Consider the following 231,258-nt stretch of genomic DNA (forward strand, 5'->3'; position numbering starts at 1 on the left):
TATTAGGTTATATATTAGGTTAATTACCTGCCAAGAATGTCCACATTGTCTTTCCAGTACCTTAATCATTTTATCTTTGCCAACTATTTTAAAAATCTCTCCAACTTCAAAAAAAAAAGTTCAACATTGATCATTTCACTTAAGCCCATTCGTCCATTTCAAAATTATTTATACACACGGAACCCGTTAATATGCGATCCATTAATATGCGATTTCGGATAGCACACGGTCGACCATTGGTACACAAAAATTTTGATAAATTAGGAGGAAAAAATCAAAAAATGACAAGAATCGAGCATGTTGTACATTGTACATGGCAGCCGCCATCTTGATTTTTTTTAAATCACGCGCGTAAAAGTTCGCTCTCAGAACACCAACATAACGATCATAACACCTCTGGTTTACTTAACATTTCACAAGTTATTATTAATATGATATTGACACGAGTGTTTATCTACGTAAGCTGATTTAACCTTTCATCTCCACTGGCCGGGCCCGGGAACTGCACAGTGTCAAGACGCATTGACACCTGTCTCTCTCCCCGACTCATCTCAGGCAGTGTTTCCCGTTTAAATATGGCATCCTTTTCAACTCAAATCATATCACCTTCAGTTTCTACGGCGTTTACATCATTTACATCACTTGAAAACGTTTTTTTCGAGCAATCGAATCCAATCGGCCCAATCCAATCACCATCTTGTTCTTCTCCACGCAAGATAAAAAGAAAAAACTCGAGCTATACGATGCAGGAAAAGCTGGATGCGGCAGGAAAAGCTCAGCACAAAAAAATTGACCTAGTTTCACTCATCGTCACCCGACACAATCCAAGATGGCAGCCACCACGCTCGCGCTGGAAGATAGGTAATACACGGTCTCACTTCGCACACGGTCGATTTTCCTGGCTCCCATGGATCGCATATTAACGGGTTCTGAGTGTATGTTCATTCAATTTTACTTCTCAAAAACAAATAATGAATACCATAAACAGTTCATTGGCATTGCAATGGATACTCAGCCTGACACAGGTCACCAATCATTCTGCATGTGTCCTCAAAGACCATCTCCATGATCGGTCATAGGACTTGTGTGCAAACAGCAAGTAGTTCTCAATGGGTATACTTTCATCTGCCCTCCCAATGAAAGCCAGAGTTTCCCAAAGTAACATCTTATGTCCTTTTTTATTCCTCATCCATATTACAGACGATAAATGGTACACAACCCCAATGACAGAGTGGACCCTCCCATCTACTTCTGTGATAACAAATGAAAATAACCTCAGTCCCTCAAACGTCTTTACCTTCCCATCAGCCATCAGCACTCCTGGGTAGATCACATTTCCAAGATGGCTTCCAAACATTAATAAACTGCATATTTTCCATCAGGCTAAATCCTTCCTTGTGAAATTGAAACTTCTCAGTTTCCAAAAAAGCCATTGTCCACAGCCACATGGAATACTGGTTCCTCCACTTCACACCTGTCTCTAAGAGATGCTGTCGAGTCAAAATCTCTTATCATTGACATCTCCCACCAGAGGCCCATTAAGGGACAATGTGACCATTCCTTTCAGGGACATTCAGGGACAATGTGATTCAGGAAGGCAAACATTGAGTGTATGAAGAGAGAGAGATAGAGATAGAGAGATAGAGAGATAGAGAGATAGAGAGATAGAGATAGAGATAGAGATAGAGAGAGAGATAGAGAGAGAGAGATGCTTGAGATTAGAACAAACGAACAGTATGGCAAATTGGCCTCCTTCAAGGAGCAAATATTGGGCTTCCGGTTCAGGGTTTTTCTGCACGTGTTGGTGAAAATCTGAGCTCTCCGTTTCCACCTCACGAAAGCCGCATTTTCCGAACCGGATATCAATGTCTTCTGCGAACAGTACAGTGTGATACTTTCACCTCTGCGCTCTGGAGGTTATTAATGATGTCACTGGCAGTTGTTTGAGTTTTTCTTCACAGCTTTGATGATTTTTCTGTTATCAACTGCAGTTGTTTTCCTTGCCGACCTGGACGTTGTCTATTGCTAATTACACTCGTGGTTTCTTTCTTCTTCAATATATTCCAAATTGTTGTATTTGCTCTGCACACTTTTTATGCTGTGGTTCTATTTGAATTCTTCTGTTCTTTCAGCTTCCAAATTGCTTGTTTTTCTTTCATCGACAGTTCTCTGGTCTTCATGTTGGTTTATGCCTTCTGACTGCAAAAGCAGACTCCCAAAGCAAAAGCCAAGGCTAAAACCAAGACTAGACATTCGCAGCTCTTTTATGTGTGAACAATCAATGTCCCAAGAAACACCCGTCAGTCATCTGTTCCAATACTTATGCTTACCTAAAATGGGGGGGGACTGAACATAAAATGTGTTATTGTTCTACAATAGTAAAACATACATACATAGGCATACAAAGAAATAAAATCTGACTTTCAGTATTCTTGCCTCATATTCATGTTTTGATCTCAAATCCAAATTTCTCGAGTATATAGCAACAATAACATATTTGACTTCACTGTTCCAATACTTATTGAGGGTACTGCATGTGTGGTGCAATACATTGATCAGACATACACAGTCCTCCCCTCAGCTCTGGTTGTCTATTCGCATTGGCCTTTAACATATGGTGTAAACACACGTGAGACTGAAGCACAAGCCCTGCAGCTCTCTCGATGCAGGCAGACTGTTAGCTTCAATTAACCGCCGACTCACTTACTATTTTTGCTTCCCTCAACTCTTTCAGCACTACAAAACACATGGATTCTTCTCAAAATCTCGCTAACCTTTCCAGCTCCAGGCTTACTGTATCGCCCCACCCCTATGATCCTATTTTTTATGTGAAATCAGCAGCAGTCAAGCCTCATACTTCCCTTGAAGGTATGAGCCCTCAGTTTCAGTGAAGCAAGTCACCACCACTCTGTCATACTCCATTATTCTAAGCTCTCCCTTTACCCATTCCTCCTGTCTGAATAAAGCTTACCCCTCCCTCTTTTCCGATTGATCTACCCAATCGCTTGTTCTGAATCTGCCCATTCCTCAACCCCCCCCCCCCCCCGCCCCCACCCCCAAAGCCAGTATGAAAACCTTCTCTCCCACCATTCTGCTCTTCCATGACCCTTGTAAAAAAAACAAAATAAAAAAAAAACACTCACTCAACACATACTGTCGCTCAATACAATACATATCATACAATACATACTCAATACATAACAGTTCCATGGGATTAAAATCCACCAAGGAAACGGATAGTGGAACGAGCGTCAACTCCAAGGCGTTCAATCCAATGGCAGACCTTTTTACGCGCGATGACCGTAGTGGAGGGTAGCGAGGCTTACCTTCATGGGTCCCACTGGACGTCTTTGAACCTGCGATAATCAACTCAACTGACACGGATTTAAAATGTACAAATAAAAATGTTTAATAAAAATAAAGGCAAGCAAACAAGAAAATGCACGATAAAATATTCCTAAATGAGGGACCCTCCATATGGACTCGAATTCAGACAAGGGGAAAACTAAATGAAAGGAACAAAATGTTGTGTGCGTGTACTTGGCTCTCGTCCCCTTGATCGTCTCGGATTGTCACAGGCCCTCCGTCCTTGCGTGGGAAAAAACAAGCCTCCGTGCACAGTTCGCTCCACTAGCCGCCGAGCGCAAAGCGAGCAGGCCGCGCCCGTCCACTCGCCGTCTGGTCCACACAGCACCCGGACGATGCACCGACGTCTCTCCAGTTCACTCAGCATGGCCCTCAGCCGTCACGAAGCTACGACCAAGCGCACCAGAGTCCACGAACCACGGCCGCCGCTCCTCACGATCGTCGAAACCTCCAATGTCCCTGGCGCAAGAGTGCTATAAAATGTGACTGCTCGTGATGAAATCCCCACGCAAGAGCCAAAATGTCCACATCTGCTCGTAATCAAAGCCAGGACTCAAGAGGAAGAGAAGACAAGTAAATGTCGGAACACAGTCTTTTTGTCTTCAAGGCTCTCGACGTCATCCGACGCCGCCCGTGCATGCTCCACCAATCCAATAGTTCCATCTTAGCAGTCCTTGTTTGAACCAATTCTGGACCAATCACTGCTCTTTGGGGCATGGCATTACGGACCTGCCTGCTTGATGTGGTGATGTGGCGGCTGGCAGCGCCAGCGGTATTGTTCAATGCCTTGTTTCCGGTTGGTTTTTATTTAGTGTCTTAATGCACGATTGCTGGCTTGGCTATGTGTGTGGTGCGGTGTCATAAGGAACAGAGGGGAAATAACAGGAAATTACATACAGGTGATTTACCATTAATTCCTAACTAATTAACATAACCCCACTCCTCGTCATGGTAACAATTATACATTTACACGACATACGGTCTAACGGATCTCTACTTATGGTGCATGGGGTTTCTTCTTCTTCATCACGACATACGAAGCATGGTAATCTATACACTTCCACCTGGCCCTTTGGTATTCCATTGCCTACCCCCCACAAACGTAACAATACTTTCTTTTATAACCTGTTACACAAAAATACAAAAGTTTATGTTCTCCAACACAGCACAGACTTTCTCATGCCAAACACAAACACAATGGGGGCAATGGAAGAGTTCAAATGTTTCAACTGATCAATAATCACCAACAGGAAAATCAATAATTATCTTTTTTATTTCAACACCAACACCCATCTTGTATATTTCTCCCACTTCACTAAAAATAAGTAAACCAATATCCACATCTTCTTACTTCATGCAAATATTTATACTTCCACTCTCATCTACAATTGTTGTCTTTCTTACCTCATCCTCAGAATTTGACGAGACAAGGTCTGGACAACTATCTGTTGACTCCATATCAGATTCAACGCCCATGGTAATTAAAATCTGCAAAATAAAAATTGAAAAATCATCAACTTGAACTGACAACCCTACAACAAAGATGAAAATTCCAACACGAGGCAAGATTAGCTCCAATATGCTTTACATTTAGGACTGGCAAAGCAGCCTCAAGTTAGGGAATACCGCCAGAAGCATTGGTAGTTTTTAACAACTTTAATGGAGGTGAAAATTTATACACGTCAAATGCATCATGTACACAAGCATGTGGACACACATACACCCAACAGGCACCGCAAATCAATCACCCTCTTGGAGTGCCATTGCTTTAGTGTCATTGGACAAAATGCACAATGAGAACCCTGCTGGATAAAAGGCCTGCACTAGTATCTGGAACAATCAAATTATGAGATATGCCTCTCTGTCTTATTAAATAAAAGCACATCTCCCATCCATGATAAGTGAAATACAAGTCACAGTTGCCATCGCGAGGCAATGTAGCAAAACCGAATTCGGACTTTCACCCAAATACAAGGCTTGAAGCTAACATGTTAGAAAAAGAAACTGTCGCATGAAAAGAGCAATTAGACGGTGTCACATTCCGATTGCAGACCTCCCCTGATAACAGAAGTATGGCTTTCATTGAATGAATTTAAAAGAAAGTAAATTTAAATAAAACAAGTACAGATACATTCAAAGTACACCGCCCCCATGCCAAATAAATAAATATCATCCAGCGTGACATTGCCGGGGCGCCTTCGGTCTCTTGCCTTCTGCACCCGGTGATACCGCCATGCAGCACAGAGACGGTATTGAGAGGGAGAGGTGGACAATAATTGGTTGATTAATATTATCATTAAAATCAATCAATAATGATCGTAAAATAATTTCTTAATCAATTGGCTAACAGCATACCTCACCCACCAGTGTTTCATCATTAATCAAAATTGAATTAAGTCATTAATCAAAAAGGAAAATTAATTGATTCCTCAATCAATAAATCGATTCATTGATAATTTAATAAATAAAAAATACCCTTTACAGGCAAATGGTCAAACAAATGGAACATGTCTTTCAATCCTGACAAATCTCACACTCTTACTATGTCTCTCCGAAAAGACCGACTGGACAAACCTCCCATCTACTTTCTCAACAATCATCTCCAAGAAGTTCCGTCACTCAAGCTTTTGGGTCTCACTATCTGCCATGATCTTTCCTGAGAAAACCACATGTCCAAGCTGGCCGCCAAAGCCAGTCGCCGACTGGGCATCCTCCGTCGTGCGGTCATTCCTTAGCACACCTGAGCTCCTCACCACGTACAAGGCTTTCATCCGCAACTCAATGGAATACTGCTCTCCCGTCTCTGCTGATGCTGTTGCTTCACACCTAGCTCGACTTCACGCTGTTGAAAACAAAGCTTTCAGAATCATTGGAATCTCCCGCGATGAAGCTAACTCCGAGGGCCTTTCACTCACTCACCGCAGGCAGGTTGGTGGTCTTTCTGTCTTCCACCGACTCCTATCCGGCCTAGCTCCCCCAGCTCTATCTGTGCTGTCCCCCAAATATTCCTACAGGTTGCACAAGCTCTGCCAGCAACCCTCTTCTGGTGAAATTGCCAAAATCAAGACTCTGCTCACCTTCACTCTTTCATTCCTCTTTTCTCCCACCTCTGGAACAAACTCCCTCACTCTCTTCAATCCCACCCCACTGCCCCCCCAAGGTCTTTAAAACAGCTGTTCACCGCCATCTCTTATATTCCCCCATCCAAAACCTTGATCTTTTCTACCCCCATTAATTCACCCCAGATCCACTTTTTTGAGATACCGACTTCTTTCCTGGAAGTCCTAGCAGTGTCCATGTGTTTTATACCTCTCCAACCCCACCCCCCCCTCACCCCCTTCCCTTGCCTCCTCCCCCCAAGCCCTCTCCCTCCCACAGATCTCCAGATGTCCCTGTTCTCTGCTGTTGTACTTGTGTACTTCCCTCTCTCTCCCCATCTTGTCTCCAGCTCCCTTTTTGGTATGTTTTGTGTGTTTTTTTTTTGTTTTTTTGTATGACTGATGTTAGCTCTTACACGAGCCTCAATCTTGTATACAAATAATAATAATAATCACTTGGTCATTGTCATGTCTAAATATCAGCTTCCGAACTCAAAAAGTGCCAGAGATATCGTCCAGATGAGAAAGGAAATAAATAAGGACTTATTTAATCGATAGTAATCAAGTAAATAATCAATTGATTACATCAAAAAAAAAAAATACTGCTTTTGCCAAAACATGTCCTCAGTATTGTGCCCAAATTTCAGCTTCCGAGTTCAAAGGATGGCTGAGATATCACCCAGACAAACAAACAAACAAACAAGAAGACATCATGCAGATCACGATACTTGCAAAATCCAGCCCCACTACCGCCCCCCCCCCCCCCCCCCCCAATGGGTGCCATTGATCTATCAAATTGTCCATTTCATCAAGATTTAAATTGACGGTCTTGATCAGAGCTCGGATCAATAGGATGAAAAGTGACAATTTTTCAGATAAAAATTGATGATTTTAGAAGTTTGACCTCAAGTTGACCTTCCACTTCCGGTCCGCTCGAGCAAGGAGGCTTGCTTCGATCTCTCCACAGCATCAAAGTCCTTTCCAAGGGTGTGGTGCTGACCGGGCCGCCGTGGTGTTCGCATTACAGCCCGACCGAATATCGTCGCTTCGTGGCTGCTTTCCGCCGCCGAAATCCAGCGCGGCTTGGGCGATTCTGCCCCTGTTTGGAGAACACCCAACGAGGCCTTCATCGGGGCCGAGCGAGCAAGGCTTCCGCTGCCGAAATCCAGCACGGCTTGGGCGATTTTGCCCCTGTTTGGAGAACACCCAGCGAGGCCTTCATCGGGGCCAAGCGAGCAAGGGCGTGTCGGGACCTGGTTCGCGCCATTGACCGAGTGGTTCGCACCAACCGGAGCTGTTTTCGGATGACGTGCTGATGTCCTTGGACTTCGCGCCAGGCTCTGGGCCAACAGGGCCGACGTGCATCGAAGTCCTTTCCAAGTGTGTGGTGTTGATCGGGCCGCCATGGTGCTGACCTGGCAAACGTGGTGTGGTGGTGACCGGGCCGACGTGGTGTGGTGGTGACCGGGCCGCCGTGGTGTGGTGCTGACCGGGCTGACGTGGTGTGGTGCTGACGTGGTGTGGTGCTGACCGGGCTGACGTGGTGTGGTGCTGACCGGGCTGACGTGGTGTGGTGCTGACCAGGCCGACGTAGTGTGGTGCTGACCGGGCCAACGTGGTGTGGTGCTGACCGGGCCGCCGTGGCGTGATGCTGACGGGGCCCCTGCAGCCGTGAGCAGAAACAGCAGAGCTTGAAAGTTATAAGGCAGCCAAGAAGGCTGCAAAGAAAGAGGTTGCAAAGGCGCAGGAGGCATGCAGGAAAATGTTCAGAGAACGCTTGGATTCGGAAGAGGGTCAGAGAGCGGTATTCAGGATTGCAAAGCAGATAGCGAAAGAGAGGTGTGATGTGATGGGGGTGAGTTACTTGAAGGATGAGGTGGGACAAATCGTTGTGGACCCAGATGGAATTAAAGGAAGATGGAAAAGGTGTATGGAAATGTGGTTGAATACAGAGAATGAATGGGATGGCAACATAGAGAGTAACCCACTTTTAGGACCGGCAGAGAAGATAACTGAGAAGGAAGTTGAGGAAGCGATAAAAGCAATGGAGAGTAGAAAAGCGGGAGGGCCGACGGGAGTTATGGGATAAATGTTGATGGCAGCAGGAAGTTGGGGTGTGAAAAGACTGACAGAGATCTGTAATCTGGCGGTGAAAGAAGGCCGCATTCCAGTGATTTGGGAACTGAGTACCCTCGTCCCTCTATACAAGGGAAAAGGTGACCCTCTAGAGAGTGGCTCGTACCGAGCGATAAAGTTATTGGAGCATGGAATGAAGGTATTGGAAAGGGTGTTGGAGAGGAAGGTAAGGAAGAAAGTGAAGATCGACGAAATGCAGTTTGGATATATGCCAGGAAGAGGAACGACAGACGTGCTTTTTATTGTGAGGCAGTTGCAGGAGAAGTACATGGAGAAGAGGAAGAAGTTGTTTCTTGGGTTTGTTGATCTGGAGAAAGCATTCGATAGGGTTCCACGCAAAGTATTGACATGGGCAATGAGGAAGTTAGGAGTGGAGGAATGGTTGATCAGAGTAGTGATGGCAATGTACAAAAGAGTGTGCACAGCTGTAAGGACGAAGGACGGGAACAGTGGTGAGTTTGAGGTGAAGGTGGGAGTGCATCAGGGGTCGGTACTAAGTCCACTACTATTTGTAGCTGTGATGGAGGTGCTGGCTCAGAACGTAAAGGAGGGTTTACCATGGGAGTTGTTGTATGCAGATGATCTGGTGTTGATTGCGGAAAGTATGGATGGACTGAAGGAAAAGATGAACAAGTGGAAGGAATGTATGGAGACAAAAGGTCTGAAGGTGAATATCGGAAAGACGAAGGTGATGGCAAGTAGTAAAGCATGTGGTGAGGTGGAAAGAACTGGGAAGTGGCCCTGTGCTGTGTGCAGGAAGGGTGTCGGAGTGAACTCCATTCAATGTACAATGTGCGCTGAGTGGGTTCATCAAAAATGTAGTGGTCTGAGAGGGTCATTAACCAGTGTGGCAGCTACATTCAAATGTAAGGTGTGCACAGAGGGAGCTGCAGATGGAGGAAATGTTGAGTTGGATCTTGGAGACGGCGTGAAGCTGGAAGGTGTGAAAACATTTTGCTACCTCGGAGACATGCTGAAGAAGGTGGATCAGACTCGGCAACGGTTGCTAGAGTGAGATGTGCATGGAAGAAGTTTTGGGAACTGAGTGGCGTGTTGATGAGGAGGGGAGTGTCGTTGAAGCTGAAGGGAAAGGTGTATGCTGCATGTGTGAGAAGTGTTATGATTTATGGGAGCAAGACATGGGTAATGAACGTAGAGCAGCAACGAATGTTGGAAAGGGTGGAAATGCGAATGGTTCGATGGATGTGCAGAGTATCGTTGAGAGAGGAAGACAAATTATGAATTGCGAAAAATGATGGGAATAGAGCCTGTGATTGATGCTTTTTAGAGGAAAAGGTTGAGATGGTTTGGTCATGTGTTGAGGAAGGATGAAAATGACTGGTTGAGAAGAGTGATGGAAATGAATGTAGAAGGAAGTAGAGGACGGGGAAGACCGAGAAAGACTTGGCTAAAGACGGTGGAAGAAGAAATGCGGGCAAGGGGGTTTAACAAGGAGAGATGCAGAAAATAGGGCAAAATGGAGAAGATTGTCATGGGGACCGCAAGGCTAACCCCCGCTCTAGCAGGGAAAATGGCCTTAAAATGCATGTTGTTGTGTGTTGTTGACCTCGAGTTAACCGTTTGACCTCAAAAATAGTTGGTTTCCCAATTCATTGACTCAACGTGGAAATGCTGTTCAATTCTCAAGTCAATCGGATGAAAAGTGACGATTTTAAAGAAGAAAATGGATTATTTTGGAAGTTTAACCTTGAGTTGACCTTTGACCTTTGGCCTCACCAACCAAGTGACCTCTTAATTATTGTTTAAAAAAAATCTGCAGGTGGAGTTGCACCTATGGTGAAAATTTCCTGTCAATCGGACCAACGGTTGCAGAGAAAATCATATTTATTTTGTGCGGACAAAGACAGACAGACAGATAGACAGACAGACAGACAGACACTGACAGACAAACAGGCAAACAAACGGACTCAAATGCAATACCCTCTCCTCAGGCGAGGGTAAATAGAACGGCACTCAGTGGAGAGCATACCTCCGCCTGGTTGGCCATATCACTCAATGGTGAAGAATCACTTAAAAAATTATACTACCTGGATTCAGATCCGGATCTTCACCAAAATTGAATATCCTTCCTTGTCACACACACAACCTGTCCAACAAGTTTTGTCTATATCCATCCATAACTTTTTGAGATATCCTGTTATGTGTCGTTTTTGGCCCCATCTCCCAATGGTGAAGAACCACTTTTAAAATTATAGTAACCAGATCCGGATCTTCACCAAAATCTAATCATTTCGTCATTGTCACATACGCTACATCTCTGCCAAATTTCGCCTGAATCCGTCCACAAATTTTTGAGACATTCTGTTCACAAACGAACAATCGGACAGACAGACAAACAGACAGACAAACACAGACAAACAGACAGACAAACAGACAGACAAATAGACAAACAGACAGACAAACAGACAGACAGACAGGGGTAAAAACATAACCTCCATCCACCTTTGGTGGCGGAGGTAATTATTCAGCCATCACTGTGCCACTTACAGATTTCCCAAGAATAGTCAATCGTCAACGACAGACGCGCTTTTTATTGAAAGGTAGTTGCAGGAGAAGTACATGGAGAAGAGGAAGAAGTTGTTTCTTGGGCTTGTTGATCTGGAGAAAGCATTCGATAGGGTTCCATGTGAAGTTGTGACATGGGCATTGAGGAAGTTAGGAGTGGAGGAATGGTTGATCAGAGTAGTGATGGCAATGTACAAAAGAGCACGCACAGCTGTAAGGACGAAGGACGGGAACAGTGGTGAGTTTGAGGTGAAGGTGGGAGTGCATCAGGGGTCAGTACTAAGTCCACTACTATTTGTAGCTGTGATGGAGGTGCTGGCTCAGAAAGTAAAGGAGGGTTTACCGTGGGAGTTGTTGTATGCAGATGATCTGGTGTTGATTGCGGAAAGTATGGATGGACTGAAGGAAAAGATGAACAAGTGGAAGGAATGTATGGAGACAAAAGGTCTGAAGGTGAATATCGGAAAGACGAAGGTGATGGCAAGTGTTAAAGCATGTGGTGAGGTGGAAAGAACTGGGAAGTGGCCCTGTGCTGTGTGTAGGAAGGGTGTCGGAGTGAACTCCATTCAATGTACAATGTGCGCTGAGTGGGTTCATCAAAAATGTGGTGGTCTGAGAGGGTCATTAACCAGTGCGGCAGCCACATTCAAGTGTAAGGTGTGCACAGAGGGAGCTGCAGATGGAGGAAATGTTGAGTTGGATCTTGGAGACGGCGTGAAGCTGGAAGGTGTGAAAACATTTTGCTACCTCGGAGACATGCTGAATGGAGAAGGTGGATCAGACTCGGCAACGGTTGCTAGAGTGAGATGTGCATGGAAGAGGTTTCGGGAACTGAGTGGCGTGCTGACGAGGAGGGGAGTGTCGTTGATGCTGAAGGGAAAGGTGTATGCTACATGTGTGAGAAGTGTTATGATTTATGGGAGCGAGACATGGGTAATGAACGTAGAGCAGCAACGAATGTTGGAAAGGGTGGAAATGCGAATGGTTCGATGGATGTGCGGAGTATCGTTGAGAGAGAGGAAGACAAATGATGAATTGCGAAAAATGATGGGAATAGAGCCTGTGATTGATGCTGTGAAGAGGAACAGGTTGAGATGGTTTGGTCATGTGTTGAGGAAGGATGAAAATGACTGGTTGAGAAGAGTGATGGAAATGAATGTAGAAGGAAGTAGAGGACGGCGAAGACCGAGAAAGACTTGGCTAAAGATGGTGGAAGAACAAATGCGGGCAAGGGGGTTAACAAGGAGAGATGCAGAAAATAGGGCAAGATGGAGAAGATTGTCATGGGGACCGCAAGGCTAACCCCCACTCTAGCAGGGAAAATGGCCTTAAAATGCGTGTTGTTGTTGTTGTTGACTGTTATGTCGGCACGGGGAAGGAGAGAGGGGAAGGAGAGAGGAGAGAACGTTCCCAGGACTTCATTATTTAAATTATCACTTCATAAAAATACAGCGACTGAATACTGAAGTTCGGGATCCAATCGAAGTGTAATTATATTTTTCCATATCCCTGGGGTGTACATACAGAGTTTGTTTTAAGCGAGTCAACTCTTTTCCAACCATGGAATTAAACAATACAGTACTTCAAAAATTTACATAATAATGTGAACTAACTATGGAATACAATATTTATTAATAACGTTTGGTTTTAATCTATTTTTACTTCGTAAAGCGAAAACTTATCGATACATTAAAGTTTAAAAATGAAGAGTCATGGGCTCCATAGGCCTACGATCGGCTTCTGTATGCTCTGTATGTCTGTATGATTGGATGTGCATTTTAAGACTCAATCAACACGTCTTCGATCATGAATTACTTTTAGAACAACTCGAGCAAAGGAAACGAGGTAATGCCTGTTTCGTTCGGAGCGATTATACACCACCCAAAGAAAATGCGTTTCATAGCTGCAGGAACTAAAATCGTGAAATCTTTATTTTAATTTCATTAAATTTAAAAAAAAATTGTTTCCACATGAGTTTCCGTGTGTGTGTATCACCCACTCTCCAGTGTGTGTGTGTGTGTGTGTGTGTGTGTCTGTCTGTCTGTCTGTCTGTGTGTCCCACTACCGTGTGTGTGAGAGTGAGGAGCGATTGGAGAGGAGAGTGAGGAGCGATTGGAGAGGAGAGTGAGTGATTGGAGAGGAGTGTGAGGGATTGGAGAGGAGTGTGAGGAGGTATTGGAGAGGAGTGTGAGGAGGTATTGGAGAGGAGTGTGAGGAGGTATTGGAGAGGAGTGTGAGGAGGAGTGGGATTGGAGAGGCGTGAGGATGGAGAGAAGAGAGTGTCAGGTGGAGAGGAGTGAGGGGTCACATATTATGTGAAATAAATAAATTGTGTTCATTACACCATTTCTGGATCTGATGAATTGCCAGTAACCATTTTGTAAAATTTAATGTGCAGCATCTAAATCAAGATGTCGAAATGTCACACACGTCCATGCCCGTGGGATTCCCACGGGTGACCCCACGAGACTGCAGCAAGAAAAAGAACGAGACGGGAGAACGAGACCCTCGACGAACGTGATCACAGACTCGCACAGGATGCTGCTGCAACAACGATGAGGAGGGTTGGAGAGGAGCGAGGGGTTGGAGAGGAGTTAGGGGTTGGAGAGTGAGGAGCTAGGGGTTGGAGAGTGAGGAGCTAGGGGTTGGAGAGTGAGGAGCTAGGGGTTGGAGAGTGAGGAGCTAGGGGTTGGAGAGTGAGGAGCTAAGGGTTGGAGAGGAGTGAGAAATTGGAGACGAGTGAGGAGTTGGAGAGTGAGGAGCGAGGGGTTGGAGAGCGAGGAGCGAGGGGTTGGAGAGTGAGGAGCTAGGGGTTGGAGAGTGAGGAGCTTGGGGTTGGAGAGCGAGAAATTGGAGAGGAGCGGGGGTTGGAGAGTGAGGGGCGAGGTGTTGGAGAGCGAGGAGCGAGGAGCGAGGGGTTGGAGAGCGAGGAGCGAGGGGTTGGAGAGCGAGGAATTGGAGAGCGAGGAGCGAGGGGTTGGAGAGCGAGGAGCGAGGGGTTGGAGAGCGAGGAGCGAGGGGTTGGAGAGCGAGGAGCGAGGGGTTGGAGAGCGAGGAGCGAGGGGTTGGAGAGCGAGGAGCGAGGGGTTGGAGAGCGAGGAGCGAGGGGTTGGAGAGCGAGGAGCGAGGGGTTGGAGAGCGAGGAGCGAGGGGTTGGAGAGCGAGGAGCGAGGGGTTGGAGAGCGAGGAGGGAGGGGTTGGAGAGCGAGGAGCAAGGAGTTGGAGAGTGAGGGCCGATTGGAGCGGAGAGTGAGGACCGATTGGAGCAGAGAGTGAGGGCCGATTGGAGAGGAGCGTGAGGAGCGATTGGAGGGGAGTGTGAGGAATTGGAGAGGAGTGTGAGGGATTGGAGATGAGTGTGAAGAAGTATTGGAGGGGAGTGTAAGGAGGAGTGGGATTGGAGAGGAGTGGGATTGGAGAGGCATGAGGGTGGAGAGAGGAGAGTGTCAGGTGGAGAGGAGTGAGGGGACACATATTATGTGAAATAAATAAATTGTGTTCATTACACCATTTCTGGATCTGATGAATTGCCAGTAACCATTTTGTAAAATTTAATGTTCAGCATGTAGCGGTTACCGCTGGATGCACACAATCGCCTTGCACCGGCCAGAACACGGCCAGACGCGCCTCTCCCGGGCATGCCCGGACTCACTGTTCCCGGGCACGCCCGAACCTCCCGGGCATGCCCGGTCTCGTCTTTCCCGGGCATACCCGCTCTCGCCTTTCCAGGGCTCGCCCAGAGCGTCCGGGCATGCCCGCTATCGCCTTTCCAGGGCTCGCCCAGAGCGTCCGGGCATGCCCGCTATCGCCTTTCCAGGGCTCGCCCAGAGCGCCCGGGCACGCCCAGCCTCGACTTGCCAGGCCGCAGCCAAACACGCCCGGGCAGGTCCAGACTCGCCTTTCCAAGGCTCGCCCTTGACACCCGGGCATGCCCGGTATAGCTTTTGCCGGGCAAACTTCCCGACATAAATGTGTATATATTGTTGCGGATATGAGGATTGTGTTTTTTTTTATTGTGTGCTTTATTATTATTATTGGTTATTCTGCGCCTCCTGCCTCCGGAGCTGTGTAAAGGTCAAAAGGGTGTCCCATAATTAGTCCACAAGCATACACGTCAGCCAATCATAGAATACCCCTGTTCGATAGTTATATCTTATTCTGTGTTTTAGGGTAAGGCTGTGTCTCCCATTAATAGAAGTACTCCATTACACCAAGTGAAAGAGATAGATTCCCTTCATTCCCATTCCCAAAACCTCCATTCCCCCTTTTCGTCGATTGGAAACTACCTCCGCTCCAATTGCCGCCATTGACCACGAGGCAGGGTTGGGGAAGAAAGGCGGGTCCCCACCTCGTCATAGAGGGGAGGAGTGAACCAGCCCTTGCCGACCAACCCAGAACGAGGGGTTGGCTTTAGAGGGCGGAGAGAGAACGTTTGGGGGAGGTTCGAAAAGGTTGAGGGGCGGGGCCTATATAACCCACGGCGGGGCGTTTCCAAAAAGAGATGCGCTTTGAGTAGAGTCGAGGAGGGAGGATATCAGAAGACAGAAAGGCCTTGAGTTGGACTAAGCAAGAGAGGAAGTTGTTGGACTGGGTGGGACTAAGGAAGAGAGAGAAAGAGTCCTGAAGCTTGTGAGGGAAGGAGAGAGAACCCGTCACACCAACCCCCGACCAGCCGCGTTGGCTCCACCAAGCGTTCACCTCCACCAAGGCTCCACCAGCCGCGTTGGCTCCACCAAGCGTTCACCTCCACCAAGCTCCGCGTTGGCTCCACCAAGCGTTCACCTCCACCAAGCTCCGCGTTGGCTCCACCAAGCGTTCACCTCCACCAAGGCTCCACCAAGCTCCGCGTTGGCTCCACCAAGCGTTCACCTCCAGCCATCCAGCTCCTGCCATTCCTGTCATTCCCCGCGTGAGTCTGTCTTTTGTTTGTTCTGTCCTGGGTTAATCAAGACTGTAGGTAAGCTAGTATTTGCACTGTGTCACCTGCGTCTTATGTGTTGTAGATAAACGTGACTGCTTTCTTTTTGCTTTTGTGTGTAAATAGTAAATAAATTTAGTCGTATTTCCAAACCTTTCTTTGCCTTCGTCTTCCTCTTTGCATTCGTCGTTTTAGTCTTTTCCCTCATTGAGCAGCCGCGGTGCGATCCGGCCAACGTTTGGGTGGAATCGGGTTCTAATCGGGAAATAACTGTTCGGTCGCGGTAATACACCACCGCTCGGTCAAAATAACATCTTAACCGCGTCCGCAACAATATATTGCTGCCCGATAAACGGGCTTTTGTCAGAATACCTGAGCTGTTTTGTTTCAATAAAGCAACTCGGACGAATTCCGTCTTTGGTCGCGTCACTTCTTTCGACTCGCGTTGGAGCGCAGCTCCTTCACTGGTGACCTACCGACATGGACACGGCAGTGACTCTTAAACTGCCTACCTTCTGGGAGGCTCACGCGGCTGTTTCGTTCGCCCAGGCGGACTCCCAGTTCGCCCTGCGAGGCATCACCGCGGACGACACCCGCTTCCACCACGTCGTGGCAGCGCTCGGTTCCGCCACCGCGGCCCGTGCCCTGAGCCTCCTCGAGCACCCGCCGGCTGCCGACAAGTATGACGCGCTGAAGACGCTCCTCCTCGACGCTTTCGCCCTCTCACCGGCGGCACGCGCACGGCGCCTGCTCGACCTGCCCGAGCTCGGCGACACGCGCCCGTCCGAGCGCATGGACTATATGCTCTCGTTGCTCGGTGAGCACTCTCCGGATTTTCTGTTCCGCGAGTTGTTCCTTCGCCAGCTGCCTCACCCGGTACGCCTCGCCCTGGCTGGCACCTCGATCACCGATCCCCGCGCCCTCGCCAGGGAAGCCGATAAGATCTCCTCGGCGGGCCAACACATCGGCGCGGCTACCTGGAGCCTGCCGCCGTCCGAGGCGACGCCCACGACGCCCGAGCGCCCTGCGCGGTTGGAGGCCGAACTGCCGGTGAAACTGGCGGCCGCCACGCCGCACCGACCGCTTCCGACACGACGGCCGGGGCCTCCACCTGACCAGGCGTGGTGTTATTACCACGCCAGGTTCGGACACAAGGCTCGGACGTGCCGACCCCCGTGCACTTTCGGCAAGTCGGGAAACGGCCGGGCCGGCGTTCATTCCCAGCCATGAGCGCCGGCCACTCGGGCAACTTGCTTTTTATTCGGGACAAAGCGTCCGGGCGGCGTTTCCTTTGTGACACCGGCGCCCAACTGAGCGTCATACCCGCCTCCGAGCAGGACAGGCGGGACGCCGTTTGCGGCCCCTCTTTGGTCGCTGCTAATGGCTCGGCCATACGCACTTTCGGCCCGCGCAACGTCACCCTCTGCTTCGGCAGCCAGCGCTTTCAGTGGACCTTTGTGACCGCCTGCGTCCCCATGGCTTTGCTGGGCGCCGACTTCCTCTGCGCGCACGGGCTGCTGGTCGACGTCAAACGTCGTCGCCTTGTCAACGCCGAGACCTTCAGCTCCCTGGCGTGCACGATGAGCAGCTCCGCGCCGACCGAACTGGCGTGCGCCCTTCCGACGGCGAACGAGTTCGCTCGCCTGCTCGCGGAATTCCCGGCCCTCACACGGCCGACGTTTTCGGCCGTCGCAGTGCGGCATGGGATCGAGCACCACATACCCACTACGGGCCCGCCGGTCTACGCCAGGGCCCGCCGCCTCGACCCGGCCAAGCTCGCCGTGGCAAAGGCCAAAGCCGGGGGGCGGATGGCGCCCGTGTGGCGACTACCGCCGCCTCAACGACGCTACCACCCCCGACAGGTACCCGATCCCGCACATCCAGGACTTTTCCGCCCGTTTGGCGAGACGGGTCATATTTTCCAAAATTGACCTGATAAGGGGAAACCACCAGGTACCTGTCCGGGCGGCCGACGTCCCGAAGACGGCCGTCTTCACGCCGTTCGGCCTGTTCGAATTTTTGAGGATGCCGTTTGGCCTCAAGAACGCGGCCCAGGCGTTTCAGCGCTTAATGGACGGCGTGCTGCGCAACCTGCCATTTCTTTTCGTCTATCTGGACGACATCCTCGTCGCCAGCACGTCCCGCGCTGAGCACCTCCTCCACCTCCGAACACTGTTCGGTCGCCTCAGCGAGCACGGCTTAATTGTCAACCCGGCCAAATGCCACTTCGGCACGACGACCGTTGACTTTTTGGGCCACCGCATCACCAAGACCGGGGCCGTGCCGCTGCCGACCAAGGTCGAGGCCATCACCACGTTCCCGCGTCCTCGTTCCATCAAGGCCCTACAAGAGTTCCTCGGCATGGTGAATTTTTATCACCGATTCGTGCCCCGCGCTGCTCAGCTCATGCGGCCCCTTTACGAGGCCCTCCGGGGCAAGCCGGCCAAGCATGACATCGTTTGGTCCACGGCCATGGACGCGGCCTTCGCGAGCGCAAAACGGGCCCTCGCCGACGCAACGCTGCTGGCTCACCCGGTGCTCAAAGCGCCCATCGCCCTCACTACGGACGCCTCCAACTACGCGGTGGGCGCCGTCCATGAACAATGGGTGGACGGGGTTTGGCAGCCACTCGCTTTTTTCAGCCGGCAGCTCCGGCCGAACGAGTTAAAATACAGCACGTTCGACCGCGAGCTGCTCGGTCTATTCCTGGCCGTTCGCCATTTCCGACACCTCCTGGAGGGCCGCCCGTTCACGGCTTTCGTCGACCACAAGCCGTTGGTCTACGCAATGGCCAAAGTCACGGAGCCGTGGTCGGCCCGCCAGCAGCGCCACCTCTCCGCCGTGTCGGAATTCACCACGGACATCCGGCACGTCGCCGGCAAAGACAACGCTGTGGCCGACTGTCTTTCTCGGGCCAGCGCGAACGCGGTCCACCTCGGCGTGGACTTCGCGCTCATGGCGGCCGACCAGACCACCGACACCTCGGTGCAGGCCCTCCGGGCGGCGGACACGGGCCTCCGCCTGGCCGACATCCCCTTCGCGGGCACCGTCCTGCTCTGCGACGTCTCCCAGGGCCAGCCTCGCCCCATCGTGCCCGTTTCCTGGCAGCGCCGCATCTTCGCCTCCATCCACGGCCTTTCTCACCCGGGCCGGAAAGCTTCTCAGAAGCTGGTGTCGGCGCGTTTCGTCTGGCACGGCCTTCGACGGAACGTCCGCGACTGGGCCAACGCCTGCACGGCCTGCCAGCGGGCCAAGGTCCACCGCCACACCCAGGCCCCGCTGGCACCTTTCACCGTACCTGCACGGCGTTTCGACCACGTCCACGTGGACCTGGTGGGTCCCCTGCCCCCATCACGGGGGTTCACCCACCTGCTCACCATGGTGGACAGGACCACCAGGTGGCCGGAGGCCGTGCCCCTCACCTCCACCACCACCGCCGACGTGGCGCAGGCGTTCATCGCCACCTGGGTCGCGCGCTTTGGCGCACCGGCGGACATCTCGTCCGACCGCGGCCCACAGTTCACGTCCGAACTTTGGGGCGCAGTCGCCCGCTCGTTGGGGGTCACGCTGCACCGCACCATGGCCTACCACCCCCAAGCCAACGGGTTGTGCGAGCGGTTTCACCGCTCCATGAAGGCCGCACTCATGGCCGGCCTTCAGGACGACGGTTGGACCGACCGGCTGCCGTGGGTCCTTTTGGGCCTCCGCACGGCCCCCAAGGAGGACCTCCGGGCGTCCGCCGCCGAGCTCGTCTACGGCCAGCCGCTCCGCGTCCCGGGCGAGTTCGTGCCCGACGCTACCAGTCCCTGGTCCGCCGCACACCAGCGCTCGGACCTCCAGGAGGCGGCCCGCCGATTTGCCCCCGTGCCAACGTCCCGCCACGGTGGCCCCCAGTCCTACGTCCCCCCCGGCGCTTCGCACAGCGGAGTACGTCTTTGTGCGTCATGACGCGCACCGGGGGCCACTCCGGCCGCCGTACGACGGGCCCTTCTGGGTCCTGCGACGGGGCGACAAGTTCTTTGTCGTCGACGTTGGCGGCCGGTCGGACCGGATCTCTGTGGACCGCCTCAAACCGGCGCACATGGACGTCGACCGACCACCACGGTTGGCCCTTCCTCCACGGCGAGGCCGCCCCCCGTCCACAGTTCCCCCCGCTCGACCACCCACCACCACTACGGACCCCTCCCCACGACCCTCCAGGGGTCGCTTCGGCCGGGTCATCCGGACCCCCCTTAAATTGACCCTGCCGGTGCAGGTCGATTCTGGAGGGGCGTGTGTAGCGGTTACCGCTGGATGCACACAATCGCCTTGCACCGGCCAGAACATGGCCAGACGCGCCTCTCCCGGGCATGCCCGGACTCACTGTTCCCGGGCACGCCCGGTCTCGTCTTTCCCGGGCATGCCCGCTATCGCCTTTCCAGGGCTCGCCCAGAGCGTCCGGGCATGCCCGCTATCGCCTTTCCAGGGCTCGCCCAGAGCGTCCGGGCATGCCCGCTATCACCTTTCCAGGGCTCGCCCAGAGCGTCCGGGCATGCCCGCTATCGCCTTTCCAGGGCTCGCCCAGAGCGTCCGGGCATGCCCGCTCTCGCCTTTCCAGTGCTCATCCAGAGCGCCCGGGCACGCCCAGCCTCGACTTGCCAGGCCGCAGCCAAACACGCCCGGGCAGGTCCAGACTCGCCTTTCCAAGGCTCGCCCTTGACACCCGGGCATGCCCGGTATAGCTTTTGCCGGGCAAACTTCCCGACATAAATGTGTATATCTATTGCTGCCCGATAAACGGGCTTTTGGTCAGAATACCTGAGCTTTGTTTCAATAAAGCAACTCGGACGAATTCCGTCTTTGGTCGCGTCACTTCTTTCGACTCGCGTTGGAGCGCAGCTCCTTCAAGCATCTAAATCAAGATGTCCAAATGTCACACACGTCCATGCCCGTGGGATTCCCACATGTATGTATATATGTATGTATGTATATATGTATATATGTATATATGTATGTATATATGTATATATGTATGTATATATGTATATATGTATGTATATATGTATATATGTATGTATATATGTATGTATATATGTATGTATATATGTATGTATATATGTATGTATATATGTATGTATATATATATATATATATATATATGTATATATGTATGTATGTATATGTGGTGTGTGGTGTGTGGTGTGTGGTGTGTGGTGTGTGTGTATATATATATATATATATATATTGTTGCGGATATGGGATTTGCATCCATCCATATCCGCTTGTAAATATTCCCCTATTTCCTCAATACTTCGCAACTATCCCCAATCCCCCATTCCCTAGTCCCATTTTCTGTAAACAACACTCTGTAGACCCGACCTCCCCCTATTTCCCCCCATTAAATGTCGCATCCAGGTCCACCGCATCTCACGTAGACAACTATAGGACATCTTGCTAGTTATTCTTAGTCTATGTCAGTTAAGGATTCGTTTCCATTAATTCTGACTCTTCGTTGCACCAGAATGTGATTGTATGGCACCGTTAGGAAGTTTAGGACCTCCCAATACCTCCCCGCAGCTCTTCCTCACGGTTCAACAACAACAACAACAACAACAACGGCGGCGGCGCGGGGAGTGCGCGTCCTCACTCCGGCTTGGTTGGTAGGGGGTGTTGGGAGGGCACCAGGCCTTTCCAACGAGCCGCCATCGAACATGTGCTCGACGGGGTTACCACATAGGGGCTCGCTGTCAGCTCCTCGTCAAGGGCGGAGCCCGGTAACCCCCGCACCCAATAGAAGCGGCGGACCGGTCCCATCTGGGGCGGAGCCAACCAGCCGAGGGCGTGTGACTCCCCGCTGAGCATGCGCAGGAAGAGGGAGGTGACGTCAGATGCGCGCTGAGCTTGGAGCAAGCAAGACGTACCCTCCGAGCGCTGTGAGGCCTCCCTGCATCTTTTGGACCGTGCTTGATCCTGTCCCCGAGCCAAGGTGCACCTTGTGCTATCAACCGACCTGTCCTTCCCTGCCATCAATCCCTGTGTAAGTCAGCCTTGTTCCGTTTGTCTGTGGTCTGTCTGGGATAGATAAGATTGTATCTAAGTGCCTATCTCTTCTGTGTCTTTTACCTCACTCTACCTTGTAATCTACCCCTTTTCTCCACCACTAATTATATCCTCCTCCGGAGGTCTTGAGAACTGTACCCCTTGCGTCGTTTCATTTATCCCAGTCGTTGTGTCCTTTTCAATCATTGATTTAGCGTAGCGCGATTTGGCCAACGTTCGAGTGGAATCGGGTGAGTTGGGGGTAATCGGGTAAACTGTACGAACACGGCGGCCATTCCGCTCGGTCAAGCAACATCTTTAGCCGTGTCCGTAACAATTGGTGTCAGGAAGTGAGATTGGACCCGAAGCGCGCTTCACGCGCTCGAAATTATTAACTGTGAAATTTGTTTTGTTTTAAAATAAAAACCCGAATTTTGAAAGTCGCGCTATGGCAGATCAAGACGGCTGGGTTCCGGTAGCGGAGAGTGAGGCAGGGTCGATCCAGGACCAAATTGAGGGACAAGAGGAGAGCGAAGCAGTGAGGGCGGCAGGTTCGCAAAATGGCGTCCTCGCGCACGAGGTTACGGGCGCGCAAAATGGCGCCTCGCAGATGGCTACGGCGACCGCGCCCGCGACCGTAGCAGCGCCGCTGGTGGATTTGAACCTTTTTTAAATACAAATGAAGGCCCTTATGGCCCAGAATAGCGAACGGTTAGAACAAAGGATGGGGTCCAATAACGAGAAATTGAGGGAGGACATGGGGTCCAATAGCGAGAAATTTAGGGAGGACATGGGGGCCAATAGCCAACAGTTAGAACAAAGGATGGGGGCCCAGATCGGAGGGTTAGGGAGTAGAATAGAGGGATTAGACAATAGATTAGGGGAAATACAGGAGGGGTTAACGGGGGTAGAAAACAGAATGGCTGCCCAGGAGAATCAGATAGAGGGAGTGAAAAAGGGGTTAGAGGGGTTAGAAAACAGTATGGAAGGCAAATTGAGGGACATGAGGGACCAAGCGGAAAGGGAAGTTAAAAAAATGGGGCAGCAGATAGAGGGGGTCAGAATGGGGGTAGAAACTAAATTGGATGCTCACAGGGAGGAAATGGAGCAGATGAGGGTGGCATCTGGGCAGGAGATGCAAGTGATGGGAGAGGAGATCAGAAGAGGTGTGAGTGAGGAGGTCGGAGGAGTGCGCGAGGAGGTGAGGCACTGTAAGGAGCGCATGGAGAAGGAGGTGAGAAAGGGGACTGTAAAATTGCAAGGTGGTATAGAGGAGTTGATGCTGGGAGTAGAACAACTGACAGTGGGACAAAAGGAGTTGGGGGACCAGGTAAAGAAGAACACAGCGGTAATAGAGGGTTTAAAATCGACACAGAAGGAGATGAAAAAGGACGTAGGGGTAATTAAAAAAGAGTGTCAGACGGTACATGAGGACCTGACGAGGAAAATGAACAAGGTGGTAGAGGTGATGGAGGTTAAAGAGCGGGAGGTGCGGGAGCACATAGAAAAAAATAAGGTGGAGTTAGAGGAAGAACTTAAGTGGGCGCACGAGGAGATGAAGGAGGTGAAGCAGAAATTAGAAGAAGTGGAAGAAGGGGTGAGCGAAATTAAGAAGCGACGGAGAGAGGATAAGAAAGAGATAAAGGAGGAAGTAAAAGAATTGGTCCAAAGTCTGTGTTCGGATCGTGATGATGTGCTCATTAACCGGATGAGGGATTCGCAGGTGATGGAGGAGAAGCGAAGAGAAAGAGGACCCGGTGTAAGTGGTGACCAATATGGTCGTGCGTATGATGCGCCAGGTGATTTAATAAGCTTGGGGGTCGAGATGGACCCGGTTGTTCGTGAGAGGCCAAGAGTGAGGTGTATGGCTGGTCCGGAGGGTATGGAACGAGGGTGCGAGCGAGAGGGTCCGGTGATGGGAGAGGTGCGAGGTGTGAGTGAGCAAGGTTGTGGTGGTATGGAATGGGTAACGGGTTGCGGAAGTGTGACCCATGCATCGACACCAACAGGGGTAGTTTTTAGAGGGACAGGGGAGGCACGAGAGCCCCTTGGGGGTAATGTACTGTGGGGGCCCGGCCGGTTCGGCCCCGCGCTGACCCCGCAAGGGGCGACGCACGGGGTCCGGCAGGCGGGCAACGACTCACATACGAGGTGGTCCCACAAGGTCCCACTCGCGCCGTATGACGGTGGGTAAGGGTGGCATCCCTGCCACCCTTCCCATAAGATGGGGGCAAATGCGCTATAGATTATGGGGTGTATGGCAGTGAAAACTAGCCCGGGTGGGTTAGGATATTGTGTGTAGGGCCCTAGAAGATGACATTAGGTAACGTTAAAGTTTAGATAGTGACTGATACCTGTAGTGGGGACGTAGTAGCTTAGTGTTTGATAATGACGAGGGAGCGCAATAGTTTAAAGGGACGACTGGGAAGCGCAAGTTTCAGAGGGGAGTAGTTAGATGAGATGATGCTGTGTGAGAACTGGACAGGTGTGTGGAGCAGTGTATGAGTAGTGAGTGTTGTGGATCAGCGCGAATGCGCTTGGGGGAGAGAAGGGTGCAGGCGGCACCAAGTATGAGAACACAGGTGTGCAAGTACAGGTGTGTGGAATATATGGAGCAGAGAATGAGTGGTGTGGAGAGAGTTGGAGTAAGTGGTACGGAGTGGTGTGCATGGTGCGAAGGTGTGGATGGGGGAAGAGTGGACCCCTTTTCACGAGTACCCGGGGAGGGTAGTTGAAAGAATAGTTAGAAGGTATAGGTAAATTGTGGTTGGATATTGGCATTTGTGGTGCGGATGCAGAATGGTATTGTGGATGGGTGCATTGGTGTGGTGAAATTGGCTGGTCGTGTGGCCTGTTAGTATGAGTGTGAATGGTTGGGCACTCCGCCACTGTTAGATGTCGGCCAGGTGAGGCCGCAGGTGGGCTCTGGGAGCCGTTAGTGTCAGTGGGTGCCTGAGGATCCCGGGTGTGGATCGGGCAGCCCGTGCCAGAGAGGGCACTGAGGGGGTGAGAGTGCGAGAGGGCCTTCCCCAGTTAGTTAGGTTAGGGTGAGGAGCAGGTGAGCTCGGTAGGCAACAACAGTGGTGGAGGTGTGCAGGTGGGCGGACCAGCTAGGAGCGTCACACGACCCAGCCACAGAAATTGTGCGGGGGCACCGAGTGATGAATTGGGGGAGTGAGACCCCAACTTGAGAAGCACCACAGTTTGGTCAATGGGAATTGGTTTTTAGAACCCATAGTGTAAGTTGGCCAATGGATTGGCAGGGAAAGACCCCGGGTAATGTAAAGTTGTTAAAGTCATTTAGGAAATAGTTAGGATTGATGAACCTGTCGCACCATACGCAGCCACTTACCGGAGGTGATGATGATGACTCCACACCTGTGTTCCTTTGTTCTGTGTTGCAGGAAAGGAGAATTGCTGTGTGGATTTGTGAGACGCATCACGACGTGGATGAGACATTGGGGTGATTCCATCTCTCCCTCCTTAGGAGGGACTGATGATGAATTGGTGATGGCAAATTTTGATGAGAGTTGGAAATGGCAAATTTGATTGGTTAGGAGGGAGAGAAGACGAATTTGGTTTATGGGAGGAACGGGGAAGACAGTAGGGACGTTTGTTGATGTGTAAAGTAGATGTTTATGGGTAGTGTTGTGTTTTGTGGATACAGTAAGGGGTAAGGGAGGGGCAATGTAGGTTACCTGGTGGGGGGGGGGGGGGGGGCGTACGGTAGGAACGTACCTGTCTCACCTGGTTCCCATGTGCCCCCAGTGTGCATTACCTTATATTGCATGCACTTTTGCGCCCTTACCACCTTACTCACTTGTCTTCTTTTGTCTCCCACCTCCGAGGATCTGGCTTTGGGGCAGAGAGAGAGGAGAGAGAGGTGCTGGCTCCGCAGTTGTGGGCCTGTACCTCCGCTGCTTGCTGCCTGGATCGATACACCATATGGACCGCAATTTTGGTGGACGCCCACAATGGACCGCAGTTCTTTTGCGGTCAAGCACCACCCGGGGATGGACCTCTGGGTCAACGTGGCACCTATGCCATACAGGTGAACCACTTTTAGTTGGCCCCCCTGACGGCCACAATTTAGAAATTGACGCGGTTGGCGCCTTTCTTTATTTCTAAAGAAGCCAGAAGGCCAAGTGCACTCCATGAAGGCAAGACCAGCGGCAGAACATCGGCCGGCTGCGACACCACCGGTGACCATGGACACTTAATTGTGCATTTTTATTGAACACTTTATTGGTGCACCGGATGGTGCTGACTGTACATAATGGGGTGGTGCTTTTGGTGCTCGGATGGGGTGCTCTGCACAGTATTAAAGGCCGTAGGGCCACAGGGCACTCGTGGGTTGGTGTATCGATGCTGGCATGCGTGCTCTCTCTCTATGCATAACATCTGCATGTGTTCCTCAAAGAACAGGTCCTGGATCGTAGTGTAAATATCAGTGTAGTCTTGTGTAAATGATGCTCCCTACCGGCTGTATGTTTAGTTTGAGGATGCTTTCCGCGATTCGGTTATCCTGTGGGTGTGGTTCTGTTAGGAGAAGGGTGCAACGTCGCAGGGGGACATATTTACTCATTTGTGAACATCTGTAAAACTGTCGCACTCAGGGTTGAGTTAATAGTAGAGGGAACTACATCTGAGTGCCACACTAAAGTAGGTAAAAATTTATCGGGTCGGGACGCCCCGAGGTAGAGAAGGGTGCAATGTTGCGGATATGGGATTTGCATCCATCCATATCCGCTTGTAAATATTCCCCTATTTCCTCAATACTTCCCAACTATCCCCAATCCCCCATTCCCTAGTCCCATTTTCTGTAAACAACACTCTGTAGACCCGACCTCCCCCTATTTCCCCCCATTAAATGTCGCATCCAGGTCCACCGCATCTCACGTAGACAACTATAGGACATCTTGCTAGTTATTCTTAGTCTATGTCAGTTAAGGATTCGTTTCCATTAATTCTGACTCTTCGTTGCACCAGAATGTGATTGTATGGCACCGTTAGGAAGTTTAGGACCTCCCAATACCTCCCCGCAGCTCTTCCTCACGGTTCAACAACAACAACAACAACAACAACGGTGGCGGCGCGGGGAGTGCGCGCCCTCACTCCGGCTTGGTTGGTAGGGGGTGTTGGGAGGGCACCAGGCCTTTCCAACGAGCCGCCATCGAACATGTGCTCGACGGGGTTACCACGTAGGGGCTCGCTGTCAGCTCCTCGTCAAGGGCGGAGCCCGGTAACCCCCGCACCCAATAGAAGTGGCGGACCGGTCCCATCTGGGGTGGAGCCAACCAGCCGAGGGCGTGTGACTCCCCGCTGAGCATGCGCAGGAAGAGGGAGGTGACGTCAGATGCGCGCTGAGCTTGGAGCAAGCAAGACGTACCCTCCGAGCGCTGTGAGGCCTCCCTGCATCTTTTGGACCGTGCTTGATCCTGTCCCCGAGCCAAGGTGCACCTTGTGCTATCAACCGACCTGTCCTTCCCTGCCATCAATCCCTGTGTAAGTCAGCCTTGTTCCGTTTGTCTGTGGTCTGTCTGGGATAGATAAGATTGTATCTAAGTGCCTATCTCTTCTGTGTCTTTTACCTCACTCTACCTTGTAATCTACCCCTTTTCTCCACCACTAATTATATCCTCCTCCGGAGGTCTTGAGAACTGTACCCCTTGCGTCGTTTCATTTATCCCAGTCGTTGTGTCCTTTTCAATCATTGATTTAGCGTAGCGCGATTTGGCCAACGTTCGAGTGGAATCGGGTGAGTTGGGGGTAATCGGGTAAACTGTACGAACACGGCGGCCATTCCGCTCGGTCAAGCAACATCTTTAGCCGTGTCCGTAACAATATATATATATCATTGGTGATGTCGGTGAGACTGACCCCTTCCAAATATCCGCCACCTCCATACGAAATTGAGTCGATAAACTGATAAGATTATATATTCATTTTAATGTTGTTGATGCAGTGCGGACAGGATGGGCCAAATGGCCACTTCCCTGCGTTGAAGCACCTTTTATATTCTTGCATAACTCCTGACGGTGTGATCGCCACGTGCAGCAGGGTTATTTATCCACAAGAAATTGTCCCGCTCGTACTTGCTTGGTTGGTGTTACTGTTACTTATCGTACTGTCATTGTTTTTGAGGCTCGTGCGTTGATTTCAAAACCAATGTACAAAATCAAAATTTTCTGTTTTAAATTCCGGGTACGAATACAGCACCGCGCGCACAAAACAATGGCCGACCGCGTCGCAGCGGCATCTCACAATGAACCCAGGCGAGGTCGCCAATCCACGCACTGTAAATCATACGGAGTTGGTACAGTCATGAACCACGCACGGATCACCACAAAAAGACTGTAATCCGATCCGATTGTCCTTATGAATGGACGATTATATAATCAGAGACACCTGGTCCGGTTCAGCAATGAAACTACAACACGAATACCACAGGAATCTAAAATCCCTTTCGAGTGTTTAATTAATGTTAAACGAATCAAACTTCGCACTTACGTCGCGCGTCCTGCTGGAGCTGCTGATTTAAGCTTCAAAAGCCTCCGATTCAAAGCACAGTCAAATAAAACGGCACAAATGAATCGTGAGAGTTAGTGATGATCAAGGCGATAATTATTGCCTCACCTTCTCGGACACGACCAGTGTTGTACAAAAAATCTTGCCGTCTCTTCCGGTCCTCCGGAATAAAACGAAACGAGGTAAAGTTGAGAGAACCGGAAATGACGCACCTTTGGGAGAAAAGAGCAAAGCTGAAAATCCAAGGAATATCAAACAGTTAATACCCAGACAATTTGAAGACCGAAAGCCATGAACAGCTATCTATGAAAGAGCCACAGGAAGAAGAAATAACGTGTGTTCTCATCGATCACGACTTATACACCGCACATATATCATGCGTATGACGTTATCTATCTATAATTCCATTAATCTCTGTGTGTATGTGTGTATGTGTGTTTGTATGTGTGTATGTGTGTATGTTTGTCTGTGACCGCTGTTTCTCGACAACTACCGGTCCGATATACTTGAAACTTGCCAGGTATATTGCTGGGGACCCGAGGATGTGCCTTTTCAAGGTTTGAAATTAATCGGACAAGTAGTTACCGAGCTATGGCGATTTCTTTACCAAACACCGCAAGCCGTTCGCTTTGGACCAAACCATTTCATGTAAATAGAGGGGGGGGTTCTGTGGTCGTTGCGAATGGACCAAACCATTCATGTAAATAGAGGGGGGGGTTCTGTGGTCGTTACTGCCACGTGGTTTCAAAGTTTTTTTTTGTTGTTGTTGTTTGCACGCATGTTTTTTTGCACCCACGTACGGGCACGCCCTAGGATGTTTACACACACACACCCCTACACAAATTTTTTTTTTTTTTTTTTTTTGGCAAGGAACGGGCACCCACGTACGGGCACGTCCTAGCTTATATATAGTACGGGCATGCCCTAGTCTATCTATAATCCCATTAATCTCTGTGTGTATGTGTGTATGTGTGTATGTGTGTATGTGTGTATGTTTGTCTGTGACCGCTGTTTCTCGACAACCACGGGTCCGATATACTTTAAACTTGCCAGGTATATTGCTGGGGACCCGAGGATGTGCCTTTTCAAGGTTTCATATTAATCGGACAAGTACTTACCGAGCTGGCGAGCTATGGCGATTTAGCCGTTCGCCGTTCGCTTTGGCGTTGCGAATGGACCAAACCATTTCATATTTCATGTAAATAGAGGGGGGGGTTCTGTGGTCGTTGCGAATGGACCAAACCATTTCATGTAAATAGAGGGGGGGGATATAATTTTAGATATATATATAGTACGGGCATATATATAGTACGGGCATGCCCTAGTCTATCTATAATTCCAGTAATCTCTGTGTGTTTGTTTGTTTGTCTGTGACCGCTGTTTCTCGACAACCACGGGTCCGATATACTTTAAACTTGCCAGGTATATTGCTGGGGACCCGAGGATGTGCCTTTTCAAGGTTTCATATTAATCGGACAATTACTTACCGAGCTATGTCCAAAAAACGATTCAACCAATCAGAGAGCAGCGAGCTATCGCGTGTGCCGAACGTGGCGAACACACTCTGCCTCGGATGGCACATTTGAGAGCGTATTCATTTATTTCACGTTTGCAAACTATGTTGGCGCTATGTTGGCGTTAAACTATGTTTTAAAACTAATAAAAACCATTTCATGTAAATAGAGGGGGGGGGGGGGGGGGATTGTCACTGTACTCGCAAGCCGTTCGCCGTTCGCTTTGGCGTTGCGAATGAACCAAAACATTTCATGGACCAAACCATTTCATGTAAAGCGTTCGCCGTTCGCTTTGGCGTTGCGAATGGACCAAAACATTTCATGTAAATAGAGGGGGGGGGGGGGGGTTGTCACCGTACTCGCACCCACGTACCCACGTACCGGCATTGCACCCACGTACGGGCATGCCCTAGTATTCTCAATTGTGGGTGCGTTGTTCTTCCTTTGTGTGTTGTTTTATTGTTGTTGGCGGTGGTTCTGTTTTTTTAATGTGTGAAATTACAAAATTCAATTATCATAGAAGTTGGTGGAGGCGAATGTCGAGGCGATCGACTTTGGGGCCTTGCTGCTCACACCTTCTTTCAACATCACCTCCAAGCACAGATGGAAGGGGAGAAACCCATTGGTGACTGTGTACGGGGTGTGTTCCATTACCAATCAGCTTGCTGTCGCTTTCCAAGCCCGCTGTTCCTTATCAGCTGTTTCGCTGGAGTGCTTAAGCTGCTTGGTGATTGAACACCCCTGATGTGAAATTAAGACGCAAAATGGCTCGAGTTTTTGTTATTTTTGCAGGATCTGAGGCTGGTCGTGGAACTGGAACACCTACGCCACTGTTCGATGACCCAAGCAGGACCATGAAGTTTTGCGGAAATGAAGTCACTTCCAGAGGCGCGCTGGATAACAGGGACGTCACAATAATAATAATAATAATAATGCATTTATTTTATATAGCGCTTTTCAGGAAGCCCAAAGACGCAAAGACGCAAATAATGGCCCCGCCTTTCTCACCACACTCGGAGGGGATTTCCGAAGGAGAAATTTTCTCCTCCCATGGATACCAACCAATGGGGATTGTCCGTGCTCTTAACCGTTTAAATACTGAACGTCAAACGAGGACGCAGCACGTACCTTTCAAAGTCTGCGCTGGAGTTTGCCTCAAAGCTGTCGAGCCTGGGTTCGAATCCCGACCGACAGGTTGGGTGAAGCATCAATATGAGTGCAGTCCCTCGGATGGACGTTAAGCCGGCTGTCCCGTGTGCCAGCATTCGTTGGTGGACGTTAAACATCCCACGGTGTCCTTCGCGAAGAGTAGGCAAGCCGGCACCATAGCCAAATTAAAAATTCGTGCAACCTGCTCTCAGCTGCTTGGGGCACTGCACCAGTGGCACAGCCACGCACCCTCAGCTGCATACAAAAAAGAAGAAGAACGCACCATTGAAATTCAGCTTTCCTTGAATAATATTGAAATTGTCTTCAACATCAAACTGTCACATTGTTGACGTCAATATCCAGAAATGTGATGAAATTCAATGTGAATGTCATGGCGAAGGTTATGGTTTCACCCCTGTCTGTTTGTCTGTGAGCAGCATATCTCGAAACGTTTTGGACGGATTCAGACGAAACTTGATGAATTCATAAAGAAACCCGATCAGACTCAGTGGAATACAAAACGTAACGTGCTCAGCTTGGCGGAGGTGTACGTACTGTCGCGTCGCCGGGGATTAAGATCCCCAGTGACGGATGGCCGATCAGTCATAAACTCCGAGGCGTATGAGCCGAATAGATGGCGATTCCTCTGCATGATACGTGAGGGAAACGGAAGTCCCGTAGCCTTGCCTGAACGGACAGACGGACGCGACTGGGGTTTATTCCTCGAACCCACAGACAAATAAACACACAGGACAAGAAAATTCACAATACAAGAATTAAATGCAAAAAACAATGGTTTATTGAAAACTAGAGGTTCCAGGGAACCTGAACTCAACTGGTCAATATCAATATGCTTAGAATATGCATAATACAACCACAAACTATATAGTTTATATGTGCTAAAAATATATGACAAAAATTGATTTTTGAATATGGCCGCATGGGCGCGCAACACCCAAATGCAATCCCAAACTAGAACGCCCCTCAGTAGAGCGCATACTCCCGCCGTGGGTTTATTTGGAATAATACGTTTTGTTTAACATCCCCTCTCCCCAAAACAATAAAAGAAAAAGAAAGTAGGCCCTAACTGTCAGAGAATTTATTTTGATATATCTTGGAATTAGAGGAGAAAAACATCATTTAAGAATAAGAATAAAAGATTTAATGCAATAAAACAGAAAAAATCTTTCCCCAAAAAATTCCTGGATCCGGAATAATATCCTGAGCTTCACCAAAAACTAATCAATTCTTCCTTGTCCCAAGGGCAACCATCCCACCAACTTTCATCCAAATCCGTTCAAAACTTTTCCAGATATCTTGTTCACAAACACACGAACATACGAACACACTCACGGACGGACACGATCGAATGCATTACTCCCTAGCGGGAGTAACTAGTTTATGTCTTAAAGATGCTGCATAACAAGTTTCATCAAATTTGATCAATATTTGTGACTTTTAGAGCGTAGACGTCGAATTGTTTACAGACGACAGACAGACAGACGACGGACACTGGGTATCGACAAAAATTCAGCTGGACATAGTCCAGTTGAGTTAATAAATGCAATACTATAAAAATAATGTTGAGGTAAAATAAATCCTACAGTGAGATGTCTCCACTCAGACACACAACACAGACAAGGGGAAAGATTAAAGAAATAAAATAATGTTCTTTGTATTTGTAAACGGCCGGCACTCAGCTCTGGTCTACGAGGATTTTAGATGTTTGATGGTCGTTGCCCCGGTATGGCCACCCCACGTGGGAATCACACAAGATGGCGTGGATTCGCACCCGTAGCCAGCCGCCGGCGTGAGGCAAGCAGACAGGATGGCCTCCTTTTGTTTGCTTGCTATCTCCTCCATCTCCTAATAGCACCACCGTCAACCAACACCTCCTTCTCCGACGTTGCAAAGGTTTACCGAGCTCCACAAGTTCTCCTCACGAGCGCACCCAAGACAAAGCCAGGACCAGGAGAGTGCCAAACTGTGACCATTTGCCACAAAACCCAGGACAGAGAGAGCGAGAGGGAGGGACACATCCTCCTTTGTCCCTCGCTGACATCACACTTGACCAATCCTGACGTCTCATCACATCATCTCATCTCCACGACCAATCACCCCCTTCGGGGCGGTGCCTCATTAACTTCTTGACGCCCAATGACGAAGCTCGGGGCATGGCCTGTCAATCACGGTCCTTCGAGGCGGAGTCTAGCCGTCCTTCGGCAAAGTTCAGCTGGGCGGGTTGTACTTGCCGGTCGTAATGTCTGGGTACTGTCGGTGATTATGGTTGTTGTTGTGAAATAAAACTTAATTAGAAATTAGAAATAAAGGGGAAATCACAGGAGCAATTACACACTGGGGATTATTCTTAAGCCCTACCTAATTAGCATAGCTCTACCCCTCGTATGGAGACATATACGATCTTACCAGATAGTCGACCTTAGATAGCTGTACATGAAGGTTTCTTCTTCGTGACATTTGGGGCACGCTAATCTATACAATTCTATCTTGACAAAGGTTTCATTACCTACCCCCACACACGCAATAGTACGTTCAGGGTGACCAGGTCCGAGATATGACCATGTTGCTTGATATGTGGTAACCATCAATGTAGACTTGTGCGTGCTTCCTGCTGCTTGATATCGGATAAGCTGCCGTGAGAAATGGAGAAACTCCGCGAGCATACTGTAACTTTACAGTAAGCTCCATGACAATTTTCAGTATCCTTCATCAACCAATCATAACTGGTGAAAAGCAGCCATTCCTCACGAAAGGCACAAGCCCTTTTTGTGGTCGCCTTCCTCTTTTTCAGTGAAATTTGGCCCTTCAAAGTGTCATCACTCCCAGTCCCATGACAGTTTTGTTTCCGGCTGTTGCTTGGCCTTATTGATGGAATATTGTTGCCATGATGGAAGCGTACGCACCAGTGCTGCATGCTGCCTTTACTTTCCCTTTTTCAAATATTGTTCGGAGGACGAAAAATGCGGGGCAAATGGCGTCCCGGTAAAGTTTGAAACGGGATGCGGGACTTTTGAGTGTAAAACAGGACAATCCTGTAAAATACGGGACACCTGGCCAGCTTGCCTGTATTCTACCTCGTGCGGTTCTACTTTGGTTTGACTGGGTTGTTCCTGTTCAGCATCCCTCCAGGGTCAGATGTTCACCATCCAATGTTGTGCACATCTTGGGAAGCTGGAAGAAAACCAAACAATGAATGATATTTGCCCCAGCTGAGTGGATGCAAGAGAAGGAAAGGCTGGAAGTTGGAGAAGTATTGGTGATGGTTCACTCAGGCAACAATCCCAAGACAGCCATCCTAGTTGTGAACACGACAAAACACAGCATCATATTGGCAAATGCTCCATGTTAGGTAGGACACCTGCATCCGGTGAAATTCCATCTACCCAGCAGCTGTGCGGCCAGTTGAATTGACAGCAAGCTACTCGACACCAGCCATGACACCACATAAAAGTGGTGATGACATGTCCTGTGTGCTACCCAATGCACCAAATGGTCAACAGTTCAGTGCAGAAGTGGCATGAGATCCACCAGTCAGTCAGCCTTGATGGTCCAACCACGGAGCGAAAGGCGACGATGAAGACGATGCTGTGAGAGCAGTGTTACGGGTTTTTTTTCCAGAAATAAAGAAATTGTTGGTTTTGTTCCGTCATTGAAAATGCACATCACTCTTAACCTTTTAATTAATCACACTTAACCAGGAATCACTGGAAGATGACGAAAGATCTCCATTAACAGCACGAACCAATGAAAACATCACTTCAGGCCAGCCATGTCGTCCAAGCAAACTGACATTTAACCATTTGAGAACCCGTGGAAGAGACCAGTCCCTCCTGTGATTCTGTTCCAGCCATACTGACAGATCCCATTGAGGGCCCAGACTTGAATCCCATTGAGGGCCCAGACTTGAATCCCATTGAGAATCTGTGTAAAGACTTGAAGATTGCTGTTCACCGACGCTCCCCATCCAACTTGACAGAGCTTGAGCAAATTTGAAAGGAAGAATGGAAGAAACTCCCCAAATCCTGATGTGCAAAGCTGATACAGACATACCCAAGAAGACTCGAAGATGTAATTGCTGCCAAAGGCACTTTTACGAAGTATTGACTCAGGTTGTTGAATACTTGCATAAATTAGATATTTCTGTATTTAATTTTTTTACTATTTTGTAAAAAATTCTGAAAAATAATTCCACTTTGACATGAAAGGGTTCAGGCGGAGCCTGCCCGTCGCTTCACTGACAAATTAGTCGTCCTATTTGCCAAAATTAATTGCCCATGAGAAAAGTACTTTAACCTCAGCGTTGCCCAGGTAAAAAAGGTAATTGTAATACCCTCTGCCACCACAACCAGATGGTGCTTCATGGTACACATTTACAAAGAAAATTTACACCTCTTCATTTACATTGAGAATTTACACTTAATTTACATTGTACACCCACACACTCCATGTGAGGCCACAGCCTCATAGCCGATGTTAGCTCCCACACCAAGTTGTATTTGTACCCCGAGTGTGGCCGTTGTAACCGAGAAGATGTGGCTGTGCATAAGGAACAAAGAAAGCCACACAGAGTGAGAGGGCGAGGGGAGGGGGGGGGGGGAGAGAGAGAGAGTGGCGGGGAATAGGGAGAGGTAGACAGGGGTATGGGGAGAGAGAGGGTAGGGGGATAGAGAGAGGTAGAGAGGGGAGGTGGAGAGAGATGGGAGGGGGATAGAGAGACGTAGAGAGGGGTAGGGGGAGAGAGAGGGAGAGAGAGAGGTGGGAGAGAGAGAGAGAGAGAGAGGGAGAGAGAGAGGGGTGGGAGAGAGAGAGGGGTGGGAGAGAGAGAGGGGTTGGAGAGAGAGAGGGGTGGGAGAGAGAGAGGGGTGGGAGAAAGAGAGGTGTGAGAGAGGTAGAGAGAGAGAGAGAGAGGTAGAGAGAGAGAGAGAGAGAGGTAGAGAGAGGTAGAGAGAGGTAGAGAGAGGTAGAGAGAGAGAGAGAGAGAGAGAGAGAGAATGGCGTTTATAAATTTAGATTACCGGCAACGGTACCCACCCTTTGGGCGGGGCTTCAATTGGGAGGCCCAAATGAAAAGGCAAAATATCAGAAATTGAAGGCTTTTTTTATTTTAAACGATTCATATAACCATCTGTTGAATCACATCACACGCAAATCATCAAAATCTAAACAGAACATGGTGCCCATTTTGAAAAGTGCGCGCCGAATCTGTAACACGGAAGCGGCCGCTACACCTGTTTCTCAGTCGCTTTGCACACGCTGCCATGTTACTTTGGAGCCGCACGTTTATATAGGAAGAGTTCATCAGGAGTCGATCTACTCTCTCCTGGTACGTAGAATAAACAGTATTTGTAGAATTTCAACAAAAGCCACATCACTGTTCATATCGGTAAATATTATTCCATCGTGTTTGGAAAAACTGGAAAAATTGGAAAAACAATATAGCCTATTTTACTCCCAGGGGTCCCAGGAATACCCACCCAAAATATCGTTGCGATTGGTTGAGCCGTTTTTGCAGTACCTTCGAACGGATGGACGGACATTTGGTGAATTATAGTAAGATGTCTAGATCAGTGACAAAAAATCTCAATTTCATTCATTTTAAAGTCAGGCTGTAACACAACACAATGTGAAAAAGGCAAGGGGTGTGAAATACTTTCTGAAGTTGCTGTATAAGCATTATTGAGATGACCTATTGGTTTATGATCAAGAAACAACCTTTTGAAATAGAATGTTACATTTCAAACATGAATCAGGAAAAAACCCACAGTTTTACACTCAGAATTTGCCCCGATCGCACACGTAGTTTTACTTTGTCTGCCTGCCGAGCAGTCAAACAAAATTTTAAATAATTCCAAACAGGAAACTCACTGTTTTAAAGGCCGTTATAAAGGACAAACAAGCACAATTGACTAATGTAACGTGTTAGATATATGGTGGTGAAATAGCCACTGCGTATCATTAATATGCTTTTTCAAAAACTCCATACAAGCTTTTCGATGCATCTTTTTCAGTAATGGCCTCTTCCTTGCCACCTGGCCATCGAGACCAGCCTTGTTAAGGGAACAGGATATTTTTGATTGATGAACACTGACCCCCATCTTCGAGAGAGAGCCTTGCAGATCTTTCAAAGTCATTATTGGATTTACAGTGACACCCCAAACCTGTTTCCGGCTTGTCTGGCTGCTGAATTTGGATGGGCAACCTGATCTGGGTAGAGTCTGGGTGGTATGATATGTCTTCCACTTCTTAATGATGGATTTCATCGTACTCAAAGGGATAATGAGTGATTTTGAAATCTTATTATAACCCTCTCCTGAACGCTGCTTCTCCACCACTTTATGTCTGACTTCTTTGGAAAGTTCCTTGGTCTTCATGTTTGCCTTGTTGGTTGACTGAGTTGCACTTTAAAACTCCTGAGATAAGTGGAGGAGCTTAATTTTTAAGTTAAACCTTAAGTTAATTTTTAAGTCCGAGGCACACCTGAGCTCCTCACCACATACAAGGCTTTCATCCGCAGCTCAATGGAATACTGTTCTCCCCTATGGGCTGGTGCTCCTGCCTCACACCGAGCTCGGCTTCACGCTGTTGAAACCAAAGCTTTCAGAATCATTGGAATCTCCTGCGATGAAGCTATCTCTGAGGGCCTTTCACTCACTCACCGCAGGCAGGTTGGTGGTCTTTCTGTCTTCCACCGACTCCTCTCCGGCCTTGCTCCCCCAGCTCTCTCTGTGCTCTGTCCCCCAAATATTCCTACAGGTCGCACAAGATCTGCCAGCAACCCTCTGATGGTTAAACTGCTGAAATCTCGGCTCTCTGCTCACCTTCACTCTTTCATTCCTCTTTTCTTCCACCTCTGGAACAAACTCCCACACTCCCTTCAATCCCACCCCTCCCTCCAGGTCTTTAAAACAGCTGTTCACCACCATCTCTTATCTTCCCCCATCCAAAACCTTGATCTTTTCTACCCCCACTAATTCACCCCAGATCCACCTTGTTTGAAATTCCAACTTCTTTCCTGGAAGTGTCCATATGTTTTATACCTCTCCCACCCCCCCCCCCCCCTTCCCATGCCTCCCCCCCCCCAAAGCCCTCTCCCTCCCACAGATCTCTCGATGTCTCCATGTCTCTCGGTCCCTGCTCTCAAATATTGTGTGTGTCCTTCCCCCTCTCTCCCCATCTTGTCTACCGCTCCCAATGTTATTTGTTTTATGTGTCGGTTTGTCTTTCTGTGTGATTAATGTTCGCTCTTTCACGAGCCTCGATCTTGTATAAAAAAAACAATAAAAAAACACTGATTTACAGACAGGTGAAACCTACTACACTTATTTTGTAACCTTTCAAACAAATAATTTCCTCCTGAAGTGATGTAAATTTAATTTGGAAAAGGGTTTGAATACCTTTGCAACTTAGAATCATCTGATTTTCTTTGTTAATCTAACTTATTCACATTTTATCGACATTTTTTGGCTTTATCCTATTGGAGTAGTTTGCGAAGAATCTACAGGGTGCACCATAAGTCTGGAACCATAGTAGGCTCCGGGCCAGGTATGGTCCATCTGCACCCCCCCCCCCCCCCCCCACAACTCTCCGACCCTGGGTTTTTCTGAACCATTGGGGTGTCCTGGGGTGGAAATCAACTGGTAACAGTAAATAAACTTGGACTCACTACCCATTTGGTACCTATATTGGATGGTACCCTCAAAACAGCATATTTTTAAATCCGCGTTGCGCCATATTCGACACACGTGTTCTTTTGGTATTTGTGCCTGCTAATATTAACTCAGAATAAAAAGTTATATACCAAAAGAAAGCTGTTCATCTACTGATCATCATAGAATATTGACACATTACTTATAATGGTACCTTAATGGTCATAACTAGTGCTGAATAGCAGTACCCCACTTTAACGTAACATAATTCGGTATCGACCGTACTATTTCATCTTACACACATAATATGAACACATTACACCTGATATGCTTACATATATATTTTATTGGCTTTCTCCTGTATATCAGCTTTAATTTGATACCAGATACATCCCCATAGCTTCAATTCTCTTTTTTATACAGCGTGTCAAAGATACTACCTGTTTCGCGGGAACCATGAATCATATAATCTCGGTAACAGTCTTTGTCTATATTCAAAAGAACTGCCTATTACACTTATAAATGTCATTCATAATCGAATATCATAATCATACTGCCATCTTATTAACATATTAAACAAGAAAAACTTGTTTATTAATCACAGTAGTTTTTAATATCATCATATTAATATTCATACACTGGGTCAAACACCTTCCACAGAACAGTAACAATGTAATGCTTGAATATTTACTGTAAAAGTAAAAATATTTCTTATTTGAAACTAAATTTTAACATCCCATTGAAAAAAATTTTAGTATCGAATATTTTGATGATAAACCAAACATTATTGCTCAACAACAGATATCATAATAATATTAACAGTCAGTTAATACTTTCAGTTAATAATCAGTCAGTCAGTCAGTCAGTTAACAGCACAAACAAGGTGGAAGGTGCCTATTAGAATGATGTGACTTTCGTACTTGTCGGGGGAGTTCCATACTAGGGGGAATGCCTTCATGCATACCCCCAAATCGAATGTGGTAATGACATAAGGCTGGCCAACTTCTCTGGTGGCCTCTTCAGCAGCACGCAAGCATTCCTGGACAGTTTTGTACTCGGTAATTGGTTGATTGATGACGGGATAGTAGTCTATCGTTGTGAGCTTCTTTGGTATTTCACCTGTCTCTGAGATGAAACCGGTCCAACCAGGAACTTGTTGTTGTGTTTCTGCCTTGAGACGGATCATGATCCATAGAGTCTGGAGTTTGGTCGATGTTCCTCTTTCTCCTACAGATCCTGGATATTGAAGCTGTTTTACTTGAAGTTTCGGGCTTTGTCTTTTGGTCACATAGCAGTCAGGTAATATGGTTGCTTCCGTCAACTGCAGAGAACGCCGTTTGGTCCTAACTTGAGTTGGCCTTGCTGGACCAGATGCGGCATGATCATCACTGACTTCTTGCATCATGATCCCGTGTGCTGTATGAACAGAACCTTTTCCTGTCAGATCATTCACCAATGAGTCGAAATTGTCAAACTCCGAGTGGAAGACAGACGGCTCTCGTGGTGACCTGATGATTTGGTTGGAGAGTTGTGTCGATGACTTCATCACTGATTCGGCCAGTGCAGTCTCCAATTCAAGTGAAAATGAATAACTCTCACAGTGTCCCATTCTATTAAGAAGGGTTATGAGCTTTTCACTTCTGTATAGATGTCTCAGGGACGTGCACATGATGATGTGTTTTGGAAGCTTCCAAGAGCCTTTGGTGGCAGCGCGACAGATATCTTGGCCGATTGATTGAACTAATCGCTGGCTTCGTTGTGACCTTGCTGATGTTGTTCCAGTTATGATGTAGCATAGCAGCTTCTTGAGTGAATCTGGTATAACATCGTCCATTTGTTGGAGATCAGAAGGACTTGGTGGCCATTTCAGTTCTGGGGCATTCGAGAAATCATCCAGAATTGACAGTCGTAAATGGCTACCTGCACTCTCAATCATATCTCTTGATCCCAATTTGAAGGCTTGTTTCACTGCTGTCTGGACGTCAATTGCAGTGCTGAATATTATGTAGGACTTTCCCAGATCACAGAATGATAGTCTCTCCCTGAAAGGCTCGTGGTTTTCAAGCTTCAGTTTTAGTTTGCTGGCTCGGTAGTCAGGATTCGCATATTTGCTGGTTTGCAGGTTAATGACATACATTTGCCTCAGGTCGGATAGTTTCATTATCTTCTTGGCCATTAACACATCCCTTTCAATGGCATCACATACCACATCGAATGCCTGTCTGTGGGCTTCTTCTAATTCTCCTTGATGGTGCTGTGCCTCTTCGTCAGTACTGCGCCATTTCTCTGGCTTTTGCATATATTTCATACGGCAAGTTTTGTGGAACTTTGCCTCAGAGGCAAAAAGATCATGGCCTCGGATCCTCATTAAGAGCGTTTCATCTTGCTTCATTTCAGCCATCTCCAGTACCGGCTTCCAGCCTTCATACTCAAACTGGCTCATCCCCTGGGTAGTCCAACTGCCATGCACTTTCACTTTTTTACGACTTTCCGAAGAACAGAAGATACAGTCTGGCTTAAATATGATCTTGTCACCAGAACTAGTACGGGCCATCCGCTGAGTTGTGGCACCAGTTGTTTCAGATGTACCTGCAGTAGGAGGGTTCAGTCTGTCTAAGTTCATCGTGAAACGCTTGTAACACTCCCAGTGGAAACCATGGTGTTCGGCCAGAGATTCAGGGACCAAATCACATGTGTCCTTCATCATATGCGGAGACTGTGGGGGTTGTGCAAGGCGTCTTTCTTTGACCTCCTGCAGCTTGGCCAATTTCTTCTCAGAATTTTTGAGTCCAGATAACAAGTGCAACTCTCCATAGCTCAGTCCCTTTACATGAGTTATGCACACAATGGGTGGTTGTTCACTCTCACGTGTACGTTTCGCTCACGCCGGATGTTCCATATTAGCGTTGTTACTTCACCTGCAAAACACATCAAAATATTGGTAAGTACCAAGCTGAATAATTATTATAAATTGCATCTTAATTATAAAAAATATCTTATATTGCATACTTAACTATGTAAAAAAAGGTGTTTAACTTAACTAATTGACTCGTTCTGTCGCTGTAAGAGACACTTAAATAACATAATTGTACAATCTGATGATCTCAATTTACGCAGGATACAAACATGGAAGGATCTGCATGCCATTTTCGTCAAAATTCCTGCAATAAACTACAGTGATACATCAATACAACAATATATTAAGTAACACATATTAACAATACATAGATTTTGTCATGTGTCCAACATATATGTACATGATATACGTGGCAGCATTTGTAAATTGACAAATGCAGCATCGCCTACAATATCACCCCATACCGGTAGTATCTTTGACACGCTGTATAAAAAAGAGAATTGAAGCTATGGGGATGTATCTGGTATCAAATTAAAGCTGATATACAGGAGAAAGCCAATAAAATATATATGTAAGCATATCAGGTGTAATGTGTTCATATTATGTGTGTAAGATGAAATAGTACGGTCGATACCGAATTATGTTACGTTAAAGTGGGGTACTGCTATTCAGCACTAGTTATGACCATTAAGGTACCATTATAAGTAATGTGTCAATATTCTATGATGATCAGTAGATGAACAGCTTTCTTTTGGTATATAACTTTTTATTCTGAGTTAATATTAGCAGGCACAAATACCAAAAGAACACGTGTGTCGAATATGGCGCAACGCGGATTTAAAAATATGCTGTTTTGAGGGTACCATCCAATATAGGTACCAAATGGGTAGTGAGTCCAAGTTTATTTACTGTTACCAGTTGATTTCCACCCCAGGACACCCCAATGGTTCAGAAAAACCCAGGGTCGGAGAGTTGTGGGGGGGGGGGGGGGGGGGTGCAGATGGACCATACTTGGCCCGGAGCCTATAGGGCAAAATAAATTATTCATGATTTCTTCCATTTAAGAATGATTTTTTTCATGATTTTTTCGTTTTTTGCAGGTGTCCATGATGTCTCGATCTCAGCACGATAGATTTTTTTAATCTTTGGGGTCACTTGAACGCGTTGGTCTACGTGGAAAAAAAATTCAGTGCTGCACATTTGCGGGAGCGCATCAGCGACACATGTAACACCACCACTCCTGACACCATTCGCCGTTTGACTGCTGACTGGATACATGTGTGACTGTTGACTACTGACTTGTATCAATTATAATGGTGGACACATTGAACACATTCTGTGAATACAAGCAGTTTTCATCACTTTGCCCTATGGTTCCAGACTTGTGGGGCACCCAGTATATATGAAGTTTGATTTGAAAGCATCATGAAATAAACTCAGGTGGCATCAAAATGTGAAAACTTTGGAGGGGAGTGAATACTTTTGCAGGCCAATGTACATGGTGGGCACTCAAACATTTATAACCAAATATGGATTGGAACAGTACATTTATTGGAAATGATTTTCTTGTCTGCAAATGGAGAAAAAAGAAACCTGACAATTTGGACAGTGGTTGCCATAAATCATGTAGGTTGCCAGGTTTGTACTTGTTCTATGCATGGCCACATCTTTTAAGTTACAAGCTCCAAACTCAGAGTACAAAGGAACATACTATCGCGTCGTAGGGTCTCAATCGCGTGACCCATCGTGCCAGGAGTTTTGCTACTCCTGAAGATCGGCGAGTTTACAGAATTTGTGCTGCATTCAGAATTTACGATCGCGATTCCACAAGGATTGCTGAATCGATAACTACAATGGCACTCTTCGACATCACTCGATATGCCTTTGCCCACATTATTACATAATTATACACACTTGAACAAAGTTTGATTTAAATCCCTTTAGCCGTTAAGTTATCGCGGTAACAAAAACTTATTACAGACTCAGACCTTTGAGCGCTTGACCCCATATCAAAGCCGTTCATCTTTGTATCATGATACACACTTGTACCAACCTTGGTCAAAATCCCATCACTGGCTTACGAGTTATCACGGTAACAGGATTTTTACCGACAGTACATTCAGAAAGTATTCAGACCCCTTCACTTTTTTCACATTTTGTTATGTTGCAGCCTTATGCTGAAATCGTTTAAATTCATTTTTTCCCTCATCAATCTACACTCAATACCCCACAATGACAAAGAGAAAACAGGATTTTAGAAAGTTTTGCAAATTTATTAAAAAGAAAAAACTAAAATGTCACTTTGACATAAGTATTCATACCCTTTGCTATGACACTTGAAATTTAGCTCAGGTGCCTCCCATTTCTCTTGATCATCTTTGAGATGTTTCGACACCTTGATTGGAGTCCACCTGTGGTAAATTAAATTGATTGGACATGATTTGGAAAGGCACACACCTGTCTATATAAGGTCTCACAGCTGACAATGCATATAAGAGCAAAAACCAAGCCATGAGGTCAAAGGAACTGCCTGCAGAGCTCAGAGACAGGATTGTGTCGAGGCACAGATCCCACAGAATCTTGTTTCTCACAGTCTGAGAGTCCTTTAGGTGCTTTTTTGCAAACTCCAAATGGGCTTTTATGTGTCTTTCACTGAGGAGAGGCTTCCGTCTGGCCACTCGACCATAAAGCCCAGATCGGTGGAGTGTTGCAGTGATGGTTGTCCTTCTGGAAGTTTCTCCCATCTCCACACAGGATCTCTGGAGCTCAGTCAGAGTCACCATCGGGTTCTTGGTCACCTCTCTTACCAAGGCCCTTCTCCCCCGATTGCTCAGTTTGGCCGGGCGGCCAGCTCTAGGAAGAGCCCTGGTTGTTCCAAACTTCTTCCATTTAAGAATTATGGAGGCCACTGTGCATCAATGCAATGATTGAATGGAACAATTGAATTGAATTGAACGGAATGGAACAAACAAACATCAATGCAATGTTCCATCAATGGAACCTTCAATGCAGCAGAATTTTTTTTGTAGGCTTCCCCAGATCTGTGCCTTGACACAATCTGTCTCTGAGCTCTGCGGGCAGTTCCTTCGACCTCATGGCTTGGTTTTTGCTCTGATATGCATTGTCAGCTGTGAGACCTTATATAGACAGGTGTGTGCCTTTCCAAATCATGTCCATTCAATTTAATTTACCACAGGTGGACTCCAATCAAGGTGTAGAAACATCTCAAAGATGATCAAGAGAAATGGGAGGCACCTGAGCTAAATTTCAATTGTCATAGCAAAGGGTATGAATACTTATGTAAATGTAAAATTTCAGTTTTTTCTATATAATAAATTTGCAAAACTTTCTAAAATCCTGTTTTCTCTTTGTCATCATTGGGTATTGAGTGTAGATTGATGAGGGAAAAATGAATTTAAACGATTTCAGCATAAGGCTGCAACATAAAATGTGAAAAAAGTGAAGGGGGCTGAATACTTTCTGAATGCACTGTAACATTACCTCTGACCTCATGACCCCAATGCCTAATCAGTTCATCTTCACATCATTATACATACCTGTGCTAAGTTTGACTTAGATCCCTTCAGCCGTTCTCAAGTTATCGCAGTAATGAAAACCTATGACGGATGGACGCACAACCTGAAAACATAATGCCTCCGCCGACGAAATCGCCAGGTGGGTTGCACACGGGAAGCAAAAGGTTCAGGGAAACCATGGTCGAGTAGGCAGGTGGGTATGGCACAGCATGAAGTTCAGGCTCGGGTGGTGATGAGGAGGGATGGCGATGAGATGGCGTGCTGTCCAATCTCTTGAACCTAGACTTCCTCCTCTGGCGCAATGAAGCAGAGAAAGAGAGGGAGTGCATGCACATGCACCACTTTTTATTCCTTCCTGGCACCACCCTCAGCTGGTCTCCATTGGCCATTTCCACAGGCGAAGGGCGGTGTTCTGCTACAGGGTCTGGCCTACCTTCATCTAGGACCTACCCACAGCACACAAGGCCACTTATCCCATGGTAGAACAGATCTGCTTGTGGCACATTCATAACATCCCATAAAGTGTATACACACCCTTGTTCGGTGCCTTTTTGTGGCCATGTGTCCTCCATCTGACCTCACCTGTACAGAAGGTTTTATACAATACACCCTTACGCTTTATTGTTTAGCATCACTGCCCCTCAGTGCACATATTACGTATGACTTGCCCCTGACAGAACCCGAATGCAGGAGTAAATCTATCTTACTTGATCAAACAGTTCTTAGCACAAAGGTATGGACCCCCTTTCTTCCCATACAATAGTAAATAGGTCTTGGTCAACTTTATACATAGATACCTGTTCGGTGAATTATGGCAACCGTTGTCCAAATCATAGGGATTTCTTCTGCATTTTTAGACATACTCATCTCCAATAAATGTAATGTTCTAATGCACATGCAATTTTAATGTTTGTGAGTGTCCACCCGGTTATCCGCTTTATTTTAACACCTCACATGCACCTGTGGCGGTATTTTTGAGATATGTGAATCAAAAATTCGTTTTTTTTTTTTCCTTGTTAAAAAAATAATAAAAAGGCACAAAATTGCATTTTCCACCAAAAAGTTAGCAGCTGTGGCTATTAAGAAACGAGTTTTCAAAATCAACAAAAACTCTGATCCAGAACAACAACACAACACGCATTTTAAGGCCATTTTCCCTCCTAGAGCGGGGGTTAGCCTGGCGGTCCCCATGACAATCTTCTCTATTTTACCCTATTTTCTGCATCTCTCATTGTTAACCCCCTTGCCCGCATTTCTTCTTCCACCATCTTTAGCCAAGTCTTTCTCGGTCTTCCCGGTCCTCTACTTCCTTCTACATTCATTTCCATCACTCTTCTCAACCAGTCACTTTCATCCTTCCTCAACACATGACCAAACCATCTCAAACTGTTCCTCTTCACAGCATCAATCACAGGCTCTGTTCCCATCATCTTTCGCAATTCATCATTTGTCTTCCTCTCTCTCTCAACGATACTCCGCACATCCACCGAACCATTCGCATTTCCACCCTTCCTTGCTGCTCTACGTTCATTACCCATGTCTCGCTCCCATAAATCATAACACTTCGCACACATGCAGCATACACTTTTCCCTTCAGCTTCAACGACACTCCCCTCCTCGTCAGCACGCCACTCAGTTCCCGAAACTTCTTCCATGCACATCTCACTCTTGCAACCGTTGCCGAGTCTGATCCACCTTCTCCATTCAGCATGTCTCCTAGGTAGCAAAAAGTTTTCACACCTTCCAGCTTCACGCCCTCTCCAAGATCCAACTCAACATTTCCTCCATCTGCAGCTCTCTCTGTGCACACCTTACATTTGAATGTAGCTGCCACACTGGTTAATGACCCTCTCAGACCACCACATTTTTGATGAACCCACTCAGCGCACATTGTACATTGAATGGAGTTCACTCCGACACCCTTCCTGCACACAGCACATGGCCACTTCCCAGTTCTTTCCATCTCACCACATGCTTTACCACTTGCCATCACCTTCGTCTTTCCTATATTCACCTTCAGACCTTTTGTCTCCATACATTCCTTCCACTTGTTCATCTTTTCCTTCAGTCCATCCATACTTTCCGCAATCAACACCAGATCATCTGCATACAACAACTCCCACGGTAAACCCTCCTTTATGTTCTGAGCCAGCACGTCCATCACAGCTACAAATAGTAGTGGACTTAGTACCGACCGCTGATGCACTCCCACCTTCACCTCAAACTCACCACTGTTCCCGTCCTTCGTCCTTACAGCTGTGCGTGCTCTTTTGTACATTGCCATCACTACTCTGATGAACCATTCCTCCACTCCTAACTTCCTCAATGCCCATGTCAATACTTCGCGTGGAACCCTATCGAATGCTTTCTCCAGATCAACAAACCCAAGAAACAACTTCTTCCTCTTCTCCATGTACTTCTCCTGCTACTACCTCACAATAAAGAGCGCGTCTGTCATTCCTCTTCCTGGCATAAATCCAAACTGCATTTCGTCGATCTTCACCTTCTTCCTTATCCTCCTCTCCAACACCCTTTCCAATACCTTCATTCCATGCTCCAATAACTTTATCGCTCGGTACGAGCCACACTCCAGAGGGTCACCTTTCCCCTTGTATAGAGGGGCGAGGGTACTCAGTTCCCAATCCACTGGAATGCGGCCTTCTTTCACCACCAGATTACAGATCTCTGTCATTCTCTTCACACCCCAACTTCCTGCTGCCTTCAACATATCTCCCGCAACTCCAGTCGGCCCTCCCGCTTTTCTACTCTTCATTGCTTTTATCGCTTCCTCAACTTCCTTCTCAGTTATCTTCTCTGCCGGTCCTAAAACGGTTGCTCTATGCTCTATGTACTCTCTATGTTGCCATCCCATTCATGCTCTGTATTCAACAGCATTTCCATATATCTTTTCCATCTTCCTTTAATTCCATCTGGGTCCACAACGATTTGTCCCACTTCATCCTTCAAGCAACTCACCCCCATCACATCACACCTCTCTTTCGCTATCTGCTTTGCAATCCTGAATACCGCTCTCTGACCCTCTTCCGAATCAAAGCTTTCTCCGAACATTTTCCTACATGCCTCCTGCGCCTTTGCTACCTCTTTCTTTGCAGCCTTCTTGGCTGCCTTATAACTTTCATGCCCTGCTTTTTCTGCTCCCGTACCCTTCGCCTTCTGCCACTCCTTGAACTTCTTCCTCTTCTCGTCAATCCTCTTTCCAACTTCCTCATCCCACCACCATGTTTACTTGTGCCTCGGTGGTCCTTTTGTCCATCCACATACCTCACCAACGGCTCCCAACAGACTATCTTTCATTGACATCGAACCACGTTCAAGCTCAACCACATCATCCTCTACCCTACTCGGCCTCTCTTTTAATGCCTCCCTTACTGTCACCTCTTTCAACCTCCACACCTTCATTCTCGGTTGGTACTTCACCCGCCGAGCTCTCTTCGCACCTTTCACCCTTATGTCGCAGACAACCAAGTGGTGCTGTGAAACAGCCTCCTCCCCCGGGATCACCTTTGTGTCCCGGAGGTGCCCCCTATCTCGCCTACGCACCATCAGGAAGTCCTATTCAAGTGGTACCATCAAGTACACCATCAAGTAGTACCTATTCTAACCAGGGTACACACCGGGAGACCTGATCTGATCTAGAAATACTCCTCAAATCCTTTGGCATCAGACACATGATCAAAAGTTCCAAAGCTCTTGGAGTAAGAGATTGCGACAATGCTTTTTTCATGATTCAGTCATTACAATAAAGAGCAGCTGTGCTTATCAACACATCAAATGTGAAAATGTGAAGGGATTAAACCATGTATTTAATGTAAACCAAAAGCTGAAGATTAACAAAAAAGTTCGGTGCGTGATAATTAACAACGGAGATCGATCAAGTTTTTTGAAAAACTCTCAAAGCGACTGAACACAGGCAAAATAAAAAAGACACTCATGGAAGTAAAAAATAAAACAGCCTTTATATTTCCAGACCTGCAGGTCAAGTCAATGTACAAGGCAAGCAGGAACAAAGAGGCCACAGACAACAAATTCCCATTAAAGGGAAGTAGGATTTATTTAGATGTACAAGAGGAGGGAGGGGTATTATATGGTCAAAATCTGTGGACAGAATGAGGATTTTGACCCATAGACACCAACTCGGATTCTGAGTCATCCACAGAGCTGTGGAATCCAGTTGGAATTGTGATACTTGTGACTGGGTGGAAAGGGTTTAATGCTAAGCTAAAAGTCTACGATGTGCAGGTCACAGGCAGCAACTTTACATGGGTTATATTCACCAATGGTACATTACACTAGCAATAACATGGGACGTTAGGTTTTGTACAGAAAAAAAAAAAGTTTGATTCCTCAAACTCCGGCACCATTTTACAAAGTGCCCAAAAGATCATGTTCTCCCCTTTCGCTCTCCCTCGACCCAAGATTCCATGCTACACCCCCCTTGACTTCCCAAAGTCTTCTCTGGGAAAATAAAATTCAAACACATCATGAGCAAGTTCTATTTTCTCCAGAATCCAGGTGACTGCTGGAATTTTACAATGCAATATAAATATCGGCATGTGGATTGATGGTTTCAGTGGCTACTGGTAAATACTCTATCAAATTTAGGAATGATCATCAACAATAACAGCGTAGCTGGTGGTCTAGAATAATGCAGTAGTTGGCACAGTTGCATTGCAAGTCCAAGTCCAACAAAGAAATAGATACAAAGAAAACTCACTCAACTGTTTTGTCTTTTTCTCATGCATTGCCACATGTTCTCTGATAATGGGATAATCATCAGCAAAATACTATATCAGTCATAAAGAGGTGGGTGCACCACGATTGGGTCGCTCTGAAGTAATAATATTAAGATTTCAAGGTTTGGAGCACACCAGCTGATTATTATAACCACCAAGCCACAGTCATTCACCTTTGCTTAAAATAATACCTTTCTGCCAAATTCTTAGTCAAATCATTGTTCAACCCAGTAGGTACACGAACAACTGGCATTCTGACTACACACATTTCCTCCTGCACTCATCTTATTCAACCCTTTCTTCCAAGCAAATATTAACCTGCTTATATATATCCCATGAGAATCCCACTTCCTTTCCACAACCCTCCCTGACACAGACAATAAAACTGTTGCAATCACATGCAGAAACCACAAGACCACCTGTGCACACGCACACACGCGCAGACACACGCGCAGACACACACACACACGAACACACACACACACACACACACACACACACACCATCTCCTGACACTATGTCTGCGACATATTTTGACTTTTAAAATTACAAAAAATGCTTTTATAATTATAATAATTATTTAGAATTCCAAGCATGAAAAAAATTACCGTAACTGCTGAAAAACAACAGCTGAAGGTCAGGCCTCAAACAAATTATGAATAAGGGGACAAAATAGCTGCATGAAGTTGAGCTTCACGATGGGAAGAAATAAAACCGGTTTCAGCAAATAAAAATGAAAAACAAAATGGTGCAATGGCAAGGATGCAAATTTATAGGTGGCAAAAAGAGGGGGGAGTTTGGGAGCGTCGCTTGCAGAGTGAAATTTAGAAGAGTACAGAGAGATTGGTTGGGATGAGAGAAGCAAAGTAATTTATCGCATGTTCGAAATGTATAATGGCTATAAACAGAAAAAAGTAAGTGTCAAAGCATACTGCGGAGGATGTGAGCCGAATGATGACCGAGCCAAAAAGAAGGGCTTTATTTGAATGGTCGAGACAATTGTAGAGATGAGGAGAGAAATGTTTTACAAAAAACTGTAATTGTAAAAACCGAAGTGAAACGAGTGTGTTTGGTAAGACAGAGTTGACAACACGGACGTCCGTCAGTAATGACAGTGTTGGGACCGAGGTAGGGTGATGGCAAGGTGGGAAAAGGGCAACAAGCATTGGCTAAAATGGGTTGTTTATCTTGATGGACAGACAGACAATAGGAAGTATTTACAATGTGCTCTCTCGCTCTGTGTCTGCATTTCACGATCTCTGCATTAGTTATCATGGCAGAAGCAAGACAACATAAATAAAATCACTATATACAGCAATGGGAAGAGCATTGGGATATAATGTGGAAAAATATTGGTGAAACAAGTCATCACCTGAAATCCACATCTCACCCACAAAATAAATTCAAAAATAAAAAGAAACAACACTCAGTTTTCAGGGCTCGGAGGTGGAAGGCTCGTAAATGAGGTCTGTTGTAAAGCCAATCCGCCCCTTGTGAAACAAAGGGTGGGAAGTAAGCTATACCATGGCACTACAGACGAAAAGGAAAAACCTCATCCCACAACTTCTCTCATAACGTATTTAACCTCTCTCACCTGCTAACCTTCATGGCTTATCTGTTGAGCTGTTACATTTCCAGGCCCGGTCATAAGTCCAGCAGCATCTTATAAAACAGGATTAAAACAAAATGGGTTACATGAGGTCAAAGAGTTTAAGGGCTGCGGATGCTGGTTGATCAACGGAAAAGCAAAATAATCTTTGAATGGACAGCTCTTTGACCATCTTCAGATTAACTGGTCATTTTTCAGGTTGTTTCCACCGACTTACAACTGATGAACTGGTCTCAGGTCAGAAAACAAATATTTCCGATTTAAAACTTTAAACAGGTGATTCAAACCGTACTAAATTAAAAAAACATACTTATTCTGTTGAATTCCCTCTCAAACTCTTCTCTGTGCAAGGAGAGTTAGGGTTAGGAGGGGCTGAGAATGGAGAATCAACTTCACATGTGGAGGCCTCACAGGATGGGGAGGTTTTGAATTTAAATCTCCTCAAACTTTTCGATTGAGATAACCAAATATCGTACATCACTATGGTAGATGCCAGCAACCATAGCCCTTTCCCTATGCATTCTCTTTCCTGTGTACCATTCACATTGATCCTGTGACTGCACCCATATATTCCCACACCCTGTCGTCCTTTTCGGATCATGAGCTGTTAGTGACAGCAGAGGCACCAGAACTTGACGTCGGGCCAGAGGGAGAAGCTGCCGCTCCTTCTGCTGTGGAGGTTAGACAAGAAACAGGTTGGGCAGGGAGGGGAAAAAAGGATTTAGTGCAATGGGGGAGGGAGAGAAGACATGTGAGAAAGAAAGGTAGCAAATAATTAAAAGTATAGAAACGTGACAGTATTCAGAAAGTCGTTAATTTTTTAAAATTCAATATGCAAAACCTAAGCTACAATCAATTTGTTCTTTATCTTAATAATATCTCGATCTCTCTCTCTATATACATCTTATCTCAATCTCAAATTATCTCAATTTATCTCAATTTAGGAATTTATCTCAATTTATCTCAATCAACAGGGGTTATCTCAACTTAGCCTGGTGTTGGCTTAGCGGTTACGGTGCCGGCTTGGGATCCTGGGTTCGAATCCCGGTCGATCGCTGAATTAACGCCAGGGGGGTTGACTCAGCCTGTCATCCTTCCGAGGTCGGCAAATTGAGTACCAGCTTGCTGGGATGAATGATCACGGTGTGTACCCCGATTTAGAATAGGTACACCGTATCCCTGCGCATCGTAAGAGCGTGACCAAGGGTTGGCGTCAGGAAGGGCATCCGGCCATAAAAACATTGCCTCAAACAGGGAACCATGATTGTCATGGGGCCCGCAAGACTAACCCCCGCTCTAGCGGGGAAAATGGCCTTAAAACGATCATTCATTCATTCATTCATTCTCTCTATATACATACAGTCATGGCCAAAAATATTGGCGCCCTTGCACTTTTTTCAAATAACTCCCAAATTTACTCGAAAAATAAGTTGAAATTGATAAAAGTATTTGGTCTTCACAATTATTTTTTTCACTGTTAATATTACAGAACCTTTGTTTTTGATTCAGAACTTAATATATCCTTTTAAATCAGAAAATAAAAAGAAATGGCATTGACAAAATTATTGACACCCTTGACTTAATATTTGGTAGCACAGACTTTGGACAAAAATAACTGCAGTTAAGTGCTTCCTATAGCCATGAATGAGCTTCCTGCACCTCTCTACTGGCAGTTTGTCCCACTCTTCTTGTGCAAACTGCTCCAGTTCTCCCAGATTTGAAGGGTGCTTTCTCCCAATTGCTGTTTTCAGATCTCCCCACAGGTGTTCGATGGGATTTAGATCTGGACTCATTGCTGGTCACTTCAGAACAGTCCAGCGTTTTGTCTTGAACCATTCCTGGGTGCTTTTTGAAGTGTGTTTGGGGTCATTGTCCTGCTGCAAGACCCATGACCTTTGACGGAGACCAAGCTTTTTGACACTCACTGGGTTGAACATTGCGCTCCAAAATGCCTTGGTAATCTCCTGATTCATGATGCCATACACACATTCAAGGCACCCAGAGTCAAAGGCAGCACAGCGACCCCAAAACAACACTGAACCTCCTCCATGTTTGACTGGAGGGAAGGTGTTCTTGTCTTTGAAGGTTTCATTTTGTTTTCTGTAAACATAGAGATGATGTGCTTCAACAAAACGCTCTAATTTGGTCTCATCTGTCCACAGAACATTCTCCCAGAAGGATTGTGGCTTGTTCAGGTGTGTTTTGGAAAACGAAACTGTCGTACCTTGTGTCTGAAGTTCAGCTTGAATCTGTTAGGCAGTTGATCGAAGTGCTTTCTCCACCATTCGAACAATCCTTCACTGCAATCTTCTATCAAGTTTTCTCTTGCGGCCATTTCCAGGGAGGCTGGCTGCAGTGCCATGGGCCTTAAACTTACTGATAACATTGCGTACGGTGGACACAGGAACATCAAGGTTTCTGGAGATGGAGTTGCAGCCTTGAGATTGTCCATGCTTGGCTACAATCTTGTGTCTGACCTCCTCAGACAATTCGCTGGTTTTCTTTCTTTTCTCCGTGCTCATTGCGGTACACACAGTGACACAAAACAGCAGAATGACTCCTTTTCTCTATTCAAACTGGTTGAATGAGTGATTTTTATATTGCAGGCACCTGCAACGCACCACAGGTGAGTTCAATTCCAAAGTAAAGGAGAATCACCTGCCTGAAATCTAAGTATTTCTAACAACTTCTAAAAGGTGCAAATAATATTGTCCGGGCCATTTTTGGGTTTCTGTGTGGAATCGGCTACGATTTAGTAATTTTTTCAGGTTTTTTTGTTTTGTTCCACTGCAAACCAAAGAAATACATTTGTGGATACCAAAATATTTTTTAGCTCAACAATTTTCTGGAAGAAATGGTGTATTGTTTGAAAAAAGTGCAAGGGTGCCAATATTTTTGACCATGACTGTGTATGTGTGTATATACAGGGTGAGACAGAAATATGGTTATTTTTAACACTTGTGTAAAGGTAATACAAATTTGTGTTTCAAAACAAATTCTTACAAGAAAGTGAAGTAAATAACATGCCATTTATTTGTGGAAAAGAACATCAAGGAGATGCGCACCATTTTGTCTGACACATTCCTCCAATCTTGGACGCCAATTATTCATGACGTTCTGCAACATGGCCACATCAATATCATTGATTTCACGTCTGATGTTTTCCTTAAGTTCATGAAGAGTTCGTGGACAGTTAACATACACTTTGTCCTGTAGATATGACCACAGCCATGGAATATCGCTGTTTCTGGAAATGACATGCTTTGGAAAGAGCGCCCTTACAGTTGTCATGGACACTCTGGTGGTGTGGGAGGTTGCACCTTGCACCATCTGTCAGACAAAATGGTGCACATCTCCTAGATGTTCTTTTCCACAAATAAATGGCATGTTATGTGCTTCACTTTCTTGTAAGAATTTGTTTTAAAATACAAAAAAATAACCATATTTCTGGGTCACGCTGTGTGTATGTATGTATGCTGAGGCTAATGACTGTACCTGAGTTGCTGTGTTGTCATGATTTTCACCAATCATAATACAAACAATTACTTTGCACAAATGTATTTGTTGTGTTTGTGATATTACATTTTTATAGGCAATTTAGGTTGAAGATTTAGGTTGAATGTTTTTTTTTCAAGAAAGAACCCCTCTGCACATACATATGGGGAGGGGTAGGTGCAGACTGGAAGTTTGGGACGATTACACCTCAGCAACACGTAATTCAAAACACCTCACCACCAAGTAATTCAAAATACCTCACCACCAAGTAATTTAAAACACCTCACAGCCATAAAACACGTAATAAAAACACCTCACCACCACGAAATTGAAAACACCTCACAGCCATCAAACACGTAATAAAAACACCTCACAGCCATAAAACACGTAATAAAAACACCTCACCACCACGAAATTAAAAACACCTCACAGCCATAAAACACGTAATAAAAGCACCTCACAGCCATAAAACACATAATAAAAACACCTCACAGCCATAAAACACGTAATAAAAACACCTCACCACCACAAAAATAAAAACACCTCACAAAAACACGTAATAAAAACACCTCACAGCCATAAAACACGTAATAAAAACACCTCACCACCACGAAATTAAAAACACCTCACAGCCATAAAACACGTAATAAAAACACCTCACCACCACGAAAGTAAAAACACCTCACAGCCATAAAACACGTAATAAAAACACCTCACAGCCATAAAACACGTAATAAAAACACCTCACAGCCACGAAATAAAAAACACCTCACCACCACGTAATTATAAATACCTCACCACCAATTAATTCAAAACACCTCACCATCATGTGATTTAAAAACACCTCACCACCATGTGATTTAAAAACACCTCACCACCACAACGTTCTTTCAAAACACTTCACAACCACGGAAACAAAAGTTTGAGGGAGTCGTTAAGTGAGAACACAGACACTGTGTTCACAACACAGAACACAACACAGTACACAGACACACAGAACACAGACACTTTTAGCTCTTACACGAGCCTCGACCTTGTATACAAAAAAAAAGAAGAAAAAAAACTGCCCAGATGTGTCGATATATAGATAAATGACTGTACCCGAGTTGCCGTTTTGTCATGGTTTAAACCAATCATAATTCAAACAATTATTTTGCACAAATGTATTTGTAATATACGTGATATCACATTTTATAAACAATTGAAGTTGAAAAAAAAAAAATTCCCAAATAAATTCCCCAAAAAAAAAAAAAGAATTGGAAATTTTTTCAAAAAGAATACCCTTAGGACATACCGACGGGAGAGATATGTGCATTCCAGAAGTTTGGTACGATTTCACAAAAGTTTGAGAAAGTAGTTCAGTGACAACACAGGACAGACGCTGCACAGATATATCGAACGAACAACATACATACGAACAACATACATACATACGAACAACATACATACATACGAACAACATACATACATACGAACAACATACATACATACATACATACATACACACATACACACACACACACACACATATATATATATATATACTAGCTTGGCTCGGCTCGCTGCGCTCGCCTCACCAAGCATCGATACTGAGGAACGGGCTTATTTTAACTGAGGCTAATGACTGTACCTGAGTTGCTGTGTTGTCATGCTTTACACCAATCATAATACAAACAATTATATTGCACAAATGTATTTGTTGTGTTTGTGATATTACATTTTTATAGGCAATTTAGGTTGAAGATTTAGGTTGAATGTTTTATTTTCAAGAAAGAACCCATCAGCACATCTGTCTTCGAGTCATCGGCTTAAAATTTCATCTCAACAACTGTTATCAACAACTTGTTATCCAAGTTCATATACGATTTTGTATGTCTGTCGTTGACTAAATTACAAGGCACCTCCTCAATCACTTTTGTGTCATGCAGTGGACATCCATAGAACTTCCATGTTTTGCATACCTTTGGGGAAGAAGGGAGTAAAGGACCAAAAACCTGAAAGCTACAGGGAATAATTATTTTCTGCTGACTGACCTCATGCCTACTCATACCCACTGTCAATCTTCTGATTCTCCATCCCTCCTCCCCCTTGTAACTTTGAGTTGCAAAAATTAGAGAGACAACAGGGGTGTGCAGTGGCCCATAAAATATTTTTGCAGTCTATTGCAGTGTTATAAGTTTGTATCTTGGTAGATTGCTTTTGAGGATTTGTGTTTGATTAAAGCTATGGTGCATCTGTGCCACCCCTACATAGGAAGTCTGGTGACTTTCTGATACACTATGAAGTGGATAAACATATTTTAAATGTTGGTCCCAAGGGGAGGTAGGGCTGGCAGGAGGGCTGAGAATTTAGAACTTAGACCTCACTTAGAGCCTGGGTTAGAATGTCAGCTCAGCTATAAACGGTGTCATCCTGGTGTTTTACAGGCAGGGTTATTCATCAATATGTGTGCCATCCCTCGGATGGACATTAAAATGGACATCTCGTCTGCTGGAATTTAGTTGGTCGATATTAAAGATTCCACAGTGTCCTTCCAGAAGATTAGGTGAGCTATCGCCGGCACGCTGGCCAAATTCCAAATTATTGCCCTAACTGCTGCTGGGAAAGCAATGGAAAACCACCCAGTATAACCCTTGCCAAGAAACTGCTTCGGCAACACCGATGCTCTGCAACAGACTATGGTACATCCGAATCAGACAGGGAAGTAACCACTTTTTTTTTTGTATACATGAATGAGGCTCGTGGAAGAGCTAGTCCTTCCCTTCCTCCCCCTACAAACACTCACCCCCCAACCAAGAATGAATGTTCCTCATCGCAGATGTTCATTCTTTTCTATGTAGTTTCCAGCAGTCACATATTGTTACAAGTGACGGGTCAGGTTCTAAATGCCAATAAAAGACTAATGATGTGTTGATTATTATTATTATCTGGCATACAGCTGCCACAGCATAGCTGCATTTATGAGAAATCTACATGTTGGCCTGTCTTGTGCTGCTTTTAGAGCCTCAACCCAAGTTGAACCAAAGCGCAGCAGGAGAGGAGTAAGCGTATCTTTTCATCTGATGCAGTCTACCTCATGGTTGCTTCCAGTCAGTAGAGGTGTTTGTGAACAAAGTGATGCTGCATTTCTCCCTTGGTAAAGGCAAAGGTGTCCAAGCTATTGAAGTTGGTCATAGTTGACAACAGAAACCAAGTGTGTGCTGAGAGATTCTACAAACCTCATTTGTCACATGCTCCTGCTACAATGTCCCCAGTATATCTATTGTGGCTTTCAAATTGAATCCGTTGATATAAGAACTGCTCGTTGCTATACGGGTCCAGGTCTCGGAATCATAGCTGAAATATCGGTGTGATCAATGCCCTGTACAGAGCTAATTTCAAATGTTGATTGACAGGGGATTTCTAGATCAAAGTGGTTTGAGTAAGTCATACTTCGGGCATGCTGTCAACAGAGGAAGATGACCTTCATTCCATGCATTCATATTCTGCCACTGTCTACACAGAGTGCTCATTGCTTCGTGGGATGGGAGGAGAGGCCAAAACCATGTCCAAATGACTGAATTTTTGTCTTTATTTCAGTTCATATGCAAGCCAATGGAGGAAACATGCTTTTGAAAAGCTTGCATGGCTGATGTCCCTACTTTGTGCCATTGAAACGACATCATCAGCATTGACAAAATCAGTGAAAATGCTGTGACTTCCAAGGCTTACCCACAGTGCCAGCCATTGTTACCCTCACCAGAGGAGAGGGCATTGCATTTGAGTCTGTTTGTCTGTCCGTTTCTTTGTTTGTCCGCACAGAATAAATGATTTTCTCTGCAACCGTTGGTCCGACTGACAGAAACTTTTCACCAGAGGTGCAACTCCACCTGTAGAATTTTAAAAATAATTATGACGTCATTGGTCACGTGGTACGGGCGCCATCTTGGAAAAACTGAAAAACTTTGCACCTCTATATCTCTGAAAGCGCTGCACAGAAAAAATTGAGACATGGCTCATTGCAAAGAACAGGTCCGCAATTTGTGACTATGGCAACCTCAATGTGACTGAGAAGTATCCAGGCAAAGCCCTTTGCTACAACAGAGAAGAGAGTTACTGTATTTGTCCATAGCCACTGCATTTTAATTGTGTTCCTTTCTGTTTTTAGAAGTAAAGTATTATTCCCTGACGCTACTATTGAGGAATGGTTTCGTTGTTCCAGATGTTGCAGAATAGCTCATGGAGTCTTGAGGTGTTGCACTGTTTGCATGTTCAAGAGTTTTGCAACGATACCACAAATTACAGATGCATTTCCATTTTTATGACTCCGCCCCCGAAGGTGGCAGGAGGCATAATGTTTTCGGGTTGTCCATCCGTCCGTCATTCCATACGCGCTAAAGCTCGTTAGCTCGCCTGGACTTTAGACCGGTGAGCTTATGCAATGAAGCAGTGTCCGTAGGTAAGTCAGTCAGCCAGTGAGTGAGTGAGTGAATGAGTCCGTAAACACTTCAGTCGTTATCGCTTGAACCAAACACATGATTTTGATAAAACTTGTCAACAAGCTAAATATCTGATGCTTAACGAAGGTGCATCAAAATCTGCGCTCATTACATGGGTTTACGGGGGAGGGCGGGTTTAACCCCCAAAATAAGTATTGGGGGGGGGGGGGGGGGGAGTTTAACCATGCCAAAATAGGTATTTGCTCCCTTCTCTGAAACTACACACACTATTTTGATGAAACTTGGCCACAAGCTTCATATCTGATGCCTAACAAAGGTGTATTGACCGCATCAAAGTCTGCACTCATAAAGGGGGATTATGGGGCGTGGGGGTGTTTGACCCACCAAAATAGGTATTTGCTTTCTTCTCCGAAACTACACACACTGTTTCAATGAAACTTGATGACCACCTTCATCACCCATGATGTACCAAACTTTGTTCACGGCATTAAAATTATCAGGGCCTGAGTGGGTCTGTGGGGGGTTTGAGTGACTGTTGCTCTTGATCTAGGACACAAGATCAAGATCTTGCTTGATCACCTTCAGGACCCGCGGTCCAATTTTTTTTCTCATCAACCACATGTCCGATTGAGACGAAACTTTTAGGGTAGGATCAATACCCATGTAGAATATTTTTTATAATTGTGAGGTCATAGGTCACGTGGTAGGGCAGCCATCTTGGATTGAACACAAATAATTAAAATCTTATTTCTCGGAAACAGCTGAATAGAAAAATTTGAAACTTGGCACTTTGGCCTCCCAATGGGGGTAAAAAAAAAATAGAACAATGATGATATCATCGGTGAAGTGGCATACCAGCCATAAATGTTTAATCAAGTGCCTCATCCTAAAAATCTGAAATTGTATGCACATTTTATCAATGACCCATTTGTATTGAAATATTACATTTATGACATCAAAGGTCACATGGTTTGGCAGCCATATTGGATTGAAGGAAAATATTAAATAATTATATCTCAGAAACAGCTTACCCTATCGATGTGAAACTTTACAAATGTAATCCAACACCATTGCTGCATATAGTTTGAAAATAATAATGTCATAGGTAACATGGTTTGGCAGCCATCTTGGATAGAAAAACGTACCTTATCTGATCAACACGAAACTTGACAAACATGATCCGCTACCGATACATATGCAGAATGTACCTTTTGATGTCATATGTTACGTGGTTTGGCAGCCATATTCGCTTGAAAGCTGATATTTTAAAAAACCCTTCTCCAAAACCGCTTCAACGATCGATGCGAAACCTGTCATGTCAGGTACAAATGTGATGCAGTCAGCCCTCATTAATCTGGACTACTTTGTTCCCAGCACCCAATGTCAGATTAGCGAGATAGTCGGATAAACGATTTTGTGGATTAGGGGGATAAAATGAATGGCAGAAATCTGCTCCATGAATATTTTGGTCAGATAGGGAGGTTTCCGGATTAAACGGGGTCAGATTAACGAGGGTTGACTGCACTTGAGAACAGCTGAAGGAATTTAAATCAAACTTGCTTTATTTTTAGGAGAGTCACCGATGGAATCTACCCGTTGTCACGGGCAGGGATTACGCGGAGGCATATTGGTGACGCAGTCGCATTGCTCTAGTTTAATTTGATTAAGGCACATACTACCTGCATGGGTTGGGGGCTCAACACTGATGTCCTTATTATCGTTATCAGATCATTGGTTTTTATACAAGTTGAGGCCGATGGAGGAGCTAGAACATAAAATGGATCACAACGTGAAAGAACGAAACTTGAAAGAGAAGGGACAGTGGAAAGAGGTTGACTGGGGTGTGGATGGGATGGGGGGGTTGGGGGAGAGGGGAAGTTGCAGGGATGATGGACCAAAAAAATAGGGGGGGAACAGTAGAAAGAGAGGAGTTGGGAAACACAGCAACAGCAGGGTTGAGGGACAAAATAGAGGGAGACTGAGAGAAAAACTTCACAAACGAAGGATGTTAACTTCTCCAAAATAGAGGGATGTGGGGAAGAATGAGGGGTAGGAGAAGACATGCAGAGTGGAAAAGATGGATACAGAAACAAACTCGCAGGAAAAAAAACTGGAATATATCTGTCTGTGGGCACTGAGTGTATCACTTCCTATTATATCTGTCTGTGGGCACTGAGTGTACCACTTCCTATTATATCTGTTTGTGGACACTGAGTGTACCCAATTACGGAGTATAACGGGGGCAAATAGGGCATTGGATCTTTGGAGTCTTTTGGTTCCTCAAAGCCATTTTTTTTGTATACAGAGTCGAGGCTCGTGTAAGAGCTAACACATTAAAGATGCATGGACACATGAAACATACAGTAAAAGGAGCAGGTGACAAGAGGGGGAGAGATAGAGGAAAGCATGCAAGCAAAACAACAGCAGAGAACAGGGACCTTAGTATATCTGTGGAAGGGAGGGTGTTCGGGAGGGGGGGGGGGGGGGTACACGGTATAAAGCAAATGAACACTACTAGGAATTTCAGCAAGGAAGTCGGAGATCGAAAGAGGTGGATTCGGGGTGTTTTAACGGGGGTAGAAAAGACCAAGGTTTTGGATAGGGGAAGATAAGAGATGGTGGTGAACAGCTGTTTTAAAGACCTGGAGGAGGGAGAGGGATGGAAGAGAGTGTGGGAGTTTGTTCCAGAGGCGGGAGAAAAGAGGAATGAAAGAGTGAAGGTGAGCAGCGAGTTTTGATTTTGGTAGTTTCACCAGAAGAGGGTTTCTGGCAGATCTTATGTGTCCTGAAGGAATATTTGGGGGACAGAGCACAGACAGAACAGGGGAAGGTAAGACGGAGAGGAGTAGGTAGAGGACAGAAAGACCACCAACCTGCCTGCGGTGAGCAAATGAAAGGCCCTCAGAATCAGCTTCATCGCAGGAGATACCAATGATTCTGAAAGCCTTGGATTCAACAGCGTGAAGCTGAGCAAGGTGTGTGGCAGGAGCACCAGGCCATAGGGGAGAGCAGCATTCAATTGAGCTGTGGATGAAAGCTTTGTATGTGGTGAGGATCTCAGAAGTGCCCAGAAAGGGCTTCCCATGATGGAGGATGCCCAGTCGGCAATTGGCTTTGGAGGCCAGCTTGCACATGTGGTTTTCCCAGGAAATATCATGGCAGATAGTGAGACCCAAAAGCGTGAGTGACAGAGCTTAGTTATTCTGGGTCTTTAGGGTATTTGAGGGACTTTCGGGTATTTTGTGTCATCGTGCTCTTCAGGGTATTTTGGGCCTTTTTTTTTTTTTTGTCGACAAGATCGAGGCTCGTGAAAGAGCCAACATTAATCACACAAAAAGTCAAACCGACACAAACCGACACATAAAACACAAAATAAGGGGAGCGGTAGACAAGATGGGGAGAGGGGGAAGGACACAAACACAACATTTGAGAGCAGGGACATCGAGAGAACTGTGGGAGGGAGAGGACTTGGGGGGAGGTGGCAGAGGTATAAAACATATGGACACTGCAAGGACTTCCAGGAAAGAAGTTGGAATTTCGAAAAAGTGTATCTGGGGTGAATTAGCAGGGGTAGAAAAGATCAAGGTTTTGGATGGTGGAAGATAAGAGATGGTGGTGAACAGCTGTTTTAAAGACCTGGAGGGAGGAGTGGGATTGAAGGGAGTAGGGGAGTAGGGGAGTTTGTTCCAGAGGTGGGGAAAAAGGGGAATGGAAGAGTGAAGGTGAGCAGAGAGCCTAGATTTTGGCAGTTTAACCATAAGAGGGTTGCTGGCAGATCTTGTGCGACCTGAAGGAATATTTGGGGGACAGAGCAGAGAGAGAGCTGGGGGAGCAAGGCCGGAGAGGAGTCAGTAGAAGACAGAAAGACCACCAACCTGCCTGCGGTGAGTGAGTGAAAGGCCCTCGGAGTTAGCTTCATCGCAGGAGATTCCAATGATTCTGAAAGCTTTGGTATCAACAGCCTGAAGCCGAGCTAGGTGTGAGGCTGGAGCACCGGCCCAGAGGGGGGAACAGTATTCCATTGAGCTGCGGATGAAAGCCTTGTATGTGGTGAAGAGCTCAGGTGTGCCAAGGAAGGACTTCGCACGACGGAGGATGCCCAGTCGGCGACTGGCTTTGGAGGCCAGCTTGGCAATGTGGTTTTCCCAAGAAAGATCATGGCAGATAGTGAGACCCAAAATCTTGAGCGACAGAACTTCTTGGAGAGGATTGTTGAGAAAGTAGATGGGAGGGTTTTCCAGTCGGTCTTTTCAGAGAGACAAAGTAAGAGTGTGAGATTTGTCAGGATTGAAAGACATGTTTCACTTGTTCACTTGTTTGACCAGTCTGATTTTGTCCAGGTCTGCAGAGAGTGAGGAGGCTGCAGGCTGCAGGCTGCCGATCTGAGGGATGAGGAATGGAGCGGCAGAGAGTGGAGTCATCAGCAAAGAGATATAGAGGATTTTCCAGAGAGTCGGAGAGATCATTGATGAAGACCAGAAAAAGCACAGGGCCCAGAACACTCCCTTGGGGAACTCCAACCAGAACAGGAAGGGAAGATGAGAGAAATCCATTCAGGGCCACACGTTGACTACGACAGGAAAGCAAGTCCGCAAGCCATGCATGGAGATTTCCATGGATACCATAGGAGGAGAGTTTGATGAGCAGAGCTGGATGCCAGACCGTATCGAAGGCACGTGATATGTCGAGGGAGACAGCTCTGATTTCCTGTTTGGCATTGAGGACCTCCACCCATTGTTGAGACAGCTTCCCTTTCTTGTACAGAGGGGATGGAGGGGGAACAAACACCAGAAACGGATTTGACCAGACGCCACCAGGATTTGGAGGAAGGAGACAGGTTTGAGAGTTCATTCTTGAGTGTGGAGAGAGAGTGCTTTCTGGCACTCCTGAGGGTAGACACACACTTTTTCCGAACTTCAGTTGGATTTGCCTTCCAAGAGGCAAAGGCAAGTTGTTTCAGGGCAACTGCCTCACCACAAGATTCAGTGTACCATGGATGGGAGGAAGGGTAAGACAACTGAAGAGGAGATGGGATAAATCTGTGCATGAGAGAGAGCAGTTTGCTTTGGAAGAATTCCCAGGAAGAATTGATGTCAGAGGCAGCAGAGATGGGAGACCAGTCCAGATGATTGATGGCTGCTTGCAGCCCGTGCCAGTCGGCCTGAGTGAAATGCCAGACTCGTCGACGCTGAGGAGGCTCTCTGAGAATGGCCAGAGAGATGTCCACTTTAACAAGCACATGATCAGAAGAACCGATTGGAGTAGAAGAAGAGCAGCAGACATTTGCAGGGAAGTTTGTCATAACCAAGTCTAGAAGAGAAGATACTCCATTGACTGAGATCTGGGTCGGGAAATTGACAGATTGTGTCAGTCCCAATGAGTCACAGAGGTCCTTTGCTGAGATGCCATGGCTGGTGAGAGAGGAACCCACACCCAGCCAGCTGGCATGATGACAGTTGAAGTCACCACATATGAGGAAGAGAGAGTTGGGATGAGTTGATAGAAATTGGTCCATGTTGTCAGACAGCGACATGTAAATGGAGTCATCACTGTATGTAGGACGGTACAGAACACATATGAACAAAAGGTGAGAGCGGAGAGGAAGCCGTAGCCAGAGGTACTCCTGGGGGTGGGGTGAAGAGAGGGCAGTGCAAGGAGAGTGAGGAAGAGAGGTTTTGATAAAGATAGCAACCCCACCACCAGGATGAGGCTCAGGTCTATCATACCGGAGGAGGGAGTAACCAAGAAGAGATATTAAGGAATCAGAGACATCTTGAAGGAGGAAAGTTTCTGTTAAGCAGATCAAGTCTGGATTGTCAGAAGCAACCTGAATGGAGAGATCAATCAGGTTTGAGCGAAGGCCTCGGATGTTTGAGGTCCATATCGTTTATGGGGAGAGAGGGGGAGCATCGGGTGCAGGAGAGGGGAGGGGTGGGGTCGGAGCAGATGAAGGATGGGTGGGGGAGGTAGGAAGAGCAGTTAATAGTGTGTCAGAGATTACAGAAGAGTTACAAGAAAGGGAAGGATGAGGACGAAAGGTTTGATGGTGATGGGATGAGGCACAGTGAGGGGTTCTTTGAGGGCTGGCAGAGGAAAGTAGAAGGTTGGGTGAGGTGGAGGTATGAGATAGAAGGGAGATGAAGTCGGGAGGAGACAGCTTTGAGAAGGGGGTGGGAGGGTGGAGAATTGGAGAGGGATGGTAGGTGGGGAGATTTGAAGGGGAGGGGTTGGGGGGGGGGAGTTTTGAAGGGGAGAGGTTAGGGGGGCGTTTAGGAGGGGAGGGGCAAGGGGGGAGTTTAGGAGGGGAGGGGCAAGGGGGGAGATTTGGAGGGGAGGAGCAAGGGGGGAGTTTAGAAAGTGGATGATAAATGAAACACGAACATTTATAACAAATTGGGTTTATTGTGATTTTCAAGTTAGCGAGCCGTTTAAGAACGATAGAGGAGGGGTGGAATGAATTTGAATAGTGGAGCACATCGTGATGAAGAATTACAAGAGATTGAATATTTTTTTGAAGTAGAATGAGTTGGAGAGGAAATTGAAAAGAGCCTTTTAAATAGGAAGAAAGACAGCGTGTTGTTATTTACCACTGAATAAAACACTGCAGGGGAAAGTTTAAACATATTTAAACATAACCGTGAAGAACAATCTAATATTCACAAAAAAAAAAACAACGGGGAGAGGGAGCCTGGAGGGTCAACCACGAGTCACGTCAACAGGAAAAAAGATGTCAGCAAGAAGAACAGGGCAAAACAGATCTGGGGAATGGCATGAAATGGGGGTGAAACACGTGGTCGAAGAACGAACAAACGAAAAGAACAAAGAGGAAATGTTTTTTTGTTTTTTTCAGTTAAGATTTTAAACAAGAAAGTATGGGGTGAAAAGACTGGGAAAAACCTTAGAGAACGAGAGTAGCAGGACCACAATCGACCGCTGAGAGAAACAAAGCCTCCAGGTCGAGCTTAAAGAACAACAGCAAGGCCGCAATATATCACGGCACGAAATACTCGACCACTCTGTACAGGTATGAAAGATTAACACCGATAAAATCTTCCAAGGGACGCACGATAGGTATACACACGTAAGATAAATACTGTTTCGACAAAAATACAATTGTGAACAATTACTTAACTTTGAGCGTGCGTGAAGGTCGGGACAGCTTCGTAAAACCGTGACTTCCCCGCAAGATCTCACGAGATCTTTGAGGGTTTCCGGGGTCTTTGGGGTATTTAAAGGTCTTCGGGGTCTTTTAGAGTCTTTGAGGTCTTTTGGGTCCTCCAGGTCTTTGTGGTATTTGGGGTATTTAAGGGTCTTCAGGTTATTTTGGGTCTTCGGGGTATTCAGGATCTTTTGAGTCCTCCAGGTCTTTTGGGTCTTAATAGTCTCTTGGTTCTTCAGGGTCTTTGGTGTCTTCTGGGTCTTTGGGATCTTAGAAGTCTTTAAAGGTCTTGGGGGTCTTCAAAGGTCTAAAAGGCCTCAGCAGTCTAAATGGTCGAAAGGTACATTCCAATAGTACATCATTTATAGACGTACGTAATTAATAGCCAGGATGCAACCGACGTTCAAACAGTACGTAACTAGAATGGCACTCAGTAGAGAGCATACCCTCCGCCAGGCCGAACAGTTTACGTTTTGTATCCCACTGATAGAACGGATCTGGATTCAGACCTAAACCAAAATCAAAATCAAAATCTTGTCACCTAACCAACTCATCCCCCAAGTTTAGTCATAACTCGTCCAAAACTTTTTGAAACATCATGTGATTTATCGCTTTTCGTCCGATCTGTCAATGGTGAAGAATCACTTCAAAAAAAATCTGATCCGGATCCGGATTCGAATCTTCACCAAGATTGAATCAAGTCCCCCTTATCACAAACACAACCTCTCAACCAAGTTTTGTCCGAATCCATCCACAACTTTTTGAGATATCCTGCTAGATCAATTCTGCGACTCACTGGGACTGACACAATCTGTCAATTTCCCGACCCGGATCTCAGTCAACGGAGCATCTTCTCTTCTGGATTTGGTTATGACAAACTTCCCTGAAAATGTCTGCTGCTCTTCTTCTGCTCCAATCGGCTCATCTGATCATGTGCTTGTCAAAGTGGACATCTCTCTGACCATTCTCAGAGAGCCTCCTCAGCGTCGACGAGTCTGGCATTTCACTCAGGCCAACTGGCACGGTCTTCAAGCAGCCATCAATCATCTGGACTGGTCTCCCATCTCTACCGCCTCTGACATCAACTCATCCTGGGAATTCTTTCAAAGTAAATTGCTCTCTCTCATGCACAGATTTATCCCATCTCGTCTTCAGTTGTCATACCCTTCCTCCCGTCCATGGTACACGGAATCTTGTGGTGAGGCTGTTGCCCTGAAACAACTTGCTTTCGTCTCCTGGAAAGCAAATCCAACGGAAGGAAATCTCATTTCCTTTCACAAAGCCCGAAACAAGTGTGTGTCCACCCTCAGGAGAGCCAGGAAACAATATCTCACCATTCTCAAGACCGAACTCTCTTGTCTGTCTCCCTCTTCCAAATCCTGGTGGCGTCTGGTCAAATCTGTTTCTGGTGTTTGTTCCCCCTCCATCCCCTCCCTCACCTCAAACGGCTTAACGGCTGACTCCGCACGTGAAAAAGCTGAATGCCTCAACTGTGTTTGCCTCTAAATCTTGTGCCCCAAACCCATCCCTCTCTGTACCCACCATACCCAGTCGTACCCAGCTGCTCCTGGACTCTGTGTCCTTTCCTCCTGACAAGGTGGAAAAGTTTCTGTCAACCCTCGACTCTGATTCTGCAACTGGTCCTGACGGCATCAGCCCACGGGTCCTAAAATCATGTTCTTCCGCTCTTTCACTCCCTCTTTCTGTTCTCTTCACCCTCTCTTTTGCTCAAGGTCATCTGCCATCTGCTTGGAAATCAGCCAACATCACCGCTTTGCACAAAAAAGGTGCAAAAACAGATCCCAGCAACGACAGACCAATCAGCCTTCTCCCAATTATCAGCAAAGTCATGGAATCCATCATTGTTTCAGATATGAAATCTTTCCTCTTCTCCAATGGCTTGATCTCTGATCATCAATTTGGTTTCAGACCTGGTCACTCTACTCTGGACATGCTGCTTCTGCTTTCTCAACAATGGATGGAGGTCCTCAACGCCAAACAGGAAATTAGAGCTGTCTCCCTTGACATTTCACGTGCCTTCGATACGGTCTGGCACCCTGCTCTGCTCACCAAACTCTCCTCCTTTGGTATCCATGGAAATCTCCACGCATGGCTGGCGGACTTCCTCTCTGGTCGTAGTCAACGTGTGGCCCTGAATGGGTTTCTTTCATCTCCTCTTCCTGTTCAGGCTGGAGTTCCCCAAGGTAGTGTTCTGGGCCCTGTGCTTTTTCTGGTCTTCATCAATGATCTCTCTGACTCTCTTGAAAATCCTCTCTATCTCTTTGCTGACGACTCTACTCTCTGTCGCTCCATTCCTCATCCCTCAGATCGGCAGTCTGCAGCCTCCTCACTCTCTGCAGACCTGGACAAAATCACAGACTGGGCAAACAAATGGAACATGTCTTTCAATCCTGAGAAATCTCACACTCTTACAATGTCTCTCCGAAAAGACCGACTGGAAAACCCTCCCATCCACTTTCTGAATAATCCTCTCCAAGAAATTCTGTCACTCAAGCTTTTGGGTCTCACTATTTGCCATGATCTTTCCTGGGAAAACCACATTTCAAATCTGGCCTCCAAAGCCAGTCGCCGACTGGGCATCCTCCGTCGTGTGAAGTCCTTCCTTGGCACACCTGAGCTCCTCACCACATACAAGGCTTTCATCCGCAGCTCTATGGAACACTGCTCTCCCCTCTGGTCTGGTGCTCCTGCCTCACACCTAGCCCGTCTTCACGCTGTTGAAACCAAAGCGTTCAGAATCATTGGAATCTCCCGCGATGAAGCTAACTCCAAGGGCCTTTCACTCACTCACCGCAGGCAGGTTGGTGGTCTTTCCGTCTTCTACCGACTCCTCTCTGGCCTTGCCCCCCCAGCCCTCTCTGGGCTCTGTCCCCCAAATATTCCTGCAGGTCGCACAAGATCTGCCTGCAACCCTCTTATGGTTAAACTGACAAAATCAAGACTTTCTGCTCACCTTCACTCCTTCATTCCTCTTTTTCTTTCCCGCCTCTGGAACAAACTCCCTCACTCTCTTCAATCCCACTCTACCCTCCAGGTCTTTAAAACAGCTGTTCACCACCATCTCTTATCCTCCCCCATCCAAAACCTTGATCTTTTCTACCCCCGCTAATTTCGGTCCCCATGTGTTTTATACCTCTCCCCCCCCCCCCCCCTCCCCTTCCCACGCCTCCTGCCCCCAAGCCCTCTCCCTCCCACACTTCTCCCTGCTCTCAAATGTTGTGGTTGTGTGCTTCCCCTTCTCTCCCCATCTTGGCTTCCACTCCCTCTTTTGTATATTTTGTTTGTCTGGTTGATTTGTTTGTGAAATAAATGTTAGCTCTTTCACGAGCCTCGATTCAGTATACAAAAAAAAAAAAAAAAAAAAAAAAAAAGTGTTTTTGGCCCGATCTCTCAATGGTGAAGAATCATTTTAAAAAATTATACAATCCGGATCCAGATCCAGATCTTCACCAAAATCTAATCATTTCGTCCTTGTCACGTACACGACCTGTCTGCCAAACTTCGTCCAAATCTGTCCACAACTTTTTGAGATAACTTGTTCACAAACAGACAAACAACCAGACACCAGACAGACAGGGGTGAAAACATAACCTCCATCCACCTTCGGTGGTGGACGTAATTAATAGACATAGTCACAAGGCTAAAGGGATGGATGGCTTCATGGACGGATGGATGGCTTCACGGACGGACGCGGTGGTGGACGTAATTAATAGACATAGTCACAAGGCTAAAGGGATGGATGGCTTCATGGACGGATGGATGGCTTCACCAACTTTTCTTTTTCGGTTTTATAATTTCAATACATCGATAGATACAGACAGGCAGATTGACTGAATAGTTTTTAACTTCCTATAAATGTGCAAACCAATGACGAAGCAGATATACCACGTGCGCATCAAAAATTAATATAACTATATATTGCATGAAAAACATTCATTTTAAGCCTCCTCATGCACTGTCTGGATGCAAGAGCTCTGAAATGAGGTATCATTATGCATTGGATGTGCTGTGGTTATGACGTTTATCCCGTTCATACACAATTGGGTAACTTGCATGCATATATAAATATATATATATAAATATAAAGTCTTTCTTTATACAGTATATCTATATAAAGCCTGGTGTTGGCTTAGCGGTTAGGGTGGCGGTTTTGGATCCTAGGATCCTGGGTTCAAATCCCGGTCGATCGCTGAATTAACGCCAGGGGGGGTTGACTCAGCCTGTCATCCTTCCGAGGTCGGCAAATTGAGTACCAGCTTGCTGGGACACACACAGTGTGTACACCGATTTAGAATCGGTAAACGATATCCCTGCGCATCGAAAGAGCGTGACCAAGGGTTGGCATCAGGAAGGGCATCTGGTCATAAAAACATTGCCTCAAACAGGGAACCATGATTGTCATGGGGCCCGCAAGGCTAACCCCCGCTCTAGCGGGGAAAATTGCCTTAAAACGATCATTCATTCATTCATTCATATATATCTGTATATATATCTGTATATATATCTGTATATATATCTGTATATATATATCTGTATATATATCTGTCTATATATCTGTATATATATATATATATATATATATATATACATATATATATATATATATATATATATATATATATATATATATATATATATATATATATATATATATATATATATATATACACACATATATAAATATATACAATCATGTGAAAAAGTAAGTACACCCCATGTAAAGTTTTGACTTTTTCAACATATTTCAGCATACAGCTATTTGATCTTCATTTCAACAATATTGATAGATAAAGGTGATATAATATAAGAAATATCATGAAACATTTATATTTTGTAGTCCATTGTATAATTTAAATAAACATAAATGCAAATTTCACATGTGGAAAAAGTAAGTACACCTCTGCATTTATCACTACTTCAAATACCTAAAATTAGAATCAGGTGCACCAGCTCAGGTGCAAATGATTAGAACATCGTCAGAGAGGATCTTGGAGGAACCTGTCTTATTTAAACCTCAGACATTTAGTTTGGTTTGCTCTTTGTTGTTGAAGTGTGGGGCGTCACCATGCCTAGATCAAAAGAGCTCTCTGAGGCCTTCAGAAAGAAGGTTGTCGATGCCTATGAGTCTGGGAAGGGATTTAAAAAGATCTCCAAACAATTTGAAATCAATCATTCGACTGTCAGGAAGATCATCTACAAGTGGAGAAGATTCCAAACAACTGCCAACTTGTTCAGGCCAGGCCGCCCCAGCAAGTTCAGCCCGAGAGCAGACCGCAAGATGCTGAAAGCAGTCTCGAAGAACCCCAGAATGTCATCACGGGACCTACAGGTAGCTCTTGCCACTGTTGATGTCAAAGTGCATGAGTCTACCATTAGAAAGAGACTGCACAAATTTGATCTACATGGGAGGTGTGCCAGGATGAAACCTTTGCTGTCCAGAAAGAACATCAGGGCAAGACTAAAGTTTGCCAATGAACACCGAGGCAAAGACCAGCACTTCTGGAACAATGTGCTCTGGACAGATGAGTCAAAGGTAGAGCTATTTGGCCACAGTCCCAGAAGACATGTTTGGCGAAAACCAAAGACAGCATTTGACCACAAGAACCTGATACCAACTGTAAAGCATGGTGGTGGAAATATTATGGTTTGGGGCAGCTTTGCTGAATCAGGGCCTGGAGCTCACCATCATGGAATCCACTATGAATTCTTCATTGTACCAGAGGGTGCTTGAGGATAATGTGAGGCCATCTGTCGGAAAGATGAAGGTCAACCGAAGGTAGACCTTGCAACATGACAATGACCCTAGCTTAAACATACCAGTAAATCTACCAAGGGATGGCTGAAAAGAAAGAAATGGAGGGTTCTGGAATGGCCAAGTCAAAGCCCGGATCTAAATCCCAATGAGATGTTGTGGGGGGATTTGAAACGAGCTGTGCATGCAAGAAACCCCTCAAATAATAAAGTTGGAAGGAGGATTGACGAGAAGAGGAAGAAGTTCAAGGAGTGGTAGAAGGCGAAGGGTACGGGGGCAGAAGAGGCAGAGCATGAAAGTTATAAGGCATCCAAGAATGCTGCAAAGAATGAGGTAGCAAAGGCGCAGGAGGCATGTAGGAAAATGTTCGGGGAACGCTTGGATTCGGAAGAGGGTCAGAGATCGGTATTCAGGATTGCAAAGCAGATAGCGAAGGAGAGGTGCGATGTGATGGGGTTGAGTTGCTTCAAAGATGAAGTCGGACAAATCGTTGTGGATGCAGATGGAATTAAAGAAAGATGGAAGACAGATATGGAAATGCTGTTGAATGCAGAGAATGAATGGGCGGCACATCGAGAGTAACCCAGTTTTAGGACCGGCAGAGAAGATAACTGAGAAGGAAGTTGAGGAAGCGATAAAAGCAACGAAGAGTAGAAAAGCGGGAGAGCCGACGGAAGTTGTGGGAGATATGTTGAAGGCAGCAGGAAGTTGGGGTGTGAAGAGAATGACAGAGATCTGTAATCTGGTGGTGAAAGAAGGCCGCATTCCAGTGGATTAGGAACTGAGTACCCTCATCCCTCCATACAAGGAGAAAGGTGACCCTCTGGACTGTGGCTCGTATGGAGCGATAAATTTATTAGAGCACGGAATGAAGGTATTGGAAAGAGTGTTGGAGAGGAGGATAAGGAAGAAAGTAAAGATCGACAAAATGCAGTTTGGAGTTATGCCAGGAAAGGGAACGACAGACGCGTTTTTATTGTAAGGCAGTTGCAGGAGAAGTTCATCGAGAAGAGGAAGAAGTTGTTTCTTGGGTTTTTGATCTGGAGAAAGCATTCGATAGGGTTCCACATGTGGTAGTGACATGGGCATTGAGGAAGTTAGGAGTGGAGGAATAGTTGATCAGAGTAGTGATAGCAATGTACGAGAGAGCACGCACAGCTGTAAGGACGAAGGACGGAAACAGTGGTGAGTTTGAGGTGAAGGTGTGATTGCATCAGGGGTCGGTACAAAGTCCACTACTATTTGTAGCTGTGATGGAGGTGCTGGCTCGGAACGTAAAGGAGGGTTTGCTGTGGGAGTTGTTGTGTGAAGATGATCTGGTGTTGATTGGAGAGAGTATGGATGGACTAAAGGAGAAGCTGAACAAGTGGAAGGAATGTATCGAGTCAAAAGGTCTGAAGGCGAACATCGGAAAGACGAAGGTAATGGCAAGTGGTAAAGCATGTGGTGAGGTGGAAAGAACTGGGAAGTGGCCGTCTGCCGTGTTCAGGAAGGGTGTTGGAGTGAACTCCATTCAATGTACAATGTGCGCTGAGTGGGTTCATCAAAAATGTAGTGGTCTGAGAGGGTCATTAACCAGTGGGGCAGTTCCATTCAAGTGTAAGGTGTGCACAGAGGGAGCTGCAGATGGAGGAAATGTTGAGTTGGATCTTGGAGAGGGCGTGAAGCTGGAAGGTGTGAAAACATTTTGCTACCTCGGAGACATGCTGAATGGAGAAGGTGGATCAGACTCGGCAACGGTTCCTCGAGTGAGATGTGCATGGAAGACGTTTCAGGAACTGAGTGGCGTGCTGACGAGGTAGGGAGTGTTGAAGCTGAAGGGAAAGGTGTATGCTGCATGTGTGAGAAGTGTTATGATTTATGGGAGCGAGACATGGGTAATGAACGTAGAGCAGCAACGAAGGCTGGAAAGGGTGGAAATGCGAATGGTTCGGTGGATGTGTGGAGTATCGTTGAGAGAGAGGAAGACAAATGATGAACTGCGAAAGATGATGGGAATAGATCCTGTGATGGATGCTGTGAAGAGAAACAGGTTGAGATGGTTTGGTCATGTGTTGAGGAAGGATGAAAGTGACTGGTTGAGAAGAGTGATGGAAATGAATGTATAAGGAAGTAGAAGACTTGGAAGACTGAGAAAAACTTGGCTAAAGGTGGTGGAAGAAGAAATTCGGGCAAGGGGGTTAACAAGGGGAGATGTAGAAAAAGGGGCAAAATTGAGAAGATTGTCATGGGGCCCGCAAGGCTAACCCCTGCTCCAGCAGGGAAAATTGCCTTAAAATGCCTGTTGTTGTGTTAGGAAATTAAAATTTAGCAAAATAAATACTTGTCAAAAGTCATACAGAAATTGTTTTATACCCAGCCTTATACATATATGCCCGAGCCAAGACAATGGGGAAAAAAGGATCAGCTTCAAGATGTGTGAATGAAGGAAGGGGTGTTGAGATAAAGAAAGAAAGAAAAGCGCACATTAGAAAATATGATGCAGAAGCATAAACTGGTAAAGCATGCAGCAAACAGAGAAAACAGGAGGTTGACAGGGGGATAAAAAGGCGTATTTATATATATCTTGCCTGTGGATGTGTTGGAGGCTGCTTGGGTTCGAGCATGAGGAGGAGATAGTATTGAGTTGAGCGATGGGTTTATGGACAATTCTGCCAAAAATGGTATGGGGACAGGGAGAAAAAAAAAAAAAAAAACACAAGCGACAGGTTAGTCAATTCAGATTCAGCTTGTAATTTTGTTGACAGCACTGTTTGAACCAAAGAAGCAAAAAAAGGGAAGAATATGTGGAAATAAGACAAGAGAATAGGATGAAATATTGAAATGAAAAAAAAAAGCGAAAAATAAGATAAAGGGATAGCATATGAGAAGTAACGAGCACCAGTTTTACAAATATAATATGGACTACATTACTTCCTACACTCCTTTTCGGTTCACTCATCAATAAAGTTTTCAGACTTTTCACTTAAATCAAACTATTCTTGTGGAGGTTCATGTCTTCTGTATCACCAAATCACAACACTATTGCACCAAATTAATCAATGTCCAACTCGACATTTCCGCTGCTTTTGATACTTAAGACTCTTGGCTGAGTTAATCTTCTCACCTTTTTGGAATTCTGTGACCCAAACCTCTTGCTTCTCATCTTACCTATCTTCAAAAGAATATTAGCAGATGCTGAAGTAGGAAGGTGTGCAGCTCATGAAAAGAGCCCTGCTCCAGCACAGAATCCCATGGCACCTCTCTCTCCCCCAAAACAGATTTATCAGCCAGGTCAGAAGAAAGTGGCAACCATTTTTGACTGAAGGGGGTGTTGCAGGGGGGGGGGGCGGGGGCGGGGGGATGACCCTTGGCTAAATACTGACATTTATGAGAAGTTCACTTGAATTGGATGAAGAGAGGAAGTACAGACTGGAGCAGAAGCATTTTGAGATCGTTTTGGAACTGTTGAATGACTTTGCTGGAATAAATGCAAAACTTGAGGCTCAATCTTTGCTGTGTTATATTTTGTGATCACATGTAATAGTGTAGCTTGGTAGTGGGTGGTGTGAAATAATTACATTAAACTTCATCCATGCACATTATTACTGTTGTAGCCGATGATGTGGATTAAACTTGTTACTGTGCATGAGATTGGCTTGGTAATAGAAAGTGTAAAACCTTGTCGCAATACACTCACCAGTTGGTGTGGATTTAACTCCCTCTACTGCTTAGAAAACTGGCCCAGAACGTATCTATTTACCCATAGAAAATAGACTACCTCCATACATGTTATATGGACACAGTGTTACATGCAGTTCCTTTTCTGTTTTGTACTTGTATCTTTGCATTGTTTACAGTAAGACAGCATTTGTAAATGTGAATCGTTTATGAAGACATCTTCAACTGCACATGTTGTGAAATCTATTTATTGTTATTTACCAAATATACAGCACCGAAAGTTGTGGGCAAGTTTCATCGAAATTGTGTGTAGTTTCAAAGAAGAGAGCACATACCTATTTTGGGGAGTCAACACAATCTTTGTTAGTGCAATCAAAGAGAGCACATGCTCCACCCTCCGTAATCCCCATTAATGAGTGCAGACTTGAATGCGGTCAATAGAAAGTTGTTAGGCATTAGATCTGCAGCTTGTGGCCAAGTTTCATCAACACCGTGTGCTTGGTTCAAGCGATAATGACTGAAGTGTTTACGTACTGACTCACTCACTGACTGACTGACTGACTGACTTCCCTACCTACGGACACTGCTCGGTCGCATAAACTCACCGGACTATATTCCTGGTGAGATTAAAATAACGGTTGTTCATGTTTGTGTACTCCTTCCGTGAACATTTATATCCTTAGCCCATCTTCCGCTTTGCAGTCAGCTGTCCAAGCCGTAACTTTCTTACCATTTGAGTTTTGTCATCAAATTTCAACAAAGCCTTGTTATGAGAATATGGGAAAAACAAATGAATAATTTGCTCAAAAGGTCAAAATCACATAAAATCGTCAATTTTCATCCAATTGACCTGAAATTTTAAGAATTTGCATATTGCATCATTGGTTCACGAATCAAAAGCGATAAGCCAATTGTTGTTTTTTTAAATCAAAAGGTCAAAGGTCAAGGTTATGCACCATATCAATGTGTCAGTCACATCAATATATCAGTGACCATATTTGAGTGCAACCTGTGCTCTGTCAAGGTCAAAAGGTCAAAGGTCAAAGTCATAAAATCATAAATTTCCATCCGATTGCCTTGAAATTTGAGCAGGGTTTGCATATTCGGTCACTGAAGCCTATTGTTTTTGAGCTTAAAAGGTCAAGGTCACCTAAACTCGTCAAATTTTTTGTGGATATTTTTAGCTGTTTTCGTCATGTGTGGCATAGGGAAGAAGTCCAAAGACAAAGCGGACAAGCGTTGCATTTTCAGATGCTTCCTAGGTTTCTATTGCTTCCAGAAGTCTTGCTGTATATAATTTTGTGTGCTCCTTCTGTGTCTGTCACGCCATGTTCTAACATCTAAAGGGTTCCTGCTGTCGTCAAATAATAAAAAGTCGAATAACAAAAATAGTAACGTTGGAAGCGCTGCATTAAGCTCCAAGTCATGCATGAAAGCTTTTTATGATTAAAATGGACACGACGTTTTACAACTTTGAAATGTTTGCTACATTTAAATCAATATAAATGAGCTTTTCAACGGTACAATTTTTATTAATCTATGACAGCAGGAATGCTTTATAAAAAAACGTGACTCACCCTTTTAAATAGATGCTACATTTTCAATATCCCTGATATCACAATTGAGGTTTGGAATGATTTTGCCTGAGAGAAATTTTAAATCCTGGGCAAACAGTGATCTTTTTGGATTGTGATCTTTACAAGACTGTCAATTGATGCAGCAATTTCTACGGCATCGCCCGTAAGGCACATCCGTCTGTAACAGTGTTTGTCTGTCCGTATGTACGTGTGTATGTCCCTCACAAAGGTACACCAATCAGAGATAAGGATTTGGCCATTTTGATTTCTATGCCGTTCCGGCCGAACATATCATGAAACCTGATAATTATCATGATCTCTCCCCCCACCTCCCCCAGACATTCAAGATTTTGCTTGGCTGTCGATACAGTATGCTGATACTGACACTGTGTATGCTGGTGTATTTGGTGTGTCTTTATGACGTTTTCTTTGATGTATATCTCGACTGTACCATGGCGATTATGATATATCATAATCGCCATGCTCTACCTTTACGTTTTTCTTTCAGTGTGAAACACTGACAAAACGATTGTTAAAATGATTGTTAAAAGCATGTGAAGTTTGGGGGTGTGAAGTGATATTTTTTCAGTGATTCTACCAAGGGTGGGGGAGTCAGTGCAGATTTCTCTAGTAGAGTGATGGATATGAATCAAGGGTTGGAGGGTGGAGTATGCGAGCGGGGCTTGGGTTTATGAATATATGGGGATCTCGACATGGTCATAGTGTATGCGGTCGGGCAGCAGGGTGCTAAATAAAAGTGGAGCGGGGGAGATTCACGGCGGTTCTTGAGAAATAAATTTGGGTTTTTTTTAGAAGAGAGGCTGAGGATGTGGTTGGAGGGTTGGGGTTGTGGAAGTCTATTTTTTATGACTTCCATCAAGTCGTTAAAAGTAGTCTTCGGGTGGGCAAGTTATCTCTGGCATTGGGTAAAATTGGGTTTTTATGTTGCCACCACAGCAGGAATGATTTTAACACTGAATCAAATAATCCAAATGAATGATTCATAATTAAATGAAACCTTATAGTTATTTGGGTTTTGAACAAAAGTTAGTCTGCATTCAAGAAGGGAGAGTAGAAAATACTAAAACCCGATCCCAAATAACGACCACGTGTACAGCTCTTTCCCCCAGACATATGTCCTTTAACTGATAATCCCCTCCTCTGTTTTATTAATGCAATTCCTTTTTACAAACTGCATCTAAACAAGTCTATACTTTTTCTGATAACAAATATGTCCATATATTCTATATGATAATTCCTTGGGATTTACTGGTCAAATAGCGGGTGCTTGTATGGGAATGGGGTCGTGCTGTCTGCACCGATGGAGACCTCTCACCTGGACAGGGAGCCAGGTGCCTTCGGCCATAAAATGCACATGCAGATTGCATTTTATACTGAGATAAGACAGCACAAGAGAAAATTACAGAATCTAGCTCGTTGGAGTTTTAAAATACATATATATCTTCATATACCCAACTAATAATTAATCTTTGGCTGGTTTTAAATCATATAAATCGCTATGCCGTCGATTTGGGTGATTTACTAAGCCATTTATCACATAGAAAACTCTTATATGACAATTGGGAAATAAATACCTGTAATTGATGCAGTAGTAAATTAAATAAGGACTTTCTTATTTAATAGCATGTAACTTTGAAGTTTGAACATGAATCTTGGTTGATTGTAGTTATATCACTACTTATTAAGTTATCATGTTACTATATGTGTGAGTTTGCAAAATAATATGATAACCCTTACTGGTTAACCAGCAAAATGCTCAAATCCTGTGAACAATAATGTTAAAAGATGAATGAATTACAGACATGTGCTTGCAAAACTCGTACAGGTGGTTCTAAAGTAATGAGCGAATAATGAGTAAAGATATTACTTGCGATGTGTACAAATAAAGTTTTGAAAAATGCAGTGTATTGAGATATGGAAAATGAAGCTTGACCTTCCTATGTCCCTCGAGTCTTCAAGCATAATCAAAGAGTTCGGGCTCCACGTAGTCTGATGTGGACAATAAGAAAAATAGATGTCCCTCATTAAAAAAAACAAAAAAAACATATGCAGGTCTTATATTTTTCTCTTGGTCCCCGATCTCTCCACCCCTCCCCGCCCCCCCTTCCCCACTCACTCCACACTTGACCAATCACACTGCATCCCTCCATCCTTGCATCCCTCCCACTCCATACTTCACTCGACCAATCACATTGCTCTCTCCCCCCACCTCACTCCATACTCAACCAATCCCACTGCTCTCCTCTCCAACCCCCCACCTAACTCTATACTCGACCAATCCCACTGCTCTCCCCCCTCCTCACTCCATATACGACCAATCCCATCTTTGCTCCTCCCACTACTTGCCCCTCCCAATTTTATTTATTTTGTTTCCAGCCAGTATAAACGGACTTGCTTTGACTACAGAATTCAGGATTTTGCTTGGCTGTCGATACAGTATGCTGATACTGACACTGTGTATGCTGGTGTATTTGGTGTGTCTTTATGACGTTTTCTTTGATGTATATCTCGACTGTACCAGGTGAAATCCTCCGGGTATTACACTCTGTAGAAATCTTGATTGGTGGGGACATTGGATTTTTAAAATAATTAATTTAATTATTTGAAATCTACAGCAGAGCAGCATGGAGTGGTCAATGGAAGGGAAAGGCTGAAGGTGTTGTGCACGAATGCCAAGAGTTTGAATGTAAAGATGTAGGAACTGGAAGGTGGGATGGATTGAAAGGGGTATCACATTGCTGTAAGTGAAACGTTGTTTAGTGAGCAATCGATCTGGAGGAGGGGAATTTAAGGTTACAGAATCTTGTTTCTCACAGTCTGAGAGTCCTTTTGGTGCTTTTTTGCAAACTCCAAGCGGGCTTTCATGTGTCTTTCACTGAGGAGAGGCTTCCGTCTCACCACTCTGCCATAAAGCCCAGATCGGTGGAGTGTTGCAGTGATGGTTGTCCTTCTGGAAGTTTCTCCCATCTCCACACAGGATCTCTGGAGCTAAGCCAAAGTGACCATCGGGTTCTTGGTCACCTCTCTTACCAAGGCCCTTCTTCCCCGATTGCTCAGTTTGGCCGGGCGGCCAGCTCAAGGAAGAGTCCTCATTGTTCCAAACTTCTTCCATTTAAGAATTATGGAGGCCACTGTGCTCTTGGGAACCTTCAATGCAGCAGAAATTTTTTTGTAGGCTTCCCCAGATCTGTGCCTCGACACAATCCTGTCTCTGAGCTCTGCAGGCAGTTGCTTCGACCTCATGGGTTGGTTTTTGCTCTGATATGCATTGTCAGCTGTGAGACCTTCTATAGACAGGTGTGTGCCTTTCGAAATCATGTCCAATCAATTGAATTTACCACAGGTGGACTCCAATCAAGGTGTAGAAACATCTGAAAGATGATCAAGAGAAATGGGAGGCACCTGAGCTAAATTTCAAGTGTCATAGCAAAGGGTATGAATACTTATGTCAATGTGATATTTCAGTTTTTTCTTTTTTATAAATTTGCAAAACTTTCTAAAATCCTGTTTTCTCTTTGTCATTATGGGGTATTGAGTGTAGATTGATGAGGGAAAAAATGAATTTAAACGATTTCAGCATAAGGCTGCAACATAACAAAATGTGAAAAAAGTGAAGGGGTCTGAATACTTTCTGAATGCACTGTATGTACCAGCATAGCCAATGCTCTGCTCACATCAATCACAGCTGCTTCAAAACAAGCATCGCTGTGCATCTCAATCTCTATTGATGGCACTAAATACTGCACACATTTCTATCTAACAAGCCTGGAGAGCCCAGTCAAAACTAAATTGGATTTGAAAGTCAACCCCACTGTGAAAATATTCCATGAAAATACATTCGCGGGTTAAAAACAGTCGGGCATCACATGCGCATGCAAGCAAATTTCAAGAAATGTAATTTTTTTTACAGTGAAAAATCCTCTGAATATGGCTCGTAAGATTGCCAAAAATAATTATCAAAAACTTATGTCAATGTACATACTACCAGGTTTGCCTACTTCCTTTGCATGTGAGCATAGCAGGACATCATAATCAACATTAATCTAGTTTAAAATTCCACATCCCATGGATCCGGTTTCTACATTTTTCTCACCTGCTGTACATAATTATCTCATTTTATTATTGTGCGCAAGTTCCAAGCTCCCAAGCGCAAGACCAATGCTGGAGATGCGTCGACTACCAAGAGGAAGAAGAAGATGATGAGCCTGAGCCAGAAAGTGAAGCTGCTCGACCGGCTTTTGAGAGGAGAGAGTGCGGCCTCTGTTGGCAGGCATTACGGCATCAACGAATCCACCGTTCGCTACATATGGAAGAAGATGGCGATTCGTGAGAAAGTTTCAGCGAGCGCTGTATCGAGTACGAAGGTGGTCACCTATGTCCGGAATGTCCACATGGAAAGGATGGAGAAGACTCTCAGAATATGGATTGAGGACAACACACAGAAGAGGGACTTCATGCTGAAAACCATGATGCTGAACCGTTCCCTAAACCCACTCACCGAGGAGGAGTTGGAGGCTATTCCAAAGATTTCCGAGGAGGAGGTGGGCACTGATGAGGAAGAAGTGCCGAGGTCTAACCTCACAGTCCAGTTCCTGGGCGAGGTGCTGCAGGACATGCGGGCGATTGCCGACAGGGTGCAAGACACTGACCCAGTCATGGAGAAGTACCTCAAGTTGAAGAGGGGCTTGGATAATGTGCTGCTCCCATACAAAGAGCTACATCAAAATGCTTGGCAATCTGTCAGGCAGCTCCCCATTACTCATTTCTTCAGCCCTGCTCCCTCCTCCTCAAGACCATCAACACCCTCTCCTGCCTTCCTGTCAGCATCCTCACCAGCATTCTCACCACCATCCTCACCTTCTCCCACCTCCACTGGCTCTCCCTTAGTGCATGATTTTGCTGCACCATCATTTGGGCCGTCCTCAAAGTTCGAGGAATGAATGGGATTTTAATTAATCACCATCATCATCATCATCATCATCATCATCTGAAAGTTGCGTGTGTTTGTAAAATAAAAATTTTAAACGGGACATTATGTTGTGTTTTTTTTACTTTCACGGTACGGGATGGTAAAGCTGGTTAAGCACTTTTAATAAATTGTAAGTGCATTTCTTCAATAAATTGGAAATGGGACCTGGTGTCGTTTTTTTATTTTTTTATTTGTAAGCATTTTTTGTGAAACTAATCATGTGCATTTGCGGTCGAAAACATTTAAAACTTCAAAAATTTTCCTCTGAATCAGGAACTGCCGGGAACCTATACCGTATCCCCGTTTTCATTGAAACAATACCTTCGCATACATTCGCAGGATTTTCATCGACCTTCTAAAATTATCGTCGACATTCGTGGGATTTTCATCGACCTTCGTGGATTTTCGTCAACATTCGCGGGTTTTGTCTCGCCATTTCCAGGACTTTCATCGACCTTCGCGGATTATCGTCGACATTCTCGGGATATGCCTCACCATTCACAGATTTTGCCTCACCATTCACAGATTTTGCCTCACCATTCACAGATTTTGCCTCACCATTCACAGATTTTGCCTCACCATTCACAGATTTTGCCTCTCCATTCACAGATTTTGCCTCACCATTCACAGATTTTGCCTCAATATTCACGGTTTGTTTCTCTCCATTCGCAGATTTTTCGCGACTCGGGAACCTATTCCCCCTTTTCCCATTGAAACAATGCCCCGCTATCCGCGGTTTCGCCATTCGCGGATTTTCCAGGAACGTATCCCCCATGAATAGCAGGGTCCCACAGTACTTTTAAAAATTTTTAATGCTTACATTATTTGCTAACTGTTATCCATACCCAGGCCATACTATCATCTTCAACTAAAGTATCAAACAAACCCGGCTACGCTGATGTTAGACTTTCGGTCTTGTTTTTTGAATGAATGGATATACACTGAACAAAATTATAAACGCAACATCCGACATTTTGAAATAATTTATGAACGTTACAGTAAAATATCACCTATATTTTTCTGGATGTACAAAAGGTTGATGAGTCTTGAATTTGAGTGCATGAGGGTGTTTAAACGTTTTCAATGTTGTGGCACTCCCGTTATGAGATATTGCTCCCACCAGACAGGTGTGGCATGCACTGTCGCGTTTCAAAGAGCGTGAGCATTACTCAGACACTCCTTGTACTGGGGACAATAAAAGGCCACCCAAAAATGACAAGATTTGTCAGACGTCACAATGCCACAATTCATGAGGGAGCGTGCCATTGGCATGCTGAATGCTGGGATGTCCGTCAGAGCTGTTGCTGCACAGTGCAATGTGCATTTCTCCACCATCAACCGCTTGCGGCGCCGTTTCAGACAGTTTGGCAAGACAGCCAATCAACCACATGCCCGCAGACCACGTGTTGCCACACCAGCTCAGGATCGGTACATCCGGCTCCTCCACCTGTGTGATCGTCTGCGACCAGCGACAGACAGCACAAGAGACGGTTGGTTTGAATAACCGATGAATCACAGGACAGACCGTACGAAATCGTCTCAGAGAAATCAATCTCCACGCCAGTCGTCCTCACCAGGGTCTTGACCTGACAGATGTTCGCCGTCGGAACCGACTACCGTGGGCGAACGCACATTTTCGATGGCCCTTGGCATGCTGGAGAAGAGTCCTCTTCACGGACGAATCCGTAACGGATTTATCAATAGAACCGTAACGTTCATAAATTCTTTCAAAATGTCGGATGTTGTGTTTATAATTTTGTTCAGTATAAATATGTGGGTGATGTTACCTTTGGAATTAAAACTGACATTACAACTGTGAAGTGTATCACCAAGAGGAAACATATGAATTGAGAAAAAGTTGACTCGATAATAATGGTTGAGGGACACTAACAGATATGGGGAAAGGTTTGGAGTAAAGATCAGTGATGGAAATAGTTTGTGTACAATCATTTAAATAATATCTGAGCCATGCTTTAGCTGGTCCTGGGATACCAAGTCAAGATGAAAGTCTCAAAGAAGAATCTCATGTTCAACTTTCATCAAAAGGAATGGACGAATCTAAAATAAAATTTTAAGCGAACCATAATCTATATATATAAAACACTGTGTGTGTGTGTGTGTGTGTGTGTGTGTGTGTGTGTGTGTGTGTGTGTGTGTGTGTGTGTGTGTGATGTTACCGATAGACTCCTAAACGGAGAGGCTCACGTACTTGATATTTGGCACAGACATGGCCATTGAGCCTGGGAAGAACATGGCCGACCTAAAAAAAATATTTCATAATATTTTTTTACCATATTTTACCTCAGCGAGGAATATTATGCACGGAATCTGACCGGTGGCAGAGCAGCGCGCTGATTCGCTCAGAGCGATCACGTGATGTTCCTTGCCGCCATTAACTCAGTTACGCGTTCGCACATATTTCAGAGCGAAAAGCGATTGCGTTTTTTCACATTTCAGCGAGGAACATTGCCATTCACACCACATAGGTTTTTTTTTCTTTCATCTTTAGATCCATATTTTTTTTCAGCGAGGAATATTATACACGGAATCTGAATCGGTGGCAGAGCAGCACGCTGATTCGCTCATTCGCGCTCATTGATGACGATCACGATCACGTGATGACGTGATCACGAATGATGTTCGTGACGCGATCACGTGATGTTCCTTGCCGCCATAAACTCAAAGCAAGTAGCATAGATTTTAGCATGATTAGCATTTAGCATGATTTAGCATGATTTAGCATAGATAGTAGCATGTTTCACATAGATTTTTTTTCAGCGAGGAATATTATACACGGGTTCTGACCGGTGGCAGAGCAGCGCGCTGATTCGCTCTGAGCGATCACGTGATGTTCCGAATAAGCACAATCAATTGAGTGTGCCGCATGAGTCTGCGATAAGTGTTTAAAGTAAAGTAAAGTAAATAATAAAAAAATGTTTACGTGCCGTTGTTAGCCTATTCATGTATAGTTTGTGTTGTATTTAGCTGTGGCTGATCTAAGATGTAGCTGAACTTCAGAGTCGTTGACTCTGGCATCCTTTGACCTCTTAATCACCTTGCTCCATTGGGACAAATCCAAGTAATAAGCTTATCGGCAGGTAAATCCACCGTAGCGAGGTGAAACACCTCTCAGGTTGAAATAATGTGAGTTATTCCATCCCCGCCGCCAGTTGGCTTCACTTTTCACGGAGTATGAGCGTTCTATATATTTTCAATTCAGTGCGCCCGACTCGCTCACGTACTTGATTTGTGGCATAGACATGGCCATTGGGCCTTCACGGTGTAATTTGTGCGAGGCTTTTGTCCGAGTGAGCTTGAGTCGAGAGGGCGAATGTACGGGTTGGGAATGTACGGGTCTCCCTTCCCCCACCCGGCAACGCCGGTACTGGAGGGCGTCACAGGATTGGTGAGTCTCCAAAATCCGCTTCGTGCTGTTGCAAAGATTCAGGACGATGTCGCGATTGTTGTGCTGCTCTCCGACCATGAGAACTGCAACGTCATTGTTGACTGGCCCTCCCCTTCCCTCCCCCTTCCCCCTCCCCCTCCACCCCCCTCCCCCTTCCCCTGCCCTCCCCCCAATCCCCCTCCCCCCTCCCACCCCTCTCCTCTCCCATCCCTCCCCCCCTCTCCTCCCCTCCCCCTCTTCTCCCTCACGTTTATACACGGAATGCCGGGTACTTCCCCCCCCCCTCTTCTTTCCTCCCCCCCTCTCCTCCCCTCCCCCCCCTCTCCTCCCCTCACCTCCGTTCCCCTCCCCTCCTCTTCCCCCTCCCCACCCCTCCCCCGCCCGGCAATTCCGGGTACTTCTGCTAGTTTAGAATAACAAAGAATATTGTCTACTAAGAAAAGGTGAGCAGGTTCATTTCCAAAACCACTTTTGAAGCGAGACTAAAGTTCAGCTCAGAATAAATGTTAATTCGTGCAGAATGTACTTGGTCTTCAACAATCTTTTTGACAAATAATAGATCAGCCTTGTAGCTCTGGGATCAGCCTGTAGAGATTGGAATGTGAGATGACGAAAGCATTATACAATTGTGTGGCAACCTGCATGGATGTCATTGTCCTGTCAACTAGACATGAAAATGTCTAAAACCTTCCAACACAGGTTGACCCAATGCAAAAATCAAGGAAACTAGCAAGGTTCTTCTTCTCAACATGGGACCAGATCACGAGCTTGTGTAAACCTGGCTTTCTCTAACTTCCTGGGGTAAGCAACTTCACCCTGCAAAATACAAATATGGATATTTGTGTCTTCTCATGAAGATATGCAGTTTCTTTTTCTGCCGTTCTATTTTTGTTACATTAAATCTGCGATTTGTCATGTATTCTTCACCTTCAATTTATGAAAGCTCACATTTGATTCCTATTTCCTTGCCACTACAACGAAACAAAGGTATCGTACATGCTAACAACTCCATACATAAACATTTTCCATTTTCTTCCCGGTCGTTTTCATGTGTACTTTATACTATTAATGTAACTTTAAAATAAAACAAAAATGTCATGTCTCAACCCAAGCACCGTGTTGAGTGAAGTTGAAGAGTGGTGGGAGCTCCCTGCCGCTGGGCAGACGTGTTGCAGGATCCCGTAGCTCATTGAAGAACGGATGCGCACAAGCATCCAGAGGGGTAAGGCGTACAGATGGTGTGTACTCTAGCAGACGGCTGCACAGCAGTATGGCATCCTGAGGTGTCCGCGCTCGAAAAACCTGAACAACACAACATAATGATGCTAACACTACAATATTCGCACAAAATAAGGCACAGCATGAGACCAGAATTTTAAACTCTTGCAGCTCGACATCAAAAATATACGCTGACGGTCATTGACATAGCTTAGACTGCGGATGAAACCTAAATATATGCAGTATGTAGGAATACAGAGATTTGGGAGACACCCATCAATAAATAGCATAACTGATGATAGAACTGTCATTGCTACCAAATCATCACTTCAATGTGAGATCTTCAATCAAAATCTCCAATTTTATTGAAACCAGTCAATTTTGGTCTCTTCGATAATAAAGTGCCACAAACCAAAATTGTAAATTCTGAGATGAAGAGGTTCCTGAGAGATGGAGGTCAATTAACTTTTAAGTGACCTTCGCAATTTAATAGGGGCTGGATCTTGGGTTCTATTGGTCAGAGAGCCCATTTTGGTGTTAAATGAAAGCACTTTCCAAAAGTAATCTTTTGTATTATTCTAAACAAACGACAATGATAAAAGTGCTAAATTAAAAAACAAAAGTTGCAGGTGAAGTCAGCTTTGACATTTGACCTCACATGGGCAGAACTCAAGATAATGAAATTTATCCCTTTGGAAGTCTATCATTTACCCAGTATGCATGCAAAATTGAATAAGGAGATGCTCAGTTTGGGAAGGGTATGTCTAAAAAGGTCAGCACAGTCAGACATGTTTCATGTTTTTATTTTGATTTTAAATTGATACAAGGCTCACAGAGGAGCATACATATACTGAAATAACAAGCCAGACATTCTACACATTAGTGTACTTCAGTGTCTCTTCAAGAGAAATTACAAGAAAATTACAAGAAAAATTACAAGATTAAATATTACAAATAAATTACATTACAATTACAAAAAATAAATTACAAGAAAATTAGTACACAATCGACAAATAAATATGGCAGATGGGATTTGAACCTGAATCCCCAGCATCATGAGCCAGTGGTTCAGATGATAAAGCGAAAGAGTCCAACGTTTCTCAATATAGACAGTTAAGATTATAAACAGGCTAAGGCTACTTTGCGGGCTGCAGAGAATTGAGGGCTGCATTGCCACTGGCCTGGCAATGCAGCACAAACAAAATCTCCCCAACTCCAGCCATGGTCCTGGCTTTCTGACCTTTTCAACTCGCTGTCAACACGTTGCTATCAAGCAGCTGCATCACTCTCTACTGAAGGGAATTATGTGCTAGTCTGGCAAATGGAACATGTCTGGCAAACCTCAGTCTCACCTTGTCGTTCCAGAAGGGCCGTCAGACAAACCCACCTGTCTATTTGCACGGTCAACCACTGGAAGAGGTTCAAACAAACAGAGACCCTTTCTTCAGGAAGGAGTTTTTTTTTGTGTACAAGATCGAGGCTCGTGTAAGAACGTACATTAATTCCCCCCCCCCCCCCCCCCCAAAAAAAAAAAATATATATACGGACACACAAAACATACAATAAAGGGAGCGCGAGACAGGATGGGGAGAGAGAGGGAGGCACACAAGTACAACAGCAGAGAACAGAGACATCAGAAGATCTGTGGGAGGGAGAGAGCTTGGTGCAAGGAGACATGGGAAGGGTGGGCGGGGGTGAGGGGGGGGGGCTATAAAACACATGGACACTGCTCTTGGACTTCCAGGAAAATAAGTTGGTATTTAAAAAAAATGGATCTGGGGTAAATTAACGGGGGTAGAAAAGATCAAGGTTTTGGATGGGGGAAGATAAAAGATGGTGGTGAACAGCTGTTTTAAAGACCTGGAGGGAGGAGTGGGATTGAAGAGAGAGAGAGGGAGTTTGTTCCAGAGGCCGGAGTAAAGAGAAATGAAAGAGTGAAGGTGATCAGAGAGTCTTGATTTTGGCAATTTCACCAGAAGAGGGTTGCTGGCAGATCTTGTGCGACATGAAGGAATACTTGGGGAGGAATACTTGGGGGACAGAGCACAGATAGAGAAGGGGGAGCTAAGCCGGTTAGGAGTCGGTAGAAGACAGAAAGACCACCTACCTGACTGCGGCGAATGAATGAAAACCCTCACAATCTGCTTCATCGCTGGAGATTCCAATGATTCTGAAAGCTTTGGTTTGAACAGCGTGAAGCCAAGCTAGGTGTGAGGCAAGAGCACCAGCCCAGAGGGGAGAGCAGGATTAACATTGAGCTATGGATGAAAGCCTTGTATGTGGTGAGGAGCTCAGGTGTGCCAAGGAAGGACTTCACACGACGGAGGATGCCCAGTCGACGACTGGCTTTGGAGGCCAGCTTGGAAATGTGGTTTTCCCAGGAAAGATCATGGCAGATAGTGAGACCCAAAAGCTTGAGCGACAGAACTTCTTGGAGAGGATTGTTGAGAAAGTAGATGGGAGGGTTGTCCAGTCGGTCTTTTCTGAGAGACATAGTAAGAGTGTGATTTGTCAGGATTGAAAGACATGTTCCACTTGTTTGACCAGTCTGTGATTTTGTCCAGGTCTGCAGAGAGTGAGGAGACTGCAGACTGCCGATCTGAGGGATGAAGAATGGAGCGACAGAGAGTAGAGACATCAGCAAAGAGACAGAGTGAATTTTCCAGAGAGTCGAAGAGATCATTGATGAAGACCAGAAAAAGCACAGGGCCCAGACCACTGCCTTGGGGAACTACAGCCTGAACAGGAAGGGGAGATGAGAGAAATCCATTCAGGGCCACATGTTGACTACGACCAGAGAGGAAGTCCGCAAGCTATGCGTGGAGATTTCCATGCATACCATAGGAGGAGAGTTTGGTGATCAAAGATCAAGCCATTGGATAAGAGGAAGGTTTTGATATCCAAAGCAATGATGGATTCCAAAACTTTGCGGATAATTGGGAGCAGGCTGATTGGTCTGTCGTTGCAAGCATCTGTTTTTGCACCTTTTCTTGTGCAAAGCAGTAATGTTGGCTGATTTCCAAGCTGATGGCAGATGCCCTTAAGCAAACGGGAGGGTGAAAATATAATAGAGAGAGGGTGTGAAAGGGCGGCAGAGCAGGCTTTTAGGACCCGTGGGTTGATGCAGTCTGGTCCAGTTGCAGAATCAGAGTCGAGGTTTGACAGAAACTTCTCCACCTTGTCAGGAGAGAAGGACACAGAGTCCAGGAGCAGCTGGGTTCGACTGAGTAAGGTAGGTACAGAGAGAGATGGGTTTGGGAAACAAGATTGTGAGGCAAACACAGAGTTGAGGCATTCGGCTTTGTAACGTGCGGTGTCAACTTTGTTGCCATTTGAGGTCAGGGAGGGGATGGAGGGGGAACAAACACCAGAAACAGATTTGACCAGATACCACCAGGATTTGGAAGGAGACAGTTTTGAGAGTGGAGAGATAGTGCTTCCTGACTCTCCTGAGGGTAGACACACACTTGTTCCGAGCTTGGTGGAAGGAACTGAGATTGCCTTCAGTTGGATTAGCCTTCCAAGAGGCAAAGGCAAGTTTTTTCTGGGCAACTGCTTCACCACAAGATTCAGTGTACCATGGACAGGAGGAAGGGTATGACAACTGAAGATGAGATGGGATAAATCTGTGCATGAGAGAGAGAGAGAGAGCAGTTTACTTTGGAAGAATTCCCAGGAAGAGTTGATGTCAGAGGCATTAGAGATGGGAGACCAGTCCAGATAATTGATGGCTGCTTGAAGACCATGCCAGTCGGCTTGAGTGAAATGCCAGACTCGTCGACGCTGAGGAGGCTCTCTGAAAATGGCCAGAGAGATATCCACTTTAACAAGCACATGATCAGAAGAACCAATTGGAGCAGAAGAAGAGCAGCAGACATTTGCAGGGAAGTTTGTCATAACCAAGTCTAGAAGAGAAGATACTCCGTTGACTGAGATCCGGGTTGGGAAATCGACAGATTGTGTCAGTCCCAATGAGTCGCAGAAGTCCTTTGCTGAGATACCGTGGCTGGTGAGAGTGGTACCCACACCCAGCCAGCTGGCATGATGACAGTTGAAGTCGCCACATATGAGGAAGAGAGAGAGTTGGGGTGAGTGGATAGAAGTTGGTCCATGTTGTCAGACAGCAAAATGTAAATGGAGTCATCACTGCTTGGAGGACGGTACAAAACATGTATGAACAAAAGGTGGGAGTGGAGAGGAAGTCATAGCCAGAGGTACTTCTGGGGGTGGGGTGGAGAGAGGGCAGTGCAAGGAGAGTGAGGAAGAGAGTTTTTGATAAAGAGAGCAACCCCACCACCAGGACGAGGCTCAGGACTATTATACCAGAGGAGGGAGTAACCAGAAAGAGATATTAAGGAATCAGAGACATCTTGAAGGAGGAGAGTTTCTGGTAAGCAGATTACGCCTGGTTTGTTAGAAGCAACCTGTATGGAGAGATCAATCAGGTTTGAGTGAAGGCCCCAGATGTTTGAGGTCCATACCATTAAGAAAGAGGGAGGGGGAGTATCGGATGCAGGACAGGAGAGGGGAGGGATAGGGTAAGATGAAGGGTGAGAAGGGGAGGTAGTGAGAGCTGTTGATAGTGTGTCAGAGATTGTGGAAGAGTTTAGAGAAAAGGAAGGATGAGGTCAAAAGGTTTGATGGTAATCGGATGAGGCACAGTGAGGGGTTGTTTGAGGGGTGGCAGAGCAAAGTAGAAGGTTGGAGGAGGTGGAGGTATGAGATATAAGGGAGACGAAGTGGGGAGGAGGCAGCTTTGAGGAGGAGGGGGGAGGGGGAGAATTGGAGAAAGATGGTAGTGGGGGAGATTTGAAAGGGAGGGGTTGGGGGAAAATTTTGAAGGGGAGGGGCAAGGGGGGAGATTTTGAGTGAAGGGGCAAGGGGGGAGTTTAGGAGGGGAGGGGCGAGGGGGAGAATTGAAAGAGAGGGGTGAGGGGAAGATTTAGAGGGGAGGGGCGAGGGCGGAGTTTAGGAGGGGAGGGGTGAGGGGGGAGTTCAGGAGGGGAGGTGTGAGGAGGGAGTTCAGGAGAGGAGGTGTGAGGGGGGAGTTTAGAAAGTGGATGATTCATGAAAAACGAACATTTATTACAAACTGGGTTTATTGTGATTTACAAGTCAGAGGTCTGTTTAAAAACGATAGAGGGGGGGGGGGGGGGGTGGAATGAAGGCGAGTTTAAAGAATGTAGGGAGGAAGAACTGGAAGAGATTTAATTTTTTTTTGATGTGGAATGATTTGAAGAGGAAATTGAAAAAAGCCTTTTAAATAGGAAGAAAAACAACGTGTTGTAATAAACCATGGAATAAAACACTGCAGGGGAAAGTTTAAACGTATTTAAATAATATTTGAAAAAAAAAGTGAAAAATAATCGGGGGAAATTCCCTCAGTGAGGACGTGTATTTGAGAAAGGAGGAGAAAGGGGGCGAGACAAGGGGGCGAGAGAACAAGCACGTGTCCGCGAGGAGAGAAATAGTTAATAAAGTTTTTTTGATTTTTTTGGACTTAAAACATTGGACAAAGGGTAAGATGTTCGTAGGAGGTATGGGGAAAAAAGAAAATCAAAGAAACAAGCAAATACAGCGAAGGAAAGAACTTATATTCACAAAATACCAATGGGGGGATGGAGCCCTGAGAGATCAGGCCGCGCACGAGGTGTGAACAAAAAGCGACTAATTACACACAAGTTTGCAATAATTACAAAACCAAAACGAACTAGAAACACACAATAACACATACACAATAAAATAACCAGTGGAAATTTGACAAAGACATGAATGGGAAAATACTCAAACTTCGACGTTGTGGAGAGATCAAAGCAAGACTCCTCGTTCGAGGGGAGGGGTCCGTAGATCAAGTTAAAGGATATCGAGTTGAAGGATAACTAATCAATCATCATTCCTTCTCAGGAGTTTCATTCCTTTTTTCACGCAAGTATAGGAATCTACAGTTTGAGCTGTGGCACCCTTTTATGGAAGGGAACAAAATTGCCAGGTTTCAAAAAATTATTGGGAGATTATGATGTCAGATCTCAAGTTGAAGTGTGAGGAGTTGGTGTGGAATGAAAAAAAAAGGACACTTCAGTAAGGCAACATCAAAATAATTAAGTGGATGTCTCCTTACAAAAGCTTCCTTTTTATTGTAGGTTTCTTTCTCTTTCAACGAAAATGAGTAAGAACTCACCCATTTCTCTGACAAGTTGTTCCATGGTAGTAGCTAATTGACACAGCTGAAAGAATGGAATTTCTGCAAGAGGGGGAATATTGATGTGGCCCCCTGAAGCAACACAAAACATTGAAAGGCCACAGAGGGTCGAGGCAACTATTTAAATGTAACGAAGAATACAGCCAATGCAGTGAAACAAGCTCAGCACTGGCTGATGTAAGAAACTTGACCCGTTCCCTCCTGACCATGTAGAAGGATCTGGTTCAAGCAATTCTTCCCATAAAACAGAGAGATGTTTCAGCACCTGAGAATTGACTCTGATTATATCTTTGCTTCTCTGGAAGAAAAGCTGGCAATGCTTCATTAATCAATAATGGCATTGTTTTGGATTCCATTCTGAGCAAAACACGAAACGTGCTTCTGCTTTTGTTCTCAACAATGGTAGGAGGCTCTAAGTCTCAAAGAAGTTAGGACCGTCCCCGTGGACATATCTCGGGCATTCAACAGTCTTGAATCCTGTCCTGCTTGCCAAGCTTGCTGCATATGGCATGCAAGCCTACAGTCCTGGCTATCTTACTTCTTCAACTCACAGTCAAAGTGTTGCTATCAAGCAGCTGCATCACTCTGCTGAAAGGGAATTATGTCCTGGTCTGGTAAATGGAACGTCTGGCAAATCTCAGTTTCAACTTGTCGTTCCAGACTGGCCATCAGACGAACCCATTTATTTAGAGGTAGTGCACAAAAAATGGAAGCACTTAATCGGGCGTTGGCCACTACGTGCAGCCAGTACAGCCTGCATGTGCCATGGCATAGAGTCCACCAGCGTGTCTAATTCTGCAGGAGGGATGCGGCAACATTCTTCCACAAGAAAGTAAATCAACTCACACCTGTTTGATGGAGGTGGAAAACGCTGTCTCGGGCATAATTCCAGACTACCATACAAAAATATGCAATTTGATGTTGGTCTGTCTGTCTGACTGTTTTTTTCACTGCAATACATTCAGTGGTTACTTATCCAATCGCAACCAAACTTGACAGGAGGCCAAAGGGTCACACAATGAAGGTTGTAGGGACTTAATTTGTCCCCCTTCCCAAAGGGGTTTCCCCACCAAGGGAGTTACCTGTTGAGGTGTATATCCATATCAAGATAGCTTCATCATGGCTTTTCAAAACAAAAGTAACTAGATGGTATTCATAGAATACTTACCCTGTGCAGTCTTGAGAAGGACTTGGTCAAAGCCAACTCTTCTGTTTTTTAAGGGGTTTTTTTTTGATCCAATATGGCTGCCAGACCAATGACTGATGACGTCACTTTTATCAAACTATATTTCCCATGGGTAGTTGATCAATTAGTTTAAGATTTGCATTGATTGGATTTGTGTGTGGACGTCGGTGGCTTCATTATGACATCATAATTCGACAAGTACAGAACTTCATCCGATCAAGATGAAATTTATTGTCATCTGGGGATAAATTGGTGGAGAAAAAAAAAAATGATGACGTCATCGTTCACGTGTTTCTGCCGCCATATTTGTTTTGACACAAAAGCCTTAAAAACACTAAAACACATCCTGGCGAGGGTCTGCGATCTCCGATTGCTCTTTCCTGTTTTCCATGTAGAGGTTTCGGAGATATAGAGGTGCAAAATTTTTCGTTTCTTCCAAGATGGCGCCTGAACTACGTGACCTATGATGTCATAATTATCATTAAAAAAAATTATACGGGAGGAGGCGCTAAGATGGTTAGGATTTAGTGTCCATCGAACCAACAGTTGCTGAGAAGAAAAAATGTCATTACTTATTGAATCAAGCGTTGCACTTATCGAATTATGACGTCATAATGAAGGCACCACTGACATCATCATTAATATATCTTATTCCCCATGGGGAGTACTTGACAATGAGCCATGTTTCAATTTTTTTCCATGGAGTGGGGTCGGAGATATAGAGGGGCAAAGTTTTTCGGTTTTTGCAAGATAGCGCTTTCACCGCTGAACTCTGACGTCATAATTATCATTTAAATATTCTGCAGGAGGAGGTGCTCCTATGGTGAAAATTTTGTGTCAATCGGTCCAAGAATTGCAGAGAAAAAAAATTCATACGGATCAAATCAAGCGTTGTACTTGCCGAATTTTGACATCATTATTACAGTACTGATGACATCATCATTAACATATCTTATTCCCTAAGGGGAATGCTTGACATTGAGCCATATTTCAATTTTTTCCATGAGGTGGTTTCGGAGATATAGAGGTGCAACTTTTTTCGATTTTTCCAAGATGGCACCTGTACCACATGACCAACGACGTCATAATTATCATTAGAACAATTCTACAGGAGCCGCTCATATTCTGAAGACTAACAGTTGCAGAGGAATTTTTTTTCTTCATACTGATCAGATCAAGCATTGTACTTGTCGAATTATGACGTCATAATGGAGGCACCTATGACATCATCATTAACATATCTTATTCCCCAAAGGGAGTAATTGACAATGAGCCATGTTTCAATTTTTTTCCATTAAGCGGTTTGGGAGATATAGAGGTGCAACGTTTTTCCAAGATGGCATCCATACCACGTGACATGTTATGTCATAATTATCAGCAAAATAATCTACAGGCAGAGGCTGCTACGGTAAAATTTCATGTCAATCGGACCAACGGTTGCCGAGAAAATGAATTTTTAAAATGCAGACATGCACGTACGGCACACGGCACACATACAGCACATGGTCGCAACCAACTGCCGAACCCTACTTTTCGCTTCGTGAGCACATGGGTAATAACAACACACGATAATAGCATAATATTAATGTTATGACAAAAAACATAAATACGAATAATATTCCCCCTCCCCAAGGGATTTTTCCTCCTTGGACAAACGCCGTGTCAACGTGAATGAAATAGCTTATCATGGCGTTTCGTGGGGCCACCCCTACCAGAAGTATAAACCACAAACACATTTGGTTACCATTTTAAACAGTCACTACTGCCGTTTAACACGAAACTAAAATAAATTTGGAGGAATCCTGACATCCTTGAGGCAATCTATGCTTGTCGTGTCGACAAACTTGACATGACGACACCTGAGTGTAGATCTACTGTAATCTACATACCCAATCTTACTATAATTCACCAAATGTCCGTCTGTCCGTTCAAAGGTACCACAAAAACGGCTCAACCGATCGCAACAGTATTTTGGGTGGGTATTCCTGGGACTTCTCAAGTTTTCCAATTTTCCCAAACACGATGGAATAATATTTACCGATATGAACACTGGTGTGGCTTTTATTGAAATTCTACAAATACTGTTTAGATTTTGATGACAATTATGAACCTGCCGCGAATGCGGAAGTGGACAGATGACGGCAATGCGCAAGTTTGATAATATCCAAATACAACCGTCATTCCATTGTAATGTTAAATCGTTAAACGTTAATCGTTTTGTTAAAGTATCAATTGATGATTGGAATTGAGTGAATACAAGTGCGATTTTGAATTCGTAATTGTATTCACCCAACCGTACGGAACTTCACATCAGGATTTAAATATTTGTTAATGTCACGAATGTTGTTAAAAGTTTATTTTTTATATTAATGTTATTTCATTTGTGATTGGAGTTATGCTGTTTGGAATGGAAAAAGAGATATCGAGTTCAAGTGAATGACGAAATGCCGTGATGGTTTCTACTTTCTAAACGTGAATTCGTGGATCGCCATATTCAGATTCGCCATTGACTGGGTATGGAACAAACGTACCCGTTTGTTTACCAACGGGTATGTTTTTCATGGAAGTCCTTCACGAACTTGCTGTCCATGCCTGATGTGCGACTGAAGGTGCTACAGGAATGTGGAATTTATTGGTTTCATGCTTTAGCATTCGCCGTTTCTGCATTGTCTGTTTGCTTCTGGCCTCCCATCCGTGCGTAGCATGGGTATCTCACGAGTAGAGGTTAATAACATGAACGTTCCTGCTGCTTCTGTGGGGAGTGGGTGTACTCGTCCCATAAATGATCGATTGGATTCAGATCTGTTGACAAGGAAGGCCGTGACATATGGATAACATCAGTATCATGCTCAGCAAACCATTGGATGACCACACGTGCTTGGTGGATTGCGAGCATTGGAGGGAGGGGAAGGGGAGGAAAAAGGGGAGGGGTCTCATCTTGCAGCTATGCAACCCATAATTATTGGCAACCAGGCCTTTGCAGCATTTTTATACATGTCCCAAAGCATGCCGGGATGTTATTTGCTTCACTTACATGTGGGCCCACACCTGTGTGGAAGCCGTTGCTTGGTGTCTCTCATTTACCCAGATGTTTCTATTTTTAGCTCAACTGGACTTTGGTCCGGTGAGCTTATGCGAGTAGTGTCCCTAGGTAAGTCAGTCAGTGAGTGAGTGAGTGAGTGAGCCAGTTAGTGAGTGAGTCTGTAAACACTTCAGTCAACATTGCTTGAAACAAACACACGATTTTGATGAAACTTGGCCACAAACTTCATATCTGATGCCGAACGAAGATGTATTAACCGCATCAAAATCAAATCTGCACTCATTGAGGGGGTCTATGGGGAGAGAGGGGCGTGGTTCAAGAGCTGCGTCCATTCGTCGTAAATCCATACCATCGGAGGTGCCACGAAAATCTCTTGCCTTCTCAAAACGTCAAGCATTCACTTTCTTGCTTTTGAAAACCCTTCGGCGACGTTTCATGAGAGAAGGTTAAACGTACCAAAAAAACAGGAATACATCCATGTCCTAATCCTCGCTATGATGCATCCATCTCTCTCCGCCCTACAACCAATCACAGGGTCTCAGAATTGGGTAAAACATGTAAGTGAAAACTCTAGGAGAATAAGTTTGGCTTCCAAAGCATGATGGCTTCGGTTACCCCATCCAGAAGCAAACACGACCACACTAAAGGAAATGTTAGGTGTGTGTTTGGGCCCAGGAAAGGGCCTGAAATAACTCCTGGGGGGAGTGGTAATGGGGGCGACAGGCCCCGGACGTGTGTCGAAAAAGACACTCAACACATGCCCACGTGTGCCCATGTGTGGAAAACCGGGTGCCCACGGACGCGCGGACGCGCACAAATGGAACAAATGCCACGGTCCTTCGGAGGGACGCTAAAGAAGATTGTGCTTGGGCTTGTGCTGTGTGTGCTGAAAATGTAAACGTTAAAAAAGTATTTATATTTAGTTAACCCGAAATGCTGTTTTGTTCTTTAAAAAAAAAAAATTATCCACTCTGCACTAAAGGCTAAAGGGGGGTGTATTCCGATAATGCCTGAGGGTGTGTCTGGTGTAGTTGTCACACTAGGCGAAAATAGCAAATAACATGATGCATGGGGTGGGGTGGGGTGGGGTGGGATGGGTGTACTGATGGCAAGAGGAAGAGGATTGTTCTCACAATCAACCAGAAGACTAATATATGTATGACGAGAGAAGGGTGAAAACAGAAATGTGTTGATGCACGAGTACGTCGGATCATCAACCATCTCCGACATCAAGGCCCAGAAGGACAAGTTGCTGCAATTTCGCACCAAGTCAGAGACAGACAAATGTGCTGACAAGCACCGTACTCTACACAAGATAATGATGGAACAGCTAGACAAAGGTGTGTACGAACAGTTTGCTCTTAAGCGTCCGGAGGGAACGCTAATTGCAGGACCGATGGTAATTGAGAAGGTAAAGTATTTTTTTTATGATCAGATCAGATGCAAAATGGAGAGGATTGTCATGGGGACCGCAAGGCTAACCCCTGCTCTTGCAGGGAAAATGGCCTTAAAATGCCTGTTGTTGTTGTTGTAGATGGGATTGACTGATCAATATGCCTCCAATGAAGCTGTTGATAAGGAATGGTTGGGCTTGGAAAGCAATAGCAAGCTGATTGGAAATGAAACACATCTCTGTTAAAGGTCATGACACTTGTGAAGTTTGCTAAAAGGCAGTAAGCCTACAGCACCCAGGAAGTGATACAGATGAACCTCACACAAGAACATTTCACGAGGAAGAGGCAAGAAACAATGCAGCAGTCGGACATAAGGAAATGGTTCAAGAAAGCCTCGAGTTCGATAATATGATGAGCCCAATGAGTCTGAGAAAGTGGAAGTTGACACTTTCGATCGTTCCTCAACTTCAAAAGACCAGTTTTTGTTTTATAATACAGGTACATTCTTGCTTTGCATAATTCATTGGTAATTACCTTTATACTGTACTGTAATAATTGTCATGTATGCAGTGCAAATGTTCACCGTTGTATCCCTACACCGGGACCGGGTGGTATCCCTACGCCAGAGCTCGGATGGCGCTGCTGTGAATCGGGCCTTGATCGGCAGAGTGAATAAACGCGTACGACAATTGATCGCAGTTTGTCGAGATACTTTACATGGCGACGAAGGTAAACATCTAGACCATGACATCTTTCGGCCATATCGATGAATTCGACCCTCATGAGGGGGATTTTGACACGTATTCTGAGCGATTGTCTTTCTACTTCGAGGCGAACGGCATTGCGACCGAAGGCCTGATGAAGGCCGTCTTCCTGTCCGTTTGCGGAGGTGAGACGTTCACACTCGTTAAAAACCTGATTCGGCCTCGGACAATCCAGGAGCTCACGTATGCAGAGCTCAAGGCCGCTTTGAAGGAACATTGCAACCCATCTCCTTCAGTCATCCTGTGTCGGTTTAATTTTTACATGTGCAGACAGCAGCAAGGTCAGTCGATCGCAGACTTCATTGCACACCTCAAAAAACTGTCACATCTGTGTGAGTTTGGGGACACGATTGATGACATGCTTCGTGATTTGCTGGTGGTTGGCATGTCCGATGACCGCACTCGTAGACGCCTGCTTGCTGAGAGAAGACTGACGTTCCAAAATGCCAGAGACACCGCAATTTCCATGGAAAGTGCTGAACGCAACGCTACAAGCATCGGTGCCACTCGCTCATCTGGTACCAGCCCTGCTGTGAATCGGTTGGATCATGTTCAGCCACAACGTTGGAACAAGGCTCCTCGTCAGAAGCCAGTGCAGTCTCAAACCCACAACAACTGTTTTCGGTGCAACGGAAAGCACCCTCCGGAGACGTGTCGGTTCAAAGATGCCACCTGCCATTTCTGTTCGAAAACTGGCCATATTGCTCCAGCTTGCATCACTCGCAAATCGGGAAAAGGAAAAGCTGCTGACAAGATTCATCAGTTTATCGGTTCGGAGGAACCCGAGCTTGACCAGGTGAGCTCTGTTTCCGACAACTCAGAATCGTATGACCTGCTTCATATTGATTCTCACCATAGGCGGGACCCTCTTCTTGCCAATGTTGTCGTCAACAATCGACCATTGCAAATGGAGGTCGACACTGGTGCGGCCGTCTCGCTCATCAGCCATGCTGTTTTCACAAACCTGTGGAGTGATGCTGACCGACCCCATCTGAAACCTACTACCTATGGACTCTCCACCTATACAGGTGAGAAGATTGTTCCCTGCGGTACATGTGATGTCACGGTGGGCTACGATAACCGTGAGTTTCACCTACCCCTGATCGTCATTCCTGGAAAGGGCCCTTCCTTACTCGGCAGGAACTGGTTGAGCATAATTCGACTGAAGTGGGAAAGCATTCATCAACTCCGGGCAGCCAACGTTTCTCCTACCGCAGCATACACACTCAAAAATGTGCTGGATACGTACCCGGATGTCTTCAAGGATGAGCTTGGAACCTTGAAAGGACATACGGCTAAACTCAGGGTTGACCGGGATGCCAATCCTATATTTTGCAGGGCTCGCCCAGTCCCTTTCGCCCTGCGTGAGCGGATTGACAAGGAACTGGATCATCTTGAAAATCTGGGGATCATCGAGCAAATCCAGTATGCCGAATGGGCGGCGCCCATCGTTCCAGTCATAAAATCGGACCAGTCCATCCGCATATGTGGAGATTATAAAATGACCGTGAACAGGTGTTCTTCATTGGATAAATATCCAATCCCGAGGATCGAAGACCTCTATGCTCGTCTCACGGGAGGCAAGACTTTTACGAAACTCGATCTCAAATCCGCCTATCTACAGCTCTGCTTGGACGAGAATTCGAAACAGTATCTTACCATCAACACGCATCGTGGGTTGTATAGGTACCACCGACTTAGTTTTGGAGTGAAATCTGCACCTGGAATTTATCAGCGTGTCATGGACAGTTTGTTTGCCGCCGAACGCAACGTCGTTTGTTACCAGGATGATATTCTGGTTACTGGTCGTACGGACGCGGAACATCTACAGAACCTGGAGAGAGTTCTGAAGAAGATTTCGGACTCCGGCCTACGTTTGCGTCGAGACAAGTGCAAGTTTATGGTGCCATCAGTCACGTACCTGGGTCATACGATTGATGCCGAGGGTCTACACCCGACAGATGAGAAAGTCCGAGCTATCAAGGATGCTCCTTCTCCACGAGATGTGACCGAATTGAAGTCATACCTCGGTTTGCTTCAGTTCTATGGTCGTTACATCCCGAATGTGACCGACGTTTTGGGCCCCCTTTATCGGCTTTTGAGGAAAGGAGTCTCCTGGAGCTGGGGGTCTAGTGAACAATCAGCATTCCAGACCTCTAAGGATCTGCTCAAATCGTCCAATGTTCTCGTTCATTTTGATCCAGAGAAGGATCTTGTGCTGACATGCGATGCCTGTCGGTATGGAGTGGGGAGTGTATTATCGCACGTGATGCCTGATGGTACAGAAAGACCGGTTGCATTTGCATCCAGAACGTTGACCCCGGCAGAGAAAAACTATTCCCAACTTGACAAGGAAGGATTGGGAATCGTTTTCGGCGTTGGCAAATTTCGCCAGTACCTTCTTGGACATCATTTCACGATTCGCACTGATCACAAGCCGCTGATCAGTCTGTTTGGTCCAACTAAGGCGACATCTGACACACTACCGCCCAGGATCATCCGCTGGTCCCTGTTTCTCGCTGCTTATGACTACACCATATGTTATAAGCCCGGTTCGTCTATCACAAATGCAGATGCCATGAGTCGGTTACCCCTTCCAGAATCCGTTGATGATTCGCCTACACCAGGATCCATTATCGCACTGATGGATCATCTGGAAGATTGTGCTGTCGATTCTGGCCAGATCCGCACTCATACTCGACGAGACCCCGTTCTGTCCAGAACTGTCCAGGCTGTACAGCTTGGATGGCATTTGCTACCTGAGGGTGACCCAGATTTTGCGGCTTTTAAAGCACGTAAAAACGAACTCAGCGTGGAAAATGGTTGCCTACTCTGGGGATGTCGTGTCGTGATCCCGAAAAATCTGCGTTCCAGGGTCATGGATGAAATCCATGACTGTCACCCCGGGATTGTGAAGATGAAGTCACTCGCCAGAAACTATGTGTGGTGGCCGAATCTTGATGCTGATATCGAACATCATGTTCGACATTGTTACCCCTGCCAGAGCACCCGGAATACACCTGCGAAAGCGCCACTGCATCCCTGGGAATGGCCCAGCGAACCGTGGCATCGCCTACATCTCGATTATGCCGGGCCTATTAACGGCAGCATGATTCTAATAATTACGGACGCGCACACAAAATGGATTGATGCCTATGTGACGCGTGGTACTACGTCAGCCATTGTCATCGAAAGACTCAGACGCTGTTTCGCCACTCATGGTCTGCCCAGGATGATCGTGAGTGATAACGGTTCGTGTTTTTCCAGTACCGAGTTTGCCAAGTTCACACGTCGGAACGGCATCAAACATAAGTTTGTCAGCCCACATCACCAGGCTTCAAATGGCTTGGCCGAACGATCCGTGGGAATCATCAAATCCGGATTGCAGAAACTTCAGGAGGGAACCCTGGAAACAAAGCTGTCTCGTCTCCTGTTCAAATACCGCATCACGCCACAATCAACAACCGGTGCAGCTCCGTCTGAGTTATTGATGAAACGACACTTGAGATCGACACTTGACAATCTCAAACCAGACATATCATCAAATGTTTATCAAAGCCAGCTTAATCAAAAGTTGGTGCATGATAAGACGTCCAACAGTCGATGTATCAACATTGGAGATCCAGTGTTTGCCCGAAATTTTGGTGCAGGTGCGACGTGGCTACCGGGAGACATCATCGAGAAGCCAGGTCCACTGTCCAGTGTGATTCGCCTGCAGGACGGCCGCGAAATTCGTCGACATCAGGACCACATAACCTACCGTCACTGTGAGTCGATGGAGCCTGTAGCATCGTCACAGTCAGGACAACAGTTCGACCCGCCACTGCCGGAGATCGTCGTGGCCGCTCCAGCCGGCTCGGATGCCCCGAAAACCTCTGCAAACGCTACACCCTTCGTGGAGACCAAAGGAATCACCTCGGACTCTGTATCCACTGGTACACCGCGACCCAAAGGAATCACCTCGGACTCTGTATCCACTGGTACACCGCGACGCTCAATGCGTGAGAGAAAAGCACCCGACCGGTTGAATCTTTGAAGATGTTTTTTTTTCACGTTGACACATGTTCTATTTTCACGTATTTTCATTATTCTCATAACCGTTTGCACACATATTTTCACATGTTTTGGAAATGTTGCTTTTGAAATGTCAATTCTGGAAATCTAGCACGTATTGCTCTTGGTAATTTTGGACTTAAAGGGGAGGATGTCATGTATGCAGTGCAAATGTTCACCGTTGTATCCCTACACCGGGACCGGGTGGTATCCCTACGCCAGAGCTCGGATGGCGCTGCTGTGAATCGGGCCTTGATCGGCAGAGTGAATAAACGCGTACGACAATTGATCGCAGTTTGTCGAGATACTTTACAATAATGTTTTTATTTAATCTATTTTTCACAGGCAACGTTTAATAAGCTGCTCTTTTGTACGATTCTTTGTAACATTTTGCCTTCTTGGAGTTTCCTTCTGTGTTCATCTTGTCCACCCCATGCATGGGTATTTTGTGTCCTGTTTTTTTTGCCTGTAACGTCCTGATTCGTTCAGTCCTAGGTCTTCCACGAGCCCTGATTGCGTATACAAAAAAAGAAGAAAAACAACAACAACAACAACAACAACAACATTTAGAAAATTGGCATATTTGATGAACGGCAGGGACAAAGTCCCATAGGTGCCGTATAACACAGCTATTACTGCTGTACTGAAATACTGCGCAGGGTCTCATGTTCTATGAATTCTCCAGTTCCCATAGGAAATTGGTTTTAACTATGGTGGTTTTGAATACCGTGGCATTTTACAGGAACGTAACCCCCGCAATATTTAAGGGTTTACTGCACTGTAGATTTGACAAATACAGAAAACAGCAAGCAATGTGGCAAAAATAAAGTTGTCAACAATAATGTCTGTTTTAGAACAGGGAAACAAAGGATGATTAACCTTTAGTAACTAGAGGGCTCCGATCGGAGATTGCTAATGGATCCCGGTATAGCCAACTCGTTATATTAGCCAATAGTGGGGCAACTTAGCACAACGATTGTGCATTTTGTGAGGAAAGCACCAAATTTGGCACACTAGTAGACTATCCTATTATGAACAGATTTGGATATTGGGCCATCTCAAATTCAGCCCCTGATGGCTGTGGCAGCCATTTTCCAAAATGACACCTTCAGCTTGTTCTGACGAATTGCATCATCCATTGGCTTGGTCCTTTCCACCAGGCATTCTCTGGTGAAAGCCTGGAACTGCTCTTGGCCAATCTTCTTCACATTCCTGACAGTCTCAACTGCAGCAGGACCTGCAATTTCCTTTGTGTCAAGGACAACCAGATCCATGCTCTCTTCCTCAAAGGGGTTGCCAAGCTCTTCTATGACGCTGACAAGGGCGCGGACATCCTTGGCGAAAGAGGTCTGCACACTTGGTGTCTGGTCGTGATGACGTGTGTCCTCTCGCCTCCCCCAGTGTTGATGGCCATCTTGGAACTCTTCTATGGCCCTGGCAACTTCTGGCCCGGCAATCATCCAACGCCGCAGGGCACTTGGGTTGTCAGTGAGGCCGACTGCTCCACCATCTCCTTTGATGTAGGCGTTATTCTGTTCATGCGCCTGGTCGATTGGGATCGAAGAGAACACCTTCTTCGTCTTCTGTACAGTGAAGTTGCCAGCCCTGAATTCTCTGGCTCCATCTGGGTGCTTCATTGGGAGTGCAACCATGTCCCTCAGGTGAACAGGGACCCACCTGGCATAGTGTGTGTGGTCTAAGGCATGGAACCATGGGACCAGTTCCGTCAGGGCATCAAGGTACATCGTGAATGAAGCCTGCCGCAGAGAACGCACGTAGACCAGTACCAACATCTCTAGTTCCAGCACAGTTGCCCAGTACTGAAAGTTGGGAATGTCTTCTCCTCTCTGGTGACACCAGTCTTCGAACTCAGGCAGGTCTTCTGCATCATCAGCATGTCATACAGTGGCGTTCATACGCACGGTGTTGCAGGATGTGCAGTGCCGCTGCAGTGATTTGATGAGCTCTTCTTGTGCGGGTGACGTGGGCAGCTCGCAGGAAGGAGTTGGCCGTCCCTGGCGTTGCAATCTCAGCTTGCAAATCTGCAAAATCTGCAAATCTTGCAAAAATCAAATCTCTGAATCTGAGATGGCCCAATATCCAGATCTTTTCATAATATGATAGTCTACTCGTGTGCCAAATTTGGTGCTTTCCTCACAAAATGCACAATTGTTATGCTATATTTAGCTTAGCTGCCGGACTACAATTGGTAGCAGTTGAAACTCTGCCTAATAATGAAAACATACATAGTTGTTTTTCCAAAATGCAGAACACCACTGACACAAAAAGACAAAACATTTAATGCCTCCCTCCAGGAACCATAATGACATTTATATTTTCTTTTCTTTGGAGACATGTCGTTAATTCCTTGGGACCTTTACCCTCACAAATCCCATGTAGCACATTCAAACCTCACTCTACCTTGGTCCAGGGGTGAGCCTTGATCTGAGGAAACTTGAACTCTGTATAGTTTGGGTTCATTTCTCTGATTTGCTCCCGCGTTGGTGTGCCCAAAACCTTGTGGAGAAAGGGTAAGCATAAAATCAATTCAAAACCAAGTCAGAAACATGACAGAGCTAAATTGTTCACACTGGCAACGGTACCTGCCCTATGGGCGGGGCTTCAATTGGGAGACCCAAATGAAAAGGCAAAATATCAGAAATTGAAGGCTTTTTTATTTTAAACGATTCATATAAACATCCGTTGAATCATATCACACACAAATCATCAAAATCTAAACAGTATATGGCGCCCATTTTGAAAAAAGATTGAATTGTGCAAAACGGAAGCGGCCGCTGCATGTCTTTCTCAGTCGCACGTTTATGTGTGAAGAGTGCGCGCCGAATCTGTAACACGGAAGCGGCCGCTACACCTGTTTCTCAGTCACTTTGCACACGCTGCCATGTTACATCGGAGCCGCACGTTTATATAGGAAGAGTTCGTTAGGAGTCGATCTACTCTCTCCTGGTACGTAGAATAAACAGTATTTGTAGAATTCCAACAAAAGCCACATCACTGTTCATATCGGTAAATATTATTCCATCGTGTTTGGAAAAACTGGAAAATTGGAAAACTTGGAAAAACAATATAGCCTATTTTACTCCAAGGGGTCCCAGGAATACCCACCCAAAATCTCGTTGCGATCGGTTGAGCCGTTTTTGCGGTACCTTCGAACGGACGGACGGACATTTGGTGAATTATAGTAAGATGTGAATGACTCTGTATGAGTTTAATGTAAAACAAAACTATAATGAGAGTGTAAAGTTGGTGACAATAATAGTATTTACCTTGATTATCTCAACCAACTGATCCACACCACTGTCCCCAGGGAAGATGGGCTGGCCCAGGAGCAGCTCAGCTAGCACACAACCCGCTGACCAGACATCTGAAAGATATTATCCAATACCATGATCAATGATCATGTCAAAGTAAATTAAAAGTGCTCCCACTGTTGTTTAACAATGGCTAATAATGAATGACAATGACACAATACGTGTGTGTGTGTGTGTATGTGTGTGTGTGTGTGTGTGTGTGTGTGTGTGTGTGTGTGTGTGTGTGTGTGTGTGTGTGTGTGTGTGTGAGAGAGAGAGAGAGAGAGAGAGAGCAAGAGAGAGAGAGAGAGAGAGAGAGAGAGAGAGACAGAGAGAGAGACAGAGAGACAGAGAGACAGAGAGAGATTTTAATGCTCAGCGGTGAGTGTGCATACCTCTCAGCTATTCTGCCAGCCAAAAGCAATATATACAATGGAATACAGTGACAGAATTTATTTTTTTTAACTACTTGGGCTAAGGGGACACGTGCACGCGCGCAAACACACGCACGCAAACACACACACACACACACACACACACACACACACACACACACACACACACGACGTCTATGCCTGCCTCACTGTTGTCATCCCAACTTCTCCATCTCCACTGCCCCATTCTTCCCCCACGCCAGGGAATTTAGGTTAATAAACTGTTCGATTGAACCAATGTGATTTTAAAAAGCACAAGCTTAATGGACCAAATAGCAGCCTCCTGCGTCAACATTCCTTGTACGTTCTTGCTTTTCTCTACTGCTTAATGCAATGAGAGATGCAAGTCTATCATAGACTGCTTTGTTGAAAAATAGTCGTAACTGTCACTATTACTCACGGCACTGTCCAGTCGACATCCCTTGTTTGATACTTCTTGACATGCCATATACTGTGACTGTTGCCTTGGTTTAATAATTCAAAGATTTTGTGATGCTGCATTTTGGTTCACTGTTGCTTTTGTGCATTTTCTCAATTAAGGATACGTTTTTGGTAATTTGGGCATGCTGGTGCCAAATTCAGTGAATTGGAAAGAAAGAGTTTGTCTTATATTAACGGCTTTGTGGTTCCGGCTTTGTGGGCATGATCATCTGCATGCATTTTGAAGGTGGTCGTGAAAATGGACTTTGTCCACTTGAAAGATAAACAATTGTTTGGCAATCTATGGCAATTATAGGTCGCTGTTCAGTTTGGTGCAATTCTGGCAAAATGGACAAGTGCAATTTCAAATTGGATTGCTGTTTAATGTCAGATCTGTGCTGTTTGAATCGCTTAAGTTAAAAAAAAATTTTTTTTTTTTTTACAACACAAACATGCATTCCTGTACATTTTATTCAAATACGCAATGCGTCAATTTTTTTTACATCAATTTATTGTATTTAAAAATGAAAGAAATTGGAACAATAAATAAAGATGCCAATATTGAGGAGAAAATTACTTGATACCCAACCAGGGCTATACATTTCTTAACAAAGTGCTGCAAAAACATTTGTATTTCCTTTCCCACTCTGTAATCACTCATTTAGGACCTAAACCCCTTTCTGCAATTCATCTATTCACTGCTATCTCCTAACTCCTAAAAAAAACATCAATACACAAAGAGTTTTCCAAAAATTATATGCAATGTCTCAACACCAATCAAAATCCACGGGGGTTTCCCACCAATGCTCGCTGTATAGTCGGTGGCTCCAAAGATGAGCTCCGGGGCACGGTAATAACGAGAACAAATGTAGGAAACATTGGGTTCTCCTCTCACCAGTTGCTTTGCACTGCAAAAAAACCGACAAGAACAAATCTAAACAGCACAAAGAGGGTGATGCGATGTATTAGTTAAAAATCATCAACGATTGCAATCATAAAAATAACAAAAAAATTACACACCTGCCAAAATCACAGAGTTTGAGAACAGCACTTTCAGGGTCCAGCAACAAGTTCTGTGGTTTAATGTCTCGATGACATATTCCATGTGAGTGGATGTACGCTAGGCTCCGGAACAACTGGTACATGTACAACTGGAAGCAGACGAAACATAAAAACATACCAGACTGTCAAAAGTAATTCAAGCCATGAAACTAAACAAAATCAAAGGAGAACAATTTTTCAGGTACCAACACACAAATGTGTCTTTAAACCCACATCAACACCAAACGTTTTAGTGGTAAAATAACCTTTCAAAAAGACATCTCTAACAAGAATGTGCACCAGCAACAAAAAAAAAACATCTTAAAAATAATTATTCAGACCAAAAGGCGAAACATGTCACTCACAGAGAAACTGATGATAAAAGTTGATGAGAATAAAACGATGTCGTTTGTTCACTTTTGATATTTGGCAATTGAATATTTGGTATTTGGCTCCTTTATCATATCAGTATACAGTGCCAACTACAGATGTTGATAAATGTTCACATGTTGTATGCAGAGTCCCTCCTATGTCCAAATTATTTTCTGACAAGTAACATGAAAGGACATGAATCATGATTCCATCTTTATGAATCATGATTTTATTTTCCTTAAAAGGTACTTACAAATAGCTTGGGCCCACACCACCTCTCCACATTCCACCACAGATTGGGTGACCGCGTGCAAAGAAAGGGTGGTGTGGCCGTGAGTGGGGAATGGGGTGATGGCTGCGAGTGGAGGGTGGGGGGATGGCCATGCCCGGGGAAGCAGGGAAAGGCCGCGCGAGGGGAAGCAGAGGATGGCCACGTGCAGGGAAGCGGAGGATGGCATCGTGCAGGGAAGCGGAGGATGGCCTCGTGCAGGGAAGTGGCGGATGGCCTTGTGCGGGGAAGATGAGGATGGTCGTGTGCGGGGAAGTGGAGGAAGGCCGCATGCAGGGAAACGGAGGATGGCCACACGCGGTTATGATCTCTTTGAAACTTGGTTATGACTAACCTCCCTGCAAATGTCTGCTGTTCTTCTCCTGCTCCAATCGGTTCATCAGATCATGTGCTTGTTAAAGTGGACATCTCTCTGGTCATTCTCAGAGAGTCTCCTCAGCATCGACGAGTGTGGCATTTCACTCAGGCCGACTGGAACGGTCTTCAGGCAGCCACCAATCACCTGGACTGGTCTCCCATCTCCACTGCCTCTGACATTAACTCATCCTGGGAATTCTTCCAAAGAAAATTGCTCTCTCTCATGCACAGATTTATCCCATCTCGTCTTCAGTTGTCATACCCTACCTCCCGTCCATGGTACACAGAATATTGTGATGAGGCAGTTGCCATGAAACAAATTGCATTTGCCTCTTGGAAGGCTAATCCAACTGAAGGCAATCTCAGTTCCTTTCACAAAGCCAGGAACAAGTGTGTGTCTACCCTCAGGAGAGCCAGGAAACAATATCTCTCTACTCTCAAGACTGAACTCTCAAACCTGTCTCCCTCTTCAAATCCTGGTGGCATCTGGTCAAATCTGTTTCTGGTGTTTGTTCCCTTTCCATCCCCTCACTTACCTCAAACGGCTACACAGCTGACTCCGCACGTGAAAAAGCTGAATGCCTCAACTCTGTGTTTGCCTCAAAATCTTGTGTCCCAAACCCATCTCTCTCTGTATCCACCTTACCCAGTCAAACCCAGCTGCTCCTGGGCTCTGTGTCCATCTCCCCTGACAAGGTGGAGAAGTTTCTGTCAAACCTCGATTCTGATTCTGCAACTGGACCAGACGGCATCAGCCCACGGATCCTAAAATCCTGCTCCGTAGCTCTTTCACACCCTCTCTCTGTTCTCTTCACGCTCTCTTTTGCTCAAGGTCATCTACCATCTGCTTGGAAATCAGCCAACATCACCGCTTTACATTAAAAAGGTGCAAAAACAGATCCTTGCAACTACAGACCAATTAGCCTGCTCCCAATCATCAGCAAGGTCATGGAATCCATCATCGCTTCTGATATTAAATCCTTCCTCTTCTCCAATGGCTTGATCTTGGATCATCAATTTGGTTTCAGACCAGGCCACTATACTCTGGACATGCTGCTTCGACTGTCTAAACAATGGATGGGGGCCCTCAACGCCAAACAGGAAATCAGAGCCGTCTCCCTTGACATATCTTGTGTCTTCGATACGGTCTGGCACCCCGCTCTGCTCACCAAACTCTCATCCTATGGTATCCATGGAAATCCCCATGCATGGTTTGCGGACTTCCTTTCCTGTCGCAGTCAACGTGTGGCCCTGAATGGATTTCTCTCATCTCCCCTTCCTGTTCAGGCTGGAGTTCCTCAAGGCAGTGTTCAAGGTTCTGGGCCCTGTGCTTTTTTTGGTATTCATCAATGATCTTTCCGACTCTCTGGAAAATCCTCTCTATCTCTTTGCTGATGACTCCACCATCTGCCGCTCCATATCTCAACCCTCAGATCGGCAGGCAGCAGCCTCTTCACTTTCTGCGGACCTGGACAAAATCACAAACTGTTCAAACAAGTGGAACATGCCTTTCAATCCTGACAAATCTCACTCTCTCACGATGTCTCTCCAAAAAGACCGTCTGGAAAACCCTGCCATCAACTTTCTGAACAATCCTCCAAGAAGTTCTGTCACTCAAGCTTTTGGGTCTCACTATCTGCCATGATCTTTCCTGGGAAAACCACATTTCCAAGCTGGCCTCCAAAGCCGGTCGCCGACTGGGCCCTCCGTCGTGCGAAGTCCTTCCTTGGCACACCTGAGCTCCTCCCCACATACAAAGCTTTCATCCGCAGCTTGATGGAATACTGTTCTCCCCTCTGGGCTGGTGCTCCTGCCTCACACATAGCTCGGCTTCACACTGTAGAAACCAAAGGTTTCAGGATCATTGGTATCTCCTGCGATGAAACTGATTCTGAGGGCCTTTCACTCTCTCACCACAACCAGGTTGGTGGTCTTTCTGTCTTCTACCGACTCTTCTCTGGCTTAGCTACCCCAGCTCTCTCTGTCTGTGCTGTGTCCCCCAAATATTCCTGCAGGACGCACAAGAACTGCCAGCAACCCTCTTCTGGTGAAAGTGCCAAAATCAAGACTCTCTGCTCACCTTCACTCTTTCATTTCTCTTTTTTCCTGCCTCTGGAACAAACTCCCACACTCTCTTCAATCCCACTCCTCCCTCCAGGTCTTTAAAACAGCTGTACACCACCATCTCTTACCTTTCCTCATCCAAAACCTTGATCTTTTCTACCCCCGTTAATACACCCCAAATCCACATCTATCAATCCCCGACTTCATTCCTGAAATTCCTTGTAGTGTCAATTTGTTTTGTACCATGTGTTTGGGTGGTGTGGCCGTGCCCTCTCCCCTCGAACAGATCTCCCGATGTCCCTATTCTCTACTGTTGTGATTGTGTGCTTCCCTCTCTCTCCCCATCCTGTCTCCCCCTCCCCTTTTCAAATAACTCACAATTTTCTCCAAAAATAAGTTGAAATTGACAAAAGTATTTGGTCTCCACAATTCTTTATTTCGCTGTTATTATTATAGAACCTTTGTTTTTGATGCAGCACTTAATATATCCTTTTAAATCAGAAAATAAAAAGAACGGCATTGACAAAATTATTGACACCCAAGACTTAATATTTGGTAGCAAATTTTGGCCATTTCTATTTGGAAACTTGCCAACATCTTGCCAAGATGTTGCAAGCCACAAAGATCATTAATACATACTGCTCCAATTGACTATCACGTTGACGTTTGTGGAGCGGCTTGCATGCCCCGATGACCCAATAAGCTATACTGGACAGATCTAACCAAGCCAGGCAGGTCAGAGGATAGGGGACAGACAAAGTTTAGTCAAAACCTTGAGGAGTAAACCTCAATGCCAAAAATCCTGATGTCGGCAGTGTTGAAATGGATCCTCTGGGTTGAAATGGATCTTATAGTCGTTGAAATGGCGAAGCAGAAAGAATTGTTACCCGGCATTTCAACGAGGAAGATCATAAATTCTGACAAAAAGAATACTGTGGATAATAAAAAAGAATACCGAGTAATTATAATCTCCATGTAGAACTTGCGACCACATGAGTATAATTAGCAACCGAAAGACATGATGACAATGATGATGATGATAATGTATGTATGTATGTATGTATGTATGTATGTATGTATGTATGTATGTATGTATGTATGTATGTATGTATGTACACTACATGGCCAAAAGTATGCGGACACCCCTTCTAATGAGTGGATTCGCCTGTTTCAGCCACACCCATTTCTGACAGGTATATATAATCAAGCATTCAGCCATGCAATCTCCATAGACAAACATTGGCAGTAGAATGGGCCATACTGAAGAGCTCAGTGACTTTCAATGTGGCACCGTCATAGGATGCCACCTTTCCAACAAGTCAGTTAGTCAAATTTCTGCCCTGCTCGAGCTGCCCCAGTCAACTGTAAGTGTTGTTATTGTAAAGTGGAAACGTCTAGGAGCAACAACAGCTCAGCCGCGAAGTGGTAGGCCACACAAGCTCACAGAACGGGACAGCCGAGTGCTGAAGCGCGTAAAAATCGTCTGTCCTCGGTTGCAACACTCACTACCGAGTTCCAAACTGCCTCTGAAAGCAACGTCAGCACAACAACTGTTTGTCTGGAGCTTCATGAAATGGGTTTCCTTGGCTGAGCAGCCGCACACAAGCCTAACATCACCACGCGCAATGCCAAGTGTCGGCTGGAGTGATGTAAAGCTCGCTGCCATTGGACTCTGGAGCAGCGGAAACGCGTTCTCTGGAGTGATGAATCACGCTTCACCATCTGGCAGTCCGACGGACGAATCTGGGTTTAGCGGCTGCCATGAGAACGCTACCTGCCCGAATGCATAGTGGCAACTGTAAAGTTTGGTGGAGGAGGAATAATGGTCTGGGGCTGTTTTTCATGGTTCGGGCTGTGCCCCTTAGTTCCAGTGAAGGGAAATCTTAATGCTACAGCATACAATGACATTCTAGACGATTGTGTGCTTCCAACTTTGTGGCAACAGTTTGGGGAAGGCCCTTTCCTGTTTCAGCATTACAATGCCCCCGTGCACAAAGTGAGGTCCATATAGAAATGGTTTGTCGAGATCGGTGTGGAAGAACTTGACTAGCCGGCACAGAGCCCTGACCTCAACCCCATTGAACACCTTTGGGATAAATTGGAACGCCGACTGCGAGCCAGGCCGAATCACCCAACATCAGTGCCCGACCTCACGAATGCTCTTGTGGTTGAATGGAAGCAAATCCCCGCAGCAATGTTCCAACATCTAGTGGAAAGCCTTCCCAGAAGAGTGGAGGCTGTTACAGCAGGAAAGGAGAGACCAACTCCATATTAATGCCCATGATTTGGGAAAGAGATGTTCGACGAGCACATACGGGTGCAATGTTCGGGTGTCCGCATACTTTTGGCCATGTAGTGTATCTTGTCTGGGTTGTCCTTGTGGAATTACAAAAAAATTAAAATAACACCAGCTATTAGTAAACACCTAAAATAATGGTGTAACTTAACCCCACCCCTCCCCACCCCCTACTAATTATGGTTTATTTGACAAAAGTATTCACAAGTTTCTTTTTCAATGAATCCAATGGTAATAAAAACAACTCTGTATTTGCAGATTATATTTAATCCGTTAACCTCCATGATGTATCCAAAGGAAAGATGAGAAGATACACACCAAGCAGAATGCAATCTTCAAAAACATTACATCGATAGGAAATGTAAATGAAATAATAACAGCTTATAGCAAACTAAGAAATTTCGAATTGTGGTCCGACATAGCACCTTTCTAAAGTTAGGATGGACAGACATTGACAATAAAGTTATGAAAACTGAAAAGGTATTTGCATTTGCACAAAACCACACAGAGAGAAAACGCTAAAAATGAAGATCGCACAAAGAACAATAACATCCACAAACCTTCACGTAGATGATTGGAATTGTTTGCTTCGCTTTGCTGTAGTGACGGGAAACACGATACACCGTTTCTGGTACATAGTCTAGTACCAGATTCAAATACACCTCGTCCTTCTGCAAATGACATGTTTTGTCCTGCATTGTATAATTAATAGAAATCTGTCCACAAAAAAGGGCAATTCAGAAAACTTTCATTTATTTGTAAAAGCAGTTAACAAGGTATTTTAAATATTTATCAGTGGAGGTGAACAAGTGGTATGAAAGTCAGTGACAATATTTGAAAGAATGCTCAGTGAGGGAAGAGGCAGAGCAAGTATGTTATGAGCATCTGACATATGTTCATCCATCAATAAATCAAAAGGTCTGATATTGTCTATTGCTACATACAGACGTGATAAAACACTGTTTTAAGAAACCCAGTATTCGGTGATTATAACATTAATGTCGCTTTTACTGCACTATAATCAGCACTCTCTTCTCAGCACATTTCCCAACATCTATAAAAATTTTAACATCTCATCAATGTTTCTTGCATCTCATCTCATCAAAGACATTGTGATTGGGATCTATTGCACACATAATGTAGCATTGACTATTGTAGTTGTGATCATCCATTTTTTTATGTTACATTATTTTCTTTAAATTCTCCAAAACACTGCTGAAGGTCATGATAAGTCTACGAAGACACAACCTCACTCTTGCAGAAGAGCCAAGAAGTCATGATTTTCAGGCACACACTGCAGAAGTGGAAATTTTCACACAATTAAAGTTTACATAAATAAATTAAAGATCTCTTGAGAGAGTGCACAAGAGAGAAAAGACAGATAAGTAGAAGAGAGACATCATATACTTCTAACTCGAGTTATGGTCTGCAAAATGATTTTCAAAGGGCGCATGACCTTAGACCTGTTCAATATATCATTGAATCCGTTCATCTTTGTATAACAGTCCACAAATGTATCAAGTATGGTTGAAATCTCTCGAGTGGTTTACAAGTTATTGCAGTAACATAGAGTTTCAATTAAAGGCCAACGAACTGACCTTCGGCCTTTAATCTTTGGAACCCAATATTTAATCAGTTAATCTTCATATACAGTCCATAGTTGAATGAATGAATGAATGATCGTTTTAAGGCCATTTTTCCCCGCCAGAGCGGGGGTTAGCCTTGCGGGCCCCCATGACAATCATGGTTCCCTGTTTGAGGCAATGTTTTTATTGCCGGATGCCCTTCCTGACGCCAACCCTTAGTCGCCTCTTACGATGCGCAGGGAAACGGTGTACATATTCTAAATCGGGGTACACACCGGGATCATTCATCCCAGCAAGCTGGTACTCAATTTGCCGACCTCGGAAGGATGAATACAGTCCATAGTTCATCAACGAAAATGTGCTAGTCTCCGATGAAGGTCACATAACCTTTATTTTGTATACTAAGTCAAGGTTCATGCAAGAGCTAACATATAGAACATATAACAAAGGGAGCGGGAGAGAAGGGACAAAAGGGACAAAGGTTTGGCTAACCAGGTGAGGACACACAGGGGCGCTACTCTTTAATCCCTAACTCTATTCAACACACGAACCTCCTGGTAGGTTCACAAGTATACTCCTTACCCGAAAAAACGGTTACACATGAACTTATTACAGGTAGTTTTCCTTAGCGCGACACACGAAGCGTGTTACCTACTCAGATCTATCTGCTCTACATATCACTACCCCGCCAGACATAATATATATTGTTGCGGATCTCCCGAAGCCCGTTGACGTACAGAGGTGGGGGGGGGGGGGGGGGTTAAACCCCTTTTCCCCCTCGGGTCTTCGTGTGCACGAGGCCGAGTCGCCACTCTCTTAGCGAGCGCGGGAAAGGGTATCGGGTCGACTCCACACGTACCTTTGGTACCCACGCTGCCACGAAAACGGGGACTGGACCTCACACAGGCCACGCTAATCGAATATGCCGAGTGGTTTGCATATCACGTGACTCGTGCCATTACTTTTATTGAACCCGATTCGAGCGGTTTTATTCGTGCGATGCTAGGCCAATAGATGGAACTGACGGGGTCAATCAAATAGAAGGAAGAACAGGTTTATTTACAGTTATACAGGGTGAAGAGACACAGAGCAGGCTTAAACAGTCTTAACTTATCCCCCAGATAAGGGCCCACTCACTCACGCAGGGAAAAGGAGGAAGAACAGTTCGCGCGCCAAACGCGCCTTGACGCCGTTCACTCCCGGACAGCTTGCCGGGCGTGGCCTTCCGATGTTCACGGCACGTGTGCTGGGAGCGCAGGCAAGGAGATCACGCGTCTGTGGCCCGGAATGGATCGTCTTCACACAGCGCGATTAATACGGGCAGCAGCAGAGTGCAGGGAATGGGGAGAGTTCGTGTACAGCGACTATACAGTACAGCGAAAAGGGACAAAGGTTTGGCTAACCAGGTGAGGACACACAGGGGCGCTACTCTTTAATCCCTATTGTTCGTGTGTTCGTGTGTCAACCCTCGACTCTGTCTCTGATTCCTTAGTATCTCTCCCGGGTTACTCCCTCCTCCGGTATGATAGACCTGAGCCTCGTCCTGGAGGTGGGGTTGCTATCTTTATCAAAAACTCTCTTCCTCACTCGCCCTGCACTGCACTCTCTCCACCTCACCCCCAGGAATACCTCTGGCTACGGCTTCCCCTTCGCTCCCACCTCTTGTTCATATGTGTGTTGTACCGTCCACCAAACAGTGATGACTCCATCTACATCTCGCTGTCTGATAATATGGACCAACTTCTATCTACTCATCCCAACTCTCTCTTCCTCATATGTGGTGATTTCAACTGTCATCCTGCCAGTTGGCTGGGTGTGGGTACCTCTCTCACCAGCCATGGCTCCTCAGCAAAGGACTTCTGCGACTCACTGGGACTGACACAATCTGTCAATTTCCCGACCCGGATCTCAGTCAACGGGGCATCTTCGTCAGCGTCGACGAGTCTGGCATTTCACTCAGGCCAACTGGCACGGTCTTCAAGCAGCCATCAATCATCTGGACTGGTCTCCCATCTCTACCACCTCTGACATCAACTCATCCTGGGAATTCTTCCAAAGTAAATTGCTCTCTCTCATGCACAGATTTATCCCATCTCGTCTTCAGTTGTCATACCCTTCCTCCCGTCCATGGTACACGAAATCTTGTGGTGAGGCTGTTGTCCAGAAATAACTTGCCTTCGTCTCCTGGAAAGCAAATCCAACGGAAGGAAATCTCATTTCCTTTCACAAAGCCCGAAACAAGTGTGTGTCCACCCTCAGGAGAGCCAGGAAACAATATCTCTCCGTTCTCAAGACCGAACTCTCTTATCTGTCTCCCTCTTCCAAATCCTGGTGGCGTCTGGTCAAATCAGTTTCTGGTGTTTGTTCCCCCTCCATCGCCTACCTTACCTCAAACGGCTACACAGCTGACTCCACACGTGAAAAAGCTGAATGCCTCAACTCTGTGTTTGCCTCTAAATCTTGTGTCCCAAACCCATCCCTCTCTGTACCCACCATACCCAGTCGTACCCAGCTGCTCCTGGACTCCGTGTCCTTTCCTCCTGACAAGGTGGAAAAGTTTCTGTCAACCCTCGACTCTGATTCTGCAACTGGACCTGACGGCATCAGCCCACGGGTCCTAAAATCCTGCTCTGCCGCTCTATCTCACCCTCTCTCTGTTCTCTTCACCCTCTCTTTTGCTCAAGGTCAACTGCCATCTGCTTGGAAATCAGCCAACATCACCGCTTTGCACAAAAAAGGTGCAAAAACAGATCCTAGCAACTACAGACCAATCAGCCTTCTCCCAATTATCAGCAAAGTCATGGAATCCATCATTGCTTCGGATATGAAATCTTTCCTCTTCTCCAATGGCTTGATCTCTGATCATCAATTTGGTTTCAGACCAGGTCACTCTACTCTGGACATGCTGCTTCTGCTGTCTCAACAATGGATGGAGGTCCTCAATGCCAAACAGGAAATTAGAGCTGTCTCCCTCGACATATCACGTGCCTTCGATACAGTCTGGCACCCCGCTCTGCTCACCAAACTCTCCTCCTTTGGTATCCATGGAAATCTCCACGCATGGCTGGCGAACTTCCTCTCTAGTCGTCGTCAACGTGTGGCCCTGAATGGGTTTCTCTCATCTCCTCTTCCTGTTCAGGCTGGAGTTCCCCAAGGCAGTGTTCTGGGCCCTGTGCTTTTTCTGGTCTTCATCAATGATCTCTCTGACTCTCTTGAAAATCCTCTCTATCTCTTTGCTGATGACTCCACTCTCTGCCGCTCCATTCCTCTTCCCTCAGATCGGCAGTCTGCAGCCTCCTCACTCTCTGAAGACTTGGACAAAATCACAGACTGGTCAAACAAGTGGAACATGTCTTTCAATCCTGACAAATCTCACACTCTTACTATGTCTCTCCGAAAAGATCGACTGGACAACCCTCCCATCTACTTTCTCAACCATCCTCTCCAAGAAGTTCTGTCGCTCAAGCTTTTGGGTCTCACTATCTGCCATGATCTTTCTTGGGAAAACCACATTTCCAAGCTGGCCTCCAAAGCCAGTCGCCGACTGGGCATCCTCCGTCGTGCGAAGTCCTTCCTTGGCACACCTGAGCTCCTCACCACATACAAGGCTTTCATCCGCAGCTCAATGGAATACTGTTCTCCCCTATGGGCCGGTGCTCCTGCCTCACACCTAGCTCGGCTTCACGCTGTTGAAACCAAAGCTTTCAGAATTATTGGAATCTCCCGCGATGAAGCTATCTCCGAGGGCCTTTCACTTACTCACCGCAGGCAGGTTGGTGGTCTTTCCGTCTTCTACCGACTCCTCTCCGGCCTTGCTCCCCCAGCTCTCTCAGGGCTCTGTCCCCCAAATATTCCTACAGGTCGCACAAGATCTGCCAGCAACCCTCTGATGGTTAAACTGCCGAAATCTCGGCTCTCTGCTCACCTTCACTCTTTCATTCCTCTTTTCTCCCGCCTCTGGAACAAACTCCCTCACTTCAATCCCACTCCTCCCTCCAGGTCTTTAAAACAACTGTTCACCACCATCTCTTATCTTCCCCCATCCAAAACCTTGATCTTTTCTACCCCCGCTAATTCACCCCAGATCCACCTTGTTTGAAATTCCAACTTCTTTCCTGGAAGTCCTGGCAGTGTCCATATGTTTTATACTTCTCCCACCCCACCCCCCTTCCCATGCCCCCCCCCCCCCAAAGCCCTCGCCCTCTCTCAGATCTCTCGATGTCTCTCGGTCCCTGCTCTCAAATGTTGTGTTCGTGTCCTTCCCCCTCTCTCCCCATCTTGTCTACCGCTCCCGATGTTATATGTTTTAAGTGTCGGTTTGTCTTTCTGTGTGATTAATGTTCGCTCTTTCACGAGCCTCGATCTTGTATACAAAAATATATATATATATATATATATAACAAGCAAGGCACTTTACTCGTGCTGTGACAATGTCTCTTTCTCACTGCTCAATCACCATGAATCAACCACAAACCTTGGGAGACTGACTCTGACGCGTTCTCTCTCTGATTCTCTCCTCTCTCTCGCGGGGGGACTCGGGGCAGGGTTTATATGGCCCCTCCCCAGCCTTACCCGAATGTTCCAAGCCCCTCCTCTCGCCGCCGTTGTGAGCCACTCCCCTCGAGCTCCGATTGGCTGCTCGCTGCTTACCGGCCACTCCCCCTGCAGCTCCTCCCTTCGGCCTTGCCAGACTTGTTACAGGCCTAGCACGTGGCATTCCAGCTCAAAGAACACCTAACTCACTGGCCTGCTCAACGCAAACTAACACAGGAAAGGAGACTACGCTTACTTAGATATAATAAGAAATAACTGAACTAAAGCGATGCTACATGTTGTGGTGCGACTACCGACGAGGGGGGGGGGGGGGGGGGGGTCATCCTTATTCCCACAACTGCAACACTACCCCCCTCTCTCACCAGACTTGTCCCGAGTCGACCCCAACAGTGGAACGACCGGTAGAGCCTGGCATGCAAATTTAACCTTACTTTTAAATGTGACACATAGGTGTAATTCCCCTAGCATTTATTCTGACCCATGTGTGCGACATTTTTAACACTAGATATGTCCCCCCAACATATTGTTGAGCAGCTACTCTGACAGATTCACACCCACAACTACCCGAGTATTTCCGGAATTTCAAACTAAACACATAGCCGGTGGGCAACATTTTTTTTCTGTACATGCACAGAACTTACTTTATTTACAATTCTATGACCCAGGACTTGCACTTTGGAAAGAAGATTGGAGGGGAGAAACAAAACACTCATATGGCACTTGCTGCTTGCATCTTGCATCTTCTGTGTGCGGCTAACAAAACTGGCTGGCCCTGACCGACATACAGGCCATATGAAGCATCAGGGCCATCTAAGCTTCCACATCTTCTTCATACCTGGCACACGATAATAAACAATGCTTTTTATTATTTGCCAGCAGGGCCACTCCCACGTCGTCCAACTGCGTGGCATCAGTGCCACTCAACAAGTGGTCCGAAGGTGCAAGATGATTTTGCAGCAAGATGCTGCACAGCAGAGGTGCAAGGCCACAAGGTTTGTGGTCCATAAGTGTGATAAGGGTGCAGCAAGGTGGGTATGACAGCAAAGTGCTGCACAGGTCGGCTGCACAGATGTAGCAAGGACATGGCAGCAAGGTGCTGCACAGTTCGGCTGCCCAGGTGCGACACGGGTGCAGAATGGATGCTGCACGGTTCGGCCTCCAAAACGGTCCTGGGGCGGGGAGGGAAGACAAAGCGCAACAAGCACACAGAAAGGACACAGTGGCACACAAAAAACAAAGTGACCAGGCACCACCATGCCTGGTGCGGTGCGAGGGACGCGGTAGAGCGAGCAGAGCAAACTCGTCCCTAACCGTCCGTACCCCCCACCGTCGGCTACACTACCATAGCCCCCTTGTATTTACAATCCGTCTCTACGTCTTGTCTTCCATATCCCCCTGTATGCCAAATTCGTCCCCAACTCCCTCCCAGGAAGGAAGGGATGGAACACACACAATGTCTCATCCACGTTGTGATGCGTCTCACTACTCAAACAGTCTACAGAGCCTCGGTGTGGAGCTCGTCCTCCTCGGTGAATGGATGTGGATGGTGCGAAGGGATTCTCTCATCTCCTAACTACACGACTGCATTACTCTTTTACACTACCCGCAGTCGTACCCTGCCAATCGGCCTCTTTAAACTATGTGGTTCTAAGAACCCGAATTGCCATTGCCCACACTGTGGTGCCCTCCGAATTTGGGTCTCACCCAACGGATTTTCTTACTGTGCCCTCGCACAATTTCGGGGCTGGGTCGTGTGGCTCCACTAGCAGGTCTACCTACCTGCGCACCTCCACTACTGAAGCCGCCTCCCGAGCTTGCCTGCTCCTGCGACTACCTAACCGGGGAAGGCCCTCCCTGGCACTTACCCCCTCTATGCCCACCTTGGCATCGGGCAACCAGGGTCCTTCCCTTGGATCCTCGGGCCCCTCTCAGAACTACAACTAACCGGCTCCCAGAGCCTACCTGCGGCCTCACCTGGCCGACAAACTACCAGTGGCGGAGTGCTCCAATAACCATACGCACCAATTAAGCCACAAGCCCAGCCATTCCACAGACTCATGCACCCTCCAAAACACTTCATTCCACTACCCGCACCACAGATGTCAATATCCATACAATTTACCTATGCCCTCTACCTGGCTTTACACTCCCCCCCCCCCCCCCCCCGGGCTTTCGTGAATGGGTTCCACTTCCCCGCATTCAGTCCTTCGCATTATGCATTCCACACCATTTATTTCCACACACCATTTATTTCCACACACCACTACTTTCACACACCATTGCACAATTCCATTTGTCTCCACTCACAATTTCTCACTCACACAGCATCATCTATCTAACTAATTTGCCCTAAAACTCGTGCTTCCCCGTCGTCCCTTTAAACTAAGCACACCCTTTTTCTTTATCATCCACCTAAGCTCTCTACGTCCCCTCTATAGTTCAGGTGTCACTACTTAAATCTCAGTCTCTAAAGTCTTCTAAATCCCTATCATTATCCTCGCCCTCCCTCGGCTAGCTTGGGTGCCCCATGGAGGCAACCACTGCTGCCCCCTCCATGGTCCTAACACTGCCATCCCCCTAAACTAATGCTCATGTGCCCCCCCCCCCCCCCCCGTGGGAGGAATGGTGACACTACCATTCCCCCACGTGGGGTACACTACTCCCGAGTCCTCTACGCTACGAGCCCCTCCATGTGGAGGTATCTTGTCATGGCTCGGCCTCGAAGGGCAGAGCGATCCATGCGGGTGGTTGGTCGCCTGTATAGGGTGTCCGTCCGGCATTTTCCATCCAAGCGGGGAGGGATTGATGGGCCCAGGTGCCGGGCTCCATCCCTGCGTGGGGCCTTGCGGTCCCACGCACGATGACCCAGCCGACCACGGTCGGAGCACTGCACCCGGATAAGGTGCGCGGCCCCGAAAACCCGAACCTCCTCTTGAACACGGCCGACCGGCCTTGCTGCCATACGGCACCAACCATACAGTGCGGGGGCCGGAGGCACGAATCGTGCACGCCGGTCCTTGTGAGGCCGCACCGATCCCCTCCGGTCCCTGCAGCACACAACTCACCGGGGGCTCACATACGCTACCCGTCCCGCTAAGCTCTACCTCCCCCGGTCTGTGTCGATGCTTGAGCCGCGTCCTCTCGACTCGCGACCCACTCCATACTCGCACACCCAGGCGCACACGCGCCCCTCACACACTCCGTTATCGCACCCTCTGGTGCACACTCGTCTCTCACACACTCCGTTGTACACTCCGGTGTACACTCGACCCACACACACTCCGGTGTGCATTCTCCCTCACGCTCCAGTGCACACTCTTCCCGTACACACTCCGGTGTGCACCACCCAGGCGCATACGCACCTTTCACACACTCCGGTGCACACCCTACCCACACACCCTCCAGTGTGCACTCTTTTTCCACACCCTCCGGTGTGCACTCCTCCACACACTCTGCCATCGCACACTCCGGTGCACACTTTTCTCTTACACATTCGGCCATCGCACACTCTTTTTCCACACCCCCAGGTTTGCACTCCCGCTCATACTCAGGTGCACACTCTTTTTCACACTTTGTGACACACCCTCTCACCACGTGCTCCGGTACGGACTCCCTCTCACACTGCACAAAGGGCCCTTCGCAAATCGTACCACCCTCACTCGTACACCGCACAATGGGCCCATCGCGAACACCCGGGTCTCGCCTTTCTCCCAAGCGCACCGAGCACCCGTTCGCATCAACCACATTCACGCCATTATTTCTCACCTCGGGGCCCTCCTTCTCCACCAGCACCTGCAAACTTTTTATTGGGTTAGCAAGCCCGGCATCACGGTGCAAACAGGAACTTTGTTCAGGCTCCATTTTCACCTCCCGTGATTTACTCTCTGTTTTTTCTGTCTCTTCAGCCCCCGTCTTTTCTTGTAACAGGACGATCGTCGGCGCCTCTAAAATTTTCTTTTCCAACTCAGCCTTTGTCGGCGCGCCCAAAATTTTATTTTCCAACTCGACGATCGGCGGTTCCTCTACACCCCGCGTCGCGACTCCCATAGCCCTGGTCAACTTGGCTGTCCTTCGCTCAAGCTCGCTCCCCACGCGTTCTCCGCACCGTGTCACCTCGTCGCGCAACACCACGACCTTCCCGCTCAACCTGCGCCCAATGTCCTCCCCCATTTTTTGTATATCCCTCTTTGCCGCTGCCCTCATCTTTTCCATGTCACACCTGGATTATTTTATTTCGTCCCTCATTTCTTTCATTTGACCACCCATTGTTTTCCAACCCTTCCATGTTACACCTTGCTTTGTCCCTCATTTCCTTCATTTCCCGGGTGGATTTGTCCCCCTGGGCATCCATTCAATTAGCCAATGGATCCCCCATTTTGTTCATTTCACATTTCGACTCTGCCATGTATGCGCTGATTTGTGCCATAAGAAGGCCCATATCTATTGGTGCTGCGGGCTCGGCTCCCGCCGCCACGTGCGAGGTGCTGCCATTTTCTTCCTCTACTGCTGCACCCTCATCTACTGCCTCCACTACCAACTGTCCCTGTTGGTCCTGGGTCATTAATTCTTCCTCTATTATTCCCATCGGCATTTGACCGCCTTGGCAAAAACATCGTATGAATTTAATTTTGATTTTACAAACTAAATTTCGTCCACTCGTAATTTTGAGCACATGAAGCGCACTTGAGGTCCAATTATCCCACTCCCAGACACCAATTTGTTGCAGATCTCCCGAAGCCCGTCGACGTACAGAGGGGGGGGGGGGTTAAACCCCTTTTCCCCCTCGGGTCTTCGTGTCCACGGGGCCGAGTCACCACTCCCGTAGCGAGTGCGGGAAAGGGTATCGGGTCGACTCCACACGTACCTTTGGTACCCACGCTGCCACGAAAACGGGGACTGGACCTCGCACAGGCCACGCTAATCGAATACGCCGAGCGGTTTGCGTATCACGTGACTCGTGCCGTTACTTTTATTGAACCCGATTCAAGCGGTTTTATTTGTGCGATGCTAGGCCAATAGATGAAACTGACAAGGGACGATCAAATAGAAGGAGGAACAGGTTTATTTACAGTTATACAGGGCGAAGAGACATAGAGCAGGCTTAAGCAGTCGTAACTTATCCCCCAGACAAAGGCACACTCACTCACATGGGGAAAAGGAGGCAGAACAGTTCGGACGCCAAACGCGCCTTGATGCCGTTCACTCCCGGACAGCTCGCCGGGCGTGGCCCTCCGATGTTCACGGCACGTGTGCTGGGAGCGCAGGCAAGATCGCGCGTCTGTGGCCCGGAATGGATCGTCTTCACACAGCGCGATTAATACGGGCAGCAGCAGAGCGTAGGGCACGGGGAGAGTTCGTGTACAGCGACTATAACAAGCAAGGTACTTTACTCATGCTGCGACAATGTCTCTTTCTCACTGCTCAATCACCATGAACCAACCACGAACCTTGGGAGACTGACTCTCATGCGTTCTCTCTCCGAGTCTCTCCTCTCTCTCGCGGGGGGCTCGGGGCAGGGTTTTATATGGCCCCTCCCCAGCCTTACCCAAATGTTCCAAGCCCCTCCTTTCGCCGCCGTTGTGAGCCACTCCCCTCGAGCGCCGATTGGCTGCTCGCTGCTTACCGGCCACTCCCCCTGCAGCTCCTCCCTTCGGCCTTGCCAGACTTGTTCCAGGCCTAGCACGTGGCATTCCAGCTCAAAGAACACCTAACTCACTGGCCTGCTCAACGCAAACTAACACAGGAAAGGAGACTACGCTTACATTTAAAAAGAAATAACTGAACTAAAGCGAGACTACATGTTGTGGTGCGACTACCTACGAGGGGGGTTGTCATCCTTATTCCCACAACCGCAACAATATATATATATATATATATACACATACATACATACATACATACATACATATATAACGGCATATATACTACAGGCGAATGCAGTCTGTCTGCCTGTCTATCTGTCTGTCTGTCTGTATGTATGACCCCCACTGAAACACGGAAATGCTCCGCGGAGAGAAAAGATTATGAAGTAAAAGTTGCTTCAAATTAGTCAAAACCTCCAGCAAAATTATAATATAAAAAACAAAGCTGTACAAGAGATTACACGCACATAAAGTGTAGAAAGTGCAACCTTTCGAAACCGAGAACTTCCCTGGTAGATATATTGGCCGTGGTGGTCAGTTCCCTGGCATCCACGGTCTCTTGATGTGACGGTCTTCGGCTTCTTGTGGGGATATGTCAAGGATTGTTTTCCAAATCTTTGTTGCTGACATTGAAACACTTTGTGCAAGGATAAACAATTGCATCAGCAGTCTGATGAAGGATATGTTGGCCAACACGTGGATTGAAGTGGATTAACACGCGGATGTGCTACGTGCAACTAAAGGTGCACATGTTGACGTTTGCTGAAGAACACAAGAAACTTCTTGAATTATGTGAGAAAATTAAAATAAAAAACCGCATCTCTTTTGGTTTAGTTGTAATAAGTTTTTTGAATTGGAGCAAGACTTTGTGGACAGCTTGTACTTTGTTCCTCGGCCTAAAATTTATCTTCGTATAATCCACGGTAAGTTTACCCAATCAATTTATTTGAACAAATCAATAAGTTGTTAAACTCATTTTACTCTTCTTTTCTTTAAGTGACAGGTGCACGCAATAACTTAAGACATTCTCTGTTGAACCACCAATTTTTGAGCTCATTAAACCAGCTCAAAAATAAAAGGCTTTTATTGTGGTATTATTGTGGTATTTTTACCACCATTTATATTGTGGTATTTTTACCACGGACTTCTGCCAGTTTAAATTGAATTCACACCACACAACAGAAAATAGCACCTACATGCAGGTAGGTACAGTAGCACATGTACAGTGTTGTTTAAAAAGACCTGCACTTTCACTAGGTTAGCGAATCAGAGAAGACAAGCGTTACGCCTAGGTCCCCCGTCGGTGAAGTGATGCGAGTTGACAAAGTGGAAGACGCAGAAAACATGCTATGATATGATATTTCGCTCACAAGGTTCAGACATACATGGAGGCGGCCATCCTGGATTTTGACGTGGCCACCCAATTTTCAATAGCGTTCTTCCGTATGCCTAGATACACCCACACACCAGATTAGAAGTTGGTACCTCACGTATTTTCCAAGATATTCCGCTCACAAGGTTCAGACATACATGGCGGCGGCCATCTTCGATTTTGACGTGGCGACCCAATTTACAATAGCGTTCTTCCTTGTGCCTAGATACACTCAAACACCAGATTAGAAGTTGGTACTTTGCTTATTTTTCAAGATATTACGCTCACAAGTTGCAGACATATATATGGTGGCGGCCATCTTGGATTTTGACGTGGCGACCCAATTTACAATAGCTTTCTTCCTTATGCCGAGATACACCCACACACCAAATTAGAAGTTGGTACTTCGCTTAGTTTTCAAGATATTCATCTCACAAGTTTCAGACATATATATGGTGGCGGCCATCTTGGATTTCGACGTGGCGACCCAATTTTCAATAGCGTTCTTCCTTGTGCCGAGATACACCCACACACCAGATTAGCAGTTGGTACTCCGCTTATTTTTCGAGATATTTCGCTCACAAGTTTCAGACATATATATGGTGGCGGCCATCTTGGATTTTGACGTGGCGACCCAATTTACAATAGCGTTCTTCCTTATGCCGAGATACACCCACACACCAAATTAGAAGTTGGTACTTCGCTTATTTTTCAAGATATTCATCTCACAAGGTTCAGACATACATGGCGGCGGCCATCTTGGATTTTGACGTGGCGACCCAATTTTCAATAGCGTTCTTCCTTATGCCTAGATACATCCACACACCAGATTAGAAGTTGGTACTTCGCTTATTTTTCAAGATATTCATCTCACATGGTTAAGACATACATGGCATCAGACATACATGGCGGCGGCCATCTTGGATTTTGACGTGGGTTGCACCCACACACCAAATTCTAATGCGGTCCTTCGCTTACGCATGCACGCCCGCACGCACGCACGCAAACACGCACGCCCGCACGCACACATGCACGCACGGACACACGGACGGAGGGGAAAGCCATAGTCCCCCTTTCGCTACGCTGTGTGACGGGGGACAACAAGCGTTACGCCTCGGTCCCCCGTCGGTGAAGTGATGCGAGTTGACAAAGTGGAAGACGCAAGGCGGCCATCTTGGATTTTGACGTGGCGACCCAATTTTCAATAGGGTTCTTCCTTATGCCTAGATACACCCACACACCAGATTATAAGTTGTTACTTCGCTTATTTTTCAAGATATTTTGCTCACAAGGTTCAGACATACATATGGTGGCGGCCATCTTGGATTTTGACGTGGCGACTCAATTTTCAATAGCATTCTTTCTTAGGCCGAGATACATCCACACACCAAATTAGAAGTTGGTACTTCGCTTATTTTTCAAGATATTCAGCTCACAAGGTTCAGACATACATGGCATCAGACATACATGGCGGCGGCCATCTTGGATTTTGACGTGGGTTGCACCCACACACCAAATTCGAATGCGGTCCTTCGCTTGCGCACGTACGCACGCCCGCACGCACGGACGGACGGACACACGGACGGAGGGGAAAACCATAGTCCCCCTTTCGCTCCGCGGTGCGACGGGGGACAAAAATTGAACATTTCAAGTGAACCACAATGTGATTCATAAACTTTGTTGGAAAAAGAAATCTACACAACGCAGAAAATTACGTCACCTATATCAGAGGGCTGGCAGGATAACCTCGAGGTATGTGCAGTCGCCTCTGAGCAATAGAGCCTGGAATTGAATCTCGGACAAGCAATAAACTGTCAACCTTGTGTTTCAGGGAGTGATACATCAATGTGTGTGCCAGCCCTTAGATGGATGTTAACCTGGGCATCCCATCCACCAACATTAGTTGGTGGATGTTGAAGATCCCACGGTACATTTGGCAAAGAGTAGACAAGCAATTGCGGGCGCCCTGGCCAAATTCAAAATTCCTGCTCCACATACAGGGGGCACTGCATCAGCAGTACCACCATACCCATGCAAGAACTGATGCTAACCCATAGCCAAGTGCTGCATATGAACAACAATGATGGCTTTGTTGGAAAGTTCTGGGAAAAAAGGTCATCCAGCAAATACCACATTCAATAGGCTAGGAAATCACAAATATAGTTTCTTCACAAAAAGTACAAAGAAAGGTCTGTGCAGAATCTACATTTTTTACAAGTGGCAATTTCAAATGAATCTCAATATTCCCCAATGCGGAGAGTGCAAGTGACAAATTTGATTAGTCGAGATGGCTTACAGGACTGCAAAACTTGAGGTTTTGGAAGTGGCAAAAGCTGTTTGTGTTCTACAGTAGAGTTTGTGTTCTGCAGTGTTCAAATAAATTATATAATTCAATTGAAATAAAATAAAGGTTTTAAAGGCTGTCGGAAAGAAAAAAAAACTTTTTCGGAAGGTTACCACCGTTTATGCACCGTCTTTTACACCACCTTATTTAACACGAAATTACAGATGCATGCCTGTTGTTTGTCTCCTTTATGACGCCCCTAAAACAGAAGTTTCCTGTTTGAAATGATTTTCAATTTTGTTTGACTGCAAGGCAGGCAGGCAGACAGACTAAAAACAATCACCTCACTCCTCTTCCTGCATGCACAATCTGCATGAGATTCCGTACAATTTGCCAAATTCAGGGCCTAAGTGCTGTGAACTGCAGGTTCGTGTTCCGATTCATGTTCCGATTTGTGTTCTACATTGTTCAAAATATAGCATTCACTTGAAAGTAAGTAGTTCCTCGATCATACACCAACGGCATAGATCATAGACAGACAGACCATGTGAACCAATTATTTAACGCCGCTTTTCGCTTCGTGCACACGGGATAACCATGCACAATTCAACCAAAGACTAGAACAGGTTGATGCGTTTAATAGGCAAGCTAACCTTAAGCAGGTATGAATGTTTAGTTGGATACAGCAGAGTGAGAATGGAATTAGTACACGGAAGTTAAGAACACTTAGTAAGTTAATTGGGTGTTGATAAGGCACACGTACAATAGGCAAAGTGGCTCACACACCACTACCGACGGGAAACAATGGAAACACGAGGCTCACACACCACTACCGACAAGAAACAATGGAAATACGAGGCTCACACACCACTACCGACAAGAAACAATGGAAACACGAGGCTCACACACCACTACCGACAAGAAACAATGGAAACACGAGGCTCACACACCACTACCGACAAGAAACAATGGAAATATGAGGCTCACACACCACTACCGACAAGAAACAATGGAAACACGAGGCTCACACACCACTACCGACAAGAAACAATGGAAACACGAGGCTCACACACCACTACCGACAAGAAACAATGGAAATACGAGGCTCACACACCACTACCGACAAGAAACAATGGAAACACGAGGCTCACACCCCACTACCGACAAGAAATAATGGAAACACGAGGCTCACACACCACTACCGACAAGAAACAATGGAAATACGAGGCTCACACACCACTACCGACAAGAAACAATGGAAATATGAGGCTCACACACCACTACCGACAAGAAACAATGGAAACACGAGGCTCACACCCCACTACCGACAAGAAACAATGGAAATACGAGGCTCACACACCACTACCGACAAGAAACAATGGAAACACGAGGCTCACACACCACTACCGACAGGAAACAATGGAAACACGAGGCTCACACACCACTACCGACAAGAAACAATGGAAATACGAGGCTCACACACCACTACCGACAAGAAACAATGGAAACACGAGGCTCACACACCACTACCGACAAGAAACAATGGAAATATGAGGCTCACACACCACTACCGACAAGAAACAATGGAAACACGAGGCTCACACACCACTACCGACAAGAAACAATGGAAACACGAGGCTCACACACCACTACCGACAAGAAACAATGGAAATACGAGGCTCACACACCACTACCGACAAGAAACAATGGAAACACGAGGCTCACACCCCACTACCGACAAGAAATAATGGAAACACGAGGCTCACACACCACTACCGACAAGAAACAATGGAAATACGAGGCTCACACACCACTACCGACAAGAAACAATGGAAATATGAGGCTCACACACCACTACCGACAAGAAACAATGGAAACACGAGGCTCACACCCCACTACCGACAAGAAACAATGGAAATACGAGGCTCACACACCACTACCGACAAGAAACAATGGAAACACGAGGCTCACACACCACTACCGACAAGAAACAATGGAAATACGAGGCTCACACACCACTACCGACAAGAAACAATGGAAATACGAGGCTCACACACCACTACCGACAAGAAACAATGGAAACACGAGGCTCACACCCCACTACCGACAGGAAACAATGGAAACACGAGGCTCACACACCACTACCGACAGCAAACAATGGAAACACGAGGCTCACACCCCACTACCGACAAGAAACAATGGAAACACGAGGCTCACACACCACTACCGACAGGAAACAATGGAAACACGAGGCTCACACACCACTACCGACAAGAAACGATGGAAACACGAGGCTCACACCCCACTACCGACAAGAAACAATGGAAATGCGAGGCTCACACACCACTACCGACAGGAAACAATGGAAACACGAGGCTCACACACCACTACCGACAAGAAACAATGGAAATACGAGGCTCACACACCACTACCGACAGGAAACAATGGAAATACGAGGCTCACACACCACTACCGACAGGACACAATGGAAACACGAGGCTCACACCACTACCGACAGGAAACAATGGAAATACGAGGCTCACACACCACTACCGACAGGAAACAATGGAAATACGAGGCTCACACACCACTACCGACAGGACACAATGGAAACACGAGGCTCACACCACTACCGACAGGAAACAATGGAAATACAAGGCACTACCGACAGGAAACAATGGAAATACGAGGCTCACACACCACTACCGACAGGACACAATGGAAATACGAGGCTCACACACCACTACCGACAGGACACAATGGAAACACGAGGCTCACACCACTACCGACAGGACACAATGGAAATACAAGGCACTACCGACAGGAAACAATGGAAATACGAGGCACGACCGACAGGAAACAATGGAAATACAAGGCACGACCGACAGGAAACAATGGAAATACAAGGCACGACCGACAGGAAACAATGGAAATACAAGGCACGACCGACAGGAAACAATGGAAATACAAGGCACGACCGACAGGAAACAATGGAAATACAAGGCACGACCGACAGGAAACAATGGAAATACAAGGCACGACCGACAGGAAACAATGGAAATACAAGGCACGACCGACAGGAAACAATGGAAATACAAGGCACGACCGACAGGAAACAATGGAAATGTAAATACGAGGCAAACTTTTGACCTTCCCTTTCACTCAACCTTAATAGGTCGAGAGTCATTACAAGATCACACTACATTATAAATTCCATGCAAAAAAAATAAAATAATAGTAGGTGTTGATGGTGTCATCCCATTCTACTGAAGGAGCACTGGGATGCTTGCGACAAGTTTAGAATGTTTCTCCAGCTACAAAGTAATCCTCGATAAGTCACCACATTGTCGCAAGTTTTGCTGAGCAGCCATGGGAATCAAAGCTACAATAGTGATGATAATGACACTAATAAGGCTCAACAGAAATGGGATCACCAGAGTCACTTCCTAAGTACTGGAATATACATTAGCATGAAACAAATACTGAAAAACTTTTTTTTTTAAATCAGGAAAATACCACAGGAAAATGGCAATACTTATCAAGGACCATGATTCATTGTGACATCGTCCCTGCTACAACCCTTCCCCAGCAATCAGTATCACTGCATTAGGTGCATCAGTATGGATGGAATCAGTAGCTCAACACCGTTGAGAAAGGCCTCACACATCTGATGCTTCCAGAGTATAAATGTGCGACATGGCTCGATATGTTATGGACATGCAAATCAGTTTAAACAGTGGGAAGGCAGTACTTTCCCACAATTAACATTCACAAACTTTCCTTTCCTCACCTTTTCTCCGCTGGAGTAGTAAAAGTAACGCAGCCGGACCACGTTACAGTGTTCCAGCTTGCGCATTATTTGCAGCTCTCGGTTCTTTTGATGGAAGAATAAAAGGAAAAAAAGCAAGATGGAGACAGTCAGGGTAAATGAAGGAAAGAAAAGAGGCAGGGATGAAATGAGCAAATGAGAGGTGAAATAAAGGAACAGGTTAAGTGGCAACCACAAATTCTGATGATAAACCAGTACAAATTATCATTATTTCAAAGTAAAAATAATCACTACTTCGTAAAATGCTAACATCAAGAATGCAGAGATATGAATGTCAATTTGGATAGAATGAACACGCGTGCGCACACGCACACACACACACGTTTATAAATCGAGGACAAAATCAGGTCGATCAAACAATCATTTTCTTAACTTGTCACAATATCATCAACAAATCAAACCTCAGTAAAATAAATGGAAAAAGTATTTCAAAATATCGAGAAAATACAATATTTGATGCAAGATTCCAAACGGGGCAGTTGGAGCAGTGACAGGGTTGGCAGGATAGCCTCGACTCCGAGAAGTATGGGCACTCCTGTCTGAGCTGATTAGGGTTCAGATATTGGCCAAACGATAAACAATCACCCTGGTGTTTTGCAAGCAGGGCGATACATCAATGTGTGCCCTGACCCTCAGAAAGATGTTAAACTGGGTGTTCATTCTACGAGCATTAGATTGAACACATTAAAGATCCCACGTTGTCCTTCGCAAAAAGTAAGAGAGCTGACTCGGTGCAACAACTCCAAAAAGGGAAGGAGATGGCCTTTAAAAATTTTTATTTACATCAATGGGAATGATGACTTGCAGGAAATGCTCTGAACGTTCTTCTTTGTGGAACATTTTCCGAGAGATGCCAATGATTTCAACAAGATAGGGGCATGCTCACATGCCATGGATGCCAATGATTTCAACAGGATGGGGGCATGCTCAGATGCCATGGATGCCAATGATTTCAACAGGATGGGGGCATGCTCAGATGCCACGGATAACATATTGGATTACATCCATTCCTGACTCAGTGTGTAAGGTCATCTAACATTTTTTCCCTTCCCTATGATGAAGGCCTCCACTGGCCACCAACAAGCCTGCACCTTTATCTGTTTGATCAATTCTTAAAGCAGTGCCTAAAGGAGCAAGTCCACACGATGGCACCAAGGACTATCGAATAGCTGAAACAGTGATCTATAATTATTGGACACATCGTATTAGCCAAGACACTTTGGTAAAGATTATGGACAACATCAGTGCATGCGTATCCTCTGTGCTCTACTTATTTCTGTGTGACAGTGAATGGTATGTTTTATATTTGTGTCATGAATAGATTGTTAACTCATTAACATTTGATACAAAACAAAATGTGTAAATTCATGGCATCTACAGCACTATATCGAGTGTGTATTTGGGTTATGGTAATGGACAAAATTATGGAAATCATACTCCATATAACAGTACGATTTCCTGGTATTATGACAATGTAAAGGAAGCTCATTGAGCTTGATGACACTGAGCGACGATGGCATGAGACGAAATCAAATGCTGTTGGCAGGAGGTTCATCGAATCCCAACGGAATGTTTGTGAGACTGTTTCAGCTGCCAAGAAGGATTATCACGATGGGAAACTCTCTAAATGTAATACCAAAGACATGTACATATTACCAAAGAAAGTTATTCCTGAATGTAGTAATTCATCTGATCTCACTAATGACGATTCACATTACTTTGTCAGTGAAGTAGATAAGATCAGGGAAAATTTGGATAATAATGCAGCCACCCAATCAAGTTCAACTTTTAAGTTCATGTTCTAGTGGATTTTCTTCATGCAATTGTTGTGGTTACACTCAATTTGTTTCTGTAGATGAGGTTGAATTGAGAAGAAGAATTAGGAAATCTCATTCAAAGACCTGTGTTTCTGACCCAATGCCAACCTTGCATTAAAGTGACACAATCTTGACATTTTCAGCATATGTATGTTTAAGAGGATGATATCCTTGACCCATTAGCAAAAACAAAAAATCGGAGAATACGAAGCCGGTTAATCTTTTTTTTTTATCGGACTATTTTCACTGGCATTATGAAAATGAGCGTATGATGAAAGTGTGTGATGAAAAGTGAATGATGTTTGTTTCCAAGAAAGAGAGATTAAAGCTAGCCCGGTAGTTGTAGTCTGAGTGAGAAAGAAAGTAAGACCAGCAATCCTGGCACAGACAGTGCAAGATGGTTCCGGGCACCACTTTAACACTCCTAAGTCCGAACGGTAGTCCTACCCTGGGCAGTTGCTGTCTTCAACTTACGACCTATAAAAAAAAAAAAAAGGTCCAAACAGATGTGTGTTTTTTAGGAGACACCATCTCCTTACTGAATGGCTGATGGCTCCCAAAGGGAGCTCATCTGCCCTTTAACATGTATTGTTTTTAGTCCTGCAGGGTGTCACAGTCACCCTCCCCAATGGGAAGACAGTGAGGGTAGTCAGTTTAGTCGCCGAATACCCGACCATGCGGCAGGTAGCACTGGGGTACATGTTACCAGTGGCAGTGACAAAAGACTGACCTGATGCTAAAATGACTTTTGATTTGACGATTTGCTCTGTGTAGTGCCATTGATAAAATCAACAAGCAGTGTTCCTACTGATGGTTGACCTGTCCTCTACTTTTGACATGGTAGATCACGCTATTCTCAAACACAGGCTTTCTGAAGACTTTGGCCTCGTTATGAAGTCCTTTATTGGCTCTAGTCGTACCTCAATAACAGATCGAGAAGGGTCCACATGACTAAATTTATACAATGACCAGCACCTAAAATGTGGCGTACCTCAAGGGTCTGTTATTGGAACACAACTGTTCACATGGCCCAATTACAAATTACTATCCTAACCAACATGGGACATTGCATCAGCAGCAAGGCCACGCCCTCAGCCAATGACACTACACCGCAGGTAGGTGTGTGAGTGTGTGTGTGTGTGTGTGTGTGTGTGTGTGTGTGTGTGTGTGTGTGTGTGTGTGTGTGTGTGTGTCGTTGCACCATTTATGTGCTTTAGATCATGTGAAAATAAATAAATTTAAAACTTTGCACAGTACTGCACACAGTGTGTATACATATGCACACAGTGTGACTCCTTTAGAGAAGGACTGGAACGTCACGACCTCGGGGTTTGTAACTTGAGTCTGAGTTCCCATTTTCTATCTCGTTTTCTATGAATGCCTCGTTTTCTATGCAAATACCACAGCACTGTACTATTGGATGGATTGGAATGAAATTGACATATGACATGTAATTTATGCAATAAAATAATAAATAAATAAATAAATAAATAAAATATAATAGTCTGTATTATAACAGATTAGTTTCCCTCGAAAAAATGATTTGAATATACATTATTTTTTTCCATTTGGCAGCTTTATTTTTAAACAATTTTGTTTTTAATTTTTTTGATTTGTGTATTAGTTATTATTTATTTTAAAATTAATTGTGATATTTCACATTTAATATCGGAAATCAGCAAAATAATATGTTTCTCTTCTCTTTCAGAAACTGTCCAGCTGGTGATCTCACAGGATCTTTGTTTTGTTTCCTGCTTTCATGACAAGATGCCTCGTCGTTGCAGCTGCTTTGGCTGTAAAGGAAACTATGATGGGACGCCTTATGTAAAGGTCCTATCCTTCCCAAAAGATCCAGAGGAGAGGGAGAGATGGATATTGGCAATGCCGAATGAGAAAGAAAGCTTGAGGCGCTTGAAGGAGATATATATTTGTGAGACACATTTCAATTGTAAATGGGTGTCAGTTAAGGGTGGCAAGCGACCCAAAGAACCCCCATCAATATTTCCTGGATTACCGAAATCAGTTTTGAAGCAGGTTACTTCAGCCCCACGCCCAACATCATCTTCAACATCAGAATCAAGAACTAAGAAGGTGCATGCAGCTGCTGAGGCTGCAGACAAGATCCAAGATTTCGACCACTTCTGCGCCAAAATCAGTTCCTATTTTCCTGGCTTTAACGTCATAAAAGACCAGAAAAACCTGTACCTATTGTTACATATTTATGGGAATGTATGTGAATTCCTATTCAGGTCTTTGCTTATCCATGTGTAGTAGATTAAGGGTTGTTGTGGTTGGAGGGTCCGGAGCCCTTCTGAAAAAGTGTCCGGAAACGGAAGTGACCGGAAACGGAAGAGAAAAAGACACGAGGAAGAAAAGCGACGAGTATTCTTCTTCCTCGCCCCGCTCCGACGAAAGGTGGGATTGATATTGAGCCGTGTGGAACAGCGGCGTTCCCGAGCCCGTCTGGCGAGAGGAGTTACCGGGACGGATACCTGCCCGGTGGACGTCAAACTGTCGTGTGGCCGTGCACCGACCCAGCGTCTGGCACCGTTCGTGACACCGTCTAAAAAGACGCGTACGGGTCGCACGTTGGGGCCTAACACGCGTTGCAAGCGGCGTGGGGCTTTTGGCGTGCTTTACCGTACCCGCTTCGTGTGGCCACGAGGGGCTACAGCCGTGGTGCCTGGTACGATACCTGCCCGGTGGAAAAACGTCCACCCGGGCTTCGTTCAACCGCCCGAGTGCGGCGACGCCGACCATCATCTTGGTCAGGAGGGGCCCAGAGACATTGTGCGGGATAGAGACCAAACGGGGGTCGTGAGTACCAACGGGGACACACATATATAAGATGGCCATCTTAATCATATAGGGAATTGATTGTGGATTGGGAATTGTTGATGGTTGTTTGTTGTTGATTGCTCGGGGAATATATCCGTGATTGTATCATTGAAATTGTATGATATCCTTACCCTTGAAATATATCCTTGAACATCAGTTTCTCTTGGGTGGAATTCATAGGGATTGCGTTGCGAAAGCGCATATATAACACTACTTTCTGGCGAAGTTCCTCTCTCGGTCCGGGGGTCACCGAGACCAGGTAGTCACCGAGGGGACCACGTAACACTATCAATAACTGACGCTACTGGACAAACTGTCAGGCAGTTCTTTCATTTCCAACAAGTCAGCTCACCTTTTGGATTCCTATTCTTGAATAGAGTTGAGAAAGATGGCATTGAGTTGCCCAAACGACTTTTTCCTTTGCAAAAGAACAGCTTGCTCTCAAAACGGTCCCAGATTAGATCCATAACTGACCAGGTAAACACCTACGAGTACACAAGCCAGGAAATTCTTCAGCACATAATAAGTCAGCTTTGCAAGATGACTGAGGCACACGAGCTTCCTCATTTAACCTTCCTTCTGTCGCAGCTGCGGCATGTGTTCATACCTCGTGATGGTCGCCGATTTGATACCGATACTATGATTTTCGCAATGCAGCTTCACAACATATCACCCAGTGCATACAAAATGATTCGTCGATCCGGCTTAATCATTCTACCATCAACAAAAAAGGTAAAACAGGTGCTTTCTAGTAGTCTGCAGGACTCCAACCTCAAAACGTTGTTCGACCAGCTTAAGCCGCAGCAGCGTTTGGTCAATTTAATGTTTGACGAGGTAAAGCTGATCGAGACATTGCGATTTTCTGGAGGGCATGTTCTAGGATACGCTCAAAATGCTGCAGCGGGGGGTGACCATGAAATGCTTGCTTCACATGCTATGGTTGTTGAAGTTGCCTGCCATTTTGGTGGTCCACGCTATATTCTACGCGTTTTGCCCTGCAAAAAACGAACTGCCGATCAGCTGAAGGAACTCCTCATCGAAGCTGCCTCAGCTGTAGTTGGTGCTGGCGGTACTGTGATTTCTTTGATATGTGACAATTGCAATACCAATCGCAGTGTTTATTCAAAACTTGGAGAACCGGGAAGTTGTCAAGTGCTATCGATGCAAGAGCAATCTATGTTCTTAGTGTACGACTACGTGCACATCTTCAAAAATGTTGGCAACAACTGGATTACTGTTGATGGCCAGACACTCTCATTTGTCATACATGGCAATGAGTACAAAGCTTACTGGAGTGATATTCGGAAGCTTTATGAGATCGACCGAGCTACTCCTATTCGCTTAACCAAGCTGACGCACACTGCTGTTTTCCCCAAGCACCTTCAACGCCAGAGCGTACCCTTGGTATGTCAGGTGTTCAATGACAAGACTGTCGCTGCCTTAAAGACCTTCAAGGATTCACTGGGCATCAGCAAAGGCACCATCATTCTCACCCAGACAATGAGTGAGTGGTTCAAGATGATGAATGTGAAAGACCGTTTCTCAGCTATCCATCTGCGCGACGAATCCAGACAGCCTTGGACAGCAGACTGTACAAGTTTCACTAGGCTGGAGAAGGCCTGCCAAATTATATCTACCTGCGCATGGCAAGGAGGTGGTGGTCGTAAGCTGAAGCTAACTCGGCAAACTGCTGAAGCCTTCACTGTGTCCACACGTAATAATGTGGATGCTGCCAAATTGCTTCTGGCAGAGAAAGACTTTTACTACGTTCTTCCTGCTATATTCGCGGATGAAGCCTTGGAAAAGTTTTTCGGCCAAGCCAGGCAAAGATGCGGTGGAAACTTCTACATTGACGTAGTTGACATTATGGCTGCAGCTAAAATTGCAAATTTGCACACACTCGTTAAGCATGACAGTATGCCAGAATCTAGTTCTCGTGTGCTTGTTTGCGACAAGAATTGTGGTACTTCCATAAATCCAGATGAGCGAAGTGAACTCATTGACGAGATCACTCCTCATGACACTCAGGAACTCTTGAGGTCTGATGATGCCCTTAAGCATAAAGTTGTTTATTTGGCCGGATACCTTGTTCATAAATATGGTGATAGCACCAGTATCGAGGAGATCATGGATGATGAAGATGGTAACGAGGTGTCATCTGAGTTCCTAGATAATTTGAATAGAGGTGGACTGAGTGTGCCGACTATGTCAACCGTCTTCTTTGTACATAATGCCTATAATTTGCATGGCATGACTAAAATGCGTTGCCGCTTTCATTTTGCTGAGCTGTTATCCTTTGTAGATGCACCTTTAGCTAGTAATAATGCAGCAAGTACTACTTTAGCTAACATTCTATTGAAAGCTCATGTCCTCAATGTCAGTGACAAAGAAAAGGCTGTGGGATGCCTCAGGAGGTAAGAAACGCTCTCCAACTAGCGATAGCTCTCCAACTAGTGATAGACATAGTTGTAATAGACATTTTTTACAAAATATTATTGAAAAACGGTGCATTGTTATTATTCGAATGTGTATTTGCTGTATGTTTGTATGTTTGTGTAATACGATATATACAACAACAACAACAACAACATGCATTTTAAGGCCATTTTCCCTGCTAGAGCGGGGGTTAGCCTTGCCGTCCCCATGACAATCTTCTCCATTTTGCCCTATTTTCTGCATCTCTCCTTGTTAACCCCCTTGCCCGCATTTCTTCTTCCACCATCTTTAGCCAAGTCTTTCTCGGTCTTCCCCGTCCTCTACTTCCTTCTACATTAATTTCCATCACTCTTCTCAACCAGTCACTTTCATCCTTCCTCAACACATGACCAAACCATCTCAACCTGTTCCTCTTCACAGCATCAATCACAGGCAATATTCCCATCATCTTTCGCAATTCATCATTTGTCTTCCTCTCTCTCAACGATACTCCGCACATCCATCAAACCATTCGCATTTCCACCCTTTCCAGCCTTCGTTGCTGCTCTACGTTCATTACCCATGTCTCGCTCCCATAAATCATAACACTTCTCACACATGCAGCATTCACCTTTCCCTTCAGCTTCAGCTTCAGCGACACTCTCCTCATCAGCACACCACTCAGTTCCCGAAACTTCTTCCATGCACCTCACTCGAGCAACCGTTGCCGAGTCTGATCCACCTTCTCCATTCAGCATGTCTCCGAGGTAGCAAAGCATGTCTCCGAGGTACAGTAATACGATATATGACAATATATATTAAATTTGGACAGCTCTACAAACTTGCCTCTTATTATAATCAGCCATCTCTCACCGTTTATGAGTTAGACACAAAAGACGGGCAAAAATTGCCAAAATTCACTAATTTGACCTTGAAATATGACCTTTTGACCTTGAAGATGACCGCAGGTGGTGTTGAAAATGTCGCTATTGAACTCGCCGTCCTCAAAAACCCCTATTTTGACCCTGAGATCGTGTCTCTAGCCCTTCTAGAAGTCATTTTAGCCCAGGACTTAAGTTAATCCTTCAGACTCAAGTTACAAACCCCGAGCATGGGACGTTCCAGTCCTTCTCTAAAGGAGTCTATGATACATATATACAGTGACTATAAAAAGTCTACACCCCCAGGTGAAACAGGTAGTTCTTTGAACAGTTATTGAACAGGTAGTTCTTTACTTGGTGAAATTACAAAACAGGCAGTTCTTTACTTGGTGCAATTTTACTTGGAGTAATTACTAAATTGTTAGTAATTTACTTGGTTGAATCACTAAACAGGTAGTACTTTACTTGGCGTAATTACTAAACAGGCAGCTCTTTACTTGGAGTAATTTTACTTGGTGGAATTACTAAACTGTAAGTAATTTACTTGGTGGAATTAATAAACAGGAAGTAATTTACTTGGTGGAATTACTAAGCAGGCAGTTCTTTACTTGGTGTAATTATTAAGCAGGTAGTTCTTTACTTGGTGTAATTTCTAAACTAAGTAATTTACTTGGTGGAATCACGAAAGATGATTTGTATCGATTACAAAAAGTGCAGAACAAGCCTGCTCACCTGATCTTTCAGAAACCTAAATGTCCCACGTCATTCCACATTAAGCAAATTACACTGGTTCCCGGTTGCAGAGAGAATACAATACTGTATGGAATAATTCTTCAAACAATCAAGTCCTTGTCATCTTCCCTTCCAGTATACAGTCATGTGAAAAAGTAAGTACACCCCATGTAAAGTTTTTGACTTTTTCAACATATTTCAACATACAGCTATTTGATCTTCATTTCAACAATATTGATAGATAAAGGTGATATAATATAACAAATATCATGAAACATTGACATTTTGTAGTCCATTGTATAATTTAAATAAACATAAATGCAAATTTCGCATGTGGAAAAAGTAAGTACACCCCTACATTTATCACTACTTCAAATACCTAAAATTAGAATCAGGTGCACCAGCTCAGGTGCAAATGATTAGAACATCGTTAGAGAGGATCTTGGAGGAACCTGTCTTATTTAAACCTCAGACATTTAGTTTGGTTTGCTCTTTGTTGTGGAAGTGTGCGGCGTCACCATGCCTAGATCAAAAGAGCTCTCTGAGGCCTTCAGAAAGAAGGTTATAGATGCCTACGAGTCTGGGAAGGGATTTAAAAAGATCTCCAAACAATTTGAAATCAATCATTCGACTGTCCGGAAGATCATCTCCAAGTGGAGAAGATTCCAAACAACTGCCAACTTGTTCAGGCCAGGCCGCCCCAGCAAGTTCAGCCCGAGGGCAGACCGCAAGATGCTGAAAGAAGTCTCTAAGGACCCCAGAATGTCATCACGGGACCTACAGGTAGCTCTTGCCACTGTTGTCAAAGTGCATGAGTCTACCATTAGAAAGAGGCTGCACAAATTTGATCTACATGGGAGGTGTGCCAGGAGGAAACCTTTGCTGTCCAGAAAGAACATCAGGGCAAGACTAAAGTTTGCCAATGAACACCTCGGCAAAGACCAGCACTTCTGGAACAATGTGCTCTGGACAGATGAGTCAAAGGTAGAGCTATTTGGCCACAGTACCAGAAGACATGTTTGGCGAAAACCAAAGACAGTATTTCACCACAAGAACCTGATACCAACTGTAAAGCATGGTGGTGGAAATATTATGGTTTGGGGCAGCTTTGCTGCATCAGGGCCTGGGCAGCTCACCATCATATAATCCACCATGAATTCTTCATTGTACCAGAGGGTGCTTGAGGATAATGTGAGGCCATCTGTCAGAAAGTTGAACCTCAACCGAAGGTGGACCTTGCAACATGACAATGACCCTAAACATACCAGTAAATCCACCAAGGAATGGCTGAAAAGAAAGAAATGGAGGGTTCTGGAATGGCCAAGTCAAAGCCCAGATCTAAATCCCATCGAGATGTTGTGGGGGGATTTGAAACGAGCTGTGCATGCAAGAAACCCCTCAAACATTGCACAGCTGAAAGAATTCTGCATGGAGAAGTGGGCAAAAATTTCTCCCAGTCGATGTCAGAGACTGGTAGACAGTTATAAGAAACGCCTACTTCAGGTTGTTTCTGCCAAAGGGGGGCAATACCACCGATTGGAGCCAAGGGTGTACTTACTTTTTCCACATGCGAATTTGCATATATGTTTATTTAAATTAAACAATGGTCGACAAAATGTAAATGTTCCATGATATTTGTTATATTATATCACCTTTATCTATCAATATTGTTGAAATGAAGATCAAATAGCTGTATGTTGAAATATGTTGAAAAAGTCAAAACTTTACATGGTCTCTAACTTACTTACTTTTTCACGTGACTGTACATCTCATCATGTTTTACACAAAAGAGAACACCTTACTCACTTCATTCTACAGCAGCACATTCCCTTGATGTACATAAATTCCACAAACAGGTGGGCTATATTTCCTTTCAATCAATTGCTTCAAGGCTTTGGTATAAACTCTCAATTTCAATTAGTATAATGACAGTTGAATCTTTTTTAAAGTGCCTGAAGACCTATTTATACCCTTCTGTGTGGCTGTTTTTCTTCCCCCTATCTCTGTCTGTCTGTCTGTTTCTCTCTCTCTCATCCATTGGCAATAGCCGCAACAGTAGAGTTTATGCCCAGAACGGTGTCCTTTATGAAGAGAAGGTAACCTATCGCCGGCATGCTGGCCAAATTCCAAATTCCTGCCCCGACTACCTGTGTCGGAGTGGTGACCCATCCAGGATTGTAACCCGAGCCCAAACATTGCTTCGGCAGTACCAATTTATGTAGAGTATGGTACACGATGCAGTTTGTGTGCTTGTTTATTTTGGATATCATATCAATGATTTTATGCAAATAAATAATTAATACTATAAATAAATAATTATGGAAATCATACCACTGTATATGTAATTTGAGAAGTGTTTGTGTGTTTGCTTGTTTGTGTGACCTCAATGCATTCCGAAGTCGCTGGGTGGAATGCGTTGAAACCTGGTGGTTGTACTCGGGGTGTGTATGGGAAGCTTTCAAATTCACGGCGTTAAAATAAATTCACACTCTCGGAAGTGGGACAATTATAAGAACAGAACCGCTGGATGGAATGAGTTGAAAATTCCAGATGTTGGTTTTAAGCAGTAAAAAACAGTCCCTGGTGTTAAGGTTAAGGGGAGCACCCCAGTTCTCTCTTCGTGAATGTGCATCATATAACACCACCAGGGGGAAGCCAGTATTACAGGTCATAATGAAATACACCATAGACATTATAAAAGTGCAGAATTAACCCCTCCTTAAAAGGGGGCATTATACCATTGAAGGCAAAAAAAAAACATTTTTTTACAAATATACAAATGCATCAATTAAAATGTTTGTTTCCTAGTATTGTATATATGTACCAAGTTTGAACGTAAATGGACTTGTCATAGAGAAGATATAAGCTCCCCATTACACTGAACACAGTAAAAACAACACTGAATCACAGTAATGCACTTTTTGATAAAATGTCTTGATTGAAAATATGCAAAACTATATATGTACATGTTGCTTGATATATGAACATTACATTGGTATACATTACATAGCATTATATTATGCATGGTTACCATGGTAACCAGATGCATAAAAATGATGAATTACCACTTTACAGCTTATATCTTCTCTATGACAAGTCCATTTACGTTCAAACTTGGTACATATATACAATACTAGGAAACAAACATTTTAATTGATGCATTTGTATATTTGTAAAAAAATGTTTTTTTTTTGCCTTCAATGGTATAATGCCCCCTTAAGGACCGGTTCTTTGTTCGTAAAGAGAAAATCTTATAGCTTAAAATACTAGCTATAGGAAAGAAATTAGTTTATTATTTGAAAAATGCAACAAACGAATCACATGTTGATGGCTTTACACAGCGATTCCTTGCCAATAATAAAGTGGCACACAAATATAATGGCAATAGAGGTACTTTAGGTCATACAGGATGTTCTAAAAAGACCTGGACAAGTTTGGTTATTAATATAGACTTGGCATTTAATATGAAATTTTTTTTTTTCTTGACTTGGGTTTACTTTCTGAACTCAGTATATCAATCTGGAGAGTTTCTTTTACCCTTCGGTGATGTCTTTGTTGAAAGAACCATGTCACTGATTGTCTTTCGCAGCAAGAAGTCAATAACAGGATTATATCACAGGTGGCGTGACAAAATGTAAGGACAGGTACATTTGACGATTGGCTTCACAATCGGGTATATAAGGGTTGTTGCGTTCTGCATTAGTGGAAAACAACTGTTGCACGTCTACAAAAGTTATTGCCGCTTCCTCTGGAGATGGTCCGTCAACTTGACAATGCTGTTTGTCATGGAGTGGTGGCTTTACGAAATTCTGGCATGAAACAGCGTGCTATTGCTTGGCAGTATGGCATCACTCAAGGTCAGGTGTCAAAGATCCTGAAACGAAACGCTCAGAGGGATGTCCCTACTCCAATACCGAGGCCAGGACGTCCACGCAGAACCACAAGGAGAGATGATCGCCAGCTGCACCGGTTAGTCTGCAATGGCCGTACCAAGTCAGCTAATCGGATAAGGGCTGAGTGGCAGCAACTGACAAATGTGCCTGTATCCAGAAGGCTCGTCAGCCAACGACTGGTTCAAGCAGGCTATCGTGCCAGGCGTCCTCTGAGAAAGCCACGCCTGACCAGACAACACAGCCAGCGCCGATTGCAGTGGGCCAGAGAGCACCGTCAATGGCAGCCAGGACACTGGAATCACGTGACCTTCAGTGACGAGTCTAGATTTCTGGTCTATCGTCAAGATGGCCGCGTCCGAGTGCGCAGACAAGTGCATGAAGCCCACAACCAAGATTGTATAGTGCCAAGAGTCCAAGTTGGAGGTGGTGGGGTGACCGTTTGGGCTGCTTTTCATGCAGGGGGCAAAACTGACCTGGTTGTTCTTAATGGAAACCTGAACCAGTTCAAGTACAGGGTCATTCTGGAAGAAACATTGCTTCCATTTGCTCGTGCAGCCTTTCGAGGAAACTTTGTCTTCCAATAATTCCAATGAACTTTTGGTTCTTAGTCATCTTGAAAAGTAAGTTCACCCCCACAAAAAAAATTCCATATTAAATGCCAAGTCTGTATATTTAGTACCACAATGAATGAATGAATGAATGAATGAATGAATGAATGAATGATCGTTTTAAGGCCATTTTCCCCACTAGAGCGGGGGTTCGCCTTACGGGCCCCATGACAATCACGGTTCCCTGTTTGAGGCAATGTTTTTATGGCCGGATGCCCTTCCTGACGCCAACCCTTGGTCATGCTCTTACGATGCGCAGGGATACAGTGTAAAAAAAAAAATATATATATATATATATATATATATATATATATATATATATAGTGCAGGGATACAGTGCAGGATACAGTGCAGGGAAAAAAATGCAGGGATACAGTGTGCGTATTCTAAATCGAGGTACACACCGTGATCATTCATCCCAGCAAGCTGGTACTCAATTTGCCGACCTCGGAAGGATGACAGGCTGAGTCAACCCCCCTGGCGTTAATTCAGCGATCGACCGGGATTCGAACCCAGGATCCTAGGATCCCAAGCCTGCACCCTAACCGCTAAGCCAACACCAGGACTGGTTTATATGTTTACCACAAATAAAACGATACCCTTTGGTTTATATGATTTTAAAAAATCTCATAAAGTTTTGTGCACACCATCAATACATTTCCATACATCAAGGAGGGAATTAATTGAGAGGTTTCTGTTTGATTTGAGATTCGGGATTGTTATAACAGTAAAATACTTGTAGGAAGCTTTTAAAAGGCTCATAGTGTGAGGGAAGAGCAAGAAAGAAGGGTTGATGAAAAATTCAGAAGGGCATGTGGAAAGGGAAGATTAGTGATCATGGGGGATCTCAACTTGCCAAGGATAGATTGGGTCCACGAACAGAGAAAGGGCAGAGCAGATGAAGATTTCCTAGATCTAGTCCCAGATTGCTTTTTAACCCAGTTTGTAGATAAGCCCACATGGGGAAGGGCAGTGCTAGACCTCCTTGTATGCAATTATCTCAACATGATTGAAGTAGGGGAGCATTTTGGGACAAGTGACCATAACATCGTGTGTGCCAGGATGCTGTTCAGAGCTAGAGTTTGGACAGCAGTGAAGGGCTATTGGATTTCAGGAAGGCAAACCTCAAATATACGAGGAGTGAGCTGTGCGCTGTAGTTTGGGATAATCGAACAAGAGGCCAGTCGACATTAGAGAAATGGCAAACCTTCAAGGAGCAAATGTGTTTTGACAGAATATCCAGTGCCAGGTTTCATCAGCAGTGATATGTTGAAACATTTAGATATAAGGAAAAAACGGATTTTAAAAATTCAGACGCCATTCATTCATTCATTCATTTGAGGGGCGGGGGGTTGAAGACAGTCTACAAGTCATTTTGGTCAAGACCCAAGCAAGTCACAAGTCAAAAACACCAAGTCTCAAGTTAAGTGCCATGTCATAAGATCACTGACATGGTCAGCAAAGAGGGATAGCTGACCAACCACCATGCCTTGAAGGCCATACCAAAAACGATGATGCAGTGAAGTGGGTATCTTTCCTTTTTTCAAATAATAAGACATGCACAGCCGTGTGAATAATCAAAGGACGTCCAGTTGGTTTGCTTCAAGTGTCATATATGCCAATAGCAATTTCAAAGGAAAATGTTGTATCTTTCCAAGTAAACTTATAAGAATATGTACAATTTTCCTTCATCTCCGTAGATAATAGCAGGTATAAACAAGTGCATAATAAATTATGCTGTTACAGTAGCAGGATTTACATTCAAATGTAAGGTGTGCACAGAGGGAGCTGCAGATGGAGGAAATGTTGAGTTGGATCTTGGAGACGGCGTGAAGCTGGAAGGTGTGAAAACATTTTGCTACCTCGGAGACATGCTGAATGGAGAAGGTGGATCAGACTCGGCAACGGTTGCTCGAGTGAGATGTGCATGGAAGAAGTTTCGGGAACTGAGTGGCGTGCTGATGAGGAGGAGAGTGTCGCTGAAGCTGAAGGGAAAGGTGTATGCTGCATGTGTGAGAAGTGTTATGATTTATGGGAGCGAGACATGGGTAATGAACGTAGAGCAGCAACGAAGGCTGGAAAGGGTGGAAATGCGAATGGTTCGATGGATGTGCGGAGTATCGTTGAGAGAGAGGAAGACAAATGATGAATTGCGAAAGATGATGGGAATATTGCCTGTGATTGATGCTGTGAAGAGGAACAGGTTGAGATGGTTTGGTCATGTGTTGAGGAAGGATGAAAGTGACTGGTTGAGAAGAGTGATGGAAATTAATGTCGAAGGAAGTAGAGGACGGGGAAGACCGAGAAAGACTTGTCTAAAGATGGTGGAAGAAGAAATACGGGCAAGGGGGTTAACAAGGAGAGATGCAGAAAATAGGGCAAAATGGAGAAGATTGTCATGGGGACCGCAAGGCTAACCCCCGCTCTAGCAGGGAAAATGGCCTTAAAATGCATGTTGTTGTTGTTGTTGTAGTAGATGGAAACAGTATCAAATTTATCAGTCTATGTGGCTATGATCCCATTGTTCTGTGCACATCCATATGTGAAATGGGAGCAAATTTTGTGTTTACAACTGCAAGGATCCAACCAATTAAACACTTGTGAAAGGACCATTGAGATGGTTAGGAATTGCATCGAGGATGTGGCACATCCCGGCCTGGAGACACTGTTTAAGGCTTCCTCCTCATTCGAATATTCAGATTATGAAGAATTTTCAGAACGGTAATTTGGTGATCTTCAAGAGAAACTGCTTGCAGTGACTCAAATTGATAGAGACGAATGTCAAGTCAAAATGCCATCGCAACATTTGTTCACAGTGTTGATTGCTGGAGCCCCTGGTTTGTCACAACCAGAGGCATCAAGTCATGTGACTCGCTACAATCTCATTCACTTTCGAGGCAAACCAGATTAATTATATTTACTGACCACTCTCATATTTTTGTGATGACATGTGAGAACAAATCCAAAACTCTATGTTCCTGAAAAAAATCCCATAACAGTGCATAAACCCATTCATTTTGTATTGTGGAAACCTAAAATGTCTGTTGGAGACAGATTTCTTCTCTCCGAAAAAATGGAGTCATGCTGGACACTGCTCGCAGAAAATGCAGAGGGCTTGAACTCCACCTTCACTTTAAAGGGCCCAGGTCAAAAATCTATCCTTTCCTTTTCACCTTTACAGAATATTCCCTCAAGCATATGTAGTTCACCCCTGCCTTCGTGGAGAAGTTTTTTTAAATCCATCTTGACACTTCTTATACAACTGGTCTTGGGGGGCATAGGTGGTCTAATCCTCAAGAGCTGTGCTTCAGGCCTATCAAACCCTTAATCCTCTTTCTTTCACAGGGATTCTTCTTGGATGGGCAACTTCCTCCTTCTTGGAAAGTTGCAAACATCACTCCATCATTGCAGCTGACTTCAGATACTATCTCTTTTCCAACTGACTAATCTCCGACAAGCAGTTTGGTTGCTGACCTGGCCATTCCACCTTGAATATGTTATTTCTTCTGACACAGCAGTGGATAGATACCCTGAACCAAAATCACTAGGTTAAGGCTGTCTCTCTGAATCTCTCTCGTGCTTTTTACATTATCTGGCATCCAGCCTTGATTTCCAAGTTGCCTTGCTTTGGCATTCAGGATCCCTTGCTGAAGTTGTCATCCCATTTCCTCTATGAATGAAAACAGTGGGTGGCCCTTTATGGAGTACTTTCCCATTATACTGAATCCCTTTCATCAGACCTGGACATAAGTTGAGCTGCTGGTCAGCGACTTGGATGATGACTTTCAACGCAGGCAAGTCACATGCTCTAAATCTCTTCATAAGGATTGACAATCAAACTCTGGACAGCGAATGGAAGAGGTACATTTTCTGGAACGACTTGGCCTATCTGCTATAATCTTCATGGGATGATCATATCACCAAGGTCAGTCACCATATGGGCAAAATGGTGGACATGAGCCCAAAAAAAATCTCAATATTGGTGAGAATATTTATTTAATTGAAGTTTATCCATATATATTATTTTCTTTCTCTGCCTCTCAATTTCCTCTTTGTGATGAAAGATGACCCAAAATTCACAATATAATAAGGCCCACAAAAAGTGCAATATAATCTTTTCCTTGGCCCACTAATTTTGGGTTGTCTCCATTAACCTGGTGCTTTTATTAAGCATATATGCGGAATTTGTTGCCATTGAAGTTTAGAGTGTGTAGTGAAAAGTATTATAGCCAGGATTTGAACCTTGAGAAGGCTGCGTATGTTTTGTAACATCAGTTGCCATACCCTCGTCTTTTACTGCAGCAAGACAATGGTAAAGAGTTAAAATCAACTAACAATAATTTTCCTTCTACCACCTGTAACAATTCATTATGCAGCAATATTTTCCAAAACATGCCTACCATAAAACTTCGACTATAACGCGCCCCTGTGCATAACGCTCACCCCCAACTTGGACTTTTGCTGTGGTGTAAAAATCTATACACCTTTATATAATACGCACCTCCATTTCAGCACTCAAATGAAAAAAATATCGACGTAAAACATGTTATTACATCTGTCAAAAACGGCGAAGTCCATCTCAACCACGACTGTCAGCCACTATTTCATAATAGTTGAACAGAGCGGCGCTAATGAAAGAATATCACGGCAGGTCAAGGAACTAAATTTACGACAGTCGTAAATCGTATCAATCACGATGTTCAGTTGTGATTGCGCAAAGTTTAAACATAGCAGCGCGTATTAAATAAACGGCGGAAGTCGAATAGCAATCCAAGGAAGCAACCCGTAGCCTATTGTCGGACGAGAATCACGTGGTACTCAAGTTGCTGATAATTGCCGATATTTTATTATAAAAACCCAAGTATTCTTTAACAGCTTCATTCAGTTGTTCATAAGATTTACCAGCGACTTTTATTTCCACTAGTTTTCTTACCGTAATTAACCATGAGTTCTTGACGACGATCATACAGCGCAGCTCAAAAACTAAACATTGTTCGATACGCTGAAGGTCATGGCAACAGAGCTGCTGGGCGGGAATTTGACGGAATATCTGAGGTGAACATCAGACTATGGAGATGCTGACCAGACACAATTCACGTTCGACAATCCATACGACCGAACGCTAGACGCCAAAGGGGCAAAGTCGGTGTCGATCTGACTACCGGACATGAAAAGTCAGGTTTCACCATCATGCTGTCCTGCATGGCTGACAGCACGAAACTGCCGCCATACATCATATTCAAACGGAAGAGGATGCTAAAAGGCATTAAATTTCTGTGTGGCATGCACGTTCGTGTCCACCCTAAAGGCTGGATGGACGAGGAACAGACGCTCGACTGGCTCAAGACGGTCTGGGCCAAGAGACCAGGCCGGCTTGTGAAGAAGCGCTCGCTTCTTGTCCTCGACGCCTTCCGCTGCCACCGCATGCAGTCCATCAAGAGAAAGCTCATCACCGATAAAACAGACCTCACCATCATTCCTAGTGGAGTGGCAAAGATGCAGCAGCCACTCGACGTCACTGTAAACAATCCAGTGAGAGAGGCACTGCACCGCATTTGGAACACATGGCTGCTTGAAGGCCAGCACACATTCACCACAGGTGGGTGCATGCGCACCAAGACACTCCAAGACATCACAGAATGGATCATCTAAGTCCGGAACGAGCTTGATCCTGCCATCATCCAGAAGGGCTTCATCAAGTGCTCCATTTCAAATGCAATGGACAGCAGCTAAGACGATGCTCTCTGGACGGATGGCAACACCAACGCACTAGACGGCGACGAATCCAACTGCGATGAAAATGATGTTCACTACTTTGACAAGGTGCAAATCTGGAGGAGCTTCTTCATCTCTTCAAGGAGACGGACGAGTCAGATACTGAATACTTTACTTCATGATTGTGAACTTACAGATTATATATTCTATATTAACACATTTAGCTATTATTTGTTGTTGTTCTTTGAGTATTGCCACTTCCGTTTTCGAAGACGTCCTCAATGAACGTTTTAATCTGAAAAAACCGGCAAAAAAATTAGACCAATGTATAGTGCGCACCTCTAAAATGATTTTGGGTCAAAAAAGGGGTGTGTATTATAGTCGAAGTTTTACGGTATTTTAATTTTTCAGCAAGTCTCTGAACTTTGTAACATGAGTTACCATGCAAGATCAGTTACCAAAATACAGGAGAGGTTAATAATAATAATAATAATAATACATTAATTTTATATAGCGCTTTTATATAGTTAGATCAGTTACCTATACATCTTGAGGAAATAGCTTCAATATATGGGCCTTCTGTTTGATAGTTTATTATAGCTTGGTGTGGCTATTCACTGTCATGGGTAGTGCCATTTTTGGAATCTAGATTACCCACAATGCAGCTTGTTCCACTTCCTGTTTCCTGGAGGTGATGCCAGCCATGTGGATGCTAATTTCTGGCCCCAACCATCCATGCTAAAAGAGTAGGTGTATATTGTTTTAATATTATTTTCATCTCCATAAACATTTGCCTGAATAACAGACTCATTTTCACTTCGGTTTATAACTTATGGTGGATATTTCCTCGAATCCAAATTCCAGGATGTTGTGGGCCATTCTTTGAAAAGTGGTCCAAATTTGAAAAAAAATCAAGTTGATGGTATAACCTTTTTTGTTTTATTTTTGGATATTATGGTACCTGAAGTTAACTGGGCAGTATTTTCCCAACTAACTTATTGTCTCCTTAATACGAATTTGCATAAATTTGCATTAACCCTCTTCTTTTTTATTAAAAAAAGACAATTTTTACCATAAGTTCAACTTCATTTAAGCAATACTTAATAGTTATTTGAGGAATTCTTAATGTTATCATTTAGTACCTTGACTTTAGTCCTAAAGATATTACTCAGAAAAGAATTACAATCACTAAGCACTAAGCCATAATTAATACGCAAAGTTAATTAATAATGAATGTCACACACGTAACCAAAAACTGCAAAAAGCTCTTGTTGCACAAAAACTACAAAGCAAAAGAGTTTTCATTTCATGTCATAAGCAGGATTTCACATAGTATATAGTCGCAAAAATATCAGGTCAATTACTCTTCCTTTTCATTAATTAATTAGCGTAATTAAGAGGTCATACACGTAACCGTTCGGTTACGTGTGTAACTTCTTTGGTTATGTGTGTGACATTGGTATGATTTGTACACGCATGTGTGTGTTTATAAATGTATCATTGACCGTGTGTGTGTGTGTGTGTGTGTGTGTGTGTGTGTGTGTGTGTGTGTGTGTGTGTGTGTGTGTGTGTGTGTGTGTGTGTGTGTGTGTGTGTGTGTGTGTGTGTGTGTGTGTGTGTGTGTGTGTGTGTGTGTGTGTGTGTTTCAGCTCCATTACGAGAATTATGACTAAATAACTGAAAAAGATTTGTATGTTATCAAATAATAATATACAATTTGCTCTAAAAGGACTTAACGTTGAAAACCTGACTTTGTGAAGTATTATTAAATTTTCCTGGCACATTAACATCTTTTTGAATACAGATTTCAGAAGACAGTCTATTGTAAGACGAGAATGACAGAATAAAATGAATTCATTCCTTTCATAATACCATTTTGAATGTTTACTTTAAAGACTTTTTCTTAAAAAGTAAACAAAATGTATTGATGGAAAGATTGTTCAAACTTTCAGATTTATTTTTATCAACATAACAACAACAACATAGAGTTATTTTTATCAGATACATAATAATTAATCTGAAGTATAAGAGATTATCTTCATTCAATTTGCAATGAGCTATGTAGCTCACACATGACTACAAGTATTAATCTGTTCTATGGATGAGTGTAGTCACTTCTTAATTCAGAAAGAAAAAGGACATAACCGCAACAAGGCTCCTCAGTCATTTAGCACAATTTGTAAACCAAATTACGTTGTTTACAATAGTTCCAGATGTGTGTTATCAATCTTTCTCTTAATGTTCCTAACAATATACAGAATTTCTTAGTATACACAAATTTCATTGTTTATGATGAAAGTTTACAAGTCACTGAGTGTAAAATGTTTACACCTGTTATGACTTGTTATTCATAGATATTGGCCAATATGTGAAATTTCACATAGAATAAAATAGATGAATGGACCATTTAAATTCACTGGAACTCAATTCAGTTTATTATTTTGGCTTGCACTGTTTCAGTCATGACCATTAAGTAAACATTGACTAAGCATGTTTACGTTTTAATGCAGAAGTTATATCCAGGTCGCACACGCAACCACCCAAATGTCAGACACACGTAACCAGACTTTGCCGTACAAATTGATTCATAATTAAATTCCGAATTAATGATTTGTGAACACAATTGTTTTATCACACGAGGAAGAAGTTGCCTTGTGTCGACAAGAAGTATCATTTCTCAAGGACTGTATACTTCACAGGATTTTGCAAATGAAATGTTAATGAGAAAAACCTCTTTTCGTGTGATGTCACACACGTAACCGACCCAATTTTGACCCCTGAAAGAAAATAGCGTAGTATCATCAAAAAAAAATAATGCCCATCAGTTAAGGAAAACATTATCATTCAGATGTCCAAAAGAGAAAATCTGCTCGACAAGCTAACAAAAGTGAGGTCTAAGTTAACAAATTTTCACGTTTTTGGGTCGCACACATAACTAAGAATGGCCCTTTTAGACCACGGGCCAGGCCCCAAAATTCCTACTTTCCGTGATCTGCAAGAGAGAAGTACTTAATTTGACCTTTAATGATCCAAGAGTATATTTATAAGTATGTCTATTAATGTTCCCATCTTCAAAACATACGTGTATTTGACAGAAATCTGAAGAAAGGGACGCTAAAATTACTCTTGCAGCCGACGATCTCAGGGAGGTGATGACGCAAGCTTAGTTCTTAATTGGCCAATCATAGGGCTTTTAACAGGGGCTGCACCCAAACCAGCCAATCACAGTCATCGTACAGTGGGTGACGTTGTAACGCAATGTAACAAAGAGCGAGTAAATCTACGCGTAGTACGACGCGACATGGAGTGCTGCATGCATTTGGTGGACCAATCTGCAGACAAACTTATTAGTTTTTCGGATGTTAGCTGGAGAACATCACAATTATTGATGGACATGGTATTGAGAGTCATTCTATTCGAATGCATGGCAATAGTGAATAGTGTGGAAGTTTTACCAATCCCAAGTCCATTCTCAACACAAGAAGAAGCCGATACGAGACATGTACTTCACTATTCGTATGCTGCAAGTAACAGTGATCACATCATCATCATCAGTGCAGACACTGATGTCTTGGTACTATGTGTGGCATTTTGCTAGAACATATATATGCAGAGGTCTACTTCCATACAGGCAGAGGAAGTAATACACGCACAATTTCTGTCCGTCGCATATTTGACCATTTCGGGAAAGAAGTTTGTTCTGCAGTTGATAGGATTTCATTGTTTTACTGGATGCGACACCGTGAGTGCTTTGTATGGTAACGGTAAACTAAAATCTGCGAAGATCTTGACATCAAGTAAAGACCACTGCTCCACGTTTGAAAAGATTGGCATGACGTTTACAGTACCACCATCCTTCTATAAAGACATTGAAACATACACCTGTGAACTCTATGGGCAGAAGGGCTGTCGCCATGTAAATGAAACAAGATGCAGAATGTTCAAGACTGGGAGCTGTGGAGAGAAAAGCTTGCCTCCAAACAGAGATGATCTGCACAAGCACATATTGTGAGCAAACTCCCAAGCTGCCATTTACAAGATGTGCCTTATCAGCAAACCAGAAATACCATCACCAAAGAACAATGGCTGGAGGATTGACGATGGTTTGCTCACTATAGACTGGATGGGTCTTCCTCCAGCACCATCAAGTGTAATGGAACTTGCCCACTGCTCTTGCAAGAAGACACAATGTACTCGAGGGCGGTGCTCGTGTTTGCTCCACAAGCCTCCATGTAGTGATTTGTGCTCATGTAAAGACTGTGCAAATCAGGCGTCTGTTTCTCACTTGACCCAGATTGAGGAGGAAATTGACACTGGAATCAGATGAAGATGCTTAATTACTTCCTTATACTCTGTAGGTTTTAGTAACGAGTCCATTAGTCATTATTTAATTTTCATGTTTTGCTACTGAATGCACAAATATGATTGACAGGAATGCATTATGTTATTGTATCAACAAAAATCTCTGCGTTTTTGTTCTTTTTTTCTTCATTTAACAACAACGGTTTTACCACTTTCTATAGAATTCTATAAAAGCCTGGTGTTGGCTTAGCGGTTAGGGTGCCGGCTTGGGATCCTAGGATCATGGGTTCGAATCCTGGTCGATTGCTGAATTAACGCTGGGGCGTTGACTCAGCCTGTCATCCTTCGAAGGTCGGCAAATTGAATACCAGTTCACTGGTAATTCCCTGTGTGTTGCAAGAGGCGACTAACAAGGTTGGTGACAGGAAGGGCATCCGGCTGTAAAACATTGCTTCAAAAAGGGGACCATGGTGCCCAAAAAAGGCCAACCCCTGCTCTGCGGGGAAAATATGGCCTCCAAAGGTGGTTTTCTTCTTCTATAGAAGGGAGTCACTTACATTTGAAAATGAAAGATTATTAATACAGAATTTTGTATTACAAATGGCATGTGTTACGGATGCGTCACTTCTGCCTTTGTTGTTATTATATACTTGTAGAATTTTTAGTTTCAGTTAATATTGTTGTTAAGATTTCTGTGTGAAATGGAGTTGACTTTAGTAAAAGGTAAAAAGAAATGTTTGTGGAGGAAAAAGAAAAACTCAGCAAAGAAACCGGAAGAGAAGAGAGGAAAAAGATCAGCTGGGGAAATCGGCTTAATCGTTGGTGGACGTGGGGCGTGGATTGCACTCACATTTTGGGGATCGTTCCCCCTCGCCACCATTGGCCTGACCTCACACCTCGTAACTCCTCGTCTGCAGCCGCACCGATACCGGCCTATTGTTCTTGCCGATCTGCACGACTTCGACCTTCACCCATCGTGGGGATTCGTGCACGGACTTTGGGATTGTTACATTCCACTCACGTTTGGCGTATCATGAGTTTATTGATTAGAGAGTATTGGGGAATGATTGGGCCCAAAGTACCAATACATTGGGCCCATCATATGTATTGTTCATGAGAAGCAAGTGATATTTTCATGGTACTTTCTTTAAGAGTGTTATTATTGTGTATGTGAGAGTTCTTAATACAATTACTTGTTTTGTTCTACACAATTCCATTGGTGTGGTTTTACCATGGTTTTTAGAACACTCAAAATAACAAATCGAGATAGTGAGATAGTGAGATAGTGAGATAGTGAGATAGTGAGATAGTGAGATAGTCAGATAGTGAGATAGTGATAGTGATAGTGATAGAGATAGAGATAGAGATAGAGATAGAGATAGAGATAGAGAGAGAGAGAGAGAGAGAGAGAGAGAGAGAGAGAGAGAGAGAGAGAGAGAGAGAGAGAAGAGAGAGGATGAATTAAGATTATTGAAAATATGACTTTTAAAATGAGTGTGTGTGTGTGTGTGTGTGTGTGTGTGTGTGTGTGTGTGTGTGTGTGTGTGTGTGTGTGTGTGTATAAAAGAGAGAGATAGAATTGTGAGGAACAGAAATGAAAAAACGAGATGTGTGTGTGTGTGTTAAATGGAGAGAAAGGGGGAGGGAAACAGGGAATATTTACAAGAAAGAAGAGTGAATGAGGATCATTTGGAATATAAACAAGAATGTTGTGTGTGTGTGTGTGTGTGTGTGTGTGTGTGTGTGTGTGTGTGTGTGCGCGCGCGTGTGTGTGTGTGTGTGTGTGTGTGTGTGTGTGTGTGTGTGCGTGTGTGTCTGTGTATCTCAAGAGGACAAAATAGAGAAAAGTAGTATGGGGATACTACACAAGTATACATACCCAATATATGGGGGATAATTATTTCTGTTTCTTTAATATTTGTTTCATTTCATGCCTCATTTTTGTATTCTAAGTTACAAAAATGGGGATGTGGGGTGGGATCACTAGTCCCAAAAGTATACCAGTATGTCTCGAGCCTGGCCAGTCTAATTTATGGGGCGGATTTACACTTTTAGTGATTCAATTGATGCATATAAGCAGTTTGTGAAATATTGTTTGCTAGGGATATTTTTACCATAGCAACGGACACTAATAGGAATTATGTACATGAAATAATCCACAAAATAATATCTGCTGACATCAGATGATCTGCAAAATCATAAATTTGCATGATCAGAGGATTGCATTGCTCAAAATCTCGATTTGGAAGCATCTATGGAACCGTTGCTAGGGAAAAGGAAGTGCTCAGCAACAGAGTTTAACTTCCTCTTTGTTTTTGGCCGTTGCTAATTAATGTGCAAATTTTGAACGTGGGAACATGTCATTTATGGTTCATATACACTTATTCAACATATCTAGCACATTTGCAGGTACTTCTCAGACGTAGACCGCGGAATTCGAAAACTAAGCAGAATTAGTGGACTCGGCCCATGGTCTATTTGTCATCGTTGTTGCAACAGGCAAGAAACTATCTAGGATACTATACCAATATGAATTAGATCTGACATTATCCAACCAAGGACATACTCACTTCTAGGTTGTCTAGCCTGGGTTTGAATCCCGACCCAGCTATAAACTGTTACCTGGTGTTTCACAAGTAGGGCAATTCATCGATGTATGCACCATCCTTCGGATGGACATTAAATGGGCGTCCCGCCTACCAGCATTCGTTGGTGGATGTTAAAGATCTCATGTTGTCCTTTGCGAAGAGTAGGCGAGCTAACACCGGTACCCTGAACAAATTACAAATCCTGCGCTAACCAGCAGAGGGCATTGCATCAGCGGCACAGCCACGCCCTCAGCTAATGATTTTACCCTGCAACTTTGTGCTGCATACCAACGAAGATCCAATAACATGAAATAATGGTCCACTTCAAATAAACTTGTGGTCATCAATGGAGAATCTATCCCATTCACCTTGATGAAGGATGCAAACGAACAATCACTTCCAAATGAAAGTTTCCCACACTGGTGGTGTGTTGTTGAATGTGATGGTGAGCAGTATAATGTTGACCAGTATCCTGGTGAATTAAAAGATGTTCAGGGCCAGAACTGTGAAGTATCTGTTATGATGCATGCTCGCCACTATCGGAAGTGGCCCACTCAAGAGGCCAAAATCTACAACACCAGGGATAAGACGCTGAAGATGTTGGTTGCCCCGATCCTAGTTAATGCTGGAGAGCATTATAAAACCCCTGATTTTGAATGACCTGAGGTTTGTGATTTTAACTGTCCTACAGATTATTCCCAAATCTCACACTCACCTCTACAACTGCACCAACATCCAGATATACCATATTCTAGTCAACACATATTAATTGTTCTATACTTCAGATTTGAATGGTGGAACATGTATAAACACATCCTTGGGGTGCTAACAAAACACACTCTACACATGTTTTTGTACCAGGGCTCTGTATGTTATGACTAAGAACTCCATTTATTAAGCGAGTTCAAGTTCAAGTATGTGACTTGTATTTTCTTCATTTGTAAACATGTCATTGGTGCTACATGTACTACATAGTGATTTGCGCTGTTTGACAATGAATGGATTCCATTTTTTATTTAAAATTGATAAATATTCTCACTATCTTGCACAATGTTCCAGTTTTCTGTGATATGCAATTGGTTAAATGTTTCATCAATTTTAAAATTCAACCAAAATTGAAACTAGGGGCTGATGTTCAATCTGGGATTTCAGCATGGACCTACGGTAACATCAGTTCCCAAGTATTTGTTGGATGTTGTTCCTAATTAGAAATAAAACTTCACATTCATTATATACATGTGTTCTATCCTGCATGACCTCCATTTAATTGACTGAAACTTTGGGATTCAAGTACACGTTTGAGGACAATATGAATTCAAACAATACTGAGATTGTCATGTCCTTTTCAGGTAACATCAGTTACCAATGAATAATGCTACGTCCAAGTATCCAACAGGAAAAATATCACAAGTTATAATAAATTTCTGACAACTCTGCATATCCGTTTCTGAACCTGGGGTACTCAAAATATACTGTCAGTTACCGTAGAACTACCCATATGGGTATTTTCCAGAGAGCTACAAGGATTTCCTGAGCAGCACAGAGCTCATCACTGTGTGCAATGCTTTCATATGGAGCTCGATGGAGTATTGCTCCCCACTCTGGACTAGTGCTCCTGCTTCCCACCTTGCTCCTCTGGAGGCAGTCAAAACCAATGCCTTCTACACCGTTGTTATCTCATGGCAGGAGATGAATTCCCAAGGACTGTTACTCTTGCCCTGGCGGCAAGTTGGTGGGCTCTCTAGCATATGCAAACTTACATCTGGCATTGCTCCAGCCCTCTCCTACCTCTGCCCCTACCCCCCCCCCCCCCCTCTCGCCCAAAGCCATTCCAGGTTGCACACATTCCTCTAGAAACATTCATCTGCTCACCCTCCCAAAATCCAGACTGGTTGTCCACATGCATTCCTTTGTCCCCTTATTCCCACAGGTGTGGAAGCGTCTCCCTATGTCCGTCTCTCGTCATCCTCAATTCTCTCTTTCAAATACTCTGCCAATCACTACCTCATGCATTCACCCATGCACATGTATGATCTCTAAATGTGCAAATTACGTCCACTCACTATTACTTTCCAGGCCATTGAGAATTGTTTTTGTGTCATTTGTCCTTTCCTCCTTTTATATGTTCATCCCCACATACCCTTTAGTAGTTTATGAACCTGCTGGCCTTTGTCGATCAGCTCCTCCATTAGTCTAGACTCTAGACCCTTGTATATAAAAAGAAATGTTTTAATGTCAAAATTAAAGATTATACAGAAGAAACATAAAACTTCAACCATTTATCCCAGAACACTTGAACACAAATTTGTAAAATGACATTTAAAAGGATAAAATGGCAACACAGTAGAAGGCAAAAGGCAGAAGGAAAAACAGCAGACCTTGAAGCGTTTGTCCTGGAGCACCTTTTTAATAGCCACCATCTCCCCAGAGTCCAGCAGCTTGGCTTGATAGACAACTCCAAAGGAACCATTACCAATAACTTTTGTATCCGAATATGAGACTTCCTGTGGCCGATCTGGTCCTTGGCCAGGTGTTGCAACAACTGTTGTTACTTTTCCTCCATCTTTATCCCCTACAGGGAACAAGGAGAAAAATGCATACAATAATCTATATATTAAGGTAGCGGCAGTTTTCTGTCCGTCAGGCTACTTCATTACGTCTATGATGTCATTACAGCGTACGACGGTGTACGACGGCTGACTCCACTAACCGCCATTTTAATTTATATGTCATTCAAGCCGAACACGTTGTTGAAGCGGTTGAACCTGTCATATATCACAATCACCATGCTCTACCTATATGTTTTTCATTCAGTGTGAAACACAAACAAACCAATTGTTAAAATGACCATCGAATATCAAATGAATAGGCGTTATGGCTCTTCCAACGACACAGTATGCATAGGCCTTAGGCTTCGTGCCTTCATGCCTCGCCCTTCAGGCCGCTTCGGACAAATTACGCCCAGGTTTCTTAATACGGTAGTATCGTTTTCATAATAATAATAATAATATCATAAATATTGTTGCGGTTTTTAGAACCCTCCACTTGGTAAATATTGTAATAATCCCTTATAAATAATCCCCTGTAAATATTCCCACTTTTGTGTAAAGGTCAAAGGTCGCACCCTAGTTAGGTCATATTGCAACACGTAGGACACCATAGGCTCTTCTTTAGTTATTTCATTAGTATGTGTTTCAGGTAAGGATCTGTTCCCAATAGTTTGAATCTGCGTTGTATTCATCAAATAACCTAGGCCCCTTTTTCCAATCCTATTCATTTTGCGGCGTAGCCTCCCTCCAAATTGTGTTCCCTTGCTAGCCAGGAGCGTTCGCTGCCTTCTGGTTGTTCACTGCCAGCCGCCATAAGCCACGTGGCCAAGTGGGAGAAAAAGGGGGAGGAGCGCCAGGAACGAAGGCGTGGCCCCTCAACGCACCATCAAGGGGGCGGACCGGTGAGCGCTCGCGACCAGTGAGGGCCAAGGCCAACTCACCTGTAGGCATGTCCAAAAGGCAGGCGGCTTTATACGCGAGTGGGCAATATAAGCGGCTGCGTGGGACTACTTGAGAGAGGTGCCCGGGAGAACGACTCGAACAGATGAGAAAGGAGTCCTTGCTTGCCGTTGTCACGGACCATTGGAGGCGCACAGCTGGCCGAAGGCTAAGGGTCAATTTATTACGTACGCCGCATCCCAGTCTTCCGCCCCGCGATATATTTGTCCGCTCACGTTAAACGCCACGCGAAGCTGCCGGCCGCTCGTTGCCGCGGTACGAGTGAACACCCGGAGCGTGGACCGGAGCGCGAGGTTGGAGCCGGACCTCACCGCCTACCATCGACGTCTACTTACCACCTGCCTGGACCCTTCTCTCCCTTCCCACCACCACCTTTTCGTGTGTTTGTTCTGTCCTGGGAGTGCTATATAAGAGTGTATAAGGTTGCCCTATGTCCTTTTATTTCCTTATTTTGTATATTCTTCTTGCCTTTCGTTTCCTCTTCATTATTGTATAATAAATCCTATGTTCTTTCTTTACCTGATTTCTTCTCATCCGATCGCTTTCGTCCTGTCCCCAATTGAATACCGGTGGCACGATTAGGAACCGCTATAATCGGGTCTAGTCTTTGTTAACGGCCTGAGTCGTGGCTCGCTTCGCTCGGCGTGTCCATTACAGCCGCGGCTCGGGCGATGCTCATTTCCTCGCTTACCGGAAGGCGCTGGTAATTAGGTAATAGGACAAATTGGCCTACCACCCTATTCAGCGCTGACCGGAAGTGACGTCATAGCTCCAGGACTCGGACGGCCAGCTTAATAGACGAGGGGATTAACCCCCCCCCCCCCCTCGGTAAGGGGAGCGCCGTAACCCGAGATCCGCAACAATATAACTATAACACTTTAATCCCAATGTCATGAATGCAAAGTTGATGGATTGAAGCGGTGTATGGTTCATGAGTCAATAATAAGCGGTGTACAGTACTGATAACAGCGGAAGTAAGTAAATATAACCGTAACACTAATCCCTTTGTGGTGACCGCAAAGTTACTGGAGGTTAAAATGTATCATATATCACAATCGCCATGCTCTACCTTTACGTTTTTCATTCAGTGTGAAACACAAACAAAGCGATTGTTAAAATCATATCGAAAGCATATGCGTCATGGGTCTTCCAACGACAGTACGTATATGCCAATCACACTTTATTAACGTTCATTATTAAAGCGGTGTATTATTTCAGAACCCACGATGTTATCTCCCATAGCCAAGGACTTTTATCGTTTAAGATAATAAATCGGACCGCAATGACGTATTAATAATATACTAATTGCCTAGACACTGCCCAAACAAAGGGAGGGTTTTCCATTGAACTCTGTTCCACGGGTCCCCACTCGTGTTATAAGATTTTGACTGTGATCACGTCTTTATTCCTGCAACTTCAAGTGAATTTTTTGAAACATTTTCTGGTAATGTGACTGCTGATATAGCTTTGACAAAACATGGTTGTAACAAACAGCTGTATGAACAGTAACGCCAAGGTGATTGACCAGAACAATGTCAAAGAGAGTAGAAAACTCAGATGCAGAAAATAACTTCAAGTCAATAAAGCCTGTAACCTGAAAACAGATTGTAATAAAGCTCATTTTCAGTGATGTAAGGCAATTTAAAAGGCAAATACACATTGCATAATGTCATTTTTAGCTCACCTGAAACATAGAGCGAAACGATGGCACGTCGTCCATCTGTCAGTCCATCCGTAACCACTTGCAACTTCTTCTCCGAAACCGCTGATTGCATTGTGACCAAACGTGGCAAAAATTATATTTGGTATGTTGCAACTTAAGTTTGTTCACGGCATGAGAAAAAAAAATCGGGGTCTAAGGGAAGACCCATGACGCATATGCTAAAAAAAAACCTGGGGTCAAAGTGGATCCAGGTTTGACCCCCCAAAATAGGAATTTGCTTTTTTCTCTGAAACCAGACACTATTTTGATGAAACTTGACCATAGCCTTCAGCTCCTCACCCCATGATGTACCAAAGTTTGTTCACTGCATTAAGAAAATGGAGGTTTAAGGAGGTCTACCAGTGGTCAAAGTGGGTCCAGGTCTGATGCCTCAAAATAGATATTTGCTTTCTTCTCTGAACATACACACAATTTCGATGAAACGTGACCTCAACCTTCACCACTCGTGATGTACCAGTTCGTTCACTGCATTAAAAAAAAACATAGGGGCAATACCCCTGGCGCTCACCTGGTAGAATAAACAGTATACTACACTGACTAAAGGTATTTTAAACCAATTTCAATGGTTGCTAGAAGACAGGGCAGCATGTAGAATCATATGAACATAATCATAAGACTTTAAACAAACAAAGAAAAAAATACCTATTTTGGGGAGCAATCCCCCCCCCTCTCCCCCTCACCCCGTATACATCCATCCTCAGACCCCAATTTTTCTAATGCCTTTAACAAACATTGGTACATCATGGGTGATGAATGTTATGGTGAAGTTTCATCGAAATAGTGTGTGTAGTTTCAGAAAAGAAAGCAAATACATATTTTGGGGGGTCAAACCTGGACCCACTTTGACCCCCCGGAGACTCCCTCAGACTATGATTTTCTCAGTGATGTGAACAAACTTCGGTACATCACGGGTGATGCAGATTGTGGTCAAGTTTCATCAAAATAGTGTGCGTAGTTTCAGAGGAAAAAGCAAATTCCTATTTTGGGGGTCAAACCTGGATGCACTTTGACCCCAGTAAACCCCCTTAGACTCCGATTTTTAAAAATGCTGTGAACAAACTTTAGTCACAACACAACAAATATCATTTGTGACAAATTTGGTCGCAATCCCATCAGCGGTTTCGGAGAAGAAGTTTCAAGTGTTTACAGACGGACGGACTGACGGACGGACGGACAGACTGACAACGCGCCATCGCATAAGCTCCCCTGAACTTCGTTCCAGGTGAGCTTAAAGAACATTATATTTCATTGTACCTTTAGCCCCCTCTATTGTGGTTCCAACTCTGCCAAAGATGGTCCCAAGCCCGTTTTAAAAAGGAGGGTTGGGCTAGCAACCCAGCATTGTAAAAAACAACAACCCATAACACGATAGAAACATCAAAAATCCTTCGCCATTCCAATACACCAAGGCGTGGGAGGGACAGCATAACATCTGATGATGTACCGATGATGGGACCGGATCAAAGCTAAAAGGAAGTCTGGCCCATGAGAAGCGCGATCTTCATCGCCAAACCAACCAGCAGAGTTGGCACATGGAATGTCAGAGCACTCTATCAAAGTGTGAAGATGGCCAAGGTGCTGAGAGACATAAGGATATACCACCTGGACAAACGTGACATCAGTGAGATGTGGTAGATAGGCCAAGGTCGTATCAGAAGTGAAGATGCAACAGTGTTGTACTCCGGGCAGGAAGATAATCACGGCCAAGGAGTGTGAATCACGCTCAGCAAGGATGCCTCATACACGTTAGTTCGGTGGAAGCCAGTCAACGACCGCATTATCACTGCTCGATTCCACACATGGCACACAAAGGTCACCATCGTGCAAGTGTATGTCCTCGCTATGGAGGAAGAGAAGGACCAAGTCTACAAACAACTGCAAGACACATTGGATGAAAAACTCAGCTATGACATCAAAATACTCATTGGTGACATAAATACACAACTCATTGACAATCGATATGGTCTGCACACCACCAGAGGGCAACAACATCAGCCAGAGTCCTCAGCGACAATGGTGAAAGATTCTTGGCCCCATGTAGCACTAATAGTCTCATCATCAGGAACACATTCTTCAAACACAAGGACATTCACAAGAAGATATGGTGGTCACCAGATAGCAACATCTTGAATGAAATTGACTATGTGTGCATCAGCAATCGATGGCGGACATCCTTGCAAGATGTTCCAGTGTACGGAGGTGCTGATGTAGGCTCTGACCAGCACCTTACGAGTGCTAAGATCCACCTGAAATTGAAGAAGCCAATGATTTTGACTAAACAACGTCAGTGTGCCCTGGAGAAACTGAAGGATCAGGGCACAGTGCAAAGTTGGCCCTTTCTAACTGGTTTAAACCCCTTGCAAGGTGCAGGTGGTGATTTTGAAGAGCAGTATAGGATCTTCAGGGATGTAAACAATGATGGAGCAGATATCGCCATTGGGAGAAAGAGAGGAACCCACAAAGAGCGTTGGATGAGTGACCAAACATGGAAGCTCATTGACGAAAGGAAGTCGGTCAATAACAGAATAGACCAGGAAAGGGTAACAAACAGGAGACAGAAAACAGTTGAAGAATACAGACAATTGGACAAAACCACAAAAATTAGTTGCAGGAGAGAAAAGAGGAGCTGGATGGAGGAGAAAGGCAGAGACCTGGCAGAAGAAGAAAGAGAAGAGGTAGCATTTCAAAATGATACCAGGACAATGTATAGAATAATTTGAGAACTGAGTGGTATGAGCAGTAACACCTCAATACCAATCAAGGACAAAAATGGAAGAATGGTATTTACAGATGAAGAGTGGGATGAGAAGTGGAGGAACCACTTCGGTGAGGTCCTCAACCAACCCATCCCTGGCTCCACATTAATATTCAATGAGGATAAGATCCCTCCTCCACTGGGCGTCAACATGAGTTACATTTGCATGTAAGAGGTTACAAGACCAGTCAAGAATCTGAAGAACAACAAGACCCCTGGAATCGACACTATTCTAGCAGAACGTTTGAAGGTAAGAATGTTAGTGTAGCAAAACTCACAGACCTCTTCAACAAGATCTGGACCGCCGATGATGACCATGACAAGTGGAGAAAGTGAGCCATCAGTAAACTGCAGATAAAAGAGTAATCCCAGCGACTGCAACAACGACTTAATTAAAACCAGTCAGGCAATTGCAGAATTAAAAGCAGGTCAGACCAAAATAAAAGTTGACATTGCGGCTGTTCAGGCCGAGACAACGGTCTCGCAGGCCAGGTTAAAAGTAAGTGGGGAAAGCTGGCAGAGCAAATAGCAGCCGGCCAAGCCAGAGTAGAAGATGGGATTAGGGCCATGATAGGGGATGTATGGGCTGCCCCCGAAGTAGAAAAGATGTTATCCTTCTATCCGTCCATGATAGGTTTTCGTTACCGCAATAACTTAAGAACAACTGACGAGGTCCCAGTCAAACTTGGTGCAAGTATTATAATGATGTAAAGATAAACAAAAAGATAAAGATAAAGATAGGCAGCAACCGCCCAGGGTAGTACGACCGTTCAGACTTAGGAGCGTTGAAGTGGTGCCCGGAACAATCTTACACTCTCTGTGGCAGGATTGCTGGTCCTATTTTCTGTCTCACTCAAACTATAGCTACCGGGCTCGCTTCAACCTCTCTTTCTTGCAAACAAACATCATGCACTTTTCATCATACACTTTTCTTCTCTTTTATTTAAGGCCCGGCCTCGATGAGGGCTATATAGTCCGTGCCTGGAGCCTTTATCATTAAAAAAAAACTGCTAATATTATGGGGTCAAGAGGTCAAAGGGCAGAGGGCAGAGGTCCCATTAGGTAAAATTTATGTTGCTCAGCTAACATGTGAACTAGTGATGGGATTTTGACCAAACTTGGTACAAGTATATATGATGATGCAAAAATGAATGGATTAGATTTCAGCATCAAGAGGTCAAAGGTCATGCAAGGTAAAAATGTGATACAGTAAGTTCTCCAACAACATTGCTAATGTGTCCCTAAAAATTGTGATGTTGTAGGAAACAATTTGTTGTGGAAACAAAATGAAGTCGGAAGTTTTTTGCACTAAAAACACGTCTAAAAAAGCATATTTTTGTACATTTACATTCAATAACGTCAATAAAATAAAATACCAAAAAAAACAAAAAAACAAGAAGACGTCATGCAGCACACGATACTTGCAAAATTCCACCATCCCCCCCACCCCCCCCCCCCCCCCCCTTCAACCCCTCCACCCGCTCCCGCCACAAAAAAGGTTGCCATTGCTCCATCAAATTGTCCATTTCATCAAGATTGAAATGGACAATCCTGATGAAAGCAAAGTTAATAGGATGAAAAGTGACGATTTTTAAGATGAAAATATATGTTTTTAGAAGTTTGATCTTGAGTTGACCTTTGACCTTTTGACCTCAAAAATAGGTTGTTTCCCAATTCAGTGAGGCACTATGCAAAGGCTGTTAAATTTTCAAGTCAATCGGATGAAAACACCGTTTTTCAGATGAAATTTGATGATTTTGGAAGTTTGACCTTCAGTTGACCTTTTGACCTCAAAAATAGTTGGTTTCCCCATTTAGTAAAAAACCACCTTTAGAGGCCATTTTTCCCCGCAAAGCGGGGGTTGGCCTTTTTCGGGGACCGTGGTTGTTGTTGTTTTTGGGTCCCCTTTTTGAAGCAATGTTTTACGGCCGGATGCCCTTCCTGCCGCCAACCCTTTTTGTCGCCTTTTACGACAAGCAGGGAATTACCAGTGAACTGGTACTCAATTAGCCGACCTCGGAAGGATGACAGGCTGAGTCAACCCCCCTGGCGTTAATTCAGCGATCGACCGGGATTCAAACCCAGGATCCTAGGATCCTAAGCCGGCACCCTAGCCGCTAAGCCAACACCAGGGTGGCCAACACCAGGGTTTCCCCATTTAGTAACTATGTGCAAATTTAGTAACTCAATGAAATTTGATCGCCAGATGACCTTGGACCTCAACATCAATAGGCTTCTCAATTGTGACGACCTCTACAACTTGGTGAAGTTTCATGACGATCGGTTTAGAATTGTGACCTGTAGACCGGTGACAAACAAACAGACAGAATACTGAGAAATCACTCAAAGAGCAACACTTGGCAAAACAGAACAAAGTAGAATGGCACTCAGGAGAGCATCCTTTTGACCTCAAAGTAATTAGTGGTTGAATTCAGTGACCTGAAATGCAAATCGTCTTCAAATTTTAAGTTAATCAGATGAAATTTGACAATTTTAGAAATTAAGCCTATGTTGACCTTTTGGCCTATGTTGACCTCAAAAATAGTGGGTGGTTGAATTCGGTTCGCTGATATGTTAATCCTATTCAAATTTCAAGTCAATCAGATGAAAATTGAGGATTTGAAAAATCATGGTTGCCCTTTGGCCTATGTTGACCTTGTGACCTATGTTGACCTTTTGGCCTATGTTGACCTTTTGGCCTATGTTGACCTCAAAAATAGTTGGTGGTTGAATTCAGTTAGTTGATATGTTAATCCTATTCAAATTTCAAGTCAATCAGATGAAAATTGAGGATTTTAGAAATTTGAAAAGGTTGTTGCTGTTTTGGCCTATGTTGACCTTATGGCCTATGTTGACCTCAAAAATAGTTGGTGGTTGAATTCAGTTCGCTGATATGTTAATCCTATTCAAATTTCAAGTCAATCAGATGAAAATTGAGGATTTTAGAAATTTGAAACAGTTGTTGACCTTTTGGCCTATGTTGATCTCCAAAATAGTTGGTGGTTGAATTCAGTTCGCTGATATGTAAATCCTATTCAAATTTTAAGTTAATCGGATGAAAATTGAGAATTTTAGAAATTTGTAAAAAGTGGTTGACCTTTGGCCTATTTTGACCTCAAAAATAAATATTGAATTTTGTCAGACGACGAACTCTACCATTTGGTTAAGTTACGTGAAGATCGGTTTAAAATTGTGACCTGTACGCAATTATAAGTGAGCCGACAGGCAAACAAACACACACACACAAACCGAAGTGATCAACATACTTGTCCAAAAAAATTTTTTTGCCACGTAACAAACGCAACCGACCAATATACTTGAAAAATCTTCGATTTTGCAAGTAACAAACGCAACCGACCAATATACGTAATTGATATTTTTTCCGATTTTTCAAGTAAAAACTATGAAGAGCAATCAGAGATTACAAACCCTCGCCCAGGACGTGTTTTCAGTGCTTTTTAAGGCTTTTGTGTTAAAACAAATATGGCGGCCGAACCAAGTAACTGATGACGTCATCATTATTATTATTTTTTCCTACACCAATTTATCCCGAGATGACGCTCAATAAATTTCATCTTGATCGGATGAACTTTTGTACCTGTCCAATTATGACGTTATAATAGAGGTGTAGCGGTTACCGGACACAATTCTCTTGTACCGGCCGGTGACGTAATCAGCGGGCAGTCACACGGATTGCATACCACGCCCCGTTGAGAGGCGTGGCTTACTGTTTGAATTTGAAATACTAGGGCATGCCCGTACTATATATATGCCCGTACTATATATATATCTAAAATTATATCCCCCCCCTCTATTTACATGAAATGGTTTGGTCCATTCGCAACGCCAAAGCGAACGGCGAACGGCTTGCGAGTACGGTGACAATCCCCCCCCCCCTCTATTTACATGAAATGGTTTGGTCCATTCGCAACGACCACAGAACCCCCCCCCCCCCCCCCCTCTATTTACATGAAATGGTTTGGTCCATTCGCAACGCCAAAGCGAACGGCGAACGGCTAAATCGCCATAGCTCGGTAACTACTTGTCCGATTAATTTCAAACCTTGAAAAGGCACATCCTCGGGTCCCCAGCAATATACCTGGCAAGTTTAAAGTATATCGGACCGGTAGTTGTCGAGAAACAGCGGTCACAGACAAACATACATACATACATACATACAAACATACAAACATACAAACATACACACAGAGATTACTGGAATTATAGATAGATATATTGCCGCTCGGGGTAGCCATTTTCAGTGCATACATGCCGAGCTCGGAATAAACAGCTCTGTGAAACTCAGCTCGTTGTCGCGTCCATATTGTTGGAGTTCGACGTGGGAGCTTCCGACTACGCGGTGGGCGCCGTGCACGAGCAGTGGGTTAACGGGGCTTGGCAACCGCTTGCCTTCTTCAGCCGGCAGGTCCGCCCTAACGAGCGCAAATACAGCACGTTCGACCGCGAGCTCCTCAGCCTTTACCTGGCGGTTCGCCACTTCCGCCACCTTTTAGAGGGCCGCCCATTCACGGCGTTTGTGGACCACAAACCCCTGGTCTTCGCCATGGCCAAGGTCTCAGAGCCACCTCTCCGCCGTGTCTGAATTCACGACGGACATCCGGCACGTCACGGGCAAGGACAATGCTGTGGCCGATTGCCTCTCCCGGTCCGTTGCGGGCGCCGTCCACCTCGGCGTGGACTACGCCCGCATGGCGGCCGACCAGATCTCCGACCCCACGGTGCAAGCCCTCAGGACAGCGGACACTGGCCTGCGGTTGTCCGACGTCCCCTTCAAGGACACAGGCACAGTTCTCCTGTGCGACGTTTCCCTGGGCCAACCTCGTCCCATTGTGCCCGCTGGATGGCAACGGCTCGTTTTTGACGCCATCCACGGCCTTTCCCACCCGGGCCGGAAAGCGTCGCAGAAGCTCGTGGCAGCGAAATTCGTCTGGCACGGGCTCCAGAAGGACGTCTGCGACTGGGCCCACGCCTGTGTCGCCTGCCAGCGTGCGAAGGTCCACCGGCACACCCAGCCCCCGTTGGCACCATTCGACGTGCCCGCGCGGCGTTTCGACCACGTCAATGCGGACCTGGTGGGACCCCTTCCCCCTTCGCGGGGCTTCACCCATCTCCTCACGATGGTGGACAGGACCACCAGGTGGCCGGAGGCCGTCCCGCTGACGTCAACGACGTCCGCCGTTGTGGCGCAGGCCTTCATCGGCACCTGGGTCACCCGTTTCAGCGCCCCCTCGGACATCTCCTCTGACAGAGGCCCACAGTTCACCTATGAGATTTGGGGCACGGTCGCTCAGGCCTTGGGGGTCAAACTTCACCGCACCACGGCCTACCACCCCCAGGCCAACGGCTTGTGCGAGAGGTTCCACCACTCAATGAAGGCCGCTCTCAGGGCCAGCCTCCAGGACGACAGTTGGGCTGACGGGCTCCCGTGGGTGCTATTGGGCCTCCAGACGGCCCCTAAAGAAGACCTCCAGGCTTCTACCACCGAGCTGGTCTATGGCCAACCACTGCGCGTGCCGGGGGAGTTCATCTCCGACGCCACCAGCCCTTGGTCCGCGGCTCGCCAATGCTCGGTCCTCCAGGAGGCCGCCAGGAGATTTGCCCCGGTGCCCACGTCTCATCATGGCTGTCCTCAACCCCATGTCCCCCCAGCGCTTCGCACAGCGGAGTACGTTTTTGTGCGCAACGACGCGCACCGGGGACCGCTCCGGCCGCCGTACGATGGGCCTTATTGGGTCTTGAGGAGGGGCGACAAGTCGTTCGTCGTTGACATTGGTGGCAAACTGGACCATATCTCCGTGGACCGCCTCAAGCCGGCCCATTTGGACCTCGACCAACCTCCACGGTTGGCCCTTCCTCCACGGCGGGGCCGTCCCCCATCGACCAAGCCCCCGCCCGACCATCCGGCGCCAAGCCGCCTCCCACCCCCACACGAATCGCCAGGGGTCGTTTCGGCCGGGTCGTTAAGGCCCCCCACAAACTGACTCTCCCTGTACAAGTGAATTCTGGGGGGGCGCATGTAGCGGTTACTGGACACAATTCTCTTGTACCGGCTGGTGACGTAATCAGTGGGCGGTCACTCGGATTGCATACCACGCCCCGTTGAGAGGCGTGGCTTACTGTTTGAATTTGAAATATATATTGCCGCTCGGGGTAGCCATTTTCAGTGCATTCGTGCCGAGCTCGGAATAAACAGCTCTGTGAAACTCAGCTCGTTGTCGCGCCCATATTGTTGGAGTTCGACGTGGGAGCACAGCTCCACAGAGGCACCTTTGACATCATCATAAACATATTTTATTCCTCATGGAGAGTTCTACACAATGAGCCATGTCTCCATTTTTTCTTTGCAGCGCTTTCGGAGATATAGAAGTGCAAAGTTTTTCGGTTTTTCCAAGATGGCGCCCATAACACGTGACTTATGGCATCATAATTATCATTTAAAAATTCTACAGGTGGAGTTGCACCTGTAGTGAAAATTTCCTGTCAACCGGACCAACGGTTGCAGAGAAAATCATGTTTATTCTGTGTGGACAAACAGACAAACAAACAAATGAACATATGTCACCCACAGGGTGAACCGTATCTTGCCATTTGACCTTGACCTTAATAATTTCGTATGGTGAATAGTATGTCTTCATGACCAACGCACATGAAATATTGAAAGATTTTGATGAGAACTGAGGAAATAATTTTTTCATGAAAATTCCGTTTTTTCGTCATGACGTCATCAAATGACGTCATAGCGTCAAACTGTTTACAGATCTGGGAAGCACTCAACAAGGGCTTCAATTTGAGGTACTACTCGATATGGTAACTGAAACTTGAAAATTTTACCTTTTGGTCAAAATTGAATGACCTTCAAAATGACCTTGAAGGTCAAGGCCGATCGACACCAAAAACTAATCAACTGAGCGCCATACCACACCCTATATACCCACCAAGTTTGGAGATCATAAGATCAAAGTTACTCAAAAAATAAGGGTTTCGTAATTTGACCTTGGGGTCAATAATTTTCGACCTCCAGCGCTAACCATGAAGGTCAAGGCCGATCGCCACCAAAAACTAATCAGCTGAGCGCCGGACCATATACTAGATTCCCATGAAGTTTGGAGACGATCCGATCAAAGTTACTCAAAAAATAAGGGTTTCGTTGACCTCCATGATTGACCGCAAAGTGACCTTGACCTTTGACCTTGACCTTCATAATTTTGTGTGCTAAAGGGTATCTCTAAAAGACTCTGATATGCGAACTTACAGGAGTTTCCAATAATAACTGTGGTCTACAGAGTGATCTAAACGTGAAAAAAAATGATTAACCACAAACAAACAAACAAAAAAATAAATATGTCACCCACAGGGTGAACCGTATCTTGCCAAAATGTGAAAATTCCGTTTTTTCGTCATGACGTCATCAAATGACGTCATAGCGTCAAACTGTTTACAGATCTGGGAAGCACTCATCAAGGGCATTCATATGAGGTATTACTCGATATGGTACCTACGATTTCAAAATTTGACCTTGGGGTCAATAATTTTCGACCTCCAGCGCTAACCATGAAGGTCAAGGCCGATCGCCACCAAAAACTAATCAGCTGAGCGCCGGACCATATACTAGATTCCCATGAAGTTTGGAGACGATCCGATCAAAGTTACTCAAAAAATTAGTGTTTCGTCGACCTCCATGATTGACCACAAAGTGACCTTGACCTTTGACCTTGACCTTCATAATTTTGTGTGCTAAAGGGTATCTCTAAAAGACTCTGATATGCGAACTTACAAGAGTTTCCAAAGGGAACTGTGCTCTACAGAGTGACCTAAACAATGCGAACTAAAGCAATACAATATACATGAAAAGTGCAGTTTTTTCATCATAACGCCGTCAAATGACGTCACATTGTCAAACTAGTTATATGTTTGGAAAGCACTCAACAAGGGCTTCAATTTGAGGTACTACTCGATATGGTAACTGAAACTTGAAAATTTTACCTTTTGGTCAAAATTGAATGACCTTCAAAATGACCTTGAAGGTCAAGGCCGATCGCCACCAAAAACTAATCAGCTGAGCGCCGGACCATATACTAGATTCCCATGAAGTTTGGAGACGATCCGATCAAAGTTACTCAAAAAATAAGGGTTTCAACATTTGACCTTGGGGTCAATAATTTTCGACCTCCAGCGCTAACCATGAAGGTCAAGGCCGATCGCCACCAAAAACTAATCAGCTGAGCACCGGACCATATACTAGATTCCCATGAAGTTTGGAGACGATCCGATCAAAGTTACTCAAAAAATTAGTGTTTCGTCGACCTCCATGATTGACCACAAAGTGACCTTGACCTTTGACCTTGACCTTCATAATTTTGTGTGCTAAAGGGTATCTCTAAAAGACTCTGATATGCGAACTTACAAGAGTTTCCAAAGGGAACTGTGCTCTACAGAGTGACCTAAACAATGCGAACTAAAGCAATACAATATACATGAAAAGTGCAGTTTTTTCATCATAACGCCGTCAAATGACGTCACATTGTCAAACTAGTTATATGTTTGGAAAGCACTCAACAAGGGCTTCAATTTGAGGTACTACTCGATATGGTAACTGAAACTTGAAAATTTTACCTTTTGGTCAAAATTGAATGACCTTCAAAATGACCTTGAAGGTCAAGGCCGATCGCCACCAAAAACTAATCAGCTGAGCGCCGGACCATATACTAGATTCCCATGAAGTTTGGAGACGATCCGATCAAAGTTACTCAAAAAATAAGGGTTTCAACATTTGACCTTGGGGTCAATAATTTTCGACCTCCAGCGCTAACCATGAAGGTCAAGGCCGATCGCCACCAAAAACTAATCAGCTGAGCGCTGGACCATATACTAGATTCCCATGAAGTTTGGAGACGATCCGATCAAAGTTACTCAAAAAATAAGGGTTTCGTCGACCTCCATGATTGACCACAAAGTGACCTTGACCTTTGACCTTGACCTTCAAAATTTTGTGTGCTGAAGGGTATCTCTATAGGACTCTGATATGCGAAGTTACATGCGAAGATATGCGAAGATATGGTACCTACGATTTCAACATTTGACCTTGGGGTCAATAATTTTCGACCTCCAGCGCTAACCATGAAGGTCAAGGGGGATCGCCACCAAAAACTAATCAGCTGAGCGCCGGACCATATACTAGATTCCCATGAAGTTTGGAGACGATCCGATCAAAGTTACTCAAAAAATAAGGGTTTCAACATTTGACCTTGGGGTCAATAATTTTCGACCTCCAGCGCTAACCATGAAGGTCAAGGCCGATCGCCACCAAAAACTAATCAGCTGAGCGCCGGACCATATACTAGATTCCCATGAAGTTTGGAGACGATCCGATCAAAGTTACTCAAAAAATAAGGGTTTCGTCCACCTCCATGATTGACCACAAAGTGACCTTGACCTTTGACCTTGACCTTCAAAATTTTGTGTGCTGAAGGGTATCTCTATAGGACTCTGATATGCGAAGTTACATGCGAAGATATGCGAAGATATGGTACCTACGATTTCAACATTTGACCTTGGGGTCAATAATTTTCGACCTCCAGCACTAACCATGAAGGTCAAGGCCGATCGCCACCAAAAACTAATCAGCTGAGCGCCGGACCATATACTAGATTCCCATGAAGTTTGGAGACGATCCGATCAAAGTTACTCAAAAAATAAGGGTTTCAACATTTGACCTTGGGGTCAATAATTTTCGACCTCCAGCGCTAACCATGAAGGTCAAGGCCGATCGCCACCAAAAACTAATCAGCTGAGCGCTGGACCATATACTAGATTCCCATGAAGTTTGGAGACGATCCGATCAAAGTTACTCAAAAAATAAGGGTTTCGTCGACCTCCATGATTGACCACAAAGTGACCTTGACCTTTGACCTTGACCTTCAAAATTTTGTGTGCTGAAGGGTATCTCTATAGGACTCTGATATGCGAAGTTACATGCGAAGATATGCGAAGATATGGTACCTACGATTTCAACATTTGACCTTGGGGTCAATAATTTTCGACCTCCAGCGCTAACCATGAAGGTCAAGGCCGATCGCCACCAAAAACTAATCAGCTGAGCGCCGGACCATATACTAGATTCCCATGAAGTTTGGAGACGATCCGATCAAAGTTACTCAAAAAATAAGGGTTTCAACATTTGACCTTGGGGTCAATAATTTTCGACCTCCAGCGCTAACCATGAAGGTCAAGGCCGATCGCCACCAAAAACTAATCAGCTGAGCGCCGGACCATATACTAGATTCCCATGAAGTTTGGAGACGATCCGATCAAAGTTACTCAAAAAATAAGGGTTTCGTCCACCTCCATGATTGACCACAAAGTGACCTTGACCTTTGACCTTGACCTTCAAAATTTTGTGTGCTGAAGGGTATCTCTATAGGACTCTGATATGCGAAGTTACAGGAGTTTCCAATAATAACTGTGGTCTACAGAGTGATCTAAACGTGGAAAAAAAATGATTAACCACAAACAAAAAAACAAAAAAAAAAACAAACAAAAAAACAAACATACAAGCTGACTAATACATCTTGCAAAAACTTCGTTTTGGCAAGATAAAAAACATATGTCACCCACAGGGTGAACCGTACCTTGCCAAAATGTGAAAATTCCGTTTTTTCGTCATGACGTCATCAAATGACGTCATAGCGTCAAACTGTTTACAGATCTGGGAAGCACTCATCAAGGGCATTCATATGAGGTATTACTCGATATGGTACCTACGATTTCAAAATTTGACCTTGGGGTCAATAATTTTCGACCTCCAGCGCTAACCATGAAGGTCAAGGCCGATCGCCACCAAAAACTAATCAGCTGAGCGCCGGACCATATACTAGATTCCCATGAAGTTTGGAGACGATCCGATCAAAGTTACTCAAAAAATTAGTGTTTCGTCGACCTCCATGATTGACCACAAAGTGACCTTGACCTTTGACCTTGACCTTCATAATTTTGTGTGCTAAAGGGTATCTCTAAAAGACTCTGATATGCGAACTTACAAGAGTTTCCAAAGGGAACTGTGCTCTACAGAGTGACCGAAACAATGCGAACTAAAGCAATACAATATACATGAAAAGTGCAGTTTTTTCGTCATAACGCCGTCAAATGACGTCACATTGTCAAACTAGTTATATGTTTGGAAAGCACTCAACAAGGGCTTCAATTTGAGGTACTACTCGATATGGTAACTGAAACTTGAAAATTTTACCTTTTGGTCAAAATTGAATGACCTTCAAAATGACCTTGAAGGTCAAGGCCGATCGACACCAAAAACTAATCAACTGAGCGCCATACCACACCCTATATACCCACCAAGTTTGGAGATCATAAGATCAAAGTTACTCAAAAAATAAGGGTTTCGTAATTTGACCTTGGGGTCAATAATTTTCGACCTCCAGCGCTAACCATGAAGGTCAAGGCCGATCGCCACCAAAAACTAATCAGCTGAGCGCCGGACCATATACTAGATTCCCATGAAGTTTGGAGACGATCCGATCAAAGTTACTCAAAAAATAAGGGTTTCGTTGACCTCCATGATTGACCGCAAAGTGACCTTGACCTTTGACCTTGACCTTCAAAATTTTGTGTGCTGAAGGGTATCTCTATAGGACTCTGATATGCGAAGTTACAGGAGTTTCCAATAATAACTGTGGTCTACAGAGTGATCTAAACGTGAAAAAAAAATGATTAACCACAAACAAACAAACAAAAAAATAAAACATCACCCACAGGGTGAACCGTATCTTGCCAGGGTTTCGTTGACCTCCATGATTGACCGCAAAGTGACCTTGACCTTTGACCTTGACCTTAATAATTTCGTATGGTGAATAGTATGTCTTCATGACCAACGCACATGAAATATTGAAAGATTTTGATGAGAACTGAGGAAATAATTTTTTCATGAAAATTCCGTTTTTTCGTCATGACGTCATCAAATGACGTCATAGCGTCAAACTGTTTACAGATCTGGGAAGCACTCATCAAGGGCATTCATATGAGGTATTACTCGATATGGTACCTACGATTTCAACATTTGACCTTGGGGTCAATAATTTTCGACCTCCAGCGCTAACCATGAAGGTCAAGGCCGATCGCCACCAAAAACTAATCAGCTGAGCGCCGGACCATATACTAGATTCCCATGAAGTTTGGAGACGATCCGATCAAAGTTACTCAAAAAATAAGGGTTTCAACATTTGACCTTGGGGTCAATAATTTTCGACTTCCAGCGCTAACCATGAAGGTCAAGGCCGATCGCCACCAAAAACTAATCAGCTGAGCGCCGGACCACACCCTATATACCCACCAAGTTTGGAGACGATCCGATCAAAGTTACTCAAAAAATAAGGGTTTCGTCGACCTCCATGATTGACCACAAAGTGACCTTGACCTTTGACCTTGACCTTCAAAATTTTGTGTGCTGAAGGGTATCTCTATAGGACTCTGATATGCGAAGTTACATGCGAAGATATGCGAAGATATGGTACCTACGATTTCAACATTTGACCTTGGGGTCAATAATTTTCGACCTCCAGCGCTAACCATGAAGGTCAAGGCCGATCGCCACCAAAAACTAATCAACTGAGCGCCGGACCATATACTAGATTCCCATGAAGTTTGGAGACGATCCGATCAAAGTTACTCAAAAAATAAGGGTTTCAACATTTGACCTTGGGGTCAATAATTTTCGACCTCCAGCGCTAACCATGAAGGTCAAGGCCGATCGCCACCAAAAACTAATCAGCTGAGCGCCGGACCATATACTAGATTCCCATGAAGTTTGGAGACGATCCGATCAAAGTTACTCAAAAAATAAGGGTTTCGTCGACCTCCATGATTGACCACAAAGTGACCTTGACCTTTGACCTTGACCTTCAAAATTTTGTGTGCTGAAGGGTATCTCTATAGGACTCTGATATGCGAAGTTACAGGAGTTTCCAATAATAACTGTGGTCTACAGAGTGATCTAAACGTGGAAAAAAAATGATTAACCACAAACAAAAAAACAAAAAAACAAAAAAACAAACAAAAAAACAAACATACAAGCTGACTAATACATCTTGCAAAAACTTCGTTTTGGCAAGATAAAAACAAACATACAAGCTGACTAATACATCTTGCAAAAACTTCGTTTTGGCAAGATAACAAACATACAAGCTGACTAATACATCTTGCAAAAACTTCGTTTTGGCAAGATAACAAACAAACACACAAACAAACGGACTCAAATGCAATACCCTCTCCTCTGGCGAGGGTAATAACAAAAAAGTAGCATGTAAGGTCATGTACAGTGCTGTCCTGTATTCACCGACGATGGTCGTGGATGGAGCTTGCGGAGGTGGAATGGGAGGGAAAATGGTCTTTTGGAATTGGCGGTCACATGGTTTGGCAGCAATAATTGAATGAAAATCTTTTAAAATTTCTATCTCTTGAACCGCTTAATTGATCGACATGAAACTTTATAATAAAGTAGAAGTCCTGAAAGGAAATAAGTGTATAAATTTTCAACATAATTGGTCGTACTGTTTGGCAGCCACAATATGTTATTGTTTGAAGAAGAAGAAGAACCTCTACGTTATTATCTTGTCCAGCCATTTGACTTTTCATTGTATGTATGAATGATGTGCTGTTTGAAGTCAGTGGCATTCTCTCTATTAATTACGTATGTCTATTAATTATGTACTATTGGAATGTACCTTTAGACCCTTTGGACTGCAAAGACCAATTCGACCTTTGAAGAACCTTTTAAGTCCTCCAAGACCATTAAGACCACCAAAACCCCCCAAAATACGATGAAGAACCCAAGGATCCAAAAGACCCTGAGGACTCATAACAACCCCAAAAATACCCCAAAGAGCCAGAGGACCCTGAAGACTCAAAATACCCCGATGACCCAAAAGACCCCGATGATCCAAAAGACCCTGAGGACCCCAAAAAAACCCTCATTTTTAAAATTAATATTTAAAATACAATACTGAATTCAGTTTAATAAAGAGTACATCATGCGTCATACGTGTCCGATGAAAGTAGGGTTGCATCAAAGCGGGGTTGTATCAAAGCGGGGTTGTATCAAAACAGGATGGTGGAGGAAACCGGTCATCACTGACAGTAGATACAAAGTGGCAGTTCTAGTTAGGATACCAGTGAGGTTCCCACTGGAAGCCCATTATTCTTGTATGGATTTATTATAATTATTATCACATTTTGTGGAGACGATTCCGAGAAAACCTTTAGAGCTAGCTCTACAAAACTTTAACTGATCATAGATACCAATGTAACTTTGTGCATCATTAATTTTGTTTTTGCAATTTTGACTTACATTGTCTGCCATTGCCTATGACATAATAAATCTTAAACATCTTCTTCTCCAAAACTGCTGAACGGATATGATCTTAATTTTTTTTTTCCAAATATGATCGCCTAGCCATGGGGATAAAAGTTTGCGAAAAAAAACATCATCGGTCACGTGGTTTGGCAACCATATTGGATTTAAAAATAAAACATTAAAAACCGACTTCTCCGAAACCACTGATCCAATCAAAACTAAACTTGAAACACGTTTACATTCCGATGGGGGAAAACATTTGCAAACGATGACATCATCAGTCACGTGATATGGCGACCATCTTGGATTTAACGAAAAAGTATTTGAAAATCCATATCTCCAGATACTCTAGTAGCTCATGGTGGTTGAGTATGCACTTTATTGTACAGACCTAAACTCTTCAGGAATCCACTAATTGAAGGTCCAGGAACAATATTTGGTTGGTAACACATTTGCCACTGACGGCGAAATAGCTGAAATGGCCATACCCCTTTTTGGGCCACGCCCCCTTTTTTGCCGTGACTGTATCTACAGAACCGTTGGACCTAGGAGGTTGCCCGACCACTCAAAATTTGCGCAATGGCCACATTATGGGGGGTCAGTAATACATTTTCATATCCAAAAGTCAATGGTTTTTAAGATAATTGCCAAAAACCGATTTCAACATGTTACGAACTACAATTGTATGATACCACCAAGGCCACAACATTATATGACACTTATACCTTTTGCATCATCCTATTTTGGAATTTACTTATTTGGATTTCTACACTTTTCGCCTTTACTACAGCCACAAAACGTGACACATTTAATGTTCCTGTCTCTGCAAGTGCACGTTTTGGTACTCATACATGCTCTTGGGCATTTGCATGGAGGAGGCAGGTCATCGGGCCTGCACGATACTGGCAGTATCACTGGTGTTATGCCAACGTCCGTTGCTTCATACCCATACTGGAGTGGATCTGGTTTGGTGACGGCAGGAGTTGGGGCTTGCAACCACATCTTACACTGAAGAAATGCTCGCTTTATGTGTTCTCGTAGCGTTGATGAACAGCACACAAGCTGGTTGAAGTCCAGTTCTTTCTTGGAGTTGTGGTACTGCTCCCATCGATATTCATCGAAAGTGGAACAGTCGGTCTTCTTTAATCCAGACACAAGGAACTTTTCAGCATTGCTTGTTATCTGTGGTGACAGTTCTTCTACACCAAACCCTTCCAGTAGGGAGAGATCGATGGATGCTTTCAGGCCAGACAGCTTTGGACCCACCTTGCTGGTACTGTCGCAACCGCTGAGAGCATGAATGGCTGGGAGACACGACACCAAACCGTTGTCCAGTTGATCAACCAACATGTGGACTGGTACAGTTTTCTTTGTTTTCCGGTTACCAAGCTTCACGTACAGCTTTTGTAGTTGCCAGGTTGTGTTGAAGTGGAAGATGAGGTTGACAAAGACATCTGTGTCAGGCGAGTCGACCAAGACTGATTGAACCCCGTGTTTCACAACACCATCATTAATATGGAACATGATTCTGTCGTCGGCTTCTTCTTGGTTGCTTGAGAGCTCTGCGATCTGTGTTTCAGTGCCAGCTAACAGTTTCCTGCATTCACCCCCATATACTCCTCCAAAGAATATTTCCTTGTCCGACTCGACATTCTGCAGCATCCACTTGAAGACATACTCCTGCAACCGAACTTTGTTCAACATTGAGCTCCAGAACATATCAAGATCGACAGGGAGTTTCTGATTGTCAGACCCAATGGTGATTGTGATTTGTTCTGAGGAACTTCGCTGTGCCCGTTCCATTTGCTTGATTGATGATTTTTGATAAACATCAAAAATAATGTCTATTCTTGTGGACACGGAGCCTGTAGCAAGAATCCTGTTGGAAAGACTCTCAGCCAATTCCCCGAATGTGTGAAGGCCCATCTTTTTCATCGGTAGTTTACGCACAAGTGCCATGAAGTCCACTATTGTCATCTGAGCGTCACTCTTTACATTCCTCGTCTCCTGTGGAAGGCGACTGACAAGTTCCCTGGCTAAGGAGGCTTTATCGGGCTTCTTCAATTTGATGCCATCTTTACATTCAGTGGTGAGGAACTGGGATGTGCTGGTCAATTCATACTTCAGGAGTTCTAGCATGCTGTACCCTCTTTCTCTAGCATAGTCAATGTACCTAACCGTTTCCGCTGCATCCTTTTTCGCCATCGATTTCTTCGCTGTGAACGGAGTAGAAGTACGTTTCACGAAAACAGTCTTGCGGTTGGTAGGGATTGTATCATGTAGGTGCTTCTCCTTATCCTGAAATCTGGTCTCAACAAACTCTTCATAACTCTTCTCACCAATTTCCAGGCATTCAAGTAATCCGTCGACAACCTCCTGGGGAATGTCAGCTCCAGTAGAGATGTTCTGAAGTCTGATTCCAGCGTCGAACGGATTGTTGATGGATTTTATGTAATCCAGAAGGGCCTTTGCACGAACATGGCCAATCTTCGTAGAACTTGGATTGAACTCATGGTGTAGGCTCAGCTCACTGTCATCTTTGTCTCCCAAGTTGCACCATTCCAGCAGCTGTGCCACATGAAGATCTTTCTCATGCTTTAGGAGATTCCATAAGGCTACTGCTTCTTTCTGTCTGGTCATCCCAATGATACCTCCAGCAACCTTGGCGGGTTTATTGTAACACTTCTCGAGTGCCATGTCAAATCCTACTGCACTGCCTTGTCGGGTAGTGTGGTACATCACCCATCCACCATCTGTAAAGCATCTGTAGATACCCGGGAACTTCCTTTGTAGGTCCAGGCAATCTTCAAGGAACAGCGTACCCCATCTGCTATAGTTTGTCCGGCCAAACCCGAAGAACAAAGGCATGCACCTCCGCACAGCTGAAACGAAAAGATGCCAATCGCCTTGCCGAATAGAGTGTGTAAGATCTCTCAGGATAGGATACAGCTCATCCAGAAACAAGCTCCAGTACCTCACATTCTCATTACAGGCCGTTTCTTTCCATTCGGTGAAATACTTCTTCAAGTCTGCATGTAAGATCTTGCTTTCTTCCCAAATCTCTCTGAACTCTGTATGGTCACTATCTAAAGCCTGCTGCATCTTAGTTTCCATGGTCTCTATTTTCTGGTCTAATTCACAACTAGTACGGTCCTGGTCAGGTTGAAACTAAATTCTAGTCTAGACTCTAGTCTAGACTCTAGTCTTGACTCTAGTCTAGACTCTAGTCTAGTCTAGACTCTTCAGGAATCAAGTAATTGAACAATAGGAACAGGAACAGGAACAATTACGAATAATATTGTAGTTCGTAACATGTTGAAATCGGTTTTTGGCAATTATCTTAAAAACCATTGACTTTTGGATATGAAAATGTATTACTGACCCCCCATAATGTGGCCATTGCGCAAATTTTGAGTGGTCGGGCAACCTCCTAGGTCCAACGGTTCTGTAGATACAGTCACGGCAAAAAAGGGGGCGTAGCCCAAAAAGGGGTGTGGCCATTTCAGCTATTTCGCCGTCAGTGGCAAATGTGTTACCAACCAAATATTGTTCCTGGACCTTCAATTAGTGGATTCCTGAAGAGTTTAGGTCTGTACAATAAAGTGCATACTCAACCACCATGAGCTACTCTAGTAAGAACCACTCAACAGATCAATCCGAAACTTCATACGTATGATTGAGTACACATGAGGATTTTTTTTTTCTTTTACAAACGATGACATCAGTCACATGGTTGGTGGCCATCTTGGATTGAACGAAAAGAAATTGAAAATCCATATCTCCAGAACCGCTTAACCGATCCAAACCAAAATTTACAGATATGATCGACTACCGGTGAGGAAAATTTATTGAAATGATGACGTCATCAGTCACGTGGTACATTGGCCATTTTGCCTATAAGCCTATCACTGCTCACAGTTCTAGTTAGTATTAATATTGTTTTGTAATCTTACTATAATTCACCAAATGTCTGTCTGTCTGTCCGTCTGTTCCCAGGTACCGCAAAAACGGCTGAACCGATCGCAACAAAATTTTGGGTGGGTAATTCTGGGACCCCCTGGAGTAAAATAGGCTATCTTGTTTTTCCAATTAGGAAATTTTTTCCGATTTTCTAGTTTTTCCAAACATGATGGAATAATATACTAGCCACAAAAAGAAACTGCACACAAAAAATGAAATTATATATTAGAAACACATGTGTATACAAATACAGATTTAAACACGGCAATTGGTGAAGTGAATTCAACAGGTATGCACGGGCCACGTTTCATGACGTCAATGGTTTCGGTATGGGCACGTGCAACACGTTTTTGCATGTGCATCGTGAGAAACTGCATAGAGCACACGAATGTCACAAATTGCTTTAACTTTGGTAAGGTTAATTGTTTGATTTTCAATCGTTCAAAAAATTAAGTGGCTAATGAAACGCACGTCATGCCACGGCTCACAACTGCACAGCGTCATGAGGCTATTGGGATGATCCGTGGGGGAATGTCTCACCGTCAAGTGGCTGTGCATTTCCATTGTCACCGAAACACCGTCACCACAATGTCACCGAAACATTGTCACCATCTTGTTATGGTCTCATAATCCACCTATTAAAGTTTACATGGAAATGTTACATTGTTGTTATATTTTCCAATTCAGACAGAGTTTTAACAATGCACAGTTTATTTTTGTGGCTAGTATATTTACCGATATGAACAGTGATGTGGCTTTTATTGAAATAACTACAAATACTGTTTAGATTTTGATGATTTGCGTGTGATATGATTTAATGGATGTTTATATAAATCGTTTAAAATAAAATAAAAAGCCTTCAATTTCTGATATTTTGCCTTTTCATTTGGGCCTCCCAATTGAAGCCCCGCCCGTAGGGCGGGTACCGTTGCTAGTAACATTAATATTAAGCTATTATCATTAGTTTTGTTATTAGAAGCGGCCTTGAAAAACGCCACGATAAAGCTATCTTAACACAGATATACACTTTAACACACAACCCCATTGGCGGGGAAAACCCCCTTGGGGATATACAGTATTCACAATTGAGCAAATGAATTTGCTATAGCCTTCATTGTGTAACCCTTCGTCCTCCTGCCAAGTTTGGTTGAGACTGGATAAGTAACGACCAAATGTATCGCGGTCAAAGATCGTATGACAGACAGACAGGCACCAAATTGCGTATTTTAGTATGATGATTTGAATTATATACTTCAACATTTCACTGGGTAAGGTGTTTTATGAACTCTTCAGTTACCTCCCCCACTGAAGGTGGGCGGAGGTTATGTTTTCACCCCCGTCTGTCTGTCTCTGTCTGTGAGCAGGATATCTCAAAACTTATGGATGGATTCGGACTAAATTTGGTAGTCAGTTTGGGTATATGACAAGGACGAATTGATTCAATTTTGGTGAAGATCTAGATTCAGATACGACAAATTTTTTTTATTTCAAGTGATTATTCACAATTGAGATATACAGTACTGTCGTGGCCAAAAATATTGGCACCGTTGCACTTTTTTCAAATAATGCACCATTCCTTCCAGAAAATTGTTGAAATAAAAAAATCTTATGGTATCCACACTTGTATTTCTTTGGTTTGCAATGGAACAAAACAAAAAAGCTGAAAAATTTACTAAACCTTAGCTTATTCCACACAGAAATCCTAAAATGGCCCGGACAATATTATTGGTTATCACCTTTTATAAGTTGTTAGAAATAATTATATTTCAAGCAGGTGATTTTCCTTTACTTAGGAATTGAACTCACCTGTGGTAAGTTGCAGGTGCCTGCAATATAAAAATCACTCATTCAACCAGTTTGAATAGAAAAAAAAGAGTCATTCTGCTGTTTTGTGTCACTGTGTGTACCGCAATGAGCATGGAGAAAAGAAAAAAACCAGAGAATTGTCTGACGAGGTCATACACAAGATTGAAGCAATGCATGGACAATCTCAAGGCTACAAGTCCATCTCCAGAGACCTTAATGTTGCTGTGTCCGCCGTACGCAATGTTATCAGGAAGTTTAAGGCCCATGGCACTGTAGCCAACCTCCCTGGACGTGACCACAAGAGAAAACTTGATCGTAGACAGCAGCGAAGGATCTTTCGAATGGTGGAGAAAAGCACCTCAATCAACTGCCAAACAGATTCAAGCTGAGCTTCAGACACAAGGTACGACAGTTTCAACTCACATCATCCGTCGCCAACTCAATGAAAGGGGATTCTATGGTAGGAGACCCAGGAAGACCAAACTGCTGAGAGAGAGAGAAACATAAGAAAGCCCAACTGCAGTTTGCCAAAACCCTTCTGGGAGAATGTCCTGTGGACAGATGAGACCAAATTAGAGCTTTTTGGTAAAACACATCATCTCTATGTTTACAGAAAACAAAATGAAGCCTTCAAAGAAAAGAACACCTTCCCTTCAGTCAAACATTGAGGAGGTTCAGTGATGTTTTGGGGTTGTCGTGCTGCCTCTGGCACTGGGTACCTTGAATGTGTGCATGGCATCATGAAATCAGGAGATTACCAAGGCATTTTGGAGCGCAATGTCAACCCAGTGTCAGAAAGCTGGATCTCTGTCAAGGGTCATGGGTCTTGCAGCAGGACAATGACCCCAAACATACTTCAAAAAGCACCCAGGAATGGTTCACGACGAAACGCTGGACTGTTCTGAAGTGGCCAGCAATGAGTCCAGATCTAAATCCCATTGAACACCTGTGGAGAGATCTGAAAACAGCAGTTGGGAGAAGGCACCCTTCAAATCTGGGAGAACTGGAGCAGTTTGCACAAGTAGGCCAAACTGCCAGCAGAGGTGTAGGAAGCTCATTCATGGCTATAGGAAGCACTTGACTGCAGTTATTTTGTCTGTGCTACCAAATATTAAGTCTAGGGTGTCAATAAAATTGTCAATGCCATTTATTTTTATTTTCTGATTTAAAAGGATATGTTAAGTTCTGAATCAAAAACAAAGGTTCTGTTATATCAACAGTGAAATTGTGGAGAATTGTGGAGACCAAATACATTTGTCAATTTCAACTTATTTTTCGAGAACATTTTCGAGAAAAAGTGCAACGGTGCCAATATTTTTGGCCACGACTGTAGGGCCAAAAACGATACATAGCATTGGCAGTTCAAAAAGTTGTGGACAGATTATGACAAAACTAGGAGGATGAGTTGGTTTGGTGACAAGAGCCAGCGGATTTGATTTTGGTTAAGATCCGGATCCAGATCCAGCCTGTCAGGATACAAAACGTAAACTGTTCAGCCTGGCGGAGGCGTGCACTCTACCGAGTACTGTTCTAGTTTAACTGCATTTGGTGTCGTTTTGTGAAATAAAATAACGTTTGTTTTAATCTGCAACTGTACATCCCTATGTTAGTAAACATCTGACTAGCTGTTTTAATATATTAATACGTTATGACTGTGCTGTATATGGTAGCACTGGCCATTCCAATTATTCCACCTGCTGGAATAGCATTCTCGCAATGTTGCTGTCGAAGAACAGCAATCTTGCATTATGGAATGGAATGGAATTTAAGTATCTTGTTTGTCAAGAAATTTGAATGAAATATATTATAATTCATAATGGTTCCCTAATTCCAACAAATAAAATAAAAAGACTGAAGTGCGCGTTTGGTTTTCCTTTTTTAATTGCTGCTCTTTTTGAATACACTGAATTTAGAATTCACAGTTTGATAGAATTCATGAAGCTCATCAAATACAAACCCATCATGAATTGACAGTACCTACATCATAGATCTAAAGATGTTCCAGCGGCTTCTCACATATCTCAATTTATTTCTGCTTGTGTTCTGTATTCAATCAAACACATACATGTGCAATGATACATTTGTTAAGACAGAGGCCAGATCTAAACCCAGGGGTATCCCCATTGTCTGCTGGAGTATCCTGTTGCCGAATGTAAAGTCGCCATTGTTCAAGAGAAATGTAATACTTTCTTTAAGTATATATTTATTTTAAAACTACATGAACATCGATTTTCCTTTACAGATTAGTGTGCTCTTTTGATACTGTAATGTACACTTTCTTACCTCTTACTCCCTTAAATGTACACTTACTCCCTTAAATGCTTTATCTACTGCCCTGTACAATGACGCCACAAGTTTGGCATGTAGGATGTTTGTGTACAATGTGAAAAAGAATCACAACTGTATACATTTAGCGTTACCACTGTTGTACATATTATAGATGCTATCAATGATCCAAAATTTTTAGCACCAGAATAAAGCCAAGCTTTTATGGTATTTTTGTGTAATGCGCACACGAGTTTCATTGTGATTCTTATGCATTTTGGAATCCAAAAAATAACGATAATTTGTGTTTTTAAATCCAGAACTAACAGTTTCCTTGTTCATGAGTGATTTACATGGTGCTAGATATATAGTCAGGTTCACTATGTTTTTTCGTTCAAAATTTTTGGAGATTAGCAAAACTATACATTTTTGGAATATTCAGAGCATGAGGAATCCAAAAATTCATGTTGGCATTTGCATATACACCTTTGCGAAAATGCCACTCAGGACAGTGATGAAGATCTGTAAAAGCATATTCATGAACGGTATAGACCTAGTAGATCCTGTGTATGGGACATATAGTTCAATCTGATACTAACAAGGCTGCTTTCTTGCTTTATAAACCCATACCTATAACTTCAAAGGACTTGCAATATCATGTATTATGTAATACAGTTATCTTACTATAATCCACCAAATGTCCGTCTGTCTGTCCGTTCGAAGGTACCGCAAAAACGGCTGAACTGATCGCAACGAAATTTTGGGTGGGTAATCCTAGGATCCCCAGGAGTAAAATAGGCTATATTGTTTTTCCAAGTTTTCCAAGTTTTCCAATTTTCCACTTTTTTCCAAACACGATGGAATAATATTTACCGATATGAACAGTGATGTGGCTTTTATTGAAATTCTACAAATACAGAAATACCCCGTTTTACGCCATTTCGACCTACGTCAAATCCGACTTTACGCCACTCTTCTAGAGTAAATTTCAGTTCAGCGAACGTCATTATGTGCGACTTTACGTCTCTCCTACATCATAATAGGAGGATGTGCAAAAATTAATTTTTCCTTAAAAATATATTTAAAATAAATAAAATAGTATATAAAAATTAACAATAAAAGAAGCTAAAAAACAATTTAAAATACAATAAAAAGCACATTAAAAATATTTTTTAAATGTACATACAGTATACGTACGCGTAGCTGCTGGTTCTCATTCAAAACAAAGGTGACGCCATATGCATTTCGTCCTGTGCTGCGGTCGCGTGCTTGCTTTGCCTTTCGCTGTTATTTTTGTGATTATTCCTTTACTGTGTCTGTGATAGTGCTAGTGCTAGAAGCACAATCACTAGAAAGATAGTGCTAGTGTTTCCAAGCGTATTGTGGTTATGATGGAAGATAAGTTAAATCTGATTAAAAGGTATGAAAAAGGTGAAAAAGTGTCGGTGATAGCGCATGCCTTAGGGCTGCCACGGTCGACGGTATCGACCATCATTCATGATAGGGAACGTATTCTCGCATACGTCACTGAAAAAGCGCCGTCGGCGAAGACTGCTGTCATGAATGTGAAGTTGTGTTTTATGGTGTTTGTCTTCATTTTAAGGCATTTTTAAGGCATTACGCCCGGTTTACGTCAAAAACCGAGTTACGTCACGGCTTATGGAACCAATTAATGACGTAGGCCGGGGTATTGCTGTACTGTCTATTATACGTACCAGGAGAGAGTAGATCGACTCCTGACGAACTCTTCCGATATAAACGTGCCACTCCGAAGTAACATGGCAGCGTGTGCAAAGCGACTGAGAAACAGGTGTAGCGGCCTCTTCCATGTTGCAGATTCGGCACGCACTCTTCACACATAAATGTGCGACTGAGAAAGACGTGTAGCGGCCGCTTCCATTTTGCACAATTCAATCTTTTTTCAAAATGGGCGCCATGTACTGTTTATATTTTGATGACTTGCGTGTGATATGATTTTACGGATGTTTATATAAATCGTTTAAAATAAAAAAAAGCCTTCAATTTCTGATATCTTGCCTTTTCATTTGGGCTTCCCAATTGAAGCCCCGCCCTTAGGGCGGGTACCGTTGCTAGTATCACAAATATAAAGACAATGGTTTTCAATTACCTTTGTTTGTTGCTTTTCTATAATCCTGAGCACTATTTTGAGGCCTTTATTGGATTCCTTGACAAAGAAAACATAGCATTAGCATATTTAATTACGTTTCTAGGTTGACGAGAAGCCGAGATAGCGCACAATATGTATTTTATGGCGGCCATTTTGAAAATCCAAAATCTGTGTCTGTGCAGATGCCAACATTGATTTTTGGATTCTCCATGCTCTGCTGATTCCAAAAATGTATAGGTTTGCTAATCTCCCAATATTTTGAATGAAATTATATTTGTTAACATAGTGAACCTGACTAATATCAAGTCCATTTTATTATCATTAGTATACTACATGCACACCAACACACACACACACATAATGACGCACACACATGTGCACAATGACACACGCACATGATCACAATGATGCATGCACATTCCTTACAGGAGCAGCAGGAAGGGTCATTCCTCTCTGGGGTCGGGCCTAGGGTCGGGCCTAGCGATTACAGTAGATCTAGGGTCGGGCCTCAAGAACATCGGCGATGTGTTTATTCACAAAGTTTCTTCTAGAGCGCTCGCCAAGTGTTTTAAGCATTCGACCAAGGACACTATTCAAAACCATTGAAAAGGCGCGAGGTAGCTGCTCAGCAACGAAAAACACCCAGGGTTTCATCCCTTTAAGTTTCGTGTTAAACAGCAGTAGCAACGGTTTAAAAAGATAACCAAATGTGTTTGTGGTTTATAATATTTTTCCTTCTGGTCGGGGTGCTCCCACGAACACAGCACAATAAAATGTTTAAACATGTTAACAACGATGTTTGTTGAAGAAGGAAAAACCCCTTGGGGAGGGGGAATATTAATTAATAGTATTGTTGCGGTTTTGAGAACCCACACTTGCTTGTAAGTATGACATCATTAAAGGTTAAAGGTAGCACCCCATAGATAGGCCACAAGCAACACGTAGGTCACCATAGGACATCAGTTATTTCATTAGTATGTGTATAGATAAGGCCATGTTTCCAATAGTGGAATCTGCGTTGTGTCAATCAAAGAAGGAGTAGGCCCCATTCGTCCATTTTGACAGCCTCCCTCCAAGCGACGCCATTAAGCGTGCTCCCCAGTCTGTGCCCCATGACCCTTCCCAATTTGTTACGCGCCTTTGTTAGCAGCGTTCGCTGCCCTTGAGCGTGAGCTCGCTAAACGCCGCCATAAGCCACGAGGTGAGGCCCGGAAAAAGTGGGCGGAGCGCCAGGGAGAAGGTGTGGCCACGTCACCCAGCCGTCAGGGCGGGGCCGGTAAGCAATCACCAGCCAACCAGGGCTGAAGTGACATCGCCTGATAGGCGTGGCTTTTGGGCTCGCGGAGCGATCACTGGCTGGATTACAAAAGCGAGCGCACAAAGCCCTTTCACAGGACTTATTGGGAGAGCGCACATTTGACAGGACTTGTTGGAAGCGCGCTTGGTAAACGGACTACTGTGATTTTGGAGAACTTACAGCGAAAGCGTGTGCTGACAGGACTTGTTGGGAGAGCGCACATTTAGGAGGACTTGTTGGGAGAGCGCACATTTAAGAGGACTTATTGGGAGAGCGCACATTCAACAGGACTGATGAGAAGAGCGCTCGTTAAAGAGGACTTTAAGGAAGCACGCTTGTGAAAGAGGACTTACTGGGAGAGCGCACATTTAAGAGAACTGTCCAGGACTGCTGCGATTTGGAGGACGGTGCAAAGGTCGATCTTTGGACGGTGCGGAGAGGACAGGACTTGCACAATTGGCGCTTGCGTACAGGACATTGGAGAGGGGGCGTTTGGCGCGAGTCGTGCAAATATTACGTACGCCGCCAGGATACCAGCCTTCCCCCCGTGATAGAATTGTCCGTTCGCGTTACACTGTGAAGAGCTGCCTGCCGGGTTTTCCATCGCCTGGACCGGAGCCAGACTGGAGCCTGGACACGCTGGTCACCATCAACCTACCATCTCAGCAATCCCCGTGTGAGTGTCTGTGTGTGAGACGGGCCCGTTTGCCCAGGGAATAAGATAAGACTGTAATTAAGCCTGACCTGTGTGCTTTTCCTTCCTCTTCCTTTCTTGTACCTCCTTTCGTTTCCTCTTCTTTCTGTACATTTGTTAATAAATTGCCTTGTTCTTTCTGGTTTCCTCTTATCCGATCGCATCAGTCTTTTCTCTAATTGGGTAAGTGTGGCACGATTAGGAACCACTAGAATCGGGTCTAGTCCTTGTTAACGGCCCGAATCGCGGCTCATTTCGCTCGGCGTGTCCACTAATGCCGTGGTTCGGGCGGGAGTTATTTCGTTGCTTCACGGTCGGTGTTAGTAATTAGGTATTAGGACTAAGTCGACCAATAACTCTATTTAATACCGACCGGAGGGAACGTTATAACTTCCAGGACTCGCGTCGGCCAGATAAGAGGACAGGGGGATTAACCCCCCCTTGATAAGGGGAGAGCCGACGTCGAGATCCGTAACAATTGGTGTCAGGAGTGGGATTTGGACCCGAACCAAATTTTTTATATTTTGGACAAAATTGGGTCAAAATTACGAGCGGTCGAAATTTTATTAACACCCAATTTTGAGTCGTGCCATGGATAGCCAAGGCGATCGGATGCCGGTGGGGGTAGATGAAGAGGAGTTAGAGGCAACCCAGGACCCCCGGGAAGAAGGGGGACAATTGGGAGGAATGGAGGAGGAAATTGAAGAGGGTGCGGCAGTGGGTGTTGCAGGCGCACAAAATGGCGGCGCCTCGCACATGGCGGTGAGTGCCGAGCCCACGGGGCCAGGGGACTTCCAATTATTTATGGCGCAAATGATGGGGTATATGGAAAAGATGGCTGAGAAATCCACCAGGGAAATGGAACAAATGATGGAAAAGAATAGTGAGTGAATGGAAAACAGAATGGGGGAGCAATTGGGAAACCAAATTGGGGGATTGAGAAACGATGTGGGAAACCAAAATTGGGGGATTGAGAGATGGGTTAAGTAATTTGGAAAATAGAATGGGGGAGCAATTGGGAAATCAAATTGGGGGGTTGGAAACCAAATTGGGGGGATTAGAAAGCAAATTAGGGGGCCAATTGGAGGACGTGAATGGCCAAGCCCGAGAAATAAACGAAGGGTTAGCGAGGGAGGAAGCCAGGTGTGAAATAAAAGCATTGGGGAAAGACAGAGACTGCAGGTCAAGCGAGAAAGGCACACGGGTATGCGACGGGGTAGCGCGGCTTGAGGAGCGCAGGTTAAGCGAGGCTGAGCAAGGCATAGTTACGTGGACTGGTATAGAAATCGCGACACGGGGAATAGAAAAGCCGACGACCGCTGAATTGGAAAATTTGATGTTATGTGCGCCAGCGGTCGTCGAGCTTAATAAGGAAATAAAAGGAATAGTTGAAATTGGGTTTGAAGAGATGGCGGACGAAGAAGAGCAATCGCGGGAGGAAGAAATGGAATATGTACAAAGTCCGTGTTCGCATCGTGATGCCGTACTTGCTAATCCCAATAAAGATTTGCAGGTGCGTGTGGAGAAAAGGTTCCCGAAGGTAAGCCGGGCTGTATATGGCGTGAAAAGGTGTTTTCGCGCGCTTGGGATCCCGGCGTCACCCGGGCACTAGTGGAAGGTCCGTGGTGCGCTGTGTGAAAGAAAATGGCGCGAGTGCGAGGAAAAAGTGTGCGCCGAAGAGTGAGTGTGAAATCGAGTGTGATAGTGAGAGAGAGAGTGCGACACAGAGTTTGAGATGGATGGAGAGAGTGTGCGAGGATGCACACCTGAGTTGGTTGTGGAGAGTGTGCGGGGATGCACATTACAGCGCGTGATTGGGTGTGCGACAAGAGATTGCACACCCATGGGTAGGCGTGCGCTGAGTGGGTGTATGAAAGAGTGCACACCCGTGGTGGTTACGGAGTACGTAACGGGGGGAGTGCACGGGAGGAGAGTGTGGAAGAAAGGTGTGTAACAGAGGAGTGTGTGATAAGGGAGGGTATGGAGACGCCTCGATGTGTGAGTGTAGAAAGGGTCGCAAGGTGTGGATGTGAGAATGACTCGAGCATCGACGCTGACCGGGGCAGCGCTTAGACCGACGGATAGCCGACGTGAGCTCTCGGGGCGTGGTGTGCTTTGTGTGCTGCAGGGGCCGGCGGGGATCGTTGCCGCAGCGGTCTTGCAAGGAGCGCCGTACACGATTCGGGCCGGGCTCCGCCTTGTATGGTCGGTGCCGCGTCGTAGCGGCGACCGGCACGATTCCGGGGGAGAAAGGCCAGGTCGGACCTTCGCCCCCTGGCGGGCGCGGTGTTCCGAACGGGGGAGGTTGGGTCATCGGGCCGGAGACCGAAAGGCTCCGCGCCGGGATGGACCATGGAACCTCGGTCCGAGTATGCCTCCTCCCCAGAATCGAAAATGCCGGACGGACCCAACCTGCAGGAGACTGACCATCCGCACACATTGCTCGGCTTTGCAAAGCCGGGCTGTAATGACAATGCATTCCCGCACGAGAGGCTCAAGATAGTAGACTAATAGAGGTAGTGATGGCAAATGGTATCTGGTGTAGGGGGATGGTAGCTCTACCATCCCTCACATCACATCCTATTTGGGGCAGAGGAGCAGTAGTTTTATGGGGTTTGGCAGTGTAAGCTCGCCGAGGGCGGGTTAGGATAATGGTTAGGGACCTAGAAATGACTTTAGGAGACTTCAGATTTAAGTAGTGACATTTGAACAAGTAGTGGGGACGTAGAGAGATTAGGTGGATGATAATGACGAGGGAGTGCTTAGTATAAGGGATGACGGGAAGCTCACTAGTATTAGAGGGGAGTAGATAGCTAGATGGTGCTGTGTGTATGAGCTTGAGGTTTAGGCGGAAATGAGGCATTGCGAATGGAAGTCCTTGTAGAGAGATTAGGTGGATGATAATGATGAGGGAGTGCTTAGTATAAGGGATGACGGGAAGCACTAGTATTAGAAGGGAGTAGATAGCTAGATGGTGCTGTGTGTATGAGCTTGAGGTTTAGGCAGAAATGAGTAGACTGGTAGTCTGTCGGCCAGGTGAGGCCGCAGGTAGGCTCTGGGAGCCAGGTAGAGTTCAGTAGTGTTCAGCGGGGCCCGAGGATCCCAGGAGAGGACCCGGGTAGCCCAATGCCAGAGAGGGCATCGAGGGGGTAAGCGCCAGGGAGGGTCTTCCCCAGGTTAGGGTGTGAGGAGCTAGGCAAGCTCGGGTGGCGACGTTCAGTGGCGGAGGTGCGCAGGTAAGTAGACCTGCTGGGAGAGCCACACGACCCAGCCCCGAAATTGTGCGAGGGCACAGATGGAAAAATGGGGGGGGGGGGGGGGTGAGACCCCAAATTGGTAGAGCACCACAGTATGGGAAATGAGAATTGGTTTTTAGAACCACATAGTGTAAGATGGCCAATGGATTGGCAGGGCAAGACCCCGGGTAGAGTTTAAAGAGTTAATGTCAATTAGAGTATAGTTAGGGAGAAAATCTCTTCGCACCATCCACATCCACTCACCGAGGTGATCGGACTCCACCCCAGGTTTTGGCAAATGTTGGAATGTAAGACGCATCAGGACGTGATTTGACATTGTGTTTATTCCATCCCTTCCTTCTTGGGAGGGATTGGTAACGAATTTGGTTTCAGGGAGATATGGGGGACGAGACAGTAGAGACGGAATTTGTAAATGTGTAAATTGTGTAAATACAGGGAAGGGCAGGGTAGTGTAGGCTGACATGGGGGGTGACGTACGGCTAGGGACGAGCTTTCTCAGCTCGCTCTCCCACGCCATTCATGTCGCATTGCCTTGTTTTGATGTGTACCCTTGCGCCCTTGCCCCTGCTAACCTCTGCTTGTCTGCCTCCACACTCATGGACCATGGTCTTTTGTGCGAGGGGAGTGTGCAGGTGCCCTGAATTGTGCGGCCGCACTCTTGCTGCCTGCACCTTGCTGCCTGCCTGCCTGCACCGGTACACCATATGGACCACACGTCCTGTGGCCTGGCACCTATGGACCACACGTTCTGTGGCCTGGCACCGTTGCTGGGACAGGCCATTGCTGCCAGCAGTATCTGGCTTGCGGACCACTGTTTTAAGTGGCATCAATGCCCAGCAGTCGGACCACCTGAGTTGGCCCTGCTGGCCATAAATAAAAAAGCGGACGCGGTTTGTGCCCTTTTTATTAAATTAATACATCAAGCAAGAAGACAGCCAAGATACATCGGCCCAGCAGAGAAGCACAAGAAGACATCATTTATTATTTTAAAATGTTTGTTTTGTGCATTTTTTGTGCTTTTCATGCATGTTTTCTATTATGGTGCATTTATTGGGTGCATATGGGTATGGTGTATCGGTGCAGTGCATTGCAATTGGCATTTCCTCTTTTCAAAAAGTTCTGCTTTTTCCCACAAAAGACAGGTCCTGGGTTGTAGTGTAAATAATTAATAGTGTCTTGTAAATAATGCTCCCCACCGGCTTAAATGTTTAGTTTGAAAACCATTCCGTAATTCGGTTAATTGTGGGCGTGGGTCAGTTAGGTAGGATACAACGCAGCAGGGGGGACATATCTAGTGTTAAAACTGTCGCACTCAGGGTCAAAGGTTAAAAGTAGAGGGTAACCACACCTAAGTGTCACATGTAGATGTAAAAGATAGTCCTGATGTTTCGGCTTGGGCCGAGCCTGGCAAAAGGAGGGGGGCAGTGTTGCGGTTTTGAGAACCCACACTTGCTTGTAAATATGACATCATTAAAGGTTAAAGGTAGCACCCCATAGATAGGCCACAAGCAACACGTCGGTCGCCATAGGACATCAGTTATTTCATTAGTATGTGTATAGATAAGGCCATGTTTCCAATAGTGGAATCTGCGTTGTGTCAATCAAATAAGGAGTAGGCCCCATTCGTCCATTTTGACAGCCTCCCTCCAAGCGACGCCATTAAGCGCGCTCCCCAGTCTGTGCCCCATGGCCCTTTCCAATTTGTTACGCGCCTTTGTTAGCAGCGTTCGCTGCCCTTGAGCGTGAGCTCGCTAAACGCCGCCATAAGCCACGAGGTGAGGCCCGGAAAAAGTGGGCGGAGTGCCAGGGAGAAGGTGTCTCCTTCTCAGAAGGTGTCTCCTTCTTAACCCCACGTGTCTCCTTCTCAGAAGGTGTCTCCTTCTTAAACCCTCGTGTCTTCTTCTCATTCTCAGGTGTCTCCTTCTTAACCCCACGTCACCCAGCCGTCAGGGCGGGGCTGGTAAGCGATCACCAGCCAACCAGGGCTGAAGTGACATCGCCTGACAGGCGTGGCTTTTGGGCTCGCGGAGCGATCGCTGGCTGCATTATAAAAGCGAGCGCACAAAGCCCTTTCACAGGACTTATTGGGAGAGCGCACATTTGACAGGACTTGTTGGAAGCGCGCTTGGTAAACGGACTACTGTGATTTTGGAGAACTTACAGCGAAAGCGTGTGCTGACAGGACTTGTTGGGAGAGCGCACATTTAAGAGGACTTATTGGGAGAGCGCACATTCAACAGGACTGATGAGAAGAGCGTTCGTTAAGGAGGACTTTAAGGAAGCGCGCTTGTGAAAGAGGACTTATTGGGAGAGCGCACATTTAAGAGAACTGTCCAGGACTGCTGCGATTTGGAGGACGGTGCGGAGAGGACAGGACTTGCACAATTGGCGCTTGCATACAGGACATTGGAGAGGGGGCATTTGGCGCGATTCGTGCAAATATTATGTACGCCGCCAGGATACCAGCCTCCCCCCCCCCCCCCCCCCCCCCCCCGTGATATAATTGTACGTTCACGTTACACTGTGAAGAGCTGCCTGCCGGGTTTTCCATCGCCTGGACCGGAGCCAGACTGGAGCCTGGACGCACTGGTGACCAACAACCTACCATCTCAGCAATCCCCGTGTGAGTGTCTGTGTGTGTGAGACGGGCCCGTTTGTCCAGGGAATAAGATAAGACTGTAATTAAGCCTGCCCTGTGTGCTTTTCCTTCCTCTTCCTTTCTTGTACCTCCTTTCGTTTCCTCTTCTTTCTGTACATTTGTTAATAAATTGCCTTGTTCTTTCTGGTTTCCTCTTATCCGATCGCATCAGTCTTTTATCTAATTGGGTAAGCGTGGCACGATTAGGAACCGCTAGAATCGGGTCTAGTCCTTGTTAATGGCCCGAATCGCGGCTCGTTTCGCTCGGCGTGTCCACTAACGCCGTGGTTCGGGCGGGAGTTATTTCCTTGCTTCACGGTCGGTGTTAGTAATTAGGTATGAGGATTAAGTCGACCAATAACCCGATTTAATACCGACCGGAGGGAACGTTATAACTTCCAGGACTCGCGTCGGCCAGATAAGAGGACAAGAGGATCCCCCCCCCCCCCCCCCACCCCTTGATAAGGGGAGAGCCGACGTCGAGATCCGTAACAGTATTAATATTTTTTTTGTAATAACATTAATATTATGATATTATATGTAGTGTTGTTGCTACCCTTGCCAGTGGAGAGGGTATTGCATTTGAGTCCGTTTGTCTGTTTGTCCGCACAGAATAAATATGATTTTCTCTGCAACCGTTGGTCCGATTGACAGGAAATTTTCACCAAAAGTGAAACTCCACGTGCAGAATTTTTTATGATAAGCATGACGTCATAGGTCACGTGGTTCGGCCGCCATCTTGGAAAAACCTAAAAACCTTGCACCTCTATATCGCCGAAAGCGATGAATAGAAAAAATTGAGACATGGCTCATTGTAAAGAACTCTCGATGGGGAATAAAATATGTTAATGATGATGTCATAGGTGCCTCCATTATGACGTCATAATTCGACATGTACAAAATTTCATCCGATCAAGATGAAATGTCTTGAGCATAATCAAGGAATAAATTAGTTCAGAAAAAAAAATAATGATGACGTCATCGGTCACGTGGTTCGGCCACCATATTTGTTTTCACAAAAAAGCCTCAAAAACCACTGAAAATATATTCTGGCGAGGGTTTGCAATCTCTGATTGCTCTTTTTCTTGTTACTTTTGTAATGAGAAGTGGCTTTGGAAAAACGCCACGATAAAGCCATCTTAACATGGATATACACCTCAACACGCAACCCCATTGGTGGGGAAAGCCCCCTTAGGGTAGAGGGGGGAGAAGTTAAATCACGACAACCTCCATCACGTGACCTTTAGTCTGACTGTCAAATTTGATTGTGATTGGATAAGTGACGATTGAATGTATCACGGTCAAAATCGTCAGATGGAGGACAGAACGAACCACCTTTAGAGGCCATTTTTCCCCGCAGAGCAGGGGTTGGCCTTTTTCGGGCACCGTGGTCCCCTTTTTGAAGCAATGTTTTATGGCCGGATGCCCTTCCTGCCGCCAACCTTGTGAGTCGCCTCTTGCGACACACAGGGAATTACCAGTGAACTGGTACTCAATTTGCCGACCTCGGAAGGATAAGAGGCTGAGTCAACCCCCCTGGCGTTAATTCAGCGATAGATGGAGGACAGACATACACTAAATTACGTATTTTAGTATGATTATTTATTTTGTAATCAATGACACACAGACACCAACACACACATGCACACTTAATGACACACGCACACTTAATGACGCACACACATGTGCACAATGACGCACGCACATGATCACAATGACGCACATGATCACAATGACGCACGCACATGATCACAATGACGCACGCACATGATCACAATGACACGCACACACATTATCACAATGACGCACGCACATGATCACAATGACGAACGCACATGATCACAATGACGCACGCACAAGATCACAATGACGCACGCACATGATCACAATGACGCACGCACATGATCACAATGACACGCACACACATTATCACAATGACGCACGCACATGATCACAATGACGCATGCACATGATCACAATGACGCACGCACATGATCACAATGACGCACGCACATGATCACAATGACGCACGCACATGATCACAATGACGCACGCACATCATCACAATGTGGCACGCACATGATCACAATGACGCATGCACATCACAATGACGCACGCACATGATCACAATGATGCACGCACATGATCACAATGACGCACGCACATGATCACAATGACGCACGCACATGATCACAATGACACGCACACATGATCACAATGACACACACACACACATGATCACAATGGCGAACGCACATGATCACAATGACGCACACACATGATCACAATGACGCACACATATGATCACATTGACGCAGGCACATGATCACAATGGCGCACGCACATGATCACAATGACGCACGCACATGATCACAATGACGCACGCACATGATCACAATGACGCACGCACATGATCACAATGACGCACGCACGTGATCACAATGACGCACACACATGATCACCATGATCACAATGATGCACGCACTTGATCACAATGACGCACGCACATGATCACAATGATGCACGCACATGATCAAAATGATGCACGCACATGATCACAATGACGCACGCACATGATCACAATGATGCACGCACGCACATGATCACAATGATGCACGCACGCACATGATCACAATGACTCACGCACATGATCACAATGATGCACGCACATGATCACAATGACGCACGCACATGAGCACAATGACGCACGCACATGAGCACAATGATGCACGCACATGAGCACAATGACGCACGCACATGAGAACAATGACGCACACACATGATCACAATGACGGTCGAACATGATCACAATGATGCACGCACATGATCACAATGATGCACGAACATGATCACAATGATGCAGGCACATGAGCACAATGATGCACGCACATGATCACAATGACGCACGCACATGATCACAATGACGCACGCACATGATCACAATGACGCACACACAAGATCACAATGAGACGCGATCACAATGACGCATGCACATGATCACAATGACGCACGCACATGATCACAATGAGACGCAATCACAATGAGACGCGATCACAATGACGCACACACATGATCACAATGATGCACGCACATGATCACAATGACGCACGCACACGATCACAATGACGCACACACATGAGCACAATGACGCACACACACGATCACAATGACGCACGCAAATGATCACAATGACGCACGCACATGATCACAATGAGACGCGATCACAATGAGACGCAATCACAATGAGACGCGATCACAATGACGCACGCACACAATCACAGTGACGCACGCACACGATCACAATGACGCACACACACGATCACAATGACGCACACACATGATCACAATGACACACACACATGATCACAATGACACACGCACATGATCACAATGGCGCACGCACATGATCACAATGGCGCACACACATGATCACAATGACGCACGCACATGACCACAACGACGCACGCACATGATGACAATGACGCACGCACATGACAATGACGCACGCACATGATGACAATGACGCACGCACATGATGACAATGACGCACGCACATGACGCACAGACGCACGCACATGATCACAAGAAGACGCGATCACAATGAGACGCGATTACAATGACGCATGCACATGACCCCAATGATGCACGCACATGATCACAATGAGACGCGATCACAATGAGACGCGATCACAATGACGCACGCACATGATCACAATGACCCACGCACACAATCACAATGACGCACGGACACGATCACAATGGCACACACATGATCACAATGGCACACAAATGATCACAATGGCGCACGCACATGATCACAATGACGCACACACATGATCACAATGATGCACACACATGATCACAATGATGCACACACATGATCACAATGACGCACACACATGATCACAATGACGCGCACACATGATCACAATGACGCACACACATGATCACAATGACGCACGCACATGATCACAATGACGCACGCACATGATCACAATGACAGATGCACATGAGCACAATGATGCACGCACATGAGCAAAATGACGCACGCACATGATCACAATGATGCACACACATGATCACAATGATGCACGCACATGATTACAATGATGCACGCACATTAGTACAATGATGCAGACATATTAGCACAATGACGCACGCACATGATCACAATGATGCACGCACATGATCAAATGATGCACAATGATGCACATGATCACCTGATCACAATGATGTACGCACATGATCACAATGATGCACGCACATGATCACAATGATGCACACACATGATCACAATGATGCACGCACATGATCACAATGATGCACGCACATGTGCACAATGATGCACACACATGAGCACAATGATGCACACACATAAGCACAATGATGCACACACATGAGCACAATGTGAATGATGCACGCAAATGTGCACAATGATGCACACACGCACAATGACGCACGCACATTATCACAATGACCCACGCACATGATCACAATGACGCACGCACTTGATCACAATGATGCACGCACATGATCACAATGATGCATGCACATGATCACAATGATGCATGCACATGATCACAATGAAGCACGCACATGACCACAATGACGCACGCACATGATCACAATGACGCACGAACATGATCACAATGACGCACGCCCATGATCACAATGACGCACGCCCATGATCACAATGACGCACGCACATGATCACAATGACGCACACACATGACGCACATGATCACAATGATGCACACACATGATCACAATGATGCACGCACATGATCACAATGATGCATGCACACGATCACAATGAAGCACGCACATGATCACAATGAAGCACGCACATGACCACAATGACGCACGCACATGATCACAATGACGCACGCACATGATCACAATGATGCACGCCCATGATCACAATGACGCACGCCCATGATCACAATGACGCACGCACATGATCACAATGACGCACACACATGACGCACATGATCACAATGATGCACACACATGATCACAATGATGCACGCACATGATCACAATGATGCATGCACACGATCACAATGAAGCACGCACATGACCACAATGAAGCACGCACATGACCACAATGACGCACGCACATGATCACAATGATGCACGCACTTGATCACAATGGCGCACACACATGATCACAATGACGCACGCACATGATCCCAATGACGCACGCACATGATCACAATGATGGACACACACACATGATCACAATGATGGACACACGCACATGATCACAATGACTGACGCACATGATCAAAATGACGCACGCATATGATCACAATGACGCACGCACATGATCACAATGACGCACACACATGATCACAATGACGCACGCACATGATCACAATGACGCACACACATGATCACAAAGATGCACGCACATGATCACAATGACGCACGCACATGATCACAATGACGCACGCACATGATCACAATGCCGCACGCACATGATCACAATGATGCACGCACATGATCACAATGACACACGCACGTGATCACAATGACAGATACACATGAGCACAATGATGCACGCACGTGAGCACAATAACACACGCCCATGATCACAATGACGCACACACATGATCACAACGATGCACGCACATGATCACAATGACGCACGCACATGCTCACAATGACGCACACACATGATCACAATTACGCACGCACATGATCACAATGATGCACGCACATGATCACAATGATGCACGCACATTAGCACAATGATGCAGACATATTATCACAATAACGCACGCACAAGAATCACAATGATGCACGCACATGATCAAATGATGCACAATGATGCACATGATCATCTGATCACAATGATGTATGCACATGATCACAATGATGCACGCACATGATCACAATGATGCACACACATGATCACAATGATGCACGCACAATGATGCACACACATGAGCACAATGATGCACACACATGAGCACAATGTGAATGATGCAAGCAAATGTGCACAATGATGCACACACGCACAATGACGCACGCACATTATCACAATGACCCACGCACATGATCACAATGATGCACGCACATGATCACAATGATGCACGCACATGATCACAATGATGCATGCACATGATCACAATGAAGCACGCACATGACCACAATGACGCAAGCACATGATCACAATGACGCACGCACATGATCACAATGACGCACACCCATGATCACAATGATGCACGCACATGATCACAATGACGCACGCACATGACGCACATGATCACAATGATGCACACACATGATCACAATGATGCACACACATGATCACAATGATGCATGCACATGATCACAATGAAGCACGCACATGACCACAATGAAGCACGCACATGACCACAATGACGCACGCACATGATCACAATGATGCCCGCACTTGATCACAATGGCGCACACACATGATCACAATGGCGCACGCACATGATCACAATGACGCACGCACATGATCACAATGATGCACACACATTATCACAATGATGCACGCACCTGATCACAATGCCGTACGCACATCATCACAATGTGGCACGCACATGATCACAATGACGCATGCACATCACAATGACGCACGCACATGATCACAATGATGCACGCACATGATCACAATGACGCACGCACATGATCACAATGACGCACGCACATGATCACAATGACACGCACACATGATCACAATGACACACACACACACATGATCACAATGGCGAACGCACATGATCACAATGACGCACACACATGATCACAATGACGCACACATATGATCACATTGACGCAGGCACATGATCACAATGGCGCACGCACATGATCACAATGACGCACGCACATGATCACAATGACGCACGCACATGATCACAATGACGCACGCACATGATCACAATGACGCACGCACGTGATCACAATGACGCACACACATGATCACCATGATCACAATGATGCACGCACTTGATCACAATGACGCACGCACATGATCACAATGATGCACGCACATGATCAAAATGATGCACGCACATGATCACAATGACGCACGCACATGATCACAATGATGCACGCACGCACATGATCACAATGATGCACGCACGCACATGATCACAATGACTCACGCACATGATCACAATGATGCACGCACATGATCACAATGACGCACGCACATGAGCACAATGACGCACGCACATGAGCACAATGATGCACGCACATGAGCACAATGACGCACGCACATGAGAACAATGACGCACACACATGATCACAATGACGGTCGAACATGATCACAATGATGCACGCACATGATCACAATGATGCACGAACATGATCACAATGATGCAGGCACATGAGCACAATGATGCACGCACATGATCACAATGACGCACGCACATGATCACAATGACGCACGCACATGATCACAATGACGCACACACAAGATCACAATGAGACGCGATCACAATGACGCATGCACATGATCACAATGACGCACGCACATGATCACAATGAGACGCAATCACAATGAGACGCGATCACAATGACGCACACACATGATCACAATGATGCACGCACATGATCACAATGACGCACGCACACGATCACAATGACGCACACACATGAGCACAATGACGCACACACACGATCACAATGACGCACGCAAATGATCACAATGACGCACGCACATGATCACAATGAGACGCGATCACAATGAGACGCAATCACAATGAGACGCGATCACAATGACGCACGCACACAATCACAGTGACGCACGCACACGATCACAATGACGCACACACACGATCACAATGACGCACACACATGATCACAATGACACACACACATGATCACAATGACACACGCACATGATCACAATGGCGCACGCACATGATCACAATGGCGCACACACATGATCACAATGACGCACGCACATGACCACAACGACGCACGCACATGATGACAATGACGCACGCACATGACAATGACGCACGCACATGATGACAATGACGCACGCACATGATGACAATGACGCACGCACATGACGCACAGACGCACGCACATGATCACAAGAAGACGCGATCACAATGAGACGCGATTACAATGACGCATGCACATGACCCCAATGATGCACGCACATGATCACAATGAGACGCGATCACAATGAGACGCGATCACAATGACGCACGCACATGATCACAATGACCCACGCACACAATCACAATGACGCACGGACACGATCACAATGGCACACACATGATCACAATGGCACACAAATGATCACAATGGCGCACGCACATGATCACAATGACGCACACACATGATCACAATGATGCACACACATGATCACAATGATGCACACACATGATCACAATGACGCACACACATGATCACAATGACGCGCACACATGATCACAATGACGCACACACATGATCACAATGACGCACGCACATGATCACAATGACGCACGCACATGATCACAATGACAGATGCACATGAGCACAATGATGCACGCACATGAGCAAAATGACGCACGCACATGATCACAATGATGCACACACATGATCACAATGATGCACGCACATGATTACAATGATGCACGCACATTAGTACAATGATGCAGACATATTAGCACAATGACGCACGCACATGATCACAATGATGCACGCACATGATCAAATGATGCACAATGATGCACATGATCACCTGATCACAATGATGTACGCACATGATCACAATGATGCACGCACATGATCACAATGATGCACACACATGATCACAATGATGCACGCACATGATCACAATGATGCACGCACATGTGCACAATGATGCACACACATGAGCACAATGATGCACACACATAAGCACAATGATGCACACACATGAGCACAATGTGAATGATGCACGCAAATGTGCACAATGATGCACACACGCACAATGACGCACGCACATTATCACAATGACCCACGCACATGATCACAATGACGCACGCACTTGATCACAATGATGCACGCACATGATCACAATGATGCATGCACATGATCACAATGATGCATGCACATGATCACAATGAAGCACGCACATGACCACAATGACGCACGCACATGATCACAATGACGCACGAACATGATCACAATGACGCACGCCCATGATCACAATGACGCACGCCCATGATCACAATGACGCACGCACATGATCACAATGACGCACACACATGACGCACATGATCACAATGATGCACACACATGATCACAATGATGCACGCACATGATCACAATGATGCATGCACACGATCACAATGAAGCACGCACATGATCACAATGAAGCACGCACATGACCACAATGACGCACGCACATGATCACAATGACGCACGCACATGATCACAATGATGCACGCCCATGATCACAATGACGCACGCCCATGATCACAATGACGCACGCACATGATCACAATGACGCACACACATGACGCACATGATCACAATGATGCACACACATGATCACAATGATGCACGCACATGATCACAATGATGCATGCACACGATCACAATGAAGCACGCACATGACCACAATGAAGCACGCACATGACCACAATGACGCACGCACATGATCACAATGATGCACGCACTTGATCACAATGGCGCACACACATGATCACAATGACGCACGCACATGATCCCAATGACGCACGCACATGATCACAATGATGGACACACACACATGATCACAATGATGGACACACGCACATGATCACAATGACTGACGCACATGATCAAAATGACGCACGCATATGATCACAATGACGCACGCACATGATCACAATGACGCACACACATGATCACAATGACGCACGCACATGATCACAATGACGCACACACATGATCACAAAGATGCACGCACATGATCACAATGACGCACGCACATGATCACAATGACGCACGCACATGATCACAATGCCGCACGCACATGATCACAATGATGCACGCACATGATCACAATGACACACGCACGTGATCACAATGACAGATACACATGAGCACAATGATGCACGCACGTGAGCACAATAACACACGCCCATGATCACAATGACGCACACACATGATCACAACGATGCACGCACATGATCACAATGACGCACGCACATGCTCACAATGACGCACACACATGATCACAATTACGCACGCACATGATCACAATGATGCACGCACATGATCACAATGATGCACGCACATTAGCACAATGATGCAGACATATTATCACAATAACGCACGCACAAGAATCACAATGATGCACGCACATGATCAAATGATGCACAATGATGCACATGATCATCTGATCACAATGATGTATGCACATGATCACAATGATGCACGCACATGATCACAATGATGCACACACATGATCACAATGATGCACGCACAATGATGCACACACATGAGCACAATGATGCACACACATGAGCACAATGTGAATGATGCAAGCAAATGTGCACAATGATGCACACACGCACAATGACGCACGCACATTATCACAATGACCCACGCACATGATCACAATGATGCACGCACATGATCACAATGATGCACGCACATGATCACAATGATGCATGCACATGATCACAATGAAGCACGCACATGACCACAATGACGCAAGCACATGATCACAATGACGCACGCACATGATCACAATGACGCACACCCATGATCACAATGATGCACGCACATGATCACAATGACGCACGCACATGACGCACATGATCACAATGATGCACACACATGATCACAATGATGCACACACATGATCACAATGATGCATGCACATGATCACAATGAAGCACGCACATGACCACAATGAAGCACGCACATGACCACAATGACGCACGCACATGATCACAATGATGCCCGCACTTGATCACAATGGCGCACACACATGATCACAATGGCGCACGCACATGATCACAATGACGCACGCACATGATCACAATGATGGACACACGCACATGATCACAATTATGGACACACGCACATGATCACAATGACTGACGCACATGATCACAATGACGCACGCACCTGATCACAATGCCGTACGCACATGATCACAATGATGCACACACATGATCACAATGATGCACACACATTATCACAATGATGCACGCACATGTGCACAATGATGCACACACATGAGCACAATGATGCACGCACATGATCACAAAGATGCACGCACATGATCACAATGACGCACGCACATGATCACAATGACACAAGCACATGATCACAATGATGCACACACATGATCACAATGACACACGCACATGATCACAATGACGCACGCACATGATCACAATGACGCACGCACATGATCACAATGACGCACGCATGTGATCACAATGACAGATACACATGAGCACAATGATGCACGCACATGATCACAATGACGCACGCACATGATCACAATGACAGATACACATGAGCACAATGATGCACGCACGTGAGCACAATCTCACACGCACATGATCACAATGACGCACACTCATGATCACAATGATGCACGCACATGATCACAATGATGCACGCACATGATCACGATGGCGCACGCACATGATCACGATGGCGCACGCACATGCTCACGATGACGCACGCACATGATCACAATTACGCACGCACATGATCACAATGACAGATGCACATGAGCACAATGATGCACGCACATGATCACAATGATGCACGCACCTGATCACAATGATGCACGCACATGATCACAATGATGCACGCACATGATCACAATGATGCACGCACATGATCACAATGACGCACGCACCTGATCACAATGCCGTACGCACATGATCACAATGATGCACGCACATGATCACAATGATGCACACACATGATCACAATGATGCACACACATGATCACAATGATGCACGCACATGTGCACAATGATGCACACACATGAGCACAATGATCACAATGACGCACGCACATGATCACAATGACACAAGCACATGATCACAATGACGCACACACATGATCACAATGACGCACATACATGATCACAATGATGCACACACATGATCACAATGATGCACGCACATGATCACAATGACGCACGCACATGATCACAATGACGCACACACGTGATCACAATGACAGATACACATGAGCACAATGATGCACGCACATGATCACAATGACGCACGCACATGATCACAATGACAGATACACATGAGCACAATGATGCACGCACGTGAGCACAATCTCACACGCACATGATCACAATGACTCACACACATTATCACAATGATGCACGCACATTATCACAATGATGCACGCACATGATCACAATGATGGCCGCACATGATCACAATGGTGCACGCACATGCTCACGATGATGCACGCACATGATCACAATTACGCACGCACATGATCACAATGACAGATGCACATGAGCACAATGATGCACGCACATGAGCACAATGATGCACGCACATGATCACAATGATGCACGCACATGATCACAATGATGCACGCACATTAGCACAATGATGCACGCACATGATCACAATGATGCACGCACATGATCACAATGATGCACGCACATGATCACAATGATGCACGCACATGATCACAATGATGCACGCACATGTGCACAAGGATGCACACACATGAGCACAATGATGCACACACATGAGCACAATGATGCACGCACATGTGCACAATGATGCACAGACGCACAATGACGCACATACATGATCACAATGACGCACGCACATGATCACAATGATGCACGCACATGATCACAATGATGCACGCACATGATCACAATGATGCACGCACATGATCACAATGACGCACGCACATGATCACAATGACGCACGCACATGATCACAATGATGCATGCACGTGATCACAATGACGCACACACATGATCACAATGATGCACGCACATGATCCCAATGATGCACGCACATGATCAAAATGATGCACGCACATAATCACAATGATGCACGCACATAATCACAATGACGCATGCACGTGATCACAATGACGCACACACATGATCACAATGATGCACGCACATGATCACAATGACGCACGCACATGATCATAATGACGCAAGCACATGATCAAAATGACGCACGCACATGATCACAATGACGCAGGCACATTATCACAATGACACACGCACATGATCACAATGACGCACACACATGATCACAATGATGCACGCACATGATCACAATGATGCACGAACATGATCACAATGACGCACGCACGTGATCACAATGACGCAAACACATGATCACAATGACGCACGCACATGATCACAATGATGCACGCACATGATCACAATGACGCACGCACATGATCACAATGACAGATACACATGAGCACAATGACGCACGCACATGATCACAATGACGCAAACACATGATCACAATGATGCACGCACATGATCACAATGATGCAGGCACATGATCACGAGGACGCACACACATTATCACAATGATGCACGCACATGATCACAATGACGCACGCACATGATCACAATGACAGATACACATGAGCACAATGACGCACGCACATGATCACAATGACAGATACACATGAGCACAATGACGCACGCACATGATCACAATGATGCACGCACATGATCACAATGACGCACGCACATGATCACAATGACGCACACACGTGATCACAATGACGCACGCACATGATCACAATGACGTACGCACATGATCACAATGACGCAGGCACATGATCACAATGACGCAGGCACATGATCACAATGACGCAGGCACATGATCACAATGACGCACGCACATGATCACAATGACGCACGCACATGATCACAATGACGCACGCACATGATCACAATGACGCACGCACATGATCACAATGACGCACGCACATGATCACAATGACGCACGCACATGATCACAATGACGCACGCTCATGATCACAATGATGCACGCACATGATCACAATGACCCACACACATGATCATCATGATCACAATGATGCACGCACTTGATCACGATTCGAGCACACACATGATCCCAATGATGCACGCACATGATCACAATGATGCACACACATGATCACAATGATGCACGCACATGATCACAATGATGCACGCACATTATCACAATGATGCACGCACATGATCACAAAATGACGCACGCACATGATCACAATGACGCACGCACATGATCACAATAACAGATACACATGAGCACAATGGCGCACGCACATGATCACAATGACGCATGCACATGATCACAATGACGCACGCACATGATCCCAATGATGCACGCACATGATCACAATGACGCATGCACATGATCACAATGATGCACACACATGATCCCAATGACGCACACACATGATCACAATGATGCACGCACATGATAACAATGAGGCACGCACATGATCACAATGACGCACACACATGATCACAATGATCACAATGATGCACGCACATAATCACAATGACGCATGCACATGATCACAATGACACACACACATGATCACAATGATGCACGCACATGATCCCAATGATGCACGCACATGATCACAATGACGCACGCACATAATCACAATGACGCACGCACATGATCACAATGACGCACGCACATGATCCTAATGATGCACGCACATGATCACAATGATGCACGCATATGATCACAATGACGCACGCACATGATCACAATGACGCACACACATGATCACAATGACGCACGCACATGATCACAATTATGCACGCTCATGATCACAATGAGGCACGCACATGATCACAATGATGCACGCACATGATCACAATGACGCACGCACATGATCACAATGACGCACGCACATGATCACAATGACGCACGCACATGATCACAATGACGCACGCACATGATCATAATGACGCACGCACATGATCACAATGAAGCACGCACATGATCACAATGACACACGCACATGATCACAATGACGCACACACATGATCACAATGACGCACACATGATCACCATGATGCATGCACATGATCACAATGACGCACACACATGATCACCATGATCAAAATGATGCACGCACATGATCACAATGACGCATGCACATGATCTCAATGATGCACGCACATGATCACAATGGCGCACGCACATGATCACAATGGCACACGCACATGATCACAATGGCGCACGTACATGATCACAATGGCGCACACACATGATCACAATGATGCACGCACATGATCTCAATGATGCACGCACATGATCACAATGGCGCACGCACATGATCACAATGGCGCACGCACATGATCACAATGGCGCACACACATGATCACAATGGCGCACACACATGATCACAATGGCGCACGCACATGATCACAATGGCGCACGTACATGATCACAATGGCGCACACACATGATCACAATGATGCACACACATGATCACAATGATGCACACACATGATCACAATGATGCACGCACATGATCTCAATGATGCACGCACATGATCACAATGGTGCACGCACATGATCACAATGGCGCACGCACATGATCACAATGGCGCACGTACATGATCACAATGGCGCACACACATGATCACAATGATGCACACACATGATCACAATGATGCACGCACATGATCACAATGATGCACGCACATGATCTCAATGATGCACGCACATGATCACAATGGCGCACGCACATGATCACAATGGCGCACGTACATGATCACAATGGCGCACACACATGATCACAATGACGCACACACATGATCACAATCACACACACACATGATCACAATGACGCAGGCACATGATCACAATGATGCGCGCACATGATCACAATGACACACGCAATGATCACAATGACGCACGCACATGATCACAATGACGCACGCACATGATCACAATGATGCACGCACATGATCCCAATGATGCACGCACATGATCACAATGACGCACACACATGATCACAATGATGCACGCACATGATCACAATGATGCACGCACATGATCACAATGATGCACGCACATTATCACAAAATGACGCACGCACATGATCACAATGACGCACGCACATGATCACAATGACAGATACACATGAGCACAATGGCGCACGCACATGATCACAATGACGCACGCACATGATCACAATGACGCACGCACATGATCACAATGACGCATGCACATGATCACAATGACGCACGCACATGATCACAATGACGCACGCACATGATCACAATGACGCAGGCACATGATCACAATGACGCACGCACATGATCACAATGACGCACGCACATTATCACAATGACGCACACATGATCAGAATGATGCACGCACATGATCACAATGATGCACGCACAATCACAATGATGCATGCACATGATCACAATGATGCACGCACATGATCACAATGATGCACGCACATGATCACAATGATGCACGCACATGATCACAATGACGCACGCACATGATCACAATGACGCAAGCACATGATCACAATGACGCACGCACACGATCACAATGACGCACGCACACGATCACAATGACGCACGCACATGATCACAATGACGCACGCACATGATCACAATGACGCACGCACATGATCACAATGGCGCACGCACATGATCACAATGACGCACGCACATGATCACAATGACGCAGGCACATGATCACAATGATGCTCGCACATGATCACAATGACGCAGGCACATGATCACAATGACGAACGCATAAGATCACAATGACGCATGCACATGATCACAATGACGCACACACGTGATCACAATGATCACAATGATGTACGCACATGATCACAATGATGCACGTACATGATCACAATGATGCACGCACATGATCACAATGATGCACGTACATGATCACAATGATGCACGCACATGAGCACAATGATGCACGCACATGAGCACAATGATGCACACACATGTGCACAATGATGCAGACATGCACAATGACGCACGCACATGATCACAATGACACACGCACATGATCACAATGAGGCACAAACATGATCACCATGATCACAATGATGCACGCACATGATCACAATGATGCACGCACATGATCACAATGACGCACACACATGATCACCATGATCACAATGACACACACACATGACCACCATGATCACAATGATGCACGCACATGATCACAATAACGCACGCACATGATCACAATGACGCACGCACATGATCACAATGACGCACGCACATTATCACAATGACGCACGCACATGATCACAATGACGCACGCACATGATCACAATGACGAACGCACATGATCACAATGACGCACGCACATGATCACAATGACGCACGCACATGATCACAATGACGCACGCACATGATCATAATGACGCACGCACATGATCATAATGACGCACGCACATGATCACAATGACGCACGCACATGATCACAATGACGCACGCACATGATCACAATGACGCACGCACATGACCACAATGACGCACGCACATGATCACAATGACGCACGCACATGATCACAATGACGCACGCACATGATCACAATGACGCACGCACATGATCACAATGACGCACGCACATGATCACAATGACGCACGCACATTATCACAATGACGCACGCACATTATCACAATGACACACACACACATGACCACCATGATCACAATGATGCACGCACTTCATCACGATGGCACACACACATGATCACAATGACGCACGCACATGATCACAATGACGCACGCACATGATCACAATGACGCCGCACATGATCACAATGATGCACGCACATGATCCCAATGATGCACGCACATGATCACAATGACGCATGCACATGATCACAATGATGCACACACATGATCCCAATGACGCACACACATTATCACAATGATGCACGCACATGATAACAATGATGCACGCACATGATCACAATGACGCGCACACATGATCACAATGATGCACGCACATAATCACAATGACGCATGCACGTGATCACAATGACGCACACACATGATCACAATGATGCACGCACATGATCCCAATGATGCACGCACATGATCACAATGACGCACGCACATGATCACAATGACGCATGCACGTGATCACAATGACGCACACACATGATCACAATGATGCACGCACATGATCCCAATGATGCACGCACATGATCACAATGATGCACGCATATGATCACAATGACGCACGCACATGATCACAATGACGCACACACATGATCACAATGATGCACGCACATGATCACAATTATGCACGCTCATGATCACAATGAGGCACGCACATGATCACAATGATGCACGCACATGATCACAATGACGCACGCACATGATCACAATGACGCACGCACATGATCACAATGACGCACGCACATGATCACAATGACACACGCACATGATCACAATGACGCACACACATGATCACAATGACGCACACATGATCACCATGATGCATGCACATGATCACAATGACGCACACACATGATCACCATGATCAAAATGATGCACGCACATGATCACAATGATGCATGCACATGATCACAATGATGCACACACATGATCACAATGATGCACACACATGATCACAATGACGCACACACATGATCACAATCACACACACACATGATCACAATGACGCAGGCACATGATCACAATGATGCGCGCACATGATCACAATGACACACGCACATGATCACAATGACGCACGCACATGATCACAATGACGCACGCACATGATCACAATGACGCACGCACATGATCACAATGACGCACGCACATGATCACAATGACAGATACACATGATCACAATGGCGCACGCACATGATCACAATGACGCACGCACATGATCACAATGATGCACGCACATGATCACAATGATGCACGCACATGATCACAATGACGCAGGCACATGATCACAATGATGCACGCACATGATCACAATGATGCAGGCACATGATCACAATGATGCACGCACATGATCACAATGACGCAGGCACATGATCACAATGATGCACGCACATGATCACAATGATGCACGCACATGATCACAATGACGCACGCCCAAGGTCACAATGACGCACGCACTATATCACAATGATGCACACACGTACAATGACAATGACACACACACACACACACACACACACACACACACACACACACACACACACACACACACACACACACACACACACACACACACACACACACACACACACACACACTATTCAGGAACGGACAGTCTAAAAATACATGTATGGGGCGAGGGGTGAGAAACTGCTGGTAAGAATGAGAGGCTGAGTCTATTTTAATGCAATTGTTCAATGTTGAAATGCTCACAAGGATGCATTGTTCAGCATCGAGCAGCAAATAAACAGCTTTCTTTTTTTCCGAAACGTACGTTGTAAACATTTTGTGACGAATCAAACTCAATGGTAAATTGTCTATCTACGGTCTGAAAATACAGGAAGGAGCTGAAGAGTCGTTCCATTCCTTCAAGCAATGTTGTGTCCAAATTTGCATGTTCATGTGAAAATGAACATTTTACATTTCACTTTCAACTTCCAGACCATGGAATGGAAAAGTTTTATTTTCAGGCTCCTTTAAATCTCCGGTTATGACTGAGCTTCAGCTTTTCAACATCAACTACTCATCATACCTATAAATAGCTTTTGCCAGACAAAGTTTCTCTGTACGTACCTATCGATATCCACAGTAGCACAAACTTATGACACATCTCCAGGCACACGCAGGTTCGATGATGAAACGAATGCCAAACACAAAGAAGAAGCTAGGACCGAATAGATCGGGATGAAGTTGATCGTGACGTCAGACGGCATGCGGAGTGGCACCCAGGACAGCAGGTGGGTGGATAGGTGGGCACAATGGTGGAATACGAGTACCTACAAACACCAAATCACGTGATCGACAAAGCAAAGGTGGTTCGAGTACCTGACCCCAATGGGACCCTCCTTCACGAGATTATTTAAAACATAGTGACGTGATGCTCATGGAGGAGCTTGTCCACATATCACGTGCAGGACAAAGAATGTCAAGACGTCAGTGAGTGCACGTTCACACGATTTGGGGCATTCGCAGACAACGGATGGACATCGGACACGGGATGTGAACGGATGGGTTTCCTGGAAGTGGAGCTCGGGGTAGCAGGTCGAGCCATTGAACAAGTGCAGCAACCCTCACGTGAGAGCCACCGCGTACATCGTACCCGTGACGTCATCACAAATGGGACAGAAACGTACTCCTTCGAGCACAGGTCAATGGTCATCGACACACTCACACAGGTACAAAGTACGCGCACACGTACGGCAGCAGTTACACGACGTATAGCCACGACTCGCGTCGTCACACCTCGGGCAGTACATGTCACAATGGTGGTACACGTCGTTATAACGGGGAATGTATGTGCTTTACATTAGGTGCTCAAACTCACGGCTGACTTTGAAATTCCCCAGCAGAGAGGCCGATCCCCCAGACTGCCCCGCCGCCCGGTTCGGCCCTTCGGCGAAAGACGACGTCCTAGGCCGGCTGCTACTCATGGCGAGGAAACGAATGGTAGGAAAAAAAACGGGGAAAGTGAGGGAAGAAGGGGAGAGGGATAGAGGGGGGAAGGGAAAAGGGGGGAAGAGGGACGGGAAAGAACCAGCAAGAGAAAGAGGGATAAAAAAAAAGAAGATGGGGTGTCAAGCTGCTAGGCTGTGCTAGGTTAGATAGGCCTCATCGCCGCCTCGGACGCTCCGCAGGTTCTTTTTTTCCCTCTCTTTCCTCCTTCTTCGCCCGCACTCTCCTGCGCATCCGTCTCTCCGATGTTTTCCCCTCTTCACTTTGAGTGGTTCACTCTTTGTCTCTCCCCACCCTGGTTGCGAAGCGAGCGGCCCCAGACTGCGGCCGCTACCGGGGGACGAATGGCGTTGGGCGGGGAGAGCAGGGAAGACGGGAGGGAGCGACGAGCTCGATACCACTAGAAAAGGTGACGAGGAAGAGGTGGGATGAAGACGACACGAAGACGGCATCGACGGTAGACGAAAAGTGTTTTGCGGAAAGAAAAAAAGAAGATAATAAAATGGGGACGACGTTGGTAGTTGAGGGAAGATTTAATACGTGGTGGTGGTTGACAGGAAGAGGAGGGAATTGTGGTGAACAGGAAAAGGCAAATGGGAAGCAGTGGTTCATGTGAGGTAAAGGAGTAGAAGGTAAATGATGAGACAACGGTCGAGGAGCTCGCTGACGAGATTTGGGGTGGCGGGAGTGGAGACAGTATTCAGTAATAGAAGAAGAAGAAGAAGAAGAAGAGGAGGAGGTCTCCACAAGACAAATCAACTCCGGACCACCACTCGTAAGGAGCGGTCTTGAGTTCCAACACCGGTCTTGAGGAAGACCCTTTGCATAGTAAAAACGTCGTCACAAAAACATAGGCACGGTCACGTGGTTTAAGGCGAAAGGTCAATGGTCGCTACAAATGAAGACCATTGATGGAGGTGTTTGTTTCCTGAGCCGCTCGAGCTGGAGCTTCAGACGTTTTTAGCTCAAAAGTGAAAAAAGAATCTCCAGCAATGGGAATATGTTCGAGAAACAGACATAATAACAGGGAGATGGACACAGTTATTTATTAATATTAATATACAGCCAAATTATCTCGGACAAGTCGAGGCTCAACAAACTGCTCATGTCGTTAAAATGCTCTCCGTGCTACGGGCCGAGGCTCAAGATGAAGTTCGGACACAACAACACGCTCCATCTTGCTTCAAGTCTCCACGATGTCGGCGAAGGCTATTATTTTCAGTCACGTGACTTGTTCTGCCCTTGATGAGTTACCTATTTTTGGTGTGTGGAGGGGCGAGGTGGGTTATGACCCCACATTGTTGATGAACTTCCACAAACGGTCTCACAAATCGCCATTCGCTCATCATTCAACATTTATACTCAAAATAGACGTAGGATCGAGAAACCTGCACAAACACTGCGGATTTCAAAAATAATTTCAAAGTACCTTTTGGTGCCGCCATATATTTATTACGTACGCAAATTTGAGTGAGATTTTTTTAGGTTCCCTTTCTACTCGGTCTTCCCACACCCAAGCCTTCCACCCCCATCAAAAATCCCAACCTCCCCCCTCCTCCTTCCAAACGTGCCCCATTTTTACTCTCATAAAAGCAAACGGGCATTCCCAAATCAAATCAAGCAAGGGAACATCGAAAAATTACGCAAACACCTTTTTTTGCCCAAGTCTGACCCCGCCCTATCCCACCTCCCCCACACCTCTGTAACGCTTCAACAGACACCCCCTAAAATATGACGTAACGTTGCATGAAGACCCCTCTCCCCCTATTTCAATCCCGAGATGCTATTTATCCCGTTGTTTTTTTTCATTTACTACGAACTATATTTGAAAAAGTAAATGCGGTTCAGTGCACCATCAATAACACCGGGCAGCAGCGGGAATCCCTGTAATGACGTCATTGCACTAATCGCTCGGAGTGATGTCATCGTTTCTAAATATGTTCGATTGCTTTCATTTGCAAAGAAGATTGTCTGTGGAAAAAGCAATTATGCAATTTAAAAAAGCGATTTGCGTTTATCATTGACTAAGTGTGTCACAGTCATTAAATAGTTGCATCTTTAAGTAAAGGGAACCTGGAACAAAGTTGGCATTGATTGATTTAGTGTGACGCCACAGCACTGGAAACGCCCCCCACAGAATGCCATGCCGTGGAAGGACCTATTAAGCTGCTCTATACACCTTAAAATGGCGTGTGGTTAAAACATGCGGATTCTTTCGAGTTGTTTGTATTTAATTAGCCTAAACAATTCAGGAGATCATAACGATCATTTTGGTGAATCACATTTCACATCAGAAAGCTCCAATATGACTCCACAAAAAACATTCCTCACACACACACACAAACATACACACACACACGTCGTCCATTTATAGTAGATAGAAAAGCATTATTATCGGCTCAACTGAAAGTGCAAACTGGGTGGTTTGCCATTGCCTAATAAGTAATGTTTCCATTCACAACTATAATGGGTAGAGTACTCTACCGCTACCCAATTTAGATAGTTGGGTGGAGTAAGTCGGGGATTCTATTTTTTTTTTTTTATCGAAAATCATAATAAATGCTCTTTTAGCTTTTAGCTCTTTCACGAGCCTCGATTCAGTATACAAAAAAAAATCCCAAAAAAATCACATAAAACCATTCACCTTTCAACAACCTCATCCGGATTTTCCAGACACAATCATCATGGCCGACTCTCCCATCGTTTTCGCCAACAACAAGTCATTTCCACGGGATGCAAAATGATGATCTCCAAATCGTGCCTTGAAGTAGTTCCTTCCATTTTCAAAGTGAAAGTTCAGGAAAAAAAAATTGAGTAAAAGTATAAATAAATAAAACTGCTGCTCATATTTCAGGGTCACAAACGAACCTGCCACTCTTCCCTGCACCAAGGGATTGCTGTTTCAATTGTCGATCATGTTTCTGATGTACCATAGTCTGTTACAGAGCGTCGGTGCTGCTGAGAGTTTATTGACAAGGGTTATACTGGGTGGTTTGCCATTGCCTTCCCAGCAGTAGTTAGGGCAGGAATTTGGAACTCGTTCAGGAGGACACCGTGGGATGTTTAACGTCCACCAACGAAATGCTGGCAGACGGGACGGCCGGCTTAACGTCCATCCGAGGGACGGCACACACATTGACGAATCACCCTGCCTGTGAAACACCAGGATGACAGATTGACAGTTTATAGCTGGGTCGGGAATCGAACCCAGCCTGGACAGCTCAAGGTTCGTTAAGCCTGGTGTTGGCTTGGGATCCTCGAATCCTGAGTTCGTAATCCTGGTCTATCGTTGAATTAACACCAGGGGGGTTGACTAAGCCTGTCATCCTTCCGAGGTCGACAAATTGAGTACCAGCTCGCTGGTAATTGTGGCACTGCATCAGCGGCACAACACGCGCTTCCAGAAAAATGATGCAACCAGCAGCCACAGGCTGCACACGAAACAACAATTGGTTCAATAAATGATCCTAACGACGTGCCTCGTCAAGAGTGGAGACGCACGGTTGTGTTGGGAGATGTGGGAAGCGAGACCAAGAGTCACGGGTGCGATTCGATCCAGGTTATTCTGAGACTGCAATGCACACAATGCTACGAAGAGGTGATTGAAGAAGAAGAAGAATCCCTTTTGTTTCAACACATGTATATGCATAGCTAAACCTGTGCCAGGTGGCCCTTTGCCCTTTTCAAATAAAATCTTCTTTTTTCTTCCTAAAACAGTTTCCAAATATATTCAAAGGCTAATTAGACTTTTCTGAATTAATTGAATGCAAATAATTAAATAACTAAAATATTTCCCTTGGGTAGGGGATGCCCCGGACGTGCTTGAGCTCGAGGGCCAGGAATAGTCATCAGTTTACACTTTTAGATTCGCACACCACCCCCACCCCCTTTGTTAATCCTGGCCGCGGCCCTGTACTAGGACATGCTTGTAGAGTACAGGTACAGCATTCAGGCTCAGTCTGGATCTGGATTCGGACCTGAACCAAAATCTTCTAGCTTGTTCTTATCGCCTAACCACCTTGCCCACCAAGTTTCGTCCGAATCTGTCCACAACTTTTTGAGATGTCCTGTTCACAAAAAACAAACAAACAAAGCACACAGACAAGGAGGAAAACATAATCTCCATCCACCCACGTTCAGTGATGTAGGTAATGACTAATGAATATAAGCTTTATTTATTTAATGATGTGTATTGTGCTTGCATTCTGCAAGTATAACTAAGTAAATTAAGTAAATCAAGAATGAGTAATCACAATGAGTTCACCGTCTTCTGAACCTGATTAACAGTTTAAACGTTTACTATCTCTTAATGTAAAAAGCTGAAAAGTTGGAACGTAAAACTATTGTTTTACATCCTAAAGGGTTGCTTGGCAACGCCGAGAGGCGGAGCTTATGATTCCAGGTTGAAGACAAACATTAATTGGTGCAACTTGAACTTTTTTCTTCTTTTTTTTCTTTTTTTTGTATACTGAATCAAGGCTCGTGAAAGAGCTAACATTTACTTCACAAACAAATCAACCAGACAAACAAAATATATAAAAAGAGGGAGCGGAAGACAAGATGGGGAGAGAAGGGGAAGCACACAAACACAACATTTAAGAGCAGGGAGATCATTATAAACCGAAGTCTTGATTATAATTCTCTTGTAGCTGTTCCCACGTTGCACATCGTTAACAACAAAATTAACATCTTTTCTTTTTGTCGCATTCAATGAATTTAGTTTAGTAACGATTTATGGAATAGTCATTCTCTGTCTGGGATGTCTTCAGTCACAGAGAGAGCGCTCGCCAAGTGGCTTAAGCACGTGAGCAAGCATTCCATTGAAACCCGTTGATAAGGAACGGCTGGCTTGGCGAGCGCTAGCAAGCTGCTTGGGAACTGAGCGCACCCTTGATCTGAGTTCAATTTCCGAACTGGACGATAAACGTCGTACACTTAAACAATCACTTTGCACGCTTTCCATATGTGACGAAGAAGGCATCCTTACTTACGGTGAAGACAAAACATTGCTGCGAAGCTTAAATTCCGTTTTCAAAAATCCAAGGTCCATCCCTCCAAGCCTCTTCTGTTCCAAGGGGGCGGGTCCAATAAATCTCCGCCCCTTTCATTCGGTGACGCCCCTCGGAGGTGCATCTCACCACCAGGGCGAAGGAAAAATGTTGGAACACGAAAATGGTTATTCCTTTTGATGTTTTAAATAATTAATTTTGGCAAACTCATCTGCATTTTGACGATTTTGAACGTTGGCCTTGTGTCTGCATTCAATTCCTGCCGGGGAAAAACGATATTTCTATTTTTTAAATTGGGGTTTTAGTACCCATGATGCAATGCGTGGGCCGCATATTGGTTGGCAAAAGGTTAACAAAGCCAAATAATTAGCGTACGTTCCATTGCAGTAAGTCAGAATCACGAGATAAACGTGCTAGATTGTGGAGCCACTGGTGCTATCGTTGCCAGGGATGTGAATACAACCAACATGGCGGCGCGCACGGCATTATGGGATAACTCTGAAAACTCTACAGCTGCTTTTTCCAGCAATGTGGATTGTGAATACAGGAAGAATACTGTATATATCGTGCGGTGATTGGGGCGACAACAAATTAGTAGTCTTGCTGCCAGGTATTAGTTGATATGGATTGTATTCAGCGATGCTTGACCAAACAATAGAAGGGAAAAAGAAGCCTGATGTCAACCTCCGAAAAGTTATTACCTCCCAGTATGGTCAACTAACGATGGGAATGGACACACATTGCCTCAGAAATGCGCAATCTAATCTACCCAACGTCGATAGCGCGGGAAGCACCGTTCTTATACATATAGTTGTTATAGGCCCCGAGTAGGCCGCGAGTAGGCCTTATCCAACAAATCGTGTCTGCTGCTGCCTGGCTGTCACCGCCCGCTATCTTCCACATCCACATGGTCCAGTCCATCGAGAGTACCGGTAATTATATACACTAGGGCATGCCCGTACTATATATATATCTAAAATTATATCCCCCCCCCCCCCCCTCTATTTACATGAAATGGTTTGGTCCAAAGCGAACGGCTTGCGGAGTTTGGTAAAGAAATCGCCATAGCGTGCACAAACGCGCAGGAAAGCGAAAGAATCGCAAATTAGTTTTAATTAGTTTTAAAACATAGTTTAACGCCAACATAGTTTGCCAACGTGAAATAAATGAATACGCTCTCAAATGTGCCGTCCGAGGCAGAGTCTGTTCGGCACGTTCGGCACACGTGATAGCTCGCTGCTCTCTGATTGGTTGAATCGTTTTTTGGACATAGCTCGGTAACTACTTGTCCGATTAATATGAAACCTTGAAAAGGCACATCCTCGGGTCCCCAGCAATATACCTGGCAAGTTTCAAGTATATCGGACCCGTGGTTGTCGAGAAACAGCGGTCACAGACATACAGACATACATACATACATACATACATACATACATACATACACACAGAGATTACTGGAATTATAGATAGATGCTGAGAGTGGCCAATCCTACATTTTAGGTGTCTAAATTCACTGGAGCCATATTTTATTATATAAAGCATTTATTTAAATAAAAGTGGCATGCTCAATAGCATAAACGTTATTTCAATTTTTAAAAAAAGAAAAACATTTTCAAATCAAAGCAGTTGGATTGAACCCAAAGTCATCAGATCGACCGAATGCAACGAGGGATGGGAATAAGGGACAATCACATAGAGCACACTCCCATCACGTGTCGATCAGATCTTTGATAATCATCATCATCATCGTCGTCGTCGTCGTCGTCGTCGTCATCATCATCATCATCATCATCATCATCATCATCATCATCGGCATCGTCATCGTCATCTCCTCTACAGAAGTGAAGGTAGTCCGAAAGATCTTCCGGTCTGCAATCCAAGTGTTGCGTATTATTCCGTATTATTACCTCCACCACCAAAGGTGGATGGAGGTTATGTTTTCACCCCTGTCTGTCCCGTTTGTCTGTCCGTTTGTCTATGAACAAAATATCACAAAAAGTTGTGGACGGATTCGGACGAAATTTGGCAAAGAGGTAGTGTATGTCACAAGGACGAAATGATTCGATTTTGGTGAAGATGCGGAGTCGGATCCAGCTACGAGAATTTTTTAAGTGATTCTTTACCATTGGGAGATCGGGCCAAAAACGTTACATAGCAGGTTATCTCAAAACGTTATGAACGGATTTGGACGAAACTTGGTGGACAGGTTGTTTGTCTGACGAGGTAGAATTGATTCAATTTCGAAGAAGATCCGGATCCAGCTAGAAGATTTTTTTTTTTTTAAGTGATTCTTCACCATTGAGTGATACAACCAACCAGGTGGATGTTTGCTGAGTACCGCTCTAGTTAATATTAGTTCCAGTCTGCTTGTTACATGATCAGTTGAGCCCCAACACCTCCATGTGCAGGTACAGTCACGTGAAAAAGTAAGTACACCCCAAATAAAAGTTTTGACTTTTTCAACATATTTCAACATACAGCTATTTGATCTTCATTTCAACAATATTGAAAGATAAAGGTGATATAATATAACAGATATCATGAAACATTTACATTTTGTAGTCCATTGTATAATTTAAATAAACATAAATGCAAATTTCGCATGTGGAAAAAGTAAGTACACCCTTGGCTCCAATAGGTGGTATTGCCCCCTTTGGCAGAAACAACCTCAAGTAGGCGTTTCTTATAACTGTCTAACAGTCTCTGACATCGACTGGGAGAAATTTTTGCCCACTCCTCCATGCAGAATTCTTTCAGCTGTGCGATGTTTTGAGGGGTTTCTTGCATGCACAGCTCGTTTCAAATCCCCCCACAACATCTCGATGGGATTTAGATCCGGGCTTTGACTTGGCCATTCAGAACCCTCCATTTCTTTCTTTTCAGCCATTCCTTGGTGGATTTACTGGTATGTTTAGGGTCATTGTCATGTTGCAAGGTCCACCTTCGGTTGAGCTTCAACTTTCCGACAGATGGCCTCACATTATCCTCAAGCACCCTCTGGTACAGTGAAGAATTCATAGTGGATTCTATGATGGTGAGCTGCCCAGGCCCTGATGCAGCAAAGCTGCCCCAAACCATAATATTTCCACCACCATGCTTTACAGTTGGTATCAGGTTCTTGTGGTCAAATGCTGTCTTTGGTTTTCGCCAAACATGTCTTCTGGTACTGTGGCCAAATAGCTCTAACTTTGACTCATCTGTCCAGAGCACATTGTTCCAGAAGTGCTGGTCTTTGCCGAGGTGTTCATTGGCAAACTTTAGTCTTGCCCTGATGTTCTTTCTGGACAGCAAAGGTTTCCTCCTGGCACACCTCCCATGTAGATCAAATTTGTGCAGCCTCTTTCTAATGGTAGACTCGTGCACTTTGACATCAACAGTGGCAAGAGCTACCTGTAGGTCCCGTGATGATATTCTGGGGTTCTTAGAGACTTCTTTCAGCACCTTGCGGTCTGCCCTCTGGCTGAACTTGCTGGGGCAGCCTGGCCTGAACAAGTTGGCAGTTGTTTGGAATCTTCTCCACTTGTAGATGATCTTCCGGACAGTCGAATGATTGATTTCAAATTGTTTGGAGATCTATCTTAATCCCTTCCCAGACTCGTAGGCATCTATAACCTTCTTTCCGAAGGCCTCAGAGAGCTCTTTTGATCTAGGCATGGTTACGCCGCACACTTCAACAACAAAGAGCAAACTAAACTAAATGTCTGAGGTGTAAATAAGACATTTTCCTCCAAGATCCTCTCTAACGATATTCTAATCATTTGCACCTGAGCTGGTGCAACTGATTCAAATTTTAGGTATTTGAAGTAGTGATAAATGTATGGGGGTACTTACTTTTTCCACAGGCAAAATTTGCATTTATGTTTATTTAAATTATACAATGGACCACAAAATGTAAATGTTTCATGATATTTGTTATATTATATCACCTTTATCTATCAATATTGTTGAAATGAAGATCAAATAGCTGTATGTTGAAATATTTTGAAAAAGTCAAAACTTTACATGGGGTGTACTTATTTTTCACATGACTGTAACTCGGTGAGTATTGAGGGTTTTTATTCAACAAGTAAAGCAGTTCCTTCTGATCAGCGGAAAAGAATGGCGACTTCCTCTTCACAAGAGCAGCCGATCGAGACAGAAACACAGGAGTGAATCAAACATGGGAGAAAATAACCAGAGGTCTGGACGATATGAAACGGCCATTAAGCATTGTGCTGAGGAGCAGGAACTGTGACATTGATCGAGTAATGAGTGTACGTAATAATTACAATAAAGGATGAGTGGTCAATGATACGTTCTTGCAGATCAAGGCGCACCTTCAACTTTCACCAATGGTTCCTGTCCGTGGTTAATTTAGACACATAAAATGCAGGATCGCCGCTATCTGATCCACCAAAGCGCTCTTCAGGCACTCTCTACCAGACAGACATTATCGGTCGCTTCTCTACTCAACTCCTCTTTATCCACTAGGGCCTCTTCTTACTTCTCCCTCCAGAAGATAATCTTCCTTCTCCCTCCAGAAGATGATCTTCCTTCTCCCTCCAGAAGATGATCTTCCTTCTCCCTCCAGAAGATGATCTTCCTTCTCCCTCCAGAAGATGATCTTCCTCCTCCCCCAGAAATTGATCAACTGCCGAGGCCACTTCATGCCCAAATAGCAATAGGTATGGGGTAACACTCGTCACTCTATGTGGTGTAGTAATGTACATGTATACCACATGTTGGATCGTCTCTGTCAGGTGAAGTGACTTCAGAATGGAGCACAGTGTTTTATTCAAATGCTCAACTTGACCATTCCCAGAAGGGTGATATGTGGTTGTGCGAGACTTCTTCACTCCATATAAGCAGCACACCTCTCTGATCAACTCACTCTCAATGTTTTTCCCCTTGATCTGAATGGATGCAGGTCGGTATCCCATAATGTACAAGCCACTATTCTCTAACGTCGAACGGCTATCGCTACTGTTCTCGCAGTCTGATCTCTACCTGGGACTGGCATTGAAAATTTTGTGAAAGCATCCATTAGCACCAACACATCTTCAATGCTTCCCTTCCCACAGTCGAGTTTCAGAAAGTCTATTGCTAACAATTACTGAGGTCCAAAGTAAATGGTGTCTTATCATCGGGATAGGAGCCTTAATTGTCACACACATGAAACAGTTATTCACATGCAGGTGACCCTCGTATAACGCGGGGATGCATTCCCGCGAAACGCCGTGTTATCCAAAAACGTGTTACAGGGGCAATATTTGACATAAAAACATCAGGGTTTTGTTCCCAACAGGGAAGATGTCAATCTTTTAAGGTTGAAGACCGATATAAAAACCTCAAAAAGCAGTAAACAATGCATAAATAACACATAACAAATAAAAACATTAAAATGAATTACTTTTTCAGAAGTGTTACCATGATTGGGGTTGCATACAGACTACAGTACATATTGTTACAGTCCGCGGATTAGATGTTATTTACCGAGCGGTGGTATTGCCGCGACCTAACAGTTCCCCCGATTCTTCCCCAACTCACCCGATTCACCCAGACGTTGGCCAAATCGCACGATGCCAAATC

At 45.1% G+C, this 231,258-nt stretch overlaps 2 protein-coding genes across 7 annotated transcripts in view; both read right to left on the reverse strand.

Annotated features, from left to right (window-relative positions):
- The window catches only part of LOC137413484 (uncharacterized), a 174,415-nt gene extending 143,162 nt beyond the window's left edge, over window positions 1–31,253 (reverse strand). Inside the window, exons 1-3 of the mRNA XM_078779919.1 lie at window positions 31,233–31,253; window positions 28,699–28,802; window positions 4,771–4,854 (exon numbers count right to left, since the gene is read on the reverse strand). Of these exons, the coding sequence (XP_078636045.1) occupies window positions 4,771–4,842 (72 nt within the window). The 5' untranslated portion in view covers window positions 4,843–4,854; window positions 28,699–28,802; window positions 31,233–31,253. The remainder of the gene's footprint in view (window positions 1–4,770; window positions 4,855–28,698; window positions 28,803–31,232) is intronic.
- Window positions 31,254–49,116: 17,863 nt separating this feature from the next.
- Window positions 49,117–221,314, reverse strand: LOC137416475 (glycogen synthase kinase-3 beta). 6 transcript variants are annotated; one of them, XM_068102084.2, is made up of 12 exons: window positions 220,554–220,654; window positions 166,507–166,779; window positions 162,051–162,244; window positions 133,845–133,928; window positions 115,177–115,332; window positions 109,218–109,348; window positions 108,999–109,105; window positions 107,320–107,417; window positions 106,454–106,549; window positions 87,291–87,477; window positions 75,113–75,193; window positions 49,117–52,347 (listed from the first exon to the last, which is right to left on the reverse strand). In XM_068102084.2, exons 3-12 carry the CDS (start codon window positions 162,090–162,092, stop codon window positions 52,274–52,276), a joined length of 1,056 nt encoding a protein of 351 aa, XP_067958185.1. In that variant the 5' UTR covers window positions 162,093–162,244; window positions 166,507–166,779; window positions 220,554–220,654; the 3' UTR covers window positions 49,117–52,273. The 6 variants fall into 6 exon arrangements, with proteins under 6 accessions (XP_067958185.1, XP_067958182.1, XP_067958181.1 ...); XM_068102081.2 differs by lacking the exon at window positions 166,507–166,779 and having other exon boundaries at window positions 49,117–52,344; window positions 220,554–221,314; XM_068102080.2 differs by lacking the exon at window positions 166,507–166,779 and having other exon boundaries at window positions 220,554–221,312.
- Between the last annotated feature and the right edge of the window lie 9,944 nt (window positions 221,315–231,258).

This window comes from Myxine glutinosa, chromosome 1, assembly GCF_964187855.1.
Source record: "Myxine glutinosa chromosome 1, kmMyxGlut1.1, whole genome shotgun sequence".
Taxonomy (NCBI): Eukaryota; Metazoa; Chordata; class Myxini; order Myxiniformes; family Myxinidae; genus Myxine; species Myxine glutinosa.

Coding starts and splice junctions, on each gene's coding strand:
- LOC137416475 (XM_068102080.2), bottom strand. CDS start 220,659: ATGAGTAGCAGCCGGCCTAGGACGTCGTCTTTCGCCGAAGGGCCGAAC. Junction 115,333..133,844: donor ACTACTCCAGCGGAGAAAAG/GTGAGGAAAGGA, acceptor TTTTGTGGACAG/ATTTCTATTAATTATACAAT. Junction 52,348..75,112: donor AGCCTCCAACACATCCACAG/GCAAGATATATA, acceptor TAACCTCCACAG/CAGAAGGAGCGGCAGCTTCT.